The 288,358-nt window shown below is 41.8% G+C and overlaps 2 protein-coding genes and 1 long non-coding RNA gene across 5 annotated transcripts; 2 read left to right on the top strand and 1 right to left on the bottom strand.

Annotated features, from left to right (window-relative positions):
- The first annotated feature begins 84,811 nt into the window (after window positions 1-84,811).
- LOC137163357 (uncharacterized) lies at window positions 84,812-88,414 on the top strand. The gene is made up of 3 exons (XR_010922695.1): window positions 84,812-84,900; window positions 85,467-85,607; window positions 87,642-88,414. It is a non-coding gene; the product is annotated as an uncharacterized lncRNA (long non-coding RNA).
- Window positions 88,415-128,899: 40,485 nt separating this feature from the next.
- UXS1 (UDP-glucuronate decarboxylase 1) lies at window positions 128,900-227,503 on the top strand. 3 transcript variants are annotated; one of them, XM_067563610.1, is made up of 15 exons: window positions 128,900-129,112; window positions 150,172-150,199; window positions 153,948-153,996; window positions 155,994-156,037; window positions 160,038-160,098; window positions 170,252-170,432; window positions 186,619-186,723; window positions 188,988-189,047; window positions 193,526-193,647; window positions 208,245-208,364; window positions 212,733-212,776; window positions 219,191-219,251; window positions 222,928-222,985; window positions 224,009-224,112; window positions 226,689-227,503. In XM_067563610.1, the coding sequence occupies exons 1-15, from the start codon at window positions 129,016-129,018 to the stop codon at window positions 226,818-226,820; spliced, it is 1,266 nt and encodes a 421-aa protein (XP_067419711.1). In that variant the 5' UTR covers window positions 128,900-129,015; the 3' UTR covers window positions 226,821-227,503. The 3 variants fall into 3 exon arrangements, with proteins under 3 accessions (XP_067419711.1, XP_067419709.1, XP_067419712.1); XM_067563608.1 differs by having other exon boundaries at window positions 153,945-153,996; XM_067563611.1 differs by lacking the exons at window positions 128,900-129,112; window positions 150,172-150,199; window positions 160,038-160,098; window positions 170,252-170,432 and having other exon boundaries at window positions 153,956-153,996.
- Window positions 227,504-245,229: 17,726 nt separating this feature from the next.
- ECRG4 (ECRG4 augurin precursor) lies at window positions 245,230-272,436 on the bottom strand. Its single transcript, XM_067563532.1, has 5 exons — window positions 272,256-272,436; window positions 253,147-253,271; window positions 251,031-251,078; window positions 246,935-247,092; window positions 245,230-245,851 (listed from the first exon to the last, which is right to left on the bottom strand). The coding sequence occupies exons 2-5, from the start codon at window positions 253,220-253,222 to the stop codon at window positions 245,690-245,692; spliced, it is 444 nt and encodes a 147-aa protein (XP_067419633.1). The 5' UTR covers window positions 253,223-253,271; window positions 272,256-272,436; the 3' UTR covers window positions 245,230-245,689.
- Window positions 272,437-288,358: the final 15,922 nt, after the last annotated feature.

Below are 288,358 nucleotides of genomic sequence, written 5' to 3'. Positions count from 1 at the left end.
TTTTGAGTGTTTTCAGACTTATTTTGGTCATGTCTCTGTCACTTTATTATTATAAATGAACAGCTACTGGATTCTTCCAACTGTGGTCATACAGGCATGATATGTATGATGATACGGGCTTGATATTTTGAAAACTCAACTTTGTTCATTTCTCGGCATGGATTTAAAAAAAAAAAAGGGGGGGGGGGAAGATGGACAGGAAACTTTCACAAATCTGTGATGGGGGGTGATTCTCCTAAAATATGTGGAATTTCTGAAGGGATGTTTCGCTTTCAGAGTGCTCTACAAACATTAACTGACAACAGGCATGTGAGATAGATAAGTATCATCTCCATGTTAGGTGGGGAAACTGAAGCAGAATAAGGGCCAGATTTTTAAAGGTATATGGACACCTAAAAATATAGATGGGAACTTTAGAAAGTATCAAAAGGCACCTAATTCCCATTGATGTTACAGAGCGTGAAGTACCTAGGTGCTTTTCGAAAGTCCCACTGGATTCCTATCTGCATCTTTAGATGCCTAAATACCTTTAAAATATGTCCTTTGTTGACTTGCCCAGTGCTGCTTATGCATATGTACTGTCTTTGCAGCTGTACCAAGTGTTTGAGAGAATTCACACAATCTTGCAAGTTTCTTCATGAGCGGGCAACGTGGTCTAGCGGACACTACTAAACGCATTACATTTTAACTTCATGTTTAAGGGTAGCAAATGCATTAATTTTTGAAAGAGCTGAATGCTATAGTATTTGCATACTAAAACGCAGCCTTGTTCCTAAATAGCACTTTATGAAATAAATTACTGGAACATCAAAACATGAAAATTATCCAGCATGGCTGAGTATAAGCTCATTAGCAGGATATTACTGATCCAGTGGCCAATGTGAAAACCTTAACAATATTGACACTTAATTTTAAACTCTGTTGTGATCATCCCTTAACTTGAATGGGTATTAAATGATCGTATTTTGTTTAATGCTATTGTTTGTCAAGCTCAAAAAGCCTGCAATGCACTAGCTTACATTCTAAAGCTCATCAGTGTAGTTAGAAGGGCTGAAAACTCAGTTTGAAATGAAAGTTTACATTATATATACTGAGTTCACTTTATACCACATGCTGGATGTCTGATTTCAGAACTGTAGGGTCAATGCACTAACCTTCACTTTCTGGGCATATGTGGTCAAATAATTGCCTAGTCATTGTAGAATGGCATACAGCGGAGTTTTCAGAATGTCATGCCTGGTTGCCAAAAGTCACGTATTGGCACATTTGGGAGGATTCAGTAGACGAGCGGTTCCTAACCTGTGGACCGTGGCCCCTGGTGGTCCACAAGGCTACTACAGGGGGTCTGCAGAAAAAAAAAGAATAACATCCTCACCAAATAAATGTCCAATTTCAAATAAAACTAGTAGCATGTGGTGGGTCACAAAATGTTTAGAGGTTGAAAAGGGGTCCGCACACTTCAGAAGGTTGAGACCCACTGCAGTAGACGAGCTCTGGAATTGCAGGTTATTCAATATACTCACTATGACCCACTCAGTAGGAGCTCCGTAGTTCAAGTTGCAACCAGGTTTTCATTATAAGAGGGGGGTTTTATACCCCTTATATTTTTGCAGTGGAAAAAAACATTTTCAGCTTTCAACTGTTAGGATTATGCTCAGGGTAGACTAGAATTAGAGTTTTTGAACATTTGAAGGCAGATAGTTAAACCATTTCTTGGTGCTTAAAAATGACTAACTCTCGTTTGGATTCCCCTACTCAAAAATAGTTCAGATGTAACCATTCAAACTTTTACATACAGGTAAACATCATTAAAATCTTGACTAGATATAATCTAATCTTTTAATAGAATAATTAAAAGATTTACCTATAAAATTATCCTATTGTTTTGGTCCAGGATATACACTTTATAAAACATGCATCCTTTATAAGGTCTTTTCAGGGCAAGGAGAGACAAGGAGAAGACAGCAGCCTCTAAGGCAGGTAGAACTGGTTATATCAGAACTTCACTGGGCATGACAGATGAAATGAAGTTGAGCTGGAAGTCTTCAAAGCTGTAAAGCTCAACTATGGAGATGAAGGGAAGGGAAGCCAGTTCCCCCATGGAACTTCATGACGATCACTTATGCCAATTAAGTCCAAGGTAGAAACCCACTAAGCCAGTTTTGGGGTTAAATGCCAATTGTGTTTCCAGAGCCATTGGAACTGCCTAAAAGAAACTAAGGGCAGCAGCCCTAAGCTTCACACCCAGACATGAGATAATCAGGTGCTTCTCAGTCCAGACAAGAGAATCTAGTCCTAGAGCTTTTCACTTATGTCTGAGTAGATCAGGAGTAACCCCATTGAATTCAATGGAGTCATACCTATGCGAAAGAGTAGTCTAGTTGTTTGTTTGTTTGTTTGTTTTATTTAAAGAGTGCAGGCTGTTTTAAGGAAGCTCTACAAAAGATCGAACCAATTCCAGGGGCTCTGGAAAGATTAAAAGTTGTCATGTCTGTTATTTCAGAGCTTGAATTTTCCAAGCTATCCAATATTTTGAAAGTGTGAATTTTGGGATGCCCAACACAAGACTTCCAGGGCTGACTTTCAGAGGTGCTGAACTTATTGCTTGCATTGAAGTCAGCATCTCTGAAAATGAGACACTGGGTCCCAAACTGGACACCCAAAGTTAGTGAGCATGTTTGAAAATGATTCTCAGTATGGAGTATATTTCCTGTTGACTAGTTTATGTTCAGTCCTGCACAGGTGTGCGAGAGGGAGAGTGGCCAGAACCTTGTGCATCTGCAGGTGAGAATAGCAATTTCCATTGGGAGTGGAAGTGCTGTCAGTGATAATTTCTCAAAAAAAAGAGATGGCAGGGGGTGGAGGGAGAAATAAGGGTATGGCCCCTCTGCAGAGCTGGCTTTGTGTGTTATGGGGGAACATATGTTGTTCTTTCAAGGAATTGTAGGGCTGGTGATCCCAATATGTTCTCCTCTAGGTTCTGCAACATGGTCTCTCTTCACTACCCAGAATGTGGGCCCAAGTCTTGTGTATTTTTACTGAGTAGAATATACTTTCTTGTTTGACCATCTGTAATATTTCTGCAAGCTGTCAGTCTCTAGCATCATTTGGCATATACAGCTAAAGAATGAATAAATAGGCAGTAAAATAGCATGTCATCATTGTTCCTTTCTACCATTCTCTAACTGGAAAGGTCTATTGAATTTTACAGCTATGTTTGGAAACACTAGTTCCAGTAAACTCAAATCTGGTTTAGCTGAGCAAGTTTGTAAACTGCCTAGCAGCAGTGCTGCCACTGGGGCAGCAGTCGGCAAAAAGAAAAAAATGAAATAAGTTGACCTTCATCCACATGGAATGTGTCACTCAAAGCTGTTAATTTGAGAGCCTAATGCTTGCATCATCCAGAAGAAGGATCTATGCAAAAGTAGTTGTTCTGGTCCCCATGACTTTGTAGTATATGTTTCACTAGGGCAGTCTATAACAAAAATTCAGGGAGACGCTCAGACTTCACCGAATAGCCTAAGAGCTGCAGCAGAAAATCGAAGGGTAGTTTCAAGTGGTCATGTGCAGCTTACATCGGAGTTTGTTTGTTTGTTTTTGTTTTTAAATTATGTAGATCCAGAGTTGGCTGGAGCCCAATACACCCCTCGTTCTTGATTGATTTAATCCACGTATCTGATGGCAGAACTGATCACCACGGCATCTTTCATAGCAGTGAAAATTGTGTGCCACAGTGATATGAGTTAGATTACTTCGCTGCTTGCACCCATTTCCTGACTGGCTTGCACCTACTAATTATCTGAAATCATGGCAGAATTTTGTCCAGATGTTTCTTGAGCTTTATTAGCAGCCTAGATTATCAGAAGATTTCCATTTTCGTAAGAACATAGGAACGGCCATTACTGGGTCAGACCAATGGTCCATCTAGCCCAGGATCCTGTCTTCTGACAGTGGCCAATGCCAGCTGCTTCAAAGGGAATGAATAGAACAGGTGATCATCAAGTGATCCATTCCATCGGTCATTTCCAGACTCTGGCAAATAGCAGTGAAGAACAATTGCTTTCTCCTTGACTCTCCGAGATGGACTTGTCAACAAGTGGTTATGTGTGTCCAATTAAAAGTGAAAGGGTCTATTTTTCAGCCAGCTAATTGTATCTAGTGTAAATTACTGCAGGAGATATTTCCGTGAAGACCTTTGGGGCTGAACAGACTATTACATCTCATCTGATTAGCAGGAGATTACATTGCCATCTCTCTGACCATAGGTATACTCCCAGTAATTTCATTAGCAGTCTAGGAAGTGTGGGTGTGCTCGACCCAATTAGAGTTATACAGCTAAGTCACATCTCTAATATGATGGATTTTCTATAAATAAGTCAGACCTGTTCTGTACTGCTTTTATGCGAATCTGATTGCTAATAAGCACAGTGCAAGCACATGTTGTATAGCTTTCTTCATAAAACTCTGACAATCATAATCCTTAGCTGCAAGCACTTTGCAGTTCCAGTCCTGGTCTCTCCTGAACAGAAACTGCCAATTCTGTCAAACTGTGGAATGGCTTTGTGATAAGTATTCACTGGGGACTACATTAAAACCATCAGATTATTTTCACTTGTGACCTACTCCTGAAAGCATAATAATAAATGTAATGTATTCATTTATTAATTATTATCAAGCATATTTTATCCTGAAGGATTCTTAAGAGTTTCCAAATTATAAAGATACACCATTGAAAAGGAGCTACTTTTGAGTTGCAGTGCATCAGTTCTCTGGTACACAGCACACTTCACATCAATCTGAGGAGGGAAAGTTTTGGTTAAGAATACCTGGGAGAAGCTCTAATCTTAAATAAATTGTGGGATTTTTAATGTCCATGCAGAACAGGCAGACCTTGATTTGTAGAGAGGAAAAAAAGGCAGAAGTGTACAGTGTATAATAATCTTTAGTAGGGTAAAATTTGGAAAAATTTGATTGCTGTACAAAAGAGAGAAGCAAACAGGGTTTGGTTTTTTATTGTTTTATTTTGAGTTTGTTTTTTGGTTTTTTTTACAACTATTATAGGGATTAATTTAATTTGTGTAGAGTTGGACTTCCCAAATGGTGTCATCATATTCTCACTCTAAACAATGAAAAACAGTTTAGGTCATGAGATGACAAACCATGAAGAGAGGAGAATGAAGTGCCAGTGCTGGAAGTGACTACTATATTAAAGTCTAATAAGTGAAAACTGGGCTGCAATGGAGGTACGTTAAAATCTGTAAGAGTAAACATGGATTAAATATGGGAAGGTGCCATACATTATTAAAGAGACTGATGACAGGCAGTTGCATAAGGGATGGTAGGGTGACAGAGTCACTCTCTGTGTATAATGTTGCATAGAGATGCACCTCCTGAACTAAGGAGCTTAAAATATAAGGGTCATATATGGTACTTCAGGCACAGCCCATGAAACTGTGCTATGCATTGAAGGTATGTCTGCAATTAGACATCTGTGGCTGGCCCAACCCCACTGACTCGGCCTCATGTGGCTTGGGTGGAGGGGCTGTTTAATTGCAGTGTAGACACTTGGGCTGGAGCACAGCCTTTAGGACCCTGCAAAGTGGGAAGGTCCCAGAGTTTGGGCGGCAGCTGGCACAGGGCAGCCATGTGTGTCTAATTACAGTGTAGACAGAAGACAAGTGTTGCAGTGGCTGCAGAGAGAGAGAGCAGGGATCCTTTCTTTCAAATTGTGGCAACGAAGCCTGGACTCCTCAAACTTAGTTACAGCTATTGCTACCAAGAACATTTTCTTCTTCTTCCTTTCAGGTACCAGTGGCACAATTTAGGGAGGGCAGAGGGGCTTCTGCTCCTTCCCCCACCCCCTGAGTTTTGTATGGGAGGTCTGATGGTGGCAAACATCCTTGCCCCAGTGCTGCAGAGGAGAGGGGTTGCTCCCAGCTTTTGTGCCCCTGGGGCAGGGAGTCAGTATTTTGTTTACAAACAGAGGCAGGGTGTTTAAGATCAGAAAGGGCTGGTGATTAGATTAAGGATCTGGAAGTCATTAGATGAGCCTCTAAAACAGGAATCCGGGGGGGGGGAGGGGGGAAGGAAGAGATGTTGGTAGAAGAAATGCAGCCAAGCCCTCTGAGCCAAGGTTATCTTCAGAAGTGAGGGGGTAGATGAAAACCAAGGGAAGGGATAGCAGTGGTATAAGTTCCCACTCTACCTATGGTACTTACGTGGCCCCACCACAGTAATATCTCAGTGCCTCAGAATGTCTAACCTATTTCTCCTCACAGCCCCTCAGTGAGGTAGAGTAGTGCTGTTATCCCCAGAGTGGGGCACTAAGGCACAGAGAGACTAAGGGCCAGATTTTCAAAGGTATTTAGGCACCTACTGGGATTTTCAAAAATGCATAGAAGTTTAGGCGCTTTGTAAACCTCACTAGATCCTAGTTTCATCTTTGGGTGCCTAAAAACCTTTGAAACTCTGTCTTTAAGACATTAGAAGCCATTCTCTCAGGGCTAGCTCCCTATTCACTGGACCAGCCTCTCTCTCTCAGCTGCATGCTGCCAAAAAAAAAAAAAAAAAAACCAAGAAGGCCCGTCTCTGAGACTCCAGAAAATGGTCCCAGAAAGTAGCAAGTAGTTTTTAAGTGAGGTGAAATTTGGGGGTACGCATGACAAATCAGAATCCTGAAAGGGGTACAATAATCTGGAAAGGTTGAGAGCCACAGCCTTAAATGATTTGACACAAGATGTCAGAACATATTACTATGAGAGGTGAATGGGTCTAATATTTATGTAATTTTCTTTCTTTGTATAGGAATTAGATTCAGCGTGCCTGTCAGCTAATTTCTAAATTTTCAGTTGCCTAAGTAGCCCCTGGAATCATGGTTAAAGTTGCCTCCCACCCTACCCAAATCTGAAACGGCACAGTGTTGTTGTAGCTGTGTTGGTCCCAGGATATTAGAGAGACAAGGTGGGTGAGGTACTATCTTTAACAGGCCACTTCACCTTGAATGGTCCCTTGAAATATGTGTTAACTACTTATGTTAAACAATCTGTTCCACCTTTATTTGGCTGTGACACTCTGAGGGCACATCTACACTTAAAACGCTGCATTGGCACAGCTGCATGCTTCAATGAAGACGCTGTAATTAATCCACCTCTGGATTGGATTGGTCCAATAAAAGATATTACCTCAACCTACCTGGTCTGTAATACAGGCATTTCTAACTTCCATGAACAAACTGTGAGGAAGATGGGTTTCGTGAAGCTATAGTAGAGAATCTAGTAGGACAATCTGCTGGGTATTTTCTCTTGTGTAACTAACTTTTTTGTTGAGTTTTAGAAAAATATGCAGTAGGGTGTAATAATGCTATAAAATGACCTGGAGAGAGAAACTAGTAAGGACACTTGAAGCAAAAACTATGTAGAATAAATAAATAAAGGAATCTTATTGCTTAAAGTGTATGTGTTTCAGTTTTTCCAGCCATGTACCACTTTTTCATCTTTACTCTGTTTTTTACTGTTACCTTCTTTTTTTTTCACCTTCTATTAATCTTTTATCACCTGCTTTTGAGCAAAGGTGAATTTGAAATATGATTCCCCTCTCCCATTAGAAAAGTGTGAATGCAAATTTTCAATTAATGAAATTCCAGATAGCAAAATTGTGCCGTGTGGTCCCCTCCAAAAAAAAAAAAACCTATGAAAAGTTTTACAATGTGATGTTGCTAACAGAAACACTGGAGAAAAAGATGATCCAGGGAGATGGGAATAAATCTGATGACAGTGAACAATGGAGATAGGATGGATGACATGCACAGGAGATTTTGAAACATCAGCTTCTTCATAATATCAATCCACCCTGTATAGCTAATGCCAGACAATTCATAGTGAAGCAATGAACTGGAGATAAAAGCAAGATGGCACTCGGTAACTTGGGTGAAGGCTGTTACTTCTAGACTTCCAATTCAAATGAAATAATGGAAAATTGAGACTGATCCAGACTTAAAATATTGACACAAAGAAAGTGTGTGTTTTTAGGGCCTGTTAAGTTTCACCAGTTCTCTTCTCCTTTGCTTGTATTTTTCTTCCTTTAGGTCTTTGTAGTGCTAACATGTTTAAACCCTCTCCTGCTGATTGCTGTAAGCCTATGCTTAATACTTTTTTAAACTTGCACCTGCAAAAGCAGCATGAACATGGACAAAAGGCTCTCTTGTCTTGGATGCCTGCCCAGAGCTAGGCAGTGGGATGTCCACTAAATGGCTATTGTAACCACAGTGCATAGTTCTAGTGAGAGGGGATGAAGAGAGGGATGGGACCATGGCCAAAGCTTCTTTGTTGAAGAGAAACCTCCCTTCTTCAATTAAGGGAGAATGATAGGTCTCTGCATGGTGATTGCTGAAGTCAGTGGGAAAGCTCCTGCCACTTACCGGTGATTTCATTCCCACACCATGCATTAGTGTTCACCATCCTTGATGAGCACTGAAAGTGGCAGGAAATGTTTAGTTAGATGGACCCTGAGCAGCACTTCTCCATGGAGGAACTCTGTTTCAGAGTTGTCAGAACTTTCTTCTCTACCTGATTTGATTGACTGGTCAGTCAGCCAAGGAAAAATCTTCTCACTGCTGGAGTAAGCATCTTCAATGCAGCCCCATAGTCATTCTTGAGAACTTGAGTGCCTACCCAGGTGCAGTGATTGGAACTAGAGAGTATCTGACAGAAAACTTTGCAGCTCTGAGCCTCACTGTGTCTACACTGCAGGCAGTGCTCTGTTTCACTTCATGAATCAAACAATAGTGTACAAATTATAGGGTGAGTCAAGGCACTCCTGGCAATAGGGAGAATCTAGGCATCCATTGAGGCCAAATTTGACTTCATGCAACTGGTTCCAAGTGGTAACTTGTGGTAAAGAGAGAGTATGTAACTTGCAGTTGGATCTCACAGTGACTTTCTTGTTAAAATATAAAAATAACAAACTGAATTTAAACATTGTTGAACAATAAACTTACAGGATGGCAATACAGTGTGATTTTTCAGTTTCCTTCCAAAACTCTTGTTTTGAGTCTGCTCTGGACAAAGTTGCACAGTGCAAATGGTTTAAGATCGACTTGTTCCAGAGGGGGTTTATTCCATCTGTTTGTGCTTCCCAATAACCTTGATTTATTTCTCAGTCCTGACACATTGAGAAAGATTTGCTGTTAATAAAAGAAATATTCAAAATTATATTGGCCCTTTCCCTTGTGTTTGTGCTGCAAAAAGTCACATTGTGGGAAAGTTATCTAGATACCAGGTACAAATACTTTTTCTGTGTCAAATTATTTTCAGTTGTGTCACCTGTCAGCGCTGTGGTCTTTGGGAACCAGGGCACTGTACCCAGCCTGTCTGACTCACAAAGGACCCCCTCCCCCCCCCCCCACCCACCCAGCCTCTCTTGAACCAGAACTGATCAGAAAAAAGACTTACAAAAAACAAAGAAAAGGCAGTGGGAGACACACCTAAAACCCCTCTGGACAAGGGTGATAGGATTCAGGTAACTTCCCTAGCCTTATTTGCATCAAAGATGTGACAATGAGGCATCTCCATGAGCATACAGAATGAAGAACAGAGATTCCAAGACACAGACCGCTCTGAACTCTGGGACCTGAGAAGCAGGGAAGCACGGCAAGATGGGGGATCTCTGCACCTGAAGTTAATGAACCCACGCTTGCATCCCCTCAGCTCAGCAGTTATCTGACCAATTCTAGACATATATCCTTTATTGATATCCAAAACACTGAATCTGCCTGATTGCATTGTGAGCTCCCTCGAAGGAACACTGCCCATAGCCAGGAATGATCAGTTCCTATTGTCCAGCCTAAATAAAACAGCTCTGGTATACTCCCTTGAGTCATCATTTACCCGTAAACAAATCTAGTGTTCTCCCTTGAACCATTGTTTCTTCCCTACAAAAAACCCCTACCCAAGTTCAAAACTCTGTTCTGAGGCCTGGATCCAAAAGCTGCATCAGTTCCACTGGGACTTCACCTTTTACTGACTGATCGTGTTGGGGACTCTGCCTGTCTCCTGGGACCCTTCAACCAGTTCAAGCTGCAGTGAGTGGTGAGTTCCCAACTCTCTCTCTTCTCTGGTAAGCCCACTTTTTCCCTCAGACCTAATTTGATCTCTCTCTCTTTCTCTTTCACTCCAGGTATAACTTTCTAAACTTGACTTTTGTAATCAAACTTGGGCTAGATTTCCTCAATACCTCAATTGCAACTGTGTAATAGTGTAATGATTTTGTTTATCGGTCTCTCCTTGTATGGCTATTACTCTATATACCTGGCAATAAAATAAATGTTTTAAACAAGCAGGTTGCCAGACTCTCTCCAACCTTCATTTACTCCTTTGTGTTCTCAGCTTCCCTATCTTGCTCTGCAGCAATGCTTCTTTTACTGAAGCCAAAGATCCCTGTAACGCCCAAAAATCCTGTGGGGTTTGCTCATTAAGGGGGTTACTACCAAAATAATTGTAGAGTGAAAGTGGAAATAGTGATGTGCTGAATCTGTGGCATATAAGGGTGGCAGCTTGAGAGTGCCACTCTGGAGTCCAGGAGCATATACAGGTGGCAGCTGGAAAGTGCTGTTTGACCCAGTCTGTTGAGTTCAGGGACATATAATGGTGTCAGTTTGAGAATGCTGATTGACCCAGTCCGCTCAGATGTGCTCTGTTTAATCTTTGAATGTGTGTGTTAATGTGGGTGTTTTTTTGACTCTGTGGCTGGAGGAACCCAGTCCTGGGAAACTTAGGTCCTCCAGGGTAGCTCCATTGGGAAGATACTTGCAGAAGGGAGAAGTAAAGCTCCATATGAAAACACAAGTGACATAGGCAGTGCATAAATAGAATTACACTCCCCTCCAAGGAAAGTAACCCTAATAAATGAGCGTACCCCAAGGTGATGGGCAAATCTGGTAACAATTGACTGTTATAATTGTTATAATTATAATTATAATTGACTGTGCAGACTGGGAGGCACTAGCCTGTAGGTAGTTTTTGTTTCATACCTCAGCACCAATAGTACACATCAGAAACTCTGTCATTTGTCCACTATTGTTTGATTCATGAAGTGATACAGAGCACAGCTCAATAAATGCTGGCATTGTAGATGCAGTGGGGCTTGGCGTCGCAAAGCTTTCTGTCAGATATTACCATTAGTTAGTCACAGTATAGTATGTGTGGTAAAGTCAGGCCAGATGGCCACAGAAGGGCATACCAGGGCTGGTACGTGAGCCCAAGAATGCTAAAAGCCCTTTTCCCTGCAGGCAGAGGAGAGATTGCTGCAGGGCAATTAGAGACACCAGGACCCAATGAAGGGATACTCCAGGTGTACTTAAACCCTGCCTTCCCTAAAGGGGGGCAGGGGTGGGAAGCACAAGAGAAGGAGAAGAAGAGGCAGAGGCAGCAGCAGCTGCTAGAAGGCTTGTGGCAGCTGGAGGAGAAACTTCCCCTGAGGTAGGAGACAGTGCTTCTCTGCAGCCAGAGGAACAGAGAAGGGGAAAACCCCCAGCCCCAGCAGGCAGGAGAGAGCCAGAGTAAAGTACCTCCCTGGGGAGACGGGGTAACCAGTGACTCCCTGGCCCACTACAAGGGGAGGAAGCATGAGACCCACTAGGGTGAAGCTGGCTGTTTGCCACATGTCTAATTCACTGTTAGGGATTTTTTTTTTTTTTTTTTTTTTTTTTTTTAAAGGATAACTCTATTTCATTGAGAATAAGGAAGGATTTTTGGGAATTCTTTAACATTTTTAAATTTGAAACAGTGATGAAAGAATTCAGAATCTCAGGTGTCAGTTTAAATTTGTTCCTAACTTCTTTAGGCATATTTTTTTAGCTGCTATTCCTATGGCATCTGAGTGCAACACAATTTAAACAAAATGCACAAATAGTACGTATTTAAATAGACTTCTGTGTCTACTCAGTTCTGTTAGTTAGTTAGTGCTACTCAATTCTGTTTTTACTACGTGCTAGTTGTACAACTTCTTGTATCTGAACACAAAACATTTTGGAAAGAAAAAATCCTTGTCGGAAATACCATGAGGGGGATAGAACAAAGAAACACAGGAAATCTTGAGAGAATCTGATTTTCTATAGAACTTCTGATTTCTAGATGAAAAATGCTTAGGAAAATGCAGATAACCTGGGAAAGCCTTGTATAGACATCTGAAGTTTTGGATTCTTCTTCAAATCCTACTTTGGGCCCAATCCTTCTCTCAGTGAAGTCAACAAGAGTCTTGATATGGCTCTGAAAGAGGCAGGAGTGGCTTCCCATTGTAATTTTAGTTACCATTTTCTCTCAGGATGTTCCTAGCTAATACTTCTCTTCTATGTCTCAAGCCTTCATCCAGGCTAAAGTCCACAGCTTCATTACAATGAGTATGTCAGCCTGCTTGGGCCAGAACCAGACTTGCCAGTCACTGACAGGCAAGGGGACAGTACAGGGGAATGACAGTGCAGGGGAATGCCCACATTTATCTGCCAATCAGGAAAGGAGCCAACAGGATTGGTATAGCTGGTCTCAAGGGCAAGCCAGTCCCTGCACCCATCTCTGAGAGGAGTGACACCCAAAGGGCAGAGCTTCAGATGGAAGATTGCACTTAAATTCCTATTGTCCATACTAGCAGCCATACTCCTAATGGGGGAGCTCAACCACCTCCTCCCCCTTCACATCCCCTTGGGTCACAGATAGAGAACATAGCACAGACACTGCCAACACCAGAGAGCACCATCAGGCCCAGCTCCCTACCGCTCCTGCCACCTCTATACAGGCCTCCCAGGGGCTCCCTTCTGGTATCCCAAGTTAAGTCATATGAGAGGCAGACCTCCCGTAACCCTATCCTGGCTGTATCACTCTGTCATAGACGTATGTTGGGAATACTGATCTCATGCACAGACATGCTTCAATGCATCAGAGTTCCCATGATCCCAATCTAGTAATTCCTGTTATTCCCTTTGCTTTTCATTTTATTACAACATTGGCAGAGTTCAAGGTCCCATTAGATGTTATCCACTCCCTCAATTGGTGAATGCAGAGAATCCAATTTTCTTTGGAAGGGATCCACCCACAAATGAACCAAGCAGAGTGATCCTCATGTGGGATGCCAGCAGGGGATGATGGAGGGGGCTCACTCAGGTCCCAGTTCAATCCAGGAGATAGGTCTCAGAAATAGAGAGAGCACAACAGCTGGAACACAGTGATTCACTGAGGTCTTGGAATGGTGCTTCTTCCCTAACAGACTGTGACTGTCACACCCAGAAAACGTGTCTGATGGGGTTGTCATAAATTAACTATGAAGAACATGATCAGCCCCACCCCAGAGAGAAATTGTCCAGTTTTGAGAGGGATAAATTTCCTGTTTCTATACATGCTGCCCTTAAGGAGGGAGCTGAACATCCAGGCCTACGTGGCATCAATTGGATTAAACAGATTGGAACCTGCACCCAGAAATATCCTCACTCATAAATTAATTTGGGTGGGCTGGTAACTGACCTCTGTGCATGTGAATTGGAAACAGCAGTAAAGTGCTTATATCAGGATTCAGGAGGTAGTGAATCACCTCTTGTAGAACTAGACAATATCTCTGCTGTATGATTTCCTGTTGCCCGCCATGCCCATACAGTAGATAGGAAGGAGAGAGCAGCAGTGATACTGTTTATGCCTTTCTGGCTGAAGACCATATGGCTCTCGGGTCTGAGTATGTTCAAGAAAAGAAAGTTTTGTACAAGTCCCAACAATGAATGATTCCTTAGTGCCTCTTCTCTGACTCCAGTCCCAAAGGTTATAGAGCACAGCTTTGGGACCTCATTCTGATCTTTAGAGCACTACCCCAATTGAACTCCTGGGGAAGGTTTCATTATACTTCCTATCTGTTAAAGCTTGATAGCTTATCTCTCCATTTAGATGATGTGATGTTTCCCTGGTGCAATCTGGACTGGTGTATGGCTGTGTCACCCCACTCCCTCAATCTTGGTCTTACTCTGCTCTGCTGTGAGAATCCCCACTCCGGGGCTGTTAACGCACAACCTCCACCATGTAGACTGATCCCAAATAAGTGAATGAATGCTTCTAGCCAGCCACTCCTTGGATTATACAACAGAATGATACTAGCTAATACCCCAGTCCCAGATACAACCCTAGGAACCTCCGTCTTACAGTGTTCAGTTATGCCCACTGAATAATATAAAGCTTATATAAGTTTGTCAATTTAACAAAGAAATTATGGGCACCAGCCTTGTTATCCCAAGTGGAGTCTCCAACACACTTCAAACCAAACACACTGCTTCATGTAAAACAAACCCATTTATGGACTACAGAAGGATTTTAAGTAAGTCAGATTTGGTCAAAAGAAATAAAAGCAAAACACATTCTAAACTAAGATTAACACTTTCAGCAATCTTCTCCTAGTCTTTACATGAACTATGTGCTATGGCCAAGATGTTCCAAAATGGCTAGTGATTATAGAATATAGATGCTTCAATTTGTGCCCAGCTTTACATTTTAAGGGACCAGATTTTTCAGAATGTGCTGAGAACACACTCTGAAAATCAGGCTCCTTTGGGGGTGTCGTGTTGGGTAGCCAAGAATTCATAGATTCCAAGGTGAAATGGAACCACTGTGATCATCTAGTCTTACCTCCTGTATAACACAGGTCATAGAACTTCCCCCAAAATAATTCCTAGAGCATGTTTTTTTAGAAAAGCATCCAATCTTGATTTAAAAATTGCCAGTGATAGAGAATCCTCCACAGTCCTGGATAAATTGTTCCAATGGTTAATTATTGTCATAGTTAAAAATGTATGCCTATTTCCAGTCTAAATTTATCTCGCCATTGGACCCAAAATCATTAGTCATTTTTTAAAAACTTGGTCTACCTGTGTTTTAATGAAATAACAATCATCCTGTTCAGAAAACAAATAGCATGCAACAAAAACAATTTATGGGAAAATTTGAACTACCACTGTATAACATGTCTTTGAGTGGGTGAATAACTTGATAAGCATCCTTTGAGACAGGGTCCTGTCAGGTTTGTTGTGTATCAGTTCTTTTAAAAATCTATTTGTAATATTCAATAATAAAATTTACCAGCTATGCTAAAAAGTTCTCTAGGCATTTGTCTCTTCTTGTCCTGCATTTGGCAAGGGAGATCAGGTTAATAAATGAAATAATGTAGTCTGGGTATGACTGGATGATGTGAAAGAGAGGGAACAACTTCCTGATTTTTTTTGAAAAGCCATCACTCACTTGCAGATTCTTATTTAGGGATAAGTTTGCCTCACTGAACTTGTCAGGTTGTCTCACCCAAACAACAAAGATTCCAATTAGCTACCAGAGACTCACATGAGACCTGTGTGAAATTTTCTTTATGAAACCATGCAAAACCACACCTTGTTTGGGGTTTCACTGCCAACCAAACTCAGCATAACTAAATTCATGAATCTTTGAAATAAACCTGCCACCCATTTTGGTAATCTGAACTTGAGGCCAAAGACTGAATAGGAATGGAGACTAAGTACCTTCAAGCCAGTGGGATTGTTCCTATTGACTTCAATGGACATTGTCTCAAACCCTAACTTTCCCTCTTTCCCCTAGTAGTGGTCCCTTCAGGTCAAAACTGAGGCTCGTTAATAGTGAAATGAGAAGCCTGTGCTGTCACTGCCAGTACTGGGCTAGAAGACTTTGAGATAGCTGCTACCGTTCACAAGGCTGTTGCACCTCACACAGATCCACTCTTTTCCTCAGAGCCACTGGACTCCCAAAATTTTCTATGGGACTACTTTTTCCTTACAGCAGCTAGGATACAGATCTCTCCCCCCAGGAACCAGCAATTAATTACATCAGATAGGTCTAATAGAATTCAAAACATCAAAAGGATAACTGTTTGCTTTTGTCCCAGATGTATTAAAGCACCTGATGAGGTTCAACAAGGACAAGTGCTGAATCCTGCACTTAGGGCGGAAGAATCCCATGCACTGCTACAGACTGGGGACCGACGAGCTAGGTAGCAATTCTGAAGAAAGGGACCTGGGAGTTTTATATCCAGCTTCTTCTCCACTGTGTCAGCAGTGTGCCCTGATTGCCAAGAAGGCTAATAGCATAGTGGGCTGCAGGCACCCATGATGTGGAGTGGTGGCATTGCAATTTCTCAAAAGGTAGCAGGTGCCAAGGAAAATTGAGGGCAGGAGTGAGCTAACTATTGAGTGTGAACCAGCAACAAATGTTTGTTGGGGGACAGTTTTCATTTAGACAGAGACGTTGTAGGTTAGCTGGTCGGGGTCATGGATGGGCTTGGCGGAACACTTGGAGGGGAGAGGAGAAATATATAGGATCAGAGTGCATAATTAGAAAAGGCAGGGAACTCAGCTGAATAGGGTGAGGAGGGCATCTTTGGGGAGGGCTGGGTTAGGACTAGGAACCCAAGAGGCTCACCAGGGAATGAGGCTTCTGGGTCTGGAGTGAGATGGCTGGAGTGCAGAAAATCTTGTGAAATGACTGTATGGTCCTGTACTTACTAGAGATCAAAGCAAAGCAAAGGCGGCAGCAGCACCCATTCCCCAGCCTGAGCCCAAGTCCAAGGAGGGGATGGGAACTCCTATACCCATAATCTCATACCTACCACTTTTACAGCAGCTTTCTAGGGATACCTAAGCAAGTCTGCGTACAGAGCTATAGACTGACCCAGAAGTACATTCACAACCTTTGCAATCTCCTCAATGATGAACTCAAGTCTGTTGCACAAGAGCGCCATATGCTCTCAGTGCCTGTCAACGTGACCACTGCCCTGGGTATTCTGACTACTGGATCATAGGCTGGACCACAGGAATAATCCAGTCTGCTGGCTCCTGAGTATTGCTCCAATTCCTGAGGGCCCTGCTGAGACACACTCTCAACTACATCGATTCCCAACAGATCGACCCATACAGGAGAGGAACATGTAGGAGTTTTCTGTATCTCAGTTCCTGTATCTCTGTATCTGGAATATGGCGGTGGCAATGGTTTTCCTACTTTACAAGGGTATTGTGAGGATAAATTCATTATAAGATTGATAGGTACTTAGATAATGAGGACCATAAGATAGGATACATAGTTTGTATTTCAGTTGCTCATGTTCATAAACACTTTTATGAACGTTATTGAACTTTTAGGATGGAGGCACTATGTAGATGTCAGAAATAAACAACATGAACCATCTACAAGAAATCAAATATCTGAGCCTTACTCAAAAAAAGTTATAATCACAATCTGAAACCCTGTTCTCAGACCTATATAGCTCCTCTTCTGGACAGTTGTTTAAGGGAACATGCAAGTCAGTGAATGACGTGGGGATATGTTCTTGGTGAAATATAAAACTCCTCTGTTCTTCTTCTCCTGTCCAACTTTTTGCATCAACATAAAAATGAGATTAAATTAGTCCCTGAAAACTGGGGCAAAAATGATCATTTTTAACAGAATCCAGCTGTGGGGCTGCTCCAGCTATTTCCCAACACTGAATTTAATTAGGTAAACTGGATCCCATCATACATTGCCCATGACAGCGTAATAATGTAACTGTGCTGACACAGGTGGCACAGCTGTTGAATTCCCAAATGTCCATTAGCTCCTGCTAATTTGATCTGAAGCACTGCACTGAAGGCACTTGAGACGCAGCAGAGATAAACCAAATCTCTTTCCTTCTATCAGAATAAATCTTCTGAGTTCTTCTAAAGACTCATTTCTTTCACCTAAACAATCTGAGGGGAGACCTACCAGTACAATACCATAGGAAAGTGAAACAGCCTTTAATGTACTTATTACTATATGGAATTTATATCACACATAATTAACCTGGCATTCCAGTTTTAGCATGTCTTGTGTTTTTTAAAAGGATAGTTCCAATATCTCTGTGTCCCATTGTTTATATTGGCTATTGAAGGTGGTGGTGGCTGAGGTTAGTTTAGTTCCAGCTTGACTACTGCCCTTCCCCCACAAAACCATTTAATAGCTTTGTAAGTCTGTAGGGCAGATCTTCAGCTAGTGTAAACTGAAGTCGATGGATCTATAAGGATTTATCCCAGTTGAAGATCAGAGTTTCCCTGACTGCAACCAACATATAAACCTGCCTGTGAAGGAAAAGACTAGTTTGTCAGATAACTGTGCCAATAGGAAAATAATTATTGTATCACAGCAACTGGACTTCCTGTGAATTCCCGATTCCTGTGATTATAGTCCTGCTTTAGAGACAGAAGGCTTGATTCTCTAGTGCTTTGTCTAGTCGTTTCCTCCTGTGCACAGTGAGCGCAATATCCACATGTGGCTGATATTTGATAGACACAGGAGCCTGGAAATTGGGAGTTGTTTAGCACTGGCTCATTTTACATAAGCCGTGTATTAGGACATACTTATCACTTTATGATATTGTAACTCCTCACACTGAAAACTTGTAAGGTATTGCTATAAAAGGAGATTACAGCAATTACATTAAGGAGCAGCTCCCTCCCACCTCTCTCCTGTTGCTGCTTTTGTATCCTAATCTTAGAGCACTTCTCACCTTCCCCTCTACCTCTTCATCCTGAATCATAGAAGATTAGAATAACCCCCTGCTCAAAGCAGGATCAACCCCAATTAAACCATCCCAGTCAGGGCTTTGTCAAGCCGTACCTTAAAACCTCTAAGAATGGAGATTCCATCACCTCCCTAGGTAACCCATTCCAGTGCTTCACCACTCTCCTACTGAAAATGTTTTTCCTAATATCCAACCTAGACCTCCCCCACTGCAATGTAAGACAATTGCTCCTTGTTCGGTCATCTGCCACCACTGAGAACAGCCTAGCTCCAGTCTCCCTGGAACCCCCTTTCAGGTAGTTAAAGGCTGCTATCAAATCCCCCCTCATTCTTCTCTTCTGCAGGCTAAAGAAGCCTAGTTCCCTCAGCCTTTCCTCACAAGTTACGTGCTCCAGCCCCCTAATCATTTTCGTAGAGGGGAATAATCACTTTCCCTCGATCTGCTGGCAGTGCTCCCACTAATGCAGCCAAATATGCCATTAACCTTCTTGGAAATAAGGGCACACTGTTGATTCATATCCAGTTTCTTGTACATGGTAACCACCAGGTCCCTTTCTGCCGAACCGCTGCTGAGCCAGTCGGTCCCCAGTAGCACACTGCTTCAGGGCAAGGGAGCTGCTGTTCAAGAGGCTGGAGAGCCGTCACAGCAATCTCTTCACAGGATGCTGCCCCTGAGCTAAGTGGCATGTGGGCAACAGGGAGCAATCGGAGTAAGCTCTAGCAGACATTCAGCAGCACTGTCCCCAACCCACACCAGCAGTCTGCACCCCAACACCTACCATCCTCCAGTAGCTTTTGATATCAGCCAGCAGCAGCAGTCCCATCCGCACCCACAAGTCCCAGCACTCCCTCCCCCCGATGTGGTTTCTTTGTATCATCCATTGTACTCCATTGTAATCCATGTACTCCATTGTATCATCTGTTTCTGTATCTCACGGCACATCAAAGCTATTTCCCAATCAAAGCAGCACTCTCCATGCAGGCATGAAAAATTGCAACAACTTCATTTCAGAAGTCTTAGTCCCTGACTGCATGGAAATCATCAGCAGAATATAAGCAGCTGAGCGTGATCTATACCTAACAAACTAACTGCTGTTGCTGATCTGTGAGACAAAGAAACAAAATAAGCAGCAAAAGAAAATAGTGCAGTAAAGCCAAACCTTATTTTCATCGCTACTTATAGCAAAAATGATGTATTCCATGAGCCCCATTTGATAACTAAGCATTTTCTCATGTAATATCCAGGTCCAAAGCCTATGATAGTTAGTGGCTAGGCTTCAACTGATTTGAGTGGGCTTTGGATTGAGACCTAAGTGCTCTACAACAATAAACATGAAATAAGATCAGGTTTGTGTGGAATGGGGGTTAGTTTAGGCAACATCCTTCAGAATGAAGGTCATTTAGGGTCAGAATCTGAAGTATTCTAATCTGCAACTTCCTTCTTTAAATAATAAAAATCCCCACTCCTTCCATCAAATGCCAAACAGACAAGAAATTCACTCTTTACAGATTTATGTGGGATCTAGTATCTAATAACCATGAGCTGGTGAAACATGATACCGTGAAGAACCCAAGAGAAGTCATTCTGGAGCTGGTTCGTTTTCCAAATATAGAAAAAAGCATATATAATCTGGAGGCCATAGCACTAAGTGGAGGGTACTCTCCAGAGTCAGATGGCTAGGATGTTTGTTGGAAATTCTGCAACATAATCAACCCAGTCATCTAGCCTTGTAACTGTTATACAGGGTATATTTAAGTTGCACTGCTGCACAGACAGGTTGTTGTATAATTCGCTAATGCTTCATGAACACTAAAGCAGGTTAAAATGTAGGCATGGCTGCTTACACCATGAATCAGTTAAACCTGGGAAATGAGTTAATGAGAAATGATTTTGGCTGTCTTAGTTGGAATTGCTTTGACCCTGGATTTCGATTGAATGCATTTTTACTAGACGAGGAATATGTGCTAGTCTTGGGGGAGAGGGACTCTGGGTGGGGGGAATGGTGTATACAGAGCAGAATATCCGTACATAAAACAAGAGCATTTGATGTCTTCCCACAAAAAACAAAGAAGTTTTGACCCTTCTCAGTCTTGAATAATGTAAATTTTTGTGTGAAAATGGACAAGACTTATTTTCAAGGTCACTAAAGGTAGAAGGGCTTTAGAAAGAGAGAGAAATCAATTCCTAGCAGTAAAAGGAAATAGAGAGAAACACAGTGTGAGTGTGCTTGAAAGTAACAGGCAACTTGACTAACCAGTATGCAGCTACAACACGTAGTCATGGTGAAAGCCTAGGCTGGAAGTTAAAGATCCTCCAAGTCTACCTTCAGCAGAGTCTGACGACTGAAATGTCAATACTTTAGTGAGAGGCAGAATTAACCCCTAAATCAAGAGGAGGCATTTCTGTGCCTTAAGAGAGTTATTTATGACCTCTGAGGGTGTTCATCAGTTCCTGTGGATTTCAGGGACTGAATCCAGGGCTGGGAGAAGCAGTGCATTTAGTACCCAAGACCAGACCATAGAAGAAGAACTGACTCAAGCCATATGTAAGAAATGGAGCATCCCATCCTGGCCTGCAGCCTTCACTTGTACCTAGAGCCACACCTCTACAGAGGCTGTGTATCATCATATACTCTAAGTTTTAAAAGCCTCACTGGAGTAACATCTAAGACGTTCTACCTTTACTGGCTAATTAAGACTCCTTTGTTATGGCTGAGTCTTAACTTAATTCAAAAGCTCCTGTAGGAGAAATATTAGAAGAATTTAAGTAATTTTTAAGTTTTAACATTTTACTTGGGTAATGCAACAAGAAACTGCTACTTAAATTAAGCCTGCTGTTTCTGTAACTGACAACTAATATTGCTAACTGCATGAAATTAAAATGCTCTCTAATCTGCATTTTGGTTGTGTGACAAGACCAGACCTGATGGCTACAGGAAAGTAGTAGAGGGGGTCTATATTAGCCCCAGAATGAACAAATCCCTGTTCCCTGGGTGATCCAGCTGGGGCTACTCCAGGGCAATTAGGCCAATTAGGCCAGCTGAGGCCAATCAAGGAGCTTGCCCCAGCAGTTAAAAGCCTCCCTGTCAGGCAGACAGGAGTAGCTGGAAGGGAGTTAGAAGAAGAAGTGGAGTAGCTATAGGACTTAGAGCAACTACTGCCACATACTACAACCCCAAAGGTACCAGAGACAAGAGGGGGTACCTGTCTGGCTATGGCCAGGGACCCAAGGCACAGGCCTGAGGGAGAATCCCTCCCCACCCAGTTCCAGGAAGCAAACTGCGAGCAGTGGGGCAAAGGACAGGTGACCTAGGGAAGGGAGTAAGTCACGGACTGGGCAGTTTGAAGACTACTCCACACAGGGTCCCTGGGTCAAGGTCTGGGGCAGAGGGTGGGACTGGCCCCCCCCCCCCCCCATTCCCACCCAGGCACATCATAGTCATAGCTGAAGAGGGCACAGTACCAATGAGAGGGCTGAACAAGCCGCCCTCGCCACAGTTGGTTTTGCAGAGCAATGTATGAGCTGCAGATCTGCACTGTGTTAAGATATACCATCTGCTTTTTTAATTCAACTTTTATTATTATCAGTGAAGAGCAAGAAATCAGTTTACTATATGGGACAATTCCCAAGTCTTCTGTCTTGGCAATACAGAGTGCTATTTTTTTTTCCTATAGGAAAATCAGCCTTTTGATTAAAAATTCTAAAAAGTTAAGACTTTGTTGAACTTGGGTTTCAAGTGACTAACATGCCATGCAAAAACATGCAATAATGGAGAAACGTCTGATTCAAAACCCATTGACTTCAGTATCAGTCTGTTCAAAAACTTATTTTAATTTATTCTATAGCCTACTTCAGCAGCCCTGAGAGGTAAGATTAAATAATTTATGACCAAATCACCAGCTCTTCTTTATTCCATGAATAAAGAGCAATCAATGATATTCGAAAGTGCAATAAAAATGTCTGTTTTAATTTGCAGATATTATAATACTTTTTTACTTCTTTAGAAGAACAAATTTTTATTATCCTACAGCACACAATTCCGGTGATAGTACTGTGATTATACTGAATATATAATGCATACGTTAGTTATATTTTCTTCTATATCCGAACTACAAATTTCTAGACATTTTTGCTACTCCTCTTCAAAAGAAGAGGTTTGTTCTGTTCAGACAAAGGAAGTTGTAGCATATAGCACATTCTTCACTAAATCAACATTTTTTTTAAAGTATTTTTTGACCCTTGTTTTAAAAATTAGGTTTAAAGATATACTGTGGAATGATGTAAACTTGATAAATAACTAACACAGCCTGAGTTGTGCTAATGACATTTCCATGCATAAATCAGGTAGGTAGGCTCCATCTAGTTGATTTGAATATGCAACGTTGTGGAGTGGAGGATAGGTGTCATGTAGTTGGCAGCCTGTTCTTGAATATCAGAAGGATTAGATTCATGTGCAGAAGGTCTCTTGCTCTTCCAAGTTACAGGGAATATTGGGCCATACTTAGGCCTTGGGAAGGGGAATGGCGAAGGACTGGAAAATACCCAGAGCCTAACCATGAAGGCATATTTCTGGCCAGTATAAAGTGCCACAATCTGTGGAGCCTACAGCCAGGGAAAGATTAACTGGGGTCAGCTGAAAAGCACATATCTGAGACTGTGATACAAGAAATTCCCATGCCGGACAAAATGTAAAGAACATTGTTAATATTTCTTTTCTCTTACGAAAGAGACTAGAGCCTCTCTTATTGTTCAGCCAATACTGGCATACATTATTCTGTGGGATAAAAGTTCTTGACATCTCTAGAATTACCCTAGCCAGAAAAAAGAGAGGTTTTTGTTATTCACAAGAGAGTTTCAACTTGGAGCTGAATTTTCTTTCTTGTATCATCTCCAACTGTTGGGTGGTCAACTGGTCTTCATATTCTATTTCTGTGAAGTAAGTAGAGGCATGTGAATAACTGGGTGTTTTTGTTTGTTTTGTTTGTAATTCATTCACTGGCAGCTCTGAAAAATGAAAAAACAATTTTGGGTTGATCAAAATTTTTTTAAAAGTCTGAACCAAAAAGTGCACATTTTCTATTGAATGAAACATTTTGTTTCAATTTAAACATTTTTAAAATATTTGTATTTGTCTTTTAATAAAACTGAAGGACATTTTTAAACAAAGTGATTTTGAATTGAAAAATTGATGTTTCATTTTGAAAAAGTCAAACAAACATTTTGATTTTTTTCTGATTTTTTTTGTTTTGTTTGACTGAAACAGTTTGGTAAAATCAACATGAATTCAAAATGTTTTGGTCAACCTGAACTGATAATTTTTTGTCTGAAAAAATTTTTTGGCCAAAACATTATGCCCAGTTCTAGAAATATGAATATGGAGATGAAATAAGATCTTCTGTAAAAGTGTATAGTCTCGTGTCACACTGCTAACTTACTTGAAATATGTCAGGTCTGATGTGGAGTGAAAAGATGTCCTTTCTGCTAGAAATATGCTGTATTTTAGAAATGTACATTAATCTAAATGAGTATTACTATTACAAGGGAATTGATGAGATGCACATCATGGACCATAGAGATAAAGGGCCAAGTTAGTTCAGAACTGGATAGGAAATAGGCTGTCACACATGTAACTCAAGAAGGAATTAAGGGGTTACTAAAAGGTGAGGCTATGTGGAAAACAGATCTAGCAAACTTAAAGGGTTGGTTTAGGACTGTGCCAGACTAGTCTTGAAATATTCAGACACGGTGGCTGTTAACTTTACTTCAGCTCACAGACTTCAGATTGGAAGTCATGGTGAAAAGTAGGCCTTTCTTTTTAAATTAGGAGTCATCAATTTCCATTAAGGTAGCGCAAGTCCTGTTTAATGTTGTTACGGGCAGTTCCAGTCTCCTGTAAACTGCCATAAAGTGATGCAACATGACAAGATACAGGGTGAGTATAAAACCCCACCATGTCAAAGGCAAAGCACTCAGCATGAAATAAATCTCTGCTAGGGATTGTTTGTTTGTGCGTGTTTGTCTAATTGTTTAATTAATGGAGCTGCTGTAGGGGATGAATTCATTATAACACATATTTTGCCCTAAACTATATCAAATGAGAGAAAGCTTCATCCTTCCATTTTCTTCATGATACATGGGGACGGCATGTAGGCTCCAGCCCCAAAAATGTTGGCAAATTGACATAATCCACCAGTGGAGGTTAAAAGTCCTGAGAAATATTGAATTGATGACTGAAATAGGACCTCATAGTCCACTCTCCCTATCTTTGCAGGTTGGTGCCACAGGACAACATTTAGGGCTTCTATGGGCTGCCTGATATCTAATTGATGTTGCTTCAATGGCCTGCTGGATTACCAAATGGTTTTGTTTGAGCCAATTCCCTGTGAATTTATAGTTCAATCCCCAGTGAGGTTAATCGGGAAATCCGTTTCAGAAAAGCAGTGTTTTTCCTTAGAAATTAATTTGCAGAAACCTGGAGCAGTAGAGAAGTGTGGAAAGTTAGAGCAGCCATTCTTGTGACCTCTGTTTGTGCAGCCCTACTTTCCACAAGCATTCTGCTTCCTCTGTGTCCCAAGAATACACTTGTACAGCTCTCAACAGCAGTGTGAGGGGAAACTTGGCTGATATTTAATCCTTGATTCATTGGAGACCAGGTGGTGGATGCAAGACACAGAACCTCAAAAGTATGTAGGCTCTTAACTGATGTATTTAGCCTCTAACCTCCCTTTGAGGTATGGGCCAAATTACTTATAAGGCAAAACTTTTACTATCTGGCCAGATTTGATAATGTATGACTTTGGTGGCACAGGTATCCGAAGTAGCTCTGTAGGTGGTAATGTTGTTGCTAGTATTTGTTTTTGTGTGGTTCAAAAGTTGTGGTTACAATGGGAGATAAGCAAGTCCTCACTGAATCCCAAGTCCTCACTGAATCCTGTATCTTCTAGAAATCTATATTCTAATACAGTATGGAACCCATCAGCTGGTCTGGTGAAATGATTGTCTTGGGTTCAGGAGCAAATGACAATGTCTGGAGCGATGTTTGCATCCTGTCAAGGTGGGGACATAAGTGATTCTGTATTTGCCTGTTTTATAATGAGAGCAAGTTTCCAGTGACCATCTTGTCTCACGCCTTGGATAGTGGTTTAACAAATTTACCATCATCATGCTTTTGTCACTACTGTAATTGGTAGCTAGACATTTGAACTGTTTCATTTGTTTTTCAGGCAATGCATAATTAAACTGTGGAACTCACTGTCACAGAATGTTTCTGAGGCCAAAATCTTAAGATTCAAAGAGGGGTTAGATATTTATATGGATGACATGAATATCCAGTTAATAGCAATATCCAGATTATGGCAGCTAATTCAAACTAAGAGTTTTAGAAGGGTTGATAACTTCATTGGTTTAAGCCACTCTATAACTATTAGGGATTAGGATGAGGACAGATTTATCCCACATCTGCCTGCTGTGTGGTTTTTACACCTTTCTCTGAGGCATCTGGAACTGGCCATTGTCATAGACTAGATGGATTACTGATTTAATGTGGGAATCCGTGTGTTACTGTTTGGTCCTAATCCTCAGGACCAGTTGAGCTATGCTATGGAAAAGGACCGACGTGGGACAGCAGAGGTCCACCAGCTTTATTTCTCCCTGATTCTGGGACTAGCTGGGGCCACTTCACCTCAACTGCAAATCAGAGCAGCCTCAATAGCACAGTTAACATACTCAGTTGAGACATGTTATGCTGAACACTTAGCAAGCAATTAATAATATCAACTTGCTAAATATGGACCAGACGCTGAAATCTTCCCAAAGGACTTGGTTCATTTTCTGTCTGATCCTGATTCAACTAGACAGTAGTGTGTATTTATGCTTTGTTGCTAGGTCATATGAATTCTCAGAAATGTTTCCCGTATCTGAAAAGACATTGGAAAATAAAGACTTTTTTTAATGCATTTTTACTTCAACATTTTAGCAAAATAGTACCAAACATGTAACCATTCAACTGTAAACATGCTGTTCAGTACATTAGTTACGATTTGTAATATTTCTTAATTGTTATGTAACCCAGTCTATCAGTCTCAAGAAAGAAGGAACCTCATTATTTTCATTGTTCCAGATGGATTTCAAATTATTTTCATCACCTAAGTGTAATTCAATTTCTGCCTACACTTCTTATAATTCTCTTACTAGGTGAAATTCCCAAGTGTTTTGTACAGGCTTTTTCAGAAACCGTCCTGGACACTTTGTGGCAATTGTCTCTAACAATCGAGAAGTAGAAAAAAGGGTAGAGAAAATAGGCAAAATCAGAACATTTTTAGGGTGTGTGTTTGTCAAAATATTGGAAAACTTAAAACTTTTTGAAAAAGTTTCATCAAATGTACTTAGTGTTTTTGACCAGCTCTACCACTGATTAATCTAACAGATCATTTCCACTAGAATTGCAATATTTTTCCTAAGTAGAAAAATAAACATTTTGTGTGCTAGATACAAAATAACTGTTGCCATGAAATAGCAGGACAAGGGAAGAGGAGAAGAGTTCCCAACTGAATGTGAGCCATTCTCCATGCTGGCTAGAATACAAAAGCAGCATTAGAGTTTACTGATGCAGGTAATGTTGTGTATTCATATTGAGGGCTTTAAAACAGTGTAATTCCATGTGTAATCACCTTTCTTCCATGAATAAGTAACTAAACTTCTTCATCTTGTTTGGCCAGTAACTGATGTGTTGTAATTGGATATTAATATTGTTGTAAAAGCACTTGTGACATTCAGCAGCTGCTAACACATTGGCATTGCATGGGTGTTTGTAACTGGGGAAAAAGACAACTTCAGGGGTAGTTCCTGCACCCTTACTCAAGAAAACTCTGCCTATGTAAGTAAGGAATTGCAAGATTAGATCATCAGTATTTACCGGTTTAACTTGTTTGTCTCAAAGACCATTGGAATTGGAATTCTAACAACTGTAAAAGTGCAAATAATTGAAATGAAAATGAGTAACTGCAACAATATTCTCAGAATATTTGTAGCTAAAAATAATAGGCTTTTCAAATGAATGGGATAATTGTAGAGCATAAAGTGTTCAATTTCTGAAAGAGGATGAGCACCCTAAATTCCTGTTGCGGGTGCTCATCTCCTCCCAGGATAAGGCCCACTGTTCCCATATCCTTACAGTATGTGGACACATTTTCAAAGTAATCTCAGCTTGGTTTTTTAATTTCTATCTGCAGCTTTGCATGTGGAATTTTTTTGTACATGAAATGCCTGCATCATTAACTCAACGGGAGCCTTTCCCTTGATGTCAATGGGCACTGGACCAAGTTCAAATTGTGTAAACTTCTGACAACCTAATTTAAACATGCCAATGGGGATCAAAACCATGCATGCACATTTAGGAATTTAGAAATTGAAGTCTCATGGTGAATTGATTGATAATGGTGGGCAGAAGAGATTGATGTATTAGACACTAGAAAAAATTCTATAACTTTAAAATAGTTAGAGTTGGGGGGGGGGAGAAGAGAGAGAGAGGGTTCTGCACTAAAATAAAAGCCTTCACTTCATGAGAACCAGATGAAGCTTCATGGGCTGCCTAGAATTCATGACTGCAAAGTCTAATCACAATTTTAAACCCTTCCTCAGCCCCCTGTTACAGCTACAGAAATATTCATGGTGCTCTCCACCTCTGCAATGGTAACCTGACAATATCATGTGGTCACCATATGAAATGGTACTCAGTCCTCATCACATGACAGGCCAATTCCCACTATAAGCCAGGAAAAGATGCTTCTATTCCCTCATGCATTCTGGGGTGAAGAAAGATATTACCCAAACATGCTACTCATAGTCTCTCCTTTAAACTGAGGTCAGGAGTGGCCAGGCCACTCAGATAGGAAAAACAAAATATTAAAATAGCAAGACTGTTGATAAATTGTATAGTAAATTGCTTGACCATACTTTGGTTCATTATTTTGTTATGAAATATACTCAAGAGATCAAATAACCAATGACAGTCATTAGAAGCTAGAGGAAGACCAAGGAGACGTAGGCTCTTTAGTCAGTGAGGGGTGAAAATAACAGAAAATGTGGAAATGGCAACAGTGCTAAATGACTTTTTTGTTTGTGTTCACCACAAACAGAGGTTTAGTGGTGACTGACTATTTAACATAGTAAACGCCAATGAAAATGAGTTAGGATCAGAGAATAAAATAGGGAAAGAACAAGTTAAAAATTATTGAGACAAATTAGATGTCTTCAAGTCACCAGGGCCAGATGAAATATATCCTGGAATACTCAAGAAACTGACTGAGGAGATATCAGAGCCATTAGCGATTATCTTCCAGCTTGGAGGTAGGCGGTGGCCACCTGCGTCCTGGGAAGTTGGATGGCAGCCTCCTGCATGTTAGTGATCAGTATGGATACCAGTGAGACACGCTAAACCCAATTTGCAGATCAATAAGATTTAATGTGCAAGGTTTTCTATAAATACAAAGCCTAAAATTAACTACAATATTTCATACTCATTAAGATTGGAGAGCTAAGCAGTTACTCAGAAGGCTGTATACAGGAATAGCTTTCTTCAGGGGCCCAGCCAGGGAGTCAGTGGATCCTCTGGTTCAACTGGGAGCACCTCCCATGGAGTCAGGTGTTGATGGAGTATGCCCCTTTTTCTAACTAGTGACTTCTTATACCCTTCCATAAACAGCTTTCACCTAATTATCTCTCTACTCATTATCATATATGCTAATTACCTACACTGGGTTTTCACCCTTAACTACATTCCATTCTCACCATGATAATTGGGGGTCATCAAAACAACAGCTGGTGATAAGAGGAGTGGTGTAAAAGTATACCCCTTGGCAATGAAACAGTGTACCTCCAGACATTCAAGAATAACTTGTTCCTATCATCGTTATCAATGTGCAGCTGCAAGCTTACATGTGTATTTTTTCATTATGTGCCATGGTATGCAGAAACTGAGCCATCTGCAAGGTTACTCATAATCCTATTCATCTCTGCCAACTGGAAGATGTCATGCTACAGGGTCAGAATAGCCAAGCAAGCAACTGAAGCTATGCTAGGCCTGTAGGACAGTGGTCAAGCAACTCAAATTGTACTGGGCCTCCAACACTGCACCCTGGCTGGGAGCCCAGCGGCAGCCTCCCGCGCCCCATGAGCCGGGTTCGAAGCCGGGCAGCAGCCACCTGCAGCTTGCCCACATCCTGGTGTCCCAGCCTGGTGACAGCCTCCCAAACCCCAGTTGGGAGCCCAGCGGCAGCCTCCTGCATCCCGCAAGCTGGGCTCCCAGCTGGATGGCAGCCACCTGTGCCCCAGCTCACAGCCGAGAGCTGGGGGACAGCCTTTCGCACCCCAGCTCAGAGCCAGGTGGCAGCCTCCTGTGAGCTGTGCAGCCCGCATCCCAGGGTCCAAGCTCGGCAACAGCTTCCTCCGTCCTGGGCTCCACAGCCCCCTAGGGACACCCTGTCAGTTTAACTTCAGTACCCAGAAAGATAATGGAGCAAATCATTAAGCAATCCATTTGCAAAACCTAGACGATAATAAGGTGAATAATAACAGTCAGGATGGATTTGTCAAGGAAAAATCATTTCAAACCAACCTAAGATCTGGGATGATATAGCTGAGGTTAGTCCTGCTTTGAGCAGGGGGTTGGACTAGGGGGTTCCAACTCTAATATTCTATGATTCTAATAGCTTTTTTTTTTTTTTTTTGGACAGGGTAACAAGCCTTGTGGATACAGGGGGAAGCGGTAGATGTATATCTTAACTTTAGTAAAGCTTTTGATTCTGTTTCGCATGACCTTCTCATAAACAAACTAGGGAAATACAACTAGATGGAGCTACTATAAGGTGGGTGCGTACCTGGTTGGAAAACCGTTCCCAGAGAGTAGTTATTAGTGGTTCACAATCAAGCTGGAAGGGCATATCAAGTGGAGTTCCACAGGATCAGTTCTGGTTCCTGTTCTGTTCAATATCTTCATCAATGATTTAGATAATGGCATAGAGAGTACAATTTCATGGATGATACTAGCTGGGAAGGGCTGCAAGTGCTTTGGAGAACAGGATTAAAATTCAAAATGATCTGGACAAAGTAGAGAAATGGTCTGAAGTAAATAGGATGAAATTCAATAAGGACAAATGGAAAGTACTCCTCTTAGGAAGGAACAATCAGTTGCACCCATACAAAATGGGAAATGACTGCTTAGGAAATACAGCGGAGAGGGATCTGGGGGTCATAGTAGATCACAAGCTAAACATGAGTTAGTAGTGTAACACTGTTGCAATAAAAGCAAACCTCATTCTGGAATGTATTACCAGGAGTGCTGTAAGCAAGACGCAAGAAGTAATTCTTCTGCTCTATTCTGTGCTAATACAGCCTCAACTGGAGTATTATGTCCCGTCTGGGTGCCACATTTCAGGAAAGATGTGTACAAATTGGAGAAAGTCTAGAGGAGAGCAACAAAAATGATTAAAGGGTTGGAAAACATGACCTATGAGGGGAGATTGAAGAAAGTGGAATTGTTTAGTCTGGAGAAGAGCAGACTGAAGGGGAACATGACAGCAGTTTTCAAGTATATAAAAGGGTTGTGACAAGGAGGAGGGAGAAAAATTGTTGTTGTTGTTAACCTTTGAGGATAGGACAAGAAGCCATGGGCTGAAATTGCAGCAAGTGCAGTTTAGGTTGGACATTAAGAAAAACTTCCTAACTGTCAGGGTAGTTAGCACTGGAATAAATTGCCTAGGGAGGTTGTAGAATCTCCATCATTGTCCAACCTGCTCTTAAAAATCTCCAGACACCTGTCAAGGATGGTCTAGTTAATACTCAGTCCTGTCTTGAGTGTAGGGGGCTGAACTAGAAGATCTCTTGTGGTCCCTTCCAGTCCTATGATTTTATGAATCTATACATGGATTGTATAATTTCTGCTGAATTAGGCATTGCATAGTTCAGTAAAGTCCAGAGCAGCTTCTAACTTCCCTGTGATTGGGCAACTTATAATGATGAGATTTTTTTTTAATGGCTTTCACAAATTGGTTGATTTTTTTTACTTATTCTGCCAACTGGGTTTACAGCTAGAGCTGGTTGGGAATTATCTGATGAAACTTAGTTTCATAGGAAAATGCTGATTGTCAAACCTGAAATTCTTCATGAAAACCTATCAGGTTCAACATACTTTTGCTGAACCACAGGCAGAGTTCAAATACAGGACCCTGAGGGCTGGGCACCCCAGAGCTTCCAGTGTCTGCAACTCCGGGACAGCCCCACCATGTGGACTACATCAGTTTGGGGACTCCAGAGCTTCCTGTGCCATCTGGCTCCCCGGACTGCTCAGTCCCTGCATTTTGGTAAGCCAGATGCTTTGAGAGTTGGGAAGGCAGCTGACCAGGGAGATTGGTAGCTTCTGGGTCCCCAGTTGGGGGCAGTCTGCATCTTGGAGCTGAGCCAAGCCCTGGCAGCTCCTGTGTGAAATTGACATGATTTTTGTCAGTTTCATGACTGGTCACCACTGAATAGCCACAGTGAAATTGACAAGAATCATGTCAGATTCACACAGCAGTTGCTGAGGTCATGAGGAGCAGATTTTGTTTTGGAAATAGCATCCTTTGGTATTTCTGAAACAAACGTTTTTCAGAACTCATTTTGTGGAAATTCCAAGTTTTGGCTAGCTCTGTGTAAAGCCCGCTCTCATTTCTTCAGCAGGTGTGCAGAACTTTCTTCACTGCAGCATCCAGGCTATTGTCCCTGCTCCCTCCCACCCATACACATTAAATGTGGTCCTAATTTGGAAAAATGTTCTGACAAGTGAAGAAGAAAAAAATAAATAAAAGTAAATCTGACAACCACCAGTTTTTTTTCTCCTCAGCAAATAAAAATAATTAGCTCTTTAATCTTCCATTTACATTTCAGCTCTGTACATAGTGCTTTTCCCTAAGCTGTATGAATGTTATCCTGTTGTCCCTGACTACTTATATTATGCACTTATGAGAGATGTCAGGGCATTTGGAGTTGGTTAGATAAAGTAAACCTGCAGAAACATAAATCTTAAATATCATCTGCTTTTAAAACCCATTAGGGGTCATTTTTTAAAGGCTGTTTAGTTGAAGATAAGTAGATAAACTGACAGATAAACTCTCTAAGGAATGGCAAGCTTCATTTTAATTAATGAAATGTTAGGCTCATACAGAGAAATAATTTTATTTCTAAAAAGACCTTCCAAAGCCTGTAGGAGCTAAAGTTATTCCAGTCTCTGCTCAGTTATTTCAAATGATCAAGCTTGATCACAGCTCTGTCCTGTCCTTTCTCTATGGGGACTTTTATTCTGTTGTGCACAAACAAGCTCAAAACTGCAGCTGTTCTTGCAGTAGAGAAAGACTTATAAGAGGAGAAAGAGAGTTAACACTGTTGTGGAAAAAAAATTATTTCAACATGATTAGACAGTTAAATTAAGTGCACATTTTGTTCATATTCCCCAAAACACCATGACAATATTGGATTTATTTTTGAATACTGGGTACCTCAGTGTTTGAGTGTAATGATACTGGAATGTACAGTAGACATTTTAATGAATAATCATATTGAAAAAAGTGCTGGAGCTTTCCTATTGAACAGATTTAATCTCATTGCCAAGCAGTGCAGTTGATCATTTGGAATAATTCTGCAACTTTCTCTCTCTCTCAAAAATAGATATTGAAAGAGTTGTTTAGATTTTTGCTATGGGATATGTCATATTTAGAATCCTTAATTCTTCTATTAAGAGTCTTGCAAAAAAGATGCTATACTCCGTGTGCTACACAGAACTCTATATGGTTTATGCAGTGAAACATGAAGGACCATGCGATAAGTAAAATAGTAACGCATGACAAGATGTGCAGTTTGACCAGGTATCCACACGTTACAATTAATAGTATTGGGAGTGGGTAGTTCAGAAAAGGGGCGCAATGAGAGGGGCAGTAATTAAGTTAAGTCATTTAAATATTAAGCCTTACAGTTGAACCAGATTCAGCTCTCAACTGCCTGCATAGAGCACCCATTGCCAACAATGGGATCCCCACATTCACATCCTAGGTCAGAATATGGCCCTAAATTTGGGTATGTTAAGATATAAAAAGGTTCCATAAGAGAAAAGATAGTTGGGCTGAAGGTGGAAATCAGAAGCATTTACTTTTGCTGGTGTAATGATGAGACGTTTCTTTTTTTAAGACTCATTAAAAATGAAATTGCTCCAGAGCTCAAAAGAAGCAGGATAAACTGAAGAAAAAAGAAATATTGTGCTAATCTTAGGGGTGTGAAATTCTCTGTTGGAATGTTGATTTCAGCCTCTCCTAAAGTTCAGAATTAAAAACACTTGAGCTAATTTTGCTTGCTGTGAAAACTACCTCCTGTTTTCTATGTAGTTTTTCAGTGTTTTTCTGCAGTTTTATTGGCTATCAAAAAAGATGAGGAGTCTTAAGATTATAGAAGAAATTACAATAATGACTCCTAAAACAAAGAATTCAATCTCATCCAGCAATCAAAGATGACTGCTGCTGTGGACATATGGGGTAGCATTGGCCCATTTTAATCCATGATCGTAGTAAAGAGATTTAGATTAAAATGTAGTTGTTATAGTCTGAAAAGTGACTGCTAAAATGCCATCCTGGGGTTCTGTGTTCTTTCTCAATGATTGCATATCAGACTTCCATGGCTAACAAGAAAAAAAATGTCATCTTCTAACTAATAGTCTTGCAAATTCAGCATGGGACCTGAAAGTCAAGCTGGGTTCTTTTTTGGCCTCCACAACATCATAAGTAATAACTAAATGTATATAGTATTTTAAAGAAACCTTATTGAGGGCGCAGCAATAGACCATCCCAATGTGCAGAAAAAATAGCAAATACGGCAGGCGACCAGCTTGCTTAACAAAGAAATCTTTGGTGTGCTTAAACACAAAAAGGAAGCTTACAAGAATTGAAAGCTGGGACAGATGACTAGGAATGAGTATAAAAATATTTCTCAAGCATGCAGGAGTGAAATCAGGAAGGCTCAAAGCACAATAGGAATTGCAGATAACAAGAGACATGAAGGGTAGCAAAGGGTTTCTACAGGTATGTTAGCAACAAGAAGGTCAGGGAAAGTGTGGGAATGGGGGAGGCAACCTAGTGATGTGGAAAAGCTGAGGTATTTAATGCTTTTTTTGCCTCTGTCTTCACAGACAACGTCAGCTCCCAGACTATTGCACCGGGCAGCACAGAATGGGGAGAAGGTGAGCAGCTCTCAGGGGTGAAAAAAGGTTCAGGGCTATTTAGAAAAGCTGGACATGTGTAAGTCCATGGGGCCAGATGCAGTGCATCTGAGCATACTGCAGGAGTTGGCTGATGTGACTGCAGAGTCATTGGCCATTATCTTTGAAAACTCATGGTAACTGGGGGAGGGGAATAATCACTTCCCTCAATCTGCTGGCAATGCGTCTACTAATGCAGCCCAATATGCCATTAGCCATCTTGCCAATGAAGGCACACAGTTGACTCATATCCAGCTTCTTGTCCCATGTAACCCCCAGGTCCTTTTCTGCAGAACTGCTGCCTTGCCAGTTGGTCCCAGTCTGTAGCTGTGCATGGGATTCTTCCATCCTAAGTGCAGGACTCTGCACTTGTCCTTGTATCACATCAGATTTTTTTTTGGCCCAATCCTCCAATTTGTCTAGGTCACTCTGCGCAGCACATTTGATTAGGGTGTGCACTCATTACCTATGGAATTTTCCCTGCGTCTTACCCGCCACCGTAAAAAGTACCAGCGTCCTGACGATCAGCGGCAACTCGCATCGCACACCAGGTCATTCCCCGCTGCCAAAAACTGACAGCGTCCTTATTTTCGGCATCAGCTTGCGTCACATGATTCGCCGCTGCTGGAAAAACTGCCGCCAGGTATCTTGAGCCCTGCATTAGGGTGTGCCTGGGCACATCCCGTGCGCACGCCTATGCCAATACTTAATCTAAAATAACATCACCACTTTTTGGTTTGGTGACTATTTGAAGAAATGTGTCAGCTACCGCATCCAGAAAAATCTGGACCCTACTATTATTAGTAGCACTTGCCCTGCAATCTATATCTGGGAAAGTAAAGTCTCCCATAATCACACAATTACCAGTAATATTTATTTCATTAAAAATATGAAAGACATCTTTATCCATATCCAAATTGGATCCTGGGATCCATACTAAAATAAGACCTGCTAGGAACAGTTTGGAAGAGTTTATTTAAACACAACAGACCAAAGTATTATCTGCAAAATCCTTCACCCAGCAATTTTAGATAGGCAGGGTGATGACAGGATCAGCATTTCTTCTGAAAGGGTGATAGTAAAGAAGCTTGTAATTGGCTCTGCTCTTGATAGAGGGTGGGACACTGCTTTCAATACTGCATGCCAGCATACACAGGCTGTGTCTGGCAGCGCTGGCAAATGGTTCAAGCAGAGGGACTGTACCAATTCAATTCAAGAAGCTGCTCCTCAACTGACTCCCCTTCACCAAACATTTCCCTGTAAACACAAAATTAGAATAGAAGACTGAAGCTGACTGTGTGGTTGGAGGGAACAGGCTTTTCCCCTTCCACACAGTGAAATCCTTTGCATGTAAAGAACACGCTTCTGTTTCTATTGACAAAGTGCAATGGGAGAGTTTAAGACCCAGAGAAAATCAGATGGGTAGTTTGAGTATTTATGTTTCACAAACCTTATACACATGATATGAGAAGGAGGAAGGGAGGGAGAAGGAGACTAGGAGATGTGACTTTAAAAAAGGTTTATCGTCTTTTGTAGAACACAGTTCCCTAGGAAGTGCACAGGGCTGAGACTTTCTCTTTTAAATGAAGTGTGGAAGCCATTTGACTTGGGGTTTTACTGTTTTACGTCATAATATGTAATTAAGTTATATTCTTTACTATTTTTGTGTTCTATTACTATCTTGTATTATTACAACATAGGCACACAGATTAGAATGAAAGATTATAACACAATAATCCGTTGAAACCTACAATATTTAGGGAAAAAATTAACCTTATAAAATGCATAATTTTATAGGGGAATTTGGAAGGAACCTCCAGAGATTTTTTTAATCAAAGTTAACGTAAAAGCTAAATAATTAAGTCCCTTTAAATAGATATCTCTGTGGCTAGACTCATTAGACACATGAAAGTGCAATTTGGATAGATTTAGTCTTTTTATGTAATTAGAATGAGGTTGGATTTTCTGTTTTGCCTTTATGGCCAAGATTTGTATTTTTGTCTGGCAAAGATCTAGTTAATTTCTGAGATAGTTTAGAAACTCACTTGCATAGTTGATCCACCAGCCTGATGACAATCTGTCTTAAGTGATTATGCCATGCTCTCTCTCTCATTGTATAATTCCTGTTATAATTTTATTGGACTCTTTCTAAATGTCTTGTGCAAAGATATCTCACCTAAAGCAATTCTCTTAAGGCATGTTCTGAAAAAGATTCCCTTCCAACTCACATCATGAACATTTGTGTAAGTCAGAAGCTTTGAATTGATTTGACATTGCTAGTGCCCCGAGCTATAAAATATACAGGAAAGATGTGCTGAATTCAGAAACCACTGATTTGGCTTTTAAACAAAAATGGCATCAGCTCCTGGTGCTGAATCAAACCAAACTTCTCGGTGAATGCTACATTATTCATAATTAGGACTTCACATTTTTTCAGTGACTTTATAGTACTGTAATTCATTGAAGTAGTATATAGCATGGTGACATTAAAATAAAGGCACATTAATTCCTAAATTATACTGGATTTGTAAATATATTTGTAAATGTATTTTGAATTCACATTTGGAAAACATGTCCATCATTCTCTGAAAGAGAATATTTCAATATATTCATTTTCAGTATACAAACAATGTTACCTTTAAGTTTGCATTTACCTTGGAACCTTTCTTCATTCTGGTTGTATGTGCTTAATTACTATCCTTATGGTTGCTTTCTTTCAATTGTCAGAGCTGAATGTGGTGAAGTTTTAGCCTTTGTCAGTGTCACATAATTTTGGTGGGCTGGGCTGAATGAAGACTCCACTCTGGCCATGCATGTAGACTTTCCTTGCCACTTTCCTCACTTAGGCTCCAAACCGCCCCTCTCCTGGACAACCCAGATATATTAGGTCTGTTGTTCCTCTAAGGATACAACAGCTTACTACCTTAAATGGAGTTATCCAGACAGTTTATCTCAAGTACACTAGATTTGATTAAACAATAAAATGAGTTTAATTAACAAAAGAAGGTAGGATTTTAAATGAGAATTAAGATAGGCAATAGAGTTAGAAATGGCTACAAGAAAAATAAAGAAAAAACCCTTCCTATTAGCAAACTTAACAAACTGGACTTGGTTTAAGGTGAAGTGCTTACCAAATACCTCCAGTGGCATTACTGACCAACCCTATCGGGCAGGACTTCTTCCCAAAGTCCCAATAACGGTTTCTTTGGTCTTCTTCAGTGCCAGAGTGGTAGAGAGCTGTTCAGGGAGGGACAGAGGTGTCTACCCAGCACTTCCAAAGTTCATTTCCCTCTTTGAAACGTAAGCTCTTGAGAGTGACTTTTACCTAAAAATTCCTTCCAGCTGAGTTCAAGAGACTAGAAATTGCCTGGTGAAAAGTCCCATTTGTTTTTCCTAACTCTGATTGCTGAAATGCAGATATACTTTGTTTCCTGCCTTTCCTCTTCCATTGTCTGAGGACTCTGTTTACAGTTTACATGTAAATTTGAGATAAGCACACATCCCTCTGTCTGAGACCTGTTTGATCCATCTTGTCTAATTGGTGCTACATGAGTTTGAACAAGTCCCTTTAACATAATTCTGCGGGGGGGGGGGGGGGGGGGGTTTTTTATACCTTTACATATAATGTTGCTACATACACTCACCATGATATTATTGACCATTGAATTACGAGTTTTCTAATGATACCTTACAAACCATACCTTGTGCAAAGATGATTACAATAGTGTATAGGGTGTGAATATAGGGTGAATTTGGTCACACCAAGATATCCAGAATTGATTCATGAGTCATCTGTCACGTGGGAACTGAAGCCACAAACTTAGTTAGTCTGGGTGACTTCACTGTGATTGGGGAGAGGAACTCAAGCAGCTCAATCAGGGTCTTGTACACCAATACTAATTCCATCTTCACCTTCTCACAAGACTCTCCTAAAAGGCAGAAGCATTATTTGGTCCAGTTTTGGGGGTCAGAGACTTCCTATGTTGAAGGCAGTATGGAAGTATCACAGCCACACTACTTCCTCATGTGTTGATTCATTCTGAAGAGAATGAATACCTGGTGAGACTCACTGGGACTAATACACGGGCCTTGCCCTGCCTAGTCTTTGTTATCTGTGCAAAGTAGGGGCTTCCTTAAGGAAAATAAAAGCATAAAATAGAAAAAGAAGAGAAGGAAAGGACAAAATTATAGGAGGTGTTTCAGTGATTTATGGAATTGAAGTCAGTGACCATTCCACAAGCTAAGCTTTGCTTCGCTTCATGATCTTAAAGGGAATCTTCATGAGGACTACATTCAATCTTGCACAGCTATTTCATCAGCTATTGCTCCAATGTCACATGACAGTGAACCCCCACATACCTAAAACAATTTGGACTGGACATACTGATGCAGGTTTATTTGTGGTAAATGGCCATGATCTCTGGATTTCTTGCTTGCTGCAAATGTAGACAGTACCCGTCAGTACTTCAGCCACATTACGAATTGAGCATCCTAATGACTCGGTCATGCTGTTTTGCAGTATCTCTCCACTGACGTCCTCTATAGGATCTTTCATAATTTCTGCAGTTTCCAGGTTTTTTTAATCCATTGTCTACTTATACTCCTTTGCCAAATACTCTATGAAACATCTGTTGAATACTGAGAAGCCAATTAGTATTACTAAAGAATCACACACTTTGTTGTTTCTCTAGGCCAAGCTGTACACCTGAGCAGAGAGAGCAGCATATAAAGTTGCTGCCTGAGGTGCCAGAGAGTCCTCCACCTGCAGCAATTTGGTGAGGATGGAGGACGCAATGGAAGTGGGGAAGGGGTAACAGTGACCAGAGGAGGAGGGCAGACATGGGCCAAGGCCACTCCACCTCAGCCTCTGCTCTCAGCCCTCTTCCAAATACAGAAGTGGAGCATGAACTTTCTGGATAGCTATATCCTGAAGGATATATAACTCATAATTCTTCCTGTCACTGAAAATAGGTCTAGCTTAGGGAGGCTGTTCATAACAGTATCTGTTATTTCTTTTCACCTTCAGTGTGCAAACGTTTCTTGGAATGACCTTCCTTAAGAATATAGAGATACTTTTTTCCTACATTGTCCAGCTTCTTCCAGGCATTTTTCTCATTTACATAAACCTCAGGGAAGTCAATCATCTTTCTCTTCTTCAGTGTACTTCAGTGCAATGCATTTTGGTTCTCAATGACCCTTCGTAGTCTTCTGCTGGATCTAGTATTTTCAGCTCTACATTCCCTATGCCCCTCCCCTTCTCTAAGTTCCATAGAGCAGAAAGAAGTGTGATAAGGTCAAGGAAGAAAAGAATGCATGTCACCAAGGAACTTGGTAAACCCTTCATGGGTGCAAATAAAATATGCAGAACCTTCTTTTTTAAATTTCTATACCTTTCTCTACCTATTTAGATAAGTAAATTTACTTTCTTCTTAACTTAGGTACCATATTCAATGATTGAACATGGTTACCTGTCCTATATAGACTATGCTTCGGATCCAATGCCCACCAAAGTCAGTGATTTATATGTAGTTATCATAATTGTATATACCAACAGTTCCCAACCTGGGGTGCATGACCCCCTTGGCAGGGGAGCACCAAAGATTACAGGGAGTCCATGAGGCTTCAGTAATATTGAGGTCATTTAGCCCCCCCCCCCGAATTCCATGCTGGCCAGGCGCAACAGCCCCAAGCTCTGCTCCAAACCGGAAGCAGCCCCAAGCGCAACACTAGCCGGAGCGGAGGAGCAGCCCCCTCCAGCCCCAAACCCAAGTGGAGCAGCCCCGTGCCAGCAGGGTCCTGGATTAGCCCCAGCCAGCCCGCCAGCGTCCACCACTTCCATTACCCTCTGTCCTTGAGGGACAGGAAGATACAGGGCCACATGAGATGTGCGGTGGCAGCTGTGCCATGGAAAGCTTAGTTTCTTACTCAGGTAAGAGTCATTCATTATTATTATTATTATTTATGTAACTTAGTATTGTTATTATCATTATATTTGTTTATAGAGATTATATGTGTTTATGGCTAGTAAGGGGGCGGGGCCGGGGATAGGCTGGGAGGGGTGAGTGTTTTACTTAGTGTTAACTAGTGGGGCTTTCACTTAGAAAGGTTGGGAACCACTGGTATATACAGTGTGTTATCCTTTGCCTCTACTGTCTTTGTTTGTCTTTTGGTTGTAAATTCCTTAGAGCATGGATATTGCATTCTTTTGTGCTACCAAAAACAAGTAAATAATAATGGTCTCTTGTCCGTCTCTCCATCTGTCCCAAACTTTGTGATTTCTTTCTCTCATGTACAGTAGCTTTCCACTGACTGAGAGAAATAATTACATACAATATATACTTGCAATTTATTAAAGGTTTTTCTGAGAGGGACTCTGAGGGTACCAAGCATCTGAGGGAATGGGGAAGCCCACAGGAGGTTTCTCAGAATTACAGAGACTACAGTCCATAGATCATCCATAGGTACATGCTTGCTCACCCTGAGACCTTCTAAGTGCTCAAGTTTAGAGGTGTCCCATAATTCCTTCTGGATTATACCTAGAGCTCAAATTGGATAAAAATGTTAGGACTTCCTCAAACTCCACACACAAGCCCAAATTGAGATGTCATAATGAGATACCACCAGAGCAGATCTGGCCCTGCTGACCAGAGAGAAGAGGAGCTGATTGGGAAGCTAGAATATCCTACTGGATTTTGCATGATTGTTTCCCTTTGTATTTCAATTGCACCCCAGGGCTATTTGTCTTCTACATTTTTCAAATAATGCTCATCTGTGACAACACCATTTGCATGCCTTGTGCGGCACATAGTCTGCTCTTGTGTGCTTAAATGTGGAGCAAATATTACTCTTTTTTAAAAATCCAAATGCATAAAATGCATTTTATTACAAAAAATCCTCCAAGTCTCTCCAGATTTTTAGATAAACAGAGACCTTAAAAACATATATTAGCTTTAGAACAACAGCTTGACAAGCTTTATAGCAAACACAAAATCACTTATAGCAACCCATTGCTTCCTGCACATTAAAAATTTGTCTCTTTTGGTGCTTCTTTACTTTTAATTTCTTCTTGATAATTTATCTTCAACTGATTGGAATTTTCCCAAAGAAACTGACTAACCTCATTTATGGTGTTTGTTGAAAATTTTTTGTTGAAACAGTTTGTCGATTAAATAATCCATATTCTTCAAAACTCGAATGTTTTGAAAAGCATATCTATTTTGATTAAATTTTGTTTTGAAAACCCCTCAAATGAAACATCCCATTTCAACATTTTCTGAATATAACATTTTGATTTTGGTTTCAAAGTGAAACTCGTTGCTTTATACAACGATTATAGAAGGTTTAAAAAGATCAAAATTAAAACAAAATGTTTCAGACAACCCGAAACAAATTTTTTTTTTGGGGGGGTGGATTTAATTTCAAAGGAAGCTTCTATTTTTTTTATTTGTTTGTTTTTGTTTTACAATGGGGAAAAAAAAATTAAAATCATTATTTCTTGTGAAATGGTAAATCTAGTTCCCACCCAATTTATATCAATTGAAAAATAAAGACCTATAATACTGTTATCGACTATCACAGACATATTTCTGCATTTGGTGTTCAAAGGTGAATATGCTGTGACGAATAATCCTGCACTGGAAGGAGGACAGATGAGATGTTTCCTTGGACCACATTTTCAAAGGGGCAGCAAACCTTTCTCTAATTTGTGCACACGATTGTATATGCACAGACATTTTTGGGTGCAAATAGAATGTTGAAAGCAGAAATATTGTTTCTATGTAAATCATATAGTTGAGTCAACCTTCTACTGAGTTCACCCACAAATGATTATGCGTGTATCATAAATTGCTTTAATTATTATCTTATTTTGTATTTATTTTACACTATACAACTGAAAATTCATGAATTTTGGACAGACACACCAGGAGGAAAGACTTTGAATGAGAGAGGAATGGAAGGCATATAATCTTGTTCATGTGTCTTGCTACATGCTATTCAAGGACAAGCAGGGTTAAGTTCTGGCTTTGCCTAGGTAAAAATCTAAATACCTTATTTTTTTTCATAAATTAGGAAGTATTTGCCCTAGTAACTATTACTATATGTTACAAAAAGAACATTTTAAAAATTATAAGCCATAGTAAGCCATGGATGTTATCTCTGCCTATGCCAAGATGGCACTGTAGTGGTGCCATTTTGGCAACTTAATTAACAATTTTTTCAATCATAGAAAGCTCATTTTTTTAATGTATTGCTAGTCTGTTAGCCATTGAACATCCAATTTTCTTGCAGTACTTGTATTATTATAAAACAGACTCTTAGCTTCTCTTTATATTTTGACCATCTGGAGTTACTTTTTGTTTTCCCAGAACGCATATTTTTGTGAAAGCAGACACTTCAAAATATAAGGAAGGTGTCAGTTGGAATATGGTGGTTTTTCTAAAATATAATGCATTTGATAGGAAAAAAACAAGAGGTGTTTCTTAGTAATTCTGTTGTCCTTTGGTCTTTACAAAACAAAATCAATATGAGAAACCACCCTGAACTCTTGGATCCCAAATAACCATCTTTACTGAGGATACACAAAGATGCAAGGCCTAACTACATACTTATTACTGCTCTGATGGGTTTCTGGTGGCTTCTAAACACAAGAAGGCTCACAAACTATTTAAAAGGATACTCCTCTAGTCCTATGGACTATATTTTCATAACCTTATTTCACAGTATGGCACTGTAAGAATTGTTTTTAAAAATTTATTTTAATATGTGTAAAAAGTGGCACTAAATTTCATGGAACAGCTAACATTATGATAATGGATTTTTAACACTACACTGTTGTGTTGCTCCATACTTTAAGTGAACCAAGGTACTAGGTTATGGGCCCTGTCGTGTGAAGCCCTGAGCGCTGTAAGTTTTCACTGCTACCCTTAAAGTTTGGATCCTGCAAACACTATGCATGTGAACAACGTTATACACACGGGTAGTCCTATTCCCAATGGCTGTCCACAACACAAGTCTTCCCAAAAGTACTTGCAGTTGTGAACAGCTTGCAAAATATTCAATTATCACATGTCAGGGGATTGAACTGTAAAGGCAACTTCTTTTCCTTCAGTGAAAGAACCAGTAACCCAAGTCTTGGCTCTGTAGTGAACATCACCAAAAACTTTGTATATCCAGGCCAGCGACTGTAATAATTAAGAGATCCATTTAACAGAGCATTTTGGGTTATTTGCCTTCTCAGGAAAGAACAGATAATTAGAGTATACAGTCCTGGTAATATAGAATCAAACTTGAACAGTAAGGGAAGTATTATGCCTAATAGGATTAATGTCATCGTGCCTAAACATAGTTCCAGGGGCAAGTCTTCATTCTCACTCTCTAAGAACTTGCTCCAAGTGCAATTAGCTCAGCATCTGGACTCAGTGATGTTTACAAACATGTAAAGAATTTCCCCAGGTGGTGGTTAAACATCAACAATCTGTTAAGAAGATGTACTGACAAAGCCTTTATGGGTACACATTTTTCAGTACACATTCATCCTTTACAAGGCATATGAATAGTTTTCAAGAGTCACTTTGTACAGGAGAAATGTTCAAAGCAGGAGAAGAGAAAATGTTCAAATGAGTTAGAACTCAGGGCAATGCTTTGAGCATTAATTAAAAGGCCTTGAGCATTAATTAAAAGGTAGTGCTCATGAGCTCAGACAACACCTCCAAGGTGTCATATCTGTGTTGCCAAAGAAGGTCATGAGGATCATCCATAATGTCAAAAGAAATGAAATTACTATGCTGGGCAGAGACCTGTCCAGTACCTCTCACAGCAATTAGTTTAGCAGGAACTCTGAAATGAACCGCAGATTGGCTGAGCTGAGAAACCAGCTTTCCAGGAGAGTGTTTGAAACAGTCTTTAAACTGGATTTACATCCAGTAAGATGTACAAACGTTGTACATATTGTGACGGGGCCAGCCCCGACGGCTATAGGAGGGTGCTGGAAGGCATATATATCAGCCCCAGGCTTAGCAAATCTTTGTTCCCTGGGTGATCCAGCTGCAGCCACTCCAGGACAATTAGGCCAATCAGGCCAGCTGGGGCCAATCAAGGAACTTACCCCAGCAGTTAAAAGCCTCCCAGCCAGGCAGATGGGAGCAGCTGAGAGGGAGTTGAATAGAGCTGCTACAAGGTGTGGAGTCAGTAGAGGTGTGGAGCCGCTGCACGGTGTGGAGCCGGTGGAGGAGCTAGTGCGGGTGTGGCGAGAGCACCCAGCCACGGGAGGTAAGAAGGGGCCTGTGCAACCAAGACCAGAGAACATCGGCCCCAAAGAGCCTGAAGGAGAGCCACAAGCTAGGGGGGGCTACAGAAGAGTGACCCAGGGAAGGTAGTAGCCCCTTGGACTAAGCTGTTTGAGGCTACTCCTTGCAGGGTCCCTGCGTTGGGGCCTGGGGTAGAGGGCGGGACTGGGCCTCCTCCGCTCCCACCCAGCCACACCACCGGCATAGCCGTAAGGAGCACAGACCCACGGGTCAAAACAGGCCCACCTTGCCACAATATTGATGTGTAAAGCACAAAGGATTCCTTCTCCAAGAATCAGGCATCACAGACAATACTGAAGAGGTTTATTCATGATACCAGGAAGTCTGATAAATCAGCTTCAACTTCATGGTGTTACAGTGGTCAATTATATACCCTTTCTTATTGATTACATAGTACATTTTAAATTCTTTATCTATTCACTTACAAATACAGACATTGCCCCATCCAGAGAGAACAACAGTGATAATGGTCGTTACATACATGCAGAGACACTTTTAATCACTTTACTTACATCAAGGATGCTAGGGTTACACTTGGTGGTGGGTAGGGTGGAGGAAGAAGGTGGGGGTGGAGGATTCTTACAGGTAGGTGGCAGACAGACAGAAATTCTAAAAGCAAATGTGCTGTTCTCTTTGGAATTAGAATCACTAAGAGACATCTGGCTTTCTGAGCCATCAGATGCTTACACTAGCCATTGTCCTTGAGGATCAGGTATGCTCATTAGCCATTTACATGAGATTTGATTTACAATTTGTTAGCTGAAAACAATCTCAAGCCTTACAGATGTAAAATATGTACATATTGATGACAAAGGACAACTCAAAATTACCACTGCTCTACAACTACTTCTAAGAGCTAAGAACTTAACTGATACATGCATTCTCCTTTCTCTCGACCAGGCTGCTGTTTCTTTTCTTTCATTTCCCTAATATAAGGAATTCAGAAGCTTCACAGGGACATAAAACAATATAAAATGCTAATAGTTCCAGAGTGGGCTTGGAGATCATGATGTACCAGGCTTCTAGTGATGTTTGTCAAAGACCCTATTCCCTTTCCATTGTCAACAGAAATCCTATAGAACAAAAGGGCAGAGGAATGCCGGGGCCTAAGACTCCAGAACATGGAGATATATGGTTTTTTTCATAGCAGTTTTGAGAATTGAGTCTGATTCACTCCTGTTTACTCCACCTCAGAGTTTTTGGGCTAGATCCTCAGCTGGAGACTTCAGTGGAGTGATGCTCACTCATACCTGGTGAAGACCAACTCTAAATCTGGTTCTGAATAAACTGGACTGTCCTGAATTTTCGTGCTGGTGCTCCTGAATTTAGGGAGGAAAATTTACTAGAAGTTATGAAAGAAGCAAACCACACCTCTTTGCATCTCACTTGCTGCAATTTACTCAGCTGTTTTGGGGTATTTTTACTGAAGTTCTCACTGAGGCTTTCTGCAGTAGAAGCAGTTTTCACTTCCACTGAAACTCGTTAGGAGCTCAACAGAGTGCAGTCATTTACTGGAGACACTGAATCAGTGCACTTCTGCCTTCCATGGCCAAACTCTCTTCCCAGCCAGTGTCACCCACTTTTAGGAAGGTACTGGCCCCCTGCAGTTTTCCAGGCACATGGGAAGCCCAACCAATGTAACCTCAACCCCTGGTGGACTTTTGGCCAATAGAGACTTCCATCAGGTTCCATGCAGAGGAGAGGGCTCTGTAGGGGACCTATATGTCCATTACAATGTTAAACCTCCTCCTGAGTAGTGTTTCTGATAGTATGTAGCTCTCTTAGGCCAGTCACTGTATCAGGCAGGCATAGTGATGATAATACCGAGCTTTTATCTAACATTTGTCATCAGTAGATCTCAAAGTGCTTCACAAGGCAGATACCTAATGTTTGTGAGTAATTTTCCAAATATCCATATACTGCAGTTAAGGATTGCATTATGATACATAGGTCATATGTTAATACAGCATATTGAATTGTATTATAATTTTGCACCACACAAAGGTTGTCAAATATAGTCAGTAGCATTACAAGTTTCTTTGTTGCAGTGACTTGGTTATACAGTGCCTAACATTGTCTTGTCCAGTTTGACAGAAGGGGCTAAATAATACTGATAAATCCTAAATAGAGAGATTACCAGCTGATCAGGTTAATGACTGTTCATCAATCATGCTATCTAGTGTCATGTGGAAATCTTACCTGTTTCTCTCAGGATAAAGATTCAATGTTTTAAAAAAGATACTGATGTGTGGAATGTAAGGTCTTATGGTTACAACTGTTGGCTGCTTCTCTACATTTATTTTAATATGTCTCAGTCCATTTGTACAATGATGATGGATGAAGGTTATGAAATCTTCCTAGTAGAAATGCACAAACATTTACTGCAATGTGTACTTTGGTACCTAAAACTCTAGATCTATTGTTGCAATCATTTACATGCCTGCAGTCCCATTGAAGACAGTGGTGTAAAGGAGGGAAAATTTTTTCCTTTGCTATGTTAGATGAATCAATTTCTTCCCATATTGATGGGTAGGTGTATATCTGCTTAGTATATCACTGCCATTATTCAGTGTGCCTGTATTGCTAGTTCATTAATCTTGCTACCTACTGCCAGCTCCACTGCAGTGTGCCAGTATTTCTAGTTCATTAATCTTAACCTACTGCTAGATCCACTGCATCGGGCCCCTTCCATTCATCCTTTTGTACCTTGTGTCCTCCCTCTCTCCATCCCCACTTCCTAATGCCTGTCACTTTCACCACCCCATCACTGCTACCCACTCATTCCTTGATTGATCCCCGGGTGATGGGGTGTACAAACCCCACGTTGGCTAGGCAAGGGTTAAAGAACTGCTTTGAGTCCAGATAACCTGATCTGCAAGGAGTGTCTGGCTTGAACCTAAAAGGGGGGGAGCCCAGCTCAACCAGTGGCAGACCTGGGAGCAGAGCAGACTTTCAGGCCTCAGCTCCTGGAGAAGGTTTGGCTGAGAGCAGGAACTACTTAAATGACAGCTGACTGTTGATGTGTCCCCCTCCTTCGCCAGTCAGGGGTAGGTGGGCCTGATGTGCAACAGTTATTTTGGGACTATTACCAGTGATCACCTGTGGGTGCTGAACAGGACTACGGCCTGCCAGAGGCTCCCTGAAGGAAGGGAGGCCTATGCTAGGCTTGTGTTTATTCATTTGTCTTTCTTTTCCCTTTTGAATTTTTCATAGTCCTAAAAGAGATGGATTCCCATGGGACTCAGTTGGAGGGTGAGTCTCCCACAGCTGGACCTATCCTATTGATTTCCCTGACACTGAGGACTAGGGGCTGGATGAATCCCCAAGGCGGGAGACCAATTCTGTTACACACAGTCACCTCCGTTCAATAAAAACATAAAATGAAGCATGCTTCATGCATTATGAAGCAAAAATTACCATCCAAAGCATTCTTATGACTGTTGTCTCATACCCTTTGTTCTCCCTTACCTTCTCCCCTACTCTTTGCTAGTTATTTTCATTCAAGTCGTTAAATGTAAACTTGGGTAATAAATTCTTTGAGGTATGAACTGTAGGACGAAGGCCCTAAACTGGCCTCAGACGCAGACTGGAAGCCAGTGGAGGGACTGGAGCACAAGCATGATTTGTTCACTGTGGCCTAAACCATAGAGGAAGTGTGCAGCCGCATTTTGTACCAGCTGGAGACTTTGCATTGCTTTTCCATTCAGATTTATGTACAGTAAATTATAGTACTCCAGCCTGGAGGTGACATGTCCTGCGGCCAGGTCCTTGCTTGAGAGAAAGTAGTGACATTTCCTAGTTAGCGAGAGGAGATATCTTTAGTCACTGACGTTATCTGGTCATCCATGATGTTACCTGGTCATCCAGGCTTAGTGGTGAGTCAACTAGGACCCCAAACCATCTAACCATTGTGATGATTTAGGGCCTTCTCTTCAGAAGAAAAGTGGCAGCGTCCCAACTGGTACTTTAGTGTTTCTGCTCTTCTGGCCAGAATCACTTTGGTTGTGCCTGGGTTGAGTCTGAGCCAGATGCTCTTAATCAAGGAGATGATATATGTTGAATGAATTTGGTGCTTATGCCAATAATAGACTGCCAATATGGAAATAATGGATTGCCAAAAGCCCTGGCTGGGATGATTTGGCTGGGTTGGTCCTGCTTTGAGCAGACGGGTTGGATTAGATGACCTCCTGATGTCCCTTCCAACCCCAATCTTCTATGATTCTATGAATACCAGAAGGAACCAGATATACCTACCATTGCTCTGATGACTACAAATTACTACCATCTGGCATTGGTTAGATTGAAGTCATGTATCTTCTGTGACCAGTCTTTTGGCTAATTTCTGCAAAATGCGTGTCTCCTATATAGTCATGTAGCCCTCCCATAATATCTGTTTACTCATATTTATTCTATTTGTCATGTTTTATTCAAATGTTAGATTTGAGCTTTCTGAGTCAGGAAATTGTCTTTGTGCTATTTATTTGTACACTACTTCATACAGTGAACTTCTGATTCGAGTCCTTAGATGTTACTGCAATAGAAATAATAGAGTGGGCAGGTGATTTAGAAGCATCACATCACAGCTCTACTAATGCTTTCCAACTTTGATCTGCAACATGCTCACAGTGCTATATTGCTGCATCTTAACTGCTGAAACTTTTATGGTTTTGCTGTACCAAAGTTCATTAAGCAAACTATCAGAACAAGCACTTTTAGAAATCTGATGTAAAAGCATAGCCTTCATAACATGTGTATGGTTTTCACTGAAAGCCGTTCTGCTTCTCATAGTGCAGCTGAAATAATCAGCTTTCTCCCCAAGGAAGTTTTATATTTTAATGTAACACCAAGTCAAGTAAAACAATTTTTGAGAAAAAAAGATGATGACATAAAACAGCTGATCTTGGAACTGGATATGCAAACATGGTGAAGTGCAGAATGGATTCATTTATTCAAACAATAAATACAACAATTAATTTAACTAACAGCAAGGCTTCCAAAAACACACTATAAACATTATGGGTCTTGCTTATCAAATATTTCTGTAATAAAATGCATACTGCCCTTATATTGCCCTCCTTTTTTCCCCACCTTATGAGCAGATGTATTTGAATTGCATTTCCAAATGGACCCCCTCTAGAAATGATGTGTTAGCACTGGTAAACACAGAAGTATCAGGGACTTTGGAAAGCAAATCAGTGCAGCCATGGTCATGGCATGACCCCTGCTGGTAAGAAAGAGATTACATTTGATAATTATATCTACTATCTAATGTAGGGGGCAGGGGGAACATCTTCTTTTGGTTTGAAATTAATTGTGCATTTCATTTGCAGTAGTAATTTAGAGAAGCCATAAGAGGCAACATAAGGCATATACATAACTTTAGCTAGGTTCTTCAGCAACAGCAAATGGATACAGTCTGTCTGTTCTGCTATTTTTGCATGACTGCTGGTTACAGTGAATCCCTGCCTCCATGAGTGATGCTCCAAAATGGTACTCTGCCTTCTGAAGCAGGTTGGCTACATTACAGTGTCTCGCCTAACCACTGACACACATGGTAGCTTATTTCTGCTGATAATTGGTTTGACGCTGAGTAGAACAAAGTAGTTGAACAGAAGCTTCCTCAATGTACTGTCTCGCATACTCTGCTATTTGATCACACATTCATGCTGATATTAACAGGCTGAGACACCTAATTTGGATTACACATTTCACCTTTCTGATGCAATTAAATTTACTCTCTCTCTCTCTCAGAATACATTATAGTACATTTTACTGATGACAACTGCCTGTAATTGGTTCATACATCACCTTTATGGGGATAGGGTTGACCTAATCATCGTCCAAATCATGTCTCTTCCTTGGTCATGCTGGTGTCTCTCCCCAGGTGTTTGCCCACCAGAGCCTGATGGCAACACACTTCACCGGGAGAGGAGAGCTCTGCCTGTGTCCCTTGACTGAACCTGAGCAGGTTGTGTACGTCCCATAAACTCTTTCCCCATTATCTCTCCTGCCAGGTAATACAACAGTAAAATTCTTCTTAAAAGATTTATTTAAAAAACAGAAGAATTCAGACACATTGTTTACGATATCTAGATTTGTGCTTCTCATAAGGTAAACTAAGAAGGTACTCTTAGCTTCAATAAAGAAACAAGCAAGAATTTTTCATGGTTAGAAAACAATCCTTCCTAGTCACCTTTTTCCCCAAAACCTAACTGGTCTATACCCCTCCCCTAGCTAGGTTGCCTCCATTGCAGTGGGAGTTTTTCTGTTTCTGAATCTTAAGTATCTTACTGCACAAGTCATCTTGCAAGTATCCCCTTTACCCAGTCAAGCTAGCTAGTTTCTGATGAGTCTATCCATTGTTCTTAGGAATATGTAATTTGGTCTGGCTGGCTGGCTGGAATTTTCTTAGTCTGATGCTCACCTTTTGCTGAGATGCAAAATGATTCCAACTAACCAGAAGCACCCAGCTTCACAGGGAATGGTCCCTTCAACTCGCAGTCCCCAAAAATATCAGCTACCCTAGGATCTGGATGCCAGTTCCCCTGCAACAAGCTGGAACTAGCCATTACAGAAGACATAAGCCGGCCCAAGCCTGGACAGAAGAGAGGAGAAAAGAAGCCCCTAGACTCCACTATCCAGGGAGAGAGACCTGATCGCCAGCTTCATCCATGAAGCCTTCCATGCACCGGAAGTCAAGGGAAAGCCAAAATTTGAGCAACCCTTGCTCCACTCCAGCCCACCTTTCAGTGGGATCCCACAACTGAATTGCCAGTATTACATCTAGAGTACAGTAGAACCTCAGAGTTATGAGCACCTTGGGAATGGAGGTTGTTCATAACTCTGAAATGTTCATAACTCTGAACAAAACATTATGGTTTTTCTTTTAAAGGTTTACAACTGAACATTGAATCGATACAGCTTTGAAACTTTACTATGAAGAAGAAAAAATGCTACTTTCCGTTTATTTTTTTAGTAGCTTACGTTTAACATTCTGAATTGTATTTGTTTTTTTTTATTTTTGTCTCTGTTGCTGCCTGATTCTGGTTCCAAATGAGATGTGTGGTTGGCAGGTCAGTTCGTAACTCTGATGTTCGCAACTCTGAGGTTCTACTGTATGTCTTTACTGTAGTTATCCTGGGTGATCAGCACAATCCACAAAGGAATTTAGGTACCTAAACCCCAGACTTAAGCACCTACGTCTGGGAAATATTCTGATATCATTTACACTGATGTGAATCTGGACTAAGTCTTCCGAAGTACATTTCTTCTGCAGCCTTAGAAGGTGCTCGAAGTTGCATACTCCGCTGTAGAGAGCAGGGAGCCCTGGCGTCACTCTGCAGGCCTTGAAAGCATTTGAACGTTGTAAGGTGTGCACAGGAGCTGGAAAGAACACAGTTGTGGTGCTCTTCTCCTTTGGCTCACAAAGATCTCCAGAAGAACAGGAAAGCTCTTCTCCTACAAGCTTTGAGGTGTGTGGAGGAGGTGTAGAAAAGGAGTTCCCACGATTGGAGACCACCTAATTTTATAGAAAAAGCCTGGATGTATTATCTGAGAAATAGTATGGTATTGCCTGATTTAAAGACTGTATCACAATCCATATAGACTAGACAGTAGGGTTACAGTAGCACTGGTTAGTTCCTAATTTTAGCCATGTGTTTTCCTTGAATGTAGCTTTTTGTATGGACCAGGATATTGCATCTCAAAATTGGAGCGGCAGCAGCAGAAGAAATGGCATCTCATACGCTAAACCAGTATGCATTCCTCAGAAAGCTACGGCATTTAAATAAGTCATAGCTGGACATGGATGTGCAGGAGCATCAGAGCTACCTTCTAGTTGGCTGCTTCCCATCCAGTTATTTCTACCTTCAAATATTAGAAAGCTGCTGTATTAAAATGTAACAAATATTAAATATCTAACAGGGAACAAACACTCAATGAGAGAAGCAGCCAGGGTCAGATGCATATGCATTTAAGGTACTTAACACCAAAAGGTCTGTGCTTCTATACTTCCATGGCTACTAAAGCAAGAAACTCAAATTTGGCTTGCTTTGTAGACCTCATTGAGAAGAAGATTAGTCCAACTGCTATAGGCTGAAGGCTTAAATTCTCTTACATATTTTCCTATTGCATAAAAGTGGATAGTATTTTTCTGATACAGAGACTCAATGGCACAGAGTTTCATAAGTTTTATTCCACAATCTTTTTTTTCTTGTTGCAATTTTGAAGACTTTTATATTTCATCAAATTTCATCTTCTAAGTTTAGCTATTTTTTATTTACCCCTCAGAAAAAAGACAGTGAGAACAATTTGTTTACAATGAGAATAAATGTACCTTTTCCAACCCCACTTCACACAAAAAAGAATGAGAGTTTGCTCATATTTTCCAAAACAATCCACCAAGGGACCAAAATCAAGACAGGAACATTTCAGTCCAAAAGGTGAAAGTTTCAAAATTACGGGTAAGATCCTGAACTCACTGAAGTCAAGGGAAAGACTCACCCTAACTTCAGTGGACTTTAGATCAAGACCTACAACCCCAATTCAGCAAAGTGCTTAAGCATGTGCTTAAAGTCAAGCATATTCATAAGTGCTTCGCTGAATAGGGATGCTTTGATGGACCTAAATAAGCATCTGAAATTGAAAAGATCTATCTACTCTACATATATGCGTCCTTTCACTGTAATACCTGAGCACCTCCTTATCTGAATGCCTAGAGCTATAACCTTAACTGTATCAGCCACTGCTTGCACCTACTCTAATAAGTGTAAAACATATTGACTGACATTCAATGGGTTATGTAACAGAGTCAAAATTATAATGTAATTTTACAGTGTTTACAACATTAACTCACAACTTTTAATAAGTAGCAGTAAAATTGATGCTCTCTCATCTATAGTTGTGCTTTGTACAGAAAAGGTACCAATTCGTTTATTTACAATTAAATAACAGCTGTACTCAAGAATGAACAGAGTAACGATCAAGTTACATTTCAATAACAAAAGTTCTTAGTGAGGGAAGTGAAACAAAGTTCAGATAGTTTGACTTGCTTTGTTAGTCAGCCTTGTGAGAAAACTCAGATGTGATAATCCCAGTAAGTCACAGTCCCCAAGGAAGATTATAAAACTCCTTCAAGACTAAATCAATCATCAGGCCTCAAGACTCTGCTCAAAGCCCTGTGTGTATTTTTCCATTGCTTCAGCTAGCTGAACCAAAGAGCATATAATTGGCCCAAAGTAAAGAGCTCTTTTAAAATATGTTCACAGGAGTCAGACACATAGATTTCTTCATTTGCAAATGTGCCATCTTTTGGACACTGGAGGATTGCACACTTTCTCATATTAAAAGAACTCTTTCTTGTTGCTTTATTGCATGTTCCTTACTTTATTTGTGACTCAGTGGCATCCTAAGCAACAACAGACAATTTCATTTGGAAATACACTGGGAGAAACCACTGGAGTTACTTTCAATCTAAATAATTTTCTTCTGCTCTATGAGGGAGTCATCAAGAGAAAAACTAGACGCTGCTATTCCCTATCATTTGAGGAGATTTTCACTTTTTCTTGTATGTCTACTGAAAGCCAGAAATGATCCCCTTTTTAACAAAAGAAACAAGCACAGAATTCGTGTCTCCTGCAGATCCCTCCCCCCAACCCCCCACACAGAATAATAGATTCTGTCAGGGAGGGTCTGCAATTACATCTTTCACCCATTGCTGTGGTACCAGAAGAGAGGGCAGCTGGCTCACTGCCAGAGGCAGAGAGGGAGGGAACACTTTGTCCTGGGCCCCTCTTCTTCTACAAAGGTTCTGGAGTCCTTGCATGGCATTGCCTCTGAGAAGATAGGTAAACATTTAACTTCAGAAAACTTCTGAGCTTTCATGAAAATGCCTGCTTTTTTGCATGATAAATGTACACAGAGAGAATGTGGAATTTCACATACCAGTAAAGATGACATAAAACAAGCACTGCTGAAAATCTTTTTCTTATGCTTGTGAGATGTAGAAGGTTCTTCTCCCCCGAGGAGGTTCGTTAGCTGGGGCTACAAAAGGCTCACAGGAAGGCAGTGGAGGAGGGGAGGGAAAGCCAAAAGGGGGAAGAAGCTATAAAGTAGGGTAAGCGTTGCTTGGTTGAAAATATGAGGTGACCCTCTTTTCCTTCCCCCCCCCCCCACCCTCGCTGCTGTTAAGCTGGACTTTTGTGAGGTGGTGGGCAAGCAACCTGTAAATAAATTGCTATTGTGGGAGTATGGAGCTATGGTCTCTGAGTGGTTTGTGAGTGCAGGGGACCTGAGTAGGAGGAAGGCCTTGTGCCAACCCATTATACTTGGGAGTTTGTCCAGGACCTAGAGCCAGCAAATGAGGTTGGCAGCCTAGGGGTGGAAGAGACCCTGCAATGGCTCATGAAGCAGCAGGAGCAGATGCAGCAGGTGATGGAGAACTTCTGGCAAGCACATCAGGTGGAGGGACAGGTCTTGCTCACCTGGTAAACAGAAAAGCCTGCAGGACTTCATAAGGGATCAGGCCAGCACACAGCAGCAACTCCTGCAACATATGGTGAGCCCTGTGGTGGGGGATGGGACCTGACCTCCATCTATGGGTCTATATAAAATGGGCCCTGCAGATGACCTGGATGCCTTCCTCAGTATGTTCAAGCGGGTAGCAATGGGTGCAGGTTGGGAGAGGCAACCTTGGCCCTATAGCTGGCACCATACCTGGCTGGTGACGCCCAGGTGGCCTACAGGGCCTTGAGCAATGAGCAGGCCAGGGACTATAAGGTGGTAAGGGCAGCTGTCGTCAATCGGGGGGCTTGACAGCAGAGAAATACCGCCAGAAGTTTTGGGTGGCCCAGTGGACAGGGAGTGTGTGGTTCCAGGCATTTGCCCAGAGGTTAATGGACTGGGGCACCTGCTGGCTGAGGCCTGATATGTACACCATAGGGGAAATAATGAATGTGTGGGTCCTTGAACAGTTTTTACAAAGCCTGCCTGAAACATTCAGGTTTGCGTCAGGAGGCATCTGTTGAGCACAGTAGATGTGGAGGTAAAGCTGACCGAAGAGCATGCAGAGGCAGACCTTCCCCGGAGAGAAGGTCGGTCCTATAAGGACCTGGAGTTGGGGGGAAGGAAAAACCAGGGAATCAACCTCGAGGAAGGGACCAGAGAGGAAGAAGGAGGAGCCCTGAGAAGCTTCCGGTAGAACTGAGCAGATAGTTTGCTGGCAGTGTGGGTGCCCTGGACTTTAAAAAGGTGACTGCGGACATATTGAGTGGCATGTTGCCAAATTTTGCAGCTGGACTAATGCCGGAGGACAGGAAAAGATACAGAAGCTGCCCACTGTCCTCACTAAGAGGCTCGAGGGAGGAGGAAAGCCCTAGACAACAGAGTCCAGAAGGGAAAAAGGGTAGAGAGGAAGGAATGAGGGAGATGGCCAGCCCAGGCCCCTTAGCAAGGGAAAAACAGTCAGTGGAGCCCCTTCACATGCAGCTCCTGAGAAGGGAGGCTGGGCCCTGCTAGATGGGTTGAAGGAACTGGAGGCCCTGGTGGTTCTGGGGAAGGTTGGGACAGACCCTGGTCCCCTGCTGAAAGAAAGGGGACAAATGGAAGAGGGGCAACCCCAGGGGTGTGATTGGTGTGAGGACCAGTGGGTGGCAATGGAGCTGTGGAGGCATCCATCCCCTGCACAGTGTACTTTCTGTGGGTGGGGGGATGAACAAACCCCAAAAGAGTAACCCTGGGAATCACCCAATAGAAGGGGAGACACTTCCCCGATCAGACCACACTGGTAAAGGAAGGAGGGGACAGGGAAGGATGTACCTGGCGGCTCATAAGAGGGAGGTATGTGACCAGGTACTGGGTAAGAGAAAGCTGAGCCAGCCCTCTGTCACATGAGCCATAATTAAGGGAAATTTGGAGCCGGCTGAGTAAGCCAGCATTAGTGGGCGCTCACTAGGCTCACAGGAAGGAAGTGAGAGGGAGAAAAGCCAGAAGGGGGAAGAAGCCACAGAGTAAGGTGAGTTCCCCTCTGTTGGTGGCTGAGACTGTGAGGCCCCCAAGGCTGTTAAGCTGGACAGTTTGTACATAGAAGGTGGTGGGTAAGCAACCTGTAAATAAATCACACTGGTTGTAGCACAAAGCTGAGGTCTCTGATTGGCTTGTGGGTGCAGAGGACCTGAGCAGGAGCTTGTGCCAACCCATTACAACTGGCCTAAAAATAGAAAATTGTACCTATGTAATTAAAGGTGTGAATTTAAACAGATATCTTAAACTGCTGCAAAAGGCTGAGTGGACACACTCATTTTGGTTTAAAAGTGTCTTATTTAGGGTTAGCTTAAATTGATTGGGAACTAATTTAAGCTAAATCAAAGGAAACAAGTTTTTTTTATCAAAATAAATGTGTCCACACCACCCTTTTGCACCCATTTAACTATATCTTTTTAAAAGTCAATTCAAGTTGTCAAGTTGCATTGTACAATTTTCTCAAGTAGACCAGACCTCAGAAATAGCTGTGGGGAAGTGAGAAATAATGAAGGGAATACAAAAGAATTTGGAATTCTGTATATATCAATGTTTCATCTCTTATATCCATTAATGTCCACTGGTATTGGGATGGCGTGCTTAGGAGTGCACTACCCTCTCTTTAACAGTGCTTCCCTCTTTCTCCTTCTACCCCCCCCCCCCCCCAACTTTTATCTGAAAGAATGGGAGGAACCATGCCTACCCCTAGTGCCAGCTGTACTCACAATCCCAGATTGATATATGTGTTTGTATATGTTTAGCCTTTCGGCATATTTATCTTCCGACGGCCAATCAGAGACAAAATTTGTAAAGATGTGCTGACAGTCTCATTCTTTTGAATAAGAGGAGCCATGGGGAGAGTCCATGTGAAACAACATCCATAATATTCCATTTTTACTGACTTCTCATCTGAGTGTTGGGCCACTGGAGCCATCCCCTCCCCGCAAAATCACTTTTTCTAATTTTGAGGAAGTAAACCTGAACATTTCCCTGTGAGATTCTCAAAGCATTTGGTGGCTGTGTGTGTGTGTGTCAGTGTTATGTCACAGTATAGATGTACGTGGTGAAAACAATTAAAATGAAGAATTGTGCATCAAGAAGTAACAGTGGTCTGCACAGAAACAAAGAGCCTTTTGGTTTCCTGTGTTAGAGATATGGTAGATATACAACTTTTAGTCCTTAATGCATCTGAGGAAGCATATCTCAGTGGGGAACTACGTAGAAATTGGCTGTGGGTTTTTTAGTTTGCAAAATCCCTCCTCTTAGTTATTTATTTACATATGCAGTGTTGTAGTCATGTTGGTCCCAGGATATTAGAGAGACAAGGTGGGTGAGGTAATATCTTTTATCGGTCCAACTTCTGTTGGTAAGAGAAACCTGAAGAGTTCTGTGTAAGCTTGAAGGCTTGTCTCTCTCACCAACAGACAGTCATCCAATAAAAGATATTAGCTCACCCTGTTTGTTTGTTTTTGCATGATAGAGGCCATATATGCTGCAAGAGAGCAATTCTTATAGGGATTGACTGGTGACCAATAAACATTCTGGAGAGAAAAGAGAGAAAACAAAACAAGCAGTGTTTTTTACTCTGTACAGATCCCCGGTAGCTCTCATTAACTGTCAGAAATTATGCAACAACATAAGCATTTTCTACAGTGACTCTTGCTTCTGTTGCTGGAAGCATGCAGATTGATGTAATTTCTGAAGTGGTTTAGAGCTTTCAGCCAACACGCAGCTGAACCTTTCTGTGACAATAAATGGATGTTGTCATTTTACGTTAGTTAGGATGCCTGTGTGGTAGCAGGCAAGCTTGCACTAAGCCCACGTGATTCTGCTTGGTACTGAAGCAGCATACAGAATACTCCTGGCTAGTTTTTTATGTTTAATATTGAAGAGTGTATGCTATGGCCCTGTCTGCCCTAAGGAAATAAGCTAAAAGTTGCCCATCCATTTCTATTACTCATTTGACTTCACCTTTGTTAGTGATGTTGGGAACCCCAGTGTAGTAGATCTTTGCTTTCAGCATTGTGACATGTACCCCCTGGTCAGAGCAAATACATGATAAGGGACAATGGGAATGTTTATGCAAACTATTTTTCTACATCAAGTCATACTGTAAATCCACAGTTCTTACCTGTTCATAAGCAGTCATGTCATTCATAACTACAGGGCATGGCACTCCATTCCCTCCACACACACACATTTCATTGCATGATATGGCACTACCTCGCTTACTGTGAAGATTATACAAGCAAATTAATAAACATCCTATTCTCCATCTTCCATTGGCCCATGCAAGTCCATAACAGGGGAGCACAGAGCCTCCCTGATTTGCGTTGCCTAGGTGTATCTTGCCCCAACTGTGATAGGTGCACTTGCTGGTTGAATGTATAGGTTCAGTCATCCATTACTGTCATAGCTCAGTTCAAGGATAAATGCCTTCACAAAGATTATGAAAAGCACACCGACTCACAATCATGCGGATAGCATTGATGATAGAGGCATCTAAATGTGTCTGAAAACAGCACCAGCAGGATTTCAGTCTGCCAAATGCACATTCATCCCCGTTCTGCACCTGCTGACAGCATAACTCCCCCTTTTGCCAGGCCCCCCTGAGATCAGGACAGAGCCCTGCCTGGGACTATTTTGTTTAATCCTGCCCCCGTCCTACCCCATAATACCTGCTCCCACATTGTCTCTTGCATTTTTATTCTGCTCCCTCACACAAAAAACCTTAGGTCCCACAAATCACACAAGAGACAGAGATTCCCCAATGCTACTAAAAAAAAAACCCAATGGTCAGTTAATATATTATATATAAACTGAATTCAGACATAATTTTTACCACTAAAAGAGTAAAACAATACTTTAACTCCTGTTATAATAGATATCAAATATCTGTCTATCCCTCACTTAAATTTAAGTATTAAAAGTTTTAATGTGTTTTCCTACAAATTAATGTAGTCCCTCCCACAACAAAGTACATTTTATCTTCTCCTGCTATTATGGCAGCAAGTCCTGCAGGGCCCATGAGATCCCAGTCCCACTGTGGGGCTCTGGATCAGGATGTGGTTTCAGAAGTCAACGCAAAAGGGGGCAGGTGGGGCACCCCAGGATAATAGTTGGGACAGTAACTCAATTTATGACAATGTCATTTGGTGGAAATAGTGTCCCAGCCTGTCCATGAATGTAGACTCCCAATCGTCAGAAAATCCTGGCATCATAATCTTTTCCAGTTCCGCCCACGTTGGCACCTAGATCTCAGCCTCTATGGTACACATAATAATGGGGTAGTACCTTTTTGTGGTTTATGTACTTGTGTTTCCTGAGGGGGACAAATGATGGGAACATGAATCCCATCAATGGCTTCGGTGCAGTTTGGAAACCCCATTCTTTCAAAACGAATAATCACTGCAGGGATATTGTTTATCCCCACCTCCTTTGAGTAAATCACACTCCTGATTGCCTCAGAAACCTCCGCAGCCACTTTACCCACAGTTGACTTTCCAACCCCAAGCTGGTTAGCAATGGGCAGGCTGGGTAGTCAGCTTCCAGCGAGTTATAGCAACCTGCTTTTGGACAGCTAGGGCTGTGTCATGTGTCACGTGTGTCATGATGCTGGAGGGTCAGTGCAAGCTGCTCACAAAGCTCCAGAAATGTATCTTTTTTATGCAAAAGTTCTGGATCCATTGCTGGTCATCCCAGGTTCTCATGACAATGTGATCACACCAGTTTGTGCTTGTGGCCCTGCTCCAGAAGCTCCAGTCTACATGGGGGGGCGTCAGCAGTCACACTAAGAGTTGCGAGCAGGCTCAGCCAGTTCCATTCTTCCGGTGTGGTCCTCCTCCTATGTCAGGGGGCCTTCCACCGGTCAGAAACTACTGCTGGAAAGTCCATCAGCATCTCATGGATGATCTTCCTATTTGCTGAAACAGGAGTGAAAACACAAGCAAGAAAAGCTCTTCAACTGGTGACTCCTCCAAGTTGCTGGCTCTGGTTGCCAAGAGTGTGTGGGCCCAAAAGATGGCTCGGTAGGATCTGTTGGGACAACAGGCTACGAAAACTTCCTGGACTGTGTGGGGTGAACAGTCAAGTTTTCCCCACACTGCACCATAAACTGGGGGCTAGAGCAGCCACAGCTGGGGAGGGCACTAGGAAGCTTGGGATATGGTGGTTTGACTTGGGTCTGCATACTGCAGTGTGAACACTGGAGCCCCGGGTTTGCAGCCTGGGTCCAGAAATTCTAAACCTAAGGTAAATATGCAGTGTGGACACTCAAGCCTAGGATCCGCAGACTTGAGTCTCACGAACCCTGGGCTTACACTGAAGTGTAGACATACAATATGAAGTCTCAGGGGGCAACAAAGGAGACTGTCTTCCCAATCCATGCATTCCAGAGTAGAGATATGTGGTGAAGGACCCCCTACTCCAGCATCTCCATGCTGTTCTTTTGACTCTTCCAACCTGGCATCCTAGGGTGAGGAAGTAGTATTAACTTTACTGTGGATATCCAGATAATTGCCTCTGGAGGAAAGAATGCCAACAACAGCAGGCCATCTCCCAGTAGTGTCTTCTCTGCTTGCTGAAGCAGAAGGCATGATTCAGGCAACAGCTATTAAGAGCTGGACTTAGGAAACAATTGCATAGCAACTACTTTATTGAACCTACTAATTTATGAACAATGTTACAGTCTTTATACTAGCTATCCACATGTACATCTATACACAGCTAAATATTTCTTATATTGCTAGAGCTGGTGGGGAATTTTTCACCTGAATAATTTTCTGATTAAAAACACCCTTTTTGCAAAATCCAACATTTTCCACAGGAAAATTCATGACATCTCAACTCTCAGCCTCCCCCCTTGTCAGCTCTAGGGCCAGAGAAGCAGAGAGCAAAGAAGCTCTACCTCTCTGGCTGCCAGACCTGGGGGGAGTCTGTGTGGCTTGGCTCTCTTATCCCAGAGCTGGGCAAAGGCAAGGAGGCTGAGCGCCCCTGCTCTCTACCTCTCTGGCAGCCAGGCTAGAAGGTGTTTGTCAATTCCACTCATGAAATTGACAGGTGCCTTCCAGGCAGGCAGCTGAGATGCCAAAATACTCCATTCTGGGAAATTCAAAATGGATTTTTCTTTAAACCCCCTTCAGTGAAAAATGTGACATTTCTGACTTTCATTCTGGTTTGGTATGGAATATTTTTCAAAAGTGCAACGAAAAATAATATTGAGGAAAAGGGTTTGCATTTTCTGGCCTGCTTTCCTCATAACACTAGTTTTGTGATTACTGAGTTAGAAACAGAGGCTTTTGTTCCCCTGTTAATCTGTTAATTCCTGGTCAGTGTGTTGTGTGATCCTGAGGCTTCCGACGGAAGAATTCTAATTATACTGAAAAAAATCTGTCAACAGTTAAAACTTTTTAACAGCAGTATAGTTACGCTATGAAATGTCTGACTGTCCAGATCTATTTCTTAGAGTCATGATGTTTAGTGTCTTTCACTTTGTCCTCCCTCTGAAGTAACAGATATTCAACTCATAAATGCTCCAACACAAATCAGAAGTCCCAATGAAAGCTTTAATGAGAACAAAGCACTTTTAGTATTGAGTTTTTCTTACTTAATTTAACTGGGACATCTAAAACTAAATATATTTAAATGCCATGTAAATATCTAGCAAATAATATGAAAAGCACTACATTAATTATATTGGAACAGCTAACTTGGCTGGGCCAATAGGGCAAAAGTAACAAAAGAAGTTTGCTACAAGGAAATGGAAAAATTTAAAAAAATTGTTTTGGTCCAAAACAAATCCTGATGTTTATTTGACAGGTATATAAATAACTGTCAGTTGTTGAATGGGGTTGGAATCTTTATTTAAAATAGGGAAATGATAAATATGTATTGCATTTTTGCTTTGGAAGGCAAATTGTTTGCTTATGTGCTTTTTTTGTATGTGTGCACAATGCCACTAATACCACTCCAGATTCTGTGTTCAAGTTCTGGCAAAAATGTTTCAAATGCAACTACAATGCACATAATTTATTTTGATTATTATACTAAGGGACTTACATTGAAGAAGTGGTAGGCACTTCAGAAATACCACAGTTAGGAAATTCATTAGCTTTCACTTCTTTAATAATTTCTCATATTTTGCTCATGCCTTGTGCTGACCATCATGTCCTCTTTATTCTATTCACTACCAATATATCCCTAAGGTTAAAAATAATCCTTGTCCCTTGAGAATAGAGAAAATCTTTTTTTCTACAACCATGGTGGAGAGATTTGGTTAGTGAGAAAGTAATATTTTTTGTTTCCAAATGGTTATAGTAAAAAAGGGACTTTCTGAGGATTTTGCTATCATCCTTCACATATATGTTAATTTAGAGATGGGGATTTTTGGTTGTTTTTGTTTTTGTTTTTTAAGATAAGGCACTTAACCTGTAAAGATTATTGCAGACCCATTTATCATTAAAAGTGCAGTAAATAGTATTACACAACAGCTTATTTTAGACAGGATGAAGGATAAATTGCATTAGGCAACTAAACATTGGTTCAATCTAGAAACTGGGCTGGGGGTTTCAAAATATAACTATTATCATCCTCTTACCTGAAAAGCCATTAAATGCTGTCTTTAAAAGACTGTCTTTAAATAACAAAGAATATGATCTGGGAAGGTACTGAGTACCCACAACTCCTGACCAGGGCCAGAGGATATGCTGTAAACTAACAAATATGGTGAAGCCCAAATTAAGATCACAACAGTGCACTAAACTTCACATGGATGGCAAAGCTGGGTGCAGGATCGGGGTTTATGGATGCACTTTTTAACATCTGAGTTATATACCACAGTAAATCCATTTGGTAAAAATCCTTCCAGCCTTTATATATATATATATATATATATAACACATTGTTTTATAGGCATTTTTAACATCAAAATTCCTTTAATGAACCACTTCATGTTGTGAAATAGTGTCTTTCAGCATGCTAGCTTTTATAAAAGATGCTTGACCTTGCAGCTAGTGGTAAAATAAGTATATGTATTTGTTTTAGCTGTAAAGCTCAGAGCCATTCCAACCCAATAGTGTTGCACAAAATAATGCCATTTGCAAAATGAGGGCTTAATCATGCAAACCTATATTCCTGTGACTAGTCCTAACTCCCATGTGTCATTCCATTGACTTCAACAAGCACTCCTGTGGAGTAAGGGATACTCATGAGTAAAGGTCTGATGTGACTGAAGATTAAATAAAATTGCTCAAATTCTTCCAGCTCTCAACTATTTCATTCTCCCTTCCAGTGCCATTGAGAAAAATGGCCAGTGTGCTCTGTTCTTCAGCAGATATTTCTCAAGACTGACTATCATGCGCCCTACAAATAACAGCTATGGGGAATATGTTTTACTCCTGAAAAAGTAAGCATATTACTTAGAGGGCGGTATGACAGTTCATCTGTCTTCCAAAGATATTCAATAATAGCACAAAAATGCCAAGTATAAGACATACTTCCCTGTTTTTAGCCTCCCTAGGCGTTGACCAAAATATATTTGACATCCAGTGTATATCAGGAGAGCTGGAGAGATACATACCATGATTTGTCTCAAATTAGGTTTCTGTTGACCTATAGAAAAAAGACCTGTTTGAAAGTTTGATGGGTCTGTTTCTTTAAAGAAAAATAAACCATTATCTACTTTAGCTACCATCCCTTATATTTTCAGTTAAAATACTTTCACTTGTCCATGGGAGACTCTAAAGATAGTTTCTCAATCGTTTATTATAGGTTTCACTTTAGTTCCATAGGAATTATAATGGAGGAAAATTTCTAAAGCCATTTTCTTCCTAATCTTGTTGAAGTATAATAAAATATCTTTGGACAATTGCATGGAGTTACAGAGCCACTCAGGTTTGGCCTGGCTGCCCCTCTGCTGAGGGGCAGCCAGCCAAACATAAGCAGTGCTGTGACTGAGTGCACCAGGTTGCAACACCGCTCGCTCAAATTTGGCCTGGCCTACTCATGATAGACGGGTGGCCGAGCCACACCTGACTCATGCTTTGACCCTGTGTGCCAAGTCACAACACCACCCACTCAGTGGGTTTGGGGGCCCTTTCAAAGGAGGGCCCAGAGCAAACTACCTCTTTTGCCCTCCCCGCCCCAGCTGACCCTTCTCCCTGTGATAAATACATCTGAAGAGGCAGGCTGCGGAATTCTGCAGCATCTCAATGCATCATACTGCTTTAGGCATTAAGGGCCAGATTTTTAAAGGTAGTTAGGCACTGGAAGATGTTGTTGGTATGCTGAGACCACTACCTATCATGCTGACCAATAGCAGCTCATCTTTTTGTTCTTTCCTTTCTGTCTGTAGCCATCTGTTGTCTCAGACTTGAATTGGGGCAGGGATCATCTTTTTTTCTGTGTTTGTACAGCACAACGGGGTTCTCATCCATGACGTGGGCTCCTAGGTGCTATGGTAATACAGATAGAAAATAATAACAGAAGAGTAAGATTTTCAAAAGTACCTAAGTGCCTAACTCCTATTTTGGTGAAATCAGTGGCCATTAGGCACCTAAATGCTTTTGAAAATCCCACTGGCAGCTTATCCACTTCAAAGGTGTAACTCCATTGATCTCACTGTGTGGAGTGGTGGTATTATGTAGAAGAACCATGCCACTCGAGTTTTGTCTACACTAGAAAATTTACAAAATGTATCTGATGCTGTTGCCAGGTATTAGCAATGGTTGCATCTGAGCTGGTCCTCAAAACATCTAAATTATAAGCATAAATGGTACCAAACCATCTTGAAACCAGGGTGGAAACAATGATGCTAAATAGGGTCTTTGTCCTGGCTTTGCTTGTAGCTGAACTGTTGCCAGTGTCTGTTCAATTGCACCCACAGATGACAGCAATTATCAGGCATGGGTATGTTTCACAGTGTCATAAAAACCAGGTTTTATAAACCCAAAGTCCATTATGTCATTGATTGTCACAGTGGGCAGCTGACACCACTCCTCAACCTCAGAACTAGGGAATGAGTGACAGGCTATGCCAGAGATGTTTGATTTTTGCAATGTGCATAGAATGGAGTTTATTGTCACAGCATATATTCGTACATACCATGGTTGTAATTATCTCTTTATAGATCTCAGTTAAGCTGCTTAGTTGCTTGCAACTTTTTCAGAATGCAGTGGCATGATTGTTCAATGGAACACCGCCCCCCCCCTTCCAGCTTTGTATTTTCTGGATTTCAGTTACAGAGTGGGGTAGTCTGTGGGAAAGTCAAGTCTCAGGCCTGCATAGATTCGCTGTTCATAGGCTAGTATATAGAGTTTTTGGAGGGAGAATAATTTGATGGAAAAGGAAAATGGGGATAGGTGAAGGGCAATGATATATGGGGTCTTTAAGGTGTGTGTGTGTGTGTGTGTGTGTGTGTGAGGGCAGACAGATAGAATTAAAGCTCGTGTAGAAATAGTAAAGCACAGCTGGACTTATTTTTGTACTTAGGGTGCATAAATGGCATGACTAGTCTGTTGTTTTTACCTTATGTTTTGATGTTAATTGCAGATGTTTATGTGGAGCCACAAAACCCCCTCCTGTTTGACCTTTTGCAGTAAAAAACCCTCTCCCCCTTCTCTGTGGGCTTCCAGTTGTATATAGAGCAGCATTAGCATCACATGAGGCAGCTTAAACTACCTGAGGACAACAGACTGCAGCTTCCAGTTTCAGTTGATAGTGAAAATGTTTCTTCCATTGTCTGAAATCTCAAAACTCTGTGAAAGACTCTTTGTGCTGAGCTTCTTTTAATCTCACCAGGAGATTGTCTGCTGGGGGATTTTTTTAAAGCCAACATCAGGAATGATAATCTGTAATGTCTGTGCCAAGGCGATCCTGTGGGGAAGAAAATGGCACAGAAGACTCCACAAAATATCAAGTGTGCTGTGACTGTCATTTAGTCCTTTGTTTGCCCACCTGTCCAACTATCTGGGGATATGTGGATACTCTGTGACGCTATGGCCCTTGTCAGTTTGCCATACACCCGGGCATACAGTTCTGGGACAACTGTATCAGAAAATAATAGTTTCTGTCTGGCAGCTAATCTCAGAGGATGGCAAAATGCATACCCTGGAAAGAGGGTCTGACTCCCACAGCTGGAAATGGCTATTAGCTTGTGTTAAACCCTTTGTGGTGAAATGGATTTGGCCATATTTCTTCTTATTATTTATTTGTATCACTGTACTTCTGTCATTTTTCATGACTTAGCCACATTGTTTTGTTGTACATGATGATAGGGAATTGTTTGGTTTGGTGATGTCGGGTGAGGGGCTCAGCAGCAAAAGAGCAGCAGTAATCTGCAGGAGCAAATCTTTATCAGTGTAAATCAAAGCTAGCTGTAGTATGCAAAAATAAATAACAAAAAGATTCCCCAGTGTGGGGTTCATTCAACTCTCACTCCTCCTTTCTCCTCTCTTTCAACTCTCACTGCTCCCTTCTCTGTCTCCAGTTGCCCTTCTTAAAACCCTTCTCCTGAGCACCTGTGGAAAGAAAGAGGCAAGGGGAGCTAAAGTAACCCCTTCTATAGTGAGACCCAAGTCCTGGCCCTGCACCCAATCATGGTCAATGATAGAAGCCTCCTATTAGGAAAACAGCATATGTATGTTGGAACCAGGGTTAGTGGAACACTCCTATTACAAGGAGTGTGGCATTACATATGTGGGAAAGGAGATCAGTGGAAGATTAACAAACTAAGTTTGTATTTATACACACACACACACACATGGTGGAAGCAGAGATGAAAGGAATCTCATGAGAATGTTCTTGCAAGATTTCTGGTTATGAAAAATCAAAACGGGAAATTCTCTCAAACACACACACACACTCACACATCTTGATCCTCCAAAAGCAGGCCACCATTTCCATTTGTTTCAGTATTGCAAAATCACCGTGAGTGGTGTAAATGAGTTTCATTTGTTTAACCATTATTGGATCTCATTATAAACTTATAAATAACTGCTTATATGGTAAACACCTGATTTGATTTGTGAGAACATCATATCTAGTGGTTTTACCTGAATGTGCAAAATTTGATGTAGAGAACCAAGGCAGGTGTTTGCTGCTTTCAAGTTGAATGAGGCAAAAAGACTGAGGAGGAAGTGGGTTCTGTGGAACTGTACAGTGGCCTTGACAGACAGACACAGTTCAGCTCCTCACTTACTGGAAGATGGAGACATTCTCCTACATGTCAGGATCTTTCCCTAAGATAAATAAAGAAGAAAGAGGATATGACAGCCTGAACTAATTTGTTTTATAACTGTGATAGCTCAGAGTACTCTAGCAACAGAGTGTGTGGGATGTGATGACAGCAGAAAATGAGATCTGATGACATCTCATCAAAGAATAGATGAGGAGAGACCTCATTTGGAGTACTGTCTCCAGTTTTGGCCCCCCACTACAGAAAGGATGTGGACAAATTGGAAAGAGTCCAGCAGAGGGCAATGAAAATAATTAGGGGGCTGGAGCACCTGACTTATGAGGAGAGGCTGAGGGAACTAGGCTTGTTTAGTCTGCAGAAGAGAAGAATGAGGGGGGATTTGATAGCAGCCTTTAACTACCTGAAAGGGAGTTCCAGGGAGGATGGAGCTAGGCTGTTCTCAATGGTAGTAGATGACAGAACTAGGAGCAATGGTCTCAAGTTGCAGTGGGAGAGATCTAGGTTGGATATTAGGAAAAACATTTTCACTAGGAGGATGGTGAAGCACTGGAATGGGTTACCTAGGGAGGTGGTGGAATCTCCATCCTTAGAGGTTTTTAAGCTGCAGCTTGACAAAGCCCAGACTGGGATAATTTAGTTGGAGTTGGTTCTGCTTTAAAGGGGGTTGGACTAGATGACCTCCTGAGGTCCCTTCCAACCCTAATCTTCTATGATTCTACATCAAGAAAGCAGTTTGGAAAAGAAGTGTTTTTTTGTTTTATCCTTGCAGTGGTTCCAAGAGAGGAATGATTGCATAGGCAGGTTGGTTCATACTGACGCTGGAGGAAGATTGACAGGCAGAAGGTTTCTAACGATCAGATGAGTGGTGCTCTGGAACAGCCTTCCAGTTGGAGGAATGGGGGCAAATGACCCAACCAGTTTTAAGATAGCACTCGATAAATTTATGAACAGGATTATATGATGGGGTTGCCTGCAATAGAAGGGAACTGGATTTGATGACCCAAGACATCCCTTCCAGTCCTGTTTCATGTTCATGACTAACACTGTATTCCATTCACATATACACTGCATGAGTGCCTTAAATTTATAGTGTAATGAGTTTTATTTATAGGCTTCCTTCTTTTTTGTCCTGTTTCTTTACAACCTCTTTACTGTAAAGTAGCTTAAAACATACCCCTTCCCCCAAATCCTGCATCATACGTAGCTTGTGGCTGGTTTGTAAAAAAAATATATTGAGGAAACTCATTCCTGGCTTAATTGCATTGATTTAGTGGAGTTACATCCAGGGATGAATTGCCCACTATATATGTTAGGTTATTGATTTTTCTGGGATATTGTGTTCTCTTACATCGATGCTACCGAGGGCAAAATTTAACTCAGAATTGGTGCGCTAAATCATTTGTGCACTATGGGCCATTACATGTTAGTAACACAACTGGCAGTTACTCTAATAAAGCTCACACTGCTCACATACAGATGGAAAGCAACCTCACAGGGATTGCAAATATGCTCACATCAAAATTCGCTTTCAGACTCCAATGAATGGTGTGACATTTTCCCGACCTTTGCTGAACTCTAAGGATTCTTTAAGGTCCCTTCTCCAACACTCTGTGGTGAGGTATTGAAGCTGACTTTGGAGTGCTCTCTTTATTCAAGACTGGAAATTGAATCATGTTGACTGCTGGGAAACAAGGGAGAAAGTAGCCTGGAAAATGTACAGTGAGATTCCAACAGCATGCAAGATAAATGCAAAAATGCTTTAGTAACACCCCAGTCAGACCTGACACCCAAGAGGCTGATTTTGCAGATGGAAATATATAGGCATGTACTTTATGTAGTAAAGAAACATAAGAATTATGGTGCTGTTTCCAAGCCAACCTCTGTCCAGTAAAAAGGAATTGTGAGTTTATATGTTGTTTAAACTAAGATAAGATTTAGCATTGATCAGTTTGAAAGGAAATATAGTAGAGGTTAACCAGATTCTCTTAAACTATTCTCTGTTACTGTTTGATATCACAATTAATTATGGGCTTTCTACACTTAGTGTAAAGAAAACAAAACAGAAATAAAATAGTGTAGGTCACAGTGATGTTGAGGCATTCTCCAACTGTTAAATTATAAAATAAAACAGGAGGAAAAGCACCAATGGCTTTAAAAAAAAATGGGGGGAGCTAATACATAGGGAATAACTTCACTCTTCAGCTTCACGTTCACATTTAGTGAATTTCATCAGTGTCAGATGATACACAGTTGTACATGTTCCCTGACTGATAATCTCAAATTCAAATTCAGGTTAATATTATGTCAGATCTCTGGCTAGTTAAAGTTCTTATTGTGTCCCTGCAAAAGAAAATGAAACACCCTGAAATTAGTAATATCACATGATATTATGTGGCTGAATTTCTGAGTTTGTATTCTATACTGGGTGTAGGAAATAGATGTGCATTACCATTTCCCACAAGTGAACACAGAATTGTTTTGTTGTATAAATTCACTCCAGGACAAATCCGTTTTTTCCAGTTTTCATCTTGAAGTGCATATTTGTGGCAAAGTTAAAACTGTAAGAAATGAGAATAATACGTATCTGTTGCTTCTATGAAGTGATGATATTTCAGAAAATAAATAAGAGTTGCTAATGTTTGTGGGGTGGAAATATGCCAGTTTGGCAATTCCTTTAACTCTCAGTTGCTGACAAAATATCTTCCGTCATCGCATCTAAACTTAGCCTAAAAACATTATACCTAGGTATTACATTTCTTTTAAGATTATTGAAGCAATGCTTCAGTTTGCTGTCTGGTTGCATATACTTCGGATGTATATTTCATGAGACCTATCTCATTAAATTTAAACAGCTTTTTATTAAATAGTTCCATAGCTAATAAATAGCACGGAATATCTGTGCAGCCTGAAGTTTAACAAGTAGCCTGTGCTTGTTCCTTTCTAATTAAACTATAGGCAGCACATTCAAATGTTTCAGTACTTAAACATGCAGCATGTACATGAGTTAGAAAGATTTAAACATGAAGGTAGGTTGGCATAGAAATCACAAAACTGTAGAGCTGGCAGGAACTATGTCTAAAAGCACAGTACAAAGGTGTTTACATTTTGATGAATTGTCTAACTATTTTTTTTTTAAATCAGCAGCTGTAACACAAATCATAATGGGCTGATCCAAACCAAGTTAAATCAACAAGAGTCTTTTCACTTATGTCAGTAAGCTTTGGAGCAGGTCCTATGGCTTTGGAAAGTGAACCCTTACAAAAATAAAAGCCAAAATGGTTGAAAGACTGACAATAAAATAAAATAAAATAAAATAAAATAGATCACTTTTAAACTGAAATATAACAGCAAGATATGACTCAATCCTCCCTTTCAATGGCTTGGATGATATTTGTTCAAGCAATAATGATGAGATAGATGTGAGTCCTGCAGAGACAGCTGTCATGGGTTTATATTGGAATAGCAGAATGTTTAAAAATAAGGTAAAGCCAAGAAGACCTTCCCCTTTCTCGCTTCCCCTGCCTCTATCACCTCGTTTAAGGCAGAAAAAGTAATGCTGGGTTTTTCTAAGAAGCCTAAAGGAGATGGGTGCACAGCTCTCACTGGATTTCACCTAATTCCCTTAGGGTATGTCTACATTGCAAAAGAAGACCTGGGGCATAGATGCAGCTGGCCCAGATCAGCTAACAAGTGCTCTTGGGCTCAGGCTGTGGGGCTAAAAAAAATTATAGTGTAAATAATTGGGCTCGGGCTGCAGCCTGGGCTCTGAAACCCTGCCATGAGGGAGGATCTGAGAGCCTGGGCTCAAGCCTGAGCATCTACACTGCAATTTTTAGCCTTGTGGCCTGAGCCCAAGTCAATTGACCCAGGCTCTGAGGTTTGGTGCTGTGGTTTATTTTATTGCAGCATAGCCATACTGTGAAGGTCTTTTGACAATCCCCATCTGAATTTCCAAGGTACCACTTATTCCACTGAAAAAACTAGGATCTAGGGTCTGTGGTAGCCTTTATAAGAGTTCAATTGGCTACTCTCCTGCTTTCAGGAGGAGGGTGTAGGCCAGAAACACAGAGGATGATGGAGAAGAAACTACCGCAAAAAAATCACATTTTAAAAAGTGGAAGTGGAAGTGTCTTCCCAGTGGAAGACAGTCAAAACATTTTGGAAAAAATTACAAAAGGCAAGAGCAAAAGTCTCCAAGTTGTGCTTCTTTGCTTGCCATGTCACTGGCGCTCCCTAGTGTGTATGCGCAGCCTTGATGCTTGCACTTGTGTAGCATATCTTTGAGACTTGCTAAATCTCACAAATATAACTTTTTTATATTTAGGGATAACGGCAGGGTGATTTGATATGCAGAAAACAAAATCTGGAATAAAATAATATTTACTGTGAGAACTCATGTCCAGAAAGAGACAATGACAGAGTGTTTTTTAAAGGGTGATGAATCCTGTATGTTATATGAAAGACAGCAGTACACCATCTGTAGTTTGCATTGGTAAGAGACTCTTTACATACCTGGAAGCCAGATCAGAATTATGCTTTTTCCAAGACCCTCCTACCACCAGCCCATGAATCATCCTTTGTACTGGATGCAATACACATCTGAGATTCCTTCCTGTCCGATGTGAAATTTTGTATTAAGGTTGTACATACAGTAGGAGAAGAAACAATAAAAAGAAGTTCAGTAGTTGATCAAGGATTTTGCAACAGGAGCTGGGGAAGAGTTGGGTGAGACCAGTATTCAGATAAGTGTTGTTATGCAAGTTAGTTACACAAATTACTTCCACCTTTATGAACAATGACTAAAGTTTTGCGCAAGCAATAATCTTCAATATCCTGGCTGCTTTGGTGCTCGGTCATTAATTCTAATGTCAAGACCAGCCCAATGTGCCTTGAGGACAGAGCTGAGACAGATATTGATGGTACAGTCTCATCAGGCATCAGGCAGTTTGAGTGCATCTGGAGCAGATGGGATGTGTGAGAAGTAGAGAGTTCAGATGGTGAAGATGAAGGAAACACAGCAGTGGGTAAGTGATGAGATGGCATCCATGCCCCAAGAGACGAATTCATGTGCTGAAACAGGAGCAGACAGGGTGCTGGAACAATTTGTGTAGTGCAGGTGCTGAGGGTCATTGAAGCAAACTGGAAACCCTGTATATGATAGAAACCACTTCAAGCCAGGCAGCATCCCCAGCACCCCTCGTTCCAGCACCCATCGGAGCAGATGTCAGTCAAGACAGCTTGTATGGTCATTTGGTTGTTGATTCCATATCATGGGTTCACAGGACCTCAGACTTGTCAGACAACCTCACAGTGAAGTTCAGCATTGCCACTCTTAAGCATTTCTTCAACGGAGAAGATGACATTTGGAGGCAGGCAATCCCACCTGATGAAAAAAATTAAAAGAAAAACTGGCTGGAAGGAGCCAGAGGTTCAGTTTGTTACTGAAATAGCACATTGCCAGATAGAGTGTCTCTTTTTAAAAAAATAAAAATCCTGTTTGACAATTACAGATTCTCTTTTTAAATCAAACTTTGAGAGGGACCCTGAATGAAAGTGCAGGACAACTGTGCTCTGTCACCCAGATCAGGTGGGTCTTCTGAGAAAGACAGAAAGGGTGGAGAGTCTCTCTAGACAGGGAAGTTCTAGGTAGACAGGAGGTCCATGAGGGAGAACCCTAGCAGCCTGCCTGCTCAGAGAATGGAGCTTGCTCATGCTGCAGTTACGTTTGTCGTGATTTTACTTTCAGATCAGAGGAAAACCCCAGCAGGGTGAGGCTGGGCAATTACCCGTGTGTGTGCTGAGTTCAGTTAGGAGGGATCCCACCTCGTTGTCCACACATGCTCCACTCTCTGTTGAAAAAATTGTTTCCAAACACTCTGACTTGACCAGGCTAGCTGCTGTTGGTCATGCTGTGAAAAGGCTAAGTAAGTTATTCAGTCTGACAATGCAAATGCCTTGTTATGTCAACTGCATACAAAGGATGTAGTGGCTCCCCGGAGGGTAAGGCTGTAAACTGTGTATTCTTGAGCAGGAATCATAGCAGCCTTTGCCTGGGGAAAAGCTTGAGCTGACCTTTATTATCTGAGTGTCATTGAATTAATACTGCCAAACCCAGGAAGGCGATGAGATTTTTTGACCAAATAATGTGTGCACTTTGCTTTAAATGATAACGGAAGGATGGAAAAGGAAGGAAAAAAGGGGAATAGACTCAGAATGACTAGAGCATGAGAGACAGAGGGAATAAAGAGGGTGATAGGAAGAGGTGAAGAGGGTGGATAAGTGTGGGGCACCTGGGTTAAGGCAGAGGTCAAGAGCAGCTAGGCAGAGGGAGAGGTTCCAGTGAGTTTTAAGAAAAGGGAGAGTGGGAGAAAAGGACAGGAAGTAGGAAAATGGTAGGAGGAAAAGAGAAAGGGGCCCATACAGAAAGGAATTTAAACAAAGCAACGTTCAACATTGCAACACCTAACTTTTAGGCACCTAGAAAATCTCAGGAACAACAATGGGATCCACAAAGCCTGAGTTATGTGCCTAGGGTCCTTATGCCATGAATGGGGGGAGATAGGTGTTTTAGACCACAATCCACAAAAGTCAGCACATTAGGCAGAGAGCTGCCTAAAATAGCCAATGGGAGTTGCCAACAAGAGGGGTGCATCCAAAACCCAACTCCCTCTCAAGGCAGTAAATCTACATCTGAGCTGCAGGGACGTGACTGTCTCTGCGAGCAATCCAAACCAGGAACCCCTCTCCTGGAGTCAAGCCGCTTAGGTCCCTAAGTCATTTCCCACTCCACAAAAAATGGCTGCAGAAGGAGAATGTGGTGTCTACCTTACAACTTAGCTCAGTGGTTAGAACACTTACCTGGAATGTGAAAGATCAACATTCAATTCCCCCCTGTGCTTAATGAGGAGAAAGAATCTGAACAGGGGTCCCCATCTCTCAGGAGGGCACACTAAGCACTGAGCAACGGTATAGTCTGATGTGGTGCTCCCATAATCTCTGCTGGTAAAGTTGTTCCACTTTGGATAAATACATGAAGAGTCATTGGGCCAGAGAGAGAGAGGGAGAATGACTCTGTAGCCTAGGGCATGCACGTTGGAGATCCTGGTTCCAGTCCCCCTGCTCTAGCCACTCTAATTATTATCCATAGTGGAACAGCTTCAGCAGCAGAAATTATGGGAGTCCCACATCAAAATATCCAATAGCTAAGTGGTCAGAACACCATCTTGTGATTCCTGTTCAAATTCTCTCTCACCCCTTAAAGAGGGGAGAGTTGAACCTTGGTTTCCCACATCTCAAATAAGTGCTCTAACAACTGGGCTAAATGTTACAATGTGGGCAGCACTACCACCACCTTCTCTTCTGGTGGCCAGAATTTGAATGGGAACCAATTTGGTAGGGTGTGCTCAATGGCCTTCCCCAAGATCAGGTCTCGCAGGGAAGACAGGCCAAGGAGCACTTACATCCTCCTATTTGTGTATCACACTGGGGCTTAGAGAGATTGACATCAGACTTCTAGCGTAAGGCAACAGCACACATTCCCAGATGCAGAAACTATACTGATGGCAGCAAAGTCACTGCTTCCAGATCGATCTTTCTGGATCGATTGAGTGGTCAGTACAGACCCGCTCAATCGATCAGGAAGTTGACACAGTAAAACCACCCCCTCAAGCGGCGTAGCGCTGCATTGACGGGAATGCAGTGAAGACGGTGTGCAGAAGGGAAGCACAGCTTGCGTAACTCCCGTCGACTGTCGCTGAATCTCCGCGTAAGTGTAGACCAGGGCTTAGGCACCTAGAGAATTTTTACAGTGAGAGTTTAGGTGCTGACAGGGTTTGGCAGTCGCTGATTGGGGGTTTTGTGGATTGTAGGGGTGTCGAGTAGTTTTGTGGACTTGGGCCACAGTTCATAGTAGAGCTGGCCAGAACATGGAGTTGCGTTTTGAGGAAAATTTCGAGAGTCTGAAGTTTCTTTTCCCTCCACATCAGGAGGGAAACATTTTTTTCCAAATTTTCTTCAAAAATGGAAATTCTGGGGAAAAAATAGTTTTGGAAAACTGAGATTTTGTAACAAAATTTCATTTTGTTGAAATCTACACAATTTCATGAAAGATTTCCATTTTGAAAAAGCTGCATTTTCCAGTGGAAAACTGTTTTGTCAAAAGAGTGTCTGACCAGTTCTACTCAAAACCAGAAGAGCTGAGAGGAGAAGATGAAGGGGAAAAAGGAAGAAATAGGGTTGAGAAACACTGGAAGTTGGAGAGGAGTTTGGAGGAGGTAAGATCAGAAAGGGAAAAAATATCCAAAGAACAAGGTGAAAAGGGAAGGCACAACAGACATGATCTTACCTTCTGCTCTCTTTCAGAAGCAAAGGAAATATCGTTCTATAGGCCGTTTTGTACGTTCCTCAGTTAAACCTTGATCCAGCAACACACATAGCATGTGTTTAACTTTAAGCATGAGTAGTTTCTTAAATGTTCTTAAATGTTCTTAAATGTTCTTAAAAATTCTTAAATGTTTGGCTGGATTGGGGCTTTAAATTGAATTGGTTTATACCTCCCAAAATAGACCCATTCCTCTTTTTGCAATGATCCCAAGTATGCAGACTGATGCAATAGAAAGTGAAGCTGAAAACTAGAACAGTCAGTGTGTCTAATCTAAACGGCCATTATTCACTGCACACAGCCTACATACAGATGAATGTTGAGTGGTGTGCTGCCACTTTTTTGATCTATAGTGCATTAAGCAGACTGTGGTTGGAAGACTTTTATTAGAGAGATTGTGTTGCAGCAAAGCATTTTAGCCACTTTGGGGATGGCTCCATTGGGAGCCTAAATCTTTGCATCTTTAAGCCAATGCTGTTTGTGTAAATCCCTTTTGTTCTACTATTTGTTTGAATAGTTTTATTGATTTTTTTTTCTTCTGAGATGCACAGCATATTCCAAACAGAGCATCTGGGGGAGCAAAATGGAGGAAATGAAGCTATCCAACACTTTACCCATTCCAAGGCACATCCGACAGGGGTCACTGGAACAGTAAGAGAGCTGCTAGTTGAACCAACTCTCACCGAAGTCAGTGGAAAGACTTTTGCTGACTTCAGTGGGAGCTGGATTAGGCCCACAGAGTCCTGTAGTCAGACAATCCCATATAAATACTTGTTTGACCACAGTGCTTCTATCATTTATTTCAGACATCTATTGGTCAGGTTTCAGAACATACTTTCTAATAAGAAAATTCTCCACATTTTACTATACAATACATCTGTAGGATTAGGTCATTTACTCCACAGATCTAGTTTTATAGTAAATCTAGAATACATTTCAATGTGTGGTATTTTAGTCTTTTAGGGTCAAATTCTGCTGGCAGTTGTAAGTCCAATGGGATCATTGCTGTCACATCTTGGGGGTGGTGGGTAGAGTGTTTAGAGAAATTAACCTGATGTAGAGCTTATGCTTGTGTGTGCAGAACAATGGCAGGACTGGGGCTTGCCTGGAAGTTCAGGGAATTACAGCAGAACAGGTAGAGGCCAATGTAGGGACTGGGATGGTGTTTTGTCATCTCATTCCTAGATACAGAAGGATAAATACGGTACTTCAGAACATCCCAATGAAGTGATGCCAAGAAACATATGTGATGGAGTGTGCTGGTCTGGGAAGGGTTAATCAGCCCTGCCCTGTTGCACCTGCAAGTTCTGTCAGGCATGGAGGGGCACGCAAAAGGAGAATGCCAGGTCAGTGGAGAGGAGGGCTGGACTGGGGGCTGGGCTGGCTGAGCAATACTTTGGGGGCAGATGGAAGATAATGGAGAATGCTGAAACCAGACCAGAAAAATGATGGCGAGAGCAAAGGGGAGGACTGGTTACAGGTTAGGAAAAAGGAAAGGATGGACATGCCAGAGCTAGAAGAAGAGATAGCAGGCAGAAAGTCAGGAAAGAGTAAAGAGAAAAATCAGATTGCTATAATAATGAAGTCACTAGTCAAAGATGTGAAGTGGGGGAATATAAACCCTCCAAGAGTGGCTTATAAAAGACACTGGAAATATAGAAAGAGTTACAAAGCTACAAGGAGCAGAGCTATTAATAGAATGTGAAAGCAAGGAACAAGTGTGGAAACTATTAAAGATTAAAATGCTAGGAAAACTGAAAGTAAGCTGCCAACTGCCCAAGTATCTGATGGAGACAAGAGAAGTTGAATATGGGGTGCTGATCAAAATGATTGAAGATAAAGTAAAGCAAGGCAGAGAGGGAATGATCAGGTACTATATGCTAAGCAGCTAACTAGCAAGAGAGGAGGGTAAAGAGAGCCTGTCAACAGCTGTGCTAGTTGCATTTAAAGGAGAAACCCTTCCAGAGAAGGTAACAATTAGATAACAGATTTTTTTTGGACAAAACCATACATTCCACTTGCAGTGAGGCTTGGACATGTGGCAAAAGATATGTAAAGGAAAAATTAAATGCAATAAATGTGGAAGGAAGCCCTCCTATGACAATTGTGTGGATTGGACAAAATTAAAGTGTAGCAACTGTGGAGGAAAGCACAGTGCAGCATACAGTGGCTGGATACCAACAAAGCATGCAAGAGAAACAAAAGTTACAAATAGCATATTGTATGTGGAAGCTTCTAGGAGGCATCATAGACCAAAGGGGAAAGAAGAAAGGAAACTCAGTAAGGAGAAAGAGAAACACACAACAGAATAAATCAAAGGTTATGACGACTGGCAGGGAAAATAGGAGAAGACATATTATGTATTGACAAAGAGAAGTATATAGCTTTTATGAGTGAAGTAATAAACTGCACATCACAGACAGGAGAAAAAACAGAGAAATGAAAATCAGTTAAAGCAGCAAAAAAAGTACCTACGTGTGAGCAACTTATTAGTAGAATGACTCCACACTTTAAGCAAAGGAAATACTGAAGGACAAGTAAAACTATATTATTTACTGTTAGAATGTATATAGCCTCTGAAAACATCTACTCACTATGCAGTGGCAGTCAAAAAAGCTAACAGAATGTTGGGAAACATTAGGAAAGGGATAGATAATCAGACAGAAAATATTGAATTGCCTTTTTATAAATCATCCACATCTTGAAAACTGCATGCAGATTTGGTTGCTTGATCTCAAAAAAGATATATTGGAATTGGAAAAGGTACAGAAAAGGGCAACAAAAATGATTAGGGTATGGAAATAGCTTCCATATGAGGAGAGATTAATAAAACTGAAATTTTTCATCTTGGAAAAGAAATGATAGAGGTCTATAAAATCATCACTGGTGTGGAGAAAGTAAATAAGGAAGTGTTATTTACTCCTTCTCAAAACACAAAAACTAGGGGTCACCAAATGAAATGAATAGGGACCAGATTTAAAACAAACAAAAGGAAGTATTTCTTCACACATTGTACAGTCAACCTCCGGAACCCCTTGCCAGAGGATGTTGTAAAGGCCAAGACTATAACAGGGTTCAAAAAAGAACTAGATAAATTAATCAAGGATAGGCAGGGATTGCTGTTTGCCAAAGGCTGGGAATGAGTGACCAGATGGATCACTTGATGATTACCTGTTCTGTTCTTTCCCTCTGTAGCACATGGCTTTGGCCACTGTCAGAAAACAGGAAACAGAAAACAGGGCTAGATGGACCATTGGTTTGACCCAGTACGGCCATTCTTATGTAGGATGGGAAGGGACCTCAAGATGTCTTCTAGTCCAGTCCCCTGCACTCAAGGCAGGACCAAGCATTATCTAGATCATCCCTGATAGTGTCTGTCCAACCTATGCTTAAAAATCTCCAATGATGGGGATTCCACAACCTTCCTAGGTCATTTATTCCAGTGCTTAACTACCCTGACAGTTAGGAAGTTTTTCCCAATATCCAACCTAAACCGCTCTTGCTGCAATTTAAGTCCATTTCCTCTTGTTCCATCCTCAGAAATTAACAGGAACAATTTTCTTCCTCATCCTTGTAACAACTTTTTGTGTACTTGAAAGCTGTTATCATGTCAATCTTCTCTTCTCCAGACTAAATAAACCCAGTTTTTTCAGTCTTCACTCATAGGTCATGTTTTCTAGACCTTTAATCATTTTGTTGCTCTTCTCTGGACTTTCTCCAATTTGTCCACGTTTCCTGAAATGTGGCGCCCAGAACTGGACACAAAACTCCAGATGAGGCCTAATCAACATGGAGTAGAGCAGAATAATTACTTCTTGTCTTGCTTACAACACTCCTGCTAATACATCCCAGAATGATGTTTGCTTTTTTTGCAACACTGTTGACTCATATCTAGTTTGTGATCCACTATGACTTCCATATCCCTTTCTAGGCAGTCATTTCCCATTTTCTATATGTACAACTGATTGTTTCTTCCCAAATGGAGTACTTTGCAGTGAATTTCATCCTATTTACTTTAGACCTTTTCTCCAGTTTGTCCAGATCATTTTGAATTTGAATTTTATCCTCCAAAGCACTTGCAACTCCTCCCAGCTTGATATCATCCACAAACTTTATATGGTAGTAGCTTTCCTAAATATTGAAACAGCATATGAGATGTTATGGAGAGAAGGCTTATTGCATAAAATAACATTCAGGAGCATAAGAAGGAAGAATATATAGGTGGATAAAGGATTTCTTAAGTAAAAGAACTGTGCAGGTCAGAGTGGGGAAAGCCTACTCTAACATATATACAACCACAAATGGCACTCCATGAGGGAGTGTCATCAGCCCTACCTTATTTAATGTAGTGATAAAGAAAAAGGATGTGTGCAGGAATAGCATTTCCTTATTTGCAGATGTTTATGCTATATGGGCTAAAAACAAAAACCAGGAAATAGCTGAGAAGTGAATTAAATAAGCACTTAAGAATGGGGAAACATAAGGCTTTAAATGTTCAGTTCTCAAAACTAAAGGAATGATAGTCACTAAAAGGAAAATAAAAACATTGTAAACTGTCTCTATGGGGACAGCAAATACATATAATTAAAAGGTACAAATTTCTGGATGTGACATTTGATAGCAAGTTAACATGAAAGGATCACATTGAAAATATTGTAGAGAAATATAAAGGTAAAAATCAGTCTACTTAGAAGTATTTTGGGAACCCCCGAGCGCATATAAGAAACCAGTGGTAGTGCTTTGTAGAGCATTAATAAGACGGATCATTGATGACAGATACCAAGCATTTATTTCAGCATCAAAAACGAACCTAAGGGAGCTAGACTCAATCCAAGCCCAGGCATCACTCCTTGCATGTGTTGCCTTCATCACGACCCCTCTGTATGTAACACAGATAGGTGCTGGTGAAATGCCTTTAGCATTTAGAATGAAATTATTGAACTTAACCTTTTGGGCAAGTCATGGGAAGATGGAAACACTTAACAAATATGAAGAATGCTGGGAATTCAGTTGACAACATGGGGGAAAAAACAAAAATGCTTCATGTTCATAGCATAAAAGTATTGAGAAACAAACTAAGAGAAAAGAAAGATCTAAAAGAAATTAGCATATATAGCCCTGGGAAAATGCATTATAGGCAGAATATCACCCTCCTCGTACCACCAATATGAATGTGGAACTATATAATGAAATTTTGTGTGTGTGCGAGTAAGAGAGAGAGGGAAAGATTGTCAAATATTTACAGATGGGTCAAAAGATGAGAAAGCCAGGAGACTAGGGAAAGCATTCTGCATCCCAATACTTGGAATAAAAAAATCCATTTGACTATCAAATTTTGTAGCTGTTAAAAGAGCCAAACTAGCAGGGATAATATTGGAGTTATAGTGGATACTGACTGTGCGATCTGCCTCCATTGTCATCTTGTCAGATTCACCATCAGGATGACTGGCAATGAAAAATGGGAGTTCAGATAGCAGAAATGATATAATTAATGACAATATTGTCATTAACAACAGAATTGGCCCAGACGGGAGAAAACATTGAAATGGATCACAGCACACACTGGGAGATCAAGAAATGAGGAAGCAGACTAAGTAACAAATGAAAAAGTTAAAATAGAGATTCCTTTAAGTAAACTGGAGTTTAAAACCCCAATTAAAAATGAACTAAGAGAGGACTGGCAGGATGTATGGACAAAAGAAACATTGGAGAAAGATTTCATGAAGCATGCCCTAGAATTGAAAATGCTGAAATACTGCAAAAACCTAAGAGAAAGAATGAGATAGCTCTACTCCAGATACTTACTAGACACTGTGGCTTAAATGGTAACTTGTCTTTAACTAATAAACACAAAGATGGGCTATGTGAGGCCAAAGAATCAGTCCACTAGAGTGAAAAGATTGTAACACGGAGAGCGGGATTTTGTATGACAAACTCAGACACCTAAAAGTGACAAAGTTTACAATAAAATACCTAGTCAGAGCATCAGGAAAATAGGGCATCTTTAAGGAAGCAATATTACAATTTTTTTTAAAAACAGGAAAGAGAGAGCGCAAGTGAGACTAACTATATATCAAGAAATCCAGCACCTGGCAGTTATAGACTGGGAATGTGTGACTCTGCCATGCCATATAATACAAGAAGCAGCAGCTGAGAGGACTTGTGCTTGCTTCCTGAGGGAACTCCTGGCTCGGACCCAACCAGATACCAGAACACCCACTGACAGAAGGTAGAACTGGTGTGGGCTGTTGTGTTCCCTTTATTATCCCGTTTACTGTTCTACTCAGGAAGGGCTTATGGTCTGAATGGGACTACCGCAGTTAAGCCCCTTTCCACAGGGAATGACCACACCCTTAGTAAATCTGTGTTATTTTCCCCTACTGGAGTCTATGCAGTGATTTGTCAGAAGCCTATAAGCAACATAGCTAATGTGTGACCATGTCCTTGTTAGCCTAAAATCCTTTTTGGATTTTATTCAGTGTTGATACTGTGGACTACATCCTGAGCTAATGTAAATAGCTGCAGCTCCATTGACTTTGCTGGGCCCATTTACACCAGAGGATCTCACCCACTCTGTTTTTATTATTTGAGAAATATGAAGCATGGGAGCGCTCAACACAAAGCTTTTTTATTGCTGATATGTATGTTAGTCAAGCAACATTGGATAGTGGTTTTTGCTCTTTTCGTTATCTAAAATGCTGTACTATATGCTGCTATTTGACAGGGAGAATCAGGATTATGTAGGTATTTATATAGAATGGTTATGCCATGCATTTTCTGGCATGCTTTTTATAAAACCTGTTCTTTGCAAAATAGCCTTATTTGACTAGTAAGTGTGGTTAAATTTAATGTTAATGTTAACCCTTTATTTAGAACTGTTTAGTTATTTGACACTATTATTCTAACAGCTGCTCAAGGTAGAAGCAGCACAGATGCTTTATTTTGTATTATAAAAATCTTACAGCTCCGGATATCAAAATCAATCATTCATTTGTACCTTGGCTGATGGCTGTTGATGGTCTCAGGTAGGGATTTTGCAAATTCTCTAAAGAGCTCAGGCAAAAAAGGATTCTTAGTTGTCAGAAACTGACGACAGTCTTTTGATAACCCATTATTGATTTATAAGCACCCTTCACAGCTATCACAAAGCTGTGCAAATAAATAAGATAAAATCAAATGTAAATAAGCAAAAAAAAAAAATGGTTTGACTTTTAAAAACACTGAGCGAAGCTATTTGAACAAATAATTAAAATTAAAAACTAGAGATTAGTGAAAACTCTGGTCAAGGTTTTAAAACTTTTCACTAGACAGTGCAAACAGCACCACTCACTATTAATTAACCTGCTGGTGGAGCACAAATGAATAAATGTTTCTCCTTGTAGCCTGCTCTTAAAGGTCCATAACCTTGAGCTCTGGTGAAATATTCAAAGGCGTAAATCCCAGGAGGAATGGAAATCAGGAGTTTCTGCTACTGATATGCTTTGCTACCTTGGGTTTGTCACAACATTTCTGCATGTAATCTCTCCTCCTCTATCCCCCCCCCCCCATTTGCAAAATGGAATTTTCTCTCTCTCCTAAGGCTACCTGCTCTATCTGTAGGTCCAACAAGGGCAAAATGATAGAAGTATTCTGTGCCCAAATGAGGGATACAGGACCTTCTTTGACCTTTCCACTGCTCACTTAGAAACAGACATCTCTCTATTCTTGGCTGACAACTCAGGGTATCCACCTCACGAAATAGCTTCAATGGTACTGATGCATCCTGCTTCGGAACACCAATAGCTAGCAAAGAAGCAAGCTCTTCCTAGGGCAATTTAGAATACCTCACAAAATGTGCAGGTGGAAGGGATTTAAGCTTTTTCAAGCCCACTGTTAACTCCTCCCCAACACATGACAATTTCATCTTTGTCTGTTGATGTGGTATGTACCCCACCCAGGCTCTGAAAGGATAATGTGGACCTGAGAGGCCAATCATGCTACTGGGCTGCACCTGGAGCATGGGCTAGGCTTAATTACAGATGAGTCCCCGCCGGGAGAGGAGCTGGGTGGTTAGTTTAAACAGAGGAAGTTTGGAGCAAAAGTTTGCTACAAGGACAGAAAAAGGAACTCTGCAGTTACTCTCTGGGATTAGAGCAGAGGAATACTGGAAGGGTCAAGGAGGAAACCCAGGGAGAGAGTAAGTCCTGGGATCTTCTCCTCTGTAGTAAAGTCTGGGAAGAGACCAGGAGTAGCCAGTTGGGTGGAGCAGGCTGCAGTGATGAGTATGATAATAGGATGGGATTGGGACTTGGGGATGTGTTCAGCTGAGGAACAGACAGAGAGGAAAGGTCAAGACTGAGGGGGTTGAAGAGGGTTTACACTTGGGATTTTATTTGGGAGATTCCAGGGGAGGGCCCTGTGAGTCCTGGCCCTGAGAGAAAGGCATACCTAGAAAGATTGTGGGGAGAAGGCCTGAAAAATATATTACAGTAGGAAGAAGTCCAGGAAGGAAACAGTGAGGAGTCCTGCAGAACAGACTGACTGCTGGTTATAGGACCCCTGGTCTGGCATCTAGTGTAGAGGATGGGACTGGGTTCCCCCTTGGGCCTCTGGTAAGGTGGCATAAGGCTCTGAGTAGGGGATAAAGATGATGGAGAGCCCTGAGAGACGTGTCTTGGGACCACAGTGCACTGAGGCAGGGCTGAAGACCTTTTAGAAGGACATCAGATGGTTTATTTGTTGAACTTCCTGTTACCCTGGAAGGTGTGAGATGAAAATGTGACTTGGCTGGAGGATCAAGTCATGAGATGAGAGACCCCTGCAGTCCTGGAATGACATGGAGCAGGGATCAGTGGAAAGGAAAGGGCCTGTTATGCCATGCTCTGCCAGAAAGGGGTGTTCCAGGTGAGTTCCCACCTCTCCAGTCTGTGAACGGACATTTGTTCTAGATGAATTTGACTGTTTGGCTACTAAAACAATGACTGAGCCTGGGTAAAATAGTCAATACAGGCAATCTGCTTCCAGAACACTGTAAATGGGGAGCCTGTAGAGGGATTATGAAAACTCCATTCTAGAGTCATGTCTGTAGCGGCTCGGGTCAGGTCTCATCCAGAGACCCTGATTCTGGTTAATTTTCTGTGGAAGGCTACATAAAGTATCATTTGAGTGGAAGACTCTCATATCTGGAGCCTGAATATCCTCTCACTTTGTAATTCAGGTGGAACTCCACTGAAGTCAAAGGCGTTACACTATCATGAAAACAACAAAAGTCAGAGGAGAATCTGGTCCTTGTTTTCTGCCCAGAGATGTATTTATTTAGAAAGACTGAGAAGAAAATTTGTCTGGCAACTTACATTACAAGAGCTCGAAAACCAGTGGTTTAGAGTCAGTGATAAAAACCTTGTGAGAACAGTTTTGGATTTTGAGTTTTCCAGGGCTTTGGATTTAAAACTTCAGACATGGCATGTGCCTAATGTTTGCTGAGGAACATGGGGGTTTAGAGAGTGGAGCAGCCTGCAAACTGACTGATTGACAGCAGAGGATCAGAGGGCTCCAGATACTGACTCGTAATTCCTGTGTCTAAGGCTGTCATGGTGGCTACTTGGAGTAGGCACTGCCTCCTTGTTATGTCAGATTCAGTATGGGTCAGATCTACAAAGGTATTTAGGCACCTACAGTTGTTGATAGGTGCTTCCTGGGAGATTCAGAAGTGCTCAGGTGAGAGGGATCTAATTCCCATTGTCTTTCAAGGGGTGTTAAGTGCCTAACCTGCTGCTCTAAATGGTCAGTTTTGCCTATCCACTGCTGAGGCCAACCCTGATGTGACAATCACACATCCAAATCATGGGTTAGATTGTGCCTTAAAAGTATAGGCTGTCCTGTAAGGTAGTCTGGAGCGGTTAGGCTACAGCAGCAGCCCCCAGGAAGTACTCTGAATTTCTCCCAGCATCTTCTGGGATGCATAAGTGTCTTTGCCTCATTGGATACAGTGTGAATTCCACTGCACATCAGGTGCGCACTTTGCTGGCTGATGCAGCAGGCATGGCAGAGCCATGTTATTAGTGCCATTGTTAGTAGTAGCTGTGTGCAGTGCCTGCATTCCCTAGCCGCCCTGGCATAGGAGCACAAGTCATGGTTCCTCACAATCTCCTCTTCCCTCCTGCTGCCCACCCACCCCCTCCCCTATTTGCACCTTTGTATGGTTGCACCTGCACAAGCCATGTTATGGTTCTAAACTGGCCCCAAAAGGTTGCCTAACTTCCAAACATCCTCATCTGTATTCTCTCCCCTTAGAGAGACAAGGTGGGTGAGATAGTATCTTTTATTAGACCAACTTCTGTCTCTCTCATCTTAGGCTCTGTGTAGCTTGAAACCATGTCTCTTTCTTCAGGCCTGGGAAACTTACTCAGTGTCACAGCACAGCAAGGTGGAACAGATTGTTTAGCGTAAGCAGCTAACACACATTTCAAGGGACTCTTCCAGGTGAAGTGGTCCATTAACACCTCTCTAGTCATAGAGGGGAAAGGTGGGGGGGAGGGGTTAGTGTGTTGTAATAAGTCATAAATCCAGTGTCTTTTTATTCAGTCCATGATTTTTAATGTGTGAGACACTGGCAAACCAGCTAACCTGTGTATGACTCATAACTTAACAAGAGGCATTACAACTGTAATATCAGGACAACTCACTTGTATGTGACTATCAAAGATGTACTAGACCAGAAATCACTAACCCATTCATTTGTCATAATGGAAATCCGGGTAAATGCTAAATGTTTTTCTCTGTGTACTTGTATCCTGTTAGAAGTTTACCAACGTAACCAAATGAGCTTTTAGATGCTAAATCTTTTTAATGTCTTAATTGCCTTACATTATGTATGCACCTGTGTTCAGTTAACTTTAAGATCAAAGAAACTAATAATGTTATCCATATTGTCTTCAGTTTATCTCTCCCTGTTACAGTGAATGACCAACTGTTGCCTTATGTAAATCAGTGTAACTGGATTACCCGTGTATGCTTAGGAAAGAGAATGTTAACTTCGAAGTGGTGGGTCAGCGTGTGCTCAACAAACAGGAGTCCTCAGTCACCTGCTGTGCTCAAAACATTTGACAACCTGGTTCAGCTATAAAAGAGAAACCTCAGGCCTGATCCTACATTTCTCTAGTCTGCTGAACAGGGAAAGGTTTAAACTGTGGGACTAGTATCTCCAAGTAGCTACTTGGAATACCCTGGGAAATGCCTGGAAAGATTCTAACAGACTCTACACAGCTAAGCTGCCATTTGGATTCTAACCTATTGGGATGATACGAGAGAGACTTTTGCAAGCCAGCGGACTCATCCAGCACAGCTACAAATCTGATATAAGGACCTTCCAAGCATCTGTAATGTTTATATAATCTTTTAACCATTCAATAACACTTTTCTTTTATTAATAATTTTTAGTTAGTTTACTAAGGATTGGCTGATATTTGGGTAAGATCTGAAATGTATATTGGCCTGGGGTAACTGTCTAATCCTTTGGGATTGGTAGAACCTCACATATAATGAAATGGGCTTTCAGTAAACTCTTACTATATTAGATGAATTTGTCTGGATGGGAACCAAGGGCTGGAATGCCTGAAAGGGACTGTTTGGCTTATTATTAACCAGTATGGTGTTACAGAAGCTCTTTTTGTTATTGGTTTGGTGACTGTAATTATAGAATAAACCACCAATTTGGGGGGATTGTCTGCCCTGTTTCTTGCAGTTTGCCTGGAGGTGGGATTCTCAGTGTGGCCCATTTCAGACACCCGGTCACAGTGCGTAGCAAAGTTATGAGTTTAAGCTCCCAGGCTCATATTTTGAAGGTGTTGTGCAGGTTTCTTTTGAGCATGAGGACTGAGAGGTCAGGTATAGAGTGATCGCTTTGTGAAAAGTGTTCACCCACAGCAGATACGTTTTTTGTCTTTTTCTGTGTGAGTTAATGCAAGAACATAGTGAAATGAGACAGCGTTGCTACAGGGACATTTAGTTCACTGTATGAGGTGTGCCACATGTTGTGATATAGGTATGTATAGGACCCATGGATTTTGAAATGTGTTGTGGGAGGTATTGATCATTGTAGCAGTGGAGAGCTGTCTACTGGTTTTGTCTGTTCTAGCAGAGTGTGGTGCTGCTTTTAGTTGGTGTGTTCTGGTCTGTGGGGAACTTTCTTCTGATGATGAGCTGAGAGATGTTGGATGGTTGTTTGAAGGCGAAAAGAGGGACTTCAGGAAAGATTCCTTTCAGGATTTGGTCCCCATTGACTATGGGTTGTAATTCTTGCACCTTAGTGACCGGAAGGAGCAGTGAGCTGGAAATAAGCTGTGCCATGCGATTCTTTAAGCTTTGCTGAAAGGTACTTCAATAACTCATTTTTGTGCTTTGTCTTTTGAATGCAATGGGATAGGTTTCGCATACCTTAGTTAGTTATTTTGAGAATGCTGTAACAGCATGAAAAGTGAGATTTCAAGAAGTAATAAATACAAAAGTCTCCATAATGAACTTGACAAGGAACTACAGTAAGTCATTAAAGTACTATAACTATGGGTATTAATGAGCTGTTAGCAACAATCCTGTGATTAGTCTTGGCTGCATTTTACAGAAAAATAATCTGTCCAATGAGTCTCACAAAAGGAGCTCCATGATCTTATTTTATCCACATCAACTGGAGCTTAGACTATCACTAGATCTAATACAAACCCTATAATGTATACTATAGTACAAAGACAGCTGTTTAAATAAAAAAAATCTTCAACTACAGTGAAGCATAAGTATTTAAAAACTATTAACTACTTGGAAGTGACTCAAATGCAACATACTAGATTTGTAGTTTTCATTCCTGATTTATGCTGGAAAAAGTACTGAATCATAAATTCTACCAAAAGATTTGGTCATAAGTGCATTAAAGCCAATATAGATCACCACAGAAAACTCTAACACCACTCTGAAGCCAAAAAGATGCCTCCACTGCAATGAAATCCACATAGGCAGAGCCCCAGCGGGACTCCATGTGGGCATCAGTGTAGGTGGATCTGATTCCAGCCTTAGAATCTTAATACCTAGCCTCATCCAAAACCTAGAAATAGGACTTACATTTATTAGTGGTGACACATAAAGTAAAATGAAATCTGTGTGAAATCTATTGTGTACCAATCTTGTTGTCTTTAGTCAGACAAACATCCATCCATCCATCCTCTGAAACATCCATCCTGAGCAGGTACAGTAACAAAACAATTCCAGCCTTCCATTGCTATGTATCTTGGAAGATTAATACTTTCACTCTTTTTTCTACTTTATTGACTCTCTGCAACTCTGTCAGGTGTGCTCACTGGAAATTAGCCCTAATCATTTTTCCCTTCAGTGTTATTACATTTTTATCTACATGTGCTCTTACTATAAGAAGTTTCTGCTTCAACTGACTCTTATGCAGTACTTGTGCCCTTTAAGACTTAACAAGAACCACTCTGCTGAAGAATAACTTTGTGCCCTTTTGGCAATGTATTACTAAACATATGATTTGACAGCCTCCATGTGGTTTCTCCCTGCTGGTTTCCCCCACCTCCATACTGTGCTAAAGTTGTTAAGACTTATTGAAATTCCCAGCTGAGAAGAAAAATGAAGAGCTATAGCATAGGTCAAGGCAAGATTGTTTAGGTACTAATGTCAATTCGTGACTCCACAGGGATACTCATTATAACATGTAATTTTGGGGGAAGAGGTTACCTACCTCTCAACCATGACCCAAGAATCTATTAGAAATCCATGTCTGGAAAGCTAGGCTAGACTAAGTTTTAAAGCTCTTATAAGTGAATCATTGAAAAGGCTTATTACAGAGTTTGTAAGTGTCTCGCTCTCACACACACGCTGGAGCAGAATGCAGGTTAAGTTGAACAAGTGCAACTTTACTAAACCCTGGGGCCAGCTCTTCCACGTGCCTGAGTTGCTTCCAGCCTAGCTCCCTGCATTCCTGTTCTACTCATGTCCCTCCAGGGAACATGGGCACTCAGACTCCAGTTCCACTGATCATGACACATTTTTCCCTGTTTTACAAACATTTTAATATAAACATTAAAAACAAATAATTGACTCTCAGACCCTCATCCGACATCCTTTTGGCCAGAGGTTGCAAGCACATAACGAGTTGGAGTGTTGACTTGCCATAGACTTAGCTGGTTACATCATCTTAGTTAGTTTAGTCTCCTCCACAGGCGATCACTCCAGGAGTGACCTGTCTCTGCTAGACTCTGAAACAGGGAGTCAAACCAGCTCTCTGCAGAATCTTCTCTTCCCTGTGGGATTGGGCTCTGGATGGTTCTGTCTCTCAATTCTGTCATGATCCTGCAGCAACAGAGATCTCCTGGGTGTTGGGCTCTGCTGGCTCATAAGTGCCTCCTGTTCCTTGTGGATTACTTGTGAATTTTGCGCAGTAACCGCCTATGATATGGGTGCCACTGCATCCCTCATGACTCCTTTAGGGCTGGTCTACACTGCCAGTGTACAGACTAAAATGTTCCTCCCATGGATGTAACTCCTGTTATGTCGACATAATAAAACCACCTCCAAGAGAAGCGTAGAGTTTGTCTGCTTAGTTATGGTGACACAGTGTTGGTGTAGAAACTGTGTCCCTTACATCAGCTGTGGGGCTGTCATTCCAGCAGAGCGGTGAAATTGACAAGGCTGCCCCAACTCCCATCCAGGAGAGGGCAGGCAAGAAGCCTTGACTCCCAGTGGAGAATGGGGAGGGGAGAAGCCCGGGGCTGTCTCCTGGCAGGGAATGGGGAGTGGGGAAGGGAGATCCCACTGGAAGCCTGGGAGTCTATGGGGCTCCCAGCAGGGAGCTGAGATACCGGGCTCTCAGCTCCCCACAGTGCCCCTCTTAGGTTGATGGAAACACTCCTGATGAGGACGCACACCACCGACCTAAGGAGGGTAGTGTGGACATCAGCCACCGGTGGCTGTAAGTCAACCTATGTCAGGTACACTTATTTTTCTAGTGTAGACAAGGCCTGAGTCCATTCAGGGTGTCTCTAATGGCTGTTTTCAGGATCCATCTCCTTGGCTGTCCTGTCATATTCTAGTGCCTGTTTTCTCTGACTGTTGGACATCTTCTTTCAGTGGTATCTCTACCCTTCTGGCTGCAATATGTCTCCTCTAATTGCTAGCAAAATTTTGATCTTTCGTCCTATCAGCGCCTGAGCTGGACTGTGGTAACATCCCTGTGATGGGGTATTCCTGTGTGCCAAAAATGCTGTCAAGGGGTTTGAACCAGAAGCAATGTGTCCTGGCTGTTTTCACAGCTGATTCCACTTTACCATTAGCTTGTGAATGTCCTGGGAGAGGTGATGTGGTGGTAAACTTCCACTTACATAAAAATTCCTTGAATTCTTCCAGGACAAACTGGGGTACATTGTTTCTGAATATGGCGTATAGAATGTCCTAGCTTGCAGAGTGGGCCTTCAGTTTGCCAGTCACTAACTTGCTTCTTGTATCAGAATGGCATTGACCTCCCAAAAATTTGAATAGTAGTCCAGTAATCAAGTACTGTTTTTCCTTGATGGTAAATAAGTCTGCTCCCACCTTTTTCTCATGGTCAGATGGGCAGATCATGTGGTCAGAGTCTCTTTCTGCTAACAAGTTTTCTGTCATGGTCTTGTCCAGCTTCTATATCATTGCTCCTTTCAACTACAGTGAGAATATCTGCAATTATTTTCACCCCATGTGCGGCCATCTGTAGCAACCAAATGTTGTTTCAGCATGCAGGACTCATCATCCAGGCTTACGTGCCAAAGCCCGTTCCTCACATCACAATCCATAAAGATTCGGGATTTGGAAGGACCTGACAAGATGCCACTATCTGCTGCCCACAGCTGATATCTTTTCAATGCCCAGTTCAGTGGCATTGGGTCTTTGTAGATATGTAATTTGCCTGACAGCTTCTTTACCACCATCATACTACTCATGCAGTCTGTACTGGCCTCTACGGGTGCTATAATGCCCCTACTCTGCAAACTTTTGTGCGCTTGCATAGTGGATTGCACAGTGCCACTGGAATTTTCCTTTGTGGTAAGCCCATAGAGTTCTATGATGGAACTATACTTAAAGGGTCATACCTTGAAAGAGAGGGTTGGCTGCCCTGAGCTTCACTGTCCTTAAAGGAGACAGATCATCTTCTCTACCATACATAGTTTTTATTTGTTGATTGTCTGGAATCTGGCGCTTATATACAAAATTATGCAGTTGATATAGGCTGTCAGAATTATTCAGAGAACCATCAGGCTAGTTAAGAAATTATTTTACAAAAGAATGAATAGGTTTGAATAAAGGAGAATGACAATTGTAACAATTACAAATGTGAATCAACCCTCTCCAGATTTTTGTCCCATTTAAGCCAATGAACATTTTGCTTTTGACTTCAATGGGAGTAAATTTAACACATTAGCTGCATGGAAACCAAGTAGATTATCAATTCTATGTGTAAGAATCTCCTTTGCCAAGAAAGGATTATATTTTTAGAATAGCCCAAGGAGTAAAGAGCATTTTCCAATAGTGTAGGGAAGATCCTGAGTAAAAGCCAGTCTCTGATTTGAGAAGAGCAACATGAAAACAACTTAACAGCGTGACACCATGCAATTTTTCCATCCTTGAATACAGAAATAATCTTAGACCATGAATTACAACTTTTTCTAAAAGTACTCTGGCTAACATTCAGTTCCAAAATGATATTTTTTAAAAACTTTAAACACATTCAATTATATATTGCCTTTTTAACAAATGTAAATGCCTCCTACTATTCAAGGGCTAATCATATTCAGAATAAAATATCTAAAATAGAATTATGTAAGTAAAATGTCAAAAGGATTTGGAATCAAAGATTAATTGTCAACACAACACTAATATGATTAAAGTGAGTAAATGTAATTTTGTGCTTGAATAAGTATTAAACCGCTCTAGAATTGTGTGAATGATTTATTTGGGCCAAACTGAGTCACTCTAAAATATATTCTTTATAATCACTCAAAGCCAGCCCTTGCTATTGTAAGTGGATTCTTATAATAGTACCTATGATAAAAAATATCTGCTACTCTTCTGCTGATTCTAGTAGTGTTGTTCTAGATAATTAGAATAATAAATCTGAACACAGGCTGTCACCATGTAGGACTCTGGCCCTGATTCAGCAGAGTATTCATGCATGTGAGTAGTGCTATTGACATAGGTGCTCTGTAGATGTATCTGTAGGTGCTCTGTAGGTGCTCATCAGATGTATCTGGTGCAAAAAAAACCTCTTGTTGTTTTGCTGAAAACAGACTACCACGGCTACCCCTCTGGAAGATGCCATATAGCTACAGGTGCCAGATAGCAAGAAACAAGCCTTAAACATAGCCCAGGCCTATCTTGTGACAGATCCAACCATTCAGCCCCCTGGTTTTGGCCTTTCAGGCTATGTATGGCAAAAAGCTCAATCACTTCAGATGGGGAGTGATCACTAAAATCCAAGTGAACAGGAAATAGGAGATTTTGCATAATGTTAGTTGCAGCTACTGTCCTCAGGGATGAAAAGAAGGGGAGGGTATTCCCTGTACAGCCCAGCAATTCCATTCCTCAGTCAAGCAGAAGAATCACTTAAGAAATGCAAGATACTGTGAGTATAAGTGGGGCCTTGGAGACTCCCCTCTTTGCTATGGTGGACTGTTAAAAGATCTAAGCCACATACTTGCAGGTTGCAGCCCGTACTTGCACAATACCTTTCCCTCAGCTCTTGAATGGTTAAGACACTTAAATGGTCAAGTCAACGGTGTTAGTCAAAGTAGCTGCAATCACTAGATAAAATCTCTAAATCTGCTACCCATAGACCTACTTGGGCACAATACTGCACCAGATACCTCTGAAACTAGGTGTATTTAGACTTGGTTCTTTGACTTCAACAGGGTCAGGATACCTTCTATAGTAAATAAATCAAGGTGTTCCCTAACAGTGAGGCCTAGAATATGGTTCTTAAGGGGAACCAAAAGCATTGGAGAGGCAGATTGGCAGATCCTGTAATGAGCAAAGAGCACTACCAGAAAAGACTCCCCTCTTCTGCATGGAGCAAAGGGCATAAAGTTATCACATTTCCTCCCTCCAGCTCCTATTGTGTGAGGAGAAGGGGTGAGAAGATCAGGGCAGGCCAAAGCTTTAGGAGAGTTCATATCCAGGGGTTACCAATGTCTATGGTACGTGTGCCACTGATGGCACATGAGCTTGATATTCCATCAGTTTCAGCTCAACAATTTTTAAGAAGGTATTTTAAATGACCCCATAAAGTTTGGGAGTGACTGGGCAGACATTCAACCAAACTCAATGCATTTAATAAAGAAATTAGTTGCTTACCTTCCAGCTGTGGCTTTAACGCATACACTGAAGACTGAGTGTTCACATTATCCCCTAAGGAAGGCCCCAATGATCAAATATTGAGAATTTTGTGTTGCTTTTTGTAAAATACTTGCACATGCTCTTTACACAACTTTGGTAGACTAGAGAGTTGAGATGTTTGACCCTACAGTAAAAAATAATTTGGTTCCTAGGTTTCACTGCATTCCAGCACAGAAATGAGAATGTTTCATTCTCATTTTTAACATTTTTCCATATTTCTGGAGTAGTGAGTTGCCTGCATGCCACAGTACCTTCTGTTTTCTTCTCAGTGGTCACTGCTTGGGTCTATAAAAGTTTTGCAACAAAATGTAATAGTATGATGTGAAATCTGTTTGGTTGTGGGCTATCTGTGAACCTCAATGAGTTGTGACTAGGGCCCTTGATCCCACCACACACACAAAGAACTTCCTGTTAGTACAGTGAGCTCTGGGGTGTTTTGGATCCAGGATGAGATGAAGGGTAGTGATGGTATGCTGAACCCCTGGGCTGCAGCCGGGGAGCTATGGAACCGCTCGCTGGGTACCTTATCAACTATTTAGCTTGAGGTGGGCTCTCCCACCATACTCTGGCTGATGATACTCTCCAGACCTGTTATTACCCAACCTGACAGCAGGTGGCACTACATACCCAATTTAGTTCAATAAATGCTTTTCCCAGCCACTCATGAACCACCAATAAAGAAGCTCCAGATGGCTCCCCAGCCTACCACCCCAGGGCTATACTGTCTTGTCCTGGTCAAAAGTCTGACCAGTGAAGTTTATTGTCCAGTATGCCTTCCACTTGAAGTGGAAGAGACATGCAGCTGAGCTGAATTGCCTAAATCCTTCACTCAAAAACACACTGGTTCAGATAAAACTAGTTTATTAACTACAGAAAAATAGATTTTAAGTGATTGTGAGTGGCAAGTAAGAGGATAGAAGTAGTTATCGAGCAAAATAAACATAAGATCGCAGTTGAAGTTCTATACACTAACAGGATTTGAATTAGCAATGTCTCACCCTTGTTAGTTGGTACAAGCAGTTCCTTAAAAACACAGGCTGGGCAGCCTTCTGTGCCTGGGACTCCCCTCCCCACTTCCAAAGTCCTTTTGTCTTCTAGATGATCTTCCAGGTGTTCAGTTGTAGGGGAGTGGAGCCAAGTGATATCACACACACACACACATCCTCCCTTATACCTTCTCCCAGCTTTCTGGGAGGATTCTTTGTATGTGACATGGGGGCCACCCCCATTGGTAAGCAGTGTTCCATTGTGTATGTGTTTCCTCTGTGAAGTCTTTTAGGAGGCCTTTGGGAGAGTGGATTCCCTTTAATGGGCCATCAGCACATCTGGCTACTCCATTGTTGTACCTGAAAAGTTTTTATGGGAGTTTCCTACCTTGCAATATGTTCTAATAGCATATTCAACAATGTTTCATAACTTCTCATGCAATCCACCAGGATGTTAATGTTTAGCAGATCAAGTATTTTAAAGTGATACCAAACAAGGCATACTTTGTACAGAACATATAATTATATGCCAGGTGAATGTGGGGATTTTGGAATGTTGTTTTCCAACAGAGACTGTCACGGGTAAAGGGAAAAGCAGCAGCAGGACTAAAGGAGCCTTTCTGGTTTCTGTTGCTGAAGAAAGGCCACCCATGCAAGTCCAAGAAACATCTGCTACCAAGGAGAATTTCAGCGGTCTGTCTCTGAAGACCCTGGAGCAGGCTCCTCTAAAAGAAGAAGGCCTCTGATCTGCTTCATGGTGAAGTCTGATCTTACTGGAGCAGATTCTCAGCTGGTCCTGGATTTATAGTATCAGTTCTTCTGGAACAGATTATAGCAGCTGCTGTGCATTATTAAAATAATTAACACCATGTTTGGAGTAAATCATTTGCAGAATATTAGTTTCTTCACCCTTATTGGAAATAATGTACTTACTTACTATTTGTCCAAACTAGTGATTTCTTCAATCTTTTCACATTAGTATGAGATAACAGAACCTTATCAAACTTATGAAATTGCTTTCTGCTTCAAGTTCAGTATGCAATTTTGAAATTCTCCTTTTTGCTAAATCAGGAAAGAAGATTTGATTTGTGTTTAAGCAACCAAATACACTAGTCTGTAATGAGGATTCAGCCTGTACACATGCCAAGTTTGTTTGTGAATAGATACAGTAGTTTCCTGCAATATCAAGGACAAACCTTCCTGAAGTTAAGCCTCATTGAGCTAAACCTTGTTGAATTAAGTATTTTAGGAAATCATTGTATTAAAAATGCAAATGTTTATGTATTAATGTGGGTTTCTGCCCACGAACGCTTAGGCCCAAATAAATTTGTTACTCTTTAAGGTGCCACAGAACTCTCATTTTATTAATTATAATGGTTGCTACAGGTGACAGCTGGAAGGCTGTTTGGAAACCACCTGTTTCAATAGTAAACCCTGCTTTAATTCTATTTATAGCTCAAATTATAAATTAAAACATGCACTTAAAACTGTTTTTCATTGTTAAATGGAAGGATGTTATGGCTAAGAGACACCAACTACAGCATGGAAAAACAAAAGGGGAGAGATGTTGTGTCAGTATGATGAATGAGAGCCTTTTGTTTGTCTCTGTCACTCAGCACAGCTGAATTTGTGTTTGAGAACCTGGTGCTGAATTGTGCAGGGAAGAGTGTGAGGGGAGGAAATAATGACCATGCAGCAGGTCTTTGCTTCACTGTTAAAACTCTCCTGTCAATTATTGCATGACAGATGAGATGTTTTCCATTCTCCAGACTCTTTCCTCATGTAGGTCACATGGTCAATGTATCTGTTTCTATCTAAATGTAAAATAACCCTTTTGTTTAATTGAGACCCTCCTTCCATACAAATTCAGCATTCCTCCCTCCCCCCGCCCCAAACACACACACTCATTTTCCCTTTTTTGTTAGCTAAGAAAAATATGGAAAAATGCACGATCATGGACTTGATTCAGAAATTTATTTGGGAGAAAAAAAAAACCCTGTTTAAAAATACACTACTAGGACCCATTTAAAGAGTCAGCATTTTCAATTAATACTAGTTACTACAGGGAGCTCCTATTTTAAGTGTCAGAGAAAACTGTTCTGTCAGAAATCAGTGGGCAAATTCTGACTCTGATGGCAGCCACTTGATCTCCCTGTTCTAGAAGGACAACACATATCACACCATATACTGTTTTAACAGGAAACCTAGGAAATGCAATTTGAGTAAAATATACAGTATATATGTGAAATGAGTGACAAATGTATATCCTGTTCCTGTCTACTCTAATCACAAATTGCATATAACTCAACAAGGGCAGGCACTGGACCAAGGTAGAGTGCAATATTTATCCGTTAGGATTACAGTGGTTTTTGACATACATCTCAAAGTGAAAGGTACTTCACCTAATTCATTGCTTAGTCCCTAAGACTACATCTATGCTAAAGAACAGCACCAGCGTGAGTTACAATAGAGCAATGCATCTGCCCCGTGTCTTGTTTCATGTGTGCACATAGAATTGTTACAGGGACTGTGGTGTGTTGCATCCATCTCACAATGCCTGGCACAGTTCTAGGAGCAAGTACACAATGTCAATTAATATTCTCAATTCAGTGTTTCCCCACCTGTGAGGAGTCTTCCCTTGGGAAGCCATGAAGGAGCCTCAAGGGGGTGCAGACAGACCTTTCAATTGCACTCCGGAGTCCAGGTTTTCATTTTTAAAGCAAGTCTCTAGCTGTTATGGTTGTGGGGAAACCTTGAAAATGTGCCGTGAGCGTAACCAATGCAGACATAACTGCCTGAGTTTGCAGAGCCTGAAAAATAGCTCTGAGGTGTAAACTGGCCCCCATTCATTTCAAAGGGGCCTCAATGCAGATGCCAATGGTACTTCAAATGTCAACTTTGTTAACTATTTTACTGCTCATCTAGTCATGTAAGAAGGAAGTATCCTATAATGAAAATCCATACAGTCTACTGTGAGTGACCACTCATTTTGGATAGGCTTTTAACACATGGCACGACTGAAGTGAGGCATGATTGGCTCAATTTTCCTTGAGGGAGGCTCAGCCTTGCAAAGTCGAAGATATGTTTTAATGTGTATTTGAACCTGTTCACATTGGTGATAGGCACCATTGCCTGCTTTGAAGGGTCCTGTCCTGCATGTAGATTGCGGCATAGAATCATAGAAGATTAGGGTCAGAAGGGACCTCAGGAGGTCATCTAGTCCAACCCCTGGCTCAAAGCAGGACTAAAACATGCATCGTGAGAGGCAGGGGCTCCAGCTTGCTAGGCTTTCATACTTCTGCAGTCACAGTTGGGGAATCAGCAGCTCAGACTGCACCAGCTGCCAGATGGCTTGTGAGACTGCAAGAGCTGTGAGGCTCTGGGACACCTGTGGCTGGCTGGAATCAAAGAGATAAGGGGCAAAGCTGGCCAAAAATCATCTGACACATTCAGAGTTTGGATCATTTTTCCCCCCCATGACAATTTTAGAATTTTGCCCCCAGCTCTAATAAGGAAGGGGCTTACTTTTGTTATTTTCATTCATTTATTTGGCCATGTCTTACCCTTTGCTGTTGTGTACTTCTCTGGCTTATTGTCATAGGGCAGCCCCAGCTGGAGCTGGCTGGAGCATGAATGGTGAATCTGCTTCAGCTTCCCCTCTTAGGTAATTGAAGCATTACATGTCAAGCTCTTTCCTCAGTAATGCCCTTCCTTGGAGGGAATTTATTAGCAAACTCAGTCCATAACAGAAGTCCCAAACATAGCCCACTTATCACCTCAGTGCACGTACTCCTTCAAATCCCATGACAACACCCAGCATGACACTCTGGTATCTCCTGCCACTCATCAGTCCTCTTGTGTCTCTTTGCCAGGACAGCCAGCTGAGCCCTTCCAGTGGAAGTACAATCCCACTCTTCCCAGCAGAAACCCCCACAGCCTCTCTGCTAGGAGATCACCCTCTGCAGAGGAGTGTCTCTCACTCCCCCACCCTTCTCACTATTGTGCTGGATCCAGCTCTCCAGGATAGAGATGTCAGCAGGTAACCCCCTCCACTGCTTCCCTGCCTTCAGCCCAGTCTCCAGCCTCAGCTCCCCAGCTTACAGTCAGCAAGCACCTCCCTCCACAGCTCCTTCTGTGTTCAGCCTTCCATCCTTGGCTTGGTGGGGGGCAAATGGCTCTTCCTGTTCCTCTTGCCTTCTGTCAGGAAACACCTTCTAGGCTCCAGGTCTGGCAGCTCCCACCTGCCTCTTTTCCTGACTGCATCTTACAGCCTTTGTCTCATTGGGTCTCTCTGACTCACCAGCTCTCCCCACCCCCGGCCCAATAGCTCCCAGGCGCTGCCCAGCCTTCTTAATTGGACAAATGGCAGCACCTGTCCTGGCACAGGACCTACTTCACTGACTGGAGCCAGCCATCATGTGACTCTTTTGCTTTACTTTACAGTTGACCTAGTAGTTCAATTCTTTCTCCTATAGCTCTCTCAACCCAGGCCTGAGTCCAGACAGCAGACAGCTTCTCTTGCAAGCCAGTGAGTCCCCTGTGTGACTAAGAAGACCACTTCTGATATTACTTAACATCAATATTTCAAAATTACAACCATTCATATGAGATTATGCATGTCAGGTACCATTAGAAAGGTTATAACTTGCTAAGTATGATGATGATGTTTATGTGCATGTCATACTTTGGTTGGAAGTTATGGATATGTTTGATGCATCTGTATTTCAGCTTGTGCTGTGTTTCTGGGCAACACCCCAGACAGGATAGCTGCAGCACTAGCTTGCTTAATGGCTCATTCAGGAAACTCACAGGTACAATGGGCCCAGGGGAAGAAGCCAGGGATACACCTGATGAGTCACCAGGACTTACTCATGTGACCCTGGACTTCATCTTGCTTCTGTAAATTTCCACAAGCAGCATGGAAAAGGCCAAGGGATATAAAAGGCAGCTGCACCACCACATCCATTTTGTCTTCAGTCTTCACCTACCTCTGGATCAACTAATTTACAACTGAAGCTGTGAAATGAAGAACTGAGACCCATCCAGGTACAGGATGTACACTAGAGGGACTGTACAAGCGTGCAACCTCCACAGTTCTACTGATAACCTGATGTATTTGGACTTTCAAATCATTTGTATGTATCTGATTGCTTTAATCCTTTAATATTTCTCTTATGGTTGATTTCTTTCCTTTTATAATAAACCTTTAGTTTTAATTACTAAAGGATTGGCTGGCAATGTGGTATTTTGGGTAAGAGCCAAACTTATATTGATCTGATACTGTAGCTGACCCTTTGGGGTCAGGAGAACCTTTCTGGTAAAGAGCATAGAGTTTTAAATAACTTACCTCTTTATTGGACCTAGTGGCTGATTGGGAGCCTGAGACTGAAATGCAGTAAAGGGGGCTGTGTATATTTTATTTTAGCTTCTTGATAACCAGTGTGGGGAATCAGAAGCATTGTTTGTGGCTGGTTGGGAAGTCTGATTTCAGTGTCACCCACCAGTGGTGGGAGAATCTGCTCTCCTTTTACAGCCTGCCCTGACCTTGGCATTTTCAGGTGGTTTACCCTAAGCATGGAAGGGTCACACTCTTCTCCCATATTCTGTAGAGGGGCTCTTTGGCAGGGTGAAATGGGGTATGCAATGAGTGGGTACTGTAACATAGCAATGTAAGTGATTTGGGATGCCTCATGGGAGCTATAATTCAGCTGCCTCATGCCCCCATTATTCCCTATGGACCATGTTCCCCAGCTAGACTGTTTTTCATGGTGCACCACACCCACGGACTCCCATGATGCACTGCGGTGACTCAGCAAGTGGTGAGACCATGGATCAACATGGGAGATGTAGTCTGGCCAGGGACACCCATGCATAGAGAAGAAAAGGTGTATGGAGCACCCAAACAACTTCCATAAGGCAATGTGATGGCATTACCAAATCAGAGTGACCAAGTGCAGGATGCAACTGTGTTTGTCAAGCACAGTCACAAAGGTGCTCTGAACATTTGTGCACTGTTGCAGACAATGTATATGGTGGTGGCTATACTTCTGAAAGGTCCCTTGTGTCAAAGGATGGCCCTCATTTTTGTCCCAAAGTTACCCTGTTATACACAAATTTGATGTCTCCTCACTCTTATTGCTGAAACATATTTACATCAGAAATAATGAATCATGGAACTGTGTTAGAAAGAGTTATTATGAAATTCATTCCCTCGGTGTAAGTATTTTCAATTTCCTGCACAAATAATTTCCACTCCTTTTCAATTGCTTGCACCAACATACCCTTTTCTTCTGGTCTGACCATTTCCTCATCCAGTCAAAGAGCAGAGACTTCCCTTCTTCCCACCAGGGCAGTGAACAAAAGTACCAAAGCTGTTTTACTCCTAAAGGCTCCTGAACCCTCTAGGTTTTCAACTTGCCAAGGGAAACAACCCACACAAATATAAGACCAAGGTGCTGACCAGTTAGTACAACAGTGCAATCACCTGATATTTATTATCATTAGCGTCTTGGCCCAAAGATACCCATTCCTCCCATACTGTATAAGATCACCATGTTTCACAGAAGAACTATGGCAGACGATGTGCACTGGCGGAAGGGTAGAGCACCAGCAGTGTAAAACGTATTGTGAATCTCTCCACTAGCAGCACAAATGACACTTGCAGGTCTACACCACTGCAGTAAATGAGGCAGAACAAGCTTTTCATTCCTTTGCAATCAACCTGACAAAACCAAGCTATTTCACATAGTGAACTGGCTAATCAACTCAGACTGCATAGCTCAAACTCCAGACCCACGTGTCAACAGCTGTTAAGAGCTGTCAGCATACTACACTGATAAGATCAACCAAGTACATTTGGAGTTAACTGGGAAAGAAGATTTCATCCTGACCAGATTGTATTATTCACCCCACCTCCCCTGACTGGGTTTGTTCCTATCACACATGGTGAAGCTCAAGAAGCGCTGAAAAATCTTAGGGCCGCAAGCTGGGAAATAGATCCATATCCCTCCTTGATGGTAAAAGCCAGTGAAGAATAACTATATCCACTATTGATGGTAATGGTCAATGCCTCCTCCAGAGAAGAATCACACCTACCAAACTTCTTGAAAAATGCAATAGTTCACCCAATCCTCAGGAATCCAACACTCAACCCTGAAGGACTCTCCAATAACTGTCCTGTCTCCAAATTTCCATTCCTGGGCAAAATTAACTGACAGAGTAGGAACCATCAATTTCCAACAACATGTGACATCCTGGATGTCTCACTAACAATGTTCAGATCAGGGCACAGCACAGATCCCGCTCTAGTGGCACTAAAAGATAACTTCCCCTTCATCATAGACACGGATAAAATCTTCAGGCTCACGCTTCTGGAGTAGTGATGATCAGTGTCTCCTGCTCTTCACAGGCTCTTGCTGGCTGGGTCTCACAGGGTTCATGCTTATCCCCTCATTTCCTAAATAACTACATGAGACCACTGGGAGAAATGATGAGATGCCACGGGCTCAGCTGCCATCAGTGTGATGGAGAAACTCTGCTCTATATCACATTCTCAACTGATGCAACCACCACCACTACTAAAATGTCACAATGCCCACAAAAAATTAGCTATAATGGGCTCAGGCTAAACTCAGGCAAGATGCTGGTCAGAAAAGGGAAATGCTTTGAAGAACTGTCAAAGACATTGTCTCCATCTCCTATTGAAGGCATACCGCCTCCATTTGTCAGAGTGGTGTGAGGCCTCAGGAGAACCTGTTTGACTCCTCACTGAGTTTAGATGACCAGGTACCGTTTCCAAAAATGCTTTCTTTCACCTCCAGCTTGCTAGAAAACTTCATCCCTTTCTCCTGGATGAGGATCTGCCCACTGTGATCCAGGCATTTGTCACCTCCAGGCTCAATTCCTGTAATTTACTGTATCTGAAGTAGACGATAAAGACGGTACACAAGCTGCAGCAGATGCAGAATGAGCACATCAAGTCCATACTTAAGTTCCTCCACTGGCTCTCCCAGTTAGTTTCTGATGCCAGTTTAAAGCCTGGGTACTAATTTTCGAAACAATTAAAGGTTCATGCCCCAGCTACATTATGGTTCAAATTTCAATCTACAAACCATTGCAGCAACTGCGCTCCTCTGGGACAATGCAGATCACAAAGCTCAGGATGAAGTGTCTGAGAGCTGGGGACAAAGCATTCTCTGTCAAGGGAATTTGGGCCAGGAACAAACATCTACAGGAAATCAAATGAATCCAGAGTCTGTCCGTCTCTCTTTAGGAAATGCTGCAAATCCTTCCTCTTCAAAAGAGGCACTTCTACCATAAGACTGATACAACACTGACATCCCCAGTAAACCTCTACCAACCAAAAATTAATAAAATTTAAATAAAAACTCCACTCCAAGCAGAGTTTTACTCTGAGAAAGAGCGCATGCCAGAAACTCTTTGACGTCCGACAGGGTCTTTGCTATTGCAATTGATTTTGCAAGAAAAGTGCTCAAATACTATGGGGAGGCACAGCAGTATAAAACCCTAATATAGGTAATTATTTTGCATTCCCTCATTTTGGGACTTTGCCACACATCACATCCCACACTGGTGCCATGGCAGGTTGAGAGAGATGGTTGTGGCAATGCCAAAATTCTCTAGTGTGGAGAAGGCCTAAAAGCTTTGTCCTCAGCAGACTAGCATTACCTGTTGGACTGTCACCAGGATGAACCGTGAAGTGAACACTTGTTTAAAAGTTGCTGCTGTTCCAAAATTCATCTGCTACTATGCCAGAATTCTGGAATGGTTCAGAAACTGTTGACAGATGCCCAGTTATCACAGCCAGAGACCATACTCTCCCAACAGAAATTGGCTTACTCAGTTTGTTTTAATGTACACTGTTTATTTACTAATGTAATAGCCTTGCAACCTTTTGTTGCTGCTGTTAGCTGCAGCAAGGTCAGCAGCACTCTCATTAATGTTGACTGGCAGAAAGAGATGGCAACATGCAAAGTCTATTCCAGAAGACCCAGTCTCCTGAGTGGTGCTAATATTGACCATTATAGATAGCACTGCTATACTACAAAGTCACTCTGCCCTTTGATTAGGAAGGTTGAAGCTGGGTTAGCAAATGGTGTATCTCCAGTCTACTGTAGGAACAGAGGTGGAAAATTCAATACAGGAAGTTCAGAGACAGACAAAACAAAGATTTAATAATTCATCATTATCTCCCAAGGCACTAGAAAAAAAGATGACAGTGCACCCACTATATCATATATAAATAGCCAAAACCCCGAAAATTGTAGATAATGGTAACGTTTTGAATCCTCCAACTGACACTATTCTAATTTAGTTCCCTACAAGGAATTCTTCAGAAGAACTTCAAAATAAAAAATTTAACTCAATTAAATCATTTCTAAACGCTGTAATGGGATTATTTTAGCAGAAAGTTCTCATCTTCTGTGATTTGCAGCTTTCCCTTCATCTGATAACCTTAGTTTGAAAAGTGCAAAGAAGGGAAAAGATCAGGTGGAAACTGGTGATTTGAAATGCAATTTGCAATAACTTGTTATTACTTACCTAAATTGTTCAAAATCTAGCCAAACCATAAGATTCAGAAGAATTAAATTCATCACATGGAGTTGTAGAAGTTCACAATACTGGTGACTTTGGAATCTGCTGCCTGGGAGTTTTAAGTCAAGTATTTATCTAGCGCAGGTTATTTGCTGAAATGTTATATAAAACAATGAGACGGGAAAGCAGCTGGAGCTGAGCAGTTGAAACTTAGAGTTAGGTGTTCAGCTGGTCATAGCTCTTGAGAATTCACACAAAGCTCTCAGCTAGAGACTGAGTGGGAGACGCAAAGGAATTTAGGCGCCAACAGTCAAGCTTAGGCACCTAAGTCTGGGGCTCAGGTGACTAATTCCCAGTTTTAGGCTCCACTGTGATCCACAAAACTCCCACTGATCCCTGTAGGTGCCTAACCTCACTTGGTGCTGAAATGTTCAGGGTAAAATTGCTCCTTGGCACCTTAGTTACCCCTCTGGCCAGAGAGAAAGAGAATGACTGTGTATCCCAGTGATGTGGGCATTTGTCTGAGGAGGTGGGAGAGCCAAGGTTCAGTCCCTCTGCTCCACTATTCTTTAATTATTTATCCAAAGTGGAACAGCTTCAACAGGAGAGATTGAGCAATCCCCACATCAGACTATCCCACAGCTCAGTAGTTAGCACACCTCTCCTGAGAAGTGGGAGACTCCCTCTTCAAATCCCGTCTTCCCCTCAGGCAGATGGGGCAACTGACCCTGGGTCTTCAACACCCTAGGTGAGTGCCCTAGCCACTAAGAGATATAGGTGGGCCTCTGGTTTTGTGTGGAGACAGGCACCCGCCTAACTAATTCGCACAAGAAATGCCTGACTTCCATAGAGGGGTGCCTTTTACAGATCGCTAGCAGAGATAGGCACCTCCGTGCAGCCTGGACTTAGGTACCTATGTCAGTGAGAAAGTCGGGGCTTAGAACACACCTCTGTCGTCAGCATCTCCCATTGCCTAGCTTAGGTAGCTTCCCGCTTATTGTGGCGATGGGGAGCCGTGTAAGTATCTGGACAGAGGTAGGTAGTAGTCCACAGTGCTTGCTCAGTTCTGGAATTGGCTAAGGATTTTCATGGATCGTGCCTGTGGGGGGGAGGGGGGGGAATGGTACGTATTGTACAACCCTTTATTGCATTGTACAATTTTCCAATTGTAATGATTTTTAATGCATTTCTAACCAGAGAAAATCATTCTCCAAAATGTACGTCCAAAATGCAATAATGTATCTGGCAGCTGCCTTGTCTGCCCAAGGCTGCACACACTGGTCCCTCAGAAGCCAAGTTATTATTGGCTTCCCCATCCAGAGCTGTGCAAAACCACCACTCTGAAGTGGTGCACGTGCAGAGCAGGAGCTAATGCTACTTGCAGATGCAGTTACTCATGCACAGATAGCTGCTGGTTCCAGACAGACTCCTCTTCAGAATGCAGTAGCTCCCCTAGCACTGCCCACGGTTCTAATAATTGGACTTAATTTGTTACATCACCACCCAGTCCCAACACCATATACCTGATGCATATGGATTTCCATTATTGAAGGGTAAGGGTAACGTGGCAGGGAGCGCTTCTACCCACTTTGTGACCTCCAACTCAGTTCCCACTAGCTTCTCTCCTCGTTAAGCTGTGGTAGTATACTGCTGTACAAAAAAGGACTGCTGAGGATGATCTTGGCTCTTACAGTGGGCACATAAGAGCATTTTTATTGTTTTGACAATATACATAGTTTAGTAAAACAAACAATGTTACAGTTTTGGCCTTTTGCTAATTTGATCAAAATTGTAGCAGAAGAATATATATACATAAGTAATTATAGGTGACCTGTGAAGGAAAGAGGAAAAACCCCCCAGATATTTCTGAATGATGAAGGTCTGAAAAGATCCCCGTCCTCCCTTCTCCCACCCCACCACACAATGTTTGGTTTTTAAATAGAAATCCAGGTCTTGTTTATGCTGGAAGTGTCTATGGACAGTGGGAAATTTAGCAAGATTATACCATCCTAGACAAAGGATGTTTAAACCTGTTTAAGTAAAAAGAGATGTTAATTTTAGACTGTTTTAAAACTCTGGGGTATTGTAGTTTTGTTGTTAACTAAACATAACCAAACAACATCTGCTTAGCTAAAATATGTGAAAGAAATGCAATCTGTGTTAATGATTCAACACTCCCACACTTTCAATTATAAGTGCTGACCGCTACCAATCTTTATTTCTGAAAACTCAATAAATCCGTCCGCAAAACAACGAAAGACAAGATTTGATGTTCCTGATCTTTCTAAGGTTAAAAGGAGCATGAAAAAAATATAAACCCTCCCCAAACCAATCAGGGTTTCTTTATACATCATTGGAAAGCAAACACCATCACAAACAAAATTTATCTTCCTGGGTAGGTCACCTTTAGTGGAATATTAGGTACATACTGGCTTGTTGATTCAATGTCAACCTAAGATGGATTTAGACCAAAATATTATACTGCTACATCTTAGGTCTTAAGTACCGAACTCCACCTCCCCCATTGTTCTCAATGCACCTGGATATCTATAAGATGCCTCTGTGTTACTTATTTTCTGAATTACTGCATCTGAAGAAGAGAGCTGAAGTCTCTCAAAAGCTTATGCCTGCAAATATTAAATGTGTTAGTCTTTAAAGTGCCACAGAACTCTCGTTGGTTTTGCTACATCTTAGTCACATGGGATGACATGCTAGGAGTGAGTGCCAAAGACTGCTGCTGTTTGGTTGATTAACCTTTCCAAAGCAAATGATACAGCAATTCATTCAAAATATTTGGTAAAATCGCTGTAGTCTGTCAATGGACAAATTTCATTGAGCTTTGTGTGAAAACTAAGAAATTACTCCATAAAACCCAAACAAATGTAGCTTTTGTAATATGGAGGTGGTGGGGATTGGGAAAAGTAAGGGGAGACTTCATTAAAGGTCATTTTAGGGCTATCTTTTGTTGTCAGTTAATATCCTGTACAGTCCTTTATATATGTAATAGCTTCACTGTCAGCATGTATGGAATGAAAGTATTATTTGTGATAATTGTAGTATGATGCATGACATTGAGGTAATTCACAAGTAGTAATTTCATTTTAATGTTCCAAATCGGCTCACTGGGAATAGTTAAACTATTTTTAAAAGACTTAACTCTCTATGATAACAAGTCATAGAAGAAAGCTGAATGTAATTGTCCAATATCATACCTTCACAGAACCTTTTTGCTAGGAAATTAGTTCACCTAATTGAGCATGTATCCATCTTTAAAACATTAAAACATTATGGATGTAGACCATCCAGTGATAAGTATGAAAAGGTAAAGTTGAGTTCAAAATTAACCTTTAGCATCCTGTCTGAAGTAACCAGTTTCCTAGCATTTGGCAGAACCTTTAGTGGGAGCTGTGATGAGAGGAGGAGGGGCTAACTTAGTACTGGTGTAGCTAAACCCTGCTCCACTATACCTTTAACTAGCTTGGAACCTCTGCTTGTTCTGCATTCCTGATTCCCACACTCCTTCAGCTCCCCTGTTCCTGGGTCTGACCCCTTGACTCTCAGAGCAGCATCAGGTGACAGGTAGCTAACACACAAAGTAGTGGCTGAGCAATGGATACATTTGGTAGGGACCCTACAATGACTATGCCAAAGAAGCCAGCAGGAAAGTTGGTATTACAGCCGGTTGGGCAAATAAGTTGCTGCCACTGCAATGAGAAGATACTTCCACTCTCTCTGAGTGGAGTTGAGGGGTGGGGAGTTGGTAGGAGATTGCTATGAAGCTTGGGAAGAGGAGGAGGAAAGCAGTTAAACTGGCTCACATCTGTCACCTTAGATTAACCCTTCTACTCTAGGAACAACTATACTGGTCCTTAGTATTCTATCTACAAGTATCACTACTATCATGCACTCAGCTGACATTGTCTGAACAGTCAAGTTGCAGAAAGAGGACACCATTTATAACTCCATGCAAATGTGTATTAGTCTCCTTCCGGCACTATAATTGATACAGCACACTTCAGCTATTTTCCCCCAATATATGGAAGGGTTGGGGACGTGCATGTGCTTAATATTTTTATAAAAATATACACTTTATAAATATTAGAGCTGCTTGGGCATTTTCTGATTATATGCCTTTTCACCAGAAAATGCACATTTGTTGAAATAAAAACTGTTTGCAGGAAAAGAGTGGCTTTAGATGAATCTCCAGATTTGGAAAGATGGGGGAAGTTCCAAAAATGACAAAACAAGAAGTTTTGGATCAAAATGCCTTTTTGTTTTGAAATTCTAGCTAAATTTATACTTTAAAAAAAAGTTTAAAAATAACTATAAAGGTCAAAATCAAAATGAAATGTTTCCACCACCTGATTCAAAAATCTTCATCAACTGATAATCTGGCATTTCTTTTGGGATTTCAACTTTTCATTCTGATTCAAGAAGGGCAGGTGGGAAATTTCACAATCTCAAATTCTCATGGGAGGGGGAAAACCATATCCCACCAGCTCTAATCATATTATATATCTTGCATGTTCAATAGTACTCCGACGTGTTATACAAACCTAAGTATTAGTCTGTCATTGACCCTGGTGCCCATTTGAACTCCCAGTGACCCTACTAAAATCCCAGGCAAGTACAGGGATGTTGCTTTTGTGGATGTCACTGCAGCATCGGAGTCGTAACATACATGTACATTGATTACATAACATTTGTTAGAGCATAGGTGGTAAAGAAATGGAGCTCTTCATTCAATGAAATGAAATATCTGGCATGGGAGCCAGACAGGCTAGCTACAGCATTCAACCCAAATTAATGAGAAGTGTATATTTGTGTTTGTTCATTGAAACCTACAGTCTTAAAAGGTGTTTTTCAAATGTAATATGGTATAATGGCCTCCCTTTGTTACTGCAGGGGCACTATAGAGCAGTGGTTCTTAACCTTTTGGGGCTCAATGTTGGTCCAATCCTATTTTTATGAAATACATGAAAGAACGGAGCCACAAACACCCCACCTCCTTCTTCCTACCAAGAGGCACTTCAGCCTGATACGCTGTACTTTTAATCAAAAGTTAAAACCTCAGCTGACTCTTATTGTCCTACCCTTTGAAATGTTCACTTCAGTCTTCTTAAAATATTCATTTAGTGCATAACACTGGAACAAGAGATCCCAGATTTTTCTCTAAGCTATTCTCTGTAAGCCCTACATTCCAGTTTGACATGGTTCCAAATCATATTAATAATTCAAGTCTGTCTTTACTTAGAATTATTCAATCTGTTTTAAGATTATTTGTAAAACAATTCCACTGACAATTTTATCTGTTGATTTTACCCACTTTCAGAATATTTGTAAAAATCCTATTTTATAGGTGCTTAAGTCAAAAATGAAATAATATTTGTTTTAAAAGACATGTAAGTTCTTCGGCTAGGAGTTTGCACTGAGTGATTGAAGTGTGAATGGCTGAGCATTGAAGTGCGTGTAGACAGGGAGAGTGATTGAACAATTGGTCTAAGTAAGGAATGTCAAAACATGATGAAGAAAACACCAGCCTCACCTCAAATATTTGAGGGAGGAAGAAAGGAGTGAAGATAACAACTTTTACCACTCAACTGGCTGAAGAGGAGTCGACCCTGATAACTTTGGAGTTAGCGCACTTCAAAGAACAAAATCTGATCAGGCTTGCAACAATGCGGGTGATTAAGGATCACACCAAATGCAGATGCAGCATGACAGAGCAAAAACCCATAGACTTACATGAGGTCTTTTCCCTATAAAATGGGACAGAAAGATGAAGAAGACTGGAGGTTCGGATCCACATCACCACACCAGCCAACAAACTCAAAAGGTCATTTTAGTCTGCTTTTATGGTGGAGTTAAAACAGACATGCATGCCAGCATTTGTAATCACTAGCCGATATTGTTACAGTATGCTGGAAGCATTATTGATACTATTTACGAAGCTTATCGCCTGCTGCTGGTACATCCAGCTTGTAAATGTTTATGGTTTGTCTCGGGAGGCCCTGGGGTGGCTTTAGTCACGTCCTGCCCACAGTGAGGGTTGGGTCCTGCCCGTCAGCGAAGCTGCTGCTGGTTAAAGATGCTAAAGCAGAATTAGCCAACCCTAGCTACCCTCTCAGGCAAGAAGGTTTTACCATTCAATGAATGTCAACAGACTTGGGCTCTGTTGGAGCAAGGGAAGAAGTAAATTCTAGAGTTATGGTGCTTACGCAGCAACTACCCTGCCTTCACCCTAGAGCCATTTAAAGTAAGTGGCTGGTAACACAAGCTCCTCAGCTATCGCAGAGGTGTGTGATGAGAGCACTGATTTCTCAGTGGAATGGGGTCTACAAACCCCCCACAAAAAACACCATCAGGAAAGCATTAAGAACCTTCTTTACCTGCAGACAGTGATGGTCTTCTGCTTTTACAAAGAGCTGCAAGCCATACTTGGTGGAGACCCCAGCCACCACCGCCCTGTAGGCCACCATGGTTACCTCCGAAGAGCCTGAGCCACAGTGAGGATGAGGAGGAAGAGGAGTATGGGGGACAGGCAGGCAAGGGTCCAGCTGTGCCTCAAGCCAGGACCTATTTTCAACCCTCCTGCAGTCGAGCACAGGCGAGGCCAATGCAGCGGAAGGAACCTCAGGTAAGTGTGTCAATAAATTTCCCATTACAGTTAGGGTCCCCCCAACTTAGCAGGACACAGCTATCAACTTTTTTTTTTTTTTTAATTTACTCGTACAAGAAAAGGTAGTGGTACAACAAAGAGAGGTAGCATTGTTATCTGCTTTTCATTCCCTTCTAGAGTTAGACAGGGGGACCACACAGAGGAGTTTGTTTATGTACACACGGATGTTCCTTCAATCCTCCTGAGACATCTCACTGAAACTTCCAGGGAGGTACTCCGGCAACGACTTTGGCAAGCCCCATTGCAGTACACAGGCTGGCGGCATAGGGGCCTGGGTGTCTTTGGGACACCAGCAGCAGCTGTGCTCTCTTTGACTTTGTTACCCTCAGGACAGAGAGATCCGATAAAACCACCACAGCCAGTGTCAGCAGTCAGAGCCATTGCCCTACACTCAGTTTCATGCAATCAAGTAACTCCCTTCTCATTACCTTCACCCCTGGTGGGTCACACTCACCATGGCTTGAGATGAGAGTGGCACCAGGCACAAGCAGTCCAAAGCTCATCTTCTATAATACTTAGAGGAGCAAACAGGTGGGGAGGGGGTGTTCTGAATCTTCAGTTTTGCTTTCCCTTCCTACCCTACTGACAAGGGTATCTCTGTGTGTTTTAGCTGTAGCTGTGGCCACTGTGGCCTCGAGGAGTTCCCCCTTGACACCAGTGGAAGGACTGACCCAGATAAGGAGGAGAAAAAAGAGGATGTGGGAAGTTACGTTCTATGAGATCATGCCCCCCCCCCCCCAAAAAAAAAAAAAAAAACCAACATGCCCCATAGTTTGGGGACCACTGCTTTAGAGCCATTGCACAGACCTCTGCCACTTTAGCTAACCAGAGTAACTGAGAGTTGTAGTAGGTTCTCATCTTCTGTGTGGACCAGCCCTAAAGGAGGATGAGATTCACTTTGCCAGTGGGTTTCACGGCGATTGGCTGGCAGCAGAGGAAGGGTGAGACTCTGCAAGTTTGGGTTCCATTCCGGGCTCTGGAGGGGCAGGTGTTCTACTGGGCACAGATTCTTCTCTCCATTCCCTCCAAGCTTGACCCTTTCTGCCTCAACCTGTCCCTGTCCTAGTCATGTCTCTCTCCTACACCCGGCTCCTCATCCTAGCCCATTCTCTTTGCCTACTCAGTCCTCAAGCTTCTCATACAGTCAAAGTTTCCTTGCCCAATCAGACCTAGTCTCCCCCTCTGGGTTCCCTGTGCGAGTCCCAGTCTCAAACACCACACTCCCTTCCCCACACTGGTTCTCAGCCCCAATCTTCTTGCCCAGCCAGTCACACCCTCTGCTCCCCCTCCCTGGTTCCCAATCTCCTTGCCCACTGAGTCCCAGTCACTGCTGCTGCATCCAGCTTCCTCCCAGCCCCCAATGTCCCAGTCACAGTTTCTCTCCCCCTCCCACCTCCTCTACTTCCAATCCTAGGCTCACCAGTCTCCTTGTCTCAGTCTACTCTTTTTCCTCACCCCCATTCCAGCTCTTGTCCCCTCTGCATTTGAGTCTGGCAGCTTGCTCTTCCATGCAGCCTGGATGGCAGCAGCAGGCTCCTTGAGTTCACAGAAGAGCCAGTCCCCCTGCTCTCAGTTCAAGTTCCTGGAAACACACCAGCCAGGAGCAGCAGTTACAGGAAAAGTCCAGCTTTGCCCCTGCAGCCCCAGTCTGGAGCATGCTCAGTTTCTCTATTGGGATGTCACATGCACAGTCTGGTCCGTACTAGGAGCTGAGTGAGGCTCAAACATGTTTAGCAATTTTAACTTCTAAAACTCTAGCAAGTCTCTATTGAGCATGAGTGAAGTGAGATTTTTCTGAGGCTTACAACTTGGCCAAATTTATGTGGATTTTAACAGGAACTGCAAAAGACAGTACACACAGGTCCTCTCTGTCCCACCAACCCAACTTCAAATCCAGGCTCCAAAGCACAGGGGTGCTACAGCTCCTCAAAGAAAAGGTTGATAGAATTCTTTTACTATGGCGAAACACTGTATTCTTCCCAAACTTTGTTTTCAGAAACCACTGTATCATTTTGGCTGAAACTTGCCAAAAAAATTCAACTTGAAGCAGACACCTGGCATAGAAAATTTTAGCTTAAACAATTAAAGTTTGGCAAAATTATAAGCAACTGAAAACAGAGTCTTGTAATGGGAAATGTCAAGCAACCTTAATAAAAGGCAGCGCCATCAGTTCCAACTATAACAAGAACTTTTATACTGGTATAACTGTGCTCACACTAGGGGATTCTACTGTTTTTACAATATCAGTTTCTAAACCAATATAGCTACAGAAATATAAAAACGGTGTCAAAAGAAAGCTCTTTTTACAGTATAGTGTGGGGATTACTGTGACAGGAATTCTGTCTGTACTGGCAGATAAGTTAGCAAGTGTATTGTGGATTTTATACTGTAAAAAATTATTTTAAATATTGTAAAGCACCCAGAGCTCTATACTCACTCTGAACAAATGAAATAAATAATAAAGGTGCTCAGATACTACAGTAAGGGAGCATATGTTAGTATTTAGAAGAGGAATGCCATATTGATGTATTCTTCTGTTATGATTGTTGTCATTGTTACAGGGCTAGTTGCATCTCTGGGCTAGTTGCATCCTTTCCTAGTATCTGAGTACATTTCCTCAGGTGTCCAGCCCAGTGTCTTTACCTCTCGTGGGGTGGAATTCTGCAGTTTTCTCCCTCTTAGACTATGACCTGGGCCATAGTGCCCTGGGTATCAAACTTTCTTACCTTGAGATTGGACTCCTTCAGTTCTTCTCATTGGGAATTTGTTGCCAGTGGTGTCCAGTGACAAAACCTTAAAACCAAAGCATTGTTTATTTTAACACCCAGCTAGCACAGGTATAAATAGCAGTGTACACAGTGAGGCACTACGTAGGTGAGTACAATAAAGACATGCCTGAACCCTAGGGTGCATATACCCACACAGCTCTCTACATGCCCAGGCAGTGCCTCCCATAGCTACATTGCTATTTTTAGCAGGGTAGTGTACTGCTATCTCCCTGCTTCTGGAACCGTTCCCCAGTGCCTGTTCACTACACACCTCAGGAAGTGTGGATACAGTCTGCTTTTCACTGTGACATTTAGCTACATGTGTAGTGCCTGTACTCTACATGCCACCACAAGTGTTGGCAAATGTAGCGACGGCCTTAGTGGGTTCCTCCAAACAACCCCCACCTCTCTTGAGAGGGAGAGAATCTTTTTAAAGCTCACTTTAGTACTTTTGAGCTTGTGAGTTCCCAGGTATATGCTTGCCCTGGCACTGTCTCTTAACAATCCTCAAGTGTTTGTGAAGAATTGGTTTATCTTGAACCATTCTTTTTCTCTCCTGCTTGGCTTTCGTCACAGCCCCCTATTAGCTACACCAATATGTTCAGACAGTAAACAGACTGTAAACAACCCAATAACATGTATTTAATAAATAGTATTCATAAATTGTTAGAGCAGCTCCAGTTTGGTCACAATTTGGTCTTTATAACTAAGAGAATCAATGAAACCATGCGATTCAACATGTAATAAAGTATCCGTAGGTCAAGTGACTGGACTGAGATAAACTGCATACAAAACTGGTTTTACTTACATTTCTATAATGTTACCAGTCCATCCTTCATTTGCTAGAGAATAAGGTTACACAGAAGGACTCCAATCCTGTAGTCTGGTGTAGTCATCCGAGTAGTCTTGTTGGCATCATTAAAACCAAAGGGGTTATTCACAAGAGTAAAGTTATGTAATGTCCACAAGTCTTTGCAGAATCAGAGCCCAGAAGAGTAATAAAAGTGCTAAGTATTTAAAAGAGATCTGCAAAGGAAAAAAGAATTGGGTCTGGGCATTTATTTGCTTGTTTTGCATTACAAGTTCAAGTCTTGTTTTTACTGGAAGACTCAACAGATGAACAGAAAACAACTAGGATTATGACATCACAGATACCAAGGAAGTGAAACCTGAATTGCTGAAAGGGAAAGAGACTTTTAGGCAGACTGTCTACAACTTTTAGGGTCAAACTCAGATAATACACTGACCTGGTATTATGGGTCAAGAAACTCTGTGAGGTTCCCCATGCAGAGTCTCCTCTATATTCTTCCATCCATGGTGGCCGCTGGCAGGTTTTGCGGCAAAACACAGGGTCTGTGTGGAAGAAAGTAAGGATCTGAAAGAAGGCGAGTAAGAAGGCTATCCTGAGACCTTCAGGAGGACATGGTGTTATCTGTGCAGAGAACTGGTGCCTACACAGCAGTTTGGCCATCTGCAGATTTGGCCATACTCCTTGGCAAGCACAGTTCCATTGAAGCCATGCTACCAGGAATTCCTCTGTTTGCAGCTGCTTCAGTGTCTTCTTCATAAAGCCCAAAGGAGCAGGCTATGGAAATACAATAATGCTTCTGTATGTATTACATTTCCAAGCTCCAGTATAGGGCTCCTATCGGCAGGATGCCCCCTTCATGCATGCGTGACTTTGTTCCACCCCAGAATATGCTGGCTCTTGCTGAGGGCCTCCTGTGCTGGGGATATAGAGGAGGGAAGGGGGATTTATGCTTACTTTATGGCTGCTTTATGCTAGCACAGACAGCACAGGGGCCATATGATAGAAATTAATTCCCTTCCAGCATGAGTAAGGATGGGAGAATCCAACCCTAATTAAGGTTATCCAAAATCACTGATCACAGACACCTCCTGAATACTCTAGGGCAGAATTGTGTCAATTAAAAATCCCTGCAAGACTCAGAAAATGTACTAAGAAATGTTCAACAGCAGTGAATGGTAACTTATTCACTGGCCTACAGTAATAAGCTACTTACCTTGATGGACCATGTGAAGACTTTTTTTTGGATCACAGCTGAAAGATTTCTATAATCAGTGGTTCAGGATGGCATGTTTAAATTCTTTGTCACTTCATTCAGACTTGAATATGGAAGACTCTTGTATTGGTTCCCCCACATTTTCATAGTGGAAATGGTATTTCTAAATCCCATGCAATTCTTTGAAAATGTATGGGGTTGTCTTGTGTTGCATTACAGTAAAGATACTTTATAGAAACTAGTGCTTTGTCCATATACGGCTACCAGGCCATTTCTGAAATTGTACTTAGTAGCATTTGTACAGAACAGTATGTAAGTTTCAAAAAACCTGTGAGAGCCTTGAGCAATCTTCCTGGTGAGGTTGGTGAGGGTAGCTTACTGTTTTCACTCTATATAAAAGGATTTTGACATCTATAGAAGGAAGTAAACTTAATCTAACACTACATATAGATGCTCATGGGAAACTGATAGAAAGTAGATAGATGAGATAATAGAGACTTCTGGAATGTATTTTATTTATTTGTTTATATCTTATTTATTCTTTTTTAAAAAAGCTAATTCCAATCTGTTTATCTCTGAACCTGCCTGGCCTATCCAAATACCTGTTCTTATTACTCTTCCTATGTCCTGCCTTCACCATTCTTTCTGATTGATTGTTACATTCACTTGATGATTCTTGTCCTAATTAGACTGTCAGATTTCAGGGCAAGGATGTTTTTTTATTCTGTATTTGTACAGCACCTTGCATTTGTGGTCCTATCCCGATTCAGGCTATTCCATGCTGCCACAATCCAAATAATAAATATAAATTATTTTGACATACTTAACAGTGCTTTTTTCTTTTTAGATTCTAATATTAAAAGATTGAATCAGTTCCTAGAATGGAATGTTCTGTTTTTGTTTGTCTTCAGAAAATGAAAATAACTAGCCCAGGAATTTTCCCTTATGAAACACCCTCACTCACATTTTTATCAGTTTTTTTCCCCCTATTGATAGAAGTAGAACTGGCCAAAAAACCCCTCAAACTTAAAAAAAAAATGTTGACGAAAATGGGTACTTCTAACAAAAAAAAAGTTTTGACCAGCTCTAGTTGCAAATACTACCTTACGCTCTAGGAATCATTTTTGAGGCATTTGAAAGAGAGGAAAGTGATCAGAAACAGTCACCATGGATTCACCAAGGGCAAGTAATGCCTGACCAACCTGAATGCCTTCTATGATGAGATGACTGGCTCTGTGGATGTGGGGAAAGTGGTTTGACGTGATATACCTTGACTTTAGCAATGCTTTTGATAGGTCTCCCACAGCATTTTTTTCAGCAAGTTAAAGAAGTATGGGTTGGATGAATGGACTGTAAGATGGATAGAGAGCTGGCTAGAGCATAGGGCTCAACGGGTAGTGATCAGTGGCTCCATGTGTATCTGGCAGCCAGTCACAAGCGGAGTGCCCGAGGGGTTGGTACTGGGGCCGGTTTTGTCCAACATCTTCATTAATGATCTGGAGGATGGGGTGGATTGCACCCTCAGCAAGTTTGCAAATGATGCTAAGCTGGGGGGAGTGGTAGATACCCTGGAAGGTAGGGATAGGATACAGAGTGACCTAGACAAATTGGAGGATTGGGCCAAAAGAAATCTGATGAGGTTCAACACGGACAAGTGCACAGTACCGCACTTAGGACGGAAGAATCCCATGCATTACTACAGACTGGGGACCGCCTGGCTCGGCAGCAGTTCTACAGGAAAGGACCTGGGGGTTACAGTGGACAAGAAGCTGGATATGAGTCAGCAGTGTGCCCTTGTTGCCAAAAAGGCTAAGGGCCTAGTGGGCTGCATTAGTAGCAGCATTGCTAGCAGATTGAGGGAAGTGATTATTTCCCTCTGTTTGGCACTGTGAGGCCACATTTGGAGTATTGTGTCCACTTTTGGGCCCCCCACTAGATGAAGGATGTGGACAAATTGGAGGGAGTCCAGGGGAGGGCAACAAAAATGATTAGGGGGCTGAAGCATAAGACTTATGAGGAGAGGCTGAGGGAACTAGGCTTGTTTAGTCTGCAGAAGAGAAGGGTGAGGGGGGATTTGATCCAGCCTTTAATTACCTGAAAGGGGATCCAGGGACGATGGAGCTAGGCTGTTCTCAGTGGTAGTAGATGACAGAACAAGGAGCAATGGTCTCAAGTTTCAGCGGGGGAGGTCTAGGTTGGATATTAGGAAAAACTTTTCCACTAGGAGGGTGGGTGGCGAAGCACAGGAATGGGTTACCTAGGGAGGTGGTGGAATCTCCATCCTTAGAGGTTTTTCAGATGCAGGTAGACAAAGGCCTGGCTTGGATGATTTAGTTGGGGTTGGTCTTGCTTTGAGCAAGGGGTTGGACTAGATGACCTTCTAAGGACCCTTCCACTCCTAATCTTCTATGATTCTATATTTCTATACGTAAGTACCTAAGGACTTTTGAAAATAAGCCCCAGGCAAGTAGATCCCTGTGCTTGTGCAGAGCCCCCAAGGGCCTCTGTATTAATCCAGAGCTCTGCCTCTCAGAACTCATTGTGGAATCAGGGTCTAACTCTGGGGAGATGAAAGGAAAATTGTAATGGGTCTTTTTTCCTAATTTTATTATTAGCACGTGTTGGTGCTTTGCGTATCACTTCCTTGTCTCATGCACTAGCATTGTGATTCTTTCTAATTTGGATCTGGAAGCTTGCTGCCTGCTGTTTCCTAGCTCATATGGGAGTGTATAGCACTGTAGTCTCTCATATTCCCAGAATCCTTGCACAGAGGCAAGAGAGGACAGAGAGAGGCCATGGGGCAGACAGGTGCCTTCCCATGAGGCAGGGAAAATCCATGAATGCAGGCAGGGAGATAGACAGTCATCTTCCAAGGTTCTGGAGAGACAACTGGCTAATTACACTTCTGTAATCTGATTGGCATCAGTGAGAATGAAAACAAATATAGCAATTGTAGGTGCCTTGGGCTTTTCGGGTAGGTAACCTAAAGATTCCCATATACTGTGATTTTACAGGCAGTTGCCTAGTGAAAAATAGAAGTGCTCTATTAAAGAGTTTTGAGATCTACAGATGAAAAGCACTATATGAGAGCTAGATAATATTATTTTATTATTAATTGATTATTTCTTTGAGATGTCTTTCAGTGAGATCTTTCTATTTGTCCCCCTTCATTTTTTCAAGTCAAACCCTGCAGTTGGTGCTCCCATTAATTTCATTGTTAGTTTTGCCTGAGTAAAGAGCACAGAACTAACTTTACACCAAAGGTAAATTTGGCCCATGGTTTTGTTTTATATCATTGTAGCTCTATTTCCTTTTCCCTACACATGAAACAATAAATATATGAAAACACAAAATAAGGGAAACTAGAAGTAAGAGGGTAGGATGGTCTTATCATTAAAGCGCAGGATTGGGAGTTAGGAAACTTTAGTTCTTCAGCACCACCACAGGCTTCTTGTATGTCACTTAGGGTATTTCTACACAGCAAAAAAAGATCCCACCACAGAACCACCATACACTTCCTGTATGTTACTAAGGGTATGTCTACACAGCAAAAAAAATCGCATGGCAGCAAGTCTCAGAGCCTGGGTCAACTGACTTGGGCTCATGGGACTCAAACTGCACCGCTAAAAATAGCAGTGTAGACGTTCTGCTCTGAAACTCAATGATGGGGGAAGGTCTCAGAGCCCAGGTGTCAGCCCAAGCTTGAATGTCTACACTGCTATTTTTAGTTGACCGTCTGAGATTTGCTTCCGTGGTGTTTTTTTTTTTCTTTTTGCTGTATAACTGTACCCCTAATCTCTCTGGATCAGATTCTGATGTGCTCATTGATGCTAAACAGTATCTTACTCCACCTGATCATGCAAAGACTTTTGCAGATGCCTAATTTTACATACATTAGACTACTCACAACTAGAGCTGGGTAACATTTTTTGGCCAAAAAATGCAGATTCAAGTTGCTGAAAACATTTTGCAAATGTGGGTCTATTATGGCGAATTGTTTCAGTCAAAACAAAACAAAACAAAACAAAAGAACTTCAGAAACAAATTACGAAAGCAGGGAGTGGAAGCTGCCTGTCCCCTCTCCCAGTTGAGTGCTGTCACCACTGGGCCGTTTGGCTGTAGATTTACTCTTACTTTCTCTCTCTGGCCCAATAACTCTTCAAGTATTTTATACAAAGTGCAACAGCTTCAACAGGAGAGACTTTTCTTTCTTTCTTTCTTTCTTTCTTTCTTTCTTTCTTTCTTTCGTAGGGCTTGGGTAGACAGCAACAATTACTCCATTGTTTGTGACTTGTGAATGCAGTCACATACAGGTGTTTGCCAGATTTTCCATTTAAAGAGGGTTTGTCTACATCTCCCATGAGATGTCCTGATGCAATTCAATCTGCAGCAGTCGTTCCAACATAAATCAAAACCTGGTGGTTCCTCAGCAAGGTTAGAAGAACACAAGAATGGCCGTACTGGGTCAGACCAATGGTCCATCTTGCCCACTATCCTGTCTTCCAACAGTGGCCAATGCCCGGTGCTTCAGAGGGAATGAACAGTACAGGCAATCATCAAGTGATCCATCCCATCGGGCATTTCCAGCCTCTGGCAAACAGCAATCCATGCCCATCCTGACTAATGGCCATTGATGGTCAATGACTAACTTTGTTTTGAGCAGTCGAAATGCTCCATGTGGCTCTCCATTGAGCCTCAGCATTGAAGTTGAGTGTAAAGGTCTTGATGTGGTTCCACAGAGGATTACAAGATTTGAATCTTGTCTTTGGTGGGTTCTGCAGGTCATCGTGCAATGGGATCCTCGTATTTGCATTGACATGGTTAAGAAAACGAGATGTCTGGATAGCTCTTCTAATCTGTGGAGGCTGGAAGTGCAATAGGACCAGGAGCCAGTCAACTTGGGTTGATTTGAGTGTCCCTGACACTAGGTGCATGGCATTATTGAGCTGAATATTAAGGAATTTAGCATGACTACTATGAGACCACACTGGCGCACAGTATTCAGCCACGGAATGTACCAAAACAATTGTTGTGGTTTGTAGGATCTGTGGACTCTCGCTCCATGATGTTCTGGTCAGTTTCCTAATAAGCGTGACATGAGACCCGACCTTATCACGGACGTTCTCAAGGTATTGTTGGAAGCTCAAACTCCTATCCAGTTTAACACTGAGATACTTTGGGTTAGCCTCATGGCTGACACTGTCACCATAGAACTGCACATCAAGTTTGGTATTAGCCATTTTATTGTTCAGATGGAAAGCAGTCACCATGGGGTTTTTTGGGTTAGGCCTAAAATTCCTGTTAAGTGTTGGTGTTACTTGTACTTTGTGCAAATTCACTAGCATACTAATGTCGTCAACTGGCAACTGGATATTGCATTACTGACCTCCCAGTGAAAGTGGCAACCAGTATATAGGAGAGACTGAGAGAACCCCACCTAGGCTAGCCAATAGCCTGATAGTTTAGGCATTCCCCTAGGAGGGGGGAGACCATGGTTCAAGTCACTGTTTCAGAGCATGGATTCAAATCTGCATTTCTTACATTCCAGGTAAGTGCATTAGGGTATGGGGGGTGGGGGGAGGGCACCTGCTCCTCCTTCTTGATTTTGTGAATCTAGCCCTTCATTTCTTTTGCTTTTATTAAAAAATGGTTAAAAATGCCCCCAAAACAAAAGAAGCCTTTCATTTGAACCACAAATATATTTTTCAGCTCTTTCAGTTTGCCAAATTTCTGTTGGATTTGAACTTTTTTTTAATCTTCCAGTGAACCAAAAAATCAGTTATTCACACAGCTGTAGTGACAGAGTTAAGCACGTGAGTAAGAGTTTGCAGGCCTGGAGCCATACTATCCTCATCAGTAAAATGGCAATAATCAGCCTTTGCCTCAGGGTTAAATAAGTACTACCCCATTAATACAAGCATGCATATTACTCTAGGCTGATTCTAGGGGAGTTGAGTGAGTTGGGTATGAGGGAACAGTTATGCTCCCAGAGATTGCAGTGAAGGTTATATTGCTGGTTAGGAAGGTTCAATTGTGTAGGAAGTACGTTTTAGGAATATTCTCCTCCTCATCCCAGAGCATCTTTACAGACACAGGCAGCAGTACAATGTCACCATTCATTCCTGTCCATGGCTTGATACTCTATTGAACCCAGCTTGGGCATGCCCCTGCCTAAGATGTCCCACTGTCTAGTCAGTGGTCAGTCTCTAGGATGGATAACTTTGGTTAAGTTGGCATTATTTTCTCTGGCATCCTAACATCTGTTTGTGTTCTACAGTGTGCCTGCCATTGCTATCTTTTTAACTGCAGCCAATCCTGTACCCTTATTTCTGATTTCAGATCCCACCCTTCTTCTAACTTCTTTATATTTGTCTTAAAATCCACTTTACACCTGCTGTCTTCTGAAGAATTCTCATCCCGTACTGCCTCCAGCCTTCTGTCTGTTTCATTTAATACAGCTGCTTCCAGATCATAGACTGATGCTGTTAGTACACTGGTTTGATTAATTTTCACTTTGTATCAAACATAATGTTTTTATCAGCCCGTAATTTTATCATCTTCTTGTAACGTCATCCTTGTAACGTCATCCCAGATGGAACCTTTGGCACTCATCAAGCTTCCTAGGTATACATAATATTTTAATTGTTTTATGACTTCACCACTGCTGCATTTCAACACTATTTTCCAAGATACAACCACTTCATTATCTTGGCATTTAGTATAAGTCCAAGTCTACTATACCAATTTTCCAAGGTAGAGAAGAGTATCATAATTAATTCAAACATGTCTGCTAGTTGCATGAAGTAATGTGCACAAGTTAAAGAGCTTACCTCTAGGTCATCCAATATCATGCCCTCCAACTTGTCTACCATTCTTAATGTCCAATTTAAGAACATGAAGAAAAGCAATGTGATTCCATGCCCTTTGTCTTTGTCTTATACCAAACTTTGGTTTGAACCAATTGCTTAATTTCCCACCAATTCTTACAGCACTACAAGCGCCTCTGTACATAACTTTGATAATTGCAGTTATCCTACCTGGAACTCCATATGACTTTACTATTTACATAATGATTCTGTCCAAACTGAATCAAATGCCTTTGTGAAGTGGATGAAAAGAGCAAACATCCTCATTCTCACTTTTTTTCTCCATTAAATGTGGGAATGTGAATATCCAACCAATGCAACTTTGGCCTGGTCTGAAGCCACACTGTTCCTTGCCTATCACTTCCTTTAAAACTGGCCTTAATCCATTGACAATTACTTTCATCATGATTTTACCTAATACTGGTCATAATCTTATACCTCTGTAATATTCAGACGGTAGGATCTCCTTTCTTCAGGATTGATACAACCTTTGCTTTTAGCCAGTCATCCGGTACCTCATCTTGCTTCCACACTTCCTTATATATTTTTCCTAATGCCTTGGTAGCACTTGTCCCATAGGCTTTAGCAGCTCAGCTCTTACACTGTCTGTTCCTGCAGCTTTCCCATTTTTTAACTGCTTCACTGTTCTATTTTTCCTTCTTATGGTAGTTCAGTGCTGATATCCAGTCTGCCTTGAAAACTGCCCCGTTCATCTAGCACATCTAGAATGCTTGCATCTGGATGAACTATAGGATTCAACCTTTTGTCAAAATGCTGCTTCCATACTTCCAGCACTGCTTTGGCATTTGTTATTTGTTCACCAGTAGCCTTTCTTACTGCTTGCATCGTTGGCATGACTGTGTTTCCATACAACTTAATCCTTATTTCATACTGTTTTCGTATGTTGTTTTCTTGACACATTCTCTAGTTGTTGAGCCTCTTTTTTCCAGAACTTTTGGTTGTCCAGTCTTTGTGATTTCTTCACCATTTTGGGCAATTCTTTTACTTCTTCTGCTTTCCCAGCACTGCATTCTTGGTTTGTTTACATTTTTCCTGTAACCGTCTTGTTTTGTTGCTTTTCCAGCTTTTCCGTGTTTGCTTATGCCTTCCACTAACTTCCTCTGCTGTATTTTGTATAGCTTCCTTGAATATTTCCTATTCAATCAATGTGATGATGAAGAAATCTAACTAAATTAATGGCCTGAAACGCTCTCCAAGCTTCACCTGTATGCCTCCCTCACCGAGTTATCCTTTTACTTACCAAGATCAAGTGTGGCTCCAGTTGCACTCTTCTTTCTCTTGGACTTTAAATTGCTCTTAATCTTTCCCATGAGTAGTGCCATGCTCTGAATGTCTATAGACTATAACATCCATCAGTGACCTTCTATGACTTTTACTGATGATAATGTGGTTAAGCTGATTTTTAATTTGACTATCTGGTGAGTTCCAGATGTACAAGTAATTGTAACCTTTTGCATATATTTGTGAAGAAACCTGGTACTGCCAGTAATCAGATTGTGCATATCACAGTAAGTTAAGTTCTTAACCTTTCCCCATCATTGTTTGCCATCCTAATGCCATGTGGTCCACTGCTGTTCATTTGCTTACCGTGTTCATGAGCAACCTTTGCATTCATATCTCCGATCATCAAAATCATATCATGATCAGGAATCTCATCTATAATGGTATCCATCTATCTATAAAATCCATCCTTCTTTTCCTCTTCTTCTGCTTCTGTTGGTGCATAACAGCAGATTACTGTTATGCATATGGTTACTACTGCCTACAATAAACTTACTGTGATGATCTGCTCAGACACTATTTTCCAGCTGTTAATTGAAGTAACTGTTCTCTTGTCCACTGCTATCGCAACCCCATTCCTATGCTTGTCCACTTTAATTTCCAGAATAACACAAAGTATAATTTACAACTGTGAACTCTCTTGTACCCAGCCGCTGTGTCTTCTGTATGGCAACAAAGGCTTGTAACGTCCTTAACTCCACTGCTATTAGCTCAGTCTGGCCTGGACCAAACAGAGTTCTAACATTTTATCTTGCAATATGTGTAATATGTTTAGTCATTATCCGAAATCATGACCATTTCCATTTCCTAGACTTGATAAGCCTGGATAAAAATCCCTATATGTTAGTCTGTCTTGCTATACTGTTTCTATAACAAGTACATTTCAGATGTAAAGGCTGGTTAGGCCAATCCACCCTATCCAGCTCCTGGGAAATGCCATGTCATTCATAGCCTGTAGGAGGAAGGGTGTTACCGGACTGATAATATTTTACATTATAGTTTTGTATTTTTTCAATGTACAGCACCATGCCTTTCACATATGTAAAAATGTTTTGTGTTTTTTAAGCAAAATAAATTCGTTTTAAGATCAAGTAATTGTATTTTGCTATAAAAAACAAAACATGTTTTTAAATGTATGCCTGGAGTTCTAGAGTTCTAGAGTTCATCCTAATTTTGGTTGTTTCGGACATTCATGCTTTTCAGATTGAAAAACACTGAAGGAACGTAGCCACCCTAAATATCACTCCTGTTTTAACTTTTTTTTTTTTAAACCTATAATTGTTGCAGGATAACCCCTAAAATTGCTTTTAAGGAAATAGAAAGTTCTAGACAAACCAACCTAAATTTATGTTTGTAGAGCATGCCAAAGTCCTCAGATGCACAGCATTATAGGAGTGCAAAATAGTATTATTGTAAACAAAAAAAAAAAAATGCTAATTTTAAACAAGCGTTGCTGTACATTAAAAGTACAGATCTATTATGGAAAATATTATCAATCCAATCATACCTTTCCTCTTACAATCATACAGATTGGGAGGGTCCATACTGGAAAGAAAGGACTGAACGTTTGGGATAGAGAAGGAGCAACAAATATGTGCTTGGTGCTGTACAGGACAGAAACATGGTATATCCCTAAGGGTCTGATCCTCTTCAGGGATGCTTCAACTATTTGATGGGACTTCACATATGCTATTTTATGAACAGGATGGGGTACACACTCCAATCTACCAATGCCCAAGTGTGAGTTGTGAAGCATGACAGAATCAAAATGAGAGACAGAAATAATTATTCATGAAGGGAACTGAAAATGTTGTAGAAATACTTCCTTTTGCGTAACTAACTTTTTCTGTAACCTTAGTCAGCTGATTATTTATTTCTGATATAAATAAATTTCAAGAATAAAGTGGGAGGATACCAAATTTGAGTGGAATGTAGATAACCTTGGAACTAAAATGAGGGACATGTAAGAGGTATGTACCCTGATACCTTTCACAGCTTTAGGAGGACTGGTGAAAGAGAGAGGTGGGAAGAGATTAGACAAATCATGACCCTACTGAATTCAGTGGCCTACTGGCAACTGAATTTGGCCACAGGACTCTACAGCACAACACTCAGCTTCCAGCAGGTAAACAGCGGATCTAGCTTGATTGTGCTGACTTTTTTTTTAACCCCAAATTTCATTGTCTAAATGAAGCACATATCTAGCTGCTTCTACTGCACCAAAGCCAGCCCAGATCCTGGTGCAAGAGTACCCCAAAAACCAGCACCTGGATCTTGCTGGATCCAGACAACTTGGGGGCCCCACCCTGAACATTTCTCTGCCTAAATAGAAAACAGGTTTAGCTGCTTCTATTTCAGGAAGAAAAAAATCTGCTTGCCAACATTTCCTGGGGCACTAGCTGCCAGTGCTTGGCTCTGGCTGGTTCCTCCCAAGTTTTGGCTTCAACACCCCACATTTCCTTACTTAACTAGCGAACATCATGGTTGGTGAAGTAATATCTTTTATTGGATCAACTTCTGAGAGAGACAAGCTTTCGAGAAGAGATATTATCTCATCCACCTTGTCTCTCTAATATACCTAGGACACATAACTACAACAACATTGCATACAACATCATGGTTAGCAGCTTCAATGCAGTTTGAAAATGTGCACAGCTGGAGCACACTCCAGCACAACAGAAGCCCTAATCTGGCATGAATATGCTGCTGAATCTAGACAGTTTTTGGTCCAATCATCCAAATTCTATTGTCTAAATGTTTAGTTGCTCCTACTGCTAGGCCTTGATACATCCTAGTGCTACAATGTTGCAGTGTGTTGTGCCACAGTATCTTTTTCCAACAGTGCCACAGTAGTGCTGGTATAAGCTACATGGGTAAAAAGTATAGTTTTGCTGATATAAACAGTATAATTATGCCAGCAAAGTGCAACTAGTATAAACCCGGCCAGATACTGCGTCTGAGGTTTTGCACCTGTTAGGCCAGCATGTTTTGGAGTCTGGATTCTTAAGGTGCGTAACAAATGGCTAAAAGCGGAGTCGAGTTAGCCAATGGCTTTCGGGCGCTGGAATGGAGGAGGTTGTGGCGCTGTTTGTTTTGCAGGAGTAGGGCAGCAGATAAACTTCTTCTCCCTTTGAGGTAGGTGGGATGCAGCCGGCGCCAGACCCAAGTGGATTTATTGCGGCCGGGCGCTGCAGGGTCTGGATTATTTGGGTGTCTCTGCAGTCTCCTGGGAAAATAAAAGCAGCGAGGCTGGGGCAAGACAGGCTGGCTCCAGGGCGGCAGACCCAAGTTCTCATGGCACCGCAGGGCGGGGGTGCACGGTGGGGTGAGGGGACGACGGCCCGTGAGAGGAGTCGGAATTTGCGAGGCTAGAGACCGCTCTGCCCACCTCCCGTCCGACTGAGGACCACTGGGGCCAATGAGCCAGGCTCGCGCAGCTCTCTCTCTCTCTCTCTCTCGCGCGCGCGCCCTCAGCACCAGTCCGCCCGCCCCGCGCAGGCGCACTCATCACCCGTCCCCCTCCCACCGGCCTCCTCCAACGCGGAGCACACCTCCCACCCAGCCGAGAGCGACGCCGGCTGCGCATGCGCGCGGGCCCGGGCTGGGCAGCGGGCAGGAGAGGCAGGAACTGTAACTGTCTCAGCCTCGCTGTCGGCGGCGGCGGCGGTTGCTGCTGCTGGAGTTCGCGCCGCGCGCCCGGCCGGGGATGGTGAGCACGGGCCCGCTGCTGCGCCTGCTGACCGCCATCGACCGCCGGAGGATGAAGCTGCTCATGGGGCTCGCCCTCGCCGCCTACGTGGCCTGTGAGTGGGGCGGGTTCGCTCCTTCGGCCCCGCAGCCCCCGCTGCTGCTGCAGGGCCGCCGCCGCCGGCCCGAGCCTGCTGCAGCTGCCCCTCGGCGCGTCGCCCCCTTGCCCGCCCCAGCGGCAGGCCGTGGGCGCGCGGGGCATGTAGCGTGTGCCCGGGGGGCTGCTGCCCAGGGAATCCCGCCCAGCCACTTGGCTCCCCCCGGAGGAGTTTGGAGGGTCGGGCCCGTGTGCGGCTGCTGCCGAGGGCTAGCGGGGAGGGGATGTCGAGGGGCGCCCCGAGGCAGGAGAGCGCCGGGCGGTTGCCCTGCACGGCAGGTTGATGCTCAGCAGCATTGGGAAAACCAGAGTCTCTCGCCTCTCTTCCCCTCCCCGGCCAGGTGTGTTGTCTGAAGTTGAAGCCGCCCTGCCGTGGCGGGGAAAACTCCTCCCCAACAAACAGCTGGTGGTGCAGAGCAGCAGCAGACCCTCGAGCTCAGTCGCTCAGTGCACCGGGTCACTTAAACAGAGCTGTCTTTAAAAACAAATCAAACCCCACAGGAGATGGCGTGGGCATTTGGGGGCCCCTCAGCAGGGCTGACGAGAGGGAGGACAGTTGTACCAGGGTCCTGAGCTGCCCCTTCCCTTCCCCCCCATCGAGTCTAACTCCTGTGTACATAAAGAGAAGGGAGGAAATGGGTCCCCAGTGAACATAATGTACCGGCACCCAAAATTTATACTGATGGGCCTGACCCTAATGACAGTGTTCAAACTGCCCTGTACATGACACCTGGGTTCGCCTACTGATTTTGGCCTTTATAACATAAGTGTTGAATGTTTATCTTCTTGGGGGCAGTGGCATACTTTTTTCTTCTCCTTGGTGGTTTCTGCACTGAGCTGCTTGTATTGCTCACACTGTGTTTTGCACAGCACTAAGATAATATGTTCACAGTATAGAAGTGGTGTGGGGTACAGCTAAGGGGAAGTTCTCTAGGACAGGGGCCCTGTCTCCGCTTGTTTCTGTATAGCACCTAACAACTTTTGGGCGATAATAGATAATGCTCTAATGTTGTATTTTGTGCAGTATTGAACATGTTGTTGGATTCTAAGATTCTGGACAGAAGCATAAGAGTAGATGGGAGAATATTAAAATAATTATTGAAAACAATCCAGGTGTCTCATTAGACCTGAATTAAGTTGCAAGGCCCCAGAATTGCCCCTCGGCGCATTGCCCCTCCCAAGCCTTCTCTTCTTCTCTGCCCAGTTCAGTATATTCATTAGATTTCTATAGGTAATTTTTGTGTATTACATTCAATTTATTTTATGCTAGCCCACTTTTTTATTTTCAACGTGCTGCAGATCTTTACACTGACAACAAGTAGCGGCATTATAGAAGTTGTCTGGATGATGCTGGAGGCTTTGGCAGTTGGGTTGGGGACAGTTGGAGCTTTTGATGCCCAGAGAGACATGTGACCTTGTTTAGTTTTGGGTATGCAGGAGGTAGTGAAGGCTTTTTGTATTTGAGATGGGATGCATGTATCTTGTCTTTTATTCTTGGGCAGAGGTGACTGTGTATCTTGGGAGAAAAGGCATCTGAGTTTCAAGTTCCCCACCCTGTCAACTGTTGGTAACAACTAGCTGCCCCACTACAACTCAGTAGTTGCACTTGCACTTACACTAGTGACACATAATAAGCCCATTGTTTCTACTAAAATGGGATCATTGAAATACTTCAGTTGCCAACAGTAATTATCATTAACTCCAAGGGACAGTTCACATCTCACCGATTCATTTCAGGTTGTCTGCTGACATGGGCAGACATCAATACATTGCTTTATACACTTTCACAGTTTGAAGGTTTTCTTCAGTCATAAGAAAGAGATACTTTATTAAAATGAAAACTTAAAGTCCAAAGCAACGTTAAATAGGCAATGTAAAAATAAGCCAGAATTTGGTGGCAGTTTACGTTGCCACATAATTATATTTATGAGGTCTCCTGGTTCTGGGTAAAATGATGGCTGGGTTTATTTTTTTAGCCAGCAGTTCCTGTGTACCCTCTATGGGTTAAGTTTAGTCTTAAAGAGAGAGGGAGAAACAGTGAGAGGATATTTACTGGCTGGACCTATAAGATCACAGATTGTCACTGCTCATTCTTTGAGAATTGCATTAATAAGGGGGAGAGAAATACTGCAGTTTCGGATGTGGCTAAGAGTAGCCTGAAATGGAATAAATAGGTTGCTCTAATCCTGTAGGTAGTTGTCAGAGAAGGCTTTTTGCAAATCTGTCATGTCTGATTATTATACCTCCTAAATCTTTTGACTTGTTCTGCCATAGTCATTAGTTATAACTCTTGTATCTTCAGCATATTATGACAAGGTGCTGTACAGCTCTGATCTGATAGTTTCTTGAGAAACTAAATGTTTATTGTCTTTATTGTAAAAGATGTCTCTATCCCATCCCCCACTCCTGGAAGTATATTTGTTGGGATAACACTGAATCAACACAGTGCCAGACTGAAGTCGCATGCAGTTGAGAAAATTGAACTACTTGGGCAGGTGCATGTTCTGGCACAATTTTTTTCAAGTACTCTTTTCTAGTGATTAAGTGCATGTCACTGTAGGATTCTTTTGGCAGCATGTAGTGTATATACACACATAGCATCCCTAGAGTGGGTATAACAGCAGTGTAGATGGTGAGGCACAGATTAAGCAGTAGAGTGAACACATGCCTGAAGGTGTGGGTATGTACCCCGGAGTACATACCTTACATGTTCCCTACTGAGCCAAGCTGTGCCTCCCGTCTACACTGCTATTTTTAGCAATATAGTATCCGACTGCTGGAGCCTTTCCCATCCCCACTAAAAGACTCCAGCAATGGGAAAAGACTCTGGCAACAGGGAAGGGCAACGGCTGCTGGAGCTCTTCTCCACCTCAGGTAGAAGAGCTCTTCCGGTAGCAGAGTGTGTGTGGAAAGGCTGTCAGCTCCCCTCTGCTGGAGCCCTTCTCCTCTGCAGGGAAAGCTTCTGGCAGTGGGCAGCAGCTGAACACTTTCCCCTCTACCTCCCCTTTGCCAGAGCCTGTGGATGTGGTGTACTTTTCACAGCAGAGTGTAGCTACACATATGCTACATGCTACCAGTGAGTAGTATAGACATAGCCTCGGTGAAGGGGTGAGTGTCTTATTTGATTACAAAACATATTGTGCTTTTGCTTACAAAACACTTAACAAAGAGGGCCAATCTACTCAGGGCATGTCTACACACTTACAGCCACTGCAGTAATTGCTGTGGTTTTTCATGTTCACACTGCCCTCTTTCTGTTGGTGGTGCATATCCTCACCAGGAGCATTTCCACTGACTTAAGAGGGGCAGTGTGGAGGGCTCTCAGCTCCCCACTTCCTGCTGGGAGCCCGGCTACTGCACAGAGCTCCCTACTGGGAGCCCACCTAGCTCCTGGCTCCTCATTTTCCAGCCAAGAGCCACGAGGGAGCCTGGCTTAGGGCCAGGGAGCAGCCCAATTCAGAGCCCCCCACCTGCCTAGGAGTGACAGGCAGGTAGGCTCCCTGCTTTCTTGTCAATTTCATGGCTCCAGCACAGTGAGATTGACAAGAATGACAGCCAACAGCTCATATAAGTAAAGTCTACACAGGCACTGAGTCGCCCTAACTATACCGACATAAGTCTACGCCTCTTGTGGAACTGAAGTAATGATGTGTGGTCGGGCCCTTACATCAGTGGCAGCAAAGTTATAGTGTAGATACTGATATAACTAGATTGGCGTAAGCTGCCTTATGTTGACCTAACTATAGGGTAGACCAGGCCTCAGAGAGTTAGCAAACTGGATGTAGGGCCTACTAAAGCCAGCTGAAAGTTTCCTTGTGTCTCCAGTACCAAAATATGTGACTTTTTAGGTATTCACTTTTTTAAGGCTCTCCTCTCTGAGCAATCACTGACTGGAATGAGTGTCCTGCAGAGATTGGTTGCAGAATCAAGCCATTAGTAACTTATTACAGAACTCAGTGATTTCGTAGGAACAAGAGAGACATCCTTACTTTCCACTTAAGTTCACATCAAAGACATTGTAGCCATAAAATCATAGAAGATTAGGGTTGGGACGGATCTCGGGATGTCATCTATTCCAACCGCCTGCTCAAAGCAGGACTAACTCCAACTAAATCGTCCCAGCCAGGGCTTTGTCAAGCTGGGCCTTAAAAACCTCTAAGAATGGAGATTTCATCACCTCCTAGGTAAACCATTCCAGTGCTTCACCACCCTCCTAGTGGAAAAAGTTTTTCCTAATATCCAACCTAGACTCCCCCGCCCCCCCTACTAAATTTATTAAACTTGTTTCAACTGCTTTAAGGGAACATTGTCCACATGAAAGAGCCTTTACTTTTTATAATAATTTACTTTTTGTAAAAACTAACTCCAAGAGGAGTGTTTCACAATAACAAAAAAAAATCCCATTGTAAACAGTTAATTTAAACTCCCTTGCAAGTCTGAAAGCCAAATTTTGCAGGGATAAGAACATGAAAGTGACTATAAACAGAAGTTAAATTAACTTCATTGATTTTCATTGTCCAACAGGAGAGAAATTCAAACAGTAAACAGACTATACATAACAAATGAGATTTTAAAAAATCTTTTGCTTTTTAAAAATATAGTGGCACTAATAACATGCATAAATAAATTTTGATTACACCATACAGGTCAAGATTTTTAAAATGGATACCTAAATGTAGGCTCTTTAGCTGAGGTTAGTCCTGGTTAGTGCTGCTTTGAGCAGGGGATTGTATTAGATGACCTCCTGAGGTCCCTTCCAACTCTGATTCTTAAATCCATACTGATAAAGCTCTGATCCTGCAACAACTTACAGAGCTGCTCACCTTTATTCATGTGCATAATCTTATTGATGTATGTAAATCTCTGCAGGATTGGTACCTTATTTAGGTATCTAAGTGTAGGCTTGGAGTCTAATTATTGAAAATATTGGCTAGGATTTTAAAAATAATGATATCCTTTAAATCTGTAAAATTTGCTTTAATCTTAATATTTTTGTAAATCACTTAGATATCTTGGTATGACAAAGTGATCAAATTTGATGCAAGAATTCAACTTCCAGTAAACATCAATTTTTTGTTCATTCACAAACATTATAATTCTCAGAATGTCTATTAGTGGTCTCACTACATTTCTCCTCAGAAATGTCGTTAGTAATATTCCATACTGAAGTATAGTAGTATTATGATTTCATTACTTTTGAAAAATATATCACAGTACAGTTACTATTATAAAAACTAAATATTTCAAAATAATGTGCAAAATACATTTTTGGAGGGTATCTTGATTTTTTCCCCAATAGTGTTTGTTTACTTAATTGTTAAATTGCAAAATGGAGTGACTTGCAATGGTCTCCAAATCTGTGAGTGTTACTGAGACTCTAATATATATTCTAACATAGAAAGTAATATAACTTATAACTCAGTCATTTAGAACTAGCTTTTATTAGTAGCCTCCACATAGTCAAACACTTTGTCTCTATGGGCCTCGTTCTCCACTGCCTTGCACCTTGTGTAGTCATTTACATGTTTGCCAAGTGCGTGTAAAATGCCACCATTCACATTTAGCAATGTTTCACACTGGGGCCTGGTCTACATTGCCATGCTGGATCAATGAGAGATACGCAAGCTACGTGCTGTAGAATGTGTATCTCCCGTCAACTGACTTACGCTCCCTTACCGCAGCATCTTTCACTGTGCTGCGCCAGTGGGATGATCCACGGAGCCCGATGCAGTGGAATCAGTGTAGACATACCCTGACTTTGCACAAGTGAAAATTAGTGCCCAGTGTGGAAAGTATTGGAGAATCAGGCCCTTTGTCTAAGCATTTAAAGTATCTGGAGGCTAACTATTAATAAAAACTTGTTGTAAATGACTTTGAGAGTATTATAGGTCATCCTCAGCTTCCCCCCCTTCAGCTAGCCTATGGGACAGGTTGGACAAGGCAAAGATTATAGTGGTCTGTGTGACATTACAGTAACTACCTTTTGTGTCAGCCTGTCATGGATGACCAAAAGAGAAAACATTTGCTTGATGGCGGAGCATCTGATGGAGCTCTCTTTCATTTGTGGATTCATGCAGATAAGCTTCCTGTCTTACACAGCTCCCAGTTTGTGAGACCATTGGTCTCTCGACTCCTGTCTGTGTGGCCCATGGGAATGTATTGCAGTTCTGTGTTAGAAATACAGACAGATGAGGTATGGCCTGCTAGCCAAGATTTTTTTTCCTAAGAATGTATTTACCTGGAAAGAGGATGAACTGTATCCCTTCCATCTCAGTCACTGTTGTATTCTGTGCAGGAGGTGTGTATCTCATCAGAGTCACAAGTGTTCACCCTTTGCATTTTCTCTTTCTTTTCACAGAAGCCAAGTTGTTGCCCAGAAAGTTAAAGCTGTAACATTTCACCTCAGCTGACTGATCATTCTGCCAGGGAGGTTTACTGGTCTCTTTGTTAGTCTGTCAAGGCTCTCTGAGCAATGTAGGTAATACCCACCTAACATCGAGTCCCTATTGAGAGAGTTGTCCCAAACCCTTACAATATTGCCTGGGCAACAAAACTGAAGTTTTGGGGCAAGCTTTAATGGACAGTGTCACTTCTACAGTGCTGCCTGGGAAAGAAGTAGCTGCATAATACTTAGTCTGGTATCTCAGCTCCTGGAAATGGAATGCTGCATCTTTCTTTTCACCCCCTCAGAATATGGAGTAGTCTTTGGGATCCCAGAGCACAGACAGCCTCCAGAGGTGTGCTGGACTCAGGTGGAAGGGGCTGATTTTGAGTGGATTGGACCCATTAATTTTATTCTGTTTGCTTTCTATAGCTTTTACCCACACAACAGGAGTGTTGTGAGGATTAATATATATACAGCACTTTGTAAATGGAAGGGTTAAGCATTGGTTTTGTTTCAAGTTAAGGCCAAGAACTTGCAATCTCCTTTTGCTATTTTAAAAACTGTTAACTCTTGGACAACACATTTTAAGTAGCCTTAACAAGTACCTTAATTGTAAAACCATTTTATCTCAACATAGACACCAAGAAGAACATTTATTGGCCTTAATTGCCTTGCATATGTTTCTTCTTTGGCCTGGAAAAATAAATCAAAATACAAGGCTTTGAGCATGCGTGTGAGAAAAGAGGAAGGAAAAGTCACTCCATATAGCCATCTCCAATTGGTGGAAACTACATAAAAACACAGCACAATCTGCTTGCAGCAGCATCTTAGGAAATATATCTGTAATTGTAAGATTGTTGATGGAGACAACATTGTGGGCCAATGTTCTTAGCTGGTGTACCTCTGTGTTGATCCTCTGAACTGCAGTGGATACACTGATTTATGCCAACTGAAGGTCCTTTACGTGAGTTTCTCATTAAAAAAAAAAAGGTAATGACAGTGATGTTACAAATTAACTAAAATATTACAGACTCCGTTTATTGAATAATCTTATAACTTTCCAAGCTACTGAAACATACTGTTTAATATATGCAGTTTATTGTAGCTGGAACAGTTATTACATATTTAACAATAATACCACCTCACTGTTATATAATGCTTTTCATCCATAGATCTCAAAGTGCTGTACAAAGGAAGTGCCATTATCAAAGTGCTTGCATTTGACTTAGGGTATGTCTATACTGACAGCGGTGAAGTCGCCACTGTCAGATTGATCTTTCTGGATTGATTGAATGGTCAGTGTAGACCCACTCAATCGATCAGGAAGTCGACGCAGTAAATCCACCCTCTCAAGTAGTGTAGTACTGTGTTGACAGGAACGCGGTTCCCATCGGCGCAGTGCAGTGAAGACGGCACGCAGAAGGGAAGCACAGCAGTCGACGGGAGTTACGCAAGCTGCACAAGTTACGTAGCTTGTGTAACTGCCGTCGACTGCCGCTGAATTTCCAGGTCAGTGTAGACCAAGACTTATTTTACAAAGTGTCACTGCTAATTCTCATTTGTATTGAACAATGTTTCAGACAAAGGGTGCTAGTGACAATACCAGTTTTTCAGATCCACATTTCAGGCATCCTAATTTTGGTTGTTTTGGACTTTCATGCTTTTCAGATTGAAAAATGTTGCCACCCTATATATCACTCCTCTTTTAACTTTCTTGTTTACCTACAATTGTTGCAGGATAACCCCTAAAATTACTTTTAATGGAATAGAAAGGGAACAAATCTCCCTCTCCTCTTTTCAGTTAGTTTACTTTGCGCATTTGAAATATGTATGGTTAATTTCAGCGTTTATCTGGACATAGAATCAAACAAATAGGGGAGTGATTGACTTTCTCCCATGCTGCTGTGTGAAGAATACCACTTTATAAAATATTAGAAAACCATAGTTGTTAAACCACAAAAATTGAAGGGGTGACTTAAAGGCAAGGGAAAAATGAGGAATAGCTTTAAATAACTTCTGAAATGGACTAGATTTCAAGTTGTCAGTATCAGTTTACCTTGGTTCAGTACATGGTGTTTCAATTAGGCATGCTTAAGGGTCCTCGCATGGTATGTCTACACTGCAATTAAAAACCCGCGGCTGGCCCTTGCCAGCTGACTCAGGCTTACAGGGCTCTGGCTAAGGGCCTATTTAATTGCAATGTAGATTTTTCGGGCTAGGGCAGGAGCCCTAGCTCTGGCATCCTGGGAGTAGAACCCTGCAAATCCACAGATATCAACTTTATATCTATGGACCATTTTTTTGTGGATCGTGGATCGGATGCAGATCTCAAAGGTGGGGAAGCTGTTTACGTTTTACATAGTCTTTGAGGCTGTTTCAGCATCGCAATGTAGCAACAATTTCTATGAAGTTTGTTTAAGGCTATGGATATAGGCTTTAGTATACTGAGCATATTCCTCTACATTTCTCTTTAATCCAATATTAGATACTTTGGATGAGATACTTCCATCTATTTTATCACAGTTTTCTTCACAAAGTTTTATGAGAATAGGCCAGTTCTTAATAAATTGTTCAAAATAATCAACCACAGAATTCCATCGAACATCTTGAGGATGAATTAGTTTGGATCCTCCTGTTCTCTTTTGTAAAGCTGAAGCAAAATGGTTGTTATGGATGTATGTTGCGATTTCAGCAACATTTTATTTTATTCCTGGAGAAGATGTACTTAAGTCTTTGGCTAAAAGGTGCATTAAATGGGCACTGCAGCTGTATGTTAGTAAGGAGCATCCTTCCGTTTCTTCTTCTAAGTATCTTCTTATCTTTGCCACATTTGCGGCATTGTCCATGACAAAACTGTGCATGTGACAGTTGAATTTTTGTTCAGTTTATTACAGCTTTCACTGCCACTTCTTTTAATTATTATACTGTGTGGGCTCTTCCCCATGTATCTATTGTTTTTGAAAGATATGCAACCCCATCTTCTGTTGTCACACAGGCATGTGTTACTGGCTAATTGTGTACATTGCTCCACCCATCAAGGCTTAAACTGTAAGTGTACACTGTAAGTGTAGGTTTAGCATGTTTGTGATGAGATTTAATTGTAACTGTTATTTTTAAAATGAGAGAGAAATTTAGTATTTTATTGATGATTAAAAAAAAATAGAAAAATTCCAATTTAAATTAAAAAAATCCGATTTTTAAAATTTTTTAAAATTGATTTTTATGCACCCCGAGGAGAAGCCGCTTCTCTTTTTCCTGTGGCAGGGATTGGGGTGGAAGGAGGAGGATAAATGCAGTACCTCTTACCCGTGCTGCTATACTTAGCCTCCTGTCTGCTGCTGGGAGTGAAATGAGAGGGGGTCTCCACTGATCTTGGGTCATATATAAGATAGAAACTGGAGCTTGTAACATTTTTTTTCTCAGCTGTGAGTGTCTCTCTCTCCTGCATGTTTCCATTCATACTGTTCTGCAGCTAAATGGGGAGCAGTTCTTGCTCCTGGCTTCCAAGTTCTGTATAGCTCAGTGTGAGACACTTCTTGGTGGTGAGAACAAATCACTGATCATCAGGACAGTTGTGTGGGAGAGGAACCTGTTCTCCTCACATGCAGATGCAGATGGGGATGTTGGAAGACATAGGATCAGCTGAGAGGGGCCAAGTTAAGCATAATAGAAAATGACTGAGGAGCGGGCGTGACCAGAAATCTGGTGGCTGGTGGAAGGAGACTGGAAAGAAGTTTGGGAGAAGCTAGGAGAGCCTAAGGGCCTCTCACTTCAGTCTGCCTCTGACCCTTCTGTCACCTGCCTTTCAGCCCCTGTCATCTCCCTGTAGCCATTTCCTTCTATCCTGCTACTCCCCGCCCTGTCCTCTGCACACCCCGCTTCCACCACCTGGTATATTGTGTCCTCCTGTGGTCCAGCAGAGGAAGCAATGAATGTGAAGAGAGACAGCCAGGCTGCCAAAAAAACCAAACAAACCCCGAAACACACACCCCAACAACTTTTATAAAAATGTATTCTACTTCGAGTGATTGCTTATATCCATTCCAATATAGGTGAATGCACACCACTGTGCACTGGTTCCCGGAACTTTTTTCCGCTTAGACACCATAAGGTTGGCTCAGGTGCCCCCTGGAGTACCTCACTCATGCCGCAGTATATGGGGCACTGCCGACCCTGCAGGCCCTCAGTTCCTTCTTTCCGCCCGTGACGCCTCTTGCCTTCTAGCAAGCAGCATTCCCCTTACGATCTGTTATTGTTCAGTAGTTGAGTAGTTAGAGTTAAGTGTTTAAGTGTAGATAGTTAGATTTAGAATAGAAGCGACCTTGGGGCCTTAGGTCCAGGTCATGCCCGTCTCTCCTGGGTTTAAATCCTGTTCCGCTTGCGGCAAATCCCTGCCTTAAATGCCTCGGGGAGCAGCATCGTCGGGACCGATGTAAAATCTGTAAAGCCTTCAAGCCGTGGACTCAGAAAGAGAGAGATATCCGGCTGAAGGCTATTTTGATGGAGGCGGCTCTCCGCCCGGACTGTGAATTGGTGCGTTTCCCCGTGGCACTGAGCGTCTCCTTGGTGCGGCGCACACCACCGGTACCAGAGCCGACCCATTGCCGCCAGTTTCTGGTGCCCAAGAAGAGAAAACGCCAGGGCATCGAGCGCCAAGGCTCCCCCGCACTGCCTGTGCGGCCAGGGTCAAGCCAGGAGATGCACCAGCCACGGCCCATTGAGCTAGCTCCAGTGCCTGCATCTCCACGCAGGGAACCTCCCCTGACTCCTGGGGGTGAGGGAGTGCCCTTGCAAGGACTGTCGACACCAGAGGCATTCCACGCAGCATGCACCTTAATGGTCATGCCTACGCCTCTGTCCCCCCCTCGGCTGAGGGTGCAGGGACTGGTGTCCCGAAGTAAACCCGTGCTGGGTACCTCAGGTGGGTGGTCGAGACCCCGTCAGGGGCGAAGTCTCCCTCCAGACAGCCAGAGAGGGTAGAGCGTGCCGGCTCCCCTCATGGTTCTGACTACGAGTTGTCGAGCTCCTCCTCACGGTGGCACCGAGGATGGTCCACGGCACCGGAGGCAGCGTGCTCGAGGTGGCGTTGATCCAGGTCTGCCTCGTGCAGTGGGTGCAGCTCCCGCACCCTGGCACCGAGCCCTTTGCCTCCACGGCACCGATCCCGATCCCCGGCACGGAGTCTGGCGTGGATCCCGGTGCCGAAGAAACCAGCAATCGCGGTCCTTGGCATCGGGTTCGGCACCGAGGAGGCATGGGCAGCACCGCACCTAGTCCCCGAAGGGAAAGCAGCGCTGGAAGTCCTCGGCACCAAGACGGAGGTCGTTTTCCTCCAGCTCGTCGAGCCACGCATCAGCCCATCGGCACCATTCACGACGGCACCAACGCTCCTCAACCTCGTCGGGGTCGTCGAGAGACAGGTCCCTGGCGAAGTCGAGCAGAAGCTGCAGACACCGTCGGCACCGCTTTAGTGGCTCCGGGTCCCGCAAGGGCAAGTCCTGCCACGATGCCCTGCAGCCAGCACCGATGTCGGCATTGGGGTGGCCGCAGGGGCCCTGGCAGTGGCCATACTAGGGCCCATGGGGAGCACAGATGGGGCAGGGCACAGTATCTGTCCCATCTTCAGTGGCACAGCCGGTGCCCCCTCCACCTAGCCAACAGACTAAGGGCCATTCCTCGGAGAAGGAATCGGACACTGAGGAGGGACCCTCCGCAGGGCCCCTTCCACAATCCTCCTCCTCTTCCCCTGATGAGGCGGCTGCCAGGGACCATAGGGCACCCCTCCCTGACTTCAGGACCCACCAAGAGCTCCTTAAGAGGGTGGCCAACAACTTGAATATTGAACTTAAGGAGCTCTCTGAGGAGGAGGCCCCCCTCTTTGGGGTAGCTGGGGCGACGGGACCATCGAGAGTGGCCCTACCGGTACATGAGAGAGTCCTTAAACTGGTCAAGTCTCTGGCAAACCCCTGCCTCGGTGGCCCCCACCTCAAAAGGCACCAAGAAAAAGTACTATGTGCCAGCAGAGGGATTTGAATTTTTGTACACCCACCCAGCCCTGGGGACCCTGGTGGTTGATGCGGCCAACCAAAGAGACAGGCAATGTGGCTCGGGCACCACGCCTAAGAACAAGGACGATAAAAACTTGACTTGTTCGGCCGCAAAGTATATTCCACCGGGGCCCTACGACTGCGAATAGCGAACCATCAGGCCCTTTTAGGTCATTACAACCTGAACCTATGGAACTCAGTGAGGAGGTTCGCAGAGGGGTTGCCCCAGGACCAGGCGGCAGACTTTGCCACGGTCCTGGATGAGGGTGTCACGGTGGCAGGGGCGGCCAGTGATGCTGCAGACACCGCCAGCAGAGCCATGGCCTCTGCGATAGCCATGCGGCGGTGTTCATGGCTGCAGTCTTCCGGGCTGTCCCAGGAGGTGCAGCAATCCATCCAGGACCTGCCCTTTGATGGGGCAGGCCTATTCTCAGACAAAACTGACGAGAAGCTGCACGCTCTAAAAGACTCAAGAGCTACGCTCTGGTCTTTGGGACTGTACACCCCCCAGGCCTTGAGGCGTTAGTCTCGGCCGCAGCCCCAATGCCAGGCCCAACCGTCCCCTAGACCATCGCCCAGACCCTCTCAGCCCCATAGAGGCCATGACAGGAATAAGGGATTTGGGCGCCGTGATCGATTTGGATTGTCTACGGCCTCCCAGCAAGGGCCATTTAAGGGGCCTAAATCAAAGAAGCAATTTTGATGGCGCGCCCAATGGTGGCACCGATACCTCTCTCTTGGATCCACATTTCCCATTTGCAGAAAGGCTCAGACCCTACTATGCCGAGTAGCAGAATATTACATCAGACTGCTGGGTCCTTAGCATAGTTCTCAGGGGATAAGCCCTTCAGTTTACAGCTTTCCCCCCGGACTCCCTCCCCATCCCATCCCTCTTCAGGGACCCCTCTCACAAGCATCTCCTTTTGCAGTAGGTGAATTCCCTCCTCCGGGCTGGGGAAGCAGTCCCTCCACAAGAAATAGGGAGGGGATTCTACTCCATGTATTTCCTTATCCCCAAAGCAAAAGGGGGCCTGAGATCCATATTAGATCTCTGCTGACTGAACAAATTTATCAGGCATCTCAGGTTTCACATGGTCTCCCTAGCCTCCATTATTCCTTCTCTGGATCCTGAAGATTGGTATGCCTCCCTCGACCTGAAGGATGCGTATTTTCACATTTCCATCCTTCCCAGCCACAGGCACTTCCTCAGGTTTATGGTAGCTGGCCCTGCCATTTGGCCTCTCATCTGCCCCCAGGGTCTTTACGAAGTGCATGGCGGTAGTGGCGGCCCATTTGCGCTTCAGGGAGGTGCAGATCTTCCCCTACCTGGACGACGGGCTGATCAGGAGCAGGACCAGGGCCCACATTCGGAACAGCCTATCCCTCACCTGCGTGACATGCACCAGACTGGGGCTGCCCATAAATGAGTAGAAGTCCACTCTCACCCCAGTGCAGCGCATAGATTTTATCGGGGCCACCCTGGACGCTACCCAGGCCAGAGCTTTCCTCCCGTAGCCTCAGTTCGAGACGATGGCCGCGATAATTGCCCAGCTACACAGGTGCCCCACGACGACAGCCAGGCACTGCCTGTAGCTGTTGGGGCACATGGCAGCCTGTACGTATGTGGTGAGGCTGGCTCGCCTCAAACTCAGGCTTCTCCAGGCGTGGTTAGCCTCGGTGTATGCACCAGCCAGGCACTCCTTGAACAGGGTGGTCACAGTTCCCCCACAGGTCCTGGCCTCCCTGATCTGGTGGAGGACTCCCGGGGAAGTGTTAAGAGGGGATCCTTTCGGGGATCTAGCCCTTTCGGTCACCCTAATTATGGACGCTTTGGATGTGGGGTGGGGAGCCCACATCAGCACCGACCTGAGCACCCAGGTGCTGTGGTCGGAGGAGGAAAAGAACCTCCACATCAGCGTCCGGGAGCTCAGTGCAGTCGGTTGGCCTGCAGAGTGTTCCTCAGATTCCTGAGGGGCAGGATGGTGCAGGTCATCACAGACAATACACCGGCCATGTTCTATATGAACAGGCAGAGGGGAGCGCACTCCTCGGCCCTTTACCAGGATGCCATTTGACTTTGGGACTTTGCGGTGAGGCATGACTTCCATATATCTGCCTCTCACCTCCCGGGGGTCAGGAACGACAAGGCGGACCGCCTCAGCAGGTCGTTTCTATCCCGACACGACTGGTCACTGCACCCGGAGGTGGTGACTTTTATCTTCCGCAAGTGGGATGTTCCCCAACTGGACCTGTTCGCATCTTCCTGGAACAGGAAGTGCCCGAGATTCTGCTCGCTCCGGGGTCGCAAGCCGGGCTCCATTTCCGACGCGTTCCTCATAGACTGGATGGGGACCCTCGTGAATGCGTTTCCCCCCATTCCGCTCCTGCCCAAGATCCTCTTGAAAATCGAGAGGGACAAAGCGGACGTGATACTGATCGCCCCAGCCTGGCCGAGACAGCATTGGTTCAGCATGCTGCTGGAACTGTCCATCGTCCTGCCCGTGCCGCTCCCGAGGCGTTATGACCTGCTCTCACAGGACCAGGGACGCCTGCTGCACCCAGACATGGACTCCCTCCACCTGACAGCCTAGAGACTCTGGCTGACGGAGGGAGAGAGAGCTGCTCGACGCAGGTCCAACAGATTCTGCTGGGCAGCAGAAAGTCTTTCACTCAGGTCGTGTACCGGGCCAAGTGGAAACGGTTTACCTGTTGGTCCGAGTCCCGCAGCATCCCACTGAGCTGCTCACCTATACAGGCCATCTTGGAGTATCTGCTCCACCTGAAGCTCCAGGGTTTAGCACTGGCCTCTCTGAAAGTGCACCTGGTGGCCATCTCGGCCTTCCACCAGCCGATGGATGGGAGGTCATTATTTTCCCACCCTGTGTCAATCAGGTTCCTCAAAGGGGTGGAGAGGCTGTACCCGCAGGTCCGTGACCCGGTGCCTCCCTGGGATCTGAACCTGGTCCTCGCCAGACTAATGGGATTCCTCTTCAAGCCTATGGCTACATGCCCGCTGCTAGTCCTCTCGTAGAAGGTAGCCTTCTTGTTGGCCATTACATTGGCTAGGAGGGCCTCCGAGATAAGAGCTTTAACCTCAGAGCCCTCCTACACCATCTTCTATAAAGACAAGTTGCGGTTGAGACCCCACCTGGCCTTCCTGCCTAAGGTGGTCTCCCAGTTCCATTATAATCAGGATATCTTCCTCCCCGTGTTTTTTCCAAAACCGCACGGGTTGGAGGAGGAGCGGAGATGGCACTCACTAGATATGAGATGAGCGTTGGCCTACTACATCGAGAGGATACAGGCATTCCAGAAGACAACGCAGCTGTTCGTGGCAGTGGCGGACCAGATGAAGGGCTCACCTGTCTCCATCCAGCGCATCTCTGCCTGGATCACTGCCTGCATCAGGTGCTGCTATGAGCAGGTGAAGGTGCTGCTTCCAGGAGCTGTTTCAGTGCACTCAACCAGAGCCCAGGCCTCATCGGTGGCCTTCCTGGAACAAGTGCTCCTGCAGGACATCTGCAAAGCAGCTACTTGGTCGTCGGTTCACACTACGCCATCGTGCAGCAGGAGAGAAAGGACGCGGGGTTCGGCAGGGCCATGGTGAAGAGAGCAGCTCACCATTGACTCCTACCCACCTCCAAGGTATGGCTATTTAATCACCTATATTGGAATGGATATGAGCAATCACTCAAAGTAGAAAACAGGGTTACTTACCAGTAACTGATGTTCTTTGAGATGTGTTGCTCATATCCATTCCACACCCATCCTCCGTCCCCACTGTCGGAGTCGACAGAAAGAAGGGACTGAGGGCACGCAGGGTCGGTGGTGCCCCATATACCTTGGCATGAGTGCGGTATTCCAGAGGGCACCTCAGTCGACCCTACGGGGTCTGCTAAGGGGAAAAAAGTTCCGGGAACCAGTGCACGGTGGCGTGCACTCACCTATATTGGAATGGATATGAGCAACACATCTCGAAGAACAACAGTTACTGGTCAGTAACCCTGTTTTGCTTTTTGACCAGCTCATGTATGTGTGTGTCCTGTGAGATGTCATGACACTTGGCAACCCTGGATTTTCATTTTTAATGCAATATATAACATTTACCACTAACCTCAAATGAAGAGATTCTTTTTGACCTGAAGTGATCTTTGATTGTCACAAAGAAAACTGTATCTTTTACTGGAGGTTGTGAACAGCACTTGAAAAAGGGCATATACACAGTAAAGTCCTCACGGAGAATGTGAATGTACAGTTTCTTTTTTATTTCTAACAACAAATTAACTTCTTTTAGGAAAATGAACTGTCCTCACAAGTTATAAATAGGATTCAGCCATTTTTATTCATGTAGAATTCAGCCCTTTATTTGGTGTTATGCAGATTTCATACCAAAGGGGTATATGTACGTAGTTTTTTCCTTATGAAAAGCATGTGGGGTTGGGAAGGAATGTGCAGAGTGAATTCATCTTGCTCACTGTGTAGTCTGAAGATCTGATTTTTTTTCAAAGTCAATCATTTAGAATAAGGGCATGAATAAGATGCCAAATTGTGAATTAGTTTCAAGCATATGGAATTAACGGCTAAGAATCTGTTTAAAAGAGTAATAGCCCAGAGTTCAGGCTTTCAGAAAGTAAGGAGATAAATAGACATAGTTGACCATAGTGTACCATTCCACTGGCATTAGGGTCCAGTCACTGTACTATTTCCCATTGTGAAAAGTGTGTGTGTAAATATTTAATTGTTCATCTTGGGGCAAAAAAAGCTCTCTACTGTAAGATCAAGTCTCGTAAATTCAGCTGGGGCATCTCTTCTGGGTTTAGCTGTGAACTTTCCTGGGAGCGACCAAGAAGTCAGCTACAACTTTTGTTCTGCTCAGTTGACCTCCTGTATGAACTGGCTCGTTCTAGTTTCAACTGCCATGCGGGAACAGGTTAAGAGGCTTTGTCAGACTGATTCCTCTAACACTGAATCCTCCCCACATGCCAACCAGCTGTTTTTAACGTCTAGCCTTCTCCTGTCACTCCTTCTTCTTTTGGGGGGATGGAGGGCAGGAAAGAGAGATCATTATTAGATTTCATATTCAGTTCAGATTTTGTGGGCTTTCGTTTTGCTAGTTCTAGAAGGCTATATGCCCATAGAACATGGGGCATGTGGTGATCTCAGTGTACCTTCTAAGATATTGGAATGAGTCTGTTAGGTCTCTCTCTTGCCCCATCCTACTTCCAAACCAGGAATCATCTAGTTCAGCTGTTGTGCAGTCTGGTAGTTCTGTGTTGTGGGAACTGTATCAAAGGCCACATTTGAACTGAATGAGAGTTCTAATGAGCACATGTCTAAATATTCATTGGTGTATTTGTTTGGTCGTACTATCATCAGATCTGAGTTGTATAAACACATCTGCCAACACACCTTCCAGCTGCCAAAACTTTCCAGCATCCCCTTTTTCTCAGGACCAAATGCCTTAATAGAACCCTACTAGAGTCCAAAAAAACCCTTTTCAACAGTTGTTTGCTTAAATGCAAAACCTCCCCTGCAAACCCTTAATAGCAAGACAATGTCCAGTTAAGGGAATCTTCAGTAACCTAGTTTAACTGCTGAACATTATGCTAATCCATTTCACAGAGCTCCACAAGAAGCTCCCTCATACGAATAAAGAAATTCAATATGCACAAAAAACCCTTTAACTTGCGCTATAATGCAAAACCTCAACTCCCACCTCAGTAGCATTGAGGCATGTACTGCATGCAGATGTACGTTGACTAAAGAGAATACTTTATAAATGGGAAAACACGAGGTCAGAGTTAAGCTTCTGTGTTGGGGCAAGTTCAAAGAATTTTGTGATTGTTTCTCTGTGTGCAAGGGAGATTGTTGTGGTGTAACTCAATGCAACCTTAAGTGTGGAGTTGCTACTATGTCTCCATAAGTGTGGCTTTTAAAAAAAATTTCAAATATGAATTTTAGAAACGTTGTCAAACTTTTAATAAAAAGCCATTTATCAGCACGGTGTATTTTGGGGAGAGAAAAGTGGAGTTGTTTGAAGTTACGTGCTGAGTGCTCACTCTTTCTGTTTGTTCTGGGCACTAAGGATATATTTACACTGAAATAAAAGACCTACTGCACAGCTGCAGAGTGGCCCAGGTCAGCTGACTCAGGCTGGAGCCCAGGTTCGAATGTCTTCACAGCAATTTTACAGCCCTGCAGCCCAAGACCTGTGAACCTGAGTCAACTGACCTGGGCCGACTGTGGGTGTTTAATTGCTATGTAGATGTACCCTCAGTGCACAGTCCTACCTCTAGATCAGTTGTCATGCAGCATTTTTACATGGCATCATTTTAAAAGTCAGTTTCTCACCCTGTGGCTCCAGTGAATACTTCTTTGCAGAAGGGAAGTGAAGAGCTTGGCATTTCCCCTGTAGCTGACCACCTTCCCCATCAACCCACCCCAGTTTCTCTCTGCCATTTGAAAACAAATTGATCATTTATATAGGGCATTTTCCTGATCTGTAGGATCCTATTATAAGTGAACTTCAACATCGTGTGGCTCAAAATTTTATGAAATTTCTCTCTGCAGCCTGCCTGGTTCTGGCTGTTGTCTTCACTGCAAAACACACACACGATAGCTAGCTGTAAAATTTCAGTGGAGATCAGATACAAGTGTAGTTAGGAGGGGCTTACTGTGGACTTGACTATCTCCCACTTGAGGTCTACCTCAATATAGCTAGCTAGTCAAAGTAAAAACTAACATGCCTTTTCACAGCTAACTCACTATGGACTCTTAGTGATATCAATGTAAAAATGTACCTATTCTTTCAATGAAGACACGGCCTCTCTTCCCTATTCTTTTTAGAGTTTTGTGATGCCTTTGATTGTGGCACCACTGAAAGTCCTGAGATTTTGGAAGTAGTCTCTCCTTCAAGATCATTCATGATGCTTTGCCAACCTTTTCTCTGACTCTCTCTCTTACTTTTACTCTCCCCCAGTTCCGTTCCGCTGCAGATAATACCAGTCATGATACTCCCTTCATTTCCTTTCCCACACCTCTTCTGTGCAGTTATCCATGCTGATCCCATACCCAAAATGCCTTCCTGGAGCTTATTTGGTAGTCCATCACGTTGTCCTAATTTAAACCCGCCCTCCCCTAAAAAGCTCACTTCTGTGGTATTTCTTACAAAAAGAGGGTTCACTTGTTTCCCCCCTCCGTAATACATAAACAGAGCCTCAAGGGGTGCACACACAACTGCGTTATTGTATGGCACTAATCCTCCTTCAGCCTTTCTTCCCCTCCTCCACAGCCTGTTTTATTTTGTCTTCACCTGTGGGTCACTGTGGAAGGCCTTAAAGTCTTGTAAATGTTGTTGTAATGTCTGTCTTCAATATATCTCTGTAAAGCATCCATCACACACTTGGGTCCTGTAAACAAACAAACTAATAGTCCTGAGGAATTACATACAAGCCTGAGGCTAGGTTGTTATACTGAGTGTCCTTTATTTGGCAGACTAGTTCATTAACCACCACTCTGGAACTAAAGCAGCCTACAGGCAATTGAGATCGCTGCAGAAACTTTTTGTACTCAACATATGTTAATACCATAACTCAACAAGACACCCCCCACCCCAAGAATGAAGGAATTTGTGTGCTTATCCTGAGGCTTGTTGTGCAAGGTCTTCTGGAGAGACTTAGACTTTATTAGATTCTGTGTATTGCTTATTAGGCAACTCTCACTTTATGTTCAGGGGTCCCACTTAAGCATTTTGCAGTAATGCCAATCATCTCAAAGAACCTAAAATCGTCTAGTGCTTAGGGCAATCTTCTTAATATTTGAGGGATTTCTCTTCTGACAGTTCTTTCTAGTCAAAAGTATTAAGAAAATACAAGAGCCTGACACTCTTATTATAATTACATAAGCACTGAACAGGTTCAAAAAAACCAATGTAAACAGTGAATAGTGAATAGTTTCACCAGACTGGTATTCCATATCTCTGTATCTCACTGGAGAAAAGGAAAAGCTGACATCTGTTCACTGTACTGCATTGTATTGTGACTTATTCACTGCATTCCACCCAGCTCTGCTGGCTGGGATCTATAGGATCCCTTTCTTGCTCACTGCATGTTATCTTATTTTTTTAATGAATAAAGCATTATATCATATACACGTTGACAAATCATAATTCGGTGACTGCTGATACACAACATACAGTAGAGTGAACTGTATGGGGTTGGTATATAGAAGAGAAGTATTTTAGTTGGTCAGTCTTTCAGATGTGTATCTCTTCGGAGTATTTCAATCTGATATATTGCATGCGCTTTGTTTATTTGACACAAATGATTCAAAGTTCTTTCCTGTTATGGCACAGGAGAGCCTCGTCTAACTTCATCAGTTTTTTCCGACTCATACAAAGGGAGGTTTCTAATCTCTTGGCATATATAAAGTGACTTGCTTTTAGAATAGATAAATTTAGTGTAGATTTAATGAAGTCTAATTTTGTTTTTAAATTTCTTCCTATGAGGATGACATAAACATTGAGAAATAAGTAATAGTTTGTTGTTAAATGGCACTATAACGTGTTCTCTTTCTCTCTTTTTTTAGCTGTATGGGGCAACTTTATCAACATGAGGTAATATATTATTTTGTACCAGTATCTTTATCTGAAACAAGGTTATTTGCGTTACTATCCCATTATGCAGCAATAAGATGAAATCAGAAAAGCAGCTCACAAAGTTGTTGAAATGTCAGCTCTCAACAATGGTAGGTGTAGGATCCATTTCTGTAATAAAAAAGGCTTCAACATTGGAGAAATATCGTAGGGCCGTGGATGTCCTCACTTGTAGGGGACAAGAAATGCTGAGTTTCCTCCTCATTCCAGTGGAGTGGAAGGACATTCCAGGACAACCAGCAAAAGGTTTGCACCTTCTTAAACCCTTAAGAGATGCCTGAATTGCGGAGTTAGATGAGCTACTGCCCCAATCCACCTTCTGTCCACACAAGAAAAAACCGCTATCCCAGGCTTGAGGGTGCTTTAAGACTAAGCTACCAGGCATGTCTGAGGCTATAGACTTGAGCTTACTGTTTTGTTTTAGCCCAAGCTGACAACCCACCTGTTTTGCAGTGGGACTGCAGGCTAGTCAAGTCTGGGTGCTGTTAGTCCTCCAGTGCCATCCCACAGTTCCACCAGAGCTATACTTCCTGGTCTGCCTTCTCCATTTTACTGAATTATAAGTAATCTACATTGCTTCAGCATTTTAACCCCATGTTTGCCTGCTCCATTTCTGCTGCATTTTCCACAGCATTTGAACAGAGATGCTATCCAAGTAAGTGCGGTATGAAGCGATTTGAGGTTTGCCAGTTGAATTCCTTAATGACTTTCTCATTAAAAGTTCTTGCTCTCAAAAACTGCTTGCTTATGCCTTCAGAGCTGTCTGTATTAATAATGCTCCTCTTGGAAGTTATTTACGTGGAGTATTGTTCTCGTATCACTGCCTCAGACAGCAGCTCCGTGCTGTGGGGTTGGAGAGGAAGAGTGCCCCCTGTGAATGAATTCATAGAGTGGCCCAGTGTAATGGACCATTAAGAATAATTAGGGAGGTCACCAGAAATCCATCCCAACTGAGTGGCTAGTACAGCACGATTGTGGACACAGCTGCACTGCTCTGATTCAGGTAGGCTTTATGGTGGGGATGCTCCATCTGGGCTAACTCTGCAGTGAAGACATATCCTCAGATGTGTGGAAGATTCATGCTTCTGCTGCCTTGAAATGGGGATGGTTTGCTGTGTGGTGAAACAACCCAAGGAAACTAATTTGGATTGGGAAAGCATAAACTTATGTGGGAATATCCCCATGGAGTTGTAAGGGAAGGGAAATTAATCTTTAGAAGAGAAACCATGAACATAGCGTCGCTTCATAGAAGTGGAGGGCTCAGACATGGCCTCTGTAACTAGATTTGTATGTTAAGGGGGCAAAAACTCACTTAAAATAAAGCTGCAGTTTGCCTACGCTCAAACCTACAGCATGTGAGTACACTACTATAGATGTGACTTCTGAGATTACTTGAAGAACCTTTTAGTATGTTGTGTTTTCTATTAAGTTTTTCCTTCATCACTTAAAACACAAGAAAAGGTTCTCTGTTCCACCAGTGAATGTTCAAAGTTGTGTATGTTGTCTATTTTCAGGAAAATATCTAATACAATAATTATTGTGAATTACTCAGTGTTACTCCTGAATAATATTCTAATGTTGCAGTGTTAACTGATGATCAGTTTTTGCTGCTGCTGCTACAGTAAGTGGCTGTCTTTTGTGAAAAGCGTCTTTACAGCCTGACTGATTCTACTCATGGACCAATACTGCATTCCTTCTTGAGACAAAACTATTCAAGTCAATGGCTGTTTTGCCTGAGTAAGGCATGCTGTACTGACTTTTTTTTTTTTTTTGTAGAATGGTGTGAGGGGAATTGTTGATCTGATTTCCAACACTGTGGCATATGTGTGCCTAGTTAACAAAGGGCCTTCTGTTTCTCTAAGTGTAATGATTGCAGGTACCAAGTGAAGGAGCGCTGTTTTGCTTGAAAGAACTCCATTTTGCATTGGCTGCCCATGAAACCTCTAGTATGCAAAAACTTAATACTGTAAATCATGTTGAATAGTTCCATAAAATGTCTGAAATGAAAATTAAGTTGAAACAAGCACTCATGCAAACTTAAGTAAAATCACGTAGGCTTGGTCTACACTGGCAAATTATGTCAGTATAACTACGTTGCTCAGGGGTATGTAAAATCCATAATGGAGTATGTACGCCAACAGGAGAAGCCCTTCCATTGGCTTAAGCAGCGGCTTCACTGAAGCGCTACAGGGGTGCAGCTGCAGCCTTTTAAGAATAGGCAAGCCCTCAGACTAGATAGCCAGAACAATCTATATGCTAAGTTTGTAGAAGTGACTTGCTCAAAAAAAGAACATCACTAATCTCTTGAGATGTTGCATACAGTTAAACACTTAAGTTAGATTACAATGAAACCTGTACAAGAGACTTGCTATATTCAGCAACCTCCTGTCTTAAGAGGCCACCCTGAAGTATCCCTAAATATATTGGTATGGCTCCACTTTTACTAAACAACCTTTAAGTATGTTTTTGCCTGTAGAGTGGTTATTTAAAACCGCTTCAGTGTGCTTTTTTGCTTTAAAAAAAATTCAAAGCTGCATTAAATTTTTATTAATTTAAAAAGTTCAAAGCCAAAGATAGAAATACCAGTCCCTGTTTAAGTCCCATTGATATGTTGATTGGCCTTGCCATCTGTGTGGACTGCTATTTTAAGGAGAGGGGCCTCTGTCTGATGCCAAATATGACTGAAGGAATTAACTTTCCTATTATGGAGCACTGGAAATCTGCTTCAGTTGTGTGTTGTTTTGTAAACTTAAGTTTTATTTTAACAATGATGATTTAACCAAAAATATTTATAATTGTAGAACGTGGCTCTCATCATCCAGTGAAAAATTCCAGTGCTTTCTAATGGGTATTCTAATTCTTTGTCTTTCTTTGCATCAGCAAATATTTAAGACAAACACAGTGTATACTTTAGAAAATATCTGTGTAAAAATGACACCTTCCTACTCTATTGATATGGTTTTTGTGTGTATTTAGAGTCAGATCTAATTGCTCCATTGACAAAAATAAGTGTTTTACACCTGCTAGCCTCTTTAGAGTCAACACAGATGAAAGAATGAGCTGGATTCTACAGTTCCTTGTTCTACAGAACTGTTTACTATGTTCCAGTCAATTACACTTTTGCATCACCCCACTAAAGGCAGTGGAATTTGTCAGGTTCAGCTAAAGGTATAATTTGGTCTGTAGAATCTTTATTACAGGTGGGAAGTAAAGAACCCAGTTTAACTCTCTGATCCTAGATTGAATTTGCAAATTTAGCAGTTGGAGAAAATATATTTTATTTATACCTTTGATATATAGTCATTGGGACAATAAATATGGGCCCTCCAAGCCATTTTAGTCACTTTTCCTAGTAGAATTCCATTACAAAAGTACTTTTTGGGGAGTTGACTTACCCTGTAATGGGATGAATAGCTAGATTATCTTTGTATATTGTATTGAATTTTTAATATAATGTGAAATCTATCATGTTGATCAATACTGGTAACTTTGGGCCTGACCTAAAGCCCATTAAAGTTAATGGAAAGGCTCCACTTGACTTCAGTAAGCATAGGATCAGGCTATGTGGTGGTCATTTGCACTGTTTTTGTGCATCTCTAGAGAATGCATTCTGCAGTCATAAATTTTTAAAGGAAATTTAAAAAAAAATTAAGAACATATTGGAAATGTAGTTTAGTTGATCTGCTTCATGGCTCTTTTTCTCCAGCAGGTCTATCCAAGACAACGGGGATCAGAAAGTTGAAAGTAAGATAGAGGAGGTTAGTTTATTAGGTGGTTAATATTCTTTATTGCTTTTTGATTTTTTAATTAATTTTCTTTCTAAATAGAATATTTTACCTTCTTTATTACTCTCCCACTAATATAATCCTCAACATTAGATCTCATGCCTGTACTGTTCTTCATTATAGTGGACCCATACAGTTTCCAGCACTAATCAAATACTTCCCTCTGTTTTCCCTAAACCTCTCTCAGAAGATTATAACTCCAAAGATCCAATCCTGTTTGCCACAGTGTCTTCCTAACTATCCCAGTCCTGCTGGGAATTGAGCCTTTGTTACCAAGCTTAGGACTGCTGTACTAACTCCTTTCTCTGTCACCCCTCCAAAAAGTTAAGTGTATTTAACTGTTAACAGGCATTTACTATTTTAAAATTTCCACATATGTGCATTGCTTTGTTCTTAACTCTTGACCAGATTAACTAACCAGTTATATTTTTAGCAGTGAAATACTAAGTTGATGAGCACAACAGAAAAACGTAAATGAACTGTACTAGGTTTCCAGTGCAATGATGGCAAAAAATGAAAGTTTAGCTAGCATATATGGATAGTGTTCTATGACTGACTTCATTTTGAGGTGAGGAGATGAACAGTATATGTGATTTACCAGATTTATCGTATTTCAAGAGAACTGTATACCAACTGTTACTTTGAACATGATTTGAAAGCTATTAAAATCACTTGAAGTGACTTCATTATGCATTGGAACAGGCTCTTAACTAATGTCTTACATGTGTCTTTGTCATTTTGATATGATTGCAATAGGTTTTTTGGACTTGGAAATGCTCTTTAACTTTTTTTTTTAAAAAAAATAAGATTTACAAATTTCAGTGACTACCCAATATGCAAAAGTTACAGTAAAATTCCTGAGAAATAAAAGTTCTTTGGCACTTGCTGAAACTACCTAGTCCCTAATTATGCCACCTGTATTCATATTATGTAATACCTTCCTCCATTGGAATCAACTGCTGTTGTAGTACTACTCAGTGTGAGTTACTGAATTAATGAGCGTAAATTATAGTGCAAAGGGGGAAATAACACAAATGTGCAGTTTATTTCAGTTCCTGGAGTCTTTCAGTTATCAAAATCTAATCTGTCGGTATTTTTTAAAATAAGTAAATCCAGTGTGGTGTTAAAGTGCACTGTGTTGCTGCTGATACTATTTCAGGTGATCCTCTGAAGAGATGTCATCAATTTATATTTGGTCCCAAATTTAAATTTTGTAAAAAGCTTTTTATAAAAAAAAAAATGTTCAGATGTCATCTCCCTTGTTTGACATTCAAACCTGTCATTACATGATAAAGAATATGGAAGTGAAGCTGATTTCATTTCTTTGTCATTGTCCAAACTGACAGAAATGCAGAGAGTTAAAGAGCATAGATTTTAGTAGGTAAAATGCATTTTTAAATTTCTTTCCCTTTAATAATCCAGAGTGGTGTTAACAGCCCAGCTAAATAAATGTATTTAGAACTTGATTTTTTTTAATGTGGCGTTGTCTCTTTAAAACTGAGGCCCTGGCAACTTTTAGCCATTAAAGGCAATTTTCACAAGACCTAGAGGTATTAGTCCTGGTGTGATGGCTATGTTTTAGTATGTGTAATTATATTGTCTGCCTAAACTTCCCCTGCAATTTAAGTTGAATATTTCATGTGTTGTCCTAAACTATTGTTTACTGTTGCTACATACTTTTTAAACAGCTGCTCTGCATGTGCTGCATGTCAGTGGTAGGTGAAGTAATTTCTTGTATTTATAGCAGATTTTTCTTTTTTTGTAAAATGCTTTGGGATCCATTGGCACAAAAGACTATATATGTAAGTTGTTCTGAACTTGGTGTCTTAAATGAATTTATTTAGATGAGATGTAAGATTGCCACCCCTATTTTTACTCTTATTATAATTGTCTGTGTAGGCATTGTTTCTTTTTCTGAGATGTAAATTCTTGTAGCTTGCTTTAAAGAATTACCTTTATTCCTATTTTAGGCTGTTGCACCCCTAAGAGAGAAAATCAGAGACCTGGAAAAAAGGTACGTCTGTTCTTTTGTGCTTGGGGTTCAGTCAGCAGAGCTATGTTTTGTTTTGTGCTGAATGAGTCTCAAGGACTTGGGTAGATGCACACGACTATTATGTGCTCAATAACATTGGAGTCTCCTGTTTCTTAGTAAATACTGAAACCTAGTCTACACTAGAATCGCTACAGCGGTGCAGCTGTACTGATGTAGCTGCGCTGCTATAGCACAGCTAGTGCAGATGCTCTATGCCGATGGGAGAGGGCTCTCCCTTTGGCATAATTACTCCACCTCCCCAAGCATCAGTAGTCATGTCAGTGGGAGAACTTCTCCCACCAGCATAGTGCTGTTCACACCGATGCTTAGGTCGGTGTAATTTGTCACTCTGGGGTGACTTCTTCACACACCTAAGCGGCATAAATTATACTGAAGTAAGCGCTAGTGTGTAGAAGCCATGAGACTCTGATTTTCCAAACACTTACATATGTTCAGCTGTCTGCATTGGGAGTGATCCCTTGGAAATTAACGGGACTTCTTGTTTGTAAAGTTAAGCTCGTATGTAGGGATTTGCGGGAATAAGGCCTGATAGTACACTTGGGCAGCACTCTGAGCACAGATTAACTGCCTGTATGAAAAGCCCTAATGTAAAGGTGGTTTTTTTTGGCCTTAGACAATTAAAAATACCCAAAAATAAAACCTGCTATCAGATCTATGCTATTTAACTCAAGAAGGGTTCAGTTAAATAAAAACATGAAGAACTAAAAGATGAAATGCTCACTCTTGATGTAGGAAGGCTTTCAGCATTATCAGTATGGATGTACAGCTCTTCCCATTTAAGAACTCAGGGCTGCTAACTGTCCCCATGCCATGTTTTGAACCCATGTCATATCCTACAAGCTGCGCAGTGCCTGTAAACACTTGAGTGTACCTGACATGCTGGCTGTCACCAGGCCTTTCCTATGATGAAGAGTGAAACTGGGTTCTGCTTCTGGAATTGAGCATGCCTAATGTCTGCACAGCTTCCAGGATGCTGCACGCTTTCTCTTGAGTGCAAATGATACTGTGCTGAAATACAGATGTCAAGTTGTATTTTACAACTGACTTCCAGATTTACTGTCCTGCCACTTACAATTTTTGTTAAGAATATGTGACCCTTATTTACTAAATCCTAATATGAGCACTGAGGTGACTGATCAGATGGGGTGACCTTGTTGGCAACATGCAGACATTGACTACACATTGCCATCAGTAGCAACAGTACCTGCTACTACCATTTTTATTAAACTGTAATCGTGAATTAATGGTTTAAAAAAAGTCCTATATGTTCTCTCTTGTCTTCAACTGATTGTTTTGAAACAAAGAACAGTAGAACCCATTTATCCAAACCTTCGTTATCCGGCTCTCTCTCTTAACCAAACCGCCAGTGCGCACAAAAAAATATGGGAAATTGACAACACTGTTTGCCCATTCTCCTATCTGAATTTTTCATTATCTGATTATCGGGTTCCAGTTAGAGCTGATAAACAGGGTTCCACTGTATTTGTTTCATTTTTAACAGTAGCTGAAGTGTTTCTTAGTGTTTTTTTATCTACTTGAGTTGAGCTGCTGTTTGTTCTGTCCTTCATGGGTGCTTGATCAGTATTAATTTTTAGTTATGTCAGATTAAGATTTAATTCTTTTTGCATCAGAGCCAATAGGTTATTTTGTCTTTGGTGAGGATGCACATGTCTGACTTTGCATTTGGAGTATGTGTTCAGTATATTGTTAATGGATTATATTTCAGGTGTCACTTGTGTGCTTGCCATTGAGGGGGAAAATCTTACATGTACCCCTCTCTCCACATACCTCATTTTGGTATCATGAAATCACAAGAGATGGGTCTGACTCTCCACTCTTGTGTCTGTGCAGTTATTCACATGCATGCAAAGCAAGTGCAAAATGCTACCTCTGGTGATTTCTGATCTGGTAGCGTTTTACACTCACTATAAATGGATATAAAGAGTCACACAAGCACCCTCTGAGTCTGTAGCTGTTAGAGGATTGAGGCTGATAAACAGTGGGCTTTTAAAGCTTATTCTTTGCTACTGGTTTTATGGGTGTTGTGTGGAGTGAAAAGCACTTATCTCATACAATTCAAAGGCAATTCATCCTCATGCTTCTGGGGAGGAGGAAATGAAGGCCTTCTTTAATATTTAGCCCTTGAGAAACCTTTGTTAATTTATTTGGAGTGAAGTTTCAGAGCGCATGTCAGTAACTTAAAGGTGAAAAGCATTACCACAGTGGTGTAGTTATCAAAAACAATAATTAGAAACTAGGAAGTTTAGAGTTAAATTTTAAAAGAGCCAATTAATTCAAAGCATGAAAATGTCCAGTTAAAGCATACAGACAACCAGAACTGTGTTCCCTTTAGTGACCTGATGCTAAGCACATGGTGACATCCTTCTGGTCAGGGAAGGGATGGAATCTATTATTTTACCCACCTCCTCCCCTGTTTGGGTCAAAGAAGTTTTGTTACCATTAGAGAACACCTTGATGGTGAGGTATTTGTGCGCGAAGGGTCTGCAACCAACCTCCCTGCATGGAACATTTGAGGGTTCTGCTGCTGCCTGTTTCCACACAGGATGCTGTAGATAATATCACGCGCTCTCTGAGGGTGAAGGGTTGAAAATGCCATTCAAGTAAATCAGCATCTGTGCTCTGCGTATTTGAAATCTCCATTGAGACAAGGCTGTGGGTGAGAGAGAGATGAGTCCTGATGTTTCAGACCCAAGGGCATGGAGTCAATCCAGTAGCATTCTGTTTGTGAACAAATGAAAAAGTAATCTGTCATGGAGAACTCTTGGCATATCTGCAGTTCTGTTCAATCCACTGACTCACTTCACCCACAAGTTGCAGCATGCAAAGTAACTGAAGAGGAAGGGTGATGATTATTTGAGTTACCTCTTACGATATTTACTTAAGAATGACCTGAGCTACTGAAGTATTGGCAAGACTAAAATGCTGCTTAATTGAAACTCAACACAACCTTACCTGATGCTGCCATAATACAACACACAAGCAAGTTAAGAAAATGATTGAGATGTGATAGCTCTGTGTCCATGATGCATTATGCTCCTGATCATCAATTGTGAGCTCACTATTTTCAGGACTAATAGTTTTGGAGAATTTGAGAAACCATGGCAAATGTTTTTTATTTTACTCTCAGCCACACACCACCAGGAACTCTTTACTTTTGTATTTATGGAGGAACAGTGCAAAAAATGGCATGTGAAATGGTACTACACCACCCACCAAAGCATTTCCAGTTTTCCGAACCATCGCTGGGACAAAATCTTAACTCTCACATTATGTATTCTGTGTAGGGCTGTACTAGTTTAAAATAAAAATTTCCTTGACTTTCTGGTTTTAAATTTTAAATAAGTGAAACGTAAAGGAAAAGCGTGAGAGATTGAGGGTGCTGAGTAGTTAACAGAACTTTTTTTTTCCCTTCTCTCAAGTGCTTTTCGTGAGTTTGAATTAAAAACAAAAATTCTAAACCAACCATCTAAAAATATTTCCCTCTCATCAGTTGTTCTGGTTTCAATCTCCTATGATGTCATAATTAGCATCAATTCTCCAGCTGTCCATAGACACAGATCCTGAAGTTTTTAATGCAAAATCAAGCAAGAAAAGAAATACTTAAAAAAAAAAAAAAAAAAAAAGTCTGTGCATCATAAAGTAGAAAATAAGGGGGCACAGGTTTTTTATTTATAACTCAGAATTCAGTCATCTTTACCTTATTTTTGCTAAATGCAGAACGATTTCTTGTGACTGCTCAGTTTTTTTCTTTAGGAAAATGATAGCAATTTGAAAGCAACTTTACCACAAAGTTAAAAATCGAACTAAACGTACTGTTTGCAGAATTGGTTAATTTTTGTGACAAATTTCACAAAGTAGATACATGAAGGAAAAATTATCGTCAACCCACCTAAATAAATCTTAACTTAGTTTTTCTTCTTCCTGTTTTGAAATTCTGTAGTTTCACCCAGAAATATCCACCAGTGAAATTTCTATCGGAAAAGGACCGTAAAAGAATTTTGGTAAGTCAGTATTTCATCAGGGCTCATGCTTTGGAAATAAGAGGCATTAGTTTAGAATTATGTGAAATTTAATTAGAGTCACGGGATTAATTAAAAGAAACCAGGAATTGTTGTGCACCTTGGTATGTGCTACACAGGTTCAGGAGCAACTACTCATTCCATTCACTCTGTAGTGGCGGTGTGCTCAGACAAAGCATGTGGATAATAGGCTTGGGCTCTGGATTTGTGGTGTGACTCACTAATTGAGCTTCTGTTGTCAGCCTACAATTTATCTTACAACTACATTGGCTCTAATGTGCAGTTTTGTCTATGTTCCTAGCTGGTGGAAATTTGCTGGCATTGGGATCCTTCTGAAGAGGGACAGTTGTTTAAAAAGTGCAAAGTGTTGGAGAAACCTGTCTGAGGCTTGGAGAGACCCTACCTGGAGTCAGATTTCGAGCTGTCCCATGGTCCCTTTTGCGCAGACATGAGACAGACAAATATAACAATAGAGGAACACCTCAGGCTCAGGGAACCTGTGTGTCTCGGAGATCCTGTAGAGAGTGTAGAGAACATTTTAGGGTGCATCACAGGAAGAAGGAGGCATGTTGTGACAAGACATTCTGATGCTCCAGGGAATCTATGCTGCTGCAATGGCCCATCAATGCCATTGAGACAGAGTGGAGGTTGGTACTGTCTTTAGATTCTTCTGTTCCCTGTGCTGGCCCTTGCTGTGGTGCAATGATGAATGATTTGGCTGTGGATTCTAAGAAGGTGTACATAAGAATATAAAAACATAATAGCCATACTGGGCTAGACCAATGTCCATCTAGCCCAGTATCTCTGTCTTCCAAGAGTGGCCAATGCCAAGTGCCTTTAGAGGAAATTAATAGAATAGTTAATCATCAATGATCCTTCCCATCGGCCATTCCCAGCCTCTGGCAAACAGCAATCCCTGCCCATCCTGGCTAATAACCATTATAGACCTATCCTCCTGAACTTACCTAGGTGGTGTTTTTTTTTTTTTTTTTTTTTTTTTTTTTTTTTTTGGAACCCTGTTATAGTCTTGGCCTTCACAACATCCTCTGGCAAGGAGTTCCATAGGTTGACTGTGCGTTGGGTGAAGCAATACTTCCTTTTCTTCGTTTTAAACCTGCTGCCTATTAATTTCCTTTGGTGACCCCTAGTTTTTGTGTTAGAAGGAGGAGTAAATTACACTTATTTACTTTCTCCACACCAGTCAAGGTTTTATAGACCTCCGTCATATCCCTCCCTTAGTCGTCCCTTTTCCAAGCTGAAAAGTCCCAGTCTTATTAATCTCTCCTCATATGGAAGCCTTTCCATACCCCTAATAATTTTAGTTGCCCTTTTCTATACCTTTTCCAATTCTAATATATCTATTTTTGAGATGGGGTGACCAACAGTATTCAAGATGTGGGAGAATCATGGATTTATAAAGAGGCAATATAATATTTTCTGTCTTATTATCTATCCCTTTCCTAATGATTCCCAACATTGTTAGCTTTTTTTGGCTGCCACTGCACATTGAGTGGATGTTTTCAGAGAACAATCCACAATGACTCCAAGATCTCTTTCTTGACCGGTTACAGCCAATTTAGACCCCATCATTTTATATGTATAGTTGGAATTATGTTTTCCAATGTGCATTACTTATAGAACATATAAATTCTGTGTCATGTGCAAATGTGTTGGCCACATTTTTGCCACTCTGGTAGCGAGTGGGGAGTAGTTCAGATCCCTATTTAGTGCTCTTATGCTTAACTTGTCTAATGTTCTCTTTGATCTCAACTCCTTGCCATTTAGGAAATTCAGTGGAATGAAAGCAAAAGGCTTGTTTTCTCTTTTAAAATGAAGTTCCCACGGCATGGGTAATGGCATACATAGGAACACAAATTCTTCTGATTCTCCCTTCAATATTATGCAAGTTTAATTAAGAAATGAACAATAGTTAAGCAAAGTGGGTGTGATAGATGTTGCAGTATTTTTCCTGTCATATTTTTCAAGATGCCCAATATAACATATCAAATTAAGAAGCAGTTTGATAGGCAGACTAAAATTGTCTCCCTAGCAGTCTTTGTCATATTCTGAGATTACTAAACCGTTGATTCCAATTTAAATATTGGAGCAAGAATAACTGCTAGGTAATCCACTTCAGAGAACTTGTAGTGCTTATTTTTACATATTCAGAAAACACTGTAATATCATTCAGGGTCTAGAGTTCTCATTTTTTGTTTTTAAAAATGAATCTCCATTTTGTAGTTTAGCTCTGTAATAACCTGAAGAGAAGCCTATGCAAAGAAAAGGGCCATTGGTCATAAACCAGTACCTTTTGACAATTGTCTATCTGCAGTTGAGAAAGATTTGAGGGCTGTATTAAGAAAGCCTGATCCAAAGCTCAGTAAAGTCAATGGAATGGCTACAGTTGTCTTCCGACTGCTTTGGATCAGGCCGCTAGAGACTGACTTGACTGTGGACAGAATGGTCAAGGCCTGCAGTACTTGTCTTTAGATCTTTGTAACCAAATCTGCCAGCATGAGTGCATTGCTAAGATTGCAGCCTTATTGCAAACATCTCTTCCAACTGTTGTTAAACTGGCCCTGTGTACTCTGCACCAAATGAGATTTCAGTTCTGTATCAAGGTCTTTGGATTCTGGCACATTCTGGTACACAAACCTGGGAATTCCGTAGCTGCTTCATTTCAGTTTTTAAAAAGCGTTTTTTAAAGAATTAGGTGCAAATACAACCAGTAAAGTACCACTTGTTTATTTTGACAATAAATAATTTGTATTCTACACTGTCCTTACATTTTCACTTCTCAAGTGTTTGGATAATGCAATAGCTGCACAATGGAAATTGTCAGCAACTAAGATGGAAATGTAGGGATCACTTGAGGCTTTTGGCCCTGTCAGAGAGCGATAGAGGCCATTTGAAATTGTGGATAGCACTCTAGTGGGATGGTTCTGCTAAGTAATCAGTGGTGTAAGAGCTAACAAGGACATTCAAAATTTCATCTTCAAATTTGAGTCCATGCCCCATTGACATGGAAGGGGGGGGAGTTAGCAGTTGTCCGAGCTATTGTTTCAGAGTGATTGCAGACTCAGATATCCGTGCACCAGTTTACACTTGGTTCCATCTTCACAGTTACAAGGGCTAGAAATTAGGGCTGTCAATTAATTGCAGTTAATGCATGCAATTAACGCAAAACAAATTAACTAGATTAAAAAATTACGATTAATCACAGTTTTAAGTGTGCTGTTAAACAATAATAAAGTACTAATTGAAATTTATTTATTATAAATATTTTTGGATGTTTTTCTACAACTTCAAATATATTTCAGTTACAACTCAGATTACGAAGTGTGAGCACTGTACTTTGTTATTTTTCATTACAAATACTTGCAGTGTAAAAAAGATAAACAAAAGTAATGGTATTTTTCAATACACCTCATATACTAGTTCAGCCAATTGGTAAGACAAGACAATTGGTAAACAAGTTTGTTTACATTTATGGGAGATAACACTGCCCTCTTCTTATTTAGAATGTCACCTGAAAGTGAGAACAGTTGTTTGCTTGGTACTGTTGTAGCTGGAGTTGCAAAGTATTTATGTGCCAGATATGCTAAACATTTATATGCCCCTTCATGCTTAGATTCATAAATTCTAAAGCTTTACATTTTGTTTTTGAGTGCAGTTGTTTATAAAAAAAACAAACAAACAAAAAAAACCCCTCTACATTTGTAAGTTGCACTTTCATGATAGAGATTGCACTAAAGTACTCCTATGAGGTGAAGTGAAAAATATTTTTTGTTCCTCTTTTTTACAGTGCAGATATTTGTAATAAAAATAATATAAAGTGGGCACAATACATTTTGTATTCTGTGTTGTAATTGAAATCAATATACTTAAAAATGTAGAAAAACATCCAAAAATATGTATAATAAATTTAAATTGGTATTCTATTATTGTTCAACAGTGCGATTAAAACTGTGGTTAATTGCAACTATTTTAATCTCATGATTGATTGCAATTATTTTTTTTAATGGTTTGGCAGCCCTACTAGAAATAACTTTTGCTTCAAGCAAAATCTTAATTTCTAGAGAATACTTCTTTGACAAGGATTAAATTCAGCACATTCTGAAGCTACAGAATACCCATTATAAGTTTTTATGGTACATAAACAGCATTCATTAAAACCAGTAACATTAAAAAAAAGAATTAACAGGGCCTGATACTGTCTGGTCCTCTGACGTCATGGCAAAACTCTCATTAGTTTCAGTCAGAGTGGGATTGGGCTCAGATTCTTGGAATGTAAGAAGCCATGCTGTATGTTTGTCACTTACACGTGGGACCCATAATGCCACTTATTAAGGTTGCCCAATACTTCCTGTTGGAAGATCCTATTTTCAGTTACTAGTAACTTTAGCCCAAATAGTTAGAATTTGATGAATTTTTCCATGCTGTCTGCCTGAGGCTGAATTTTTTTCTTCAGAAAATTTTCAGCCAGAATGGTTGTCTTTTCTGAGAAGAAGGCTAGAGGGGAAAAAAAAATTAAAAAAAAATTCTGGCAACCTTTTATTTGAGACGTTACATTATAACTTTGTAGCGGAGAGTGAGTGAAATTTGGCCTCTGTGTTGGGGATGTGTTGTTTGGCCGTCTCTGTGAAAATCTGATCGAACTTGCCCAAGTTATAAGCCTTTGAAAAATCAGGTTACACATAGGGACTTACTAAATTGTAGCAGCTACATTTCCTAAAGATTCCGTCTGCAGTGGGTATGCTCCAGTGTGTAAATGAGCAGGACGTTTCCGAAATTGCAGATCTGGGCTGCTGTGAGCAATGCTGGGTCCAGGTCCAGACGCTTGAACTGAGAGCAGGGAATCTGTCTCTTCTGTGCTCGGTGTTGTTCTGCTGGGCACAGGCAGCATGAATGAGAAGGTGTCTGGTTTCAATTCAGAGTGGACAAAAGCCTGACCTGCCAGGATGTTGGAGGATGGAGTGATTTGGGAGAAGGATCCTAAGAAAACAGGAAACTGGTGCTGGCTTGGCAAGGAGACGGGGGTTGAGAACCAGTGGGGGCTGGAGAAAGAAAGTGAGGAGGGAAGAGAGACAGATCAGGCAAGGAGCCAGGGTGTGTGTGAGGGGAGTGGGGGGCACTAGGATTGGCTGGACAAAAACTGGGGCAAGGAGCCAGGGTAGGAGGTGGGACACTGAGATTGGATGAGGAGCCCAGGAAGTCAGATGGGGTCTAGGAGCCAGTGGAGACTGGGAATATGGATGGGGGGAGTGACTAGAGGGCTTGGAGGGGCAGAGAATGATCAGCTGAAAAGAAAAGGGGAAGAAATTGGGACTGGCTGGGCAAGGAGATGGGACAAGGAGGTTGTGGGGAATTTGATGGAATTTGTAATCTGGAGGGGTAGGATTAGGACTTGCTTGGCAAAGCGACTGGGATGAGAAGCCTGAGGAGTGGTGGTTGGGAGACTAGGTGAAGAGAATAGGACTGGGACAAGAAGCTTGTGGGGGTTGGGAAAGAGGAGAATAGGGACAAGTTGGAGGGGATTGGGTAGAAGAGTCATGGCTGGGGGAGAATGGCAGAGAAGAGTCTGCCAACTAGAGCATAATCCTCTCTACAGCTGGAATGTAATACGAGATCCGGAGTCTCACCATTTCTCTTCTGTTAGCAAATATCTGGGTATGTCTCATCCCCAAAGTATGTCTCATCCCCTGATAGTTTTGGCTCACATAGAGGGTGACAACCTACTACTATATCAGTACTCCATTAGCTCAAGTGGCAGAAGGCTGTATGTTGGATTTCCAGGTTTCAACCCTGTTGATGAGGGTGTCTGATACCATATGATGCAATTGGTTTTTCCACTTTGCTTTTTCATTACAAAACTGAACAAAAAAGTCTACATTAAAAGAGCATTAAGGTTGCAAAGTCAAGCACTCAAAAATTAGTAAATGCCAAAATTAAGGTTGCTTGTACAACCATAATTTTGCCCCTCCTGGGGCATATGCATTATAATGCAGGCCTTAATTACATGACAACATGCTATTTTTTCTCAGGACCCCTTTCTCATTCAGTGCACACACTGGACACACACAGCTAGAGGATACTGTTGACTTTAATCTCTGTCTCTGTTTCCCATCCCTAAAATGGGGATAATACCAGCATCTTATCTCATGGAGGTGCTTTGAAAATTAATTCATTAATGTTTGTGCAGTACTCAGATACTAGAGTGATGAGCATCTTAGGAAAGCCTGTAAAGAAAGTAATAATTTTGTCTTCAGAGCAGGGTTTGAAGATTCTGTAGTAAATAAGGCATGGAGCCACACATTGAGGAGAAACAAATGAGCACTTCTGTGCATGGAATGAGGCAGAGGTCCTTTGAAAAAATTAGATTCTCATAATCTGTATGCACAGTGGGGCTGACATGAGACCAAACAGGCATTTCCCAGTTTGTGGGATTTTTGCAACCTTAATTTTTAATGTAGCTTTTGTGTGTGCTGCTGTGTCAGCAGTTCAGGCTGTCGTGCGTGGGCTTTTTAGATGCAGTCTTTAAACACTGGATAACAGAATAACTAAGAAAATTCATTGGATGTTTGGTTAATATACCTGGAAATAGATTGATTCAGTTCTGGTTTAAAGTAGATAGAGTAGTGCCTTTCTCTTTCATCTTATAGGAGAAATAGCTGTCTATCTTGTATGCACATAGCAGATGAAATCACTGAAAGGAAAACCCAAGTGAAAGAGCTGAGCTCTGCAATCACTTTTGAGTGTTGTGAGGTCTGTGGTCATTTGTGGGAGTAAATTCTGTAATATAGGTCCAGCTCCTGTGAAAGTCAGATCTCTTACACTCATGAGCCTCTCCTGTTGTCTGAGTGTTGTATTCTGCTTGTAGAAGATAACTATCAAGAAAGGTCGTGGTCCCAGGGGAAGAAGTGCTCTTTCAAGCTGTTGAGTCAATATACAGAGGGCTTTGGGTATCAGACCACAGCTCTTAAACTAAGTATTGAATTTAATGGGGAGTAAGTGTAGAAAGAAAAGCAAGGAGGTGAGGTGTTCACAGTGACCTTGTGCCAAGCAGTTGGGTTGCTGCATATTACCTGTATTCTGGAGTCTGCTCTTGTTCCCAATTTGTTTCTGGATGCAATTCAAGGTGGTGTTTTACCTAAGAAGTCCTGTATGGTTTGGTTCCTGGGTACCTTAGAGGCAGCCTTTCTGCTCCTACTCTTGCCCAGCAGTTGAGCATACTCAAGATGACAGCTCCTAATTGTGTCCATTTTAGGACTAGATTATTCTCAGTGGAGGGTTCCTCAATTCAAGTTAATTTCCTCTACCACTCTAGTCCAACGGAGCCCAAGTCTATTAAGCTCCATACCTTGCTGCTAGGCCTATCTGTTTACTCACGCTTTTATTGAGCAGATGGCTTCTTTCTTTGATGGAAATTTTCTTAATATGCTTGATGATATCAATTTAGGATCAGTATTGTGTGTTCTCCAAATCTTTTATGATTTACCTATGAAATTATTAAATGAAAAAATAATTTAATTTCCATATGGGATATTAGATGTCCTGATTCTGACTGAAAGCACAAGATATGACTGCAACCAGCAGGAAATGACCCTGCATGGCAAATACACAAACATCCAAGTGTTTTGGATAAAGAGGAATTATACAGTGTTTTTAAATGCATTTTATAACACTATGAAAATAAGTAAATGTATTCTACCCATAGGGTGCTAGTGTATCTCCTCAAGCTCTAGGTGTCTGATCTGCAGCTTTGAAGTGAAAATTGTTGATCTGCAATATAATGAATTTGGGGTCTGTTGTGATTTGCAAGCAGCTGTGTTTTGAAATGAATAGTGTCCACCGTGACTTTATGAATTACTGTGATTGCCAGAAAATTATATATAGACAATTTGGGTGCTAAAATCATCCTTTCTTTCCTTTTGATGTAACCTGAAGTGAATGAAAATAACATTACGTTAATTCAATAATTGTTTACTTTACTGGGGAAATTCAGCTCCTTTTCCAAATAATTTTTCATCTAATCTTTACAGAAGCTATAAATTCATCAAGATAATGTAGATTTATCATAAAATCCCTTGGTAACATTTCAAGATGACTAAAAATTTTTAAAAACAAAAATTGGGTTTGTGCCCTATTTTGCTTGCTTATGGTGTAAAAATGAGACTAAACCCTTGCCTGTTTTTTCAAAATTTTGTTTTTTTGCTTATACCTAAGAAATATCAGGAATTTTGAGTCAAGCCTCCTCTGGATCCTAGAATTGGTGCCAGGGGTTTATTGCACCTTAGTCAAAGGAGGTGAGTTTGTGGAGTCTTCCATGGAAACAGATTTTGTCCCACATATTGCAGGAGGGCAAGACAGCTGGAATGTGACTTAACTAGACTGCAGTTTCATAATGCATCTGGAAACTATCTGGCAATAACTCATTCCGTGCAGGTCATCCTTTTTTTGTTATTTATTCTACCTGGAGGAGGGCTGCTGTCAGTCCCTGTACCATTGCTAGGACCCTACTACTTTGTCTTTGCTGTACTTGACAACTAGAAGCGCTAGCCCCATTCTCTACCTTCTTTCGCAGATGCCTGTTCCTAATTTGCCTCTGGTTCCAGTTTATCTGAGAACTGGCTCCCTTATTGAATGATTACCTGCACTGGGCACCTGCCCCATAGAAGTCAGACCTGTAGTCCAGAATTTCTAATGTGAAGTGAAACAGGTGTGGGAAAATGGGAGGGGAACTTTCAGGCCTTTTATAGAAGAAAATAGGAGTAGAAACAATGATTTTTTCCTTTGTAGGTCACCTGCCAGGCATAAGTTTGCGTGGCACAGTCTTTTATTTAATTCACAGTTTGGGAAAAATGAATTCAGGGAATTAAGATGGTGTTTGGGAAAAATGAATATTTTGACATTTATTAACCAAAAGTAAGAGGATTTCAGTAATCTAATATCTATGATCCTACCAGTGAAATTTTATCAAATTGTCACATTATCCAGTAGTTGGATTATTTCTTGATAATAACAACAAATCCTTTCACTGTGTAGTTTTCAGGGCATTTGTAATCCTTGAAGTGCACTGATGATACAGTAATAGTTAGATCACCTTGTTAAATCTGATCTTGATAATAAAATCGCATAATAGTACATTGCATATGAGTGTCATGGGGGATCAGGTCAATTTACTCTGACTGTCTTTGGCAGTGGCCACCTTCTATTTCCTTATACATTCATGAATACTGCTTATGAAGCCTAGAGAAAATAACTGCTTCCACTGACATGTCCCTTTGAACACGTCACACATCATGGAATTTAAACCTCTTTGTTGAAGCAATCATACAATGATTATTTTCAGTGATTCACTGCTCCTTAAGGGTGAGCTGCAAAAGTTAAAAATGGGCTTTTTGTACTTTTTAGCATTTTATGAAAAATGTGTGAAAGTTAACTTCTAAAGGTTTTTTCTTATTTCTTTAAAATAGAATTTCAGCGTTTGTCTGTCCGATAACTCTATGGATGATAGAACAAATAGTAAGATTGACATATAAGCTAAAAACTGAGCAATACAGTGGGAAAGAGATATAAGTGTTTGGAGCTTGTTTCTTTTTAACTTTCTCACACTTAACAGCGATATGGAAGAAAAGAGGTCTTTAAAGATTCCCTCACTCCTTTGAATAAGATGAGAGCACTTACAATATTTATTTGACACCCCCAATCCTCTGAAGTCCTCCGTCAAAACCAGAGGACCACACTTAATTGTAGTAATACCAGGACCGTGTTTTTCTTTCTCTCTCTCGCTTTTTTTGCTGCTTTCCAGTGCACGAAGGGCACAAGCCCAATTTAAAGGGGGGGAGAGGGGGAAGGGCAGGAAGGGAAGAAAGAAATTGAAACCTCTGATATTCTTCAAAATGGTCTTTGTTGAACTTTTTCAAACCAGGTGAAGTATTTCTCTTGAAATTTTATGTTACTTAAATATTGGGCCTGAAATTTAAAAAACAAGTGAATTTGAAATGGAAATGGAGTTGTCCCCCCCTGTAGTAAGCAAAGTTTTGAAAGTGTTTTTCTGTCTTCATGTTTGTGGACTTTGTCTGGTGTTTCTGTAAAAAGAAAAAAAAAATTCATATCAACTGTCCTAACGCAGATAACTGGAGGAGCAGGGTTTGTGGGTTCTCATCTTACTGACAAACTAATGATGGATGGCCATGAGGTTACAGTTGTGGACAACTTCTTTACGGGCAGGAAAAGAAATGTGGAACATTGGATTGGCCATGAGAACTTTGAACTGATTAATCATGATGTCGTAGAGCCCCTGTACATTGAAGGTGAGTACCCTGCTTAAACATTGTTATGCTTTGATATCTGCACTTAATCACATTTTCTCAGCAGGGGTGTATTTAGAAATTGAATTTATAAGCAATTTTGTGGCTTATCTTATTCGTGGTCCTCCCTGCTCTCTCAACCTAGTGGTCATGATCCCCTGAGGGGTCACAGAGAGGTTCAGAGAGGTAGACACATTGTGAATGCCCTCTTTCTTCCTGACTAGATGGGAGGGGAATTCCAAAACATTTTTTGTCACATAACATGAGATACTGGGTCATTCCAAGGGTGTGTCTAGCCCAGCATCCTGTCTTTCAGCAGTGACCAATGTCAGATGCTTCATAGGGAATGAACAAAAAGGCAATTATCAAGTGACCCTGTCATCTCATCCCAGCTTTTGGCGGTCACAGATTTAGGGACACCCAGGGCATGGTGTTGCATTCCTGACCATCTTGTCTACTAGCCATTGATGGATCAACCCTCTATGAACTTACCTATTTCTTTTTTGAGCCCAGTTATATTTTGTTGTACCATGAGGTCATGGTATGGCAAAGGTGGAGAGTCCCTGTTCTGCCATATGCACACTTCCTAATCATTTTCTTTACAACCCCCTCTGAAGTCAGGGACATGTCATTGAATCCCCCACGTATCCAGAAAACCCCTACTCTTGTTATAAAAAGTGTAAGTAATCCTATACCTAAATTACCATAAGCAGCAGAAAATTGTTCTGTGTTGTAAAAAAACTATTGTCTTAGTTAGTTACAGGACATTGCACAAGTTGTATGTGTTGTTATAGACTTCCTTTGGAATAAAGCAGTATGTGGTAAGGTGGTGAAAATTTTATTTTAGCCACAGTGAAGTTTTTTCATTCCTTTTTTAAAAAAAATTGCAGCTATATTTTAGTTATATGTTTAAAAGAAGAATATAGTGGAGGCCTCGTTGGCTTACTTTTGCTGTTTTTCTAATGGATGGAACTTTGCAGAAAAATCTCTTGTAAATGCATCTTCTTAGCTAGCCTTGTGATGGGCTTCTGACTGTTTCAAAGCATGTTGTGCTGAAATAGTTCTGCAAGTGCACACATTCTCTGTTCTGACAATACATCAATTAGTGTCTGCTGTTTTACTTCAGCTAGTGCTTCTACTGAAGGATAATGGGACTAGGATCTGATTAATTGGATCTGTGTTCACTGCAAGTACTAGTAGCGTGCGTATATCTCAATGTATGTCTTGACTCTTGTCAGCTTTCCTTATCTCTTCCCCCAGTATTACCTTTATTCTAACTAATTATACTTGGTATATTTTCACAGGCATAGCAATTTTCATAAAACTGTGTCCAAATTACTAAGCACTAATGAATGGAATACTGAAAAGCTTCTGGGAACTCCTATGCTGCGCATAATTAAGACATCAGCCAGCAGTTTAATGCATTTTAATGTGATATTCAGTGGGCAGTTTACCAGATCTGTTTTCCTTTTCTCCAATCCCATCAGTTCAGACAGGCAAAGTAAAATTTTTAAGAAAAGATTCCCCTTGTTTGGTTTTGAGTTTGTTTATGACACACCTAGAATGTGATAGAGGATAATTTTTTTTAAAAATCCCTGCCCTGAAGAGTTTACTATCAACTTTAGATGTGACACAGTAAGTGTAAGTAATAAAAACTAGGTGGTGAGGTGAAGCCAGAAAAAAGTTACTGTAGTAAGGTCGCATGGCTTTTTTGTCTTGGTGAAGAGAGAGATGGACGGATGTTCCATGCATAGGGAGCAGCCATTTATTTGCTACCTTCCAGAAACTAGACCATTTTTAGAATGTTTAACATGATACCTTTTCTGTCATATAACAGTTATTTAATAAGGAGACTTAATTCCTTATCTAGACAGGATATATTCTTGATTGCATTTGATTTTGAATTTAGTCCTGACGGGGGGGGGGGGGGTGTGTGTGTGTGTGTGTGTGTGTGTATCCTTCAAGTATTTTTAAATGAGTCTCAGTGGGAATTAGCTTTGCGTTAGTTTCTAGGGGAAGGCTGTGTTGAAGTCCGACTCTTTGATTCCCGAGAGGTAACTAGCATAAGTATGAAGCAACACCCAACTTCTTGGGATGCATCTATCCTTGACTGACAGACACTAGAAGATGGTATAAAAACACAGGTTTTGTTCTGTGAGCATTTTGGCTCAGGGTTATCATTTCAAACGGGAATTGCCTTCACTTTCATATTCATTGACCATAATACCAACAGACAATTTACAGAATTGTAAAACTTTCATTTAAGGTTTTCTGTCTAAATGGAAACAGAGGCCAATAACTTCTTTAATTAAATTAGAACAGCTTATGAGTTTTGCAAATTATTGAAGCAGTCCAGAGAATGTTATCTGGAAATGCACAATACTCTTACAATACTGAGAGGGCAAACCTGATTTATAGTAATTTGAGTTACAGCTTTAAAACACTTCTTAGATGTTTACTCTCTTCAGAATGCTGCTGCCAAGATCCTTATACATCTTGGTAGTTAGGAAGAAAAAATGGCAATCCTGCCTGTTCTGCATGCATAATAAAGACCCTATATATTACTTATGAGAGGGTGGGTTTGCACCTCTGTCCTTGGGATCTAAACAAAGCCATGCTAGTAGATCTGGATTCTATTGGAAGTGATTGAATGGAATTCCAGTATAAATCTATGGGGGGGGCGGGAATAACATACTTGACTTTTTCATAAGTGCATTAAAATCTAGTACTGTTCTGCTGAGACCCCAGATGGCCATGAGGAAAACTGCCATAAAGCAATAGAAACTGAAATGAATGGTGTTCTGCACTACTTATGCACATTATGCTATTTATTAATAGTAGCTCTTTGAATAGCCAAGGATTTCAGTGGACTTTGCAAATATTTATTAAGCCCCACAGAACTCTTGTGGAGTAGATAAATATTATCCCCATACTACAGCAGGGAGTCAACATGAATCAGCAGTCCATTAATGCTTGTGAAATGTGACCCTTCTGTATATAGTCAAGGACTACCATACAAAAAAGCATCCATTACCATTATCTTGGCTTTGTAGTTTTGCAGTATAGAAATGCTTAGTAGTTTGCTTTTTTCCCTCCCATATACCGAAAATAGACCTGGAGAGGCTGCCAACAAAGTCTTCAGCACTTTCCAAACAATGAGTGCATTAGACGCTTTTCATTCCTATAATCACAAATTCTGAGTACTCCATGAATGCGTTGTCATTACAGCAACCACGTAATAAAGCTGATAAAAAGGACACATTTCTCTGGGAGGAAAAACTCACTTGTGTTGCTCAAGAGTTATATTTTAGTCATAAACTTCAGTTAGTAAGATTTTTCTCCTCCCTCAGACTTAATTTGATCAGACTAACCACTTTGCTTTTGAACCATGGTAGAGTGGTTGCACAGTAGGAATTTTGCTAATGGCCTCCAGCACGTCACTGTACAGTCAGGAGCTTTCAGTAAAACAATACCAGTGGGACACTGTTAAAGTGGTAGTCCATTTTAGTGTGACTATTGTGTCTTGGCTGGATATGAAATATGGTCTATTTGCAGAGTGTAATGAAAGGCAATTCCAGAATGACTCTCAAAGATAAGGAGACTCTTCAAAATATAATCAAAGTGCCTGCACTACATAGCATAAAGTAGCTATGGGAAGCAGAGTTCCACATCCCCATGGAAGCTGGTTTAAAATCTTAGATGTTGACTGATGAATCAGTTGTATTCCCAGAGTTATCGGAAGAATCCCTGTGAAAGTCAGACTTGCATGGATGTGTAGTTAACTCAGTCTACCCATTTTTCATAGTTTCAGCCTCGGAACAACTCATGGCAGGACAATTATGGATTTTACATCTCTTTTCTGTAGGTGTATATGAAAGCTGTGGTTTTTTTGGTTTGTTTTCATTTAAAAGACATTGGCCTGCTCTACACTGCTGCACTGGATCGACGGGAGATACGCAAGCTACGTACTGTAGAATGCATATCTCCTGTTGACTTACTTACGCTCCCTTACTGCTGCATCTTCACTGCACTGCACCAACAAGAAATGCCCTTCAGCCAACGCAGCATTATTCTTTTCCGAGGGGTGGAATTACTGCGTCGAATGGAAAGCACTTCCGGGATCAATTGAGCAGGTCTCCACTGGCCATTCAATCGATCCCACTGCATTGATCCATGGAGCTACAGTATAGACATTCCCACTATCAAGTTAAATTTGGACCAAAATTAAAATGGTCTTTAAAAAAAAAAAAATCAACAATAAATATGTATCCCTGTCTGAATTGCACCATGGAGGTGCTTGGATGATGGCATAAAAATGTAGGTAGATAGCATCATTTTAGCACTAAGAAGCTGAAAGTGGAGAAAGCTAAGAGAAATACCAAAAATAAACAGCATATAAATAGTGTGTTGTGACAAATGCTTGGTTTTTAGTTTTTTCACTTAACTGTATATGTATTGTTAGTGGCATAGGTAAATAAATTTATTTATAATTTACTTTTAAGACTGACTCAAAGGACATGTTTAAATTCTATTCAGGTTAATCATGTTCTTAAGTGCTTTGCTTGAACCCTTTTAAATAAGGATTTTAATTCTTTAAGCTGGTGTCTTCAGTAGCTGGGAATTATTATCTTTTGGCAGAAGTTTGAGCTGTTAACTTCATGAATGAAAAATAGCAAATAAATTAGTAGTGCATCTTTATTCCTTTCCTTAGATATTTTCCTAGAACAGCCTGTACCAAAAACAACTGAAATGCCATTGAACTGGTGCAAGATCTGTGTTAAATGCTCTGGAATTTTTCAGGCCAGTTTGTCAAATACAACAGAGTTATAATTGCTTCAATAGTTGCATCCTTATTCAGTTTTCTCCATTCATCCCCCGCCCCCATGTGCCAAATAATTATTTTATTCTGCTTAATAGTTTGTAACTCATTGTTAGGATAGTGATAGGACATCTCAAGGGAGCGTGTGGTACAGTAGGACAAACACAGTCTTTGTTCTGTTTGTGATGGGCTTCTAGGTACTGCTGCAGTACAAATATTTGTTACTCTCAGTTCTCGGAACTATCATTCCATCTTGCTGTATAGGTCACATGTCGAATAAAATTGGCTGTTTTGAGAAATTCCTGCTCCTGGGGCACTGTGGATCAACTCTTGGGAAAAGGTGATTCTCTTGGCTTCTGAAAAGATGTTGACTGTCACCCCAACCTATAGAATCCTATGTTGGGCTGGTATTATGAAATGAAATTGACATTAGCAATGGAGAAAAGTTGCTTATCTTCTTACTTAGGTATATGCTGATTTTCTAAGGCCAGTACAAAGGGGGATTTGAAATGAGAGAAAATGGCATCTCATCTAAGATGAAGAGTGACAATAGCCTATTTCTTAGGTCCCTTTGTGAAAATGTTATACAGGGATAGCCTTAGTCCCTGATGAGTTTGGGTCCATGTAAGATTCAGTGCAGGTAGCAATCTTCTGCTCAGGGGAATCTAGTAGTGGAATAGTGATTGTTGCAAGTCGGGGATCAAAATGAGACCAGCGTGGAATAATGTTGCACTCTGTGTTCAGATGGTGCATGGCTCTAGTCAGTGCTGTTAGTCTCATTTTAGTAAACAAAAAGAAGTACTAAAATAAAAATTTGCATTTTATGGATTGCTATTAGTATGTTTTTACCCATGTATAAAATGATTCTGCTGAAATTTAAAAGGTTTTGATTTCAATATAATTAATACTTTAATGAAAAATAACCTGTGGCTTGCAGTTTTACCACCTCACACAGTACTAACTGTATCTGCACCCATTCTAACCTGGGACTTCCCCTGGCTGAGCTATGTCCGTACTAGACCAACAGTGGGAGGACTGCTAAAATTCTCAGTATAGATGCTGCCTTACAGGGAATTCCATCTACCTAAAGTGCAAGGAATTTCCTGTGTTCCTGACTAAAGTTCATCTTGTTGCTTAATATTTGTGGGCTGGTTTGCTGTGATATAAAACGTTCACTATATTTGTACCTGTATGCTAATATGTGCTGAAGACAGGACCAAAAGATATGAGCCATTGTTGGCTATTTCAGGTAAATTGTTAGATTCTCCCAACTTTGCCTCTTTTTGGAAGGCAGTCACACGACATAAGTGTGAGAAAAGTGGATAGCCTTTAATTACCAAAGGACACCCAAAGGTGTTTCTAAGTCTCATCTTGTTGATCTGCGTCCCAAGTAGACAGGTTGATTACCTTCATTCAGCATTAAAGACATAACTGAAGAGTAAATAATATGTGGGAATTTGGTTTTAGTGTTCCTCACTTGTTGCTGTTTTAATTAAAATCTAAAATGCTAGGCTCTTCTATACTTGATTTTTAAAAATTGGCATAACTGAAGTTTCACTCTAGTTGTTGTTCTTCTGTAAAGATTAGAGAGAAAAGTTATTGTTGGTGCTGATGCTGGCCACTTGTTTTAAAGAGACATTGTCAATTTTAAAAAGAAAATTAAACTTCTTTCTGGAATTATTTTTACCCACTATTGTTACAAATGACCCTTAAGATCACGATGACTGAAAAAGATTTGTTTGTTCCCATTGTACCTTTGACAGCACTTTGTATAGACAGTTTCATTGTTTGTTCTGTTTAATCAGTTCCACTGTTCTTTGTGTGGGTCTTGTGCACCATAGGGAGAGGCAAATGAAAGTATTTAATCATTAAAACTACTAACTTGACAAGGGCACATAGGCCCATCTGACTCTAGTTTTTAAATTGACCAGATTCCAGGTTGAGAAGGTGCCATTTTAAGAATCAGATTTGAAGAACTACTATATCCTTTTGGTTTTCAAAGATGTTATAGAACTTCACACTTTTTGTGGCCTTTTGGCTACAAGTAAAGCTCATGCAAGAGCACCAGTTACAGAACCTTGTTGATCCATGTGGGCATTAAAACACCTTATTCAACCCTTTCTCTGTAAGATAGAATCTTTGGCTTTTCAGCGCAAATCTGATTTGAGAAGTTCATTGTTTTACATATATAGATCATTTAGCTCTAAAAATTTGAATTTTTCTGCGTAGGACCTTGTAATAAGATTTCTACTACAACTCTTAAGGAAAACTTCGATTGGCAGGTATTTTGGCTGTTCTAAACAAAGGTGCAGTCTAAACCCACAAGTTGTACCAGTTCAACTGAAGTCATTTTTTAAAAATGTGTTTAGTTTAGTTTAAATGATGCAAACCCCTCTTCATAAAACTTTAATTGATTACACCTGACTTCTATTGATTTGAAAAATGATCTTGATTAATCCAGTGCAACTTTTGTATGAAGTCTAAATTTATGCTTAATTTAGCGTCTCTCTTTAAAATCAGCTGACAGGTTTATAAGTTTTTATCATTTACACTTATTTCATTCTTCAAAAGACTCTCCTGAGTGCATGTGAATAAACCTTAGACATCTGAAATGACATGCCCTTCCAGTTTTCATTATGTCTGTTGAATCACCATAAATTACCAAAATTAATTACCCAAAGCAATCCATCAATAGTAAACATAAATTCCAGCCTAAGCCCTTTTCCCAGACTTATCTGTCTAGATTTCCGACCTTATGACCAATCTGTCCCTAGCTACCTCTGGTTGGCGAGCCACTTCCATCTGCCATGTTCAGGGTACCCAGCCAGGTTCCCGCACCTGCTAACAGTGGGTCAACAGCAAACATCTGCTGTTCTTTTGTATAGATCTTTCACTGTTGTTCTTTTATAGCTCTGACTTGAGTACTACAGTGCTTGGATATACGTGAGCATATGGGCTTTAAGGTTACATCTGCTTATGGTACCAAAGTTACCAGCCTGGTTCGGTATATTGCATAGTTGACCTGCCATGTTGAGTTTGTCATAAAGGAGCATGGCAAATTCAGAGTGTTTGCTGCATTTGTAATATGTAATCCTGTGACTACAGTCTAGGTCCAGCTTGGAGTCATGGAAAATGAACATTATGGAAAGGATAGAAACATGTTTAAATAGTGAAGTGCTTGGAAGAAGGAAAATGGAGCTAAAAAGGCAGCCATATTTGTCTCACGACGCTGAGTTTGCAGGCTGGTTGGCTCATTTACATTACACTATATGGATGGCATCCACAAATTACTTTTATCTTTTATCCTCCAAAATGGTTCAGTTGCCTGCATCTGTAAATGTTTTGAAGGACAAGTGGCCTAAAGCCACCTGTTCTAAAGATGTCCTCCTGTATAAAGGGGGAGGGAGCCTGGAGTTGGCTGCTTTCCCATTCATCTGACCTGATAAGGAAACCATCTGTCCCATGGCAAATACCCAATCATCCTTTCACCTGTTACCCCTGGTCTTGCTGAATCTTTTGTATAATATTATCACTGTCTGCAAAAAAAAGTAGCACTGTATGTTGTGCAGAAACATTCACTCCTCCCTGGGAAGTGAAGCAGTTGTTACGACAAGCAATTCAGGGCTGCTTTTCTTCTTCCAGTCCACATTTTCCTGTGATGCTGCTGCAGCAGCTAACAACTGGAGAAAAAGAATCAGAAGGGAAGGGAAAAAATGAAGGAGACATTGCTTTCTTTGTGTGCTTCTGTTGCACTTGTTCTCTGTTGGGAATGAGATTGGGTCATTGAAAAGTTCTCTTTTGTTTTCATATGGTTTACTCTTTTGTTAGAATTTGACAGTTGTGGATAAGTATCAGCTCAAGTGTATCTTCATTCAGTCATGCTAAGAAAGGAAAGTTCACTCTTAGTGATCCACTGTTCTAAACATTAATTTATCATTATAATGTTAAACTTGTAGTAACTGTTACCTATGGCACATTACAGCTATATCTTTTCAGAAACATAGACACTGGTCATCCAACAGAATATTATTCAGTAATAGTTACATTTATCTGGATGTTAGAAATGTCTTTAAAATGATGCCATTGTGACAGATACTTTGTGATATTTTAGTGAACTAATCTTAGAATGAAATGGCAAAAACAGCCTCTGGGCTGTAAGAGTTGAAGGGAGATTATGTATCTAAAGTCCTGATGGGGTCTTTCAGATCCTCTCAATATTTGGGTCCTGTCTGCCACAAAAATAAGACAATCAGCAAAATCATTGGGATTTATTAAATTTGGCCTAAAATAATTTTATACATTAAATAACCTGATCATTTTTAATAGTGGTTTTAGGTAGTAAGTGAAATTTAAACCTGATATCTGTTTCCCCTCTGAATTTTCCCCATCATGGAAATGCACTAACTTGTTGCTTTTATTTCTAACACACAAATCAATGCCAAAAACAACCCTGCATTTATATTCCCCTTAATATTTTGTATTTGTTGTTATTAAAAAACTTATAGTATGGTAGCTCCCAGAGGAACTTATCAGAATCAGGAACATTTATGCAGCTGTCATGGAAAAAATAGGAGTATCCCAGCCCTAGAGGCTTTGTGGTATAAAACAGGCAAAAAGTTGGGGATGGGGATGTAGTTCACAAGGAAATGAATGTCTCTGATTGTCACAGGTAGTTCCATGCCCAGCTCATGTTGGAAATCAATGGGAATTGGAATTCAAAAATCAATCCTTATGGTGAAAAAAGGCACAGCTTTGTGAATTATGAGTTTTTATTTAACTTTTGAGGTCTAGCTAGTGTGAGAAGTAATGGCAGGAAAAAGAGGTAAGCGTAAGAAAAGGAAAGGAAATCAGAGGAGAAAGGAAAGTCATATCTCCTCACCTGTCTAGCCATAAGTGTCCTGTAAGCATCATGGTAAAAGTCGGATATAAAGTAGTAAGTATGGAAATGTGTACACGGCAGTAAAAGACCTGCTACAGGGCTTCAGCTGGCCCAGGTCAGCTGACTCAGGCTCGCAGGGCTAGGGCTGTGGATCTGAAAATTGTAGTGTAGGTGTTTGGGCTCACGCTTGAGCCTCGGCTCTGAGATCCCGCGAGGAAGGTGGGTCTCGGAACCCGTGCTGCACCCGAACCCAAATGTCTACCCTGTGCTCAAGCCTCTCAAGCTCAGGTCAGCTGACATGGGCTGTACGACTTTGTGCTGCTGGTTTTTTATTGCTGTGTAGACCTACCCTCAGATTTCTACATCTTCATGCAGTTTGTTGTGAATGATGAGCGTAACTGCCATCAAAAAGCATTGGATAATATCTGATTACTAGGATCCATTTCAAACTAGAGCATTTATACATATCTTAAACATGAGTAGGTTTACAGCCAGATAGGAAGAATAAGTTTATTCCAGCAGATTTTTTTAACTGTTATATATTGACACACTTAGGCTAGAGAAACATGCAGAGATTTGAGGGATAAGGTTGGTTAAATATTAGGCCTTGCCAACCATGACAGTGTTTTTAAGCTTTGCTATCAAAGCATATTTATCTTGAGAGAATATAAGATTTAAAGATGAAAGAAATACTTGTGTTTTGGGGGCTTTTATCCACTTTAAAGTCTTAGGTTGCTTAAAGGGTTATTGAAAAGTAGTAAATTCATCCCCTAAAGGTAAATCAAATCACTTGTGTACTCCATTGCATTGCACTGTTAAAAAAGCAGAATGGCAAAAGAGAGGCCAGTATAAAAGTAGCACGTTTGGTTTGTCAGGCAAAACTCTAATACTCAGAGTCTGGGAGACTGTTCTTTCTAACAGGGACATGGATTGTTCTGACACTTTTACATTGTTGTATGCAGGTTAGTTGTGGCCGTGTTAATCCCAGGATATCAGAGACACAAGATGGGAGAGACAATGTTTTATTGGACCACCTTCTGTTGGTGAGAGAGACAAGATTTTGAGCCACACAGAGCTCTTTTTAAGCTTGTGTCTCTCACCAACAGAAGTTGGTCCGATAAAAGATATTGCCTCACCCATCTTGTCCCCATTTTTATATTGTGTCTCTCAACCTCAGCTAGCTGATTTTATATTCTGGCCTCCTAGTTCTAAGCCTGATTGGCAGCAGTCATGCAGCGGTAGAACATAATTAGCTTTGAAACTTACACTGTTTTAAAGAGGAACTATATTTAAATTAGACCTGTTTTACCCATTAAGGTAGTAGTAAAATGGCTAATTCTGTACTAGAATTGTTGGGCTTGAGTTGGCAATTTGCATATTGGGTCAAACCAGTGATAGCCCGGTAGCCTGTCTTACGACAGTGGCGAATTCCAGATGCTTCAGAGGCAATGAACAGAGCACGGCAATAATCGAGTGATCCATCCCGTCATCCAGCCCCACCTTCTGGCAGTCAGAGGTTTAGGGATACCCAGAGCATGGGATTGCCTCTGTCACCATCTTGGCTAATAGCCATCAGTGGGCCTAACTTTTACGAACTTCACTCATTTTTTTTTTTAAACTCAGTTATACTTGTGGTCTTCATAACATCCTCTGGCAACGAGTTCTACAGGTTGACTATGTTGTGAGAAGAAGTCCTTCTTTATGTTTCTTTTAAAGCTGCTGCCTATTAATTTCATTGGGTGGCCCCTGATTCTTATGAAACTTTGCCTATGGCAAGACTTCCAATGTGGGGTGCCTGTGAAGCACAACAGTGCTACGGATTGGGAAGGGATTGTGAACTGGCTCTGTTTGTGTCTTTGCCTGTGTTTGAGGGGAAGGGTTGGTGGATGGGTGTGTGCTCGCTTTTGTTGCTTTACAGTGTTGTGAAGAATGCCTAGAAAGATGTGTTCTGCTTTTTTATTAATATTTTTAATTGAAATTCAGGATTTGTCTATCCCATTTTTGCTGGAAGTTTCAGTGAAGAACTAAGGCCATGTCTACATTACAAAGTTAAGTTGACTTAATTTAAGTCAACATTCTGCCATTGCATTAATTAAGTTAGTCAGGCATTTCCACACCACGATCATTGTTCGGTGGAGTGCATCCTCACTAGCTGCGCTTGCATCGATACACAGAGCAGTGCACTGTGGGTAGCTATCCTACAGTGCAACTAGCCACAAGGGGTTTTGGGAACGGCTTGCAAAGCCTCATGGGACCAAAACATTGTCATGGGGGGGAATGGGAACATGGCTTCGACTTCCCATGATGTAGTTTCCTTCCTTCCTATCCTGATATCAAAAGCAAACAACGCATAATTTTTCGTTCTTTTTTTCAAAAGCCTGGCTTAGCCATGTGTTCTCTACAGCCCGAGAAGCGTGGACCACGCTCAGCTGTGCACTTGTGAGCATTACAAACACCTCTTGCTTTATTCTGCAGTCTTTCCATAGCCAAAAGAAGAGCTTCTGTGCAGAACATTACGGTGATTCAAGTAGCCCTGCTGCAAGCCAGAGAATGAAACAATTCCTGGTTGCTGCTGGCAGTCGTGCAGCAGCTGAACATGGTCGAGCTGTTTCTGGTCCCCGGGAAACAAGCACTAATGCTGGGATTGTATCATTATGCAGCTATGGGATGTTGAGCAGTGGCTGCAGAACTTTTAAATGCAGAAGGCCACTTTCCAGGAACTTTGTGCAGAGCTTTCCCCACTCTGAAGCGCAGCAACACTAAAATGAGACCTGCTCTGACAGTGGAGAAGAAAGCAAGTGAGGGACCTGGAAATCAGCATGGGTGAGGGATCACATGCTGTATTGTTTGTGGTATGATCACTTGTAAAGAAAACTTCTACTGTCTCCCCTAGGAGACCCTATGCGATATCAGTCTCCTGAGGGTAACAGTGGTGGCAAGGGAGCAGATGCTGCAAGCATCTGGGTACAGACTGGTCCTTAGGTTGCTATGCTGTGTATGCACTGCAATAATCAGCAGAGTTAATACTGGAGTGGCATGAGAAAGTGCTGGAAGAAATAAGGCAGTCCTCCTCAGGAACCTTCTGCAAAGGATTGCAGAGTATTTCCAGGAAAGTTTCCTGGAGATCTCCATAGAGGATTCCCAAACCATCCCACTGCACATAAGCATTTTTCCAGGGGAAATGGAGCGGCCACTGGGGTAGCAGATATCCACTGCACCTCACTTTTTCTTCATATTACATACAAGATATAAGAACATGTAACCCCTACAATTTGATTGAAATTACATACTCACCAGAGGTGCCTTCCCCAGCATCATGGTTGGCCACTATGCTATCCTGTGACCAGCTGGACTGCTCTGGGGTTAAAAATAACTCCTGGCGCTCTGGGAGAATGGATCCCCACTCGTCTGTCGCCCATTCTCCCTACTCCTCCAAAATGTCCTCCTCGTTGTTGCTTGGGGTGGCCCAGGACTCTGGCCACCAAGAACCATATGCAGCTCATTGTAGAAGCGGCACATCTGTTGTGCAGAACCAGAACAACTGTTCGCTTCCCTAGGCTTCTGGTACACTTGCTGAAGATTTTTTATTTTCATGCAGCACTGCTGCATGTCCTTGGTGCATCCCTTCTCCATCATGCCCCGCGTGATCTTTTCATAGATGTCCATGTTTCTTCGGCTGGATCGGAGTTGTGCCTGCATAGACTCTTCTCCCCACAGACCGATAATATCCACTACCTCCTCAGACAGGAAATGGGAATTCAAAATTTCTTGGAGGAACAGGGGAAGGACTGTTTCATGTGTACATGTACTGTGCAGCGTAGTTGAAAACAATCTTCAGAGTAGTCACAGTAGAGCATTGTGGGACACCTCCTGGAGGCCAATTCAGTGGATTTATACAACACTGCGTCTACACTGCCTCTCTGTTGACCCATCATCATCAATTTAGATGCTACTCTTATGGAGGTGGAGTAATTAAGTCGACATTACAGGTGAGTTAGGTCGGTGGAAGGGATCTAGTAGTGTAGACTCCTATGTTGTTAGGTCGATGTAAGGTGGCTTCCATTGACCTAAGTTTGTAATGCTGCAGCTGTGGAAGTTAAACCCAAATGAAGAGTGAGATTTATTCTCTGTCCAAAGAGTGCATTTTATTTTGTAGAGGTGTTTTTTACTATCACCTTTCTAGTATAAACACCTGATTAAACAGTTTGAAGAAGAGCCCTATTAGAACTTCAACACCCTCACCCTTCAGTTAAAGATTGATAGCTTTACAACATAACACCACATCATTAGATCATCAGCTAAACAGCAACCACATTTGATCCATCTGATATTTTAAGGTTTAAAAACAAGCAGGTTTTTAAAAAATTAAGCTTTGCTCACACATCATAAAGAAGCAAAAAAGGCATGACACTCTGTTTTGTACACTTTTAAATAACCTTTAACTGTTTTCTTAGATGTCCTAATAGGAGATCTGTTTCTTTCATCTCTAAATTGAACTCATCTCATTTTTTTTGGCATCCTCTGTACATGCAGTCTCTTTTTAAACAAGAAAAAGATAGTGCTCTGAACATACTGTGGTGAGAGACACTAGAAAAATGCCTCTCTGCTGTGTATGTACCCTTTATTACAGTGCAACGTTATGAAAAGCTTGTGAACCTGGTTTTGTTGGATTATTCACGTTGGGTTTCACAGGCATCTTCGGTTAAGGCTAAACCTACTTTTTTTTTTTATTGCTAACAAACCATTTTTTCCATCGGCTCCAGTCTTCAAACTCCTGTTTCATGCAATGAAAGCTGTAACCTTATTAGATAATCTCTTGTCTTAAGAAACCCCCCAGAGTATCCTTGTGCCATTTCTCTAGAAAAATCACTTACTCCATTAAGAACTAGTCTTTGTTGGTCCCTTGAAAGGTCATATATGACAGATTTTGCTGTATTGAACAACCAGTTACAGGTTTTCTTCTGTTCCTTTGCTTGTGCTTCTATTACACTTTCTCTCCTGAGCTGGCCATTATCTTACAATTTCTGAAATGAATAGGTGCTGACTTCTCTGATATATAAGGATTCAAATACCCAACCCACAAAAAAAACGTATGGACACTGTGGAATCCAGCTTGCATCACTTTGTCTCTTCACTATTCAGAATCATGGTCAGATAGCCTATCAGATCATTAACAGGAGACCTACGCTGAACAGGGTCATGCATAATTGATTCTGTTTATCTTATCTACATAAGTCTCTTGACCCACCTTACCAGAAACTACTAACACTGCATGTTTTGGAAATGGATTATTAGTGACCACAACTGTACCTGTAGGATGTGCAGGTGTTTAATCTCAATTTGCCATTTACCTGGCAAGTAGCCATATTTTTGGTTCCTTACTCAGGTTAACAGGTAGGTCAAGGTAGGTAGGGCTTTCTTATTTTTTGTAGCACCATGGTTATGCTGTACATAAGAACTTAAAGTCTGGTATAGGGGTGTGACAAAAATGAAAGTTAAACTAGGATTTTGATGTAGCAAGAGGTATTGCTAGTGTCTAGTGGTTAAGGCAGGAATTGGGAGTTAAGACTCTTGGGTTCTGTCTTGACTTCACCTTTGATTTACTGTAAGGCCACTTAGCTTTTGTTGCACTAGGTTTTATCCAGTTAATCAATGGCTATAGTAATATTTATTTTCAAAGGATGTTGTGAAACTTCATTGATGCTTGCAAGATGCCTTCAGATCACCTGGTGAAAAGCACTGCATAAATTTAAAACATAGTACTGTTCCATATGAAGTTCACTTGCCAGGTACAATAAGGAAGATTAATGTAATTTTGACCCTAATGAAACAAAGGCAAATATTGTCCTACATATCTTGACAGTTAAGGTTTTTCTCAAAGTGTGGTTATCCTCAGTATATGAACATGATGTTAAAGATTATTAATGCACTGCTATAAAATTTAAACAGTTTACAAGTCAAAACAAGATTTTTTTTTCCTATTCTAACAGTAAAACCAAAGGCTCCTCCTAGTTTCTGAAAATAATGCTGCTATTTTTGCTTATATCATTAAAAACGGTATGAAACCGGAAGTTATCTTGAAAACTTGATGGTGTAACAGACGGAATACAGTACAGTTTGCTCCTCTGCAGCTATTGTATGTGTTGACTCTGCAGTGCTAGCAGCAATAAAATGTTTTCTTTATAGACTGACTATGCATCCTGAAAATACACCGGAGCATCTATATATCTGTTAACAAGTGCTGACAGTGTTGCTATAATTCAAAATCTAAATTTCTGTTTAACTCTAAAAGTTTATTTTGCTCTGCTTTTTACTATGGATTTGCATGTATGATCTCTGTAGATAACAATGTGTTAGGAACTAGAGTTTGACATTAGAAGACAGATACATGGAAGGTGAAGAGTTCACTAATAAGGCATTGATTGCAGTGGTAGTTTACTGCTTTTTTAATTGTTTACTATATTGGGATTTTTTTCTCCATTATCTCATAGTGGACCAGATCTATCATCTAGCATCTCCAGCTTCCCCTCCAAATTACATGTATAATCCTATCAAGACATTAAAGACCAACACTATTGGGACATTAAACATGTTGGGTGAGTTGAAATATTTTTTTTTTTACTGCATTCATTTTGCTTGAAACACTCAGAACTGCTAACAACAGTTGGGCTCAAAATTGAGTTCCACTTAAGCTTTAAGGTCTTGATTCACTATGGTACTGAAGCACAGGTTTAATGATAGGCAAACGAGTAGTCCATTAAAGTTGAGTATGAAAAATCAAAGGACTGCGTACATTCTTAAAGTTACGTACGTTTCAGTATTTTGTTGAATCTGGAGCATAGCCATCTATACTGAGGTGATTCTACCCTATTATACCATGTAAGATTGAGTTTATTAAACAGTTTGTTTACTAGCATGGTAGAAAAAAATATTCAAATTACTGTTATTCTAGAAGTTTAAATTCGGTGTTTTTAAATGAGTTTAAAATCTGCAAACAGAGCTATCGTTAATATTGAAGTGTACTTCCCTCCCCTTCATTCTCTATCTCTGTCTCGCTTATTAGTATGGCACTTGTCCTCAGGATAACTCCAATATATTTTTGTTCATGTTGGATTAAAAACAGAATTGGAAAGGAAGGGTTAATATTTTCCTAATGCTAAACAAAGATACCAACAGCTATTCTAGGGCCAAGAGCGAGCCTTGCTTATCTGGCAAGTGGGAAGGAGGAGTTGGGTGAGGAAGGGGGGAATGAGTCAAAAAGAAAAGAAAAAAATTAAAATTTTTCTTGAAGCCCCATTTTCTTCTAGGATGTTTACCTCTTCATGTGAATATTTCAGCTGAGGCCATTTACAGACAGCACGTAAATGTTGACTATGGGAGCCAACCAGACTACAAGGAATTTCATATTCATAGCCCAGTTATTGAGTAATATCTATGAAGCAATTATGCAAATCAGACACACACAGTGCAGGGAATTGTACAACTTGGGGGAAAGGCTGCAGTTATGTCTCAGTGACCATGGAACATCCCCGCCTTCAGAATGACATCTCAGTATAATGAATGTTAAGTGTGTAGAATTGAAATAGCTCCATTAAAACCAAAAAATTAGTATTGGTACCTCCCATTGTGGCTATCTCTGCCCCAGCCAATTCTGAGAGGACATTTGAATTCTGTGCTGCTGCTGGTCATACACAGTTTTGGGACAAATTCTCAGCTATATTAATTTGTATTTAGTGCAGCTGAGAGCCAGAGGGTATGGAGGCAGCAGTGTGGCTTCAAGCCTGTTATGTATCTGCCCCTTTACATACTAGTCTTGATTCAGTTGTGAGCTGCTCTAGCTTGTACTGGTTCCCAGTGACCTCCAGGGTTTTTTAAGGTAGTGTGTGATTGGTGGGGCATGAGGGCCCCTTGGCTCCACTTCTTTTCCCCAAGCAGGATTTGCTGCACTGGGCACAGTGTAGGGAAGAAGATGGTCTTTAAAAGGTACTGTGGCAATTCTGTGCCATCAGATAGTCCCCCTAAACAGGGGAGATATTTCTTTCACTCACTCTGCCATCTTGAGGATCAATGTGCTAGCAGAGCAGTGCAAAATCTTCCTTACACTTGGCAGAATCAAGCCCACTGCTTTCAGTTTTCAGAGGAGCTACAAAAGTCGAATTTAACTGGGAACATAACAAACTTTTCTCCTCAACCGGATATTATTTCCACTTAGTTCCCACCCAGCTTCCTAGTGATGTATGGCCCTTGTTTCCAGCCCCTGTGGTTCACAGGATATCAGACTATAAAACAATAGCTGTTCCTTTGGGCTAGCAGTGCTTTTTTGGCCCTGATCCAGGTCTTTAATATAGCAACTTTTTACAGTAATTATCCATTAGAACAACTTACCAATGGTTGTGGTGGATTCTCCATTACCGGCAATTTCTAAATCAAGATTGGATGTTCTAAAAGATATTCTTTAGTTCAAACAGGAATTAATTCAGGGAAGTTTTTTGACCTTGTGTTATGCAGGAGGTCAGACTAGATGAACACAGTTGTTCCTTCTGACCTTGTAATCTATGGAAAAAAGATCCTGCACTTTGGTTCAATGTAACTTTTAATCCATGAAATAAGTATACGTAAGATCTAGCAATTAGCTAGCCGTGTGATGTGAGTAGCAGCAGGAAAGCTCAGTTGTGTTCCTTCCTGCTTGAAGTTGAGTACTATAGACTTGGAAAAAAAGAGACTAGATCTAAAAAATACTGAGGGAAGTCCTGAATTCTCCTCCTTCATGGACAAAGTGGGTCCAAGTAAAGCAATGAACGTAACTGAAAGTCTCTTGTATTTGCTAAAATTCACTGTTCTCTTTTTTCTGAATGTTTAGGATTAGCAAAACGTGTTGGAGCGCGGCTTCTACTGGCCTCCACCTCTGAGGTGTATGGAGGTAAGACATGAGCATAGCCGTAGTATATATGGTGTGACTAATCAAGGAGGATTTACAGTAACTTCCTGTGGATGGTGAATGGCAGCATCAAATATTTGCATAGTTGTCATATCTTGGACTTCTTTGTTAGCTTTCCTCTTAATGTTTAAAATATAGATAACATTCACTTTAAGGCCCCTTTGCACTTCCAGAGCAGAGTATATAAACCCAAGTGTAAATGAGTGTTATATGTAAGAACTGACCTATATAGCGTTCTTTGTAATAAAGGAATCTTAGCTGTAGTTCCTAAAAGTTGAACTCCAGAGGCCATAGTGGGAATGCATTGGAGGGAGACAGGTAGCAAGGTTGACTCATGTTCCCGAGACTGTTTCAACACTGAATTATTATAATGATTAAGCAGCATCAATGATGTGTTCAATGCTGAACAAGAGACAGATAAAGCCACAGTCCCTGCTCTATAAGAACATACAAAGTAAATGTCTGTCTCCATTGGAAAATGACCTACTGGCAACATCATTTTCAGCAGTGAGCCTCTTGCTACTTCCTGCCTTCCCCTCTTTAAATCATGTTGAGAATTACTTAACTAGTGCAGATACAGCAAAATGCTATTTGGCACCATCAAGGACCATGATTGGCCTTGTCTGTGCTAGAGAAACTTTCTCGAAATATACCCACTAGTTCTATCCACGAGTACTAGCAATATTGGAAGCCTTGGTATAGATAGAGGGATTGCCAGTTGTTACAGGCATTTTCAACATTGAGTTGGTCTAGCTAATGTGGAGTTGCTAGTAGCTGAGCACTCTCTAAATATCTTTTCATTTGAACTTCTCCACATTTCTTCTAGAAGGAAAGAATGAGATGTGCTCTTTTTATTCCCCTTATGTTTACTTTTTTGGATAGAATAACTTCAGGCAGGCAGGTGCACCACAAATATCACAAGCAAGAGTTCCACCAATGACTAGTCAGTCTCTGCAAATGGCTTGACTCCATCTCATCTCACATTCCTTCCTATATCTCTGTTATGCAAGAGTCAGCTGCTTCAGGGAAAAATGCTGGCCCAGGAGATGCTTCCTAACCCAACAAGAATCCATATTCTCTCTTCCGGAAGATGGAACATGATCACAGGCAGAACAAGCATACCAGTTCCAGAGTAGCATCTCTCCCCAGCAACCTGACTGCTGCAGGGGAAAACTTAAAAGAAACATAGATTGTCAGACTCTGTTATTTATAAAATCCAGTCAGGCAAAGGGATCTACCTCCTTCATACAGTAGGTTTAACTAAATGGAAAAGATTTGTTTTTTAGTTCTTAGCAAAATAAACAAACCCTTTGAAAATGTCCTTTAGCTGTTTCCATTTCTTACCGAGGTTCTCAAACTGTGCTCTGCAGAGTGCTTCCAAGTGATTGGCAGAGTTGTTTCTGTCAGAATGGTGAAGCATTTGCATGAATTAAAGCTGCATTGTAACTTGTAGCACAGCCCAGGACCCTCAAGTTTTCCACAGGCTTTTATGATCAGCTCAAATATCTCTGCACCTTGCACGTACCTGGGATCTTTTCATTGTCAGATGTTTCATTTGGCATAAATTTAACTATGATAGAATCTGAGAATAGCTTAAAAATGAGAGTGGTAGCAAACCTACAGGGGAACAGAACTAAAACTCAGTGGCCTTGAGAAAGTGGAGCAGTGGGGGGCAGCAGGCTAACAGTAAGAATTTTGTAATATTATGTAAACTTTAAACCCAAGGATCAGAAAAACATAACATAGATAAAATGGAGGTTGTAATAAAACAACTGTGTCATGTCTATTTTATCCTGCCCTAATTATAATGTTTCTTTATGTAATCAAGCTCTATAGTTGTAGCAGAGATGGTGTAGAACTGGGCTTGGGACTTGAGAAGGGAGAAAAGGAGAAGGTAGTCCATGCTAGGTCTCCATTTTAAGAGGTCGGGTGGAATTTTTAAAAGCAATTAAATGACTTAGGACTGCAAATTCCATTAACTGTCAGTGGGACATTTTCTCATAAATCACTTGGATACCTTTGAAAATCCATTCTTAATCTGTAATCTACAAAGGTTCTTGAACCATTATCTTTTGACATGCTCTATGAATTATGGCTGAGTATATTTTACATCAGTATCTGCCTTTTGTGAAGTTACTAAAAAAATTAAATTTCCCATGAAATTCTGCCATAGAGGACAGTTTTAATTTGTTAGAACCTTAGCTTGGAACAATAGGTGAACTATAAATACAAGGCAACTTTTCTTTTTATACAGCGTCCTTTATAGAAAGCAACAAAATGTTATAACATGACGAAGACAATATTGTAGCTCCTGGCAGAGGAGGCATTCTAATTATAAGCCATTATTTGGTGGTGTCTTAACACTTTTTTACAAAAGGAGGTTTGAAATCCAGCAACAGATGAAGAAAATAATTAGTCCTATGGGCAGTGTCAGTGCAACTGTTTATTTTCAGTATATCTGACCTCCCAGAATGTTGTTTCCTTGGATGCTTACAGCAAATCTGGAACTGACCAGATTTCTTCCAAGGAGCTAAAGTTCAGTCTCACCATATGCCAGCCAGCTCTAGAGATGAATGATTAATACCATTTGAACACTAACTTTCAAATACTACTAACCATTCATTTTTAAATTGAATAAACTAGTTCTTTAAAATGAATTTATTGGATATTGATCCATAAAACTCTTAGGACCTTTTATAGTAGACAGTAAAAGCTTCAGGATCTGTGCTGGTCTCTCCTCCAGCAGAACTCTCTTGACGTTGATCCAGGACAGTAGCATCCAGAATGCAATCAGCCTTGGAGAGAACTGTAATTTTCAATCCCTGCCTATGTAAATAAGCATATTCATATCCAAATGAAATTGTTTCCACTTTCAGTCATGCTGCTCCATAGCGGTAATGAGTATCTTGAGAATTGGGCACAACTGATGTTGTGATCTGCTTTGTACTTGAAGATCAGAATAAGAGTATAAGAGATCTGTAACATCCCTCTTTTTTTCCCTCCAGTACACTTCCTGGGTTGTACCACTTACTGCTGAGCAGTGCTAAGCATTCTGGGATTTATAAGTAATTTTTCACAGGTCACCAAAGAAACTAGGGGAAGCCAGTTTTACAAATGAAAAAGATAACTCCAATCTAATGTGTGTGTTTAATATTCAGGATAAATAGTATCAGTGAAAAAGATGCTTCCAGAGACGATACCTTTCGTCCAGCCTGGAATGCTTGTCAAACTTCATAAAAAGAGAATTTATTTCTGGGCATGGCAGCAAGACTCTGCTTTTACAATTAATGGTTGCTTACTAGGAAAAGCTGAGGGCAACAGAAACTTCAAGGAACTTGTAAGTGGCATGGAGGGGATTCTGGCACTGAATTAAATATTCAATCGTGGTGATGCTGGTATTGACAGCTGTCTGTTATATATGACTAAACTGACTGTTTTTGATGTTGTTCTGGCCTGGCCTGCTGATATTTGTATTTCAGCTTGCATTTGATGTGATGGGAAGGCAGGCATGATTGTCCAGTAGCATCACAGGGTTCTCTTTACCTTGTCAAAGTTGTCACTCAGCAACTCTTGAGTTCTGCCACCATCATCCAATCTATTAAACCTGGCCTACTCCTCCAGGCACATTATACCAGGGTGTTGCAGGAACACAGAAGAGCCTAAAAGCAAGCCAAAGCAGTTTGTAACTTTTTTTGTATGGGGATAGTTTAATTTTCCCCGAACTCCCGATAAAGCACATTACCCTTTCCCTCACTCAGCTACCTCTGCTTTGTCTAGATCCACTCAGAATCATTTTGGCTGAAAAAAAACCTCTCTGTGCCACTTGCTGATCCCAGAGTCTCCAGCTCTGAGAAGAACAAGGCACGCACAGCATTTTTGTTTACAATGCTGTCCCTCACCTTCACCGAACCAGATACTTTGACATGTCTAGATCTCCACCTCCTGCCTCCTTTTTTCCCCCATCTCCTTTTTAAATGCCAGAATGTCTTAGCTTGTTTTTCAAACTAAATAGAAATTGGCAATGAACTCTAAATAACCTATAATCTCTTTATTAAATAATCTTCTATCAGAATCTTGTTTGTGTGTCTAGAGTTATTCCATCTTTAAGGGCCATTTCCAGACAAACATTCAATTCACCCTGCTGTGAGTAATAGCTCTTATAAGGAGATGTAACCAGTGAGGTGGCAGTTGCTGCTCTGTTTGTTTAATATGTTCAATTTGGGGATTTTATAGATTCTCAGATTGTCCTTGATAGTTATCCTTTGGGGTTCTATTTGAAACGTCTGTTGGAGTGAAAGATATTGGAGTTTAATGTTTAAAAATTAGATACATTATTTAAAGGAGAATTGTTAACACTGTACATAATAAAACAAGTTATATTGAAAGAACCCTATATAAATGGAGTTACATTCCCTCTTCCTGTTACTAGAAAGTAATTCAATTATTGTTTCTCTCCCTAGATCCTGAGGTTCACCCTCAAAATGAAGATTACTGGGGTCATGTGAACCCCATAGGACCTAGGGCCTGTTACGATGAAGGAAAGAGAGTTGCAGAAACAATGTGCTATGCCTACATGAAACAGGTATTTGGTTGTCAAATTCAGTGAGCTTGCTGTACTTGCTCAATACAAATGCAGAACAAAACTGGGATGAGTAAATGTACATGTCGGGAGGTATGGAGGAAAGAGGTAGGGAATATTTTGAGTAGGAGAATTTCTGCAATTGCAGAATCTGTTTTCTTTAGCATGGAAGTTTTATTGCTCCCATCTGTTGTGGTATGTCAAGTGAGCAATGCTCTCCAAGAAAACATGTTTTAGTCTTTTTATCAGGCTAATTACATTTTCCAGTATCACAAATAATTTCTAGGACCTGATTAAACTGAAGTCACCTTCCCCGTTAAGGCCCTGATTCGTGCCCTTTGCCCCTTTGGCTTAAGTGTTTTGCTGAATCAGGACTTTACTGATTATTGTGGAGCAACTTGATGGAGGTGCTTGAAATCTAAATCAACAAGTTATCCTAGCACTAGGATGATACGGGTAACATATTTTAAATCCTTTTTAAAGAGGCTTGAAAATATGCTGCTATAATTAAAGGCTCTGTGAAAGATTTGCATGGTTGATTATTTAACACTTAATTATTTCAAACCAATTAGATCAGTAACGTAGCACTAGGATAAAGATGAATTTTAAAAGGTATTTATAACATGATTTATTCAGCTTACCTTTTTATAATGAGAAAAGATGATCGTTAAGAGTTTGTCTTCATTAATCAATATTAACTTTTATGATCATGAATCCTTTCTTATTTAGTTCTTATTCAAATAGTGTTTTAAAGCTCACAAGCAATGTAGTGCCCGTTAATTTGAAATGCACGGAGCTCTAATGACTCACAGTGCTTAATGTTTATCTTTTGTTTTATTTTTCATTTGGCATTTTTATATTAAGGTGGCAAACAAAATCCAATGCATTTTAATTTGAAAGTGTAATACAAAATATTTCAAATCCTTTCAATGAGTAAATTCTGAATATTATTTTAAAACATATAGGCTCTGACTTAAACATGGTAAAAATAAGGAGATTTAACATTCTTGCCATTCTAACTTACCTCTATGATCCTGTATCCTAGCAAGAGAGCGTAGCATAACCCAGTCATTTTATGGACCAGAAAGAGAATAAATCTAAAGGGTCGTGTTTGCTTTGCTCCACAAGTTCATCTCGTAAGCTATAAAATGAAGATACCCATCATCTCAACTGATATTGCTGTATTTTATAATTATCTTCAGTTCAGCATAGCAACCCTTTCTCTGATGGCTTGTAAAGAAGGACATCTACCTGTGAACAGGTTTTATATGGTTATGAGTTCTTGCACATGTAACATGCTGAATCCTCTGCAAATACATGATACATACAGTAATATATTTGTAGCACTGCAGTACTATGGCCCAATCTGCAAACTATTACTGCTTATTAATATAATAGGACTCTACATGGTAGTAAGCACTATGTTTGGTAGTAAAGGTTTGCAGGACTGAACCTCTGTGCTGTGCATACATAAATTAAATGGGAGCTCATAATAAGCGATCTGTCCTTGGGGTAGCTATGTTAGATCCTTCATGTAGCTTATGGCAGATCAGTGAAGACTCAGGGAATATTGCCTAGCCTTATCTCATGATTTCATACATTCTGGAGCCCAGTTGGACTGGCTCCCTGAACAGCAGTGTGGATGTTCTACTATTACTGTAAAAACAGTTTAATTTTTTGTTGGTGTGAACAAGTCTGATTTTTTTCCCCCTTGAATAAAGGTATTGTGCCTTTAAGGGTGCTAACTAGTAGGAGCTGCTAGCCTTGAGAAGTGCAGCAGATACACCTGTGAGATTTAAATTTATACCTTTGTAATCTCTCCAGAGTGGTGTCAGCCTTGCTTTTCAAAAAAAAAAAATTCTCCTTTTTTTCTCTGCTTTGATCATTTCATTTTCCTTCTTCTGCGTTTGCTGTTGAGCAAATTCTCATTGTTTGTTGTAGATATCCTTCTAAAGTAGTGGTTCTTCTTTGAGTGCTTGCTTATATCCATTCCCAATTTAGGTGTGTGCGCTCGCCCCATGCACCGGTGCCAGAAAACTTTTCCCCCTAATGGTACCTGTATTAGCTGGCTCTAGCACCCCCTGCGGCAGCTCGCACATGCACCTGTGTATAGGCACTGTCGACTCCCCCTCCCTCTCAGTTCCTTCTTGCCTCCAGTGACGGTGCTGGAACGTCTCTTGCCTTCGCAAGGTCTTTTTCTAAATCCTAGTATATATAGTTAGTAGTTTAGTTCCAGTTTGTTAGTTGTTAGAATCCCAGGGTAGGGGCATGCCCCATTTCCTGGAGTTTAAACCCTGTGCTTCATGTAAGAAGCCTATGCTGAGTAGTGAGCCGCAGCAAAGTTGTTTGAAGAGTCTGGGAGAAGTGCATGTGCATGAGAGGTGCAAAATCTGTAAAAGTTTTTGCCCTCGGACTAAGAAAGAACGAGATATTCGTCTCAGGGCCATCCTGATGGAGTTGGCACTTAGATCGGTTTCAGAGCCCAGTGGATCGGATTCAGCACTGAGCACGACAGCCTCATTGTGCAGTGCTCCTCTGACGCCCTCTTCCCCGTCTTGGCACCGATCTCCTTCCCCAGTTCCGAAGAAAAGGCCAAAGAAGACTTGCATGGAGCAGGGACTCTCCTCTGTGGAAAAGAAAGTGGACCAGGCGAGACCCATGTCGGGCTGCCAATTCTCCCCTCTTCAGAAGGGTTCCTTGCCACTGTGAGCATCGACCCGGCACCAGGCCCTCCGCCAACTCAGGTAGTAATAGAGACCCTCATTGTCTAATGGTGCCATCGACTCCGGAGGCCTTCCAAGCGATGAAGGACCTCTTGGTGCTGTTAGTACCGCAAACGCCAAAGGATGGCAGGATGCTGCAACGAGATTCAGCACTGGCGCCAAGGAGCAACCTATCAAGAGACAGATCAGCTCAACAGTCCCCTTCACCGAGGCACCATTCACCGGTGCGCAGGCAGTCCCTGGAGTCGAGGCCACGCTGTGCGGGTCAGGACGCTGTCAGATCAGGCTTCCGCTGCCATTCTCTGGAGGACCGGCACTGAGCGGAGCACTGTTACGAGCGACGCAGGTCACCAGACTCATGGCGCGTTTCCCCGGCACCGTGACCCTGCTTGCCTACCTCATACAGGAAGCCCAAGCTTTAGTCCTTTAACATTTCTCTTATAGTTTGTTTCTTTCTTTTTATAATAAACCTTTAGTTTTAATTACTAAAGGATTGGCTGGCAGCGTGGTATTTTAGGTAAGATCCAAACTTCATATTGATCTGGTACTGTGGCTGACCCTTTGGGGTCAGGAGAAACCTTTTTGGTAAAGAGCATAGAGTTTTAAATAACTTATCTCTTTACTGGACCTAGTGGCTGATTGGGAACCAGAGACTGGAATGCAGTAAAGGGGGCTGTGTATATTTTTATTTTGGCTTTTTGATAACCAGTGTGGGAAATCAGAAGCACTGTTTGTGGCTGGTTGGGACCCACCAGTGCTGGGAGAATTTGCTCTCCTTTTACAGCCTGCCCTGAACTTGGCATTTTCAGGTGGCTACCCTAGGCACGACGGGTCACAGTCCTTTCACACCCATCATTCGGGCTTTTCATGCTGCTCGCCGGTTCATCAATGTGCTTTGCATGGCACCGCGAGATATTCGGAGACAGCACCACCCTGGCCATTGGATAGCGGCACCTCATCCTTGGACAGTGAGGAAGTTGTCCAGACTAAACAAGCCCAGGCCCCAATGCCCAGTTTCCCTACAGCCCTGCCAATAAGGGTGGGGCCGCAAGGTCAATGGGGGTGAGGCCACAAGGTGAGGCCTGGACTTTGGCAGTTTCCCTCTGGGATTCTGCAGGCCGGTTCCATGAGAGGAATGTCAGTACCACAGTGTTCCATTCCTCAGAGCACGGTGCCACACCTGGACATGGACTCGGACTATGAATGTTCATGGGCCTCAAGCCTCGGGTTCCAGCCTGCCCAGAGCAGAGGCCCCTCCCCCAGCTCAGATACCAGCCTCTTCCTCATCATCACTAGACAGTGCCAATGGATGATTTTAAGATGCTTATTGAAAAGGGTCGCCTTCAACGTGGGCCTCAAAATAGAGGAGCTGGCTGAGCAAGTCAACAAGCTATTTGGAATATTGGCCTCGGCAGCTCCTACTAGAGTGGCCCGCCCCCAGTCCATGAGGGGTTGTTAAACTGGCCAAGGGCCTGTGGCAAATCTCGGCCTCCCTGCCCCCCACGTCTGAGGGCAGAAAGAAAATATTATGTACTGGCAAAGGGGTTTGAATATCTCTACACCCACACTATGCAGGGGTCCCTGGTGTCACGGCCGCCAACAAAAGGGACAGATGGAAAAATCAGCTTAACCCTTAAACATAAAGATGCAAAGAGACGACTTGTTCGTCAAAAAAATTATTTCACAGCCAGCCTGCAGCTACGAGTGGTGAACCAACAAGCGCTGCTTGGTAGATATCACTTCAATATCTGGCATTCGCTGGACAAGTTTGGAGACTCATTGTCTCCCTGCTCCAAACAGGAGTTTGAGGCCGTCTTTAAAGAAGGGAGATCAGTAGCCAGGACATCTCTGCAAGTGGCTTCTGATGCAGTGGACTCTGCAGCCAGGATGATGGCCTTGGAGATATCGATGAGGTGGGCATCATGGCTACAAGCCTCGGGTCTCCTGTCAGAGGTCCTGCAGTCTATTCAGGACCTCCCTTTCGATGGCATGGCCCTCTTTGCTAAGCAGACTGACTCCAGGCTGCATGGCATGAAGGACTTGAGGGCTACTTTGAGGTCCTTCAGCCTCTATACACCCTCTTCTTGTAGGAGGCACTTCAAGCCCCAGCATGAACAGTCTGGGGATCACCCCCGCAGAGACTTCTATAAGAAGAAAAACAAAGGTTACAAGAAGCACCAAGACCGCTCATCATCTGCCGATCCTCGACTGGGCTCTCGCCGCCATAATCAGGACGGAAAGCAGGCCTTTGAAGATGCACCTGAGACCACGCGACCTACCCACTGGAGTCCCAGCGGGCCCTATCAGTGGTATAAAGGGGCTGCAACTGGGTCAGAGTGGCTCCAGCTGCAACACACTGACAACCCCTCTGTAGGCTGGAGACTGAGCCCAGCAGGGGCGTCGTGACCCTTCCTCGGGCCCAGGCTCCGAGGAAGGCTACAGTGCTTTGTTCCAAGGCAAAACAAGAAGCTAGCAGGTTGCGAAACTGTAGCCCCTGGCCCCCAGGTGGGGCGGGGCCGCCAAGTAGTCTGTAGCCCCTGGCCCTCCAGTGGGGCGGGGCAGGCAACAAGTCTCTAGTCCTAGCTCAGTATCCTCTATGGCAGCAGGTTCAGAGGAGATCCGCATTTCCGGGGTTGCTAGGGAAGGGCGGAGGGGGATGCAGGCCCACCTGACTCCACTGCGTCCCAGCCCAGGGCCCTATCAGTGGCAAAGGGGTCTGCAACTGGGTCAGAGTGGCTCCAGCTGCAACACACTGACACCGGTGCGACCACAAACTCAGCCAAACTATAGTCGGCTGCCCCTGGACTACTTCCTCCCACCTTGAACCTGGGTACCTGGAGTCGCTGGGGTAGACAGCTAAAGGGAGTCCCACCAATCCCTCACTATCAGTCAGCGGCAGGTCCAGGAACTCCTCGGGGCCGTCAGCGGATGGCAGCTCCTCCAGGTCACAGGTCATACAGGACTCCGGCAGCTCCTGTGGGTCCCTGGCAGCGAGCAGCTCCTCTAGGTCAGGGCTGGCCTCAGGGGGTTTCTCCCAGTCAGCAGTCTCGGGGAGCCCTTCCCAGTCACTAGGACCTGGTAGGCCCTGGAGGCTCCAGTCGGCGGGGTGTTCGCTCAGCACCCAGGGTTTTTACTAAGTCTGTGGCAGCCCACCTGTAAAGGTGTTCAAATCTTTCCTTACCTGGATGACTGGTTAATCAGGGGAGGTCGAGTGCCCATGTGAGACATAGTCTGTTCCTCGCATTGGTGGACTGGGGCTGATTATCGAACAGCCGTGGTGCCTGGGTCAGGCCCAGACCTCAACCTTGGGGAAGGCATGTCCTTCTCCGGCAGCAGCTTCCCGCTGACTGAGATGCTAGGCTGGCCTTTTGTACTTACCCTTCCTGTCCTGGCCCCGCCCCTTTGCTCCTGGGGTATTTGGCCTGTAGGGTTCTGATCTGCCCAGCATGGGGGTTGCAACCCTTCCTCAGGCCCAGGCTCCAAGGAAGGCCACAGCACCTACCTACACCCCCGTTCTGTTTTCTTCTCGTTTAGCCCATTTCTTCCCAGCCTAGGCTACCATAACATCGGACAGCTAGGTGCTCAGCACGGTAGTTATTGGTTATACCCTCCAGTTTGCCTGCCTCCCTCCCCGTCCCTCTTCAGGGACCTCTCTCAGGGACCTCTCTCATGAGCAACTCCTCTAACAGGAGGTTCCACTGTAACCAGGACATTTTCCTTCCTGTGTTCTTTCCTAAACCCCGTGGGTCGGAGGAGGAAAGGAGGGGACATTCGCTGGACGTCAGATGTGAGCACTCTTGCAGGTGGGTGCGGTGGAAGAGGTTCCCAGAGACCTACAGGGTCGAGGTTTTTACTTCCATTACTTCTTGATTCCAAAGGCAAAGGGAGGGCTGAGGCCCATTCTGGACTGAAGGTGCCTCAGCAAGTACCTTAGAAAACTAAAGTTTCATATGGTCTCCCTAGCCACCATCTTTTCCTCTATGGATCCCAGCAACTGATACGCCACTCTCGATCTAAAGGACACCTGTTTTCACATTGCAATCTTCCCTGGATTGTAGGGAGATTCCACAGGAGGTTCTTGAGGTTTATGGTAGGAGATCGCCACTACCAGTTTCTGGTGCCCCCTTTTGGCCTCTTGACTGCTCCAAAGGTTTTCACCAAGTGCATGTCAGTGGTAGCGGCCTACCTTAGAAAGAGAGGAGTGCAGGTGTTTCCCAACCTGGACAACTGGCTCATCAGGGGGCAGGTCAAGGTCTCAGGTTCAGGCCAGCATCACAATCACCCAAAGCATTTGTCAGGTGCTGGGCCTCCTAATAAACAAACAGAAATCGGTGTTAGTCCCTATACAAAGAATAGAATTTATCAGGGTGATGCTGGACTCGTGCAGAGCCAGAGGATTCCTCCCCGAGGAAAGATTTCAGGCAATGACAGATATTATAACCCGCATTTTGACTCACCCCCCTCGCAACAGCGAGGATGTGCCACAGCCTCCTGGGCCACATGGCAGCCTGCACCTGTGTGGTTCCCCAGGCCAGACTGCACCTCAGACCTCTCCAGATATGGCTGGCATCAGTGTATTCTCCAGTCAGTCACCACCTGTACAGGATACTCAGTCCCTCCAAAAATACTTACCTCCCTGGTATGGTGGTTGAGTCCGAGTCATGTTGTTTCGGGAATGCGCTATGAAGCGCCCCAGCCGTCGGTAACACTGATTTCCGATGCCTCGGACCTGGGACGGAGTGCTTACATTGGTTCCCTGAAGACCCAGGACATGTGGGCCTCAGAGGAACTGCGGTTACACATCAATATCAAAGAACTCAGAGCAATTTGTCTAGCCTGTACATTTTTTCTACCACACCTTGCCAACAAGGTGGTACAGATTCTCACGGACGATACGGCCTCCGTGTATTATATCAACAGACAAGGGGGAGCCCAATTCCTTGCCCTTTGCAAAGAGGCCATGCACTTCTGGGACTTTTGCATCGGTCACAATATTCACCCAATAGCAGTGCATCTCCTGGAGGTCAGCAACTCTTTGGCGGACTGTCTCAACAGGTCCTTCTGCTCTTGCCACAAGTGGTCCCTCCATCTGGAGGTAGCAGTTCACATCTTCCAAAGGTGGGGCAATCCCCAAATGAACCTCTTTGCCACCAGGGACAACAGGAAGTGCCGTTGCTTCTGTTCCAGTCAGGGTCTCAGTGTGGGCTCCATCACCGATGCCTTTCTCCTCTCCTGGTCGGGGATCCTCCTTTCCGCCGATAACTTTGATCCACAAAGTCCTCCTGAAAGTGAAGAGAGACGAGACATGGGTCATCCTTGTGGCACCGACATCATTGGTTCGGGATACTTGTAGAGCTGGCGGGACCCAGGCATTGGACCCTGCCATTGCGCCAGGACCTCCTGTCCCAAGATCAAGGTCACCTACTTCACCTGGAACCTGGTCTCCCTCCATCTGACATCATGGATGCTCCATGGCTGTGCCAGGAGGAGCGAGCCTGCTCACCCCAAGTTCAGCGTGTGCTCTTGGAAAGCAGGAAGCCATCGACCAGACTAGCCTATAGGGCTAAATGGAAGCGCTTCACTTGCTGCGCGACCGAATATGGCCCTGACAGAGGCGTCGATCCTCACAATCTTGGGGTATCTGCTCCATCTGAAACAAGAGGGACTGGCTTTCTCGTCAGTCAAGTTCCATGTGGCAGCCATATCTGCTTTCCACCCTTTGGTGAAAGGCAGAACGTTCTTTTCACATGAAATGATGACTAGGTTTCTTAAGGGACTGGATAGGCTTTTCCCGCCAATAAGAGACCCTTCTCCTCAGTGGGATTTGCAGTTGATCCTATCCAGGCTCAACGGACCACCTTTTAAACCCATGGCCTTGTGCTCCCTCACGTACCTGTCCTGGAAGGTCACCTTCCCGGTCGCTATCACATCCGCCAGGCAAGTGTTGGAGATCAGGGCATCAACATCAGAACCACCCTACACGATATTTTATAAGAACAAGGTCCAACTATGCCCGCACCCGGCCTTTTTACCTAACGTGGTCTCTCATTTTCACCTGAATCAGGAGATTTTCCTACCTGTCTTTTGGCCCAAACCACACAGTTCCAGTGAAAAGAGGAGTCTGCATTCTCTCAATGTCAGAAGGGCCCTGGTGTTTTATATCGACAGAACTAAGTCCTTCCGTCATTCTACACAGCCTTTTGCGGCAGTTGCAGACCGGACGAAGGGTCTGCCAGTTTCCTCGCAATGTATTTCAAAGTGGATCATGACCTGCATCCAAGCCTGTTATGAGCAGGCTGAAGTCACGCCTCCGGTGTCCTTGACAGCCCACTCAACGAGAGCGCAGGTGTCATCAGCAGCCTTCTAAGCACATATCCCCATACTGGACATCTGCAGGGCAGCTACCAGGTCATCGGTATATACCTTCGCATCCCACTATGCCTTGACACAGCAAGCTCGGGACAATGCTGTCTTTGGTAGAGTGGTGCTTCAAGTGTCACATCCATGAACTCCTGCCTGCCTCCAGAGACACTGCTGGTGAGTTACCTAAATTGGGAATTGACATGAGCAAGCACTCGAAAAAGAAAACAGTTGCTTAGCTTGTAATTGTTGTTCTTCGAAATGTGTTGCTCATGTCCATTCCACAGCCACCCTTCTTCCCCTCAGTCGGAGTTCCAGCAAGAAGGAACTGAGAGGGAGGAGGAGCTGGCAGCACCTATATGCGGGTGCATGTGAGCACCGCTGCAGGGGGCTCTAGAGTGGGCTTGTATGGGTACCACTAGGGGAAAAGGTTTCCGGCACCGGTGCACGTGGCGCGTGCACACACCTAAATTGGGAATGGACATGAGCAACACATCTTGAAGAACTACAGTAACAAGGTAAGTAACCGTTCTTTCCCAATACATTTCCTCTTGCATCCCCTTACCAGTAATAGAATGTCTGCAGTCCCGCGGGTGGGGAGCTGGCAGCCAGGAGGTGGGGGCAGAGCAGGGCTGAGTGGAGCTCCCTCATGGGGGCTGGCTCAGGCCTCACTGCACCCCCCTGCACAGTCCTCCGCAACCCCCTAGGGTGGTGCACCCCACAGTTTGAGTACCACTGTTCTAAAGCTCTTGCATCCTTTTCTTTCGTTCCTTTAGAATTGCGCCTCCACCTAAGATCATCTTCCTTGAACGTCACTGACTCTATCACCCCCACCCCCTTTGAATCTTTCTGCTAGCTCTTCCTCCATCTAAGCTTAAGCTCCACATTCTTATCCTTCATGATTCTCTCTTCTCCCTACTTACCAAGATCTGGTGTATATATGCTAGAAAAGTAGATTGATTGATTTAAATACGTCTGTCTGGAGTGTGAAAAGTCCAAATCCCAAGCAGTGTAGTTACTGAGGTAAATCCCTGTGTGGACTGCAGTAGATTGACAGAATACTTCCATCGACCTAGCTACCACCTTTTGAGGAGGTGGCTTACCAATGCCTATGGGAGAATCCCTCCCATCAGCATAGGTCATGCCTATTCTGAAGCACTACAGTGGCGCAGCTATGCCACAATAGTGTTTTAAGTATAGACAAGCCCATACTGTTTGTTTATCACACCACCCCCTCCACTCAGTGATGGCGATGGTCTCAGCCATCTGTTTATCTGCCCCTTACATAAAGTATTGTGCTTTCTGCATGGAACACGTTCCCTGACCTGATAGTAAGGCTATTATCTTTTCCACCTAAAAATCACTTTATTAGATTCATATCTAACAGGGACACCAATAAGAAACCAGGCAATGTTTAGCAGGTGGGTGGTGGAGAAAGTCTGTAACTACAACATTAAAATTAAAAGAAAGCTAATATGATGGTATAGTGGTAACTGCTCCCTAGCAGTTGTGTTGTGTTGAGAGTGTAGTTTTAGCAGGAGCTTTAAACTTTTGTTTTGTAATAATTTCATTGAAATAACAAAAATCAAGACGTAGAATATAAATTTTGAGCTTTATTTGAATTTTTCATGGTGGCTTAATGAGTGGATTGATACAAAGAGAACAAGTTCAGAAATTGCTCCTTTTGGCCATTTTTCCACTGGATTGTCTCTTTTCTTTGTACTCCTTTTGCAAGAAATCTCAAACATGCTGGGAACATTGATGCTTCTTGTGTGCTGACTGCTCAAGTGTCAGTTTATATGTTAAATGTACTGTTTCTTTCTACACCTTTTAATAATTTCTTAGTCATAATGGGAAACATTTGTGCCAAGGTGAACCCTTGAACCATCAGATTTTCATTTGATGACAAATTTGACTGTGTGAGAGCTATTACTCATTTATGAGGGCAACAAGAGAGATTACCAAATACCTCTGTATCCCCAAGAGAAAGATCCTTAGCTAGGAAAGAGGAGGCACAATCTTAAGTGATGTTAGCAGTGCGGTGGCAGAATAAATGTCTAAATGCATGAAATGTGTGACAATCAGATGTGTCGGTGTGTTGATATAAAAGTATTAAGGTTTTGTGTTAGAGTGCCAGTTTGGTGAAGTTGGGATACATGTTGCTTTTGGTTCTATGTTGGAGGTAGAAGTGAAAATCTTATGAATCCACAAATGAAAAGCATTATGTAAGAGGTAGATATTTATAATGGAGTACTGAAGTTATTGACCGCATTTTAGGCATTCTGAAGGTGAAAAGAATGCACAAGCCTTTTCCCCTTAGCTTCTTGTTTCCATGCTTTTAAGGTTTTGAATGGATGTGGTCTGACCTCCCCAATTTAATTGTCGCTAAATGTCATCATTGTTCTAATACATTAAAAAGTGTTTGTTTGTTTCTCCCTGTCCTTCATATGTTGTTTTAAACTGTAAACTTTTTGTCTTCCTCTGTTTGCACAAATGAACACATGATATCTCACATGGTAATATGTTTTCTGAGGAAAAACATGCTGTTCTGTACACATGGCACTGCTAGCACAGTTTGGCTTTTTTACTGTTGCACCCTACTCACTGGAAGTTTTTCCATGCATTTTATATGATTTAGGATTGTGTGAAGAAGGCTTTTGTGTTAGAGGATGTTAAAGTTCACAAAGTAACAAGAATGAGCTCTCAGCTCTGTAGTAATAGTGCATACTGCTGCTGTGACTACTGTTCTGATGCAGAGATTATTCGCTTTTGTAATACTTTTAACATTTTCTGCTGTTTTTGTAATGGGTCAGGAGAAAAATATATTGGTTAAGAACATAAATATAAGGAGACACGCTGCTGGTGTATTACAAATATTGTTTGTAACTGCACTTGAGTATCTGCAGATATTCAAACTTTGCAGAGTCAAACCATTAAGCATAGCCACGTGCAGATAGGCATGTCTTACCATTTAAAATCATATGTTCAAATGTGCCATTCTAATAAAAACTGCACTATGGACACATTACAAATCCACTTTTAATGTGTATTCACAACTACTTGATGTCATTATTTATAGCAATAATCTGAGACTCTCATTTATGAGGTTCAATGACATATGCATTTTCCAGAATCTGTGTAGACTCAGTTCAGCAAGCGTGGTTTTTACCCACTTCTCAGGGGAGGGGGGAAATATCCTTTTTGGCTTTTTCCTCTACATGTACACTAGAATGCATTGTTCGCTTCCTGGTTTTGTTTGGAAATGGCCACTCAGCCTGTGCTCAGTCTCTTGAATTATGATGGGAACTGTGAGGCTGTGTAGGATTCCTAACTAATTATAGGAACCAAGGTATGAGCAGTCCGGCCTAATGTTTAGTCAGGTGCCTGGAGCTGAAGTCAGGAATCAAGCCAGGGGTCAGAGACAGTGTCAGATGTCAAGGCAAAGGTCAGAGCCGGAGGCGGTGTCACAAGTCAAGCTAGGGGTGAGAGCCAGAATCAGCATTCGGTAAGTCACAGGAGTAGGAACTTGAAGCAAAGCAGGAACTGGGAACAGAGGGGTGTCTGGAATAAGAAAGGCAGGAGTCAAGCATGTAGATAGGGTCTGTAGCAGCAGTAGGTAGAGACTCACCTAGTTGCTTGGACCAACTTCCTGTGCCTCTCTCTGGCTTAAATACTGTGTCCCAGCCAATCGGTGGGGCTAGATATCTCCCTCCATCAGGAGCTTCATAGATGGGGCCCTTTGTGTGCTAGAGTTTCACTAGCCCCCTTCTCCTCTGATTTGGATGAGCTGCTGGGTGGTAGCCACAGCCTGAGCTCTCCTGTGGGCCTGGGTTCAAGCCCTGCCATCCCTTACACTAACATGGTCATGCGCATCCCAACCATGCCCATTTAAGTTGAAAACTGTTCAGCATTTGTTTGCCATTATCCCACCTAACATGAATCAAACATTTTCTTCAGTACTGTTGTGAAACTGTACTAAGCAGTTGTTTTATGAATGTAAGCTGTTAAATAATTTTGCACTTTACTTAATTGACACTGTTTGAAAGTTGTAGTGCAATGAGGGTCTGCTTTCTTTTTTTCACAATAAACAAATAAACTCTACTGTTTGATGACCTGGAGTATTGTTTCAGGCCTTGTGAATTTCTAGATCATTAATCTCTTTCCTTTTTAAGCCCACATTTTCATACCAATTCAGTTGTCCTTTCTACTTGTGGTTCTGTTTAAAATTGGCAAAGCAGCATTACTTATGGATGTCCAGATTTTAAAACTGTTGTTTCACAAGTGAAATGTTAATAAGTGTCACCCAGTCTTACCTTATTTTACATGAAGTGATAGCTTCCAAACTGCCTCAGAATACCTCCATTCTCTCTTAATTAGAAATCACAATTTCTGTGTTCCTAACTTCCCTCCAAAAATATGGACGAGATTGGATATAATAATTATCATACTAAAATATTAAGTATTACAACATTGCTTGTCATCAGCACTGGAATGGGTTACCTACACTGGTGGTGGAATCCTTAGAGGTCTTTAAGGCCCAGCTTGATAAAGCCTGGCTGAGATGATTTAGTTGGGGTTGGTCCTGCTTTGATCAAGTTTGTGTCTAGCTCCCGACAATAATTACTTATTGCTTAAGTTTTATCAGACCTAGTGTGCAAAAACTAAATAGTGAGCAGAATGCTAGAGACAACTAAATGGAAAAGATGAGGTTACAAATTAAAGATTAAAGAGCATGGGTTTAAAACAGGTAAGCAAACACATGCTGACTAAATATATTGTGAACACAGCTTTTTTATGATGGGTTTCCTGTTTTCTTTTTCTGAATTGAACTTGTTTCTGTAATTCTTGTTTGTTAATGCACAAATTGAGTTGGTTTCAGTATTCATAAGCAGCCTAGATATAAAATTTAAGGATAATGAAAATTGTTGATTAAATTGCTAATACTAACTACATTGTAATTAGTAGCACTCCTTACAACTACTCAGTAATTATAGAAATTACAGATGGAAGACTCACATCTCTGCAGTGTATTTTCAGCTGCTCTATTCTAATTTAATTTTTCAATGTCTCCACTGGAGAATCTTCCACCACTTCTCTAGAGACCAGCATTAGGTTTTTTTATAATATTCAGTGTAAAAGTATTGAAATGAAGTGGTGTACACCAGAGGGAGCTCCAGGTCTCCCCCCACCACCAGCAGCTGCAAGGAACTCTAGGTCCCCTCGCCACTTGAGAGCTCCCCTCCCCCAGGGCTGAAGCAGTAAATGTCACAAAGGTCTCTGGAAGTCCCGGAATCCACGACCTCCGTGACATAATCTTATCCTTAGTCATAGGTGTCTCAAGATGAGAAAACAGCATGTGTTTAAAAAGTGTGTGTTAGCATTCTTATACTTACAGAAATCTCCCTTTTAAAAAAAACACTACTAAATATAGAAGTCTGCACCTTGAAGGGGTTGGTTTGGGGAGTGTTGTAGAATCCTTAAGTGCAAATTTTGTTTTGTTTTTTCTTTCGTTTACAGGAAGGAGTTGAGGTGCGAGTTGCTAGAATATTCAATACCTTTGGTCCTCGAATGCACATGAACGATGGCAGAGTCGTCAGTAACTTTATTTTACAGGCTCTCCAGGGAGAACCTCTAACGGTAAGAAATTGGCAGTTTGTCCTAGGCTTAGAACTATACCACTTAACAAGTGCTATGGCCAAGATTTTCAGAAGTGACGGGTGGTTTTTTTCAGTGCCTCAACTTTTGGGTGCACAACCTGAGACCCATGAAAGAGGCTAGATTTTTAGAAAGTGCTGAGCTCCCCTCCTCTGAAAATCAGGCCTCTAAATGTCTCAGCCTGGGTGCCCAAAAACCATTAGTCATTCTTGAAAATGTTGGCCTGTATTCATATAACATTACAGGTGTGCACAGCGCTGTATTGTCAAAAATGATGTGTTCCCTCCCTCAGAAGAAAGATGGTTGTGTGGTTCAGAGACCTGGGTTCTAATCTTTGCTCCACCATAGCCTTCCTTTGTGATCTTGGGCAAGGTCTCTTTGTGCTTCAGTTGCCCATCTATAAAATGAGGATAATAGCACTGCCCTGCTGACCTGGGTAGTGAGGAGAAATACATAAAGGATTATGAGGCACTCAGATAATACAGTAATAGGGGCCATATGAGAGCCAACGAGAGAGAGCTAGCATACATCTAAATTAATCATAATACAAAATGGGTGGGAGAATAGTATTTGAGGTCAAGGATAAGTGTGAAATTGAGATATATAACAATTGAAGACAGTACCTGGAGCAAAGAGTGAGGTGAAAGGTACTAGGAAGTCACTCAAGGGCTTTCTAAGATTTTGTTTGAACTAGGTCCCTTTTTAGAGTGTGTCATACTATCTATATGGGACCATTAGAGTGCAACACGTTTAAATACTCTACACATCACACCCTTGTAGAGCACTTTGCTGTGTAGAGAATCCCAAGATTGAAGTGCATTGTTTATGGACAATAGTAGTTCATGTGTTGCCTGCCTGCTAGCAGAGCTCCTGTAGTTTGTTTGGAAAGAAGTGTTACTGAGGCAATAAATGTACCTAGTCTCAGGACATATGTCTACTAGTCATTAAGGAGAGGGGAACTAAAGTCAATTTTTTTTAGCAGTCAGGAAAGACGTTTGGGGACATCTTTCTTTTTCATACTTTATCACAATATTTATGTTCCTCTTCCACTAAAACAAACAAAAATACCAATTTATAATGATAGAGGAATGAGTTGTCCTTGTGAGGAAAACCTTCAAAAGTGACTACACGTGCCTACCCTTAGGGAGGGCAGGGTAGTGAAGTGTCCAAGCACTGCTTATTCTTCCGGTTCTTCATGCATTCGCATTCGGAAAGTACTGCAGTGATTTTCAGCTGTGGGATAGAAGAAATCTATGTAAAGGCATATCTCAAATAAGTAATTTCTTGGCATGATCCTTCTGATTTTACATAGCTGTCATGAGTCATTCCAGTTTGTACTGGACCATGAAGGAACACACATCTATCACATTGGGTTAAATCAGAAAAAAAAAGTAGCACAAAAGACAGCGACCTCCATCCCAGAATTTATTTTACATATTGGTTTTCAAAGGAGCTTTTTAAGTTGTTTTGAAAGGCCCTTCATCCTCCTATTGATCCCAGCCCCCATCCCTAAAAGCTGCAGCTAGCTGGAACTGGCTCTATAGAACAGAATATATGGGTAAAAGAGGATGGGAGGAGTTCTTATTTCAGTCTGAAACTTTTGATCCCAATGGGGTTTTTTGATTGCATCAGAATATACAAACATAATAGAGCAATGACATCCCAGCACTTTCTGCTTATGCCCTTTGTGCTATATGCTCCTGTGGTGGTATGCATGGGACACATAGTGTAGGTCTCTAAGTGGCGTTTAGAAGATCTGTGTAGAGCATCGGCAGTCAGATGTTGCTGTGAATTTTATCTGATCATTCTCCTGTTGCTTATTACCTTGCTGTTCAAGTGGTTGATATGAGAGCTTGGCATCTGAATACATCATGTAGTAGTTTTGAGCTTCTCAGACTGATCCAGCGTAGCCTTGACTTTTTTTATAACTAAAATCTGTGAGAAGGTAATCACTGGAGAGATACAACATTCTTTGTTTAGCTTTCCTAAAAGGTGTATATGTGGAATATTTATCTAGGTTTAAAACAGTCCGTAGTTCAGGATATTTCAAAGTGTCGTCACGATAAGCTGGAAGTAGCACAATCCTGTGGGAGGAGAGTTGGAGTCTTGGCTATGCTAGATTTTTAACTCCAACAGCCAATCTATCATAGAGCTCCTGCTGTTGCAGCTGCGCCTGGGGGAGCAACAGGGGAATTTTAAGCAAATAAGTTAGTGTGGACACAACCAAAGTCAAGTAATGACTCCCTTTAATTCCTTGGAGTCTGAAAAGTCACTAGGGAAAAGGAGGAGGGTCTCTGGTGGCTCAGCAGCCTTCCTGGTTGCTGACTGGGTGGTGGAGACTGGTTAACTGAAACATAAGAAATGCAGCTCTCCACTGGAATGAATGGGAGGTCAGATTAAGTTGTCACAAATTATTGCTATTGTTTATATTACAGTGGCACCTAGAAGCCCTATCAAGTCTCCATTGTGCTAGGCATTGGAAACACACACACACAAAAAAAGGTCCTTGTCCCAAAAGTGTTCATTATCCAAGTGTAAAATTAGACAACAAGTAGATGCAGCAAGGGAGCAAAGGGTAATGGCGAAACAGTTCAGTTTAATGTAACGAGTAGCAGCCACTGCACCCATCAGCTACCTAAGCACTGTCGAATGTTTTGCAGCCATCACAGCAGAGGAGAGTTTACAAGGAAAATTTTGAAGGAGGCCTTGTGGCAGACTTCTTAGAGACTTCTAAAAATATATAACTAACCATAGATAAAATACCTTGAAATTAACAATACATAAAAGTTTAACCCAAGGTCACTGTACTATTGGGGCATGAGTGTCAAAAAGCAAAATTGATTAGACACAAGAGTGAGACTGAAGTTTTCTTGAATTGGCCAAGCTCAATAAAATAAATAACAGCCAGCAGAAAACAGTGAAAAGTGAATCAGAAATCAAAAACTTTCATTTAATTTTCTACTACTTATGCTGTTAAAATTAAAACCTATTATCAAATTAGCTATTTTAAAACATGAGTATATTCTTTAAAAATTAAAAAAAAAAAAAAACCAATATAAATGGATAAAGGCTTTTGTTGCTTTAAAAGAGAAGTTCAAATATGGGAACTAATTCCACAAAATGGGACCAATTATTCCCTTAACTATTCCTCATTAAAGAGTCAGATATATTTGTCTTGGGCAAAGTCATCTTGTTTTTATTTGTTACTAAGTATTTATATGAGAAATTGGAGGGTGGGGTGGCACAGCATATTCTGTGATTGCCTTTAAAAATGTGGGAACAAAGATCACTATATGGGAAATATGCACAAATAGTTTAGCTAGTTGGGAAGAAGTGTTGCAGAACTAATAACCAAAGGCAAATAGGAAAGAATATTTCTCTCTCTTTCTCTCGCTATATATAAATATTTTTTTTAAATGAAGGCTGGGAAGCTGCGTGTGGGATACTGTCCAGCCACCAGTATACTCTCATCACGTTCCTTTCAGAAAGTCAAGGTATTAAGTTGTCGTTATTAGAACTCTAAATGTTTAGGGCCTCATCGAAAGCCTACTGAACTGAAGACTCCCTTTAACATTAGTGGACTTTGAAGCAGGCTTAACCTGTGACAGATGTTGGCATGTATGTCAGCTGTGTCCCTATTTTCTGAGCAAAACAAATATTCTGTCTACTCCTTCCAAAAAGCTTTTATAATTCAGTGCGTGTCCGTGTGAAGATGTGTATCCCCATTTTTATCCTTAAACATGCCTATTTATAGCTTTCAAATATTGTTATGAATGGATTCTGAATATTTCAGCACTGCATTGATTTGTCTCCTTAATTTCACTGCCAATCTGTGGAAAAAACTGACGTTCTCTGTACTTTGGTGGAGCCATTGCACTACCTTAGATAACACTGGGTTCTATCTTCACTTAAAGTGAGAGGAGTTTTTGCATAAAAAATAGTAGATCTGCCCCCATATTTTCAGCACATAATCAGTGTAGGGATTCAGACAGCTGAGTGGCATGGTCAGGCAAGGAAGGTGATGTTAGCAGCTGCATTCTGTGTGGAATAAAGAGGAGGGATAGTGGTGGGTCCTAGGAAGGAGGAGGAAGGAATACACAGGACAGAAGATGAGAGGTCTACCTGTAGACAGTGAAAAGGGGTTGCATCTTAACAAAGTAGTTTATGAAGAATTGCCAAGATTAGGATTTGGCCTTGCAATCATGACACACAATCTGGCAGCCAGTTCAGATTGTAATTTGTTTTGTTATCCCATATTCATGCCTCAAATGGTCCTGGCAGCTTGTTTATCATCCATGAGACATGCCATGTTTTCATGTTCTTATAACTTTGATTTCCATTTATTTTTAGGTCTATGGGCCTGGAACTCAGACTAGAGCATTCCAGTATGTCAGGTAAGGCTTGTTTGTTCTCTTTAGCACTTGTTTACTGAGCCTGACGCTCGTCATTATATTGTGGTAGACTCAGACATTCTAGAGATTGGATCAAGAACGTAAAGCAAAATAGGAAATGTACACACAGTTACGTTTTAGATATAAAGTAGTGTTCTAGAACACAAATTGTACTTTCCAGAACATAAGAACGGCCATATTGGGTCAGGACAATGATCCATCTAGCCCAGTATCCTGTCTTCCAACAGTGACCAATGCCAGGTGCTTCAGAGGGAATTGATAGAACAAGGAATCAAGTGATCCATCCTGTTGGTCATTCCCAGCCTCTAATAAACAGCAATCCCTGCCTATCCTGGCTAATTGCCATTGATGGACCTATCTTCCGTGAACTTATTTAGTTCTTTTTTGAATTCCGTTATAGTCTTGGCCTTCACAACATCCTCTGGCAAGGATTTCCACAGGTTGACTGAGCGCTGTGTGAAGAAATACTTCCTTTTGTTTGTTTTAAATCTTAATTTCATTTGATGACCTTCTAGTTTTTGTGTTATGAGAAGGAGTAAATATAACCTCCTTATTTACTTTCTCCATACCAGTCATTTTATAGACCTCCATCATATCCCCCCTTAGTGGTCTGTCTTCCAAGATGAAAAGTCCCACTCCTATTAATATCTTCTCATATAGAAGCTTTTCCATACCTCTAATCATTTTAGTTGCCCTTTTCTCTACCTTTTCCAATTCCAATACATCTTTTTTGAGATGGGACAACCAGATCTGCATGCAGTATTCAAGATGTGGGTTTACTATGGATTATAAAGAGGCAATATGATACTTTCTGTGTTATCTATCCCTTTCCTAATGATTCCTAACATTCTGTTAGCTTTTTGACTATCGCTGCACATTGAGTGGATATTTTCAGAGAACTATTCACAATGACTCTAAGATCTCTTTCTAACAGTTAATTTAGAGATCATTTTATATGTATAGTTGGGATTATGTTTTCCAATGTACATTACTTTGCATTTATCAATATTGAATTTCATCTGTCATTTTTGTTGCCCAGTCACCCAGTTTTGTGAGAGCCCTTTGTAACTCTTCACAGTCTGCTTTGGGCTTAACTATCTTGAGTAGTTGTATCATCTGCAAATTTTGCCACCTCACTGTTTACCCCTTTTTCCAGATCATTTATGAATATGTTGAACAGTACTGGTCCCATTACAGACTCCTCAGGGACACCACTATTTACCTCTCTCCATTCTGAAAACTGACCATTTATTCCTACCCTTTGTTTCCAATCTTTTAACAAGTTACTAATCCAGGAATGGGCTTTCCCTCTTATCTCATAACCACTTACTTTTCTTAAGAACCTTTGGTGAGGGACCTTTTTAAAGGCTTTCTGAAAATCTAAATATGCTATATCCACTGTATTGCCCTTGTCCACATGCTTGTTGACCCCCTCAAAGAATTCTAGTAGATTGGTGAGGTGTAAGTTTACAAAAACCATGTTGACTGTTCCCCAACAAAATTGTATTAATCTGTGTCTGATAATTCTGTTCTTTACCATAGTTTCAACAAATTTGCCTGGTACTGAAGTTAGGCTTACTGGCCCGTTATTGCCAGGATCGCCTGTGGAGCCTTTTTAAAAAATTGGTGTCATAGTAGCTATCCTCCAGTCATCTGGTACAGAAGCTGATTTAAATGTTAGTTTAGATACCACAGTTAGTAGTTCTGCAGTTTCACATTTGAGTTCCTTCAGAACTCTTGGGTGGATACTGTCTGGTCCTGCTGAGTTATTACTGTTTATCAGTTTGTTCCAAAACTTCCTCTAATGACATCTCAATCTGGGACATTTCTTCAGATTTGTCACCTAAAAAGAATGGCTCAGGTTTGGAAATATCCCTTTCATTCTCAGCTGTGAAGACCAATGCAAAGAATTAATTTAGTTTCTCTGCATTGTCCAGTGGCTTCCTGCTTCTGATGTACTTTTTAAAAAAATTGCTCTTACTTTTTGAGTCTTTGACTAGCTGATCTTCAAATTTTTTTTTGGCCTTCCTAATTATATTTCTACACTTCAGTTGCCTGAGTTTATGTTCCTTTCTATTTTCCTCAATAGGATTTAACTTCCACTTTTTAAAGGATGCCTTTTTGCCACTGCTTCTTTTACTTTATTTAGCAATGGTGGGTGGCACTTTTTTGGTCCTCTTAGTATGTTTTTTTAATTTGGGGTATACATTTAAATTGAGCCTCTATTATGGTGTGTCTAAAAAGTTTCCATGCAGCTAGCAGGGATTTCACTTTTGGCACTACACCTTTCAATTTCTGTTTAACTTCCTCATTTTTGTGTAGTTCCCATTTCTGAAATTAATTGCTACTTTGATGGGCTGCTTTAATGTTTCCAAAAATAAGTTGAATATATAAATAGTCCCTAGCCAGGTGAGAACTTTAAATTCATACATTTAAATTCATTAATTTGTGTTGATCCCCCCCCCCCCCCCCCCCCCCCCCCCCCCCCGAAAGCAAGTGGTTCTGTCAGTTTTTCTGCTTCAGGAAGCCTCAACAGTTTCCTGACTTTGTATCATAATACACTGCTGCCGCCTTGTGTTCATAGGTGGTTATATAGCTTATCTCTTTTGATTTCTAGATGTAAGTTTACATACACTGAGGTTTTAGCCACTGGTGAAACTACACCATGGAGCTCTGTGGTAAAGCCTTAGTTTAGATGCAGTGCAGATGTAGTTTAAATTTAGTGCGATGTGTGGTTTACTGTGGAAGTCACACCTTGCAAGTTCACAGTGTACTGTGTCTAAGAAGTTTTCACTGGCTAAAATCTCCCTTGTAGACAAGATCTAAGTTTGTCCTTCACCATCTTTATTAGGAAACATTTGTAACCAAACAGTAAGATTCAGGGACTTTTAATCTTGATTTCCATGTTTGTGTCTAGCGAAAATAAAATAATAATTTCAGCTCCGGTACGTCATCTATGATTCCAGTTTAAATCTCATTTCAGACATTCATTGTATTTCAGAATTTAGTAAAAGAAAATGTTATGAATTGCATGCAATCATGAATAGGGTCTAACCATTTTTCATCTGTTTGAAATTTGCAAATCTTTATTAACTGTTCAAATAACAATATGGTAGGCTTTTCCTGTAGCACAGATTAGAATTCCCTTGGGAATTTGGGGTGACATTTTTTTCCTTCAGGCATCATTTGGATATTTTAGTGGCTAAGGCCTGAAGCCTAAGCATTGAGTTGTCCTAATGATTTCAGTGGGACTACTCATGTGCTTAAAGTGAAGCACGTGCAGAAGTTTTACCAAGATTGACAACTGAGGGAATTTCCAGTAACCTCCAGAATGGATCCTCCTTCCATCCAAATAAACAGTTCTATATTAAGTCTTTTTGTAAGACTTAAAGAATCTTATAAAAATTACTCTTGACCTTTGAAATAATTTTTAAAATACAATTTTACAATAAAATTGTAAAATTAGAATTGTAAAATTGTAAATAGAATTATGCTTGCCTGCCTTGAAATTTTAAAATGCCAATTTCAATGGAAAGTATAATTATCCTGCATGTTTGTTCTAAACAGCATTGCACTGGTGCATGAGAACCAGTAACTAAAACTGCTCAGTCTAATTTAACTGCCCCAGTGGAGTGAAGTGCCCAAAATAAAACCTAAAGGACTCAAATACAAGTTGACGCTTTTTAAAGCATTTGATTTTTATAGGGTGTGTTCACACCTTTATGCTTTCCTCTGAAACAGTTTTTAGGGTAATATCAAACATGTGAAGCTATGATTTAATGTGTATTACATTGCCGTGTTCATGCTATCTTCATAATCGAGAGAAAGACGATGATGACGGTTATAATCATGTCAATCATAGTTCCCCATGGCTTGTACAATTCAGAGTGCTGTCCCAGAATATTAGAAATATCTAATTTTAAATTAATTTAGTGCTGGCACAAAGTCTTCCCTTATTTTAAAGTGACAAAAGTTTAATATTTCACTTTTTATAGTGTAATGATGTTATCCGTATTAAAATTGTTGGTACCAAAAATCAATGTGGCCATAATTGGATAGTTTCTAATAAGGCAACACTTTAGTTTACTAAAAATAAACCTTGAGCAGCCATTCAAAATTACTAATTTTAAAAGGCACAGCATGTGTGGTTTTCATTTATTATTTATTTTGCTGGCTCATGCTTTTTTATATGTAGGACAATTCCCCCTTCCTTCCCCTCCTGCACGCACACACCTTGAAGTCTGCTTTACTACATACATAGCCTCAACCAATCCAAAAATACTGACCCTCTTTTCTGAAACTGAGGTCTCTAATAACATCTTTAAAAACTTAGGGCCTGATCCTACAGCTCTAATTTAGGTGTAAAATCCTGTTGTCATCAATCAGAGCATTCACATGAGTAAAGGCTGCAGGAGTAGCCCCCTTGAATAATCATTATTGATGACATTTAAATCACTTTAGAAACAGTTCACTTTTCAAGCATGAGATACAGGATAAATATATTTCACATACAGGTTTGATGTAAACGAGGCCAGTTTATGGTTAAGAGAACACGTTGCATAGCACTGTTTGCTATACATAATTACCAAATAGATAGTGCAGCATAGTAACTTTTTGTTTGGAACTGAGGGTCAGGACTGTCTGTAGCAGAATTACAATTTATCTGTAGCAAAGCAGTTGTCACTGCTATAGTATAATACAGCGTGCTGTGGAATGTAAGAGAATTTCCACCTTTACTCCAGTGCTAGTTAATTATCCAAAATCCTCAAAATTACTGTTAACAGTACACTTCAAAATGAACTTTTATTCCATTTATTACAGCTAATGAAAGCATTACTACCTAATTGACATCCACTTCTTAATTGTTTATATAGAGCCATAAACATGTACTGAAAAAAGTAGTAGGCTCTTTCTTGGCTTCAAAGAGCTTACATCAGAGGTCCTGCTGCCTGATCCTGATGGCTAGACCTTTACACCCATGCAAAGTTGCTTGAAGTTGCTGAGACTTGTACAGACACAGGAGTCTGTCTCGTGCAGAGTCAGGATTGTGGCCCATATTTACTGAACAGCCTGTCCATCTCTTCTGGCTTGCTAGCAGTTAAACCAAAGTGTCAGGTTTTTTGTTTGTTTTGACAAACTCCTTTAAAAATCTTTTCTCCCCGTGCCTTTTGCAGTAATATTAGCAGTAAAGGATATAGAAATTTGTAGGATAGACTGTAATAACCTTCTGCTGTTCTTGATGATAGGTCAGGACCAAAAGCATCTTGGTTTGGCAAACCTAGTTTGAACCTGTAGTGCAGAGAAGAGCTTATCTTTGTTCATGTTGATTAGCCTGGGCCGGGGACATAAGAGGAGGATTTTATGTGTAACTCCAAGATACCATTTTTACAAAGTAAACTTGTTTTAACAGAGTCTTTTTAAAGCTTCTGAAAAGTAAGGACAATCTTGGTAAGCAGCAATGTGCTTGCTTCTTTTTACCTTCATGGGTCAATATGTTACAATCCACCTGAAAAATGGGCAATCGCCTCATTTGAAGTGACTAGGAGGCTTGGGGGTCTGAGGAAATAAGAAAGCATTAATTGTTTTTCAGTAATCTTAATATTTCTTTGTTGGTTTCTCATATAATTGTGGAGGAATTGCAACTTGTCTTCCCAGTGTAAATGCTTTCACTGGAGCAAATTATCCTCTAAAACTAACAGCGAGTCATCCACTGGTTTTGATTTATTGAAATGAATAACTGGGGAGCTAACCAGCCAGCAAATTTCCAGTTGGTATGGAATGTGGACTTCCAGTTGAAATCTACAAAATGTGTAAAATCCATCTTAATTGCAGGGTTTGATTTCTACCTTCCTCATCTAATTAAGTTGCTTCAGTGGGGTTCTAACGACATGCATCTCTTCGAATAAAATATGACTGTTTAAAGCAATATTCTCCAATCTTTTGGGGTTGCGCCCCCCTTTTACCTGATCGTCTGCACCACCTCTCCCTTCCAGAGCATAATCAGGAGCTGGGGCAGGGAGCACAGGCCAAAGCCTCTGTCGGGGGCCGGGAGCCAAGACCCAAGCTTGGACTGGGGTGGGGACTGGAGCTGCAGCCATGGGGCCAGGAGCTGGGGCCACAAATGGGACCAGGAGCCAGGGCCGGCCAGGAATGGGGTGCAGGGTCACGTTCAGGAGCCAAGGCTGGGGCTGCAGCCAGGGGTGTGGGGGCAGAGTGGAGCTGGGTGGCACTTCCTCTCTGCCCCTGTGTGGGCTGGCTCATGCCCCCAGCCCTGCCACACCCCTCCCCCCCCAGAAGGTTCCTCCACTCTCCCCTACAGGGGCGCGCCCCACAGTTGGAGACCTCTGGTTTAAAGGAAAATGCATATCTATTGAATCTGTTCTTTCACTTTTGCAGTGATCTTGTGAATGGGTTGGTGGCCTTAATGAACAGTAATGTCAGCAGTCCTGTCAACTTGGTGAGCATACAATTCTGTTCTGCTGCATTTACTTCACAGTAATCTAGTTTTTGTTTTCTTGCTTGTCATTGGTGTTAACTTTTACAAGAATTAAATGCAACGAAAATACTTTCCATCATGCATAAAAAACATTATGTTCACTTTACAAATAAAGTATTTGGCATAGTTCTTGTCAGGTTCCTAGAGCTTAGATCTGAACACCATCTCAAGAACAAGACAATTTTGCAATGTATTTTGGGTTTTGATTGATTTAATTTTATTCTCAATATGCAATACCTTAGAATCCTGTTTATCCGATCTAATTGTGACCAGGACTGGATGGGAAAATCAAAAATCCAGAGAAAGGGAAGGTGCAATGCTTCAGCACTATCTAGCGGCCACAGGCGAGATCGCCCCCTTCTGGCCCAGTGTGTGCTGGTTGTCTGGTTAACATGGAGAGCTGGATAATGAAGGGTCGGATACATGGGAGTCTACTGTATTAGAAAGGGGAGACGGGAAGTAAATGATTTAAGATAGTTAAGAAATATCATTGAAGACCATCCTCATTTCTATACACCGAAAGTGCTTTGCTCCTGGTCAGCGAGGGTTTTGTGTAAATGCCAAATATGGCTTATGTAAGTCTATGTAAAACTAAAAACCTTTGGATGGTGTTCTATTTGCTGATATTTTATCCTTGGTGGAGGGTGAGAACAGAAAAAGTGTCCATACTATTTCATTTCTCCATGTCTGCTCATGACGTCACCAAAACCAGGTATGCGGCACTGCAAGGTACTCCTTTTCTGTTTTCATATTTGCAGTGAGACTACAAACCTGTCTTTCTCTTCAAAAGCTGTGTGTGCATTTTACATTCACACCTTATTCCTATGATAGTCCTAGAATTTGAAATGTTGTGTGTTTCTCAAGATCATAGAAACATAGGGTTGGAAGGGACCGTGAGAAGTCATCAAGTCCAGTCCCTTGCCCTGTGGCTAGACCAGTTAAACCCTCCTAGACCAACCTGTGTTTAAAAAAAACCTCCAATAATGGAGATTCCACAACCTACCTTGAAAGCCTATTCCAGAGCTTAACTACCCTTATTAGGAAAAACTTCCTAACTATATATCTAACCTAAAACTCCTTTGCTCCAGATTAAGCCCATTACTTCTTGTCCTACCTTCAGTGGACATGGAGAACAATTGATCAGTCCTTTTTATTTGAAGACTGTTATCAGGTCCCCAATCAATCTTTCCTTCTCAAGACTAAACATTGCCCAGTTTTTAAAACTTTCCTCATCAGTCAGGTTATCAAACCTTTTATCATTTTTGTTGCTCTCCTCTGGACTCTCTCCAATTTGTCCACATCTCTCCTAAAGTGCGACACCCAGAATTGGACACAGCACTCCCGCTGAGGCCTCACCAGTGCTGATTGCAGCGGGACAGTCACCTGCTACATCTTCTATACGACACTCCTCTTAATCCGCCTCAGAATATTAGCCTTTTTTTCCCCCAGCATTCACTCATGAAATTTATGATCCACTATAATCTCCAGGTCCTTTCATATTTACTCATTAAATTTATCATCTACTATAACCCCCAGGTTCTTTTCAGCAGCACTCCTACCTACCAGTTATTCCCCATTTTGTAGTTATGCATTTGATTTGTCTTTCCTAAGTGAAGTATTTTGCACTTTTCTTTATCAAATTTCATCTTGAATTCAGATCAGTTCTTCAATTTGTCAAGGTCATTTTGAATTCTAATCCTGTCCTCGAAAGTGGTTGCCACCCCTCCCAGCTTGGTGTAATCTGCAAATTTTATAAACATACTCTCCACTCCCATTATCCGAATCATTAATGAAAATGTTGAGTAGTACCTGATCCGGAACTGAGCCCTGCTGGTTCCCACTAGATACGTACCCCCAGTTTGAAAGGGAGCCATTGATAACTACTGTTTGAGTACTGCCTTTCAACCAGTTGTGCATTGTATTTTCATTTAGACCACATTTCCCTAGCTCACTTATGAGGATGTCATGGGACTATGTCAAAAGCCTTACTACAATCCAGATATTTTAAGGAGTATATGCTGAAGGATAAGGGAGACTGGGTGGGAGTTTGTTCTTTATAGACATTGATATATGAAATGGATACCTCTGTAAATAAGTTATATTAGTCTTTGGTTTATTTCATGGTTAGAAGGAAGGAGTAGGGGAGTGAAAACAAAGAGTTTGGTTCCAGTTATTGAATCTCATTTGAATACTGTCATCCTAAAGTCTCAAGTCTTATTTACAATATATGGACCCAGTTCAGCAAAGTACATCAGCACCTGCTAAAGATCCATTGAAATCAATGGGACTTAACTACATTCTTAATTTGAACACATGCATAAATGCTTGCTGAAATGAGACCTATGACCTTGAGTGAGATGCACACAGACAGATGAACCTCATTGACTAAATAGCTGGATCCCAATGTGTTTTGGTCACAAAACAGCTTGATACATCCATATGAGGCACCATGTAGACACAGGGGACTGCCTATGCATGTCTCATTGCAAGATCGAGGACCTTGGTGATCATTTAATGTTTTGGATACTTGCTAGAATTGTCATTGACTGTAAACCAGTAAAATGTACTTCAGCATACTCTTGTCTATTTTAGGAGAGCGAATGATGAAGCTGTTTTTTTTCCTATGGTTTCACATCTGGCCAGTTAGCTCCCTCTTTCATCCAAAAGTTGTGATCTGAACCCACTGGCAACACACTATTGTAATTTATTAGCCTGCTTCTGCTCCACAAGTCTCATTATTTGTTGTTGTGATAGGTTTTCCCCCCCACCTTTTCATGGCAATAGACCAAAATATCATCAGTAATAGAGATTAAATGTGGATGACTATTTCTGAAGCAATTATAATATATCCGTGATTTATCTAGTCACAGCTTGCAATGATAATATTTGAATGCATATGGTATACTGCTGAGGTCAGCTCTTGAAAAACTGCTATAGTTTTTCCTATGGTATTCTCATGGAAAACAAAATGTGCATCTCATGAGGCTAAACATATGGAAAAAAGGGAGACACGCACAATTAAAAAACCTTTGAAAACCTACAGTTTCTTTTTTGGATGACTAAAACTATAAAGAACTTGGGAGCTGGGTTTTCAAAAGCACTCTGTTGACTTAACTTTGATGCTGTTGAAATCAATGGTAGAACTTCTATTGATTTCACTGAGAACCAGTTATGTCACCAGTGAACACTTTTCAAAATCCCACCCTAGAAAATACATTTTATGTTTTATTATGAATTACATACTGTGTTGTTTTAAAATATGTGGAGGACCAGAAATTTTTTCATAAATGGTTCTGGTTAATTTTCAAGGTAGAATTGAGATGGTAGTGCTCCTTTGAGGATAATTAACCATTGGAACAATTTACCTAATGTGGTGGCGCATTTTCCATCACTGTCAATTTTTAAAACAAGTTGGGATGTCTTTTCACAGAAGTGTTCTAGCTCAAACAGGACAGTTTGGGGCAGTTCTATAGCCTGTTATACAGAAGGTCAGACCTTTCTGGTCTTGTAATCTGAATTTTAGCTCGTTCATATATTTGGATACGGTCCTCTTGGTGACTCCTAGAAAATCACAAAATATGTATTTTTAGAGATGCTTTGTAATTTCTCTTGTAACCAGTATCCACTTCATTCTTAGGGGAACCCAGAAGAGCACAGTATCCTAGAATTTGCCCAATTAATTAAAAACCTTGTTGGTAAGTATGACAGGTAATTCTTGGGTGAAGTTCGTAGTGTGCTTATGTTATCAGCTGATAATTACTTCATTGTAGTATTTATAATACAGAAAGCTAATTGAATCTGTTTCTTTAGGTTTCTAAATAGCAGTTTTACCAAGGATGTTTGTCTGCTGATTCTGTAATTACATTTTAGATTAGGAATTTTGAATTTAGTTCAGATTTTCAATTATACATAAAATGCTATATGAAGAAAAGAATGAATATTTATTTTCATGTGAGCTTGTTGTGTACTGGAAACTTACATATAGTTTATGCAAGTTAATGGGTTTGTTGTGGACAAATGAAGAGCCTCTTTTATTCTTCCTCATTGCATGTTGCCTTTTCTTCAAGGGAGAGGCGGATGTATACTACTTTTCCTCCCAACAATGGAAAATACTTGGCAGTCCCTCCTTCTCACTCTGTGTTTCTGCCATTGAGTGTGCTGCTTTTGCAGCATTATTGAACCCCCAGAGATTGAGCTCAGGCCCTTAACTCTCCAGTCTTGGACTTAATATCTTCCTTGTGTGATAGAACACTGCGGTATCACTAGACCACCTGGTACACAAAATAAGTTGTATTTCCATTTGATGTTCACTAACTAATAGATCTGTTTTGTTCTGCCCACAATTTTTTTAAAACCCAAATAAACATTTGTATACATTTGTTTTGGACTTGCCTAGTAATTTAGTCTTATCTCAATATGCTCCCATGAAGGGATCTGAATACAAGACTCAAACATGGTTCTTCATTCCACAAACAGTAGGAATGGGTAGTACTGGGGAGGAGGAAGTGGTTTTGAGTCATTTTGCAGTGCCTCTGCTTGATGGTTCATTCCACCTTCGTTGGAAGGACATTCATGTCAGTGTAAGGCGTTTTGGAGTATAGGAAAAATTGGGAATGATCTGAATAGGATTGAGAAGGGAATCATGGCACCACTGGGGAATGTGTAAATTGAAAGTATAGTAAATAAAGGATAATAAAATGCAGTATTTTATTCAACAGGCAGTGGCAGTGAAATCCAGTTTCTCTCAGAAGCTCAAGATGACCCGCAGAAAAGAAAGCCTGACATCAAGAAAGCCAAGTTATTGCTTGGTTGGGAACCTGTGGTATGTAAACCTATATTAATAGTGTCATGTGGAAACTTGTGGTTTTTCTGTTGTTTGTTTTGCCTTTATAAAAGATATCCTACAGTTATCAGAGCCTCTTAAAGAACTGGGGGGAAAGTATTCCAAAGGTAATTATTGTTAAGGTTATAAAGTGCCTTGTATCTTACATGGACATTCAATAAATGTGTAGTGGGGCATGTACTACGACCTGTGTTATGCAGGAGGTCAGACTAGATGATCACAGGCCTTAAACCTGTGAATTTATTTCTGTGAAATAAGTGATAAAGCATTGTAATAAAAATTAACCTCCTTTGTATAATAGTTCTTCATATGCCTGTTGTATCCCTTGAAACATACGGTACAAAATGAATTATCCCTTCACTTATTCAGTTTTGAAAAGAGAAATTTGCTTTTATGATGTGGATGCTGTTCAATACAAAATGAAATAAAAAAACATTTTAGGGTTGAGGTTTTTAAGATCCTTTTAAGATATGCAAACATCACTGCAGCTGTCACATTTAATCTAATCACTAGGGAGGATTGTGAGGTGTAGCAGGAAGAACCCAGTAAAAACTAGGTAGTTGGACAAAACTGTAGAATACTAACAGTGAGATTTTGAAAGGCCAACCTGAGCAGGTCCTTTCTGTTCCCATGGGAGTTTTACCATTGACTTCAAAGAGAACAGATTTAGACCTTTTGAAAATTCCACCCTGAATGCTCCATAGACAAAAACAAGGGAATACATCTGGAAAGAATTAATTAAGCTACTTGTACACCTTGGTTCAGAATTAGTTGTGTGAGTGCCTTTTGGCAGAGGAGGAGGAGATCTGGGATTTATTGTAGGCAGCAATGAAATTGGCTTGGTACCAGTAGCTGTCCAAAAAGAGCTAGTAAATATTTGTGCTGCATTAAGAGACTAGGGAATAATACAGATTGTATTGTAATACCATTGTATGAATTGATGGTATGTACTGGTTCCTGAATACCTCCTCCTACATGCACCATCATAAAAACCCAATTTATTTCCCTTTCTTAAAGAAGGCCTCTCAAACCAGCATTTATACCGTCTTCTCTTCTTGCATTACCTTGAGACTAGCTGGCCATATTACACAGAGCCACTCAAATGGCCAGGACAAGTGTTGCAACCTGACCTTGACTCTTAAGCCTTGCTTTCATTAGATAACTTTATTTTTAAATCAGTTTTCTAGCAATAGTGCCTCTGGAAAACAGATACCAAATCTAGGGTAGGCACACCCTTCGTAGCTACAAACCCTTCCTTTCATGGCCCAGTCCCCACCCGCATGGAATCCCAATAACCCCTGGAAATTAGCCAATACTCAGGTGACACCAGCATAAAGATTTGCTGTTTTCCTAAGAATTAAGGTCTGGGAAATGAAGTATGTCTGTGATTGACAAAGATCTTAGTGATGAAACGCACAAACCTTCCTGATTGTTTCACACATGCCATTGAGCATAGCTGAAAGCAAGATCTTGACTATTACAAAGAGAACCCTTCTCCATCTAAAGCTGGGGAAAGGGGATTAGTTCACCACTCTTAGGTCAGCTTTCCCTCTTCATCAATGTGCAATGGTTCATGTTGGACATCAGGTAGGAAGCCTGTTTTTTTAACTATTGATGTTAATGAGATTCGTCTTCCCATTTGCCTGTGTGAGAACCTAACTTGTTTTCAGAAAGTGGCACAGTGGCAGTAGATCATGTGGTATCAACTTGGCTGGGATGTAGGCAATTGTAGTCTGATCCAGTGGTGGATGAGGGTTGGTAGTGAATGGGAGAAGTGTGTTGGTAGTTAGTGTATGTATTTCTAAAGTGCCATCAGTGTATCATCTCATGTTGGTGACATAAGCAAGAAAAAAGAGTACTATACTTGGAAAAGGAGTTAAATATTTTTGCTATCGTGCACCCAAGAATATAAAATCCCCTGTTTAAAACTAGAAACAGAATAGGAAAAAATTATTCCTCTTAACTATGCACAAATAATTAGAATGTAATGAACTCTTTAAGAGAAAACAAGGTGATCAGTTCCTAATGGGATACTGTTATAACTGTCAGTTTTACCTAGTGGTTTATATCCCCATTGCTATTTCTTAGTGGAGCAATTTTTAAAAGTATTGTACTTTAAACCTAGTAAGACCTCCCTCCCCCCACTTACAGAGCTCATCTAGAGGATGCTCTTAGTCTAATGTAAAATAAGCCAAAAAGCACTTTTTTCCTCTTTTGTTTATTACAAACATATACCGTACATAAAGAATTTTCCAAGTTTATATTTGGGCATAAACTGGGTTAAGTGTTACTTCCTGGTACTAAATGTGGTATTTCCAGACAGAATTGACAGTTTCTAATTTAGTGAATGATACCTAGATATAACAGAGATGGGTGTATTACAAATGCCTAGACAGACTGTAACCAGTGTGTGGTGCTCTCTGTATTTTTATTGGTAAAGAATTAAAGGATTCCAAGGCAACATTTTCATAGCTAGAAGATAGCCCCAATAACATACTATTATGGCAGTAGCCAGAACTTTAGGCTGATGTGACCGTCTCCTCTTTCTTTAACAGGTCCCATTGGAAGAAGGTTTAAATAAGGCAATTCACTACTTTCGTAAAGAACTCGAATATCAGGCAAACAATCAATATATCCCCAAACCAAAACCTGCAAGGATAAAAAAAGGAAGAACAAGACATAACTGAAAACTGTTACGTTGGACAGGAGATTCCCTACTTTACATTTGACAGAATGTAATTTTTTTCTCTTTTAAAAAGAAAGACTTTGAAACAGGTATCATGAAGAACAAACTGGAATTTCATTCTGAAGCTTGCTTTAAAGAAGTGGATGTGCCTAAAAATTAAAAAAAAACTGCAGATCTTGCCTTGCACTTTTTAAATCTGTCTTTTTATGTAAAAATAGAGTAGAAAAATCTTTGAGTATCTTGAAGTTTTATATCTTGCTGTGAGATCATTTGTTGTGACTGTCTTTGACAGTTTTATTTACTGGTTTCTTTGTGAAGCTGAAGATGAATATAAACGGGATGGGATATGTCAATTTATTTATGAAATGGGTACTATAAATGAGATGTTATACTATGCATAAGAGAAAAAGCTAGCGTTATTGTCAGGTGAGTGAAACACTGGCATTTAGTATATAGGGGTATAAAAGAATTCTGTATGAGAGCTTTACATATTCTTTAAATCAGAGTTTTTCAGAGGTTTAGTTTTAGTTGCACACTTGAATTTGGACTATTTTCATTGATTGTCATGGATAAGGATATTTTCAATCACTACTGTGTTGTGTGTACTCTGGGGCAAAAAGTTAATGTATTATTGGTTACCAGTGGTTGAATATGCTATTTTAATAAAATATGGAAAGTTCTGTTTATGGGTTTCTGTTTTTCAATTAAAATAATTCTCTAGTTTGTGTTTTATCTTTACATATCTCAAATGTTGATTTAAAAAAAAAATCCATAATCAATTATAAAAACAAGTCATCCTGTTTGAAGGCAATAATAATAATATATTATTCACTTTGTGAATAATCATGTTCTTCTTCGAGCGCTTGCTCATGTCCATTCCACTATAGGTGAGTGCACGCCTCCATGCATGGTTACCCGGAATTTTTTTCTCCTTAGCAGATCCCGTAGGGCTGGCTCCGGCGCCCCGTGGAGCCCCATGCACATCCCGTGGTATATGAGGCGCTGTCGGCCTTATGCCCCCTCAGTTCCTTCTTTCCACCCATGATGGTTGCTGGAACTAGCCTTGCTCTCAGCAAGTACTATTCCCCTTGTTTGGACTCGTTTGATATTCTAAGTTAGTTCTATGTAATTAAGTGGTTGTTAAGTGTTGTTAAGAGTAGTTAGAGATAAGGCAAGTCCCTGCAGGGACTTCGAGCGGGGTCAAGCTGTGTGCCTCCTGTGGGAAGGGCTTCCCACTCAGCGACCCCCACGACTGCTGCCTTAAATGCTTGGAGGAAGCCCACAGAAAAGAGAAATGCAAGATCTGCAGGGCTTTCAAACCGAGGACTCAAAAGGACTGAGAAATCCGGTTGAAAGCCCTCTTGATAGAAGCAGCACTCCACCCGGCGTCCGAGCCGACCCGGTCCGCCTCGGTACCGAGCGTGACTTCGGTACAGAGCACACCATCGGTGCTGCCCTCGACTCAGCATCGTGCAGCATTGCTGGCACTGAAGAGAAAAAAGCAGCGCACAGAGCACGGACACTCCCCTGCATCTCCGGTCAGGGAGCCTCCCCCGACTCCTGGGAGTGGGAGAGTGCCCCTGCTGACACCGAAGGCTTTTCAGGCAGCAAGAGCCTTGTTGGCCTTGCCTATGCCACCTCTTCCCCCCACCCTCAGCCAAGGGAGAAGGGGCCGGTGTCACAGGGGAAACATGCATTGGGTCCCCCTGAATGGCGGTGGAGACCCCCAGTATGGGGAGAAAGATATCCCGCCGGATAGTCTCCAAGGGTAGAGTAGAGCCGCTCCCCTAGTAGTAGCACCAGGTCGGCGTCATCGAGCCAACCTGCTCCGGCACGGGACGTGGAATCTCCCTCTCGGCACCGACATTGATCCCCGGAACTGGAGGCAGCGCATGACAGGAGGCGGCACCGGTTGAGGTCTGCCAGGCGGCGCTAGGACAGCTCCTGTTCCAGATCCCTGGCACTGAGGAGTTCCCCCATATCCAGACGGCGCAGAACCCGGTTGACGCCAGAGGACCCGGCACCGATGAGTTTGCCCACACCAAGACGGCGTGGAACCCAGTTGTCAGAGGAAGATCCGGCACCGCAGAGTTCACGGTGCGGAACCCGGTCGCCGGAATCCAGGAGGAATCGTACCCGCAGGCAGCACCTCTGCAGTCCTCTTCTTCCTCACCTGACGAGGCAGTCTCCCGGGACAACTCTGAGCCACTGGAGGATTTCAGGGCGCACCAGGAGCTGCTCAAGAGGGCGGCCTCCAACTTGGGGCTGGAGGTGAAGGAGCTAAAAGAGTCCACAGATAGCCTCTTTAATGTGCTGGCGGCGGCTGCCCCAGCATGAGTGGCCCTCCTAGTCCATGCAGGGGTCCTTTAGATTGTAAAGGCCCTGTGACAAACCCCTTCCTCGGTTGCCCCTACATCAAAAGTGGCCGAGAAGAAATATTACGTCCCGGCCGAGGAGTTTGAGTATTTGTTCACACACCCCGCCCTGGGAACCAGCGAGACAGGCAAGGTCAGCCAGGGTCGACTCCCAAGAACAAGGACAATAAGAAGCTGGACTTGTTTGGGGGAGAGATTTATTCCATGGCAAGCCTGCAGTTCAGGATTGCCAACCATCAGGCCCTCCTGGGCAGATATAATTTCAACCTGTGGGACTCCCTCAGGCGGTTTGCTGAGGCCCTGCCCCAGGACCAAGCTACAGACTTTAGCACTATTGTGGAGGAAGGAACCGCGGTAACTAGGGCAGCACTCCAGACGTCCTGTGACGCTGCTGACTCTGCGGGCAGGGCCATAGTCTCCACCATTTGTATGCGAAGGTGCTCGTGGCTGGAATCCTCGGGCCTGTCCCATGTATAGTAGTCTACCCAGGACCTCCCCTTTGATGGGTCAGCCCTGTTCTCGGATCAGACGGATGCGAAGTTGCATGGTCTGAAAGACTCCAGGGCCACGCTTCGCTCCCTGGTCCTTTACACGCCCCAGTTTTCCAGGCATCAGTCATGGCCCCAGGCACAGCAGCAACCAAGGCCTCATTCCAGGCCTTTCCAACCCTATAGGAATAGGGATAGAAATAGGGGGTTTAAAAAAAGAAAATCCCCCTAGCTCATCCTCAGCTCCCCAGCAAGGGCCCCCCAGGACCTCAGGAAACCAAAGGAGACAATATTGATGGTGCGCCCGAGGGTGGCTCCCCGACTGCTCTCCTGGATCCGCCCCACCCCTTCTTGAACAGGTTAAGGCCCTTCTATCCCGAATGGGCAAAAATCATTTCGGACCATTGGGTCCTTGGGATCGTCTCGGGGGGGCTATGCCCTGCAGTTTACATCTACCCCCTCAACAACCCCCCTCCTCCGTCCCTCTTCAGGGACCCCTCTCATGAGCAACTCCTCTTGCAGGAGATGGACACCTTGCTCAACCTGGGAGCGGTGAAAATGGTCCCTCAAGGCAGAAGGGGGAAAGGGTTCTATTCAAGGTACTTCCTTATCCCCAAGGCAAAGGGGGGACTGAGACCCATATTAGACCTGCGTCGTCTAAACAAATACATCAAACAACTCAGGTTTTGCATGGTCTCCCTAGCCTCCATAATCCCTTCCCTGAATCCAGGAGACTGGTATGCCGCCCTCGATCTCAAGGACACATGCTTTCATGTGTCTATTCTCCCCAGCCACAGGCATTTCCTCCATTTCACGGTGGCTGGCTCCCACTACCAGTTTACAGCCCTGCCCTTTGGCCTATCTTCGGCTCCAAGGATGTTTACCAAGTGCATGGTGGTAGTGGCTGCCCACCTGAGATGAAAGAGTGTGCAGGTTTTTCCTTACCTGGAGGATTGGCTGATCAGGGGCAGGTCCAGGTCCCAAGTGCAGGAAAGCGTGACCCTCACTTGCTCCGTGTGGGACTGCTCATAAACGAACAGAAGTCCACATTAACCCTAGTGCAATGCATAGAGTTCATTGGGGCTACTCTGGACGCTTCCCAGGCCAGAGCCTTCCTGCATCAGCCACATTTCAAGGCAATGGTCTCTCTCATCTCCCAGCTGCACTGATGCCCCATGACAACAGCCAGGCACTGCCTACAGCTGTTAGGCCACATGGCAGCCTGCAGGTACGTAGTGAGATTAGCTCGCCTGAGGCTCAGACCGCTTCAGGCATTGGTATATGTTCCGAGCAGACACCCATTGGACTAGGTGGTCACAGTTCCCCCACCCGTCTTAGCCTCCCTAAACTGATGGCAGACTCTCAGGGCAGTGATGAAGAGCGTCCCGTTCAGGGAACTGGTCCCATCAGTCACCCTAATTTCCGACACTTCGGACATAGGCTGTGGAGACCACATCAGGGCCAACCTACGCACTTGGGCTCTGGTTGGGGGAGGAGAGGCATCTGCACATCAACATGAAAGAGCTGAGGGCCATTTACCTAGCGTGCAAGGTGTTCCTCCAATTCCTGACAGGCAGAGTGGTGCACATGCTGACGGACCACACCACAGCCATGTTTTACATAAACAGGCGGGGGAGCGCGTTTCTCAGCCCTCTGAGAGGAAGCTATCCATCTGTGGGACCTTGCCGTGAGGCACGATTTCCATCTGACGGCCTCTCACCTTCCAGGAGTGAGGAACGACAAGGCGGATCTCCTCAGCAGATCGTTTCTACCCCGCCACGATTGGTCGTTGCACCCAGAGGTGGTGGCTACGATCTTCCAGAAGTGGGGCATTCCTCAACTAGACCTGTTCACGTCGGCCTGGAACACGAAGTGTCCGAGGTTCTGCTCGCTCCGGAGTCACAAGACTGGGTCGATTTTGGACGCGTTCCTCATGGACTGGACGGGGACCCTCATGTAGGCATTTCCGCCCAGTCTGCTCCTGCCCAAGGTCCTGCTGAAAATAAAGAGGGACAGGGCGGATGTTATACTCATCGCTCTGGCCTGGCCGAGACAGCACTGATTCAGCATGCTGCTGGACCTTTCAATCGCCCCACCCCTGGAGCTCCCGAGGCGGCACAACCTTCTATCCCAGGACCACAGTCACCTGTTCCACCCGGGCCTGGACTCCCTGCACCTCATGGCTTGGAGGCTCTGTGGCTGACGGGGAGAAGGAATGCTCAGTGCTGTCCAGCAAGTCCTGCTTGGCAGCAGGGAGCCTTCTTCACAGGTCATATATCAGGCTAAGTGGAGGCGCTTTGCCTTTTGGGCAAAGTCCCAGGGTATCCCGCCCAGCCTCTCGCCTATACAGGTGATCCTGAAGTACCTGCTCCAGCTAAAACTCCAGGGTCTGGCGCTGGCCTCGTTGAAGGTTCACCTGGCAGCCATTTCGACCTTCCATCAGCTGCTAGAGGGGAGATCATCCCATGTCAGTCAGATTCCTCAAGAGCATGGTGAGGCTTTATCCGCAGGTCCGTGACCTGATGCCTCCCTGGGATCTCAATCTGGTCCTCTCGAGACTCACGGGGCCCCCCTTTGAACCAATGGCTTCGTGCCTTCTGCTCATCCTTTCATGGAAGGTAGCCTTTCTGGTGGCCATTACCTCAGCCAGGAGGGTCTGCGAGATTAGGGCCTTGAACTCGGAACCCCCTTATACAGTATTCTATAAGGACAAGGTTCAGCTGAGGCCACATCCGGCCTTCTTACCCAAGTTTCCCAATTTCATTATAATCAAGAGATTTTTCTCCCTGTGTTTTTTCCCAAACCGCACGGTTTGGAGGAGGAGAGGAGATGGCATTCGCTGGATGTGAGACAAACCCTGGCCTTCTACATTGACTGTACATAGCCGTTCCGGAAATAGACACAGCTCTTCATTGCAGTGGCAGACCGGATGAAAGGCTCACCTGTCTCCACCCAGCACATCTCCTCGTGGATTACATCATGCATCAAGCTCTGCTACGAACAGACGAGGGTGCTGCTTCTGGGAACCATCACAGCGCACTCAACCAGAGCTCAAGCATCATCTACAGCCTTCCTGGAGAGAGTGCCCATGCAGGACATCTGCAAAGCCCGCCACCTGGTCGTCTGTTCATACCTTCACGTCCCACTACGCCATCGTCCAGCAGGCTAGAGAGGACGTGGGATTAGGTAGAGCGGTGCTGAGGGCAGCTCACCAGTAACTCTAACCCACCTTCAAAGGTATTGCTTGTTAGTCACCTATAGTGGAATGGACATGAGCAATCACTTGAAGAAAACAAGGTTACTTACCAGTAATTGATGTTCTTCGAGATGTGTTGCTCATGTCCATTCCACAATCCACCCCCACTGCCGGAGTTGGCAGAAAAAAGGGACTGAATGGGTGTAGGACCGGCAGCGCCTCGTACCGCGGCATGTGTGTAGGGCTCCAGGGGGCCCTGGAGCTGGCCCTACGTGATCTACTAAGGGGAAAAAAGTTCCGGGTGACTGTGCACGGAGGCGTGCACACACCTATAGTGGAATGGACATAAGCAACACATCTCAAAGAACATCAGTTAGTGGTAAGTAACTTTGTTTTTCTTTCTTAACTGATCCTGGGAAAGGGCTCTAGGGTGACCAGAGAGCAAATGTGAAAAATTGGGACTGGGGTGAAATAGGCACCTGTATAAGACAAAGCTCCAAATATCGAGACTGTCCTTATAAAATCAGGACATCTGGTCTCCCTAAAAGGCTCCAAGAATTTCATATAAAAAAACCCCCTCAGGTTATTATAATTAAGGCTTGTGTCATTGTTTAACTTAGACTCAGATTGTCACAGTGCAAAAGTATAAGATGCCTTTAAAACACAGAATAGAATTTTAATGTCTCCAACATAGGGAAAATCATGTATTTCATTTAGAAACAAAACTTCGTTGAATTACCAGGAAACACACAACTGTACTGAGTAACTGATTTTATCACAGTAACCTAGATCCCCATCATCTCCCACTCATTGGATATCTGCACTCATTGCAACCTGTCTGGTGTTGGGAAGCATAGGCCTAGACTTTTTTTAAAGGTATTTAGGCATTCCTTCACTCAGAGTTGCAAAGCCTAAATCTCACTGAAATTCAGTGGAACTTAAGCTCCTAAGTCACTTTAGAAAATGGGACTTAAGGTGTCTAAATCACTTAAGCTTTGCAACACTGAGCAGAGGAATGTCTGAATACCTTTAAAAATCAGGGCTATGGTCCAAGCCCTGGAAAGCTGACATTCCTTCTGTGGTATAAACCAACAAGCATGCTTCTGGATGGTGTAGAATAACGGTTCTCAAACTCTGTGTCGGGATCCCAAAGTGGGTCACGACCCCGTTTTAATTGAGTCACCAGGGACTGGTGTTAGATTTGCTGGGACTTGGGACTGAAGCCAAAGCCTGAGGGTTTCAGCCCTGAGCAGGCAGGGCTCAGGCTTCAGCTTCATGCCTAGGTAGTGGGACTCAGGTTAAAGCCCCCCCACCCGGAGCTGAAGCCCTCAGTCTTTGGCTACAGCCCTCCCTTCCCCCTGCTCCCATCACCACCACCACCTGGGGCAGCAGAGTTATGGCTGTGGTCCCCCAGCTCAGGATCGTGTAGTAATTTTTGTTGTCTGAAGGGAGTCGCAGTGCAATGAAGTTTGAGACCCACTGGTGTAAAATAAAGAAGGAAAAATGATAAAAGCCCACAGGCAGTCTGACTGATCTGCTATTAAAGAAGAGTCCCAAAGAGCTGTTTAGATTTGCTCACCACCTAGTCTGTCTTCATAAGGGGGATGAGAATTAGAGGAGGACTGTCTTGTGCTTTTGTAATTCAGTGGTCAGTGTGTGCTGTGTTGTCCTCAGTGCTTGATCCACAGAGAAGATTAGTATATTACAGCTCTCATCTTCAGAACCCAGCTCTTTAGCTCAAGCTGTAAAGCTTGAGGCCCCTGCTTCAATCTCTGGTCTCTGCCAAAGTGATATCCTTCATGCTTGCTCAAAAACAAAATCTGAGATTGTAGCAATAGTATAGACTTGAAACCAGTTAGTGGCTTTGTGCCGGTTAATGGCTTTATGATAGTTTCAAATCATCATAGTGCTCAACGTTGCTTATGGTTAATACTGAAATTCAGATATAATTTCAGGCCGTTTACTCAGGACTGGACAGAGCTGGTACCTGTGAGATGGAGGACATGGGACTGCATGTGACCTGTATGCTTAGGTGATGTCAAACATCCTCGCAGGTGAAGGAGGAGAGCTGTCAGAGACAAGCCTGAGCTATCTGCTGCTGCCACCCCGGAAGAGTCTCCACTAGGAGGGAAATAACATACCTAAGAAGACTGGAGGTCTGGAAATCTGGAGATTTTAGGTAAATGAAGGCATGCTCTGCTTTGCATATCTGAATATGGATGACCTCATTTTGTGGTGTTTGCTGAAGTTCTTTGTTTTCTATTCCCTTCTCCCAGCTCTGGCTGCAGTGTCAGGCACACCAGAGAGAGGTATGCCATAAAGGTCAGTTAACTAGTGTTGCCAGACTTGAGGAGCCTTTAGATCCTAAGTGAAACTGAAACTCATGAACAATAAAATCAGAAGGGACCATTATGATCATCTAGTCTGACCTCTTGCACAACACAGGCCACAGATTTTCACCCATCCACTCTTGAATAGACCCCTAACCTAAGACTAAGTTATTGAAGTCCTCAGATAATGGTTTAAAGACTTCAAGGTACAGAGAATCCACCAGCAAGTGATCCGTGCCCCATGCTGCAGAGAAAAGCAAAAAAGGTGGAAAAACCCCAGGGTCTCTGCCAATCTGCCCTAGGGGAAAAATTCCTTCCTGACTCTAAATATGTCGATCAGCTAAACCCTGAGCATGTGGGCAAGGCTCACCAGCCAGACACCTGGAAAGAATTCTCTGTAGTAACTGATAACCCATCCCATCACAGGCCATTGGGCATGTTTATTGCTAGTAGTCAAAGATCAGTCAATTGCCAAATTAGGCTGTCTCATCATTCCATCCCCTCCATAAACTTAACAAGCTCAGTCTTGAAGCCTGTTAGGTTTCTTGCCCCCATTGCTCCCCTTGGAAGGCTGTTCCAGAACTTCACTCCTCTGATGGTTAGAAACCATCTAATTTCCTGACAGCCAGTTTATATCCATTAGTTCTTGTGTCCACATTAGTGCTGAAGTTAAATATCTCTGATGTATTTATAGAGAGCAATCATATCTCCCCTCAGCCTTCTTTTGGTTAGGCTAAACATGCCAAGCTCTTGAGTCTCCTCTCATAAGGCAGGTTTTCCATTCCTCGGATCATCTAGTAGCCCTTCTCTGCACCTGTTTCAGTTTGAATTCATCTTTCTTAAATATGGGAAACCAGAACTGCACACAGTAGTCCAGATGAGGTCTGACCAATGCCTTGTGTAACGGTACTAACATCTCACTGTCTCTACTGGAAATACCTTGTCTGATGCATCCTAAGACCACACTATCTTTTTTCATGGCCACATCACATTGGCAACTCATAGTCATCCTGTGATCAACCAATACTCCCGGGTCCTTCTCTTCCTCTGTCACTTCCAGCTTATAGCAAAAGTTCTTGTTGTTAGTCCCTAAGTGCATGGCCTTGCACTTTCCACTATTAAATTCCATCCCATTTCTATTACTCCAGTTTAAAAGGTCATCCTGATCGTGTTGTATGATATCTCAGTCTTTCTCTGTATTAGTAATACCTTCCAGCTTTGTGTCATCCACAAACTTTATTAGCACACTCCCACTTTTTGTGCCAAGGTCAGTAATAAACAGGTTAAATAAGATTGGTCCCAAGACGGATCCCTGAGAAACTCCACTAGTAACCTCCTTCCAGCCTGACAGTTCACGTTTCAGTATGACTTGCTGTAGTCTCCCCTTTAACCAGTTCCTTATCCACCTTCCTGTTTTCATATTAATCCCCATCTTTTCAAATTTAACTAACAGGTTCCCCATGTGGAACCATCTCAAATCCCTTACTGAAATCTAGGTAAATTAGATCTACTACATTCCCTTTGTCTAAGAATTCTGTCTCTCAGAAAAGGTTGGTCTGGCACGATCATACCTTTTGGAAAGCCATGTTGTATTTTGTCCCAATCACCATTAACCTCTATGTCCTTAACTACTTTCTTTTTCAAAAATTTTTCCAACACCTTGCATATTGAAATAAAATGGTGGGCTATTTGTAAGTATCATTTGCTGATAGTCTGGCAGGGTTTCTGGGGCTCACTCCCACAGCCATGAAGGAAGTGAGGGAGGAGCCCAGACACCACAGTGAGGGTAGGAAATGAGCACATGCTCAGCCAAACCATAAAAAATGTCATGTTGCTCTTCCCACGGGCCTCAGGAGCCCTGATGCTCCTGCTTCCTTCCAGGAGAGACTCATTCAGGGGTTATAATCAGACACACCTGCTCAGCTCACCAATAACTAGAATCAAAGGGACCATCTCCAGGCCCTGCTCTGCCATTGCTATCTGCCCTGTTCCTCCTTTCCTCACAGTTCTGGCTCCCATTTTGAAACTCCTGTACAGCACACAAGGAGTGTGAGGCATGCTATCCCAACACTTGCCATAGGGATTATTGAATACTCTCATTTTTATTGTGCATGTGATATTTGGGATTTTTTAAGGGTTCCCAGAGCTTTCTGGTTTCTGCCTTCAGTCTTGCAACATTTTGCCCTTATCTAAAATGGCTGCCATCTCCCAACACTGTTAATGGGATCGAAGCCACAGGCTACCTTCAACACATTGGCTGTCATTTCCCTACGGGCTTCGCTGGTGAAGGTGAGGCTGAGGCTGCCCCCAGCAAAGATGGGCATTTTCCTGTACTGCTTGCAATGGGGCTGAAGCCAGGCTGCTCTCAGGAAAAAGGAGGGCCCTTTAGTCATCACATGGGGATCTGGTTGGGTGTAGGGGAATGTGGTGATGCAGGGAATGAATCTGGGAAGAGACAGCAGAAAGGGATGGGCGTTAGCAAACAGGACAAGGAACTCGGACCTGTCAAGAATAATGCATTTTGTATGTCTGTCACCTCTTCCCGTACACCGGGTGAATTTTCAGAAAGATACTCCTGCAGAAAATATACTCTGCAATCTAGCAGAAGGTGCACTGAGCTATATATGCACAGCCCGCAAGTTCTAAACCCAGCTCTTCCAGCGACTGCTGTTAATATCTCTGTGGGCTTCACAACTATTCTTAACCAAAGCCTCCAGACACCCTCCCATTTTACAGCTAAGATAACTGAGAGGTTGGATACAAGGTTGGCAAGCACAGTCAGGAATAGATGTCTCTGATGCAACAGAGCAAAGTCCCATCCACTTTGCTTCTGAAAGGCAGCATGGCAATGGCCCAAATTATGTGCATGTCTAACCCACCTAAAACACAGCTTGGCGCTCTTCCCCCCTGTCTAGTGGATAGACCACCTAGAGGTTTCAGTCTACTCCCTTCCTTCTACATCTTCTAACTCAGTTGGAAGAGGTTCATGCTTTTACAGCCAGAGAGCTGAGTATATTCCCTGTTAATACTCTTCCTCTGTGAATAATTACTCAATAAGGATAACCTGCTTTTCTCTACCAGCTACTACTCTAGCGGAAGAGGGTCTGTGCTGAGTGTCTGAATGGTTTAGATCAAACACGATTCATGACCCATGTTTGGGGAGGGAAATGAGTGTGAGGATGCTAGGATAGTTTAAATATACTTTTATATTGGGAAATATATTTGTACAATGTATTCATTTTGTTGCATTGTAGTGAGTGGGAACTATGCCTTTAAGAATGGGGTGCAGCATTTAGGATATGGTTTGTTTGAAGATGACTGAGTAGCATGGAGGAGCAGATGCTTCTGTGTACAGAAAAGAAGCTTCACCCTTAAAGGTGTAAATATGAGCAATTATTAAGAGGCTTCATGTCTTCATTTCAGTTTTCACATCAGAAACACCACCACCACCACACTTGCTCCAACTGGCAGACTCCGCAAGGAAGCCAGGACTGGCATGGGCCACAGACTAAACTACCCCTGTTATCCCTAAAGTGTGTGGGGTCTCCTCTCCCTCTCTCCTTCCCAGGGCTCAGAAGTGCTGGCAGGGCAGTGTGTGGGGGGGAGCCTTACCTCCTGCTGCATACACTGTAGATAAACAGAGGAATTTGTTCACCAAGGCTGCATGAGCATTACATTAACACACTGTTTTTTAAAGCTTTAAATTTACAGCTGAATTTTGAACCCAAAATGATTGCACACAGATTGGGAGTGGACCAATTCCTCTCAAAGGTAAACAAATCAGAAGGGAGATAAAAATGTGATAATGAGATTTTTTTAAATAAATCTCATTTGTAGAGGGCTGACTCCCAGAGTTGTGAATTCTTTCAGTAATTAGTGGTATTTCTTAGATCCCCCAGCTCCTGGAGTCATATGAATCTCTGCCTTCCTTTTTGAAAATGAAGTTTCTAGCCCTCACTGTTGCAAAGAGAAGCTTGCAAATTTGACCCTAGTGTATCCTTCCTAAATCCATACTGCAAAGATGATCCCCTACACACACACACACACACTATAATTTTTTTTCAAGAATTTAATGACTCATGATTTTGACCATTTCAGATTTCCAGATTCAGTGGGTCTTTGTTATGATGGCCTTTGATCAAAAATCTCCCCAGAGAAACAGGGTTTGAGACACTGCACATGTAAAGACACACCTGCAAAGACTGCTGTCAGGGACTGCATGTGAGACCTGGATATCAAAGCATGAACCACTACGGCAAGTGCTGTAGGAATTTGTCCATGGCCAGTAGCAGATTTATAAACCTCTAGAGAGAAACTGAGGCCTTGTCTACACGTGTGGTTATGCAAAAAAAAAAAAAAACCTCTCCTGAGCAATATAAATATTGCCAACAGAAGCACGAGTGTGGCCATGTTCTGTTGGCGGAAGAGACATAATAAAACCACCTAAATGAGTGGTGGCCACTATGTCGCGCTTATGCTAGCAAAACTTACAAGGCTCAGGGTATGTTTTTTTTCACACCCCCTGAGAGACAAAATTTTGTCAGCATTAACCACAAGTGTAGACAAAGCCAAAGAGATGCTACTAGGTTTACACACTTCCCCTTGCCACAGTAATTCATCCTGAGCTTTGGAGGTACGCCAGCTAGGGTGATCAGATGTCCCGATTTTACAGGGACAGTCCTGGTATTTGGGGCTTTTTCTTACAGAGGTGCCTATTACCCACCCCCCAGCCCGATTTTTCATATTTTCTATCTGGTCATCCTAATACCAGCACACCACTTGTAATGACCATCCTGGCTTGGAGCAACAGGGATCAAACTGAGCTGTAGCTCTGAAAGCATAAGCCTTTCAGCTCTGAACTAAAGGACCAGCTCTGTTACCAAAAAGGCATTAAGAGACTCCTAGACCTTTATGTGCCCTAGAATGCAGGATCACACACATCCCCATTTTACATGAGATAATAGAGGCTAGGACTGTTGAGGGGAAGGTAGTGTCTAACCTCCCATTTTCTGGCATCTTTCTTTCTCTGGAAATTCCTGCTACTCAGGAGCCCATAGGAAAATGCCTGAAACTGGGAATCTCCTGGGGAAAAGGGGAAGGCTTACTGGGTCTGCGAAGGGAACCTTATTCCTTGCTGGCACTAGCCTGGTGGAGGGGAGCATGAGCCCAAGCACAATAGTTTAAGCTGGTAGTTGCTGCTGCTCCAGAGTCCCAGAGGCTCCTGACACCCTGGTCCTCCAGGTTTGCAGCCATTAGGATCTGCAGATGCCCTTCTCCCTCGGTGGGGGGGAGCTCTCTGCAGCAGCTTCCTGGAACTTGTGAGACCCAGAGAGGAAAGGAAACTGTGCAGTTTAAGCCTGCCTAGTTTTGTGTGTGAAGAGGAGGTTGGGAATAAAGCTGGGTGAATAATTGATTTTTTTTCTCTTCAGTTCAGTGGCAGAACTGGAACATCTAGGCCAGGTCAACCTGAAATGACAATTTGTTGTTGGTTCTTGCCAAAACAACAACAAAAAATGTTTTGATTTGGAGTTAGGGTAAAAAAAAAACCAAAAAAAACCCCCAACTTTTTACAGCTAAATCTAGCTAAATTTCAAAACAAAAATGTCATGCTTCATTCTGATTTTTATTTTTGCATTCTCCCCTAACCCCACCCCTTTTTTTCTTTTGGCCGGAACTGCTTGTTCTGAATTTGCAAAAAGTTTCAGCTGACCCACAATTGCATGCATATATATATATTTTAATAATGTTGCCCAGCTGTAGTTGGCAGCCTGCCTCTGTGTGTGAGGGAGAAGTGGACAGGAAGTTGTCGAAACTGCTTCTCTATACATGGGGCTGAGGCTGTATTTAACAGTCGCCGAAGGTATGTTCATTATTAGCTTTGTCCTTTGAAAAAGAAGTGGTCTCCCTCAGGCATTTTGTACGCTTTCTCAGAAAATGGGTAGGACCAGCGCTTGGTCTGAATTCCTGAGTCAGCATGCGGTAATGTGACCTTGTCAGGTCTTGAAACATTAAAAGCTGGATCACAGCCAAACTGTTCATATTCTTTAGGAGCTCTTACTGAATACTGACCGCTCTTCCATTTTATAAGAATAACTACATGATTTGAACTACTACTACGGCCAGTGATGTTATTCTCTAGATCAGTGGTTCTCAACTAGGTGTACGTGGACTCCTGGCAATACGCAGAGCTCTTCCAGGGGGTACATCCACTCATCTAGACATTTGCCTAGTTTTACAACAGGTTACATAAAAACCACTAGCAAAGTCAGTACAAACTAAAATTTCATACAATTACTTGTTTATACTGCTCTATATACTATACATGGAAAAGTAAGTACATTAGTTATATGCCAATTGATTTGTTTTGTAATTATATGGTAAACATGAGAAAATTAGCAATTTTCCAGTAATAGTGTGCTGTGCCACTTTAGTATATTTGTCTGATTTTGTCAGCAAATCTTTTTAAAGTGAGGTGAAACTTAGGGGTATGCAAGACAAATCAAACTCCTGAAAGGAGTATAGTAGTCTGGAAAGATGGAGAGCCACCGCTCTAGAATACTTAAGGAACTGGTTGAAGAGATCTCTGAGCCATTAGCAATTATCTTTGCGAACTCATGGAGGATGGGAGAGATCCCAGAGGACTAGCAAAGGGAAAACATAGCACCTATCTATCAAAAGAGGAGTAAGTACAACTCAGGGAATTATAGAGCAGTCAGCTTACCTCTGGTACTTAGCAAGATAATGGAGCAAAGCAACTAGAAGAAAATAAGGAGATGAACAGTCAACATGGATTTATCAAGAACAAATTATGTCAAACCAACCTAATATCCATCTCTGATAGGATAACAAGCTTTGTGGAGAAGCAGTAGAGGTGATATATCTTAGGCAGTTGATACTGTTTATCTTAGGCAGTTGATACTGTTTCACTTGACCTGATAAGGAAACTAGTGAAATATAGCTTAGATGAACCTACTAGGAAATGGATGCACAATTGGTTGGAAAAAGCATGCACATAGAGCAATCATCAATGGTTCACAATCAAGCTGGAAGGGTACGTGAAGTATGGTCTGGCAGGGGTTTGTCCTGGGTCTGGTTCTAGTCAATATCTTCAAAATGATTTAGATAATAGCATAGAGTATATACATATAAAGTTTGCAGATGATACCAAGCTGGGAGGAGTTGCAAGTCCTTTGGAGGACAAGATTACAGAGAAAGGTAACAAAAAGGATTGGGGGTATGGAGAGATTAAAAAGACTGGCCTTTTCAGCTTGGAAAAGAGATGACTAAGAGAGCATACGATAGAGGTCTATAAAAACATGGACTGAGGTGGCGAAAGTCAATAAGGAAATATTTACTCCTTCGCATAACACGGGCTAGGGGTCACCCAATTAAATTAATAGGCAGCTGGTTTAAAATAAACAACGCACAGTCAACCTGTGGAATTTGTTGCCTGGGGTTGTTGTGAAGGCCAAAACTATAACAGAGTTCAAAAAAGAACTAGATGCATTCATGGAGGCTAGGTCCCTCAATAGCTATTAGCTAAAATGATCAGGGATGAAATACTATGCTCTTAGTGTCCCCAGCCTCCGTTGCTAGAAACTGGAGTGGACAACAGAGGATGGATCACTTGATGATCACCTGTTCTGTTCATTCCTTCTGACACACCTGGCATTGGCCACTGTCGGAAGGCAGGATACTGGGCGAGATGGATCATTGGTCTGACCCAGTGTGGCCGTTCTTATGTAGGGTATTCTATTTAACTGCTGAGGACAGAACAAGAAGTAACAGGCTTAAACTGCAGCAAGGGAAATTTAGGTTAACCATTACGAAAAGCTTCCTAACTGTAAATTTAGCTCAGCACTGGAACAAATTACCTATGAACGTTGTGGACGCTCCGTCACTGGAGTTTTTAAAAACAGGTTAAGCCATACACCTGTCAAAGCTGAGCTAGGTGCCTCGGTGTAGGCGACTGGACTAGATGACTTCTCGAGGTCACTTCCAGTCCTACATTTCTATGATTCACCAATGGGCTATCTATATTTTCTGCATATGAGAAGGGGAAAAATGTGGCCTCTCATTAGCGGGGGGTTTTCCCGCTAGAGCCATTTTTGGGAAGTTTAAATAATTAACTTTGAGGATTTTCATAGATTTATTTAACTTTTTTATACCATATGTAGTTTAAAACTCTTTCACTATGGCAGTATAGTTCTTTTTGGTTTAAATTTGTGTCAAGGGAGGTACAGAACAAAACATATAATTTATTTTTTAATTGTGGACCATGGATGCTTTCACTAGATGCTGAGATCTGAAATTTGTGGGGAAATCACCAACCTCAACTGAATGTTCCAAAGCCCTGATTTTCCAAAGTGTTCCTAAAGCCCTTTGGGACACAAAAGGGTGAGAAAAGCTTCCAAAACTAGCATTTTTCAGTCATGTAAGAGACAGTGTAAAAAGAAGCCTACTTGATGCAGTGTGAACAGGTATCTGAGGCCTTTTCTACATGAGAAAGTTAAACTAGATTTAGTTACATTGGTGTAACTGACTAGTAGCCTATGTGCAATTGATCCAAAACACAGAGGGGAAACTGATTTTGTGTGTAAGATTTTGTGTGTGCAGTTTTCATCTGCATGAAAGCACTTAACGGATGGAGCCAAGTGCAAAGGAAAACAGACTAGCATTTTTAAAAATCTGTTTCCCTCTCCAAGCACTGTCTCCCTATCGCACTCCTGTGCTAGTGTACTGTGTGGGCTGCTGAGTGCTTTCCCATTACACTACAGCCCATTGGGGTGGGCTGTGGACAGAAGCTAAATAATAGATAAGGTTAGGAGACATGATGACCGGCATGGAGAGATTACACTTATGCATGCTTTGGAAATTCTTATTTACTTCAAGCCCCCATGGGCCAAAAGTTCCTGAATGGATTTACAGAACGTGTCTTAAGGTTCATCGGCCTGACCCCCTCCCACAGTGCCACCCAAACTTTCCTCTGATTCTTCCATTTACAGCTGTGGTCCCCAAACTGTGGGGCATGCCACCCTGGGTTGGGGGGTGTGGAGGAACATTTGGATGGATGTAGCTGGGCTGGGCCAGCCCCCACAGGGAGTGGGGAGGAAGCGCCCCCCAGCCACAGCTCCAGCCCCCAGCCACAGCTCTGCGCCTGGCCCCAACCCCATTTCTAGCCCCAGCCCCGCTCTCAGCCATGATCCCTGGCCCCAGCAGCGGCTTAGCCCCTGACTGCAGCTCCCCAGGGGGCACGGACCAGGTGAAGGAGGGGTACAATGGCAAAAGTTTGGGTACCACTGATCTACATCAACATTCAGCATAGCTCTTGCCCTTTATATTCATACTGAAACTCCTGATGTCTTTGAGGGTGTCCTCTTTAGATTCATTTCAACCCTAATAAAGACTTTCCACAGTGCCACGTTGAGAAAAAAGAATGCAGCCTATTTTTCAACTTATGACACAAAAGCTGGCGCTGGGGTTGGGTCACGTTACAAAACCCAGCTGTGCGCTGTTGGGTCCTGGATGTTTTTCTTCATTACTTTGCTATACTCTTCATTCAGACACAGGTGGCTATATTTTTTTGTTTGTTTGTGTTTGGTTTGGTTTTTTTAAATCATAGCTTCATGGCCTCTATTTAACAGCATAATGTGATAGTATCCAGGCTGCATTTCCCATGACCATGGTAGTGGCAGCTTTATAAACAATAAGCCAATGTCTGGTGCTATTGCATCAATATTAATTGTATTGGACAATATATTTTATACTTGATTATATAGCGATGAAGAGACCCTTTAAATGTCTATTTTTACACTCTCCTAACATAAAAATAGCTCCTTTGGTAATTTTATGCCACGTTTAAGCACAGGTTGAATTTTTACAGCCAAGTTGTAAAGGACGCAATGAACTATAAAAGTGCTATAATATTTAATGTATATACTGTGCATTAGAGGATTGCATACAATACATGCTGGAAATGGAAATGTAGGGAAAGGACCCAATAAGATGTTTAAATTTGAGGAAACATTTTTTCCCACAGTACTGACACATATACCTAAATATCTGAGCACATTGAAACTCATTGGCTTATAAAATATACCAAAACTGGATGAAATCATGGAATCAGGCAATCAGTTTTAAGAATGCAAAGGAGTAAAAAGCCCTTGAAAATGTTATCCCTAATAATGCAGTGCTTTGAAATGAAATCAGCTGTCGCAAACTCAGTCTACCCAAGAAATGGAAAAATGCTTATTTTACCAAAAGACTTTAATTCTAACACTTCTACATAGCATACTGTTAAGTAACTATAGAAAACTCATATGCTTCTGTGCGAGACAGTTCCTTTCTTCTTGTCGTTGATAACAAATGGCTATTATTAAAAAAGAGGGGGAGAGGAGAGAGAGGGTGCAAGCGAGTGAGGTCAGGGCTCAGCTCAATCCGATATAGATGTACAATTCTTAATTACAGTAGACTAAATGAGGTTAATAATCATCATAGTTGACACTCGCTCCATGCCTGAAAGTGTGTGGGTTTCGGGGCCCAATAGGAGCATCTTCATCATAATGGTGCTGGTAGTAACCTCCGTAATACTCATTGCCGCCACGTCCCAGGTTTGTCCAGTACTGGACATCGTCTTCATATTTCTGCAAACAAAAGATAAGCACATCAGCTTGAATTCTAAACCCACAAACATGGGGAGGGTGGGGGGACAATGTAATGGGTTCTTCTGGTTTGTTTTAGGAATTTTAAGCTTTTGCTGATTTGAATAAAGTAGGATTTTTTTTTAATTATTTGGCCTTCGAAAATTAGCAGGTTCAGCTTGAAGACAGTCCATGCAGTCATGGAGTCTAGCTTCTATGTGCCAGTTCAACCTCATAAAAAACATTCTAAGAAGCCAAGAATTTAACATCTATAACTTTATTTTTTTAACCTCTTCTGTATGCTAGAGCTGGGACTGTGTGACTATAAATATGTATATTCCCCACTTTCAGTGATCTCTCAATTACAGCTTTGTGCAATATGCCTAAGAACTGGAACTCTCAGGTCCATGCCAACATTCCTACAAATTAACTATTTCTCTGGAAACTATCATTTGAAAGGAGGCTTGTCAGATGCCTTCAAACTGTACACACTTACTTCTTTTTAAAACTTTTAATTAACTTAAAACTTAGCTAGTTAGCCATCTAACTTCCCTTGAATGTAACAGAAGTTAGGCACCTAAATACCTTTAGTGCTCATGCAAATTAGAAATTTACAACACTAAATCAGAGCTGGATATATTGTAGGTACATGATCTAAAAGCTTCTCACCGCAAGTGCCAGGTATTGAATACTAGGTATTCAAATTCTTTGCCTCTTCTGAGAAGAATGCCAGTCATGCCACGCTGAGTAGATTTGTGATTTGTACAAACACACACAAGTAATAGACTCAGACCACCAAGCTCATTTCAACACGTGTAGCTTAGTTTGGTGTACCTCCCTCCCTCTCAGACACTCTTCACATATACATCAGATGGCAATTTCATAAAATTCAAGGCCAACATGATACAAAATCTCTATTTTAGAACACATTTTCTGTGTTATTTTTTATGACCAGGGTTTTAAATCGAGTTATCAAAAATAACTACCAGGTTTGCATTTATATGTCACAATTATGTCAAAAGTTGTAAGCATGCCCAAGCTTGTGAAACAGAAAAGTCCATTACTACTGGAAAGACTAGTACTCACTGCTTCGTCAAATCCCAAGTAGAGGAACTGCTGATACCACTGCTGCACATCAGGTTGAGTCCTGTCCCAAAGTTGGCGTTTCTGGCGTTTCAGGCTGCTTAAGAACTCCTTGGCCTTGTTTTCTTTTACTGACACCTCAGTGTTAGCTGGGGCAGGAGCTGAAATTTAGTCCCCAAATGACATGCCTGTAACTTTTTAATCAACCCAAAATGTATTATCCTAATTATAGCTTTAGCATGAAATCACCACCTTCATGCTTGGCTGTACTATGCATGCAATAGTAACAACAGAGTAATAATAATAAGAGACCTAATCAATAGAATAGAATAGAAATTATCATCTTACTTCATTCTGGATTTTGTCTGTGTCTCTCCCTTAGCCCCTAGCTGCTGGCTTTTGCATCAGTTATGCTTGCCCAGAAGGTATACCCTAAGCAAGGAATGATGAAATTACTGTATATGGTGAATCGTGTGCCACTCTGATGCGACATGCTGAAGCAAAATGCATTCATGTTGGTCTAAGGGGGAGGGGAAAAGAAAAGAGATGCAAAGCAAAACCATGCACCACGTGCGCATGGGAAATTGTTTTTATCAGTATGATTGTTCTTGTGTTTTTTAATTAAGAAAATAATCATACGTCTTATCTATGGGTCTGCATCTTATCCTTCTACTTTCTGGGGTTGAGGTGCTCTCTGTACCCTCAGCTCTTGTAGGAAGCCTACAGCAGAGAGACTTCACTTCCTGCTGGGAAAACCAGACAGCAGGAAGTGTCTCAGCTGAAAGCCCTCTGCTGGAGCAGTGCAGCAAAGCTTCCAGTCCAGGCAACACTAGAAACCAAGAGAAGGCGACTGAGGGAGAGACAGAGGCATCCAATCGTTTTGCTGGAACAATTTTTACCAAGTGCTAAGCCTGCATATAGCTAACATTCAGCTGAAGAAGATGGTGGTTTTAATAAAGTTAAACAGTAAAGGAAGAGAAGTAGACAATACGATAAGTTACGTTTGGATTTTCATGTTACTGCAGAAAGTTCACTGCCACAATGTGTCATCTGTGTTCAAGTGTTAGTAAATGAAAGTCTGAGGCTGGAGAAACTACAGAGCCAAATAGAAACCAAACAGCCAAAATTCATAAATAAGAGCTGTGATTTTTCCCTTCAGAAACAGGAAGAATTAAAGTAGCCAAAACAAAACAAAACAAAAAAGTGATGTCTAAAACAGTAACTGTTGTGACTAGGTGAAGAAGTTTATGTTGTGGCCTGATGAACTGCAAAATGCAAACAAGCACACACCATTGGTAAGACTCTTCTACCTCCTGCAGCAATAGACAGGTGCAGAGTTACAATTGGGGAATAAAGAACCATGGCACTGAAAATCATTCCTATGCCAAATAATACTATAATACCTTGATGACCTTGCAGCAAATGTCCAGGACTGGTTGATAGAACAAGTTAAGATGAATCAATATTTTGCACTGTATCTTGATGAATCCACAGACACAGCCAACGTGGCCCAGCTTCTGTGTTATGTGAGATTTATCAAAGCAGGTACAACAGTTAAAGAAATTTTCTTTTGCAAAGAAATCTCAAACCAAACAACCTGTGAGGAAATATTCAATATCCTTGATAAATTCATAATGAAAGTTTTAACTGGAGCATGTTGGACGGGTGGAGGGAGAATGGACTGTGCACTAACGAGGCAGCAGCCATGATTGGAAAGAACAGTGGGGTTGCAATAGAAGTAAAGAAAGTTGCACCAGCAGCAATTTAAACACACTGCATGATCTGTCACCAAGCTTTGACATCAAAAAGTTGCAACCTGAAGTACGAGGCCCTCAACATTGTTATTAAAATTGTTAATTTTTTTAATTCTAGGCAGCAAACACAAATTGTTTTAGTATGCTCTGCAAAGCGATGGGCTCTGACCACACCCAGCTTCTGTTTGACAGCGTATTTAGCTGGTTGTCACATGGGAAAGCGTTGTGTGTCTTTGACTTGTGTGACAAAACCAGAATTTTCCTCTTTAGGAAAACAGACCTTTCAGTTTACGTGTATAACGTGGACTTCTTGACATTGTTAGCTTACAGGGTGGACATATTTGGCAAACTCAGTGCATTGAACCTAACATTTCAATACAAATATGCTAGAATATGGAATACAAATATGCTAGATATGAAAAAGAAAAGATAAGGGATTCATGAAGAAGCTGTGTCTTTGGAAACATTGCCACATTTCCTTTTTCAATGTCACATCTCCAATATTGACTCTTTAAAAGAATAAGAGAAAGTAATCAAACCGTTATTAAAGACCAAATGTTAAATTATTTGGCTGCATTGTGTATTGCCATGTTGATGAATATTTGGAGTGGAACAAAAATCTCCAGACATCAGTTGGATTTGAAACTCAGTAACAGTTGACTCCATTCCAAGTTTAAGTAGCTTGGCCCAAACTTCATTAGAATAGTTAAGTGATCACGTACTGTAGGCCAAGTTTTCAAATCTAACCAATCCGGAATTCTAGATTTCTATTAAAGGAGAGTACAGAGAACTCCGGGACGAAAGTGCTGCTTCCATTCACTTCCGGTTATCTCTGTGAGTCTGTGTTGTCAGCACTGATTTGTGTGTAAACTAAACACAGAAACTGTTTAAACTTGGAAAACAACTTACATCTGAGGCTACCGAGATTCAACCAAACACTGTAACTCTCCAGTTTGAAATAGGCCCATTCGTCTCATTAAAATCTGAATCTGTGTCCAAACAGGCTAAAAAAATCCATCCTTTCAAATTACAGTTTTTAAAATCCTGGATTAGACCAGATTATATAATTAAATTGTATCTAGTTTAATAAAGTCACAGAACCATCCAAATTCTAGTGTCCTGAGTTGGTCAAACAAAACAAACATAAAATGCTACATGGTTATGGGGACCTACCACGTTTTAAAATATAGGTAGGGGAGCTGCAGTACTCAAAAGTTTGGGAACGAGGGGCAGTCTGTGGGGGTCCCCCTGCTGGTGAGTACCATAACTGGCCTTGAAGGGTTTCATGGGCTCTCTGCAACACCCTTATTCTCCAGACCGCGCCCCTGGGCTGGCTACTAAAATTCCTCCCACGTCCACGAGGCTCCAAATCCCTCCTACTGCACATTGCCATGAGAAGCAAGCACAGCTGCTGCTGCACTGCTTTGTCTGCTACAGGGGATGCTGTGGCATGGGAGGTTAGAAACTGCCTCTTCTGCATTGTCCCTCTTGCTTGCAGCCACTCTTGAGAGATGGAGAGCACCCGTGAAGGGCAACGAGGCTCTCAGAGCCCTAGTGCATGGCAGTGGGGTGGGGAGGCACCACCACTGCTAGCAGGAGCAGTGTGTGAGGACACTGAGAAACCCAGAAGAAGGAAGGAAGCTCCCCAGAAGCTATGGGGTAGGAGGCTTCGGAGCCCTATCTGAATAGGGGGCTAGGGGATCTCTGGTTCAACCACAGAGTAGGCTGATAGAAGGAGAAAAAGTGTCCCAAGCAGCTTGAACTTGCCCCTTTTCTGCTCTGCAGTTGACTCCACAGCAGATATCGGTGCTGACATGCGATCACTACTCCTTGGGGAACTTTCAGTGAACGGTGTAACATGTAAACGGTGACTGCTCTGTGACATGGATGCATCCTGTCTGTGCATCCACTGGAACCCGTATGCATGCCACTTTGACTTTCAGGTGTGTGAGCCAGAATGGAGGTACACTGGGCCCAAGATAATTCTTTTGCTGTGGGTTTGCTGTCTGTCATCACCCTTCTCACTTCAGGGTGATGACTGTAATCCATCTGTCGTATTAACAGCATGTATTATCGGTTCCAGAGCTGACAAGCATGCGCAGGCACAAGAGAATCAATAATATATGTGCAGCACTTTTTGACATGGTACACAGCAGTGTCTATGTGCAGTGTGAGACAGATGTTTCTTCCCATACTCCTTAGCTTTCACTGGGAATACTTTTTTTAAAATAGAGACACACGGTGGGTGAGGTAATCTCCCTGTTAGAGTTTTCATCTGCAGCACTGTATTGAAATCTGCTTATAAAACTGAGAGAACAATCTGCAGTTTGTTTGGGGAGTTTTACCTTCGCGTTTCTGAAGCATCAGCTTAAGTTTATTCCCTCTTGAACCATCTAGATGAATAAAAATAAAGATTAAGTACATTCTTTAACTATACACTTTGGACAACAGGAAGTAAAACAGTAATTTGAAAAAAGTACATAAGGCATAATTCCTGAATATTGGGGTAATTAAGCAAGGTCCCATTAGCATCTGTCCTAGCTCCAGGTCTGACGCTCAAGACTAACACATGCTATGAGAAGGTCTTCCTGATTCTAACATCCTTTCGCTACAGTGCTCGACCCTGAAACCTGATATATCCTTATCTAGAGCAACTGCTATGTTTGTTTTAGCAGATCAAGACTTCTTCCTGGTGTCAGCAACAAGATGTAGTGTCCATGGTGGTGTGATAATCATGAGAAATTCTGTCACAGAATTAAAAGCACATTAGCAAGCAGACTTGCTACAGCTTTCCTTCATCTTTAATATATTTCAGAACTGTAATATTGCTAAAACAATTTCTCCATAGAAATTGTATGCCTCTTAGTCAAAAATACCAGGTGTATTTACACACCCAGTTGATTTTAATACTCTGCCGTGGCATTCACCACTGTTTTATAATAGGTTCATAATGGCGGAATTGTTCTAGAAACACCTTCTCTGTTTAAAAGCAAAGAAGAAACAGGCTGCAGTTTTTATTTTATGCAAATTCATTTGTAATATTGGAAAATGTTAGTCCGCACACTTATTGGGTTTTTTTTTGTAATCTTTTTTTTTTTTTTTTTTTTTTTTTTTTTTAATTATATTTTATGGACTTGATCCCACAATCTCCATTTAGTCAAAATTCCCTTTGACTGCAATGGGCTGGGTCAGAGCTGCAGAATTGGCCCGTATATTTAGAAGATACCAGGCAGTATGTAAATATGACAGCAAAATTAATTTATTTTTCTCCCTGTTCAACTAAGACTTTTGAACTTTGCATAATCAGTGGCAATTCAGTACAGCAAAACTCAAAGCATTTTCATTGTTTATTTTTTATTACCTATATTGTTGTTACAAAGAGACCATTTAGCAAGTTTATGGGTCTGAGGAATGTTTCCTTTAGCATATCTCATTCTCAGTTTGCAAATTTGAATGCATAGCTCCCAAAATTGTTAATTTTAATTAAGATAAGAAAAAAATCTCAGAACAGACGAATCTTGATCCTTGGAGCTTTAGATTCCTTTAGCTCAACTACAACTTTGCTAAAAATTAATAATGTTCTTGTCACCTAACATATCGAACTGAACATAAGGACAATTTTTTTTTATAGAACATGAAAGGCTTAGAGCAAATGGTTATGCCAATGAACGTGTGTGGGTGGTACTAAATTTTTCTTTTCAATTAAAACAGAACTAGATTTCATCATTTTTTTAATGCTGAATATTGCAAAACGAGAAGAATTTCTCCTGAGTCAGACTGGTAGAGATCCTGGGATTTTTCGCCTTCCTTCTGCATCATGGGGCATGGGTCACTTGCAGGTTTACACTAGTGTAAACGGTGGATTCTCTGTAACTTGAAGTCTTTAAATCATGATTTGAGGATTTCAGTCACTTGGCCAGAAGTTATGAGTCTGTTACAGCGGGGAGTGGGCATTTGGGTGAGGGTCTGTGGCCTGCAATGTGCAGGAGATCGCACTAGATGATCACGATGGTCCCTACTGGCCTTAAAGCCAGAGTCTATAAAGTGCTGTGTTATCTATAAAACCATTCACTCCCCAGTGGGGCCTGGGCAACTGGAATGAGCTTTCAGAATATTCTTTCCCACTGAGATGGTAAATGAGAGGTGGGCTTGGTCCATGCTCTCTGGATCATGAATTCCCCCAAAGTTTGAGGTCAGGATATAGGGTGGGCCCCTGTATGCGACACCGCAATACACTTTAGCCCTGGAGAGAGACCCCAATTACAGGAGAATTCAAAGATGGGGGGAAGTAGGTCTCCCTCTATCCGCTTTCCCCACTGAGGAGCCTTTCCCTGGGCACTTGCACCCATCGCTGTGGTGCCCAGGGATCTTCCCAGTGCCCCCATCCATCTCCCTCTCCCCCGTTCCCTGCCTACATGGCACTGGGTGTTGCTCGCTGCACCACGTGCACTGCTTACTCACCGGGAGCCAGGCAGATGAGTAGAAGCAGTGCTACGGTGGCCAGCAGCCAAGCCCCCCGGCAAGCCGACGGCAGCATCTTCGCGGGTGGCAGCTGGAGAGGGGTGTGCACAGCACAGCTCTTCCACCTGCAGGGAACAAGAGGGGGGCTCAGGAGAGAGCAAGGCATAGGCCCAGTTGGGCAGGGCTGGACCCGCCACACCCCCCAGCAGCCATTCAGTCAGCACCAGTCCCAAGACACAGCTCCCCTGCCAGGACGTGGGCTGAGGGGCACTGCTGGCAGTGGCACCTGTGGGGCCTGGGGTCACTGATTAGCTAGGAGATGCACAGCACTACACACCTGAGGGAATGGCCCTGCTCTAAGCATCCCCCCCCCCCCCCACACACACACACACTAGGGACAATGTCCTGCCCCCACACCCAGGAGCCATGGCCCTGCACACCTCACACCGCAACCTGGAGCAATGGCCCTGTGCCCCCTCACACCCTTCAACCTGGGGCAACTGCCCTATGGGCCCCCACGCACACCTCACACCGCAACCTGGGGTAATGGTCCTGACCCATCACACCTCACACTGCAGCCTGGGTCAACGGCCCTGTGCCCCACACTCTTCCACCGCACCTGAGGTAATGGCCATGTGCCCTTCGCCCTGCACCCAGGGGCAATGGGACAATGCCCTCAGCCATCACACCACACCCAGGAGCAATGTCCCTTCACCCCCTCATACCACATCGAGCTGCAATGGCCTTGTACCCCCACCTGCTCTCCCACAGTGCAGAAGGCTATGGCCCTGAACCACACCATCTGAGTGCAATGGGCCTGCACTCCATCCACCCTCTAACAGTGCAGAGGGGCAATGGCCCTGCACCCCATAGAAAGCCATATCACTGCATCCCCACATTTCACCCAGGGGCCAAAGGAGCTGTTGATTCATACGGAGCACTGCATGGTACAGTCCCCCACACATCATGTGTGTGCCCAAAGCGCCGCAAAAACAGTTGTAGCATATCGTAAGGATTAATAATTGCCATTAGTAATAAACAAAAAGACATTCTTCCACATTCATTTGGGACATTAGCTAGATAGGTAATCATCTACCTGGTAATCTAATACTTATATCCTGGTCGCTGAAAGCCCAGGCTCTCACAGGTGTGTAAAAATGCCAAAAATGATTACAACCTTTAAAATTGGATGGTAACACGCAGTGAAACCCAGTGATGATTCAACCTGGTGACATTCTGACCAAAAAGAGCTCTCAACCATGCTTGTAATGGTTCACATGACTCAGACATTCTAGCATTCAGAATGACGCACACAGAAAGGTGAGCGTCCTGGAATCTAAACATTGGGATTTAATTGTTTGTAAAGCATTCTGAGAATTTCTATAGATATTTCTATTTAAGTGCAAATTATTATTATGAATGCAACACAGCCTCCCACATAGCAGTGGCAGATTTGTTTAAATAGCCATGCTTATAAAAAGAAGGCTGCACATCAGGTGTTCAAACACAGGGAAAAAAGGATAAAAGAGATCATATTTGATTCTTTATGAATAAAGTTATTCAGTAAACAATTCCATTGAAAACTATTTCCTTAGATTACAAACGTCTCAGACTAGGGAGTGTGTCACTTTATATACCTGCAACGTGTCATGTACTCCATTAGTACTATGTAAGTAATAATGCATTTTAAATTTCAAATCTTAGCTTATCCAAAAGCAGAGGGGCATAAGCAATTTGAATAGTGTACTAAATCTGCTGATCCAAATCACACCAGATATTCCGCTGCAATTATTATAACGTAAAACAGGCATGTTAGTCTGCACAATAATGCTACAACCACTAACTTTATGGAGGAGATAAAGATGTCTGGAAGGAAATGCTCAAGTCTAAGCAGGAAATTACAATGGCTAGTATATTAAACACAGCATCTAAAACAAGGTGAAGAAATATTGTTAAAAAAACATTCAGTTTCTCTCAGGGTCACATCTGAAATCAAACAAAAATGAATTTAGCTATATTAATACCAAAATAAATATTTGGTTCATCAGTATGCTGTGCAGTCCTGCATTTTAAAGTGAGCGCATAACCACAGTTACTCTCAATGCAACAGCAGTTAATCTGTATTTCCTTGTCAAGTTTTCAAGGTTCTGATCAAATTCTACTTAATTATCCAATAAGGGAATGCTTTCTATGCAACAGTCTCGCTACCGCACTGTACTCAACAGCTGTTACGTGTTAGTTTGGTCCTTTGTGATTTTGTATCTTTTCCATTTACAACCAGTACTGGATGTACAATTTTGCCTTCAGTATTGCATCTTTTCTGGACACATTGTTCCATGTTTTTTATTTTCACAATTATGACATGATACCTCACTACTGTGTGTCAGTAATTCATATAGAATTAGAAATCTTGTTACATAAGAAATAATAATTGAACCAATAGACCCTGGTATATTATTTCTGTAATTTTTCTGCATGTAAAGCCATATCCTCCTTTGGTGCAAAATCAGATGGAACCGTTTTAAACTAGCTGGCTCTTAGACCGTCATAATTTTAAAGGGAAATTATGGAAAAGACAAAAATTGATATACCATAAAAATGTTACGGTCGGCATGGAATTCCCTCTGGATCCAAAGTAAATGACCTGAAGCCACTTGATTACTGAGAAAAAAATTATATTAGTCAATGGACTAAACTAATTCCTGGAGTGACTCCATTGATTTCAATAGATTACCGGGGATTAATGTCCCCAATTATGGGCCTGAAGTCAGTGGATTTTGGCTCAGGGTCTATGTTTATCTAAATGCATTCTTTGTGCTGATACTGGATGACATATTACCTGCAGCTGGCGAAAGCTTGAATATGGTATTGTGTCTGATCTAAAGTCCCTTTCAGTCAATGCACAAGTTTTCCCAATGGAAAGCCTTTCGATTGACTTCACTGAGATTTGGATGAGGCCCATTGTTCATAGTGGAGTGTTGGAAGGCAACTAATAGATAATAATGTTGCATGTCTATTCTCCCCCACCCCACCGTGAAATATTTTGTGTACTACAGTGTACTGTACAAGATGAAGACCAAACATTGTAGTACTTCAATATGGTGTTTGGATCTCCATTTTAAATTTTCTTCCTTTTTATATCTTAATTTTGCATTGTTATTCTAGCTGTTGAACAGTGAAACCTGTACAAGCACGTTTATTAAACAAAGCCCTGTGTTAAGCCCCAAAAGGGTCTCTAGGGACAGTAAGTGCAACTCTGCTCCCCCGTATGAGAAATTTCCATTAAGCAACTGAAATGTATTGGGCTCCATGTTTCACTGTGTTTTGAGAGTTTATACTCACAACCCAATGTCTCACGTGCTAGCAGTCATAATGCATAACACAGTGTGTATCAGAAAATACCAATACTTAGAATCAGTGGGTTCATTCATTAATTTAATGTCCACATGTCTTTTCTTAAACCCATTCAATTTTTATTCAGCTGGATAGTTGCAGAGCACAGCTAAGAGTAACCCGACAAATGATGCAGATTGATACAGAGAAGGTATATGACGTTATGAAGACAAGATGTAAAAATGGAAGTAACTCAGATATTAACAGTGCATTGTTATATTGGTAATGGGAAGTCACGGCATTATTTGGTTGAATTAATAATTTGTAAACAAGCAACAGACAGACAGGCACACACAGAGTTTGATATGATGTTAGGTGTGGCTATGTCATACTTCCATGGAAAGCCAGGGGAATACAAATTCAAAAGGTTCACCTCTCTATTAAATATATTACCAGAGTTCAAGATTAAATGCAATCTTGTTTAACTCAGAGAATGTACTGACTCAAGTTCAAGGTTATTGTGGAAAATCAATGACTGGCAGTGAAATATGATGGTTAGACTGATCACATTATTTTGCCACTGGAGATCACTTTTTCAAGGGATAGAAGTTTTTAATATAAATCTAAAAAAGTTATTGAAAATCTATTACAGTATGCCCTTTTAAAAATGATGGTGACAGAAGATGAGCAATATCCTTCTTTTGTCAATCTTTTATTCTTCTTTCCACTCCAATCTGCTCTTTTTAAGGGACTGATATTTGGTCACCCCACTTTCATGTGTTAGTTGCAGCAGGAAATAATTTTCATGCTGAGCTGATGCACATTGCATCATCAGAACTCTATATGCAATAGCATTTGTGTAAATCGTCAGATGAGTACCCCTCTTTATTGACATCTCCACGGCACAGATATCCCCTCCCGCACTGTACTCTTTTCTAGTTCACACAACATTTGAAAGCCGGCACCGTGAGTACTATCTGATACAGTGATATTTCCCAGCATTCTCTTTATGAGCAGCAACAGCACAAGCCACTGGCAGAGATTACTTTGGTGCATGTTTCAGTCTGAGAGGCAGTGACTTTCACGTCTATCGTACTTTTGTGATTGGTATTGAATTGAATACAAGGCAGGCAGGCAGAAGCCAGCTTACAAGCACAGGGAGTTGCTGAGAGAGAGTCTATTGGATTTAAGATTTGGCCAGTAGCTAGTTGGTCAATGGTTTTTATCACTAATATCGCCTACTGGCGAGCTAACAGAACAGTCATGCTAAACTGTTAGGCTGAAAGATGCTGCCATGAGGTGAGTCTTTGGTCCAAAGACAATTGCAGGTCTAGTTAAAGTCAACTGACGTGGCAGCACTTTTTCAGCCACAGTTGAAGGTGCAGTTAAGCTCCTTTATGAAACAGAAACAGCTACAAACAATGGAGAGGGCCTTTCCAAGGCAAATGGCAGATCAGAGCTGGAACACTTGGGCTGAGGGGTTTCCCTGTTTGCAAACACGGAGGTTGAGGGCGTGTGCTGCAGCCTGTGTGTTAAAGCCAGGAAAAGTCCAGCAGCAACCCTGGCGAAACAGTTGTAAGCGTGAGCCTGAGAGGAAACAGAGATAGCACGCTGAGGGTGCACACGTAGGGATTCCTGTGAAAGGAAACTGTCTGCTGCTGCTTTGCAAACAAACCAGATTACACCACGAATATAGCTGACTTGCGTCATCAATTTCTCATCCTAACAGAAACAACTGCTTGGAACAAAGGGGCAATGCTCTTTTGTCTGCATAACATACATGAGAAACACTTCACACCACATAACATTATTACATAGAGAGTAACTTCAAGGACATGGCTGTTTTGGTGAATGGGACAAAACAAGTAAAAAATATCTATCTCAAACAGCCTTTTGATGGTATTTAGGCACCTAAACATACACCTAGTGGGATTTTCCAAAGTACCTACGTGCCCAAAGAGAGTTAGACGCCAAGGCATTTTTGAAAATCCCATTAAGCGCCTAAATACCTTTACAAATCTGGTCCTTAGTCTAAATGTACTGTAGGGGTGTGTTTGTGTATATATGTACTTCCAGCAGTTTGTAATTGTATGTATAATAGGTACAAAAAGAATGCTGAATGCCACAAGAATGCAGCCGCCTTTGGGGTGGAATAAAGCAGCTATTAAACAGAGAATTAAATATGTTATAGTCAGCTAAAATTGCAGAGATAATTTCAGTATTGCCAACCCCAAAGCACTCAAAAATCGTAAGTCAAAGCCTAAACAATCATAATATTTGGCATAATAATGAGATTTTTTTAAAATTTTGGATTATTTTATTTGCCTTATGGTTTTTGAGCCTTTAAGAATCATGATTTCAAGCTTTTCTCCACAACTATGAGAGCTAGAAACTTAGCATTTTTTTTAAAATGGAAGCTGAGAGTCTCATACAATCACATGATTCCAGAAGCTGGGCTTTTAAGAAAACACCCAATATCATGAGATTTAAGATTTTTTTTAAAAATCACAGTATTTGGCAACAATAATTTAGTAGACAACTGGAATTTGGCCAGAATTCCCAGGGATAACACTTTTCTTCTTGTAAAACAGCACTATGGGATTTTTAATTACCTCATTTGATCAGGAAGTTGGCAACACAGCCAAGTGCCCCAACACCATGCAATCATTATTTTCCACTAACAAGGATTTTTACATAATATCCCACCTATATTGCACCCGTAGCTGGGCATTCCAAATGTCTTTCTGCAGTTAGTTCCAAGAAAACTGCAGGAGTCATCTTTTTCTTCCAAACAGAAGCAGCAAGAACATTTCAGTGATCAGTTAATTACTTCCAAAACATCTTGACTTTTATACTATTTGCCTTTCAGCTGCTACAGATATTTTCCTGATAGAGGAAACAAATCCCAGATCTAAACACCTCAGCCTTGGGGAAAGTCTGTTTCTGTATAAACTGTGCATCTCAGCCTTATCACTAATCATTGACAATGAGGTTTGTTGACCTTATTCCACAGTTCAGTTCATGACAGGCAGGATCAACAGCATTTTTTATGTTATGTCCCATTTGCTAGTATATTATTTTTCTTGTCCATATTCACCTCTCAGCACTGGACGATCAACTTTCGAAGCAATTTTCTTAGTAATTATAGTGTTTAGGGTGATTTTCTCCGCTTCGCAACTGCTGATGATTTTTGTAACTTTTTTTGTCTGAGCTTGTCAGATACAAACTCATGCTTGTTCACCTATTTGTCCTCCTACGTTTGTTCTGTTCATCTCTGGTACTGTGTTGTCCTGTTTATGAAAGGAACTGTCTTGCTGTCATAATAAGCACAGTGGAGAGCATACGCATGCAGCACCATTACCTGGCCACAACTGCTTCCTTTCATTAGCTAGCACACCAGAAGAGGATACAAATACATTCGCCCTCTGAGCATTGCTGCTCCTCTTCCTCCATTACATCAAATGTATTTTTACATAAACCTAGAACAAATATAGCAGGTTCATGAACCAGATTTAACAGATAGGGTTGGGGAGAATACAGCAGCTTTTGAATCTGTCTTTTCACTGCAGAATGATTGTTTCCAAAGCCTTACTCGTTCAATGTTCTCTCTCAGGCATGTTCTATTCAGGCTGCTTCCGCACAGTTTTCTAAGTTTTCCTTTCCGAGATATTTTTGTCTCCTACTTTGACACCTTCCCACCAATATATATATATTTACACACACATAAGAGCATTTGTTTTTACACACACACACTAAGCTAGGGGGAGCGGTAGATACCCTGGAAGGTAGAGATAGGATACAGAGTGACCTAGACAAATTGGAGGATTGGGCCAAAAGAAATCTGATGAGGTTCAACAAGGACAAGTTCAGAGTCCTCCACTGAGGACGGAAGAATCCCATGCACAGCTACAGACTGGGGACCGACTGGCTAGGCAGCAATTCTGCAGAAAAGGACCTGGGGGTTACAGTGGATAAGAAGCTGGATATGAGTCAGCAGTGCACTCTGATTGCCAAGAAGGCTAATAGCATATTGGGCTGCATTAGTAGGATCATTGCCAGCAGATCGAGGGAAGTGATTATTCCCTTCTATTCGGCATTGGTGAGGCTGCATTTGGAGTATTGTGTCCAGTTTTGGGCCCCACACTACAACAAGGATGTGGAGAAGTTAGAGAGAGTCCAGCGGAGGGCAACAAAAATGATTAGAGAGCTGGAGCACAAGACTTATGAGGAGAGGCTGAGGGAATTAGGTTTGTTTAGTCTGCAAAAGAGAAGAATGGGGGTGGAGGGATTTGATAGCAACCTTTACTACCTGAAAGGGGGTTCCAGGGAGACTGGAACTAGGCTGTTCCCAATGGTGGCAGATGATAGAACAAGGAGCAATGGTCTCAAGTTGCAGTGGGGGGAGGTCTAGATTGGATATTAGGAAAAACTTTTTCAGTAGGAGGGTGGCGAAGCACTGGAATGGGTTACCTAAGGAGGTGGTGGAATCTCCATCCTTAGCAGTTTTTAAGGTGTGGCTTGACAAAGCCTGGCTGGGATGATTTAGCTGAGGTTGGGCCTGCTTTGAGCAGGAGGTTGAACTAGATGACCTCCTGAGGTCCCTTCCAACTCTAACATTCTATTCTAGTCTATCTTTACAGTTCTAAAGTCAAGCACCCGATAGTTAGGAAATGCTAGAATTAAGGTTGCCTGTGCAACTTTAATTTGCCCCTCCCCCCATATGTATGCATTATGATACAGTCTTTAATGACATGATCACATACTATTTTTCCCTCCAGGAACCCTGCCTCATTCAGTGCACAGGATGGATGGTACTCATTAATAAGCAGCTATTTAATATTTGGTTTTCTCCTCATTCAGTGTGTAGATCCATGCTTATTTACAGCACACTATTCAAACTTCACTCTGAAGATGTAAGTATTAATTTCCTCCTGTGCTTTTCTATGTGGGTCATTACATTAGTATCTGAGTGGTTCACAATTATTTTATTTTTACAGCACTCCTGTGAGTTGAGGGGTGATACTGTTCCCATTTTACAGATGAAAAACTGAGGCAAAGAGAGATTGAGGTCAAAAGTATTCACTAATTTTGGATCAATAGTTGAAGACATCTAGACCTGATTTGTCAGAGACTTTTCATCATACAGCACTTTATATGTTTCTCTTCCTGCAAATGTATTTGTATTATTCACTATCCATTTTCCAATATTTGCAACAATTGAGGCCAGGGTCATGCAGACAACAGCCTCCTACACTGCACAACTCTGATTCAGCCCCAGAGAAGGCCCATTGTGTGTAATGAATGAAGCAGGGGTCTTGTGGAAAAAATAGTATGTGAGTATGTAATTAAACACTATATTATAATGCATAAGCACAGAGGGTCTGACTTTAAGTTGCACATGCAACTTAAATTTTAGCATTTCATAACGTTTGAGTGCTTGACTTTGCAACCTGAACAATGTTTATTTAACGTAGTATATTTGTGTGTAATTTCCTAGGTTTCAAAAACAAACAAACATAAATTCCATCTCATGGCATCATACTGACCCCCGTCTCCCCCTACATGGTCCATCAACAAGGTTGATCCACCCTTTAGATCCACCACAAAGACCTCTGTCACTTGAGCTAATGATAGAAGTTGGATATGGTTATCCTTGATGTAGATCAGCACTGGAGGGGGATGGGACATTGTGCCAGTGGGATTCACAGCTATTGGCTAACAGCAGAGGAAGGGTGAGACACACCGGGATCTTGGGTTCCATTCCAGGCTCTGGAGGAGAGTGCATCTAATTGGGAACAGACTCTTCTCTCCATTCCACCAAACTTGCCCCCTTCTTCCCTGTCCCCTCCAACCTGCCCAAACCCTGCTCTTCCTTTGTCCCACCCCTGGCTCCTGGCTCAATCCCATTCTCACATAGCCAGTCCCAGTCACCACACCTCAAGCTTCTCATTCCAGTTCCAGCCTCTTTGTCCAGCCTGTCCTAATCTTTCCACTGGATGCAATGTCCCAGTCTGTCCTGGACTCCCAGTCTCTGCTTCCAATCGCATTCTCCTTGCCCAGGCAGACCTAGTTTCCCCTTCCAGGCACCTTATCCAATGTCACTCTCTTCCCCTCACCAGCCTTCAGTTGCCCTTTCCCCCCCCCCCCCCGCCCCCACCCACACTTGCTGTGCCTACTGGCTCCCATCTCCACTTGCCTTGTTCCCAGTCTCGGCCACCCCCATCCTCACTCCCAACCCCAGTCTCCCTCTCCTCCCTAACCCCGCTTCTTGTCCCAACCTATTCCCTCCACTCTATCTGGTCCAGCTCTTATCCTTTTTACATTTGTATCAGACCGCTTTCTCCTCCATGCTGTCTGGGGAGCAGTGGGGGAAGCATTGAGAGCTCCGGACAGACAGAAACCTTGCTTTCAATTCAGGTACCCAGACCCTTCATGGCCTGCAGTAGCCCAGAGTGGCAATTGCAGGGAAAGTCTGCTCAGCCCTGCATTGAAGAATGCTCCGTGTGGATGGAGTCTTCTAAGATTTTAACTGCAAAACTCTAGCAAGTCTCTACTGCGTATGTGCAAACTGTGATTTTTCAGAGGGTTATATCTTGGCTAAATTTGAGCAAATTTTCACAGGGATGGCCACAGACATATCCCAGACACAAAGATCACCCACCTCACCAGCCTCATTTCAAGTGCCTGTTCTAAAGTACAGGGGCGCTATAACTGACCAAGAAAATATTGCCAGAATTTTTCACATGGGCCAAACAACATATTTTTCCCAAGACTTGTTCTCAGAAATGGCTGAACTGTTTTGGCTGAAATTTCCCATCACACTCAGCCTGAGACACACATCCACCATGGAAAATTTCAGCCCAAATGGTTAAAGTTTGGCAAAATGGTAAGTAACTGAAAACAGGAGGTTAGAAAAGGAAGTGTTGGGCAACCTAAATAATATGTGATGCTACCAGCCCCAACTCCCATTCTAAGATTCTGACAGTAAAGACATATTACATGTCTTTCTGGCATTATCCCATCTGACCTTATTATTCTGTTGAATTCATTTATTGGTTCTGTTTTAAATCTATAAATTCTAGTCTCCCAACTGCTCTCTCTAAATCTCTGTTAGAAGTCTGTGCCTTTCTTGCTTTGATGTTAGACTATAGTCTATATTTCTGATTTACAATATATTTTGTTTCCAGAAGACTGCACTTTTTGTAGTCTTTCCTTACTGCTGCCGAGTAAGAGATCATGACATCTTGCAGCATGAAATCCCACTGTGTCAGGTTATGCTTAGATCCCAGTGAGTTCAAAGTGGTGTTTGCTAACCTGGGTGTACAGTACTGTATGGCTGCATAGTATGAAAACATGACAGAAGATTTTTACCTGCCTTGTTAATTCTGGCTCCAATTTTACAAACATTTTTGCACATACTTCACTTTAAACATAAAAGAGTGGTACCATGGAATCCCACTTATTCCTAAAGCTAAATCCCAGTGTGATAATGACATATGTCTATAAAATGTGCAAAATATTACACTACAGAAATATAACTCAAACTCAGGTTCAGCTGTCAGCTTTTTGTTGCCATTTGGTAACATTCTCTGGGCAGTTGGTGGGTAGGGACCATAAGCAGAGCTGATCAAAATTCAGAATTTCTGGTTTGTGAGAAATGTTGACATGTTGAAGTTTCTTTTTGTTCTGCTCTGGGATAAAAACAAAATATGTCTGAAAAATATTGGTTTGGGGGAGAAAATATTTCATTTCAGAGTATCAGAATATATGCACTGATATGTCATAAAACAAAAATAAAGTAAAATTTGAAGAAAGATTTCAAAATGCCAAAACAAAATTTAAAAAATGTCCTAAACAAAAATGTTCCAAAATGAAAAGCTTTAATTTCAATTTCTTTGCCATGTGATTTGCTGTTGAAATTGACATGGTATTAAAAAAAATATTTTGGTGAAAATGGCATTTTCTGTTGAAAAAAAGGTTCTACTAAAGTTTTCCAACCAGTTATACTGCCTGATTCTGAGGGCTGGCACTGGACCCGACACAACTGAGAGCTGCTGCAAGTTGTGGCACTGGTTTAGGGTCTTTAATGGACCCTAACTCACTTATTGCTGTATCACACTGGGGCTCTGAAACACTCCTTCTCCTTCCCAGCATGCTTTCCTCTTTCATTCAACACTGGGGAGGTGGGACACCAAAGACTTGGGACCCAGTTCTGACACATTCGCACAAGCAGGCAGTTCCCCTTCCAGAAAGGGAATTCTCTGCTGGGCATTTACAGGCTAGATTTGAACTGTGTGGTTCTCAAGCAGGGGTATGTGTACCCCTGGGGGTTACACAGAGGGCATGCAGGGGGTACATCAACTCATCTAGATATTTGTCTAGTTTTACAAGAGGCTACATAAAAAGCACTACCAAAGTCAGTACAAACTAAAATTTCCTACTTCTTTCTGCTGCTCTATATCCTACGCACTGAAATGCAAGTACAATATTTATATTTCAATCCATTTATTTTATAATTATGTGGTAAAAATGAGAAAGTCAGCCATGTTTCAGTAATAGTGTGCTGTGACACTTCTGTATTTGTATGTCTGATTTTGTAAGCAAGTCGTTTTTAAGTGAGGTGAAACTTAGGGGCATGCAAGATCACTCAGATTCCTGAAAGGGCTAGGGTAGTCTGGAAAGGTTGAGAGCCACTGGTGTAGAGAAAAACTGACCCATTATGGTTTTTTTCTTGTTTATTGAATAATCAAAAAGCATCAGCAAAAGGCTACTTTTTAAAATGCCTGATTAAATGCTAGCCATGCTTCATGTTAGCAGTAAAGCTCTTTTATGAACCTTTATAATAATCATTTTGCATTCATGCCATTGTTCGTCCTTGTGAACAATCACTACAAATAAAGAGAGCCCTGCAGCTGTACGGCCAAAGGAAAGAACATTATGAAGGCCGGGAATAGCTATGCTGAAAAGCATTGTTCTCCCCTTTAGCTTTTCTTAAATAACTTGTTGAGATGTGTTTTATCTGCAAAGTGCTAGTTTGAAAGGCTAGAGTTCTCCCATCACATGACAGATGCAGCACGGATCACGGCAGCACATGCTTCCTCATCTCATCCGGCTTCCTTCTCTCATCCCGCCACCTCATCTCAAGCCTCACCTAGAGGCACCGCCTTTCCAGGCGGAGGGTATAGGGCAATCTCTGGCCTCCGGGACCTCTGGAGTGGAAGGGCTCCAACCCAAGCCTGGAAGCCTTCACAGCAGTGAAACAGCCCGCAGGCGGAGCCCTGTAAGCCCGAGTTAGCTGGCACCAGCCAGCCGTAAGTTTTAATTTGCTGTGTAGACATAACCTCAGTTCAGTTCCCAGAGGATATCAACTCATTTTAAGCCTTCAAACATGCAACAGAGCACAACAACTTACAGTTACTACCTACTTGGGCTGAATTTGAACTAGTAGGTGGTAGGATCCAAAGTCTATCACCATAACTCCTTGTTTTCTTTATGTGAACTAATGCTCATTTCACCATCCTCCAGGCATGGTGACCTTAATTTGCATAACACTTCATTTTCCTGCTACAACATATATTTTTATTGCATCTTACATCTGCAGCACTCCTTTCGTTGAAGATCCCAGTCTTCAGTTCTCGTTATATTCCAACAGTGCCTAAGCTTTATTGCCCCTCTAACCTCCCCCAAATAAAAATCCTGTTGTTCCTCCAGACTGTGTTGTCATCTTGTGGCCATCATAAAAAGACACTGCTACATAATAAATTACTACTAAAGATGCATAGCTTCACGTCTAATATACAGTAGCTGAGTATTACTGCGGGTTGGGGAAGTCTAGATTGGGGTAGTTGTTTGGAAAATGATACTTTGGTTTCATTGATCTCTTTGTTTTCCATTTGTGTCCTGACTATTGTTCAGTGATACAAAAGCAAATGAACACACAGACAAGCTCTGTGGGGAGTTACTGTAACTTATAAAAAATAGCATGAGTGTGGTAATAATTGCACAAGAGAGCAGGAGAGGTCACAAAGTGGCATAAGATTATTTTTGTTCAAGTAATAAGAGGGTTTGGAACCCATTCTCAAAGATGATCACTTTAAAAAAATCTTTTCTTGCTGATGAACACAGATTTTCATGTCAAGGCTGTGACAGCGTGTGACATGTAATATAACTCGCTGTTGGTAATCACTTGTAAATTGGAGGCAATAAAATAGAATGCGTGAAGCCTATTTTTCGCGAAAGGAAAATTGGGGATGTACAAAGTGTTCATTCTTTTCAGTGTGGAAGCACAACAAGGTCAAGTGGAAATGCAATTCCCAAAGGGCTACCATGAGCTCGGTTGGTCGGTTTTACATAGTTGTGGTGAAATACTAGCCCCACTGAAGTCAATAGGAGTTTTGTCATTGATTTCAATGGAGTCAGGATTTCACACTTGATTATTTTATTCTGAGATGCTTGGGATCAGTCTGTCCGTTCAAAAGAGATCTCTAGTAAAACAACCCAGTAAATTATAGTTTCAAACTAGTATAATAACCTTCTAGGTGAGCTTTTCCAGAGTAACACTCTTGTCTGAGTTTTAATTTATTTTCTACCTAATATAAACTTGACTGAAGAGCTTAAAGAATCCTACAGAGAAGGAAGAGAGAGAAAAGAAAAAGCAGATATTTCACCTGAACAGAGTGTTTGAGTTGTAGAGGATATAGTTTAGTAAAGAAATTGCAGAAATTTCTGAGGAGAAAAAGTTTTTTAAGAGCTGTTTGAAAAAAAAGTAACATAAGCAATACACCACTACTGCATTTGTAGAATTTGCCACATTAGCTTTGGTTCTAACCCAAATGAAAATATATCTGGGCTTCATAAACTGTGGAGGGCCATAGATGTTGTATCCATAGTAGACTGACGTGAAAGGAAAGGTTGATTTCCTGGAAAACAAAAAAAATTAACTTGCCACTACTGTGGTTATAGTTGCAGAGCCACCCATAAGCCTGTTTTCTCAATATTTGTAATAGCCTCTACTAGCCTCTGAAAGTTTCTTCAGCCCTAGATTGGGGTTAATTAACCTGTAAGGTCACAGGCAGAGTAACTGTCCTACCCTAGACATGTCTTCTGGCTGGCTAAAGCAGGGAAAAAAGCACACTGATGGGATACTTACTTGGTTATTTGATTAACTACTGACAAGTTCTTTTTCAAGTCTTCTTCTCATTTCATGGTGGGTGTCCTTCATCTCTCAGTTGAACAGGAAACGTTCACATATCCACCCAGGCTAGACAGAGCTAAAACTCATATATGTTTAGGTTAACACAATCATATAAAACTGTTACATTATTCATAGAGCTGAGCAAATCCTTTGCAAACAATATGTTAGATAAACTTAGCTCGCCTTTCCCTTCACAAATTATTTGTGAATAGTTTAAATAAATTAGAAAAATGATACCAAAATATTAGTAAACAGTTTATGCGAACATATTTCACAGCTGTATGAATAGATCTGTATTGTGTTATTGACCACCTAAATCACATGCTATAATTTCTGTTGGATAACTCTCAGCCTATGAGTTCTCATGATGGTCACTGAAGACTTTTGGCACGAACACTCACATGAATATTCACAACACTGTCTCTTTTTGTGCACACTCTAATGAACAACAATTTGTCTATACGCATGTTTGCAAAAAGTAACTAGAAGAGATGGTAAATGCCATTGGAGGGCATCTGCATTATTTTTTAAATGAAAGTTCATAAATATTTTTGCCATATTAACCCACTTCTGACTGTGAGCAAAATAGCCATAAACGATTATAATTATATTGTGGTATTTATTATTATACTTAATTATTTGTATTGCAGTAGTGTCCAAAGATCCGATTAAAAATTCAAACTATTTGGTAGGTGATGTACATACACATAGGAAGATCCCAATTCTGTTCTGAAGAGCTTGCAATCTCAGGGCATATGTGTTTGCTGGCTCAGAGCCTAATTTAAAACAAGATGCACCAAGTGAATATGACTAGCACTAGGAGGGAAGGCAAAAGAGAAAACTTTGTGCATTTGCACAAACTCACTATGTGCACTATGTGATTGTCCTGAATAACTGAAAAAAAGATTATTATAATAAAAATAATTAGAATACATCAGCTAAAACCAACTTCCCCTCAACCTAGACATCATTGATTAGCCAGTTGCTTGTTGCTGTCACAGCAGAAGTAGATCTTGAGGAGAGATTTGAGAGAGAAGAGGACACTGGCCTTTCAGACTGTTTCAAAGTGGTTCTTCTCTGCAGAAGAGATGCTGTGGTAGAAAGCAGGATTAGAGGACAAACTGGCAGATAAGACTAGCATCATGCCAGAGCAGAGAGACCAGAGAGCAATGAGAGGACAAGAATGGGTGAGTCAGAAGTAGAGTACTGAAAATGAGAAGAAGAAACAAACAAGTTACATTTTCCCTAAACCAAAGTACAACTTTTCTGCAGTGTCACTTTTCACTGGGTGATGCTGAGAGATGCACAGAGCTTTCACTGCACCTGTTACTGTACTAGCGATGGAAATAGACATTTCAAAGGAGAATAAAATGTAGGTTGCTACATTCCCACTGCGACCAACTCTTGGATTCAGATATTATGAACACTGAGGGTCATAGAGAGATACTGGAGGTCCTTTTCTGAACTGCCAGGGGCTCATCCTTGCCAAAATCCAGATTCCTGTGCTAACACACTGCACACCGTACTTTTACAGTTTGACACGTCTCAGCATCTCTCCTCAGTCATCAGAGCTTCATGGTCAATGCTTTCAAAGGCTGCTGACAGACCTCAGATGATCAGTGCAGATACCTGTGGGTTGCATATCATCACTAGGAGATCAGTCAAGAAGATTAGCGTAGCCTTTGTGATAGCACACTCAGGCTGAAAGCTATGTAGGAAGGTGTCAAGGAAATCTGAGGACCCCAGATAATAGAACAGTGGGGACAAGAAACATAACTAGTTTTGAGATGCACTGTGATAAATTTATGCATGGGATTATATGTCACGGTGCCTGCAATAGCAGGGGAATGATTTGATGACCTAAGAGGTCCCTTCCAGTCCCGTGTTCCTAAATTATACCAAAATTACTTTGCCACAGAATTTGCAAGATGTTGCCAAGTCCAGGCTGCTATTGAACTCTTAGGAGGAACCATGAAATAGGTGCATTAAAAATAATAAATATCAGGTCAAAGTGCAATTTCCTTCAGATAATTATTTGATATATCATTAGGTTTTGTCAGTAGTAAGTCATGTCTAGCACAGCGTGAAAGTGCCCGTAGCATTCAGCCTCTAGGCAAGAAATCTTCTTCGTGTTTCTCAAGGAGAAATGTTTCCCCTTGTACCTCAGGCTGCTTTATTAGTCATTCCCTTGCTTTGGAAAAAAGAAACAAAGCTAGACCTTTTTGGATGGGTCTTTAAATATGTTTGCTAAAATCTACTTTGTCCAGAAATGATAAGTAGCTGGGGAGAATTTAAATACAAAAGCATAGATGAACTGTTAAAATGTTTGAATTAAAAGAACACAGATTAAACAGTATGTTGAGTAGAGACTTTTGAAAGGTAATTGACCTACATACAAAGTTTTCCTGCCAACAATGTCTGGTGCTGCTTGCTCTGGTTTTGACTTTTGCTTTAAATTTGAATTTCAGGCTAGAAGTCAGAAGAGGCTAAAACAACAGATAATAAAGAAGGCTCCATTAAATGCATCCTGTCACATTAGTGCACATCCAGTTACTATTGTGTGTAACGCAAAGATCTTTCATTTCTCCAAATAAATTAAAAATTCAAATAGCTGAAAACGTACTTAAATATCAGTTACTAACATTGGGAAGACTATGTAAAATGAAAACAAAACATCCCTCCTTCTGCAGATAAATAAACGTTTGACACCCTTTAGCAGACTTAATACATTTCATGTCAAAAGTTCTCTGAAACCTTGGCAGTGTCTGTAGGAGACCTACTTCTTGACCTGTTACTGCAGTATCTCATTACTAATGCTCATCGCTCCTTCATTTGCTAGATGATTATGCTAACATCCTTTTCTCACTCTAAAGGGCAAATAATTCTTTCCTACCCTACATCCCAAATTTAAGAAAAGAGAAAAAGGGAGGAGTCAGAGTTGTTCCTGCATGGTAGGGATTTCCCTGGCACTAAAACACATTTTCATAAGAGCTCATCTCACAACAAAAGCACCCAAATAGAGAATCAGGGTGAAAAATCGGCGTTTTGCCATTGACTTCAATGGAGCCGTGATTACAGCCTGGATTTTCCAAACAGTTCAGTGCCTGGCAGCTCCCATTGAAACACACATGATCAGGTTTATTCAGCGTGCTCTTTTGAAAATCTGGTTGCAAAACTTTGCAAAAATATTGCTTCTTAATGTACTCTCCAAAACAGTGGATCAATACTCTCTGAAAGTCTGTCACAGATATATTGTAAATATGTGACCTCGTTAGAGACATTTTTAAAAGAAAGCATAATGCCAAGTAGGTTTGTGCTTGAAAAAATTAACAGACCAAGTTCTACGCAGAAGTGTAGCAAGGGCAACTCTTTCCTGTGTCAAAACTTTAATGTCACTGGATTAGTGCTGCAAATTGTTAACACTATTTAATTGAGGTGCTTTATTCTGTATATTTAGATGTCAGCATGCAACTGATCATTTAATTGATAAAATGAATATTTAACCCATGCTTCTATTTCATTTTTGCTTTGAACTATGTCTCTAAATTTCTACACTATAGCAGAGCTATGGTGGTTGGGTCTGAAGAAGTACAATTTGTGACCAGTACAGCTGTGCTGAGCCAAGCTCCTAGTGTAAACTCAGTTGTATCAGCAAAACTGCACTTTTGCTGGTTTAATTTATTTTGCTTGGGGGGGAGAGGAGGCTGGTATAGCTTATTCCAGCCAAAAGTCAGTTTTGTCAGTATAAACCATAAGTACAGAGGTACTGGGATAGCTGTATCAGCAAAGTATTCCTAGCAGAGGTATGGCTTAAGTCTTCATCTTTGTCTGCCCAGTATCCAGAAACAAACATTTGAGGTGTGTCAACACTAGCCTTTCCAAAGGTGCTAACTATCTCAAGCTAATTAGCAATCAATTGAGGTAAACAAACAGTGCAGAGATAGCCTTCAGCTTGCCTTTATGAATCATGGTAACAGTTTAGCACTCGATAAATTTTCTTTTTTTAAAAATAAAACAAACCTGTTCCTTTTCAAATAGTGTATTCTTGTCTGAACCTCTAAATTCAATTTTCAGTCATTGTGTAGAGTAGCATATCAGATATCCTTTTATATCTAACATAACAAACCTATAAAACTACATTACTTCAACCCCAGTGTGTCCGTGCTACAAATTGCAATAGGAGAAAACACTCAGCTTCCATGTAAGTAAAGGATTTTATTGTTCTTTTCTTAATGATTATCTAAAAATGAGGAATATATTGAAAAATGAACAGTTTTACTACCATCCACACTTCTAATATTCGTCAATGGATTACTCACTGCACGTCAGCAGTATTAGTTTTAGACATTTACACCCACACACTCACTGATAAACTAGATTTCTATGAGCAAAGAAAAATATTTACACTGCACGAACCTACAGATAATTGAAGACTAACCTGTTTTCCCTCTGATACCTCTAGTTGTTTTCAGCACAGTCCTGAGGTGCTACAGCAATTTCTCCTCCTGGTAGTGTCTAAAGAACCCTGACATTTTTTACTTTCTGCTCATTTCTACACCAAACAAATATTTTATCAGTTTACCTTTAAAATAATATGCTTCCTGTCTCCTTCCCAAATGCCTCACCAGAAGAAATGACCTTTTCTGTCACAGAACAAGTTTCTCTTTATGTAAGCATTTCTTGACTTCTGAAAGTAGGGCAAGAAGTGAGCAGGCAGCAGAGGAAAAGGGGTCCAAATGCTGGGGCCACCTGAGTGGCGGAGAAGGAATATATAAAAGGCACATTTATTCCATTGCTTATGAATTCCAGCCCCTTGGCTGAAAACTTCTACTTAGCATATTGTGGCCCAAGTGTGGGGAATCACATTTCTGCTTAATCAGAAGGGGGACTGCCTACAGAAAGATGATTGCAAGCAGATGTATTCCTGTGTTCTCATGTAGAAAGAATTCAGTTGTTTTGTGTAGGCTGTATGATGAGCAACAGATTTTAGGGAGTATTTTAATCTGTCTTAATTTCTTGCAGGTGTTAGAAGCAAGTACATTCTGGCAGGGCAGAACCAATCAGGCTGTATTCCTGTGTCTGAGTGAGCTGGCTTCATTTACCCTATGGCACACTCCTGTCAGGTTGAGCAGAAGGAGTGGGATGAACAGAGCGTGACCTCTACAGCGCAGACCATACCTTCAATAAGGCAGCTCAGCATGGAGTGCTCAGAACCTGCTTTACACACCAGTGAAATGCTGACATGTAACTACTGTCAAAGCCTTTTACCTGCCAGTAATTAAATCAGGGGATTATATAAATGATTGACATTAGTAGTATCAAAATATTTTCTCTGAGGGTATATAAGAAATGGAGCACAAATGCCACTCAGTGGGGATTGAACCAGGACAGTTTAGATCTTAATGCATGCGCTAGAGCTAAACAGCCCATTCTCTTAAGCCCACCAGTAGCAGGATCATGAGTCTCTATGATGGGTAGGGCCATGCTGCAGGTCAGAGCAAGCCTCCCAACCTGGGTACACAGACACATGTGGGAAGGACTGGAACTAGCATGCTAAAAGGAGTCGTGTGGACATTGCAGTACCAGCAGAGGCTCAGGCTAGCCGCCCGAGTGTAGTCGGAAGGGGCCTAGCTAAGCCAAGCTCGGTTGGTGCTGCAACATCCACACAGCTATTTTTAGCATGCTAGTGCCAGCCACGCTCAAACAAGTCTGTCTACCCGAACTGGAAGGCTCACTGCCAGCTGCTACAGAGACATACCCTATGTGGCTTCGCCACCACTAGAGGGGGACAGAGTGCCATACTGAGCAGTCAGAGCTTACATACTCTCCCTGGCCCAGCCAGTGTGTCCAGAGCTTCAGAGGCTTTCCAGTTCAATTCCCCATATGCGCTGCCAGAGTGCCACACAAAGTCAGACAGACACCGTATACACCAGCATAGCTATCGCCACTTGTTTAGGTGGTGTTACTCTGTCAGCAGGAGAGCTCTCTGCCGTCCACATCAGATGGCTACTCAAGTGCTTATGCCGGCAAAACTTAAGTGACTCATTCAATGGGCCTTAGCTTCCTAAGTGACTTAGATGCTTTTGAAAATGGTATTTAGGTGCCTCTGAACATTCTACTCAGTGTGCATACCCAGTTACAGGAACCTGACCATGTGCCACACAAGATAGCTAGTAGGGGGCAGCACCCTGTGACGAGTCAGCACTTATTAACTGAAGCAGAAATGTACCACTGTTAGACAGAAACAGGAGGCGGGGAGGGGAAGGGAGGGGAAGAACTGAAAAGTTGTTAGCTTGTATTGCTGGAAAATGGGCAGCTAATTGACTGGTGGCTTCAAGCAAAGTACCATGTAAAAGTTTGGCAGGAGTCAGTGTGACCAAAACTCTGAGGTAGATTTTATTCATGATCACTTAAACATTTATAGCAGCATAGCTCTGTCAGTCAGGCGTATGAACAAGCCACACCACTGACCGACATAGCTATACTGACAAAATCCTATCCATTGCATAGGTACAGCTATGCTGATGAAAAAGGGCTTCTGTCGGCATAGCTAACCTCATTTGGGGAGGTGGTGTTCCTACACTGGCAGAAAAACTTCTTTTGGCAGTGGATGCTCTGTCTACACTAGAAGACTATGCCGACACAGGCTGTGTCATATAGACATAGCTTAATACCTAATCCTGTCTAAGGCTAAGGGAATTTTGTTATTTAATTCAATATCTAAAAATCTGGGGGTTTGACTATAACTGGCAGAACATTATCTGTTGTTAGCACTATGTGAGCAAAGAAAGAGCTGAAAGAACAAGAGAAATCCTCTTTATTCAGTATTTTTTGTAATAACTTATTGGAATAAAACAAGCTTAAATCAGACTTAATTTTTACACTCATGATTTAACTTTGTGTCTTGTGTGATATCTGTAAAGAAATCCTATATTTATTAGGCTACACAGTAACTGAACTAGGTATATTGGGGAAACTCTTCCTGCCGTCTCTGTCTCTTTTGGCTGCTGCCCCTGCCTCTTTGCATGCCAGTCACTGAGCCGTATGTTCACAGACTGCATACCAGTAACTGAAACTGGACCATATTTATGCAGCTTTCTCACTTATCCGAGAACACCATGTTATCAAAATCCATTTACATGACGCGTAAGTGACAACAATAGATCTCTAAAATATCAGCAGTATTTTGTTCAGAGATCAGTACACCGATACCATGGTGCCAAGGTTATTTAATAAATAACTATGCTACCCTGTAAAGTATTAAAAAAAAGCAAACAAATAAATCTGAGCTCCATAAAAATTCTTCCTTTCTCAGTCACTCTGATTCCACATTGTTTGTTTAAAATGTACTGGTCCCCCAAAAATAGATGTGCTTAAACATGATGGATTATTTATGGCAGACACCAGTGCATTTGTGGAAGATCATTTGTTATATAATTTCTCAGGGAGGATCCTTTTAATTTACCAAACAGCCATGAGCACAAAGATAGGGGTGACAAATCAGACACAGTCTTTGTTGCAGTGTGTACAGTAGGCAGACGCACGATGCTGTTATGTCATTGCTCTCTTTGTATAGCACCTTTACATTTCTAAAACCTTTTCCTTGTTTTGTGCAAACAGTACATATTTGTTCTCAGAGTTGCTTCATCCTGTTACACACACACACACACACACACACACACACACACACACACACACACCCTACCTCTCTTAGGGAGACTCCTTTGTGTAAAGTTCACTGGAACTTCACCTTGATAGACTAATGGACTCTGTCTTATTAGGGAGAGAGGGAGACTAGGATGGCCAGAAGGCCATCTGAACTTAGAAGCTGACCCAGAGGCAGAGGCTTGATTAGAGGGCTCTGGGGGCTAAGGGAAGGGTTGGTGGCTGAACAGCAAATAATGCTGACAGGCTGATCAAATAGGTTAGAGGACAAAATTGCTTTCCCAAGCTGTAAGCTATTTACTTTTTGGTTTTCTTTGTTAAGGCTGAAAATGTTAAGGCTGAAAATGCTATATCTAGTTTAGTGTATGAGAAGTATAAACCTAGATACATTAAGGAACCTTCCTAAAAATTCAGTTCTCTCTATTTTTAGTAGATCTTGTTTTTGTTAAATTACTGTTGTATGGCCTATTTCACAAAGGCATCCCCAAAGAGGTGAGAACTCTGTAGCCTTCAAGGAGATGGGTGAAGAGTTTCTGGAATCTACACTCCCCTACTCTGTCTTGGTCAAGGGCCACAGACAGAAGCAGCCACACTCAACGAGTTGTGTTGCCATCAGGCTGTGGTGGGTGAACGCAAGGGGAGTGGCTGAGGGACCAAGCTCCAAAATTGACCCCTGCATGGGTTAAAATGGATTGAAAATGTTAATGTACCTATCTGTAAATAACTGGAGGGATAAATATTTTAAAGTAGCATGCTGAAACATGGGGTGCTTTTAAATCATAACACATTGTACCTTGCATTTCTGTAGTCCCTTTCACATTCTCTTTACAAACATAAACTAATTAAAACCAGATAACACATCTGGTGAAACACTGTCCTGTAGGGGAACATTCTTATCCCTATGTGCCAAATAGACACTGAGACATGGAGAGGTGATTTGGCCCACGTCACACAGGAAATCTGTGGCAGAGTTAGGAATATAACATGGATCTCCTGACTACCAAAACTAGGCTCAAACTGGAAGATCATCTTCCCCTCTGGAACCCAATTGATTTATTTGTTAGGGGAGCCACTCTAAAGCCAGCCACATGCTTTTGGTGGGAAAGGTTGTGCAGCACAAAAGAAGTATTTTTGAATTGGTCTCCATTAGGTCATTAATATGCATGAAATGTATTGCAGTGATGAGACTTCTACCTGTGTAGATTTTCCTTTCATACCCATCAGGTTCATACTGCACTCAAAACTGGTTATCGAGAGACACATTCACTGTGTGGTGCATCAGAATTTGTTATCACCATGGCATTAATTTCCACACACATCTGCTGGAGTATTAGTTACTGCCTGTGTCTCACATTTATCTTCATTTAATCCACTTTTTACTGCCCTTGTTCTAATGCCAGCAGCTATTATGAAGCCCTATAAACGTTCGTTAACTACATGAGCTGGCCCACTCTCCAAGCTCCGCATTGTGCTAGTTGTTTGGGTTAAAGGCTGCAGAGGGTTTCATTTCCAGGACATTACAGTTATTAAACCACAAGCCGTCAAACAGAAAAAGCATGTAATAAACCTTTTGAGAGCACACCTAACCAGTAGCCTCCCGTTTCCCCAGAAAGGCAGTGAGGCTGGAATTTTCAGAGGAGCCGTGGGGAGGGCGGCCCCCAACTCTCAGTGAATTCAATGGGATTTTCTATCTAGCTTCCTTAATCTCAGTTTAAACCTTTTGTTTGATAGGCAAGTAACTCAAGTTGCTGATTCCAGCTATATCTGTTCCAGATGCCCTGGGCCCCACATTAACAACATTCTTCATTTCAATTCCTTCAACCATCTTCTTAATGGGATCCACCATGATAAATAGGAAATGTTTCTTAAAAGAAAACAGGGCTTTCCCTCCAATGCATGGGCTTGTCTCCCTTCCTTAAGGGGCACCTTCCAATTACATTTTGCTCGGTTAAAATCATTCTTCCAATGTTACCGAACAGCTTGGTTTAACTCTCTTTTCCCATTTCTTCTGTAACTAGCTTAGGCCCAGTTAAAGTGCCACAGCCTGGTTAGAACTTGACGCCTTAGGAGCCAGTGAGAGCTGCTCAGCCCCTTTCCACTTGGACTTTGTTATGAATGTTTAATGTGTGTGTTCAGCTTTGGGCGTCATTCCAAAGCAGGGCTTGTCTTTTCCATTTGTTTTTTTAATGATTCCATTTCATTCTGCAGGGGCCTAACTTGAAGCCCTTTCAAGTCAGTGGAAGACCTTTCATTGACTTCAGTGAACTTTGGACTGTGCTCAAGATCGATACGTCACAGCAGCTGCGTCTGTATGATAAGTGTATGAGAGAATATAATCTCATTCTATCATGATGGCTTCCTTGTCTGTGTATTTCTTCCCTTATTTTTATATGCAATAAAATTTTTAATAGGGCACATAACGGGAAAACAATCTTTGTTCTTTCCAACTTCATCGCTGCTCTTGCTGCTTATGTCTCACCTGAAGGGCTAATCCTCTGCTGGTGACATCATAATTGCATTTCATGGAAATGATTTATCAGGTTGCCAACAGAGGATTAAAACTTAAGGAGAGGAGTAAGCAGCAGGAGAAGATGAACGCATCAGAAACAAGACTTCTGGTTTTATGTAAATGTCCCAGTTAATAAAGACCAAGGGGAAAACAATATATACAATTTTGCTTACAGGACAGGTATTTTATCTAAGGAAAGTGGATTTTCAGAGTTTTCTACGAAGTGTCCCTGGGCTTTCATTGTCTCTGTGATAATGCCTGTTATATAAGAGCATGGTCATTAGTCATTGCTGCCAACCGTAGACTATGCATTAATTTATATTTCTTTGTCATGAATTGGAAGAGAGAAGGGTCGGAAAGCAAAATGTGAAAAGGAGACATACACAGAGGATCTCTTAGTGGAAATACAAACCTCTCATTCCCAGGCTAGCTAAAAAAACACAACAAATTCTAGTCAAATTAGCAAGTTGATTTTTTCCCAGAGGAAAATATAAACTGTTTGAGGGATCAAATACGAAGCCCACTGAAATCAACAGATAGACTCCCACTGATTTAAATGGGCATAAGGGCATTGGTTAGGTTATATTTCCTCTTTTTATTTATTACTAATTAATATTTAATTTTTGCAATACAGAGGCCCCAGTCAGGATCGGGACCCTATTTTGGTAGGCACAGTACAAACATATTTGAAGATATAGTATTCAGCAGGTGCTTAAGTGCTTTGCTGAACTGGGGCCTTCATGTAAACAGCTGGCACAGACCTTTACTTCTACATTTAGTAGTGATATAGCTCAACAACTCACACATTCCAGTGGATTCCTCTCTGAGCACTGAGGAAATAATAGTTCTGATAACATAATACCCTTTTCCTCAACTTTTAAGATCACCAACATCCATATCAGGGTGTTGTGGGCTGGTATGCCCTGTCACGGGCGTCGGGTCACTTGAGTTGGGATGGCTGTGTAATGCCCGCTCGTCAAAGCAGCGTGGCCTAGAAGCCGGAGACAATGAAGCTACTCTCTCAACCGGGGCAGCGCAGCCTAGTGGCCAGAGTCAGCGAGGCTGCCTTCTCAATCGGGGCAGTGCGACCTAGTGGCCATTTAGGATACTGGGGCGCTACCTCAGGGGGCACATGCCCAAGGAAAGGGGAGCTCAGGGCCCTGTCAGTGGGGTGGGGATATACACCACAAATCTGCTGGGGTCCTCCCAAGACAGGCTGAGTGTACCCCGATTCGCCCACCATATCACTGTTCAAGTCCCTGTGGATCTTCCTACCCTGTCTTTAGTGGCGACGTTCCACAATTTCCCAGTTTCCAGGGTCCCTCCTCAGAATTTGTCTGGTGGCCTAGGATCCATCTAGGGCTTGGCGTGGTTTGACAGTAGGGTTGGAATCTGAAGCATCTCCCTGGAGAGAGCCAACAGTCTGCATCCTTCTGTTTCAGCAGCCCATCCTGACTGAGCTGTGTCACTCCCTTTTATATCTGCCTTCCATGCTAAACATGCCCAGCAGAGCCAGGGGCGGTGGGGGGGGAGGGGGGGAGGCATGGCTTCTTCAGCCCACAGGGTGTCCTTAACTCTCTCTAGGCCAGAGTGGGGCTGGTACACCCCATCACACAGGGCTAAGACAGGTTAAAACAGGAGTGTAATCACAATAGGTTTAATAAAATTTGGGTGCTAAGACACCCTTTCCTGAGAAATTATCTCCCTCTATGCACTTTACTGCCATTTTAATTTCTTGTGCCTTTCTATGTTGCCTCTATCAAAATTTGCTCATCTTCATAGAGTGATGAATTCTAGTAAAGTCTGTAGAGCACACACATATTTCACAGTGTATACAATTCATTAGATATTTCAACTGGGCTATGAGTCAGCGAGCCTTGTTGATAAAATCAGTTTGGAATAACTCTTTGTCATACTTGGGATTCTTACTGTATCATTTTTAAACTTCAAATAAAAGAGGGCATGCTATGCCTTTTGGTTAAACAAAAGATTGAAGTCCAATTTAGCTTTGTTAAATCTTATCAGTTGGTATCTCAATATACAAATTTAGCTATTGTTCTGCTTTACTTTCTACATCTACTATACTCTGCGAACCTTCAGTTTTTGTGTTGTGACTCCTTTCTTTATCAGGGTTCTTCTTAAGTAGGACTTCCAGGCCTCTTGTATTGCGTATGAAATAAGGGTACCAACATTTTGCTCCATAAATTCTTCAATTACTTTTTTAAATGATAATTTCTAATAGGGCAGTCTTTGAATATATAACAGTCAAGTTCCATCTAAGTGTCTTGCATATGTAGGGTATCATTAAAGCCATTGGCAAAAATGATGACTATTCTGATAAGCCTAGTGGTAATATGTCACAGCCACCTTTTTTTTTTTTGCTAAGACTATGACATAAAGCAAAAAGTTAAGCCTAGACACTATAGCATGCCAGAGTAAGTGAGAAGAATATATTCAACAGATGACAATTCCTCCAGGTATCAATCATTTCTATTGTTTGTGCCAATTCTAGAATGCTTTGGCCCCAATACGCTGTTACCTGCACCTTGTGGAATCTTCTACATGAGCGTAAAGTGAGTTGTACCACATGCTGCAAAATCAAAATGGTAACGATTTACACTCATTTTGCTCTGGTATTGACCAAAGTGCATGGCACAATTGACAGTTGGAGCCTCTTCTCTTTGGGTTTGGGAAACTGGGAAAGTCAGATGTGTATACGGCTGGATATAATGCAGCATTCCAGACTCCTGCAATTACAAACATCTAATAGAAGACATATTCAATGAAGTATAGACACATTCCCCATTATTATTAGGTACAACCACTAGGATACCTTATATTTGGCACTATTAATAGGATATTTTCTTGATCACTTCTTATGCTCTTGGTCTTGGGCACAAGATCTGTTGAGGGCCTTCTGTTTCAAATGGATAACTGTCTTTAGTGTTCAATCATTCACAAAGAACACTTACAAGAAAATTAAAGCAACACGCTCCCTTTCTCAGCACCTTTAGAGGCCCCTGTGAACCTAAGATTATTTCTCTGAGACCAGTTTTCTAAATAATCCAATGGTCTTTCAATAGTTTAACCTCACGTGAAGCATTAGAGGCTTTTAACTGAGGTAACCGTGTCCTCATAGACAGAGAGAATGGCCTCAATGCTCAGTGCAGCTGAGTGGGAGAAGGCAAAGCGGTCTTTCCACTCCCCACAATCCTGGAGTCAGTGGAGGGCCAAATTGACCTCCAGCACAAATCACAGCAGCCATAGGGCTGCTCTAATTTATATCAGACGCAATAGTCCTCTAGGGACTGTTCAGCCAGTTGCAGATCACTGGAGCAGAGTGCATCCTGGCTATTCCGATCGCATCCATCCTATTCTTGGCACATCTGAACATACCTCCTGTGCAGAAGCAGGGGGCAAAGAGTAGGTGGCGTAAAGCCAGCTATGCCAGTTTTATGCCAGCAGGGGATTTCCTTTGGCAATATTCTAAACCTCTTATTTTCTCATGATCTTTTCCTTGGGTTGATTTTAGTGACATCTGGCTCCCAAAGGACTAAGCTAGCACTGAAGCAAAGTGTGTACTCTACACAGAATCACTGATGGATTCAGTGTGGGGGGAAACAGAGGCTCTGTCAACCTATTGGTCAACATATTGTTGCTATCATGGAACCTCTGGTCAGGTTATTTCTCTTTTTTTCCCCATGGAAATGCTTTCTCTATTCTTTGCTCTATTAGCTGCTATGACATTTCCTCTTCAAATACCAGTTGCATAAGGAGATAAATATACTAAAGAGTAAAGTAGCAAAGAGGTGAATTTTCTAGTGGTGGTAGGATGTGCTCTGCTTCTGCCTTCTAGCCCCACAGAAATCTAGTCCTAGCTCAGACTCCACCAGTCAGACTCAAACTCCATGCTCTGCAGTTTATTTCCGATCCCACCACCAACACCTTTACAGTTCCCTGCAGTAATACTATTTACAGTGCCTCCTGGACCATCAGGCCTTTCCCCAGGGCCTGAGAGAAGAAGAGGTCTCCCTTCCTTGAGACCTCTCTAAGTCTGGGTTTAGGTAGTCCAGGGCACTTCCTTCCTTTTACCAGTCCTCAGCGGATGGGCTAATTAATCATTTAGCTCACCCAGCCTGCCAGTCTAATAGCTAATTCCATTCCATTCCCCAATCAGGCCTCTCTGGGGAAACGAGTTGGTGCCAGAGTGATCAGAATGCTGGCTCACCTGAGAACTCCCAGCACTCTGTCACACAGCCGCATAGTCTTATGAATGCTCTTGAGCAGTCTTCTAGTGAGGAAGACTATGACTAGGTTTGCAAATTGCACTGCAGTATGGGTTATCCATTGAGTAAGGAAGAGATTTTATATTTGGGTTGGATCATATGGATTCTAAATTCCATTAAATAAGAGAGTAGTCACCTCACTGATGGAGTGGACATAACGAAGGAGACACTGGAGGATGAAAGAAAGGCAAGTTTGAAAAAGAATTGTACTGTCACAATGATACAATCTAAAAGAAGAAGAAGTCTATAAGGGAAAACCTTATAAAGAATCCAGCCAAGTTAACCAAGACAAGACATGTTGAATAAGGACATTGCTTAATTACACAATCACCTTTTAAAGTAAAACTGTACTTTAAATTGCAGTAACCAGAAGAAGAATTGTTCCTTAAATTAGTGTATGTGGTCGTGACCAAAGGTCTCAGTGAGGCTCAGGCCCCCATTGTGTTAGGTGCTGTACAAATACATGGCAAAAGATCATCCTTGCCTCGAGATCAAACGCAATAGAAAGATATCATATAAGGAAGGATTTAAAAAAATCAAATACAAAGGCTGCAAAGTTCAAAGTTCAAAACAAACAGTCAAATTTGGCCCCTCAGATGCCAATCCATGGGCAACTCTCATTGACTACAGAGACAGCTATGTGCATGTAACAGAGGAACGTGGCCAAGTATGCAACCTTTTTCCTATCAAGATCTATGTGCAGCAAAATGTCATGACCGTCAGGCTTACCTGACAGTGCACATTGCTTCCCCAGTGAAAAGGGGAGGGTTTTCCTACATTTCAGTCACAATTTGCTGTTATAGTTATTTTGATAGGTGATAATAGAGATAGGTGAAAGATCACAAAGGGAAAAAGACATGAAAGAACCCCAAAAGAATAACGTTTCAGGGTAAAAGCCTAGCCCCATAAAGTCAATGGGACTTTTGCCATTGACTCCAGTGGAGTCAAGATTTCATCCCCTATGCTTGGCATAGTCAGAGCACCAATACCCCAGTTTCTCCACCAAGGTCAATCTTGTACAGCTTTAGTATCCGAATAATGGTTAGAGTCGCTACCAATAAAGCGTTATACCAAGGAATCTGTTTTAAGGAGCTAATCACATTTTCATTATTAACCCTAATCTGGAAGTTTAAAATTTCAGCTGTTTCAGATCACATCAGGTTGAAAATTGAAAGCCATGAAAATTCATAATTAACAGCTCTAGTCAGAGGAGCTAGGAGGACTATAGCCAACTAAACTAAATGATATATGAAGATAAAGAGCTTTTATTTGATTTTAAAAGTATTTCGGGGCACTTTTAAAAGTTCTTCAACTCCCACTGCTAATTTCTCCCATGCAGTCATGCTCTTTTTGAAATTATAAATATTTCCATAGTTAGCAATTTGGATGTCACAAAGAGAAAATTATGATTGGGCGAGGGGGGAAATAAGCAGCAGCAGATGATCTCTTAAAAAACAAAGATTTTACTTTATTGCAAACATCCCTAGTAAAAAAAAAAAAAGCTGGACGAAGAGAAATACAGAAAATATCTGATATGCAAGGCATACAACTGTCTCTGAAGAGTACGGTTTCTTTCAAACGTGGGACTTTAGCTCATCCTGTAGCTATTGTTGCAAACCCCGTTTCTTTCTCCTGCTGCGAAACTCTGAATAGAGTTTGATCTTAAATAACATACTGCTTCAGTTCCCACAGAAGACAGGGTCAGAGTCTGACCTTTTATTTTTAAACATACTTTTGCATTTAATAATATAAAAAGTAGTTACAAACAAAAAAACAAAAACAAACAAAAACCCAACATTTCCAGATGCCTCATGAAATCACAGTGAGGAATAGATTGATTCTGCCTCAAGCTGATGTATTGAAAATCCTTACTATGATTGTAGAATATCATATTTTATCTTCAGACAGAGATGATCACACACAGTCAGATATATTATTTCGTTAGCGTAAAATATAAGTCACCAAAATGGCATTAAAGAAAAAATGAAATATACTAATTATGGAAGTAGGGAAAATGTATGGTCTGCTTTTACTCAATAGAATATATAAACCAAATCAGGGTGAATAAAAGTTATATGCAATACTGAACATGTGCAAAAGATCATTTTCACTGACAGAAAAGAAGCAGCTTCTCTTCCTAAAGTCATAACAGTCAAAATATAAAGGACACCGATCAGACTTTGATAGCTAGCCTTTAAAATACACCCTACACTTGCTGTCAGCAAAACATGTATAGATTGGAAATGAAGTACAACGCAACAATGTTTTCTTAAGGTTATAGATCTGAGTAAAAAAATTTCTTTCAGAAATGAGATTGTCTAAGTAGAGCCACATCATTTCTTAGTTATGGGATGTTGTTCTGAAAATAAATTAGTAAAGCAAGCTGTGACCGTGGTGCCTGGATGGGCCACACTGAGAATGTCAACTCAAGGCGGACTGCAAGAAATCTCCAAAACTGGTGATTTATTCTATAATTAGATTCACCAAGACAGTAACAAAACAGCTTCTGTAATACCACACTGGTTAACCAAAAGTCAAACACAGTCCCCTTTAGGAAATCCAGCCTTTGGCTCCCATCTAGACAGCCAAGTCTAATATAGTGAGGGATTATTGAAAACCTTATTCACCATACTTAAAGTTCTACCAATCCCAAAGGACCAGACACATTGCCCACCAGGTCAATGAATATTTTGGATCTCATCCAAATACACGCTTACAGCCAATACTTATTAACCAAAGTCTAAGATTTATTAATAAAATTAAAAAGAGAGTTATAAACAGGTAAGAGCTCAATATACATACAAATGGGTGTAAAGTCCTTAGGTCAGTTTCCTAGCAGAGGTGGTGAGGCTGATGGTTTGTAGAAGTCTTTCTGGAATCAATTTAAAAGGTTATAGTCCAGTAGACAGTTCAGGTGTGGAGTTCGTTAAAGTTCTTTCATGAGAATTCTAGGGTAAATGCAGAGTAAACCAGGAGACCTCAGTCTTGTGATTTAAACTAGTGGTTCTCAACCAGAGGTATGCATACCCCTTGGGGATAGGAAGAGGTCTTCCTGGGGCTACATCAACTCATCTAGATATTTGCCTAGTTTTAATATAAAAAAGCACAAGCAAAGTCAGTACAAACTAAAATTTCATATGACAGGTTTATACTGCTCTATATACTATACACTGAAATGTGAGTACAATATATATAGTCCAATCCATTTATTTTATAATTATATGGTAAAAATGAGAAATAAGTAACGGTTCAGGAATAGTGTGCTGTGACACTTTTGTATTTTTATGTCTGATTTTGTAAGCAAGTCATTTTTAAATGAGGTGAAACTTGGGGGTACACAAGACAAATCAGCCTCCTAAAAGTGGTACAGTAGTCTGGAAAGGTTGAGAGCCACTAGCTTAGACCCTCTCTGTCAAAGTTTACGCAGATCTGAAATAGCAAGATCAGGCCTGAGGCTTTTTCTTCATAGTCTTTACGCTGATAAGCTTTTTGACAGCAGTTGCCACAGCAGGCCCTTCCTCAGATGAAGAATAGGCAATGTATATTGTTGCTTTAAAGCTAAACTTTTATTTCCGATGCGTACACAGGTAAACTAGTTGCATTCATTTACACTAAGGCAATTAGCCATTCAAACTATCAAGGCAGTTCATTATTGCATAGATAATTAAGCCGAAGACAATGAAAATAATATTATTAGTTCCTGTAGTATCTTACATCTTAGAGTCACTAGAGTACAGTAATGAAGCATTATCAGATAGAAACAGGATTTAGCAATTAAGCTAATTACATCACATTGTTAAACTTCTAACAAGATACAGGTAAACACAGACCAGTATGCTTAGCAACTATTCTTTGATTCTTATCACTACAAAGCAATGGGTTGGAGATTGCTAGCCTGACTAACATTTCTTTGATAGCCACACACAAGTAAATGGTCGTGATTTCAATTGTAATGCCTCCTGTTAAGTTGTTATGGGCCATACACAGGTTGGCTGTTCAGTCAGTGTCACACATCCGCAGAAAATTCTAGTGTTGACTGTGATCTGGAGGGCTGTTGTCCAAATAATGTACTAAATTTTTGAGGAAAAAGATTTCCAAAGTTAGACGCATCCAGTTAGACACATACATTAGAGCACATCTAATTTATGCAAGTAAACACCCAATTTGGGCATGTGATACAGGTATACTTGCATGTACATGCCATTTAGGTGCCTAACTTTCAAAATCTGGCCCTATATTAAATTCCCTCAAGTGCATGTGGTGATGATATAAACCACTAGAGTGCCAAAGAACAGAGGATTCAAGAAGAACATCTTTCTCTTGTATTTTTAAGGCCTCGATTGTCACTCCTGATACCTTAGCACTGAAATGGCAGAGGCATGTTGGCAGACCAGAGTGGGGACCCCGGCAGTACTGCTTCCCTCACGGTAACTGTTTTGTGGGCATCTAATGATCTTCATTCTTCACAGATGCCAGACTGGCAACTTTCTCAAGCAGAGAATACATTTGAAACAACTATATAGAAAAAGAAATATGAAATCATGAGTCGATGATAAAGGCAGGAGGCAGATTTTAGTTTCAGGCTTGCAAGGGTTTATTATACACAACTCTGAGAACAAATTGGCTGTTAGAAGAGGATGAACTATGCTTCCAAAAAGTGCTCTGTTAGAGCCCTTCTGTTCCTAAGTGAAAACAAAAGCATGCTGAACTTCTCTGAACAGGTTGGACAGAGGATAACTGCATTTCCAGAAGAACATTCTACTACTGTCCAGGAACAATCAGACAAAACAACATGTACAGCAAAAACAAGTCAAGGAAACCCGTGGGAAAAAAATGAACTGTAGACTAACCTATCTACTTTACTTTGTTCATGTATTCAGGGGAACACAGACCCAACATTCTTTGACTTGAACAAGCATGTCCAGAACAAAAGGAAGCTATATATTTCCCTGTATCTCCCATGACCCATACCATTTTTACAAGGTTTTCTCTTTGCCTCTAAAGGAAATGTTACACTGTCTCAACAAGCCTCTGAAACAGCTGCTAGGTGAGAACAATACACAGCAGGGAGAAGATGGCAATTACAACCCACTGACTTTTGATGGTAAATATGATTCATTTTACACATAAAGACATAGAACAGAATTACTGTTCGTTTATGGGATGATTTGGAGCCTCTTTACTAAAATGATTTTCCTGAACTGAAAGGAGGGGCCAGGGGCAGGCAAATGTGGCCAAGAAATGAGCATCTGATTTAGTGTTTTGCACAGGATCCCCATGACATTGTCCACATCAGCAAAAAAGTTGGCCTGCAGCTGTGCATTGCATACCAACATGATGAGGAGCAGGACTTTTCTTGCGAAGCACAATGGAATGAAAAGCTAAAGAAAAAACTACCAGGGATTCTAGGAAGCAAGAGAGATGTGGCGTCCCCTCCCCACCTCAAGTCCAATAAGGTAGAGTGAACATGAGAGACAGAAGGAAGCTATTACATTAAAAATAAATGACCAAGGTATGAGTTTTTGAGACCTACAGCATATGGCTGGGGAACTTCTTGGGGAAAAAAAATCCTCCTGTGATTGAATTTCCTTTTGATGGGAGACTTTTTCAGGCATACATTCCTTGGTTCCTTTAAACAATACCTGTTCAAGCAGATGTCTAGCTAATGAACAGAGGGGAACACACATAGCTTTTACTTTCATCATTTACTTGGTTTATTTCTGAACTAATTGCCTGTTTTATATAATTTTTTAAAATAGCCTTTTAATATTCAGAACAATGTGACGCTTTGCCCAAGGCTGGTTTAGTTATGATCAGCTCATGTTACTGTACTCTGATCTCACTTTAAAAGAAAGTGGAAGGAATACAATGAAAACAGAAAATATTCAAATGAATTTTCATAATATCTCTCAGCCAAGGATCTCAAAGGACTTTATAAACCCTAGGATGGGAGCCATTTAATATCCATAAAGTCTGAGTCACTTGATTCTATGCAGATGAAGTTCTGGTGCATTGGGAACCTGAAATCCATCTCAACCACTGGCTGGGTTCAGGGCTACAGCATGGCCATCCCATGGCTTCAATTCACGCCAAAAGCTTGAGTATCAGCTACAGCCCTTCCACACCATTAGTACAATGTGTTCAGCCCCTTTGTGATCCTTTATCTGAGGCCTGGGCAGAGACCCCTTCCCCAGCATGCAGAGAGCCAAAGGTTATGTTCACTGC

This window comes from Emydura macquarii, unplaced genomic scaffold (genome assembly GCF_026122565.2).
Source record: "Emydura macquarii macquarii isolate MOO-44397 ecotype Brisbane River unplaced genomic scaffold, CSIRO-AGI_Emac_v2 contig_2531, whole genome shotgun sequence".
Classification (NCBI taxonomy): domain Eukaryota; kingdom Metazoa; phylum Chordata; order Testudines; family Chelidae; genus Emydura; species Emydura macquarii.
This window is presented reverse-complemented; position numbering and strand designations above follow the sequence as displayed.

Excerpts from the sequence above, each read along its gene's own strand:
- ECRG4 (XM_067563532.1), bottom strand. The coding sequence starts at position 253,222 with ATGCTGCCGTCGGCTTGCCGGGGGGCTTGGCTGCTGGCCACCGTAGCA. Across the intron at positions 251,079-253,146 it reads ACTCATCTGCCTGGCTCCCG|ATGGTTCAAGAGGGAATAAA; the intron begins GTGAGTAAGCAG and ends TTATTCATCTAG. Across the intron at positions 245,852-246,934 it reads ACTTGGGATTTGACGAAGCA|AAATATGAAGACGATGTCCA; the intron begins GTGAGTACTAGT and ends TTTTGTTTGCAG.
- UXS1 (XM_067563608.1), top strand. The coding sequence starts at position 129,016 with ATGGTGAGCACGGGCCCGCTGCTGCGCCTGCTGACCGCCATCGACCGC. Across the intron at positions 170,433-186,618 it reads AGAGCCCCTGTACATTGAAG|TGGACCAGATCTATCATCTA; the intron begins GTGAGTACCCTG and ends ATTATCTCATAG. Across the intron at positions 208,365-212,732 it reads TCCAGGGAGAACCTCTAACG|GTCTATGGGCCTGGAACTCA; the intron begins GTAAGAAATTGG and ends ATTTATTTTTAG.